Source organism: Microchirus variegatus (genome assembly GCF_963457635.1).
Source record: "Microchirus variegatus genome assembly, chromosome: 5".
Lineage (NCBI taxonomy): Eukaryota > Metazoa > Chordata > Actinopteri > Pleuronectiformes > Soleidae > Microchirus > Microchirus variegatus.
Genome location: NC_139806.1, coordinates 10,145,956 through 10,434,313, shown reverse-complemented (window position 1 = coordinate 10,434,313; position 288,358 = coordinate 10,145,956). Strand labels below are relative to the sequence as shown.

At 41.1% G+C, this 288,358-nt stretch overlaps 15 protein-coding genes, 1 long non-coding RNA gene and 1 pseudogene across 31 annotated transcripts in view; 8 read left to right on the top strand and 9 right to left on the bottom strand.

Annotated features, from left to right (window-relative positions):
• The window catches only part of LOC310927927 (WW domain-containing adapter protein with coiled-coil-like), an 11,681-nt gene extending 8,695 nt beyond the window's left edge, over positions 1-2,986 (bottom strand). For both annotated transcript variants that reach the window (XM_083890356.1, XM_083890357.1), the window contains exons 1-4: positions 2,713-2,986; positions 2,271-2,304; positions 1,556-1,745; positions 4-95 (exon numbers count right to left, since the gene is read on the bottom strand). In XM_083890356.1, coding sequence (XP_083746482.1) covers positions 4-95; positions 1,556-1,745; positions 2,271-2,304; positions 2,713-2,753 — 357 coding nt within the window. In that variant the 5' untranslated portion in view covers positions 2,754-2,986. The remainder of the gene's footprint in view (positions 1-3; positions 96-1,555; positions 1,746-2,270; positions 2,305-2,712) is intronic.
• A 3,136-nt stretch (positions 2,987-6,122) lies between these two features.
• LOC310927899 (MAGUK p55 subfamily member 7-like) lies at positions 6,123-28,289 on the top strand (the record flags this gene model as incomplete). Its single annotated transcript, XM_083890308.1, has 16 exons — positions 6,123-6,215; positions 7,236-7,313; positions 8,628-8,708; positions 12,484-12,615; positions 14,787-14,868; positions 16,975-17,060; positions 17,199-17,276; positions 17,790-17,989; positions 18,257-18,315; positions 19,339-19,386; positions 22,485-22,658; positions 24,615-24,695; positions 24,821-24,914; positions 24,996-25,104; positions 26,908-27,051; positions 28,059-28,289. 16 exons carry the CDS (start codon positions 6,123-6,125, stop codon positions 28,287-28,289), a joined length of 1,770 nt encoding a protein of 589 aa, XP_083746434.1.
• A 4,769-nt stretch (positions 28,290-33,058) lies between these two features.
• LOC310927573 (homeobox protein Mohawk-like) lies at positions 33,059-40,425 on the top strand (the record flags this gene model as incomplete). Its single annotated transcript, XM_083889894.1, has 6 exons — positions 33,059-33,288; positions 33,502-33,661; positions 33,764-33,917; positions 34,022-34,360; positions 39,802-39,829; positions 40,101-40,425. The coding sequence occupies 6 exons, from the start codon at positions 33,059-33,061 to the stop codon at positions 40,423-40,425; spliced, it is 1,236 nt and encodes a 411-aa protein (XP_083746020.1).
• A 4,774-nt stretch (positions 40,426-45,199) lies between these two features.
• Positions 45,200-48,795, top strand: LOC310927806. The gene is made up of 4 exons (XR_014592835.1): positions 45,200-45,246; positions 45,670-45,823; positions 45,928-46,024; positions 48,620-48,795. It is a non-coding gene; the product is annotated as an uncharacterized lncRNA (long non-coding RNA).
• LOC310927805 (ras-related protein Rab-18-B-like) lies at positions 46,763-51,591 on the bottom strand. Its single transcript, XM_083890205.1, has 7 exons — positions 51,418-51,591; positions 50,959-51,014; positions 50,767-50,828; positions 50,042-50,114; positions 49,683-49,801; positions 49,406-49,472; positions 46,763-48,794 (listed from the first exon to the last, which is right to left on the bottom strand). Exons 1-7 carry the CDS (start codon positions 51,483-51,485, stop codon positions 48,622-48,624), a joined length of 618 nt encoding a protein of 205 aa, XP_083746331.1. The 5' UTR covers positions 51,486-51,591; the 3' UTR covers positions 46,763-48,621.
• Positions 51,592-53,701: 2,110 nt separating this feature from the next.
• Positions 53,702-58,636, top strand: ptchd3b (patched domain containing 3b; the record flags this gene model as incomplete). The annotated part of the gene is made up of 4 exons (XM_083888963.1): positions 53,702-54,421; positions 54,526-54,647; positions 55,507-55,652; positions 57,132-58,636. The coding sequence occupies 4 exons, from the start codon at positions 53,702-53,704 to the stop codon at positions 58,634-58,636; spliced, it is 2,493 nt and encodes an 830-aa protein (XP_083745089.1).
• Positions 58,637-59,612: 976 nt separating this feature from the next.
• LOC310926975 (ATP-dependent zinc metalloprotease YME1L1-like) lies at positions 59,613-68,628 on the bottom strand. 3 transcript variants are annotated; one of them, XM_083889202.1, is made up of 18 exons: positions 68,492-68,628; positions 67,352-67,528; positions 66,466-66,628; positions 66,198-66,296; positions 65,567-65,670; positions 65,270-65,420; positions 65,089-65,172; positions 64,575-64,748; positions 64,311-64,463; positions 64,041-64,173; positions 63,433-63,495; positions 63,237-63,349; positions 62,952-63,107; positions 62,690-62,841; positions 62,464-62,590; positions 61,998-62,071; positions 61,820-61,906; positions 59,613-61,716 (listed from the first exon to the last, which is right to left on the bottom strand). In XM_083889202.1, the coding sequence occupies exons 1-18, from the start codon at positions 68,522-68,524 to the stop codon at positions 61,573-61,575; spliced, it is 2,187 nt and encodes a 728-aa protein (XP_083745328.1). In that variant the 5' UTR covers positions 68,525-68,628; the 3' UTR covers positions 59,613-61,572. The 3 variants fall into 3 exon arrangements, with proteins under 3 accessions (XP_083745328.1, XP_083745329.1, XP_083745330.1); XM_083889203.1 differs by having other exon boundaries at positions 64,575-64,727; XM_083889204.1 differs by having other exon boundaries at positions 67,379-67,528.
• Positions 68,629-70,109: 1,481 nt separating this feature from the next.
• LOC310926775 (acyl-CoA-binding domain-containing protein 5-B-like) lies at positions 70,110-78,022 on the bottom strand (the record flags this gene model as incomplete). Its single annotated transcript, XM_083888962.1, has 13 exons — positions 70,110-70,122; positions 70,222-70,337; positions 70,436-70,486; positions 71,402-71,595; positions 72,231-72,399; positions 72,499-72,593; positions 73,578-73,799; positions 74,595-74,762; positions 74,968-75,006; positions 75,622-75,772; positions 76,678-76,750; positions 77,067-77,190; positions 77,911-78,022. The coding sequence occupies 13 exons, from the start codon at positions 78,020-78,022 to the stop codon at positions 70,110-70,112; spliced, it is 1,527 nt and encodes a 508-aa protein (XP_083745088.1).
• Positions 78,023-80,122: 2,100 nt separating this feature from the next.
• LOC310927907 (abl interactor 1-like) lies at positions 80,123-97,902 on the top strand. Of its 11 annotated transcripts, none has more exons than XM_083890326.1 (11): positions 80,123-80,273; positions 86,370-86,537; positions 90,132-90,308; positions 92,607-92,621; positions 92,927-93,027; positions 93,146-93,286; positions 93,677-93,777; positions 94,599-94,781; positions 95,783-95,875; positions 97,424-97,609; positions 97,713-97,902. In XM_083890326.1, the coding sequence occupies exons 1-11, from the start codon at positions 80,157-80,159 to the stop codon at positions 97,886-97,888; spliced, it is 1,458 nt and encodes a 485-aa protein (XP_083746452.1). In that variant the 5' UTR covers positions 80,123-80,156; the 3' UTR covers positions 97,889-97,902. The 11 variants fall into 11 exon arrangements, with proteins under 11 accessions (XP_083746452.1, XP_083746450.1, XP_083746449.1 ...); XM_083890324.1 differs by having other exon boundaries at positions 94,584-94,781; XM_083890323.1 differs by having other exon boundaries at positions 94,569-94,781.
• Positions 97,903-101,082: 3,180 nt separating this feature from the next.
• On the bottom strand, positions 101,083-108,636 carry LOC310926773 (amyloid beta A4 precursor protein-binding family B member 1-interacting protein-like; the record flags this gene model as incomplete). Its single annotated transcript, XM_083888960.1, has 12 exons — positions 101,083-101,249; positions 101,746-101,830; positions 101,932-102,030; positions 103,349-103,459; positions 105,106-105,249; positions 105,318-105,392; positions 105,471-105,592; positions 105,735-105,897; positions 106,272-106,343; positions 106,433-106,632; positions 106,927-107,014; positions 108,595-108,636. 12 exons carry the CDS (start codon positions 108,634-108,636, stop codon positions 101,083-101,085), a joined length of 1,368 nt encoding a protein of 455 aa, XP_083745086.1.
• An 18,339-nt stretch (positions 108,637-126,975) lies between these two features.
• LOC310927800 (annexin A13-like) lies at positions 126,976-133,824 on the bottom strand. Its single transcript, XM_083890198.1, has 11 exons — positions 133,698-133,824; positions 132,545-132,620; positions 132,166-132,260; positions 131,899-132,069; positions 130,824-130,857; positions 130,592-130,671; positions 130,105-130,173; positions 128,597-128,698; positions 128,432-128,507; positions 128,209-128,321; positions 126,976-128,015 (listed from the first exon to the last, which is right to left on the bottom strand). Exons 1-11 carry the CDS (start codon positions 133,710-133,712, stop codon positions 127,896-127,898), a joined length of 951 nt encoding a protein of 316 aa, XP_083746324.1. The 5' UTR covers positions 133,713-133,824; the 3' UTR covers positions 126,976-127,895.
• A 4,149-nt stretch (positions 133,825-137,973) lies between these two features.
• Positions 137,974-192,405, bottom strand: gpr158b (G protein-coupled receptor 158b; the record flags this gene model as incomplete). The annotated part of the gene is made up of 13 exons (XM_083890443.1): positions 137,974-138,942; positions 139,787-140,346; positions 140,917-141,160; positions 141,323-141,469; positions 143,942-144,047; positions 148,236-148,374; positions 152,847-153,085; positions 155,244-155,353; positions 163,656-163,724; positions 166,107-166,318; positions 171,742-171,844; positions 186,197-186,302; positions 191,546-192,405. 13 exons carry the CDS (start codon positions 192,403-192,405, stop codon positions 137,974-137,976), a joined length of 3,864 nt encoding a protein of 1,287 aa, XP_083746569.1.
• A 10,260-nt stretch (positions 192,406-202,665) lies between these two features.
• On the top strand, positions 202,666-212,556 carry dis3l2 (DIS3 like 3'-5' exoribonuclease 2). Its single transcript, XM_083888797.1, has 21 exons — positions 202,666-202,749; positions 203,692-204,470; positions 204,584-204,714; positions 205,008-205,061; positions 205,239-205,340; positions 205,431-205,602; positions 205,767-205,831; positions 206,364-206,593; positions 206,685-206,858; positions 207,034-207,113; positions 207,242-207,354; positions 207,610-207,717; positions 207,941-208,174; positions 208,379-208,458; positions 208,560-208,743; positions 209,096-209,182; positions 209,394-209,541; positions 209,774-209,904; positions 210,199-210,303; positions 210,579-210,683; positions 210,883-212,556. Exons 2-21 carry the CDS (start codon positions 203,711-203,713, stop codon positions 210,997-210,999), a joined length of 3,180 nt encoding a protein of 1,059 aa, XP_083744923.1. The 5' UTR covers positions 202,666-202,749; positions 203,692-203,710; the 3' UTR covers positions 211,000-212,556.
• Positions 212,557-215,112: 2,556 nt separating this feature from the next.
• LOC310926772 (unconventional myosin-VIIb-like) lies at positions 215,113-239,047 on the top strand (annotated as a pseudogene). Its single transcript has 47 exons — positions 215,113-215,208; positions 215,306-215,458; positions 216,430-216,498; positions 216,591-216,706; positions 216,809-216,936; positions 218,099-218,241; positions 218,500-218,613; positions 218,708-218,861; positions 219,782-219,858; positions 219,945-220,064; positions 220,529-220,671; positions 221,015-221,225; positions 221,313-221,448; positions 221,538-221,701; positions 221,814-221,954; positions 222,978-223,136; positions 223,360-223,452; positions 224,342-224,436; positions 224,579-224,812; positions 224,935-225,048; positions 225,225-225,341; positions 225,443-225,619; positions 225,701-225,847; positions 226,699-226,767; positions 226,865-226,989; positions 227,105-227,231; positions 228,258-228,377; positions 228,525-228,698; positions 228,783-229,010; positions 230,059-230,226; positions 230,321-230,438; positions 230,557-230,680; positions 230,775-230,941; positions 231,418-231,599; positions 232,596-232,705; positions 232,806-232,957; positions 234,106-234,259; positions 234,378-234,533; positions 235,830-235,935; positions 236,068-236,181; positions 236,881-236,968; positions 237,169-237,275; positions 237,372-237,557; positions 237,637-237,753; positions 237,847-237,930; positions 238,724-238,843; positions 238,952-239,047. The product of its transcript is annotated as an unconventional myosin-VIIb-like (transcript).
• A 2,876-nt stretch (positions 239,048-241,923) lies between these two features.
• LOC310926913 (serine/threonine-protein kinase tousled-like 1-B) lies at positions 241,924-255,548 on the top strand. Of its 2 annotated transcripts, none has more exons than XM_083889124.1 (22): positions 241,924-242,363; positions 244,649-244,770; positions 245,197-245,265; positions 245,460-245,498; positions 245,624-245,699; positions 245,782-245,825; positions 246,261-246,344; positions 246,433-246,513; positions 246,610-246,702; positions 246,826-246,936; positions 247,199-247,335; positions 247,543-247,734; positions 247,912-247,978; positions 248,330-248,427; positions 248,628-248,709; positions 248,828-248,919; positions 249,013-249,102; positions 250,515-250,684; positions 251,048-251,183; positions 251,663-251,774; positions 251,923-252,030; positions 253,826-255,548. In XM_083889124.1, exons 1-22 carry the CDS (start codon positions 242,237-242,239, stop codon positions 253,973-253,975), a joined length of 2,280 nt encoding a protein of 759 aa, XP_083745250.1. In that variant the 5' UTR covers positions 241,924-242,236; the 3' UTR covers positions 253,976-255,548. The 2 variants fall into 2 exon arrangements, with proteins under 2 accessions (XP_083745250.1, XP_083745249.1); XM_083889123.1 differs by having other exon boundaries at positions 246,255-246,344.
• Positions 255,549-256,498: 950 nt separating this feature from the next.
• LOC310927170 (Golgi reassembly-stacking protein 2-like) lies at positions 256,499-262,257 on the bottom strand. Its single transcript, XM_083889455.1, has 10 exons — positions 262,107-262,257; positions 261,322-261,402; positions 260,997-261,200; positions 260,815-260,901; positions 260,557-260,687; positions 260,269-260,401; positions 259,723-259,846; positions 259,201-259,308; positions 258,204-258,329; positions 256,499-257,770 (listed from the first exon to the last, which is right to left on the bottom strand). The coding sequence occupies exons 1-10, from the start codon at positions 262,167-262,169 to the stop codon at positions 257,535-257,537; spliced, it is 1,293 nt and encodes a 430-aa protein (XP_083745581.1). The 5' UTR covers positions 262,170-262,257; the 3' UTR covers positions 256,499-257,534.
• Positions 262,258-265,972: 3,715 nt separating this feature from the next.
• On the bottom strand, positions 265,973-283,367 carry LOC310927846 (glutamate decarboxylase 1-like; the record flags this gene model as incomplete). The annotated part of the gene is made up of 16 exons (XM_083890250.1): positions 265,973-266,146; positions 267,301-267,390; positions 267,712-267,819; positions 268,425-268,574; positions 268,688-268,766; positions 269,448-269,512; positions 269,594-269,710; positions 269,821-269,875; positions 270,239-270,318; positions 270,635-270,750; positions 271,372-271,484; positions 275,757-275,847; positions 278,047-278,289; positions 279,483-279,620; positions 281,274-281,330; positions 283,292-283,367. 16 exons carry the CDS (start codon positions 283,365-283,367, stop codon positions 265,973-265,975), a joined length of 1,752 nt encoding a protein of 583 aa, XP_083746376.1.
• Between the last annotated feature and the right edge of the window lie 4,991 nt (positions 283,368-288,358).

Sequence of the window (288,358 nt, the reverse complement as noted above, 5' to 3'; positions counted from 1 at the left end):
TACCCTGTCTGCAGGCTTGCTCTGAGTCGCATGCAAGTCGGAGCCATGGTGGGAACTGTTGTTGTGGGAGTTCTCCTGAGGAGAGCCGCTGGTCCCTGCAAAAAGAAACATTTGTAAAATTACCCAAATAAATACACAATGTTGCGCACAATCTTTGGATTGTTACAGCCTCTGCACAGGTCTGTGTTACATTGACTTTATTGTGTAAATTTTGCAATAAGGTTATGTTTTTGGCCACATTAGTCCTCGTTTGTTTGTCAGAAAGAATGATTTTTGATTAAATATTCTGCGATGAAGGTTACTCCGAAATGAAATGTAAGGATAGGAAAAGGTTATTTTGGTTTAGGTGAACATGACAACTGTAGCACATTCTGCAAATTAATTAATACAACAGGTATTAAAATCTTAACAATTATAGGTTCAAACATTAACATTTTACAGGAGAACAAAAGTTTTCAGTTCTAAATAAAAGTTAGATATCAGGAAATACTTCATGCTGTGTCTTTCTTTGTACAAACAAACAAACAAACTCGGGTTGGAACAATTACTTTCTTTGATGTTATAGCCTCTTAAATGTGAATACTTTCTGGTTTCTCTGCTTCATACAACCAATAAATCGTTAAACGGAATCATGTTGGTTTGTGGACAAAACAAGACATCTGATTTATAACTGACAAATTCATCGATTATGTAAATAAACGTTAGTTACAGCTTTAAAACAAACACACATGCTACCTGACCAATCTGACATGGAAGCAAAGTATGATACACTTTACAGCCCTTCAATTCTCTCTGCAGTCAGTATGTTGCAGGAGAACTGTCCGAGAGAAATAAGAGCCAGAGAGTTGGTAACTAGGGTGAATTACTTTTATCAGCTGCTTAAATTTGTTGTTTTTGACCATGCTTAATTTCACCATGTCTTTGGCAATGAAGTAGGCGATTGTGTATGTGATGCGTGCAGCCACTGGCATTTACTTGGGTCTTGGACTGTAAAGTCTTGTATTGTGTGTTCTCTCGGGGGGTGGCACCGCTTCAGATGTCTTCTTTGGGTAACACTGTCTGTTTCGTTAGGATTTTCTATCCCAATTTTCTATTTTGACTCGCCCTCACTAGGGTGTTGATGCGCAAGGTCGTGGTCAGGAAAACATTACCACAAGTGCTTTCCCTTGCTTGTCTTACACTGCATGCATCAAACGTTACCGCTATTCGACCACAAGATTCTGTCATCGCCATTGGCTGTTAGGGTTGCCTGTCATAACAGGGATGAAATGAGCTCAACGAAGTTACATCAAGAGTATCTCGTTTTTATATCGAAGAAAAGTTTTATCACAATATATTTCATTATCTTCCTTTTATCGCACAGCTCTGAGCCCAATTAAGGAATTCTAACCTTGTGGCAAGACACAGATATGACAAAAAAACTCCAAAACCTTTATTTTGTGCTTTATGAAAGAGTTCATGTCTAATTTTCATGACAATGACTGTAACTCCAGGATAACCCTTAAAATAAAAATGAACATTGCATGCATACATCAGACCAGAGATCCAGGCTTACCATTTTTTCCTCTGACTGTGTGAGAAGTTTTTGCCTTGCCATGTCCTGTGCTGTCTGAATGTCTACTGACGGGACTTTCATCCGAGCGTCGCAGCATCTTGTACGGGGGTGTGGGATCCGCTGATCCATCACGCACCTTGTCGTAACGGTGAAGGCTGCTGGACTGGCTCTTGGGCTGAGATTTATGGGTCTACAAAAGAGTGCAAATCAGAAACGTTGGGACGTGCCACCTTTCTCATCACTTTCTTACGCGTTACCACGCACCAATTCATGCATCATAAAATTTTATAACACCACTGAGAATAAGGTTTTGCTTATTTTGTAGATCGTATAATGGCAGTGGCTGAATCTAACATCGTCCAAATCATCATTCGGATGAATTTAAATTCACTAGATTAGGTCAGAACATTGTACTAGCTAAAGAAATATTAACTATTGATTGGCTCCAGCCTTTAACAGACAATGGTTAGCCATTATATTGAGAAAGATGAACAAAATATAGTCTGTGTTAAAACTAGACTTCATATGTAAAGTTCAAGAACATATCATTTAATATAAACTCGTCATTGTTGTATTATTTGACGATAATAGCCCATCACTTGGTATTGTAGCTGGAGCTCTCATGTGACAATAATTGGATTTAATTGTATTATTTTCAAGGAAAAGTGACATTTCCTCGTTTTAAGAGAACTGACAAGTTACAAGTTGAACTTACCTGATAGGATTGTGAATCCTTTCTGTCGTTGCACCTGAAGGAACGAAAAGGAAAAGATAAGTACACATTAGCAACTTTCTGCAGTACGTTTATTATTAGTTAGCTCACTGGCTATCATTAGCGAAGTTAGCTTGACTTGACATCATAGCAGCAGCTGTTTTAGTTTTCTTAATACTAGTTGAAATACAACAAACGACGACAAACATATATTATACGCAATATTGCTGTAATATAAATAGTACGACTTCACCGTGTCACTTAACAAGCGTTTCGTTGACGTTACTCGATTTAGCTACAGGATACCACCGGAACCCGTAGCTAATCTGGTAGCACTAATGGCTAACTGCTATGAGAAGTCACGAATAACCAAACTTGAGATTTTAAAACGTGAGATAAAACATTCGCTGTGTGTTTCACATGTTGAGGCCTGTACTGAATTTACCCATCGCTGACTCTTGTTGGTTTCCTTGCATACATCACCATCAAGGCCGAGGTGATGTGTGTGATGTGTGTGAGGGGGAACCGTGGCCTCCTGTCTGTCTGCTTCTCTTTTCTTCAGCTTCCTGATGTCTCCACCCCGGGCTGTCCTCACACACAGATACCTACACACCGCGCACCGAGTACCAGCACTGCATAGCGGGTGGTCTTTCTTTAAAACCACCCTCAGTGCATCACCTAGCATGTAGTTACGGTGTACGCTTGGCTCAACCGATATAGCTCATCAGAAAGCAGCAGCGGAGACGCAGCAGGAAACGGAGAGGACGGTCTCCTCCTCCGTAATGTTTAGCTAGCGAAAATCATGTTCCGCTTTCAATTTTCAAAATACAAAGTGAAACCATCAAACGTGTCAGTCATCTATATAATTCTGTCACAATTTATCATTATTTGTTTTATTACTGTTTCTTACTTGCCATAATCAAAACAAACAACCGTTAATGTGACGTGCAATGAAGACAGCGAGATTCGCTATTCTCTGTTTGGGCTATTATTTTGAAACCAGAAGCGTGATTTCCGGTATTAGCTGCGTTGTCTCTGGATAACGTGACGCAGCTGAAAACGAAAACGAAGCTAGGTGTGTGATTGTGGGATTTATTTGTTTAGCTAAAACTGTCAAGCAAAACAATAGGATCATGAAATCAAGCCCGGAGTGTATTGCTGCCTTAAATGACATTAAGTTAATGTCTATACACTAACTTAATTTCATACGAATTGTGATGATGCACTTTTGACTTTCATGTGTCTATGACTACTTAAAAAACTTGTTTTGTCATGTCATGTCAACTTCCCATAATGTATTTATTATATGTAAAATTGTGAGGGGGTAATTGTTTTCATACATTAAATTAACCGATAATGGATTAGCCTCTAAAAAGCTAACTAAACTGAGACTACAGTTTAAGTAGTACATGCTCAGTAGCAAAGCACAAAATATTGTTGATTCTCTATCTAAATGAACTGAGGGAGGGAGGCACAAAGAGAAACTGCTGCTTGTGGTCCTCTTTCTCCTTTTTTAAAATTAATTAATCATGCACACAAACAAAACAAGACAAAGCACAGTCAATAAAAGACAGCACTTGAGGCAGCATCATGCAGCAGCTGTAAAAACACAACACGTGAAAAAGATCACCGTCACTGTGTTCAGTAGGACAGTGCAGGCCTATAGTCACACGTACCACAGACAATTATTTTGTTGTCCTCAGTATTTTTTTTCTGTCAATGCACAAAGCTTGAACACAGAGGGCAAAATATACAATGAGTGGGCTGAGTCATGTCATGACCCAGGCCTGGTCTGTCTGTTAGCTGCTCTGTTCTTCCATGGATTGTCATATCGTTGTGTTCTCATACGTAAACAATGATGTGTCTAATGTTGAGGTTTTTCTTTATATTATTCGGATAGGAGTTCTCAGAGGCGATTCTAGAGTCTGTAGGGGCCCTAAGCAAAAATTCCCAGGGGGCCCTTCCTTCCAACCAGTGTTCATCACCATTATGTTATAAAAAAAATCTGACACCAACGAAAAATGTATGAGTTCAAAATATTTTTTTTTTTCAAAATGAATGAAATAACATGGAAAAACCTTGTAATTAAAGAGTATGTGAAAATATAAATGTTAAGAACAATAAAATATTGTAAATAGCTTTTAAAAACCTATATAAACTTAGTAAAAAAAAATACATTACACTGTAAAGAACCTACATTATAAAACAATATAAATATATAGAACAATAAAATACTGTAATTAACTGAACAAAAACATATATAAACTGAGTAAAAAAGATATGCATTACACTGTGAATAATCTTCATTTTCCAACTTGCAGAACGATAACTTCACACAGGTTAACGTGAGGTGGGGCCCCTTTAGAGAGGTTTCCTACTGAGATGTCACGGCAAATCCCCCCCTTGTTTTTTTAAGGGGGACGGGGAGGCGGCTCGTCACTGCACATTTCAGTAAAAACAGCCCTCAGACTTCGAGTGTCGGAGGCCTCCGATCAGCTCGGGGCCCCAAGCAGTTGCCTGCCTTGCCTGTTCACAAGCTGCGCCTCTGCAAAACAGGAGGCAAAGCAGACAACTGAGAGGGATTCCCTGTCAACAGTCGATCATGTTAGTCCAGAGTGACACTGATGTTGTGAAAACCCTTCTTAAACTCTGGTGACGACCGATCTTTATGTATGATTCCACAAAACAATATGGTTTGTTATTCTGACAGTCCACAAAGAGGTGAGAATTGTTGAATCAAGTCTGTGTGAAAAACAGTTGTCCATAAAGATGGTCATGTGTGGAAAGTGAACCATTCCATGCATTACGCTCGCTGCTCTTTGATTACTGTATTGATTGCCTGGTGCCTTGATTTAGGTCAGAACTTGACACATATCGACCGAATGAGAGACGCTCTCTTTTACAATCTGATCAGTCAAACAATGGACGACCTTTCCTTAACAAGTGGACGTCCAAATGTTCAGCTCTTACTCTTTAGATATTAAGCATTATGGCACGACTGAGCCGGGCCTGATGGAGTGAACCGTCTTTGGTGAGTGCACTTTCAGTTTTCTGTGCTCCTGTCATGGGCTTTTCCTTCTACTTTAAACTCCATGGATCTGACATAATGTCTAATGTCTAACATTTGTCCTAGAAATGAACTTTTCTTGAACTGATCAATGCTTTTTAACATACTTTTATATATTAAAAAGTAATGGCATACATAATCTGATTAAATCATTTTATGTTAATGGGTAAATCTGAAGAGAACACATCCAGGATTTGTGTTTTTACTGTTGTGATGTAGTTTTACTGAAACAATTCTGGCTCTGAAAGAACTAAATTTGATCAAATAACTGTTTACTGATTGATGTTTGATGATATTTGATCATATGCATTGTGGAACACTACATCATCTTAATGTTGAAATGTTCAAAATGAGCATTAGGGGGCAGTAATATCTCACTTTTTTTTACAAACAATAATTTTGTCTTTCACTGTGTATGAGTCCATTCTTCCTCTCAAATGATAAATACAAAGGAAATGTGAAGCATGAATACTTTAAGTTTAAGATCAAGTTTTCTATTATCTTCTCAGCTGATGCTGAGCCGTATTGTACTGTATGATGTGCACCTTTTTTCCAAATTTTTTGTGACTTTTCATTCACACCCTCAGTTTCACCTTCAGCCTCTCTCTTTGCATTCTTGAGCTCACCTGTTAAACCCCTGACAACATGTTCCTTAAGTCAAACACAGATATAGATGGACTGCTCATTCATGTGGTGTACATGTGCATTTTTACGTGAGGGTGTGTCCTGCACCTCCTCTTCCCTCTCCTCCTCCTCCTGCAGGCGTATACATGCTGCTTTCATCCGTGATGTCTGCAACAGAGAACCACACAGACAGAGAGGAGGATTACAGGTTCCTCCACAGCATGTTGATGGAGAAGAAGCTTCACTTGCTCTTCAAGGTGAAGAAGACGCACTGCAGCCATTTGTGATTTAGTCACATCCTCTTTTCTTTTACATTTGTTTAAGTCCCACTTTAACAATTGTACTATTGTACTGTACACAGGACGAGTGATAATCTACAACAGCAAATTGTATCTGATGATGTTAAAATGTACTTTATACAGTTTTAGAGAAATTTCAAATTAAAAGTCCCATATTTATACTTTGAAATCCAATTTTTTTTAAATTTTGAGATGTAATAAAACAAAATTTTCCATAAGTTCTGGAATAATTGATTAGGTTGTGTTCAGGACATCTATGACGACTACCATACTGTAAATTAGACATTTTTAATGTGTAGTTTTTAAGAAATTTAAAGTTAAAGATGCATTATGTAATAAATCTAAAGCAACTGGCCATAAAATCCTCCTAATATGTCACAGAGACTCAGGAATAATGTTCATATAACAAACTGAACTCACCAACAACAACAGTACAGCCGTACATATGGCACCTTTAAATGTCCCATAATGGCACTTTTCAAATTGAAAAATTATCAACTTTGAGATGCAATAAAAACTACATTTCCATAAGTTCTGGACAAGTTTGATATTGGCCCTTTTTAATTGAAAAATAGTGTCACAGCTGTCAGAAAATACGAAACCTTCTGATGTGCAGTTAAATAGAATATGAAATAGCAGAAACTTAAAATATATAATTAACGTTAAAGTGAACTATTCTATTCCTATGTAAATTACAAGAACTATTACAAAAAAAGGTCACTTATTCACACAAATTTTGCTTTTCCAAACTTATTTAATACAATATATTTGGGCATTTATTCAGAAATTCATGAAATAAATGATACATTACCATTAATATGAGCCTGATACATTACCATTAATATGAGCCTAATGTATTAATTGTACTGGGTCCTGAGCCTTTTTCTGAGCTGTATCAGTTCTTTTGGCTGCAGTAAGTACCTTTTTTTTTTTTACTGCAGACAGAAACTTTATGATGATATTTTACCGACTTGACAGATCCACGAGCGGCTGAAGTGTTTTGAGAAGCGAAGCCCCGTCCCTGTCCAGGAGCACGCAGCAGGTCTGGCCACAGATGTAAGTGACTCTCCGCAAACATCTTTTGCAGACAGACACACAGCACAGAGGCTGACAGACCGACAGCAGGAGGAACAGATCCTACATTGTTAAAACGCTTCCCTGCCGGAGAGGAACACGCACTCCCCTCATACAAAAATGATGAAATATCGTCTCTAAAACTCTGCCACCTCAAATATTATCGCTGGAGAGCCAGAGTTCTTAAATAGATATCATTTTGGATCTTATTTCCAGAAGTGAGGTCAGCAGTGACGGTGGCGAGCAAGCGGCTGCTAAAATCATTTCATGTGTCGTCTAATGTTTCAGACTTGAGGAATACAATTAATTTCAGATTTAAGATGAAGTGACAGAGACTATTCCCACTACAGCTGTGTCTCAAAATGGCTTCAGATGTGATCCCCATATTTCATTCCTTTACTTTTACTCCCTGATCTCATTTGTTCCATTTTAATTATCAACCAATCTCTCTCTCTGATTTTTCCTTTGTCGTTCCTGGACAAAAAACAAAACAACTACAAGTATTTCCCCCCCCCCCTTTTACACCTTTCCTTTACTCTCCGCTCCATCGGTAAACCACACTCCTCTTTCATTATCTAGACTCACTTGCTTCCCTTTATCTTCTCCCTCTATCATACACACTGCAGCCAATGCCATGTTTCCATGCATACATCTACCCCCATCCTCTCCCGCTCCCTTCAGTGCTTGTGCTTCAGATTCGCTCCGACAGCCTCTCTCTGCCTGGCTTAAATCATCAGGACCTACTGGAGGGGCCAAACCATGTGTCTGTTTCCTCTCAGCGAGGCTTCTGTTTGCTCACAGTGGAAACTAATGACCTTCATGCATTGTGTCTCTGGAGTGTGCCTCAACATCTTGAAGCAGTAGAAGTCATTATAGTAATATGCTTGACGAGACATGTGACTGCACACAGTCACTTGCTGCCTCTCCACTTGCTGCGGACAGTCAAGGCTGCTCGGATTTAGTTGTCACTGCAGCTGTCAAGTAGCCTTGAACATCCAGGAGCCTGTGTTTTTTTTTTTTTTTAAACCCCCCAACAGTGGCTGAAAGATGCAAAACCAAAACAGGAGACACAAGCAAATAATTACCTTTAAGTAAAGGAAAGCATATTGGAGGTGCATGAGGTCATAATGGGATAATCCAGCAGCTCTGCAGTCTGACGCTGAATTTCACTTTTATCTCCCCGTCTGGTTTTCACTTGGTGCAATATAGAAGATAACAAACCAGACTTCTTCTAGGTCATCATATATATATTAAAGTATTACTAATCTCGCTTCTCTTCTTTCTCTCTGGCTCCAGTTGGTAAAGGAGCTGATCCACCAAGGCTGGAGAGATGAAGTCAAAGAGCTGGTTGCTCTCTTTTCCGAACCCCACTTTAAGGTGAAGACTATGTGCACCTGTAGCTCCACACACATGTATTTGCTAAAAACTTTCTTTGCTTTCTTGATGACAGTCAGCAAATACAACCAGAAATTAAATTTTCTTCCCTTTGCACAAACATTATAAATAGAGGGATTAGGGGTGGGGATATTGTAGTCTCCTTAAATTCACTAAATAATTGTTGCTATTAACGAATGTTATTAAAATAATCTTTTAATTGTTGTTAAAGAGACAGAAGAAGCATTAAATGCAGATACCAGCACCTCTGAAATTCACATTTCACCTCAATCTTAAGTTTACACATACACACACACAAACGCTAACCTTAAAACATGTCTTCATGTTAAAATTAAAGGGCCACTTCACCCAAAAAATATACATTTTTTGTAGGGATGTGAATTTTTGGGTGGCTCACGATTCGATTCCGATTCTTAGGGTCACGATTCGATTCAGACGATTCTCGATTCAAACAATTCTCGATTCTAAAATTGATACAATGCATAGTGTGTTAGGGCAAATTATGGCATCAAAACAATACAATTTGTATAAGATAATGTGAAAATGCGATCACACAAAGGCAAACTTAATTTATTTATTTAAAAAAAATAAAAACTTACTTACTGTACAAAAAATAACTTGCATAAATAAAAGCTTAGGCCATCTGCCTTTTTCTCCCAGAAGTTACACAAATAAACTGTAGACAAATAACACAAACTGATGTTTTGTGTGTTTTTTCAAAATAGAAATTAAATGAAATAGAAATAACATTTTTCGATTTTTGAAGTTTATGAATCGATTCAGAATCGTGGATGATTAGAATCACGATTCCTATGTGAATCGATCCCCCCCACCACTGCAATTTTTTTGTGTTATTCTATCGTCAGACAGTGGATCTCATTCTCTCAACAACAGAGGATGTTGGGATTGTAAAAAATGGACAAAAAGTTGACGTCAAAGTCACTTCCTTCAAAGAAAATAAAAGCCCCACACTGCTCTGTCAAGTTAAATATCAAATACAAAAATAATAAAAACAATAATAATATATATATATATATATATATTTTTTTTTTTAAACTTCAAAAGCATCAAAATTCTGTAATGTGGATGTGGATTAAAACAGCAGCATCATAATGATTTTGTTTATTCTTCATTTGACCAAGTGGGGGGGAATGGGTGAAATCACCCTTTAAGTAATTTACATTATGGGGACTTGCTTTATGAGCAAAATCCTCATAATGTGACTATGTAAACAGATTTATTTCCCCACATTAGTAATACCTGGACTACACACACGCACGCACGCACGCACGCACGCACGCACGCACACACACACACACACACACACACAGACTGAAGCATGTCCTCGACTTCAGCGGCGCTCCAGCCTACGATGATCATGAACAGTAACATGACCTATTTCCAATAGATTTTCCCTTAAACGACGGACACAACAAGTGTCGTCTGTTCGTTCTTTTCCGTGCAGTCTTGCTTCATCACATCTATCCCGATGCTGCTGCTCAGTCATCTGGCCGACGGAGCGCATTCACACATCACAAGGCTTACGCCGTGTTTCCTGCTGTCGGCCTGTAGGTCACACAAAGTGGCACATTAATCCACCTATGAATTTCATTTCAACCGATTCCACGTCATCATTCTGTTTGCTGAGAGGTGCTGACATCTATGAACCGCACTGGCACTGCAGTATATCTGCTCTCTAATTATGTTTATTAGTGCTCGCTCGCGTAGAAAGGCCCAGACTTTTCGAATGCGTGTTGCCTTGTCTGCCGACAGTCATATTTCAGACACACGTACGCGCCGTGTATGGTTTTCCAGTGAGCTGCAGCATTTTGTGTCTCTTCTTAATGAGAAGCTGAAGTCAGATGAGAACTAACAGGTTTGTTTAAACAGTCTAATGACCTGTTTGTTCTTGGCTCCAGTGCAGGAGCTAACACATACTTCTGAGAGACACTGGTTATAATATTCTGCGAGAGAATGTTTATTTTTTTGAAAACCTGTTGCTGAAAGTGGCCAGAGACGCATTGCTAACATGTTGGCAGCTTCTGAGCAGAGCAACCGTTGATGGACACAGGGATAACAAGTAGACTAACCAACAGATGATTTGGCTGATTGTTAAAATTAAGTTAATGAGCAGATGTTTCCCCCTGTGTGCATTGTTTCTTCGTGCTGTAATTCCACCCATAGTTTTATAACTTTTGAAAGTTTGTATCAGGGTCAGAGCACAAGATTAATGTTTATGCAAAAATATTGTTTATCTGTAAACCTTGGGTTTTTTTCACCGAAACGATCTTCCACGACTTGTCTGGGTGAGGAATTGACTCATAACTCACGGTCCTGTACTGGAAATGAACTTTTTCTCAGACGTTTGTGATGTTTTAGCAGCAAAGCCAGTACAACTGCAGCCAGAGTTGTAATGTTATGATGTGTGTGTGTGGGGGGGGGTTGCACTCAGGTGGCCAACAGGCTGGCAGTGTGTTCTAAACCTACAGTAAATCAAAGTTGGCTTGGTGGCCCTGGCAGAAGTGAGGAAGAAAGAGCTGTGTTTGGATTCAGTCATGGTAGTGAGAGCAGGTAGGTCGGCCAAAGTAGTTGGAATTTTTGCACACCCTCATTCACTACCATGTCACCTTTAATTAGTCAACAAGAACCAATGATATTCCTCTTTAAAGTACAGGCCTTTTTATGTACAATGTACATTAATTCAAGTGTTGCTCAGGACCTGTGTTGGTAAACTTGAGGCCGTTGATTATCGGCATTTGTTTCCATGCCGACTTTAACGACAGCTTTAGAATCCACTCACTGTTATCCATGCCCTTTTGAATCTGAGAAAGTTTCAGATAACTTTTGATCTAGGATGGGTCGAGTACAATTTGACGTGTTTTTCGTGTTCCTATGATAAACGCCCTCAGACTAGCAAGACCAGTTACGAAACTTGCAAAACGCCAAGTTGGACGAAAAATCCAAAATGGCCGACTTCCTGTTGAGTCAAGGTCATGGTGTCAAGACGATTTTTTTCTTCATCTTGGGCCGGACAATGTTCACACCAAATTTCGTGAAATTCGGCGCAACTAAATTTCGGTCTGCTCCATAGGCGTTTGACCTGTGGGGGCACTACTGAGCCATTTTGCATTGGTTTTTCGCAATTCCAATATTTTTTTAATTTTTTTTTTTGCTAGTTCTGGTTTGTGTGGCAATTTTTGTCTCATAATTTTTTTGGCATATATTTATTTAGACTATACATTCTCCAGCGCAACTGATTCTTTTGTTTTTTGCTTACAGGTTTAATTGCTAACGTTTTATTTTCTCGGCCGATATGTTCTATGACCAGGAACACATGAATAGAAGCAATGCTTATCTTCTTATAATATTATCTATATTTCAATGGTATCTCATGTAAGACAAGACAAGATCAGAAACTAATTACAATTCTGAGATAAAATACACAAAGTGCGACTGTGTGTGAGAACTGCACTAGTGAAGTGAAATGTAAAGTGCACTGTGCAGTGTAAGGTCATGCACCGGTGGAGTCCAGTGGACGGATATGAAATACAATAACAGTTCTGTCCTTCAGGATTGATGCAGTAACGCTCCATCACGTTTTGAATCCATTTCACGGCGAAGCTTGACTCACAAAAATATATATCACAATCAAACTGTGAGTGCAATATCTTTCAGAGGAAATAGTTAATTTAAATCAAATTGAAATGTGACATATCTGATTCCAAAAGCAACCGCCGCTTCTTTGTTTCCCTCACAGAGTCTCCTGTGTGTCCATGACGCTGTAGCTCAGAGGGAATTTGAGCCAACTCTGCCACCGGTACCCGATGACGCACTGGAGGAGGAAGATTCGGTCAAAATTGTCAGTCTGGTCAAAACCAAAGAGCCCCTGGTCAGTAAACATGTCGTTGTGTTTCAAACTTTGGGGTTCAAAACATAATCTCTTGTTTGGTTTACATAATTTGTTCAACATTTTTGGGAAATCTACTTTCACTTTCATGCCAAGAATTACGGAGAGGACTGATGCACTTTCTCGTCTGTGTGCTAAACATGCAAATGTATTTAATGTAAAAGGACCATTATAAACAAACAGCAACAAAAAAAGAGGATAATTTACGCTTCCTTCCTTGACAAATAATGACCCAGAAATAGCTTGTATTTATTTTTGTTAGGTCTGCATATGAGCGCTCGATGGCACAGCAAAGGCAACGGTTCTTGACTTTGGCTACACATGAGCATGTAAGCCTGTTTTTAATTTGGCACGACGAGGCACAAAAACAAACAAAACCAACTGCAAGCATTTCAAATTAAGACAGTGAGTGCATTTTAGACGTTTGCTCAGTCACAACAACTGACAGACACAACATAAGGACAGAACATCAAGATAGTCGACGCTGAATCATTCTCCAGAGACTTCGTTTGGTGTTGCCCATGACGTGAGAGTCATAAAAGACATATGTCCAGATGCAGCACAATGACAGGGAACACACATACGATAACGGGAAACATTTAGGTCGACTCTCGCAAAGCAACTACTGGTTAGGTTAAGCTTAAAGTAAGGATAAGGATTAGGCTCAGAATTATGAGATGTTTTGGTTCGAACAACGACAGGAAAATAAGACGGACTAAGGCTGAAAAACACATTAACCCTAAGAAGCAAGTTTAACCCTTAGAAGACAGAGCATTTAGCCTGTATTTTCCCTATTTCAGCACAATCTAGACAATGTGATCTGATATCGACTATATAAACACACCTGAGCAAAAAGTACTAAAAAATCGGACATAAATTGTGAAATTTGGAAATATACCTTAGTTCACTTGGCTTGGCCCGTTTTTATTATATCACTACTAAAAATGCAATATAAATGAATCATAACTTTGACTCAACAACACATAAGATGGAAAAACAATGCATTTTTAAAGTCTGAATATGTGACCTAGTATAAACGCACACCCCCAGGATGTCCATATAAGGAGTTGTGTATTATTCCCACTGCAATTTACTAAAGGTGCACCTGCGGTACAGATCCGTGCTGCGTGGTGTGTCCTAAGTTGAGTTAAGGGCTTTTTGAGGGTTAAGGGTTAAGGTTTAGGAATTAGGTTAGGGAACACATTCGTTTCTGATTTTAGTGACTTTTTGTTTAAAGGTCTTAAACCATAGGTCAGTTTCTTGACAGTCACACCTCGAAAGTACAAAATCTATACCTCTGACAAGGCTACAAAATCATCCAAATTTGTAATTGTATTAAAAATGATTCTTCTCTAGTGTAATCTGGATGATTACGGTGTACTCGTGCCTTGTGTTTTCCATCCACGTGGGCCCAGTGGTTGATTAGCAAATAGCAAGAAGTCGAAAACAAAATGTCGTCACATGCACAAGTTGACATTCCTTCCTAGATCCATATCGAAAACAAAATAATTGATTTTTCAGTCTGTGGCCTCACTTTTTTATGTTTTATTTACCAGATTTTAATGAGAACTGCAGCCAGATTTTTTAAATATTACTGAAACTAAAAAATAAATAATCAAAAACTAAATCCCCATGAAAGAGATTGTTTTAATATATTTTTATACAAAGAAAAAAAAGTATGATTTGGGGGAAAATATGAGAATAATTAACTTGATGACCAATAATCAAGAACATATTTTTGTATTGATCCCAAAACTAGACTGGAAGGGGATCAACCTTTTTCTGACATTGTCTCTTTGATCGAATCAACATGTTCCCGTTTTCCAGACAACAGGGTTACACCCGAGCGTGAGCTGATTGTGTTCAGCTACAAAGATGCTCTTTTCCACTGTGATTTGCTCCACATCAGTAACATCTGTTGAAAATAATGTTTTTTTGGACAACCTCCTCCAGTGCTCTGTGTGTTACATGGAGGCAGCTGACTAACTGGTGCCTTCATTAAAACCAATCACTTTCAACGGAATGAAACCGCTCTAAATACGAAGCCTGTCTGGGCTGTAATGAAATCAACATGCAATTCTCACCATTTCCATCTCGTGACCTCTTTGCCTCTGTGCATCTGTTTGTTCACTCACAAAATCACCGTCCACAAGGGGGCGACGATTAAGAAGGACAAATCAACTGGGGCTATTGTCGTGGCGAGGATCATGAGAGGGGGTGCAGCGGATAAAAGCGGTAAGCTGATATTAACTTGTGTCAGATTCTCTTATATGATGATGTGGTGACATTATGATCAGGGACGCTGCAAAGCTGGCATGTTGTCTGGGGTCCAGATTTGGGGGGGGGGGACCAATGGCGTGTTTCCATCATGGTACAGTTCGGTTTGGTACAGTACAGTACAGTACAGTTTGGAACAATGAAGTTTTGGTTAGGCTTGCATTTCGACTGAGAACAGTAGTTTTACTTGGCAGGTGTCACGTCTAACCCTAACCCTAACCCCAAAAGTTCAAAAGTTTGGGGTCACTTAGAAATGTCGGTAACGCTTTCTTTTACAGTCCCCTAATTACCAGGTATTTACCTGGTAAATTCATGGTAACACCAAAGTGTTACTAGGTAATTACCAATGGTAATAAGAAAGTAAATACAGTGAAACTGTTGCCAAAATACTGGGCATTTACCTGGTAACTATATAGTTAATTATAGCGTGTTATTACTGCTGTTAATAAGAAGGTATGTACAGCTAAACTATGGCAAAACTATGGTAAGTGTATTATTGGGTTATAAACTGGTAATAAGCAGGTACCTACAGTCCCCTAATTACTAGCTATTTACCCAAGGGGTAATCTAACAAACCTAACCCTAAAAATGTGTGTAATTACATGGAAACAAGCTTGGCTTTCTTTTACAGTACAGTTTTACTTTACTTACCGAGTACATTACCGTGCATTACCCAGTATTTTGGCAACGGTTTCACTGTATTTACTTATCTTATTACCCTTGGTAATTACCTAGCAACACTTTAGTGTTACCATGAATTTACCAGCTAAATACCAGGTAATTAGGGGACTGTAAAAGAAAGCGTTACCGAAATGTCCTTATTTTTTCAATGAATATAACATTAAACGAATCAGAAATACAATCTATACATTGTTCATGACTTTTTTGTTCACGACTTTTCTAGCTTCAAACGTCTGGTTTTTAATGGAATATGTACATAGGTGTATAGAGGCCCATTTCCAGCAACCATCTTTCCAGTGTTCTTATGGTACATTGTGTTTGCTAATCACGTTAGAAGGCTATTGGATGATTAGAAAACCCTTGTGCAATTAGGTTAGCACAGCTGAAAACATTTTTGCTAGTTCGTTGACAAAAGTAAAGTTTGAAGAGTATTTTCTGCACAGTTTGTGGCCGTTTGCCTCAACAAGACATCAAGCTTTGTATGAGAATAGAAGAAACACCGGTCACAAGTCCTTACTTTGGTAACCCCAAGGAAAGGGTACTGAAAAATGGAATGGTTGGGGACCGTTAATTATTCCCAATGAAAAAAATGTGTACCGTAGTGTACCGCTCCAAACTGAACCGTTCCACTTGGTGGAAACACGCCACAACATATAAGATTAGCTCAGTGTGTCCACAGAGGTCCGCTAGGGTCGTAAATTTCTTCCCTACACAAACACAAACAAAAATCTAGCACACCCCCAGTTTGAGTCAGTGAAGACCATATGGGTCTAGTCCAGTGGTTTCTGGTTCGCGGCACATTGAAACCGAAAAAACAAATAGGTTTGGAACCGGGAAAGTTGGTTTTCACCTGGAATCCAAAAAATAGTTGGTTCTTCTTTGCGAACTGTGACGTCACCAGTGGGCGTGTCATATCCTGTATAGTGAAAACGAGCGGGAAGTCGAGGAAGTATGAAGAAAAAGTGCTGGTGTTGTGTTTACTTTCAACTGAGTACCACAGAGTAACATCCTCCCACTTCGTCTCCTCTTAAACAAGGTGTTAAGCTGGTTCACCAGAAGGTTCTGAGACTCCAGAACCAGAACCATGTCCATCTGAAAGCACTATGAGAGACCCATGTCTCTGACCAAACACAGATGTCAGAAAATAGACCACACACATGATCAGAAAGGAATTTCACTGACAGCATCCTTCAATTGTATCATCCGTTCTTCAGGAGACAGCAATGACAGCATCGGAAAAAAACATCTGATGAAACCCTGGTTGGGTTGAATGTAAGGCCAAACAGGTCCCTGTTTTTCTGGGCCCCAGAGTCCCTGATTTAACCGAACCGTATTTGTCAGATAAATGAAGTGTTAGAATTGTCCATCTGTATTTCCTTGAAGGCCTGATCCATGAAGGAGATGAACTGAAAGAGGTGAACGGAGTCTCACTGGAGAACAGGAAGCCAAAAGAAATCCTTCCGCTACTGGTTAGTCTCAAATTGTTCGCTTCATTATCTTCTCACTGGATGTGCCCGTTTTCCTCCTGCTCTCCTCTTTTTTTCTCTTTCAGTGACTTGAAGGAGTAAAAATCACACTATTTCTTGTTTTGTTGCTGTTTTCATTAGAGTCGTTCTCAGGACAATGTCACCTTCACAATAATTCCTGCATCATCCAAGGACAAAGTGTCGCCATATAAGAAGAAGGTAGGGTTAATATCAACGAGACTCGTGTGACTGAGGAGAAGTAAATTCAAATAAAGTTATTCAGACACTAACTGTATTACAATTAACATCTTTTAATAATCTAAATGCTCGTTTCAACACACACCTGCATCCCATATGTTGAGCTCTTATTTAAGAACACATCTTATACACCCTCTGTGGAAAAATGTTTTTTATATTCCACAGGCCTCAGTTATTTAGAAGGAATTGTCAATCACCATCCCAAAACATAGCAGGAGAAAACATCCAAGCTGGAAACTCTTACAGCAGCAAACATTTGCAATGGATTAAGACAAATTATTTTCAGTGATTGTGGTCATTTCTCAAAAATGACATCGGCGTACGTGAAGAAAGAACAGACAGAGACGTCCGTTGCCAGAATCAAGAGGTCTCATGGAGCTACAGGAGAAAAAAAAAAAAGAAGAAGAAAAAATAATAAAATAAATAAGTCACGCTGTTTGACTGCTAAATAATTGAACGATTTTCTTTCTTAAGCTCTTTGTGCGGGCTATTTTTGACTACGACGCGAACGAGGATCCTTCCATCCCATGTCAGGACGCGGGAGTTTCCTTTAAGAGGGGAGACGTCCTCCGGATTGTCAGCATGGACGATGACACCTGGTGGCAGGCCTGTCCCCTGAGGGACGGCAGCAGTCGGGCTGCAGGTCTCGTCCCCTCACAGCAACTACAAGAGAGGTGGTGTCTTTGTGCTTTTGAGTGATTGTTGACCAAAAAAAGGGGAAAAAGTCACATAATTGGCCATTTTACACAGCAGACGTTTGGACTCGTCACAGCAGGAGAGCTGTTATGAAAAAATATTAATGGAGACTGTGTTCTATTCAAGTCCAAGTAACTCATTTACACCTGTGCTTTTCCTTGCACTATAAATACAAGTCATTTTTTTGTTTTTTTATAAATAAAGCCCGGCTTTGATTCAGCTTTGTTTTGTCTGGCTTCCTACAGGAGATTTGCTCTACAGCGTCCCAAAGGCCTGTTCAAGCCTCGGCAAGTTAAACCACCAGGTACTGAGCCAACGTACACTACCGTTCAAAAGTTTGGGGTCACCTGTACGATTTGTTTGCGTTTTCCATTAAAAGTCACACTTTTCAAAAGAGTTGCAAAATGAATAGAAAATATAGTCAAGACATTGACAAGATTAGAAATAATGATTTTTTTCTTTCGTCAAAGAACCAGCAAAACTGTTTTCAGCTGTGCTAACATCATTGCACAAGGGTTTTCAAGGGTTTTCTAATCATCCAATATCCTTCTAACACGATTAGCAAACACAATGTACCACTTGAACACTAGAGAGATGGTTGCTGTAAATGGGCCTCTATACACCTATGTACATATTCCATTAAAAACCAGACGTTTGCAGCTAGAATAGTCGTTAACCACATTAACAATGTATAGAGTGTATTTCTGATTCATGTAATGTTATATTCATTGAGAAAAAAAAAAAAAAAAAAAAATTCTAAGTGACCCCAAACCTTTGAACGGTAGTGTATGTATCCATTAACTCACTCGCCACACCTCAAAAGAACAAAAAACAACAATAACCTTATAACCCTTTACAATAAACATGTCCTTGAGTGTGAAGCTAAAAAAAAAAAAAGGTCACAGGGGTCAAGGTCACGGGTGAGCTCTGCAGTCCACCTGTTGTACTCACAACCTGTGTCTTCTACACATGCTCCACAGATGACGATGAGGAAGGTACTGTCTGTTTAAATTTACTTTTGCAAACTTTCCATCAGAATAATGGATGATAATGATACGATACACATGTTTTTCACAAAGCATGTGGCCTCCTACAGCGTGTTTTATTACTGGTTAATAATTTGTAACAGTGTCATGTTATGTCTAAATAAAACAATTATTAAAGTTTCCAATTCTACATTTGGGTGAACACATATGCCAACACTTTAAATATAACATTTCATAGCAAAAAAAAACAAAAAACATACACACACATTTCATCACCCTGTGGGTTTTTGTCCACGGTTTCCTCACTCTTTCCTTTTTCCATTTTTTCCCTGTTTTTCCAGTCGCGGAGGACGTCGTAGACTATGGAGCTATAACCGGGATCCACATTGGTGAGATGTTTAACTTGTTCCACTCGTATCCCAACAGATGTCATTCTGGCAACAGGACCGCTATGATACAAGACAATATAACAAGTGGACATGACAGCTCATGACAACACACATACCGTCTGTTTAATCGCTAGTGAAAACAATGGAGGAAGCCCAGCTATATTTACAAGACGGGCCAGTTCCATGATTTGGTTTTGTGGTTTGGAGATTTAGGAGGAAGGACTAGAACGGCAAATGTGGTTTTTCATCCTTCCCAGTTAACCCATTTGTCTTGATCTTGTGGATTGGACGCGATGCGCTCGTGTATATGTGCGTGCGTGCGTTTGAGCCGTGCAGGATGTTCACGTGGGGGTGTGCACTTGGGGTCTGATTGCAAGGTTAAAAATTAGGCCGCGTTATATCAGTTCTGAGGGTCATGTGCGTTTAATAATGAGCCTTTCATTTGATCTCAGGCCAGATTCCACCTGAGGATGTGGTTCAGTGTTTTGTCTCTTTGTCTGCCGTGTAAAGCCTTATGGATTCTGTGCAAGTGCATACAGTGAAACCATGGAAAATGAGTGAGATAGACGAGACACAGAGGATATTATAGATATGTCAATAAAGATAAAAGGGAAAAGCTAGTCTGTTTTTCTTTTGTTTTTTTTAAAGAACAGATTAATATTTTAGAAAATATCCTTTACAGGAGAATCTAAAACCAGCAGCCATTTGGAGTTGATTAGCATGACTAGAAGCAGATGAAAGAACATGATAACATGTGAATCAGATGGTGGTATTTTGTATGGATTAAAGAGACAAATGTGTGTGGAGTTGATGATTGGACTGTTGTGCTTTATACTACATAATAATTACATATCACAATGATCAAAATTGACACTTAGACACAGTTGAACTCAGTTTACAGCTCATCACGTGAGATAGAGATGCTCTGGTATAGTGTAACTGGCAAAAGAAGTGTGGATGTGTTTGTGGTTTTGTTTTGAAATGACTCTCATCGGTATAATCAGCTCAGATAGTCACTCAAAAACAGTTTACAGAAGGCTTTTCTTGGACAAATACGATCGTATCAATGTTCTCACCTCACTATTGATAAATAAGAGAATAAATCATCTCTTTTTATAGTAAAGTGAATAAAAAAGTTACGTTCGCTGTGTTTATGGAAGGCTACTGTGCCTCAAGTTTATAGTCCACTCTTTTGCATTCGGCAAAAATAACTTAATTTGAATGGAAGTCTATGGGAAAATGAGCCTCCTTACTCCTTCTCACTTGACTTACAAAGGCATTAAACACTTTCCTTAGGAGTTGATTGCTAGTTTCAGGTCGTCCACAATAGCACATGATGTACATTTTGGAAAATGCTTCAAATTTAGATGATAAAGGTAGTGGTTAGCACGCTTGCCTTTGCAGCAAAAAGACATGGGTTTGTTCGACCTCCTGTTGGAACAAGGGTCTTTCTGCATGGAGTTAGTTATAGTTATTGGACACTATAAATAGACCGCAGGTGTAAATGTAAAAGTGTTTGTTTGTCTCTATATGTGTGGCCCTGTGATGGACTGGTGATCTGTCCAGGATGTACCTCGCCCTATGACAGCTGAGATTGGCACAGCACCCCCCACGACCCTCGTGTAGAGGATAAAGCGGTAGAAGATGAATGGATCGATGATAGTTAGATTTAGTCTCAACATGAGAGGCTTCAGGCCCTCATCTTTCCTTTACTTCATACCGTCTATATAAGAGAGAAATATCTTTGCCAAAATAAATATTCTGGTTGAAAAGTCATTTATATTGACCATTAAAAGACTTAATCCCTCTAAACCTAATTTCACTCGAGGAAATGATACATTTCATTTGCTGCAGCTACAGCAGCAGTTTCATACCCGTTCACGTTCATAAGTGAAATCATCCATTTAAATCCCATGTAAACAAAAGGTTTGAAAACCTTGCCCCGGCCGCGCAGCCGTGTTTCTTAACACGAAACCCAGAGAGGAAACAGAGGGATATGCTTGCAGAGTGAAATTACAGCTGACGTCAAAGAAAGCCTGGCACCGTCGCTTAACGGCAGTTAACATCATGAAAGGCAAGCGAGCCTGCCAAGACAGGCTAGACCACAGGCGCATGGCAGTCGCTGGATGCCAGACGGCCGACAAGCCGCACATGACAAAGTTATTGTCGCTGGACAGAGGTTTGCACTGTTCAAACTGTTGATAACGCTCGGGGTTTGACACCGAATATGAGGCGGCACTTTCTTTAAATGGTGTTTTATTCTTCAGTGCTGTCGTCTATTGCCATTGTCGCTGCACATTCTGTCATTGTTGCATGTGAAACTTTGGAGTAATGTCAAATAGTATTTGTATTCAGGAAAGGTGGTGTGTCTATGTGGTGCACCGAAGAGAAAACAAGATGAAATGGTGGTCTATTTAGTGATTGGTGATCAGTTATGATCATCGTTTTGCCCGCTTAGTGTCAAGATCCTCTCCATCCTGTTTTAGGTTTGAATAAAAACAGCTATGATATCCTCATTTTTTGTCGAATGTTTGAGATTACCAAATATGGTAACACTTTAGATTAATTCACCATTAACTAGATGCTTACTAACATATATAAGTAGCATACTAGCCCTTTATTAGTAATTATTAAGCACGTATTAACACCTTATTCTCCATAACCTTATTCTACCTCTATTACGACATGAACTTTTCCTATTTAAGGTGTTAATACATGCTCAATATTTACTAATAAAGGGCTAGTATGCAACTTCAAAATGTTAGTAAGCACCTAGTTAATGGTGAATATGTGTTCCCTAATCTAAAGTGTTACCAAAATATATTTATATATATATTCTGTATGGACTGAAGAAATGTACCTATTTTTCAAGTCACTGTACGGTTTGGTATAAAATAAACACAGTAAATACAATAGACACACTAAATACAACAGTAAAAACACAAATAGAAAGAGGAATACTGGAGGACAAGACGATTTCTGGGAGGTCAGGATATGCAGTTGACAGTGGGTTAGTTGGCTATACTCCTGAATTCTATGTCAGCACATTGACGCCGTCATTGTCACTCACGTCTCGGGCCCATCTATGTCTTTTTCAGCTGGTCTACGAAGGAGTTTTCGGCTGGGCACAAAGAGCAGTTGGGCCAGAGGAGCAGCTCGGTGCAGGAGGTGGAGCGCCGGCGCACACGGCTCGTTCCATCCACCGACCTACATGGAGGTGATCCCGTATCACAGAGACCACAAAGACAGACACCGTGTGGTTGTTCTGGTCGGTACGTGTACAGTATGAGCTGTAAACATGAAGCCATATTACTGGGGGACTTATTCCTATGCTTTGTTAGAAGTTTGTTTTCTTAGCACGACGTCAAATACTTTGATAAAAAAATAGGTTCCTGGGCTGTGAATTTGTCCAACTATGCGATATCCTGCCGTAACAAAGTGGTCTGTCGCGTTCTGTTTTATATTATCCTCCTTTTGCCTTTTTGGACATAAAAACCGCCCCCCTCAAAATAACATGATACCCTTCACTAAAAAGACGACATTATTGAAGCTGTTGTTGATCAAAAGAAAAAGTAACGCACTGATGAAGATTTATGTTCCCACTCTTGAGTGCACGAACAATCCTTTACCATCACAACTGCGTAAACACTGTCAGAAAACTCTGATTCAGAATATGTTGTGTTCTCTTAGGTTACCTCGCGGCCCACCCCAGATCCACTGCTCTGCCAATCCTGCAGGCCTGCTCTATGTATTTTTGAGCTATATTTCTCCCCAGGGATTTTTTTACACTGAGCCTCACGGAAGGTCTTTTTAATGTCATATCACGATCCAACTGTAGGTCACTGTAGGTGGGACTGAGGCGGGACAGGAAAAAGGAACACAAAGAGGTGCAAAAGACAAACGCAGAGAAGAGATAAAGGATCGGCAAATTGGAGAAAGCGGGATGAGCAGGTTGTTATTATGATCCCTCATAATGTCAGCCAAGTGCTCCATCATCTCGCTGGAACGGCTACGACAGCTTGGATTTAGATTTAGACCTCTTTAATTGAGTCGGAGCTTTACCCTGATTGTGAATTACATTTTTACTGTCTGCCGTGAAGGCCCGTCATTGACTAAGAGGTCATCATTACAATTATATAGCTTATTGGCAACGGGCGTTACAGACAGGAAAACCAAAAACTTCATTGCTAAAACAGGAGGACTCACTCGATCTAGTGTGACCAGGTTTGGACATGCATCCTCTCTCGTTTGCGTCGCGTACCCAGACAGAGTGAAAACAATAGACATTTATGCCCCAAGAAGATCTGGCGAACGTGACGCGTCACTCACTTTAATCCCAACGGATTGCGTAACATTTAGGTGGGGGGAGTGGTGGTGACATTTCTCTCCAGGTCTGCGGAGCAGCTGTGAAACACATTAGCAGCGTAAGAGTGGAGCGTCTATAAACTTGATATTTTGTAATGTATCGAGCTCATGCAACACGGTGATGGAAAAGGCAGGTATGTCAGGAATCCTACTTTCAGACAAGCGCTCCATTAGAGTCTGATGCAATCAGGGGACGGACAAACTGGCGGTAGAAGCAAATCCCAGATGCTCCTATATGTGTGCGTGTGTGTGTGTGTGTGTTCACTTCATCCTGTGCATCCTACACTATAATGATATTGATACTGTGTGGCGTTGATACCATGTATTTTCCAGAAGCAACAGAAAAAGAGCTGGTTGGAGAATTATTTTCTTACCGAAATCTGTTTAAAATCAGAGCCTTGTCAGTCTGTATTTAAAGACAAAATGTGCGTATCTGTACTTTACTTTGATATTTATATTTCTAGCAACTTTCACTTTTACTCCTCTACATTTCCTCTAACTATCTTTGTGACTCGTCACTACCAAATAAAATCAGAAGTTGGTACACAACACAAGTTTTGCCATTCACACGCTGCAACATGGGGTTAAGTGTCTTGCTCAAGGACACATATAGCCTAGCAGAGCCAGAAATTGAACCCACAACCTTCCAGTTGAAAGACTCCTCACATTTACTTCTACTTCTTTCACTTTTTACTGATAAAAAGTCACTTCAACTTCTACCAAAGTCATTTTCTGGTAAGATACTTGTACTTTTACTCATGTATCCCGGTACTTTAGGATACCAAATCACCAAGGCTGTTCACAACGATAGTGGGAATTAATATTCACAAACTAAAACACAATGTTTGGCTCTTTGTGTTGAGGGCCCAGCGGCGTTGGCGTCAGTGAAATGAAGAGGAGGCTCCTGCTCTCCGACTCTGACTGCTATGGCGTCACTGTGCCACGTAAGGCAGTCGTCTTCATGTTTCAGATCTTTCACTTTTACCTCTTACTTGCCAAATATTGCTTCACATTTTTTTATATATTTTTTTAAAGCCCCTGTCCGACCTCCCACCTTGTTCTCTTGCAGACACCACGCGTGAGAAGAGGAGGCAGGAGAGTGAAGGGACGGATTATCACTTTGTATCAGTGAGCATGTTTGAAGAGGACATTCTGAACCACAGGTAGTGTAGGTGCAGCGTTTTGCTTTGGAGGTTTTCTTGATCTCTTAACTGTTTCTGTCCTGGTTTGTTTTCTGCCTCAAGGTTTATTGAGTATGGAGGATACAAAGGTCATTACTATGGAACAAGTCTCCACTCTGTGCGGAAAGTCATGGCTGAGGGAAAGGTTTGCCTCCTGGATGTACATCCCAGTGTAAGTATCATCAAGAAGACTAGTTTAACACTCCGTGTCCAAGAAGGATGTTTTTTAAGCCAAGTTTTTCACATATTCTTATTGGTAATTATGTTTTGGAAATACTTTACAAGTGATGGCTCATTCACACCAGCCCTCCTTAATCGAATCCTAGTTCGTTTGTACATTTTGACACATTTGACCTTTTGGGAATCGATTCAGAATTGCCCACGTCTGAATCGCGACACATCTAAGAATCAATGTTTTTTCCCCCTACCCCAAGGCCCAGTCCCAATTCTCCCAAAAGTCCCCTCAATGAGGAAAGCACAAGTTAAGATTTTCCCCTAAGAAATGGGACACCACTAGTATGCAAATTGGCATAGCGAACGTGTTCCCAACATCACGCGTATCATCGACGTGTCTGATTTTCACCCCGGTCCAGTAGATGGCGGTGATACACATTGCCTGTACCACCTGCAATACCACCATACAGATTAAATTCTATTTTCATTCACGTTTGAAAATTGTGGTTCCAACGGAGCTCCTGCCTGTTGTGTGGGCTATGTGGATTTATCTTCGTTTGATAAAGAAGAAATATACGAAACAGAAGACGTGTTCTCCGTATGCTCCCAATCATCGGGATGTTTCCGGGACACACACCCCGGTCATGGGCAGACTCTTGCGAAGCACTCGGCATATTTACGAACGTCAATGATTTTCAAACTATAACTTAACAGTCCATTGCATATACATCTAACACATTCAAACACGTTCAGATTTTTTACAGGCGTATTTGCAAATATATTCCGTTTGCATATAGTCGTTTGCACCGGTAGCCGCCATATTGCTCCAGAAAATCGCCGCTGGCTGAGTGTGCAAGGCATCATGGGATACTCCCTTGACTGGTCCAGAGGTGACTTGGTGGCAAGGGTCATTTGCAGGGGAGAATAGGCACTTCCCCTAGGGCAACGGCAAGGGCTCAAATCTAGGGCTTGGGTTTGAATTGGGACAGGCCCCAAGTCACCCACCTCTTGAATTCATACAACTTTAATGTTTTTAGATGTTCTGCATCAGTAGCATTTGCTTCAAATGTAGCGTGCTGTGCTAGCTTTTTCAGACGTCCAGATCCTAGCTGTGAATAATTCACTCCCATGCCTCATACTTAAACAAGAAGTGATTGCCTGTTGAAGTTTTAATAACAATAAACCCCTGCAGGTTTTACTTTCTGGCAGCGGTGCTTCTTGCTTGGCCCCAGCCGCCATATCTAATACAATAGACAGTGTTGACATGGTGGGAAGCCAGTGAGGGATCGTTTGCTCCTGCTTTGTCAGGGTGTTTGTGGTGTGGAAGGATAGTGTGAACCTCCACATGTGTTGTGCTTGGCCAGTTTAAGGTCCTGCCAAACAAGAAGAGACTGTTGACTCAGAGGGAATTTGTCAGGCGAAGCACACAGCCGTCTTACAACGGGTGGAGTTAGAAGTTACAAGTACATATACTGTATATATACATATATAACTGGGTCACCTTTACAGAGGTTTGCGCTTTCTTATTACTCCATAAAACCCAAAATATCCTACTTTCAGTCAAACTCAATTGTAACAGACAAATATTTGCATTGTCAGATACTGTGATAATATACTGTGATAGCTTCACACTGTGCAAGGACCTCGATATTGAATAATTAGGATTATCTGGGTTTTAAAACGGTCCGATCTTCTTAAGCCATGATTTATTTATTTCATGTGTTGTCTTCATTGTTTATTTAAGCATAAACACTGCCTTCATCAAAAAACTTTTTTTTTTCTCCCTCTTTGTTTTTGTTAGAAAATAAGCCGTGTGTACACGTCTGAATTCAAACCATACGTGGTGTTGGTGAAACCCCCGCACATCGAGGAGCTACGTCTGACCAGACGCAGAGCTAAATTTATCTGCAGCGAAGAGGACGCAACACCGGACCGGATCTTTTCCGTAAGAGAAACACGACATACTGTAAACCAGGGGTCACCAACGTGGTGCCCGCGGGCACCTGGTAGCCCGCGGGCAGCCAATACGGTGCCCGCGGGCTCACTTCACTTCACTTCACTTGCATGTATCCGTATGATCGCTCAGTAAAATATCTTTGATATTGTTTATAAAAACTGGTAATCGCACTGGAATGAATGTGTATGCAGTTGAATGCATAATATTAATCATTTAAATGGTAAACAAACAAAAAAATATTATATGGTAGCCCTCCATATTATTTTTTACCCTTAAGGTAGCTCTCTGTCTCAAAAAGGTTGGTGACCCCTGCTGTAAACCCTCAAAGAACATTCCATCAGGGGTTTGATCCGAACATGATCGGAACTTGCTCCTGCACAAATCTTTCCTTCCGCTGACCCTGTGGTTTGCATGTGAAAGACAGGGTGGTTTCTTATTTCATGAAGTATGTATAGATGAATACAGGTTATCCTAAAGAGGAAGGACTTCATCTCATCTGTATACTATATAGTTTGAAAAACTAAGAAGATGCTGGGTCACTTTCATAATCTCCATCTGTTTCCTCCATCAGTGTTTGCTGCTTATATTTGCCCTTATTAAAACTAAAGGTTAGACATATGTTTGACCAGAGCCAACTTATACTGCAGCTGCTGTGAAAAAGCCTCTTATTCTTACAACAACACCTTACGTGAAGCTTTATGTTTTATTTTATAAAAAAAAAGTTGATGTAGTGTCACTGTGTTAGATCTAAATATTAAAAAGGTACAGTTTCGACATTGAAGCCTCCATGGAAAGGTAATGACTGCATCTGGTGTCAATATAAAAGACTCATTATGTGGTAGAAAAAACACAAAAATGTATATTGAAATTATAGTTGAAATTCAAACAGGAATTTAAACGACTGACAAACTATGAAAATGACTGAATAGACCAAATAATACTAACGTTCTGTTATTACAAGTGATTCAATTCTCACGAGATTTAAATTTTCACAGGAGGAAGATTTTGAGGACATGATTGACATGGCTGAAACTATGGAGAACCAGTACGCTAACCTCTTTGACAAGGTGATAGTAAACGGAGATATCGCCACAGCTTTCAGGGAGTTGAAGACTAACCTGGAGAAGATGCAGGAGGCAGAAGTCCAATGGATTCCTGCAGAGTGGGTTTGTTCCTCACCAACAACAGCACGGAGAAGCTGTGGTCATTTGAGTGACTGGATTTGAATTTAGTAATATATATATAAAAAAAATATTTGTATTGTTTTGTTTAGGATAAATTTGATTTATAGCCCCTTTACAACCACTGGAAGGTTTATCATTTACCCGGGAAAACTGAGAAAAACGTTCACCAAAAGACGTTCCTACTTGCAGGGACTTTTCAGATTACCACTGATTGGTGGAACAAAAACTTTAAAAGAAGACAAAGAAATAAATCAAAAGGAGCAAATGAAAGGATACAAGGTACAACAAGTGGACGGACGGCAAAGTCCAGGCTCTTTTGAGCAGATTTGCTGAGGAGGAGGTTCAGCGGGGACTTCCAAACGACCGAGTGTAATTTTCCGGAACTATGAGGTGGGGTGGAAACGCAAAACACATAGATGACTGGGCATTCTTTTCCCCTGGTACATGAGTTCCTGCTAATAAAAGTTCCTGGAAATGTTGGTGAAAAAGGGGCTAATGGTGATTTTATAGTTCCCATAGAGTGGTCCTATCGCACATATATGTGATATGTCATTCCTATGTTATGGAGGTCTACTTGGATACATTAACTTGTTTTTATGGTCAAAAACCGCAGATAGAAATCTCTCCTCACTGAGATTTCAGACTGAAATCTCACCCCCAGAAGACAGACTGTGTTGTGATTGGCCAGCCAACGAGGGCTTTCCCAACTGTCTTGTGATTGTCCAATACCTGGAAGTGACGCAATTAGCACGTCAGCTTTCAGAAGCACATCTTCCCTTCTGGAATGGTGGATGCACTGCTACTCATTATCAAAACATTGTTTTAACAATGTTTAAAAATGGTCAAGACTCCCCGCCGCAGTCCCTTTTAAGAATTTGATCTGGAGTCGTACACACAGTCAGAAGACACTGTCGCAAGTGAAACACCTCCACAACGGACGTTTTTCTTCTTCTGCGGTTCAATGTGCGCAACCGAATGTGCCCGGACCCAGAGCAGGAGGATCTGCTGTTCAGGAGACGAGATCCTTACATCACGATTCCAGGCTTTTTCAGATTGTTGCAGAGCCTGAGAATACAATAAAACCCAGCGTTCTCAGCAGTGGCTGAACTGCTTGTTTCCAAACTTTAGGGCTTCATAAACGAGGTAATGGCGCAGATAGACACCAAAACTGCGTTAATTGGAAGTTCCAGTCTATGGGAGCTTTAACCAAAGTTTTCTCAAAGTAGCCTCTGTATCTTTTTCAGTGCAGGAAATGCAATAATTACAACAATCAGTTTATCAACTAGAAAACACTTCTGACTTGAAATTGTTTTCATATTTTAAATACTTCTTTTTCCATTTGTAAACACGTCCTGTGATTACCACAGTTTTCCAGTGTCCCTCAGTGTGCATCTAATTAGGCAAACAGCATCCTTCTCTCTCCCTCTCTGCTTCTCCTTCTCCTTCCATCTGTCTCTGAGCCAGTTTTTCTGTTGGCATTTGGCTGAAATAACGTCGGCAAGCAGGCCGAAGAAGAATAAAAAAAAGAAAAAGGAAACTCTCCAGAGCTTGTGGCTGAGTGTAATCCTTCCCTGCCAAGTCGCAAACATCAGCATGTAATTATTCTGACAGCTGCTGCACTTCAATTAACTGTAATGTACACCAGAGAAATATTAGTTACAGACACGGAGACATTTTGCCAACATATGCTGCAGAAAATAGGGGCACAACAAGACGACAGCCAGGTCAGCGGCACAGACAAAGCAGAGTTCAACAGTATATAATGTGTATATTATAAAAGGTGAGGACTTTAAAGATTGGTCACTATTGTGAGCATTGTAGTATATTGACTATAAGTGGTTTAAAGGTTTATTTAAGCACTCTGGACCAACTGTCATGAAAAGGTCTTTTTAAACAAAACATCGACACAAGACGATCCAAAGAAGATTGACTAAAAGTTATTGGCAATGATGTGGAATTAGTGCTACTCCATTAACAAAATTTGAACATCACAGCTGCCTGTCGGACATTAATTCTACTGTTCTCCTGCTTCATCTAATTCTTTTTGAGGGCCGCATTCCTCCACATTCATGGCGTTTCCTTCCGTCTTTGGTTGCTGTGCTCAATTGGGTGTAAAGGAGTGTTAACGTGTCGATCATGTTGAGTTTAGGAGGGCGAGGGAGCAGTGTGATGTGGAAAGAGGGTAATGGCTTTCAAGGGACTTGAACCTTTGCAGACACATAGAGAGTAAGTTATGACCTCACCGAACTTGACACAGCAGATTAGGCTACAGGGACGGAGCAGAACTTCATGTATTTACTTTACCTTGCTAAGCCTATTGTCAGTGTCAAGCACTAGACATGAAGACCGGGACAGGAATGGGGCACTGGACTGGAGATGCTCTCACTGGTGCGTCTCCCAGACGTTGGTGGCATTTCTGCCAGGCCTGAGGCCCAACCACAGCCAACGCGTGGCAGTATAATTTCATCACACCACTGAGAATCTGCAGGCGCCCTCTGAGATCATAACGATGCCATTAAAGACATCAGAACGATCCAATGAAAACTCGCCATTTTATGTTCACTGCAGCTCCCACTTCAAACATTGCACAGAAGTATGATGTCAATTAGTCCTGCATAATTTGGCTCAATCGTGCGACTGTCTATTGGAAGTATTTAAAAATAAATACCACTGACTTTAAACAATATCTTCACCGTTGCGTGACATATTCATTGCATTTGAGCAACCAACACAGTGAAGCACATGCTGAAAGAATATGGCACGGGATTATACAAAACTACAGTGAAGGAGGAAGGGAAACCGTTTTCAGTTAATCGCAGTTTCGCTGCTTTAAAGCAAAGGTATCAACGACTGAACAACAGAATTCTCCTTTTGCAAACAATGCTTTGAGTTCCGAAACAATAAAGTGCTCAGGCTTCCTGGATTTATATAGATTTTATGGCTGTAAAATTGTCAAAAAAAAGGGGCTATGCCAATCTCAGCTGACATGGAGCGATAACCACTCACTATCACAATCACAACTGTTGTCAATTTAGAGTGTCCAATTTACCTAATCCCCATACTGCATGTTTTTGGACTGTGGGAGGAAGCCAGAGAACCTGGAGAAAATCCACACACACACACGGGGAGAACATGCAAACTCCATGCAGGGTTGCGGAGCCGGAGTGCGAACCACTACACCAACCGTGTGGCCCAACACCAAGCCAAAACATTAAAATTTATACAAAAAAATTCCATTTTCCCAAATACACACAATGTTATTAACCTTTAGGCAAGCAAACACACACACACACACACACACACCCAAGCATGCACACACACACACACATGCAGAACTATGAAAACAAAAAGAGATATATCTCCTTCCACTGCGTTTTCTCAAGGTCTCCTGGCTGCCGAGTGTAGGTGTGTTCCCAGCTAACATCAACAGTCGAGTCGGTCATCATATCACAGAGGGACCCGAGTAAATGGTGTGAAATAGCATGTAGCATTCTGTGACTGCTGCTGAGGAATGTGGGCGAGGAATTTACTGCACCTAACGGGGATGCTTCTGGTCCATGTGTTTTTCAACTTTGAAATGACTGAAACCAAGCCTCCCCACTGATACTGCTGAATTATGCACAGGGATCTGAAGTTCAGTGGTCGAACAAGGGTTGCTTGGATTTCAGCCAAAAACCTTCAAACGTTTAGAGTACATGCGGAAAAACACATTTTATTACAAATGTTTGCTTAAAAGAATATTAAGTTATGATTGTGCATGGCAAAGTCATCACTGTATATCTAAACACTGTTTTGGAGTGTTTAGATGTCAGGGAGGGAAAAAAACATGCAAAGATGACAGCTAAAGCTGAACCATCCCGTCTCTGAGCGCTGCATGGGCTCACTGCCAACATGTTGTCATCTGGTTACACTAATGACAACGCTGAGCTTCTGCCAAACTTAGTTTTCATAATTGCTCACAGTCCCCGTGACTTGAAAGTGGAGACAGACGTTGACAAATATTTGCATTGTTGTCGGATTACGCCTGTTTACTCTGCACACAGAGTAAATGATGCACAGTTCTAACACGCTGATGCACACTTAGCGGCCTCAGAAACAGAGTCTGTGACAAACACAGTCTGGGGGGATTATAAAGGCAAAGATCAATTCCATTTTCCACTGTTTGTGTTGTCTTCATTATGAGCCAGTTTGTACTCGGGAGGATTCGCTGCCTAACACGGTGCAGAGTACGTGTGGTTTTGCTGGTTATTAGCAACCGTGCAATTACACCCATAAATTTCCAGAATCCCCCGGTAAAACATGTGTTATTATTTGCTGACACGAGCGTTGGTGAAAGCCACAAGATCTAACAAGAATAATATGCCTCATGCTGAAAATATGAGAGCACGGCAGACTGCTTTGCACGAGCTGAAGTCACACCACACAGAATCTCACTTGTAAATCTAATGACCGCCTATGCTGATATTTGTACATGTGTAATGTTTTTCATTTTGCAGTGTGCTGCCACTGCTACTCCTCTCTGTAGGCTTCTCCTCACAGAACTCAACATGATTGGACGGCGGCAGAGCCAATAAGCAGGGGAGCAGCAGGTTATTTGAACTCTCCTCACACAGCTCGACTAAAGCGGACAACATCCTCTAACTTTTCAAACATTATTCTCTCATAAGCCTCTGTCATCATCATCATCATCATCTCTCCTCTCAGTCACATCTCCCACGGGCTGGGATTGAAGAAAAAACACGCAATAATTTTACATCAAGTCTATCAAGGATGGGAACCTCCTGCTTTCGTTTACATCTGGAAGATTACTGATGCACCTGTTGACCGAGGAAAACTCTCCGTGCGAAAGAATTAACCAAGTGGCCGCGATGAAGTCTGCCGCGCTGCTTCATTTGGAGGACAGCAGAGGAGCAGAGGAGAGGAGCAGGTTAAACTGTGAAGACTTACCTCAGAGCAGTTTAACAGATGGACAGAAAGCAGACCTGACGCAATACCAGGACAACACTAAAAACAGCACGACTGTCAAGTACAGACGATATGGGTAGGAGCGCATTTGTTTTTTATACTGAAAATGAAATAGGAGGATATTTTACTGGCTCTGTCTGAGCTTATGTGGTTAACAGAACAATTGCATGATACAATATGACCATAAAACCGATGCTTGCTAATAGTTGGCAACCTGCCGCTGTCAAATCAATGTCATAGTGTTAGGTTAATGGTTTGTACATGTAAGTCCTATTCCTGACTCCCCAAGGTCTCGTCTCGGTGGGGTCAAAGTTCGCCACAAGAGACAGGTGCTGCAGGACATGGCCCGACCACTCAAACACTGGCTTTACAAACACCGAGACAACCCTTATCCCACCAAGACTGAGAAGGTCCTGCTGGCTCTGGGTTCACATATGACGCTCGTACAGGTACGGGAAAAACAAAAAGAAGTTTCAGATTTAGCCTAAATTGCCTTCAAAGTGTTGATTTTGTGAGAGGTAGCGTTCTGTAACAAGGTGCAATCTGTGCAGGTTTCCAACTGGTTTGCCAATGCACGACGAAGGCTGAAAAACACAGTGAGACAGCCTGATCTGAGTTGGGCTCTCAGGATCAAACTTTATAATAAATACATCCAGGGAAATGCTGAAAGGCTGAGCGTATGCAGTGATGACACTGGCTCAGATGGTGAGCGCTACAATGAAAGATTAGATTTAGGTCTTGTAAGATATCATTTTTTCCTATGAACGACTTGATGCTTAACAAATATGCTTTGTTTTCTTTCACTGCAGATGAAGAATGTCCCTTACAAACTCCTGTCAGCCAGTCACACTTTGGCAGGACATCTACTCACAAAGGTGTACTCCAGAAACAGGGCAGCGTCCTCGCCATGGCGGACTCGGCAAACAGCGATGACAGCACATCGCCTCCGTCCAAATACAAGAGCAGTTTACTGAATCGGTACCTTAACGACACCCTGCGGCACATGATGGCGGCGGAAGCCGATGGCGTCACCTCATCCCTAAAGAGGAGGAGTCACTCCGAGTCGTTCAGCTCCAACGAATGCGATCGAGACGTTGCGTCTCCGGCATCGTCCTGTGAAACAGAGGCAAATTTTGTCTACCACATGGGTGAGAGAGAAAACTATTTTATGTGTTTTAACAGTGGAAAAAACTGTTTTTCCACCCAGAAAACCTGTACTTAATGTGAAAACACATCAATATTATAGTAGCCCAGCGTAAAGTTGTGACAAGGTGCAGCAGGCAGGAAGTTTTTGGTGTTTCAGCAAGTCATTGGAGAGAAAACCAGACTTATTCACCTTGGGCCTGTGACAGGAGTTTGACCAACCGCAGGACAGCTTTGGGTGGGAGACACATACACCGTCCTCCAGTGGAAAGGTGGCAGTAACAACTGTCTTTATGATGCAAAAACAAAGAAAAAAGGAAAAAGAAGAGAGGGTGAATTGGGGGGGTACCGGGAATAACAGCATCCCTGTACACAGACATCATTAAACATCTCCCTGGTCAATTGCAGATTTATGTAGAATATGAGTTAAAATGACAGTTTCACTACACTGCTTCACTTTAGTTCATTCTAGTGTTCAGTAAAATAAAAAGAGAACGAACAAAAACTTCCAGATGCGACTCCCTGACATTAATAAATGTCTGGCATCCCACCCAAAGTCAGAAGCTCAACAAAGTTCAGTTATTAAGTTATTATTGTTAAGAAACTCGGGAAGGACCTTGACACGTGGGCGCCCTTTCAGATCTAAACGGGAGAACAGCACACTGACAACCCTCAAATCTGCTCATGTACCTGAGCCAAAGCCTCTACAAACATCACTAATAAAGACTCATGCAGATGCTGAAATCGCTCATTTCAAAATTGGAAGGAGCTCGCGCTGGCTGCTGCTGCGCACCACAAATATCATTTCCATATACTAGAATGTGCCATTTGTTCCGCCTCAGCTTCTTGCCATGGTGGAAATGTCCAGTCCAGTCTCAAGGACAATTACACAATGTCTGAGACTTTATTCTTCCCGGGGTGAGGAGAGGATTCCTCAGCCAAAACGTAGAAACTGAGCAGTTTGTCAGCGAAGCACTGAAGACATCTCGCCGTAGAGCGACCGTCAGAGCTGCCACTCATCTGTGAAACTACGCAGAGTGAGGTCACTAAAAATCCCATCAGCGTTTGAGTGTGTAGTTGTGAGTCCTGGACTCGTGTGCGCTTTGGCAGTCTGCTTCTCCCAAGTGTGACTTTCCCACTCAAATGAATCTAAATTTACATTACAAGAGTTGCGAAAAGATTTTTGACACCGTTCCTACTCTCCGGCATATTTCACTCTCAGATTAAAGCAGAAATGATTCACGTTCATTTTGTCCTGGCAAAAAAACCATAAAGCCTATCATACGGTTTATTTAATGGATAATTTTATTGACTGTGACAAGTCTTAGTCTGCATGCGGGAATCTCTGCATAACCTCAATTTGACCCAAATCTTGAATAGCTGCAGGATAACTCATAAACTACAGTGAAATGCTTTACCAAGGTTGCTTAAATTACAAGACAATTCATTCTTTTTCTAAGTGGTGATTAGTGTTACGACAGTGATTTAATTCATTCAGATTATGTTGGGAAATGTTACCTCTCAGCCTCTTGGCTCTGAAACTATAGGGACTCTGCTGTTAGCTTAGCTCATCAGTGGTAACAATAAAAAGTTGGGGCAACTGCGGTAAAGAACTATATGTTTATTTTGAACGAAGGGAACTGCAGCTAACATGGGACCGATGATGCAGATAACAACAACCCCATAATACAGTGATTCACAAAGACTGGGTCAGGACCTTCAGATGGGTCTCCAAACATAATTTCAAGAAATGTTCCCAACCCTTTAGTTAAGATTTATGTTTATATATTTAAAAATTTAAGTAATTAAGTTGTCATTCATTTTTCACACATTTCTTGGAAAGATATGGTGGTAAATGTACAGATTCAAGTTTAAAATGTAAGATACTGGTTTGGCACCTAATCCCCCATTGCTCCCCGGGTGTAAATAAGTCAGTCAGTAATTCAGTAATGTCAGTAATTGGTGGTGCAAAAATAATTCATTCTATATTTGCTCTTATATTGTAATTTGGGTCACAATAGTTTGCCATCTTTTTTAAAAGCGTGTCCCCACAGGAAAAACGGCTATAATACATAATTTCCAAGAATTCCACACCCAACTCCCCATAAGGCCACCTTCTTCTTATCGGAAGGCTACCATGTTAGCTTAGCACAAAGACCTAAAACAGGATAAAATACCCACAAAGCAGCACCTCTAAACATTAACTTAATTACACTTTTCTAATTCGTATACAAGTAAATTGTATATAATGTAAAGTTGCTGTCTAGTGTGCTAGGCTAGCTATATCTTGGCAAGTAATTCTCCGTCACTTCTTTATTATTCATTGTCTTTAATAAGTCTGTTGCACAAAAACCACAGTGAGAATTTCTATTGTTGTCATATGTTTCACGTTATCAGAAAAGAAGCTAAAGCCGCTGAGTGGCTCCATTTACGGGCTAAGTAACTGATGCACTTTATGTGACACTGCATCAATGTATGGGAATAAAGAAGGTCAAAATTTCACCTCAGCTATAGTGAGGTGTTGTTCTGCAGTGATCAGCGAAATCCAAAAACAGCTTGTGACACATAAGTTCCCAGGACACAACCTATTTATGAATGCATGCCACAGTTTTAATGGTGCCACCTATGGGCCAAGTTTGTGTACTACATACAGAAATAGCTTCTACTCTGGCCTGCGTGTAGAGGTTTTACAGGGAGTCTCTTCTCCTCTGTAACAAGCATTCTTAGTCTTTGTGCGGAACTAAGAAAACACTGCATTTCCTTCATATTTGCTGAGAAACCATCACTCTTTCAAACATTTCAACACTCTTTTGAAGTGTTTTGTGTAAACTTTGAAGGTGCTGCATATGTGGTCATGTGGCCAATCACTATCCCCAAGTGATGTCACAACATGTACACTGCATGTCAGTGATTTTATAACTACACTGGAATGGGCGTTATGTTTGCACCATATAATGTGGTGCTCACATCAAGTTGAGTATTTCCCCTCAAGAAGGCTGGAGAGCCATAAATGTGACTAGAATCATATTTTATTAGACACAAAGTGGCGAAAATTTATCTGGACCAATGCCTTGCTGCGTTTTCCACCCCTTGAAAACACGCATGCTGAGATGGGAGTCTCTGATTTGCAAATACTAATCTGCACTAAGGAAATACGGCTACATTACTTTTTCAGGGGCACAGTGGTTTTCCAGTGTGGATCCCAGCGACACACCTGTGAGAACGACTGTAAGTCACCGACCTTGGGGAAACGTGGGACTTAAACTCGTGTTATGGGAGAATACCCAAGGCTGAAATCAGCTCATGCAGAATACATTAGAGTGGATTTATTGTAGCAATTGAAAGTTACACCCTATAAAATACAAAGATGCTTTTCATACAAATCCATATTTACTACTGGACTCGTTCATCTATTTACTTCAGGCTTGTGAACACAATATCTCAAGAACACCATCAGGGAGTTTCTTCAAATTCAGTACAAGTGTTCACTTCAACTCAAAGAGAAACTGGGGCAGATTTTGGTGATTGAATGTGCATAAAAACATTAGGTCACAATGACCACCGTTATGAATGTAATATATTAGGAACACTAAGTGGTAAATGTCATTAAGCCAGGCACAAAAATTCACTTTAACTCTACACAGTATAGGTGTTTTTTTGTTTTAATTCTATGACTTAAAGTAGTTGTTTATTAACATTTTATAGTGCGAGCTTTAGAGATACTGTGAGGTACATCGCTCAGTGTACTGCTCCACTGTTTGCAAAAAAGCAAAACTACAACCCAAAACACAGTGAGCAACTTCACTTTTCCTCGTAAAAACTCTGTTGTAACTTATCCCAGCTGTAAATTTGAAACTCACCAGAAGTAAAACAATGTTTTTTTTTAATGGTAATAAATACAACAAGGGCACAGAAGCACTTTTTTCTTTCTTTCTTTTTGGCAGAGCATGTTACAGCTCGAGAGAGAAATGTGTACAGGGACAATCAGTAGCAAAAGGCATAAAACAGCTGAATGATTTACTATCAACAAGTAGTTGGTTTTAGCTTCAGTCTGGCTGGGGTAATCAAATGGGGACCTTTTGAGCTGTTAGCACTGAAAGACTATGTTTCACAGAGGGCCTCTAATTTCCTTGTCTATTGCTCTCTGAAGAAAAATTGGTTCTGACCAAATGCTATCTGATCCAAGGAAAAGGGGCAACACTCCAAAGCTGAAATGGAAAAAGGTTTTCTTCATACACCACTAACAGGAATTATGCGTGCGATATAATATGATGCCACAGCGCTATTTACTCCACTTCTAAAAACAGCCAGAAATACTGCGGTTTGATTTTTAGATTATTGTGAGAAATACTGACCTTTCCCTCTTCCACAGATAACATTATATTAATGTACCTCACAGCACTTGGTCAACATTATAGGTTCAGTCTCTGTTTTTGGGGAAAAAGCGGTAGCAGCACAGCTCTCAAAACCTCAAAATTGAGCGTCTTTCCTCAAGACAATATGCAAATATCACATTTTCCCTCCACAAAAATCACTCTGCATTTGTTTTGGCCTGAGCAGCTGAGCTCAGGCAGAGTGGTGCACTTCACTGAGTCAAACATTTCTGGCAGATCTGTGACAGAGGCACTAACTTCATAATTAAATGGATCAAAGATACAAAACAACAATCTGACAAAGACCGGTATTTTTCTACAGCAGCTAGAACGGATGCATCTTTCAGAAAATAATAAGAAACATAAAGTAGACGCAGAAACCAATGGAGCAAAAGAGGGGACACAAAGTGAGAGAGCCTGTTTAGCTTTTACTTACAGCTGATCTGGAGCAGAGAAGAACAGCCATGACTTTTTATGGCAGGTTGTGAAGAGTCACCATCAGTGGAATGAGCAGCAGGTGATGTGATGGGAAATGGTTCAGCCATGCCTGGCCAGGCAGGAACACACAGACAGGGGGAGACAAAGACCAAACATACAAATAACACGAAGGAATTAGGTATTTAGAATTTGTCATTTTTGCACACACACCAAGCAGCGACAGTGAATTTGACCTCTGCATTTAAGAGTTCCTTATTACACACCAGTAGTGAAGCAATGGGGGATTGGGACCCCAGCCCTTGGCCCGTCCCAGGATTAAGCCAGGGACCTTTCCAGTTACGAGCCTAATTCCTGTCCTCTTGGCCACGCGATGTCTGGGAAAGGGGATTAGGAATATTTTATAGAATTAAATATTAGGCAAATTGGACACTGGACTGGTGAATACTAAGAGGATCCTTACAGAGTGTCTACATCCTTTCTGGTATTCGAAGGCCACCGTAGGGCACTGTAGCTTTCCATTTGTTGCACTCTCTGCAACCTCACCAATTCTTAAACACTGGACTTTTAATATTGGGTGATGAACTGCAATCAAAATCACAGCATCTTAACATGAGTGTTTTTTTCTGTCTTTACAGTGGACTACACAGCAACTAACTATGACAGGTAAGTGTAATTATTTATGACGCAATCAAAAGCAGCTCTTTTTTTTGTTTTACTTTTCAGCCTTTAAAAGTAACACTGCTCATAATGTTCCTGAAAACAAACCACCGTGTCTAATTCATCCATATTATTCCAGCTTTTAATCACAAGGAGATATCCAAGTTCAGCTCTGGGTCTCTAAAGCAGCTGTTCAAGCTGATATTTTCAGGTTAATTCAGCCAAAATATGTGGATGTCGTCCAACTCTCACAGCTGTTTCTTTAATTTATCCACAGGGAACAACAGCAGGATCAAGGCCAGCAGAGACCAGACGACCAAGGCTGGAGGGAGATCCACGCCGCCGTGGCTCTGACCAACTTGGCCCAGGGGCAGAGCCACACTGAGGATCAGAGCAGTGTTATGGTGCCACCCAGCTGCACCCAGGAGCCCTGCTCCGCAGTGAGAACCACCGTCATAGACAGGATGCAGGTGACGGGACCTGACTGTGCTCTGAGGCAGAGCTGCACCACAGGGCCTGCTCTCACTAGTCGCATCATCCAGAAGTCTTCTCATATCTCAGAAGTCCAGACTGTCAAAGTAGCCCTGGCAAATAGTGTCTAAGCATTAAAGGGATAGTTCAGCTTTTTTTGAGGTGTGCTTGTACTGTACCAGGCACTGGCACAAAGTCAAGACTGACTTTGACGTGTGTGCCGTCAGCACACAGCCATCACCAGGAACTAAAATATCTTGCTTATGTTCTTTTTAGACAGACTTTTATGACTGGAAACTGTTGACTTTCCCACCAAAGTCCACACAGAGAAAATCAGCATTTTTAGCTCACAGGGACAAAAGAGTCTTTGGTCTCCTGCTGCCTCATTTGGTTAATTTGTGTCACAAACCCGAACAAAGGATTTAAAATGAGTCTGACAGAGACGGTAGTGGATCAATAACAACTGTGAGGTAAATATGCTGATTTCCTCTATGAATAATGGATGAGTGGAGGGAGTGAGCAGATAACAAAGCAACACGAAGGTTCCATTCCTGTTGGAAAAGGCTGTCCAACAGCAACAGAAACATATTCTTAAGATGTCTTTTCCAACGGGTAAATGAAGTTTGTGTTATCACTGTGCTGGAGTCAAAGACGGCAAAGTAAAAGTTGACTTTGTGTCCTGTGTGTGTACCTCATAAAGCAAAAAAAAAAAAAAAGCTGAACTATCACTTTAAACATGAATGAGTGGTCTATGGACATTGACCAGTATAGGAATACCAGATGCTGCAATGCTTTGTAATATATGTACAGCCCCTGTTATTTTATAATGCTAATAAACCTAAGACTCTTTCAATTCCTTTTTTTTACTTTGTAAAACAGAAAAACTAACACAGCTGAATATTTGTTGCTGCTTTCCTAATGTCCTCCTATTGCTCCCTGTGGCCGTAAGTTATATTAACTTCATTGAGACTGGATTACCATCCAATGCTAAAGTTTGACAGCAGCTATTTGAATAAACACAATGTGAAATCCTTTGACCAGTTGTTCACTTTAAATCATTACTCGGCAGCTGCTGAAGCTGCACTTATGTTTCACTGGACTGTGTTTAGTGGTCGACTTCATGTGTGAAGTTGTGGCTCTGACCGTTTCATTTCATCTTAACAAGTTGCTTTTTTATTTAAATGTTGTAATGTGGAATGAAAGGTGGCATACTGAACTGAGGAGCACTGCTGTTCTAATTTAGAGAGCATGAGGCTAAACAAAAAGTTGCTGTGAACATGTGTCTTGATACAGCTGTGATCAATATTTTAAAATTGATAATAGATCAATTTACAGTGTTCAAAATGAAAGATAAAGCCAAGCCATAAGTGAATAATTACATTCAAATCGAGGTTGTTTGGTTTTTGTAGCCTTGGAATGAGGATTGTTGTGTGTGCTTTTTAGACAAGGGCCTTCCTTTGTGGAGGCTGCCATTTTGCACGAACGGACAAACCAGCCAGAGCATGTGTTTTGCATTTTAAAGTGGAAGCTTCATAAGCGACAAAAAAACATAAACCCAGCGCACAAACCAACAAAGAAGAAAGGAGGAGTTGGCGGAGAGAATGGTGGAGTGGAGACAGTTGTGAAATAGCGTTTAAATCCCTTCTGCTATGCAAAAGCCAACTGTCACAGTTTCAGCCATAATGATTAAAAAAGGCCCACGTGTGATAGGAAAGCACAAAGATTCATGTGAACCTCCCCGTGCTTTATTACTACTAGTGCAGTGCCCGTAGGAAGTAGGTGCACACCGCAAATCCAAATTTGATCGTATATATACCAGGTGTGTCAACATTAAAATTACCTGGGGGCCAATGAGAGTATAGTCTTGTCAATGAGGGGCCGGCCTAGAGAAAAAAACAACAACAACTGTTCAGTTGCGGGCACAGAACTGGAGAGTAGAAATGGAATGATGTATACTTCATAACATGTATATGATGCAAATAACAGAAGTAAATCTAAACTTAAGTGAGTAATAATCTGAATAACTGTAATGAAAACACCCTAACAAGCTCATATGATTGCTGAATGTAATACATTTAATAATGTGACAATATTGTATTCAATTTGTGACGATAGATCATCCTAACCCTTAGTCTAACTCTAACATAATGACTTAAGCACTTATTTGTTTTGTTACTGAGGTTAAAACATGAAAACCCAGCTCCCAGAAATCCTCTGACCTCAATATCGTGGACACGTTAAGCCTGAGAAGAATGTCTGGTGCGCTCTCCCCCTGCAGAGACGTGTGGGGAGCGTCCTCCTTCCATCTGTGGACATTCTGACACCAAACATAAGCTTGTAATCACACAATCCTCTGGGACCATTTTACTAAACATGATTAACAGGATTTTTCCACTTGTCTCCTGGCTTTGGTCTATTTTTTTTGACATTTCTTGAAAAGAATGTTTTCATCCTTGCATGTATGACAAAGTGTTATGGAAAGAGCAACTCAGGGATGTTTCCACTGTAAACCTGCTTTTGATTAGCTTGGCGTTTACACAACACTGGACAAAATGACAGTTCTCAAATGGCAATTAAACAATAGTTAGTTGTGAGTGACGGCATCTTGACGCAGTCATTTATTTCATTTTGAAACAATGCAAACATTATACGACCGTAGGTCCAGCAAATGTCATTCAATGTTAAGGCAGATAGATGCACAGCAAGCGCCATGTGGAAATCAGGGGAAAATCAACAGAAGACTGAATTAAGTGAATATGAATGAATACAAATATTTACCCATGATGGGGGGAAAAAGTGTTTTCGGCCAGATTTATCTTTTTTATTGGTCTGACTATGGGCAGCATAACTCCAAACGTAAAGGATAAATTTGGATTCAGTTTTCTGTGGATGGAGGTTACGGCTAAATGAAGAAGAAAATAGGTCTTGATGGTGACATGACTCCTAAATTAAATGGTTTGTTTTTTTTGTTAAGTGCTAAACTTACCAGATAAGGTAGTGTAATAAGAATGTAAGAAACCGAGTGGCCTTGGCGTAGGTTTGTGCTCTCTGGGTGCTTTCTCACATGAATCATTTTAAATCAAAATTGACAGTTAATGTACAGCAACCTACAAATTACTTCATGTTATAGGCACTATGCTATTAACATAATGCCTTGATGTAGAACAGAATCACTCTTGCCTATGAGATAAATTCAGACCAGACATGACATATTTACTTCCACCTCTCTCTCTACCTTCCTGGTTCTGGTCCGTGATCATTCCAAACAGGCTGGTGGTTTTTCATTATGTTTCAGTATCATGGTATGGAACAGTATCCTCCACATCCCCTGGCACTGGCCTGCTCCTGGTCCCCCAGATAGATCTTCTGGCCTTGGCTTTCACTCTCCCAAAGCCCTGGAGTCTGGAGGATCTTCTCCACAAGCTCCTCGAAGGACACCATCTTTGGTCTTTGCACTGGCCTCTGTACAAAGGAAGGAGGAATGTTCTCCAAAATGCAATAGAAAAACATCAGAGGTACATGTCATTATTCTTCTGGTGAATAAGATGTTACACATGTTCATGTTCAAATATCAAGTATGAAATTACTTCATTTAAGAATCAGGAGACATCCATTGGGATGAAGAAATACTGACAGCAGTTTAAAACCATTATATCTTCAAGCCCAACTTTTTTTTTAACATATATATATAAAAAACAATCAAATTTAGCCGTTCTTCTAAAATGGAAACTCCACAGAAGAGTTAACCTAATTTCCCAGAAAGGGGCAGATAGGAGATGAGAATCAGGAACACGTGTAGACATGGGTTCGATAAATTAAAGACCAAAAGATTTGAATCATAATGCAGTTCTTCTGCAGTCAGTGGCTGCATCTTTCAGTGCAGTGCTTACTCAAAAATCTCTGCACAGTATAAACAACGCAGCAAACCCAAAATACTGAGTTGTTCCAAGTAAGCAATTATAGTTATGCCTTTTAAATGTAGTGTACTCTCTTTCAATATCATGAACTTATAGTGTAAGGCTCTTTTTTGTGTTTAAATGTCCATATATGACCAGCCCCGAACATGGATACTTACCAATAAAAAGCATAGAGTGTTTCCTAGCAAATCTCAAGCCTTCATTTCTGTTCACTTCATGGTCGTCCTGAAAACCAAAGAGACATCTGATGTAATTGTCTTTATGTAGCATACACATTGGCTAAGGATGAACTGTTTCTACATCATAAAGTGTTGGACAATTCAATGTATGTTATACAGATAGATATACAACATTACATTATATACAAATTCAACATACAAACCACAACACAATTTTACAGTCAACACTTGAGTCTCAACCTCCACCAAGGACACTCACTTTCCCACAGTGTCAATACAGTTCCCAAACAGTAAAAAAACAAAAAAACATTTTGCATCTGGATCAATCTCGCCTACAAATTCAAATAATTTGTGTGTTATCATGTTAAAATGACAGACAGACAAACAAAACAACACACTACCTCCTCAGCTCTAGTGATAGGATGTTGTCTAGGCAGCATCACCCTCTTGTGGGGAATTAATGTACTTCATGATATATTTTATATAATATATAACATATATATGTATTGTTAATCTGTCCTAATACATGTTTTAAAACAGCATATTGTGCTGGGTTTTTATGACAGAATACTTAGTGTGACATTTTTGAATCTTGCACCTGGAAAATACTCCATAATTACAAAAAAAATAAAACTAATAAAAACTCAACTAAAACTAAGCATTTAAAACAAATAAAAACTAACACACTAATTCAAACTACCTCATTTTAAAAACAAAAAGTCAAAACTATAACCAATACTCGTGAAAATCCAAAACTATGAGGAGAACCTTGTTCTGAACTCAACACGTACCTCTTCCTCTCCGCCTCCATCTTGGCTACAACCAGAACTCCAGTTTGTGGGACGTCTGTTCTCAGGTAATACTTGTTTTATGTAGTTATCTACACAACACAACTTTTTGTACACTATACGTAAAAACGTTCGAATCTACACAGTGTAAATCTACACAGTTGCATTTTGAAATTTAGAAATTTTTTCTCTCAAGACAATTTCATATATAAGCCAGTAAGTGGCTGCTAATGCTAGCAGCAGCTAGCCTCTTCTGTGTCGTAGGTGTTAAACTCGCAGGAGTGAATTTGGTAAATCTGAGAATGGCCACATCCATTTAAGTCACCTGTTGTTTTCCTGCTAGTCTAGATGATTTTATTTAATGTCTTACTTTAAAACACTTAAAGCTACACAGTTGCATTTTGAAACTGACAAAAATTTAGCACACTGAATGGTAGTTATTATATTAAAGGGTAACAAATGCCTATTTGTTTGTGTATTATATTTTTCAGGTGAACGACGAGTTCTTGTGGACCACCAAGCCAATTCAGTCAAAATTCCTGTCACAGCTGGACCACTTTTCAGACAAACCTATAAAACTCTTCAAGAGCAAAGTAGGGGTGACAGGTGGAAAAGATAAATTACGTTCTGGCAATAAATGATATGGTGAGTAGAAATGCATAGACCATGTTTCCTTACCTCTCTGAGCCATCGGCACACTTAGGCAACACTTACCTAAATTCTGTCTTGATTTGATGCCATTTCTTCAGTGTGACAACATCAACACCAAGAATGCGGGAATGTGTCCTGCAAAGTCTCGTCATCTACCTCGTCGAACATCCAGAGAGTTTGTCAAAAGAATACCCGGTAAATTGATCCCATAGCATCAAACACTGTCATCCAAAAAATATTGATGTGCATGATGGAAGCCTTTACAACATATGCTTATTATGATTTTAATTAGTGTGAATGTGAGTCATCATTTATACTATAGTTCTGGGATCACATGAAGCTCAATTAGCAGTCGGACTTTTGAGCTCTCACTTTTATCATCAAATCCACTTTAAAACTACTACACAGTAGTAGAATTACCTTTCTGTCAGTCTCACTGACTTTATCAACAAATCCTCCTCCTGCTTGTCTTTATTTTCTCTACTCGTCTTTTCTCTTCATTTCTTCTTTCCCTCTTTACCATGTTTTTTTCATTTTCATTTCTCCATGCAATGCAGTTTAATGCCATTTATGTCATATCGTCATAAGGATTGACACTTGGCGATTAATCAATTAGTGTTTCGGGTTGTCTTAACTGAGAGGTTTCCTGATCCAGGTTCAGATTTTCAATTTTAAAATGTTAACATTTTAAACACTCCTGTTCAGGGCTTCACCTGTGCCCTTATTCCCAGCGTTTATATTTTAAATATTAACTTAAATTTGAAACAATTATTGAGCAACAACTCATGAGCTGAGCTTCTAGTCTGATTTTATGAAATTAAATATGTGGTGAATTATAACACAAGTGCTGTTTGTTGTTCAGGCCACAGAGGGTGAGGAGACAAACATCGCAGCCACTCTCATGGGGATTGACACTGTCAGAGATGGAGATGATGAGCAGGACAACATCAGTATTGTAATAACGATACGATATACCTTTAGTTGTATACCTAACACTGGACTCAAGGACAGTTCTCAAATGGCAATTAAACAATAGTTAGTTGTGAGTGACGGCATCTTGACGCAGTCATTTATTTCATTTTGAAACAATGCAAACATTATACGACCGTAGGTCCAGCAAATGTCATTCAATGTTAAGGCAGATATCAGGTTAACATATTGCTGCATATGATTCTAATAGATGCACAGCAAAAAGCCACGTGGAAATCATTGGAAAATGTCAATCAACAAAAGACTGAATTCAAACAAACAGAAAAAATATATATACCCAGGATGGGAGGAAGGAAAGCTCTGGGAAATGCTAATATTTAAAATGTGTCAGTCACCACAACACTAACTTCAAAATAAATGCAAATGAAAAAGCTAAATGGACCTGTTTGAGACCACATACATACAGGCAAAATACCAGTGAGCTGAAGTGAATAGAACACAGGGCTGAGCAACAGGTCAATAACAATGATTTTTTCAATAAAACGTACTTCAATGGCAACACAACAAAAGTTTCAAACACACTGAGATATAACATGATTGCTATGAACGTTTTCAGATTTGTGAAATGTTTCCACTGCGTAAAAACCACAATCTATCTGGTTTCTTCAACTCTCACCCAGGACCCCAAACATTTTTTTATGACACTCATCACAATTTCTAATGATATTGAGCGATTTGTCGATAGTTATTTATTAATTTATTTCAGCCCAGCCCTGACTGAACTAGAAGAGTTGGAAATACTGTACACCACGCACTTGTAGCTCTGGAAGTTATGGTCCCGGTCATCCATGCAAAGACAAATATAAAGAAAGAAAAGAATATTTCCAAGTCATGATGTTCATTTGTAAACATCTATGTATTTTAAAGAAATATAAGAGCGGAGTAAAAATACACTGGTGTCAGTATGAAATGTGAAATGTCTTCTTTGGGAGCTTCCACAGTGTTCTGGTGCATAATAACCCCATGAGTCTCTTTTGTCACTACCCTCCATCAAAGTGATTAGGTATGAATTGAATTAAGCTTATATAAATACTTTGCATAACTTGTGAAAACATTAAGTTCTTTTTTTTGAAGCTAGAGGAATTTACAGCTCACATAGCATAAAGCAGGATAAGCTTTCTCCCGGTGGTGAATCACAGCTCAGACTTCATCACTACCTCCGCCAAGGAAGTAATGTTTTTTCGGCCACATTTGTCTTTTTTATTAGTCGGATTTGTCAGCATAACTCAAAATGTAAAGGACAAATTTGGATTCCGTTTTCTGGGGATGGAGGTTTACGGCTCAAGGAAGAAGAAAATAGATTTTGATGGCGACATGGCTCCAGATTCTAGAGTTTGTTTTTTTAAGCAAGTGCAAAAACGGAGTGGCCTTGGCGGAGTTTCGTGCTCTCTGAGTGCTTTCTCTCATGAATCATTTTTAAATCAAAATTGACAGTTAATGTACAGCAACCTACAAATAAGTTCATGTTATAGGCACTATGCTATTAACCTAATGCCAACAGAATCACTGTTGCCTATGAGATAAATTCAGACCAGACATGTAATTGCATGACCTACACGTATACTTGGCATGGATAAGTTAATTTAAAATACTACATTTCTTTTACAGGATGCTACTCTTACATGATCCTTTCATTCATGGTTTTTAGGTGAAAATTGTGACATGACGATGGTTGAAAAGGAAGTGTGCAAACAGCAAAGTCCATTCATCTAGTACTTATCCACTTCCACCTCTCTCTCTACCTTTCTGGTTCTGGTCCGTGATCATTCCAAACAGGCTGATTTTCCATTTTGTTTTCAGAATCATGGTATGGAACAATATCCTCCACATCCCCTGGCACTGCCCTGCTCCTGGTCCCCCAGACGGATCTTCTGGCCTTGGCCTTCACTCTCCCAAAGCCCTGGAGTCTGGAGGATCTTCTCCACAAGCTCCTCGAAGGCACACTGGACCCCATCTTTGGTCTTTGCACTGGCCTCTGCTCAAAGGAAGGAGGAATGTTAAGATTTAAGAAGGAATTTAGGACAGCAATCTCCAAAATGCAATAGAAAAACATCAGAGGTGCACGTCAAGTATGAAATTACTTCATTTAAGAAGCAGGAGACATCCAGTGGGATGAAGAAATACTGACAGCAACGTTTAAAACCATTACATCTTCTAGCCCAACTTTTTTTTAAACTATATATATATATATATATATATATATATAAAACCTCAATTTAGCTGTTCTTCTAAAATGGAAACTCCACAGAAGAGTTAACCTAATTTCCCAGAAAGGGGCAGATAGGAGATGAGAATCAGGAACACGTGTAGACATGGGTTCGATAAATTAAAGACCAAAAGATTTGAATCATAATGCAGTTCTTCTGCAGTCAGTGGCTGCATCTTTCAGTGCAGTGCTTACTCAAAAATCTCTGCACAGTATAAACAACGCAGCAAACCCAAAATACTGAGTTGTTCCAAGTAAGCAATTATAGTTATGCCTTTTAAATGTAGTGTACTCTCTTTCAATATCATGAACTTATAGTGTAAGGCTCTTTTTTGTGTTTAAATGTCCATATATGACCAGCCCCGAACATGGATACTTACCAATAAAAAGCATAGAGTGTTTCCTAGCAAATTTCAAGCCTTCATTTCTGTTCACTTCATGGTCGTCCTGAAAACCAAAGAGACATCTGATGTAATTTTCTCTATATAGCACACACATTGGTTAAGGATTAACTCTTTCTAAATCATGATCTAGACAAGTGTTGGACAATTCAGAGCAACTTTCAGGGCACATATACAAATTAATTTTGACAATCTGTTTGCAAAACACATTATGTATGAACGCATATTAAATGGAAATAATGGCAGAGTGACTCACCATATCAATTTTATTTCCCACCAGCATTTTCACAATGTCATTGCGGGTGGTATAGGTTTCTAATTCATTCAGCCAGTTTCCCAACTTTGTAAAAGTGTCACGCTTTGTCACATCATACACTGTCAAAATGAAAGAAGTTGGTGTGAGAGAGAATCAATTAGTATGACATAATCTTCATAGAGTAAACAAATTCAGCTGCTCTCAATGTTTTTGTTTCATAATTCAAGTATTTAAGCAATTAGGTGAAAGAGACGATAGGTCTGTGCTTTCAAAGGGATTTGTGACAAAAAACACACAGTTGCAAGACTACAAAATAAAGAAACAGAGATACATCTTTTAATTTTTTTTTTTTTTTTTACCTAGTATGACTCCTTGTGCACCACGGTAATAGCTGGGTGTCAGGGTGCGAAATCTTTCCTGTCCAGCTGTGTCCTTCAGAAGTGAAGAAGACAGCAAAGGATTCCATGACAGTAAACTTTTCCAACCATCACTACGAGCAGCGATGTCCACACACTCCCCAGACACACACACACAAACTGTGACTCTCACATATGTCTGCAAGGTCTCAGGACTGTCCCGCTGTGAACTGTCTGTTGTTCTTTTCATTTTGAAACCAGGGCCCCATACATACATATGAAGTGTTTTATGTGTAATTGTTTTGATAAACTGAACATGAGATACAAAGTAAAACATTTTGCAATCCTGTGCTATTCTGTAATTTCAGCCTGAGAATTTGCCTTGCGACATCTCATTTCTTATAATGCCTTCTGAGCCTTGCACACACACACAACACAATTTTGGAGGTTTTCACTCCACCAGTCACTCACTTATCCTTTGTGTCAGTACACTTCCTAATCCCACATCTGTTATTATATATAATAAAATAAATTAAAATGATTTCACCCCTTGGGCAATAATCTAAACACCACCAAAATCATAACCTCCGTGATTAGAGAGAAAACAAAAATCTCACTCTTTAGTGATGGGATGTTTTCTCAGCAATGTCACCATCTAGTGGGGATTTCCTGTACTTCACAATATTTTTGTCTGGCAGGTAAACAACTCCTATGTGAAAACAACTTACCCATATTGCGAGCTTTGCCTTGTTCCCATCAATAGCGAGGGTTTTAACTTTAAAATCCACTCCTGCTCAGAGAGGGGGGAAAAAAGAGGACCGTAAACAAACAAGTATCTTATTTCTAAAATGTTGTTTTTGTGCTCTGAGAATCTGTATGTGTGAAAGAGAGGAGGAGGAGAGAGAGAGAGAAAGACAAACCTATTGTAGCAGATTGCTCTGGATCAAACGTGTCTTCTGTGAACCTCAGAAGGAGACTGTGGGGGAAACAAAGGTAACATGAGATAAGCAGTCAGGCCTTTTTTGATAACGCTACAAAAAGCTCCGATATCTGCTTATTCTATCATGTCCGTGAATGTCACAGGACAACAACAAACACAGCTGATATGTTGATAATAATAACTGTGGTTAAATGGCATCATTACTACACGGCAACACTGTGAGCAGTAACTTTGCGGCTGTTTATTTAAGCCTCACAATTACAACTTGTTTGTCACAACTTTGTGGGAGAGACGGCTCCACAAACAACATAAGCAGCAGCAGCAGTAACAGCTATCCGTAGCAAACCTTTGCTAAGCTGTGGAGGAATTAACTTACACAAGAAGAGTGTCAACATTCACAACAGGCTAGCTGCTAAGCTCGCTACAGCAAGCGACAAACCTGGACTTTCCGACTCCGCTTTCGCCAATTATCAACAGTTTTAGAGTTGTCAACACGTCCTCGTCCATATTCCCGCGACAGCTGGCCTTCACCGACTCTTAGAAAGAGTTTAAAAAGACAGTTTGGACTTCTTTTAGACCAGAGGACTAGCTGATACGATGACAGCCTGCAGTTAGCACGACTTCCGTCAATCCTGTGACGCGTCAGGATCACGAAGAGTGTCGCGAGATCTCGCGAGAGAGACACACGCTGCGTGTGCATACCTTTCATGTACAAGAAAGGAATCAGACATTTAACAAGACTATACAATGAAACGCCACTGGTTCGAAATTCAATATTCAATGGACAATAAATACAAAAACGTACATTTAAAAGTAGACTTTTAATGTGTTATGTACACTGAGCATTTATCATATGCTATACACTGTTTAATTATGATTTCAGAGTTTCAGAAATATTAATTTGAAAGACTATTCATTTTAACAACGGTATTTACCTACCTTTTCATCTCTGTCATCAAATTAACTTTGGTCTTATTTAAAGTTATTTTGTCAATATTATTGTGTCTATGTGTATTGTTGGCAGTGACAGTACAACTTATTCACAATTCTGTGACCACTAGGTAGACATATTATTCAGTCAGCTGATCAATATTTGAATGTTGACCTATTTATGTGAACTTTTTGTTCTCAAAAGTGCTGCTAAGTTTTCTCATTCCTTTTTTTTATCCTTTTTAAGTATTGTTTGATGACCTGTTTCATGTATTAAATTGTTCAATAAATGTTCAATTAAGTTGAGCAAATTTGTGTATGTGTATTATTTGCTGCTATAAATATAATTATTTTTTTTTATTTTTTTTTTAAATAATATAATAAAACAGTGGTACAGATTGACATTTTTATTAAAGTTGTTCCAGGAACTTCCTGCTTCTAGTGAACTGTGAATAATTTTATTGAAGCTATCAGGTCGTTTCATGGCAGTAATGCATGATGGGAAGGAGCGAGTGCCCGATCTACCTGGTTGTAAAACACACACACACACACACACACACACACACACACACACACACACACACACACACACACACACACACACACACACAGCTGATCCACTGATCTTTAACCTGTAACCTGTAAATAAACCTTTGTTTTACTAAGGCTGTTAAACGTCGCGTCTGTCTTTAGTGTCAGTCATTTCCTCCACAACACGACATTTGTTTATTCTCGGTGTTTCTGAAACAGCATCATCCTGTTTACATCTCCTTGCACCATGACCAGGGAAACTGGAGCAGCCCCCCCAAAAAACGACTGCTTGTGATCCACAGATAGACTTGTTGTCCTCCATGAGGTGATTAAATTATTATGGTTAATATAATACAGCATGTGATGATAAAGATTAATAATTAGTGGATGAGTCTACAATCCAAGGATTCGTGTCAGATCTTCCTCCTCCTTGTTTCGTATCAAAAGAGCAAGATTGTCCTCTTTGTCACATGCATTTAATGAACTTTTCAAACCCCATTCTGAGATTAATTTGTCTAAATTGTATGGACAAGTGCAACTTTTGCAGTTAAATGGACACCACCAAAATCAAATCAAATGTACTTTATTGTCCCTGCAGGGACATGTTTTATTGCAGTGCATTGCACCCGCTTTAAACACATAAAACCGACATAATAAAATAATAAAGTGCTAATAATAAAGGCTAATAAAGGGCTTATGCCTATAATGACACCCATGTGAACATGTTTCCTTGTCGCGTAGACTCCACCTGAAGGAACACATTGGTGGTGCAGAATGTGTGAATGTGCTCATTTAGGGCAAGTGAGACAGTAAATCATGTGGAACGAGCGTCTATAAAACGATTTACTGCCATTTTACAGCTCATTCAGTCAAATGGACGAATGAAACACACGATGAAGAACAACAACACATCTTTGTGCTGAGCTAATCTGCAGTAGCTCTAAACCCCTATGTCACCCAACCGTGAGAGAGGGGGGGAAATCACCTGGGGGATAAGCAATAGAGAAGTGTGATGGAACCAGTGAGCCATACAACACCTTATTCACCTCAATGGTGTCTTTGATGGAGACTTCTTATTTACTGTATCTCTCATGTTCCTTACAGATAAGGCTGACCCTGTTATTATTGTAAATCTAAGACCAGGAAGGAACCACGGTGGAATACAGCTGGTTGTAAACACTGTCCCTACCGACGTCAGTCAGACCTTTGTGAGGACAGGAGCAGCAGAGTCAGAGTCTAACCACTTACACGGACGTGCAGCTATGGCAAAGTGCCGCATGGACTGCATAGAGAGACGCATGTCTAGCTGGTTTGAGAGTATAGGGTTTTTTATCGGATCCCATCCCTGGTGGTACCTCATCGCCCCTCTTTTTCTCTCCGCGCTTCTGGGAAGCGGGTTTTATTTTCTGCCGTGCAGGATGTCCAACAACATCGAGGAAGAGTTCACACCGGCTAACGGACCGGCCAAGGCGGAGAGGCAGTACATCCAAGAGACCTTTCCAGCCAACGAGACCATGTTTTCAAGGCTGAGGCTGAGCACAGATGGGAATTATGCCACGCTCATAGCCACAAGTGACGAGAATATGCTGACAGTCAAGTCACTTCAGAAGCTTCTCTGTTTGGATTCAAAAATCAGGGATATGGATGTAGAGTTTGGAAACCAGTCCTTTAAATACGCCAATATCTGTGCTCTAGTGACTGGAGCCTGTGTGTCTAATGATATTCTAGATCTTATTCAATACGACGCCATCAACATAGATACTCTCACATTGACATTTCCATGGTATGACTCAGATTCTAAGAGCTATCCTCTTTATTTAAGTCTGGGCAGTGTGAAATTAGTCGAGGGGAGCTCAGTTGTTGAAAGAGCTCGAGCCATTCAGCTCTACTACTATTTACAGGAGGGCAATGAAGCAAAAACAGATCTTTGGTTGGAAAAGTTCATCGATGCGGTCTCAACCGAATCTTCTATAAACATTTCGGTGAGCAGACCTTATTCAGCACAGTAGAGTTCTTAAGTGTATCTACATTTACTGACAGTAGTGGCATTTGTTAAAATAGAGTTGAACATTTTTTTTTTCCCCAGGTGTCATACTCCACCTCTAAGTCACTTCAGTGGGAATTTGAGAAAACACCAGATTCTGTAATCATGTTATTCTCCATCACGTATGCCATCGCCATCACATTTTCAATCGCATCATGTTGGAGGTTGGTAAATCATATATATATTGAATATATTGAATACATTTGCATTGGATACAGATACTTACATACTCTTTTTTATTCTCTTTTAATTACCTCCTTTTTATTATTTGGACTATTTTTGCTGCTGTCTTGCTCAGGAGTCCCTGAGAGAGGAGATTTTGTATCTCAACGGGACCTTCTCGGCTAAATAAAGGATTAATAAATTTGGTTTACGTGGCCTTAGACTTAGACTTTTTACATGTCTCCCTTTACAAAAGCTGGAATTTTTTGCGGTTTCATGTTTCAACAGCAGCCTAAACTCACCACAGTGTGCAATTCACTTTTTGATTCAGATCTTACTACAGAAATTAAGATCAACAGCCTTTCTACGTTTTATTAACGCAAGCATTATGTGCTGAGGGACCATGGTTATAATAACTTTGGATTTGTCAATAGTTTTTTTTTTATTATTAGTTAGTTTGAATTCATTTTTAGAGCAGTTTTTTACTAGTTTTAGTTTAAGTTCAGGTCATAATAAGTATTGTGTGTTAAAAACCCAACAAAAGATGCCATTGTGTTAGGACATTGTATTACTGCTGAGGTGGATGCAGTTAGAAATAACCCTCATGATATGCATCAATCTCAACAATAAAACCAATAAAAGACACTTAGATGAACCAACTCAACCCAATAACCAATGTTGTGTTTAACTTGCATGGCCTTATGTCCCACATTGTAAACAAAAACAATTGAAAACATGTTATTGTGAATGAAAATACAAAAAATTCGAAATTGACAGCAGTTTTGTAAACAAATAATTCAGTTTCCGTAATTTTGTTAATAACCTTTGTGAGCGACTGACTGTATTCTCTGAATCCTTCAGGTTGGATAACGTGCGGACAAAGGTGTGGGTGGCGTGGTGTGGAGTCTTCTCCACTGGTCTATCAATCCTCAGTGGGTTTGGAGCGTTGTTGCTGCTGGGTCAACCTTTTGTTATGCCAGCTGCCTCCTGCCCTTTCCTGATATTAGGTGGGTTTGCAAGAAACGTCCAACATCAACATCCATTCTCCAAAAGGCTTCAAACGACAAAACAAATGACTTTCTCGTAACTGGTCAGACACATCTGTTGTTATATGAGAAACACAGATGGAGTTGTGTAGAGCTGGGTTAGTTTAAAATGTACTTGACCTTTGTTCATGTACACAAAACAGTTTTAAACTGCCAATGGCTTGGTAGTTGTTGCACAATCTTTGTATTTGTATTTGCCAAGCAGAACTGGAACCATAATGCAATTTTTCTGACCTGTCAGGGTGTGAATTCAGTAATCCAGGTCCAGGTGAGCAGTAGAGGACAGAAAAAAGACAGAGGACAAGTAAAGCACTATGAACCAGGAAAGAAGACTGGTTAGGAGAGCTTGGTATTTATTGCAGGCAATCAGGATGGAGAGCAGCAGGTGTGTGGGATGGACGCACGCGCACGCGCACGCATACGCACACGCACACGCACACGCACACACAGCGAAACCTTATAATTTTGGCTTAAAATCCGGTTTTGAACGGATTCCCACAAGAATAAAATGGTTTGATTTTTTAAATCAAGATGAATAATTCAGACAGTGGCAAAACACTTTCAAAAGGTAGTGTGTCGCAGTGTTTATGAAAGGGATAAATGCTTCGTGGAACGGGGCCACACGGTTGGTATAGTGGTTAGCTCTCTTGCCTTTGCAGCAAGAAAACTTGGGTTCGAGCCCCGGTGGAAATACGGGCCTTTCTGCATGTAGTTTGCATGGCTTTTCTCAGGGTTCTCTGGCTTCCTCCCACAGTCCAAAAACATGCAGATTTGAGGATTAGGTGAATTGGTCACTCTAAACTGACTGAAGGTGTGATTGTGAGAGTGAATGGTTGTTTGTCTCTACCCTCTGGTGGAGGATAAAGTGGTAGATCATGGATGGATGGATGGCTTCCTGGAATGCCCCCGTTATACCACATTTGCACCCAAATGTATGCCGTTCCTGGCGCAGTTTTGTTCAGTACACTCTTAGAAATAAGGGTTCCAAAAGGGTCCTTCTACAAGGGCTGAGGTTCTACCTGGAACCGTTTGCTTCTGAAAAACCCTTTCCCAAACAAAAGGCTTTTCAAGGGTTCTTGGTAACACTAATGGTTCCAGTAAGAACCATTTTGATCAAGAGAACCCTTTGAAACCCCTTTCCTGAATGAAGGGTTTTAAAAGGGTTCTTGGTGGAACCCTCCAAAAGGGTTCCAGGTGGAACCTTTATGAATAGATTCTACCTGGGGCCAAAAAGGGTTGGTGGTTGGTATGGTTCTACTTAGCACTTTTATTTCTAAGAGTGCACCTTTTGTGTCATATTTAGCAGATAAACAAGAATAATAAATGTCTGCCGGTAAATGTATTGAAATGAAAACAGATATAAAAACAGGTAAGTCGTATGTCAAAAGGTCATATATGCCATTTTAAAAATCTCTTCCTCTGTATTGTTTTATTCTCAAGGTATTGGGATTGACGATATGTTCATCATGATCTCCTGTTGGCAGAGGACCTGTGTCATGGACAGCGTCCCCATCCGGCTGGCTCACACCTACAGAGACGCCGCCATCTCCATCACCATCACCTCGCTGACCGATGCTCTGGCGTTCTTCCTGGGCTTCATCTCACCGTTCGGTTCGGTCCAGTCCTTCTGTCTGTACGCGGGGATTTGTGTTTGCTTCTGTTATTTGTACAACATCACTTTCCTCGGGGCTTGTATGGCCTTGAACGGTCACCGGGAAGAAGGGAACAGGCACTGGTTCACCTGCGCTGTAGTCCAGGACTCGCCCGCTGAGAATTCAAAAGCTTGCAGCATCTGCTGTGTCGGAGGGAAATATGATCAAACCACTGAAAAGGAGGAGACTGAGCTCATGAGTCACGTGTTCGAGAAGTTCTACGGCCCATTTCTGACCCACAAGCTCACTAAAGTGCTTGTACTCGTCATATATATGGGTTATTTAGCCGCAGGCATCTACGGTTGTATGATCTTAGAGGAGGGACTCGATGTCAGGAATCTGGCTTTAGATGACTCCTACGTGGTCGATTATTACGATGATCAGAGGCAGCACTTTTCTGAGTACAGCGCCAACGTGATGGTGGCAGTGACTCAAACGTTCGACTACTGGAACAGGACAGCGCAGGACGGTTTGGACTCGTGCATTTCAAATTTCCAAAGGTTGAGCTATGTCAACAGTACAATTTCCTGGCTTGACTCCTTCCAACAGTTTGCAGACGCAAACAACCAGAGCATAAGCTCTCAGGAGGCTTTCCAAACCCATCTGTCACAATTCTTAAAAGTCGCCCCTATGTTCAGGCAGGACATCAACTTTACCGCAGAAGACGAGATCGGGGCATCTCGCTTTTTCCTTCAAACGCTAAACATCGTGTCGGAGAAGGAGATGATGACTGGTCTCAGGAAGACAGCGGAGGAGTGTCCAGTCAAGCTGCTGGTCTACCACGCTGCCTTCATCTACTTTGACCAGTACACGGTCATCTTGGACAACACCATTCAGACCCTCCTGGTGGCTGTGTGCGCGATGCTCTTCGTCGCACTCCTCCTGATACCCAGCCTCCTGTGCTCTCTGTGGGTGGCCTTTGCGGTGTTGTCGGTCATCGTTGGCGTGAGCGGATTCATGGCACTGTGGGACGTCAACCTTGACAGCATCTCCATGATCAACCTGGTCATGAGCATTGGTTTCTCTGTGGATTTCTCAGCCCACATTTCTTACTCCTTCGTCACCAGTCCCAAGCGGGATCCAAATCAGAAAGCGATCGAAGCCTTGGCCCATTTAGGGTATCCTGTCCTTCAGGGTGCCTTGTCCACTATTTTAGGAGTGGTGGTGCTGGCCGTGTCTGGGAGTTACATCTTTAGAACGTTCTTCAAGGTTGTGTTTCTTGTGATTACATTTGGGTTGGTGCACGGCTTGGTGTTCATCCCAGTGTTTCTGACCCTGTTGAGGTGTTGTTAAAGTAGGGATTCTTGCTGTTTTTCATGGTTTCAATGGTAAAGCTCCCATAGAGTGGTCCTATTGCATATATATGTGAGTTATGGAGGTCTACTTACATCCATTAATGGTCAAAAACCTCCTAGTTGCTGCAAACCAGCCGATCGAAATCTCTCCTCACTGAAGCTCTTTTCAGGAGACCTACAAACTACAAAAAAAATTGATTTTCTTTATGGAATTTGGCGCAGTAATGTAATGTACTTTACATCTACAGGCCTTGACAGCATCCCATAAGTGCCTTCCAAAATAAAAGCATTACAGACACACAGCATTAAAAACACACGGTATAAAAACAACTTCATGAAACATTAAACCAAAGCATGAACATACCAATGAAAAACATACAAAAAAAAAAAAAAAAAAAAAAAATAGTAGAGTGACCACTTTACAGATGTCAGTTTCCAGCTGAATCTTGAATCTAGATTTTAAAAGGTGAACATATTCTTAAGTTACTGTAGATTTATGACACCACACGTATACAACCACACTTCAAAAGGCCTGAACTACCCTTTTACTTATTGTGTTGTACTGTATATACTGTGTATACTACTTTTATAAGGGATTTCTTCTCAGTCTGTGTTTTGAAGACAAATTAGCAGCAAATCACCACAATCAAGACTGCAAAGAACTCCCATAAAGCCAAGTCCTGGTCCTCTGATATCACATTGTACAGGTAAAAAACAGCTAAATCAGCCATTGGACTCACTACCTGGTCAGTTATTGCACTATTTACTAATTTCTACTGTCTAGTTTTAAGTTGATACATATTAGTGTGCTACTACCATCTTTTACTGCATTTATATACATTTTTACAGAATAGAGTTATGTCTAAGGTGTAAATTTGTACGCAAGTCTGTCATATTGTGCGTGTGTGTTGTCATTTTGTACGACTGTACTTTCTTAAATAAATAAATCTGCAGTACACACTGAGTCATAGACATATTTTTTTATTTCTTTGAGCTGCACATACATTCGTAAAGCATCGTCTTCAGCGTCGACAGACTTCTGCGAGTCCACAGCAAAGAACCATTCAGTGTGCACAGCAGCATAAAAGCATTTTTTTTACTATACATCTATTTACAAAGTTCCCATCACACGACAAACATATAGACAAATAACCGTGGGTAAAATAACAGCAACAGATTATTCACCCTGGAGCATCGGAGAAGTAACATTATTATGATATAGGGGAAACAACAGTGGGTAATCTTGAGCCACACTTTGTAGTAAATTAAAGATTTTCACAATTTAATTTAAAATGAAGACACTCCACATTACCACAAGTGTCTCTTCTTACACGCTATTTTTAATTAAGAGAGGTCACACTGAAATATTTGTGTTTCTCACATCTTCTTCCACAGATTACATAGAAAAAATATATATATTTGTGCTCCTAGGCTTTTCTGAAAGCAAACTAAAGAGCATTTTAATAAATTAAACCAATGTTCCACTTTTAAATCCTAAAGATCCGACAGCAGCTTGCATTGTGTGCATGACCTTTGAGGCTGCGCAGCAGTTTCTCTTCAATCTGTACACAAACCATACATGACATTAATGACATAAAGATTGCACAAGTTTAGTTTCATTTTCTTTCCCCTGACTTATCCCAAACGCTGAGACAGAGGTGTTTTGACTTTTTACACTCCTGATTTCAAAAATAAACAATATACAGCTACAGTACATTCCACCAAAAGGCCACCTTTAAGCAACAGAGAGGACTTTTCAAACATATACCACACCCTACACAACTGATGGATGATAATAACACAAGCTGTTTGTGTTGTGGAGAAAAAAGTATGAGTTTAATTCCTTGCAAAGTCTCTTAATTCATGTGGGGTTGTCAAACTACCTGGCAACCTCAAGTCTCTAAACCCTAATCTTACATATTACCACTGGAGCAATATGTGAGCGGGAACAAAAGCAGAAAAAAAAACATGTTTATGTTACAAATAAGAAAGTAGATTTTCAGAGGAATAATGACTGAATGAATAGTCTGTTGTGATGGAGACAGCATGAAGACATGACACTGTCCCACATGTTGTCAAGAGGATTAGAACCCTTTCAGATCCGGGCTGTAAATCCATCCTGAGTGATCCGTGGTTACATGTAAACAAAGATAAGGTTGGGACTAAACTAAAATGTGTCTTGAGTGCATCTTCAGATCTGATCACAAATACCACATTCACATGTGGCCACATTCCTGAGCAGAGATATGTATGATCAATCTCAATAATATCACAAAAACACTGATGAACACCGGGCTTAAAAATCATATTTCATGTTACTGCAGCATGAGTAGCGCTCAGAATCACTCAACTACCTCCAAATCGTTTTTTCCTCTCTACCTGTCACGTTTCCGCCGAAATTACTCAAACAAAAACTTTCCCGGGAAGAAGTAACCACTCGCGGCTGACGGAACTCTAGCGGGGCTGTGTGCTGAAGAATTGATGGAACACAGCTTGCAGCCATTTCAGTGTTCAATTTAGCAACTTTGTCGCTACATTCAGCGAGTATTCAGACTTCTCTAGCTACTATCGCCAAAGCTAGTGTATTTGAGTTATTGTTCTAAAGGTCTTTGCACACCGGACAGAACAAAAGTGCGAATAATCCGATTGCAAATTATGATGAACATCAATCATGATGCAAAGAAACTACTACATTATGAGGACAAGGGTGTTTCACACATCAGTGTGTATCTGAATACAGCATGGTGAAAGCAGATCTAATCACATGTAGCCACCGCCACAATGCCAGGTCTACATGTGACTGGACCACTCAGGATGGCTGTTAAAACCAGGTCTGAATACAGGCTCCTGGAGTCCATTCCTCCTCGGTTAATGCCTGAGCTCTTTACTTACAACACCCTCCCTGCTGCCTCTCTGTCGCTTTCCTTGCTGCTTTCATCTCGTCTCCAGGGTCTTGCCCTCCACGACCAGCTGGATCTCTTTGGCATCCAGTGTCTCATACATGAGCAGAGCTTCTGCCAGTTTCTTGTGCTCCTTGGCGTGAGACTTCAGCAGGGCTTGAGCACGCTCGTAGGACTCCTGCAGAAAAGTCAGAGAAAACATATTTAGAAATATTATTACAGGAGCTGAGTTGTTTTTTTTAATGTTTATTCAGAGAAATGTGAGAACAGGTCACACAAACCTTCAGTAACGCTCTGACTTCATGCTCCACAGCAGCTTGCGTCTCTGGGCTTTGTCGTGTCATGTCCATATAGGTCATCACACCCAGCTGGGAACATGTAAGCATGTCAACATGTATACATTTTAAACTAACAAGACTGACAGTGCTGTTATCAGCTCATCCTTTGAGGTTCACCTACCTTTTCACACATTCCAAATCTTGTCACCATCAACTTAGCGATCTTTGTAGCACTGTCAAAGTCGTTTGACGCTCCTGTAAAGGAAGAAATAACATACAATCATCAACTCTACCCTTTTCAATCATTTTCAAGATGTGTTACTCACTGGTCCCTGGAAACAATTTCCTCATGTTATGCTCACTTCAAGCCAAACATAGTACTGTAACCATTTGCAAAAACACTGAGGCTCTGGTTCTTGGACACTGGTTTAAATGGCTGTGGAAAAGGGTGACAAAAGATATCCTGGAAAGCCAAAGGTCTGTCTATCAATGTGTTTGTTGAGCACATGAATGGCAATGTAAAGTTTCCCCTTAGTTGCTCGCTTGTTATCGTCTTTTCATGCATACACAGACTGAGGTTTCCTGCTAATTAAAAGCGTTAAAGCTAATTCCTATACACAAACAAACACAGACACAGTCTTTCCTACCGGTTGTAATGTTCTCCTTGCCAAAGATCATCTCCTCTGCCACACGTCCACCCATGCTCACATCCATCTGTGCCAGTAACTGAGAGCGAGTCTCACTCCAGCGATCATTCTCTGGAAGCATAGACACCTGGGAACAGGAAGACAGGGGAAAAAAAGGAAGATGATTAACAGCAGAGCTGGTGACATATTTAAATATGCTCAGTTTATAAGCTCCTGGTGTTCTTACATGTCCCAGACTTGGGCCTCTGGGCATAATCGTAGCCTTGTTGATGGGCATGGCGTCTTTGGTGTAGTAAGCTACAATTGCATGACCCGATTCATGATAAGCTGTGATGCGTTTGTTCCTATTGTCTATTTCTGCACTCCTCCTCTCAGGGCCTTGAAGAAGAGAGGAAGGAATGAGGTATATATATAAAAAAACCATATAAGATAGGAATTGGGAAGAAAAACTGTGGTAAATGTTGTTACTCTAGCAAAGTTTTTCTCACCCATGAGGATTTTGTCTTTGGCAAACTCCAACTCCTTCAATGTGACCATGTCTTTGCCATCAACTGCTGCCTTCAGGGCTGCCTGGTTGACCAGGTTTTCCAGGTCAGCACCCGAGAAGCCAACCGTGCCCCGGGCAATAATATTGGCCTCAATAGCTGCACAGACAAAAACAACAACCACACAGTTATCTACAACTGAGCAAAGCAAATAGCAACTATTCTTAGACGATTCAATCAAAAACATTCAAATGCAGCTTAAATACTGTACATTACAGGTATCCACACCTGGGTCCACTTTAATCTTCCTCAGGTACCAGTTGAGGATCTCTGTGCGTCCTTTCACATCTGGTTTGGGGACAGTCACTTGCATGTCAAAGCGTCCTGGACGCACCAGTGCACTGAAAGAGTAGCTCAGTTTGTCTGAAGGTTGAAAACAATGACTTTCTAAATGAGCCCAGAAAAGATATGGACGTAAACGTACTTATCCAAAGCCTCTGGGAAGTTTGTTGCTCCGATGATGATCACGCCTTCATTTGGTTTGAACCTACAATGTGATAACAGGCTGCATGTCAATCAGTTACCAAACTGTTTATATACCGTTTTAATAAATACTGTATTAATATATATTTTTTAAAAGGTGACACTAGCAGTTTAGGAACTTTGTACTTTACATTACTTTAAATGGATGTCTTTACGTCTCATTCTTACCTCAAAAACAGATTTACAAATATGCAAAAGAACTAGCAAAACTGTTTTCAGCTGTGCTAACATCATTGCACAAGGGTTTTCTAATCATCCAATAGCCTTCTAACGCGATAAGCAAACACAATGTACCATTAGAACACTGGAGAGATGGTTGCTGGAAATGGGCCTCTATACACCTATGTACATATTCCATTAAAAAACAGACATTTGCAGCTAGAATAGTTGTTTACCACATTAACAATGTATAGAGTGTATTTCTGATTCATTTAATGTTATATTCATTAATAAAAATGCCTTTCCTTCAAAAATAAGGACATTTCTAAGTGACCCCAAACTTTTGAACGAACCAAAAAAGAAAATGCAAATAAGAACTTCAAAGATTACCCATCCATCTCGGCAAGTAGCTGGTTGATCGTCTGTCTGGAGTAAGGATGCATCGGCGACTCTACTCTTTTCCCACCCACACTGTCCAGTTCATCGATGAAGATCACACAGGGAGCATTAGCTTTGCCCTCCCCTATGGAAAAAAAAACATGACATAAACAATACTGTTCACATGTATACAAATCATTTTAAAACTTTAAATTGTCTGGTAAGGATGTAAATGGAAATTAAAGATAAATTTGGGCATAAAAATGGAAAGGAAAAACCCACTGAACAAGTTCCTGATGCGACTGGCTCCCACTCCAACAAACATCTCATCAAACTCTGAGCCAGAGGCGTAGTAGAATGGAACATCAGCCTCTCCGGCCACTGCTCTGGCCAGTAGGGTCTTACCAGTTCCTGGAGGGCCAATCAGCAGGACACCTAAGTACAGAGAGGCAAATTACAAGTAGGAACTGGAAGTGATACGAAAACAGAATTAATACTTATCATTACAGGTGAACAGAGATTATTTAGGAATCTGGGTAATTCTACCTTTCGGCAGTTTTCCTCCCAGCGCTGTGAATTTATGTGGGTTTTTCAGGAACTCCACCACGTCCTGCAGCTCATTCTTTGCTTCCTCCACTCCTTTGACGTGCTCAAATGTCACGTTTTTCATATGGACCGGGTCCACCGCCGAGTCCAGGCCTGATGTGGTTCGGAACCGCACTGTCAATGGTTAGATTAAAGCTCGAAATCACACTCTGCCGCGTGGTTAATGAACACATACCCTATTGGGTAACACTTTATAATAAGTACACACTGTTAGCATTAGTAAAATGAGTAAAACATTGATAACTGTGTTTATAAACTAAACGCTAATGAGTATTGATGCGTTATAAATGATGAGTTCAATATGTATTCATGCTTAACTAATGCTGATTGTGTGTTACCCAAGTGTTAAAACACATTTTCAATGGGTTAGTAAAGCAGAATAATGTTGGACTATATCGTTAATAATACTAATATGATATTGGAGGAACTTCAGAGAAGGAAAAGGAGCATGTACCCGATAGGAAGGGGGTTTTGGAGATGCCATACAGCCCGACAAGAAGCAGCACCAGCAGGATGAGACGAGTCCTCCTCAGAGAGTCTGAAGCATTTGAAACATCACAGGAAAATTTGACATCTCTTCCGTTTCGCCGTGTGATGAAATTACTAATCGCCTTTCAACGTGTGCTTAAACTTACCTTGTGTGCGTTGTGTCAGGGCTTGCGCTTTCAGGAAACCCTCAGCAAAGCCCCTCTTGAAAGCATCCTGCTGTCCATTAGGAACGTTCTTGTTCTTCAACAGGCCGTCTAAATTTTCCACCTCGACCCCCTTGTCACGTGAAAGCAAACCCTGCAGCACAAGGCGAGATTGGTAGGCGGGATTCACAGAGCCACAGAACTCGACGCAGGAACAGCGACGAACCACCCTTCATGCTTCTCATGTGAAAAACATCAGACAGTCTTAGTTGTTAAATGTTAAAATGTAAAAGTACCTACCTTCATGAAAGACGGCGTAAACCCCTCGGATTCCACGGGGCGGTCAAAGGACTGCAGGCGTCTGGTTTTCCTTAAAGTTTTAAAGCCCCTGCTCTGGACCAACACTTGACATAGAGAGACAGATATTATATGATGTGTAATAAATAAGACGCCAATGACAGCATATGACTTCACTAGATGAGCATAAACAGGTAAATATATAATGTTAAATTTTAAAAACACACACAAAACATCATATTTTTGAAGTCCTATCACCCCAGTCACACTGTGGCCAGTGTCTCTATGTGCTACACATGATAATCGTGAGGCTGCTGGAGCCAATCCCAGCTCACATAGGGTGAAATGTGGGGTACACCCTGGGCAGGTCGCCATCACAGGCTGAACATACAGAGATGAACAACCATTTACTCTTACATTCACATCTATGGACAATTTAGAGTGTACAATTAACCTAATCAGCAAACACCATGTTTTTTTGGGAGAAGAACATGCAAATTCCACACAAAAAGGCCCTCGGTGGAACTAGGATTGGAACCAGTGATCGATCTTCTTACTGACTTGCTGTCTTTTTTGTGCTGCTGTGTGGCACTGGCCCTGCTTAGGATAAGTGATAGATTATTACAATAAATACCTGGCCAGTGTTGAAGCTCTGTGCAGATGTGCTGAAGAGGTGAAGGATGCTGTCTGGAAAAAACTGGAGCTGACTTTGTTGTGGAAAAACAAGAGAACCCTGAGAGCAGAAGGAAAGTGGCTTTCTCATTACACACATACACGTGTTTAAAATGTCTTACAAACTGCTCTGCTGAAAACAGATAGCTACACCAGGTGTCATCAAAGTCAGGGCATGGGTAGCACAAAGCGTGGCAGGCTTGTTCATCGCATAATGTAAACGTCCTCACCATGCTTGTTGTCGAAAAAGGAATGAGTGGATAGATGGGAGGTCCTCCACGCCGTCTGACCGCGCTCCTGCATGCGCAGGCTTGGAAACACGCAGTTCACAAGCTCATTGAGCTGCTGTGCTCCCAGGTCTGATAATCCAAGCTCCCGCAGGTTCCACATGGGCTGCACAAAACAACAGAAAGGAGTGTTTTACTCCTTGTGAAGTTGAACTCAGTGGCTACTCCATGAAGTACATTTGCACAATCTGCAGTTAAAGTGCATATTATATTTAGGGTTGCAACAAACAGATATTTTCATTCTCAAATGTCTTGTTTTGACAAACCAAAATTATTAACTTATCATGATTTCTCTGCTACATGGAGCAAAGAAAATATTCACATTCAAGATGCGGGAAAATCTGAGAGTTTGCTCTAATTATTAAAAATTTAAATTATTCATTGATAAATAAATGATTAACTAACTAATCATTGCAGCCTTTATTATAGTTATTTCTGAACGAAAAAAAACAGCATGGCAAGCATTGTTGTTCAGTGATATTTGACTATTAATCTTCTAAATCTCTAAAATTTTATGTTGTGCAATTTTAGTAAATTAATTTTAATTACCTTAAAACTGAGCTTAATATCTGTCCTGGGGTTTGACATACAATACTAATAAATAGTGTAAACACATCTTTAAATGGTCCTGAAAATGTCAACGGAATAAGCAAGTTGTCGATTTATTTACCTCCTAAATCAAGACACAGGGCTCTCCCCTACATAAAACATCAACCCCTACTTTTGTACATTAAAAAAAATCCCATCTGTACTGGAATTTAGTATTGGTGATAGCAGTCGTGTGTTTACTTGATATTGGAATACTGCAGTATCACGCACACCACTGTACCTTGTGTTTCCTCCCGCTGTCTCGTACCTCTGTGGAGTGGAGCTCCGAGTCTGACACATGATCCTTGTGTTTCCTTGACTTGCATGTGGCACTGATGCTGCTGCTGCTGCTGCTGCTTCCCACAGAGTTCTTCAGGGAGTGGAGGACGTTGATGAGGTGACTGAGGGGAACCGTCACCTGTAATGAGTTGTTAAGATTGACAACTTTCACACGTGGTATATTTTACACCAAATCCACGTTGACACTGGATCCTCCGTTTATTTCACCTCTTACTGCTTTGGCCATGCATTTCAGGCATTTGAAATAAACTTAAACATTGTCTGAACTCCTGCCCCGACGCCCACCACTTTTATTTGGTTTGTTATAGTGCATTTTGGACCACATTGGGCCAAGTCTGGATCAAAAACCTCTATACTTAAGACTTGCCAAACCTGGACTGGATTGCTCCAGAGAGGCTGTACATCCATCAATACAAAGTTTCTGGTTTTTGAAACATTTTACCTATGTGTTAAAATGCAAAAGTGGGCATTTCACTGCTTTGTCTGCATCCAGATCACATTAGACCAGGTCCAGATCAAAACATTTTCAAACCTGGACAGGATAGCCCCAGAGAGACTGTAGATTCTTCAAAACACTATTTCTGATTTGTGAAATATTTAAACTATTTGTGAAAATGCAAAAAAGGGACATTTCACTGCATTTAGACCAACATAGTTAGAGTTACAAAACGTGTAGCGCCATACTGAGAGATAAATAGAAATCTGTAGTTGTAGTTAATCTAAGGAACTGTTGGTTTGGAAACTGATTTGTACGAACATACGCAGCATTAGTCCAGTCGTTAATCATGTCAGTCACTGACGCAGGTTCCCACCTGACAGCTAAGGACACACTCAGAACTCCACTGAGCTAGTTCTACACAGTCAACGACTCACACTGCGGGTCTTTGCTTGTGCTTATTTAAAGGCAAAGCTACAGGTTGTAGTGAAGGTTGAAGTGTTTCAAATCACGAATCCATAACAGAGAGGTCAGCGACAAAAGCGCTTAGTGCTAGCAGTTTGGGCATAACTCAAAACCAAAACAACAACAATGCTAACATTAGCTCTTCCGGCGTAGCACCTGCTGTCTGTCTGTCTGTCTTACCTGGGGTTGGACCGTCATTGACAGGGAAAACATGACGAACTCTCGGCGGCACCAGGTGCTCGTCAAGCTGCCAAAGTTACACAGCTGTCCCCGAGAGTTTTAAAGCTCCACGTTTGTTTCACTTTAACTTTCTGCCCCTGCTTGACTCACTGCAGACTTCCGGAAAGTAAACCGGATGTGACCTCAGCGCATGGATGTAATCCAATGATAAACCTGTAAAAAGGCACTAACATAACTTGTCTGACTTGTCTTGTGTCAGTTATTTTCCGATCAGGGCTGTAACAATGACCAAATTATTCGCCAACTATTGTTTATAATCGGTAGCAATCCGTTTTATATTTTAAGATTTTTCACCTTGGGATATTTTTTTAATTTCTTTTTTAATATTTGCTCCATATACTACAAATCATTAAATTATATTTTACCATTCTCATTTTTCATATAAATAAAGAAAAAAACACATAAGGAACTGATAAATATTTTAGAAATCCTTCAAAAACCTGTTTAAAACTAAAAATGACAAACCAAATTCACCGTTTTATGCCCAAATTTGCGCCGGCTCACTGGGCTTCTTCTTCTGTGAGAAATCAGAAATTAAACTTTAAAACTAATGTTTCTGTTCAGGGATGCAAGTAAATAACTATAATTTGACATCTTAATAATTAAATAATATTGTGCTTTACTATTTTTTTTTGTTTTTTGTAAAACAGTACATTTTAAAACTCATAACAGTAAATATCATCGTGGTTAAATAGCTTCTACATAGTGGTGCATTAACCATGATAAAAACACACTGTATGTGTATGTATTCACGTATATATATGTAAAAAGGGCTGCAAAGTGATGTCAGACTGATCAGCTACGATTCCATTTATCAAACTCCATTTTATATGACAAAATGAATGTCTGAAGAGAGCATCCACAACAAAGCACTGCAACAAATGTGATTGTTTCAAGATGTGTTTATTGCACGACACGTCACACTTGCACCGTAACGAAACCTTGCTTAAACTTAGCATTCCCCTTATTTTCTACTGTACAGCGAACGAGAGACGGGAATGTTTACACGTTTATTTATAATAGATTATCTTGTTTGTTTCAGACCAATCTGGCGACGCTATTTCACAAAATAACATTCCTGTTAACACACACAAATACTTTACAGCATGTCTATTTGGTCTCAAAACAAACGCTCCTACACAAACACACGTTACCGGAAAACATCAGAATAAAATATTTCTTTATACTTGTGAAAAAGAAAATATATGCAATATTTGCAATAAATAAAGTTAGTGGCATTTACAATGGTGATTCTTAACTCATTTAGTGGGTTATAAATAAGACAACCTAGTGACCATATCAATATTTGTGTCTGCATCTACAATGCATTAAAGGCTCTCCCTTTCTTACCAACATAATCCATGAAGTCATGATGCTGCGGTGCATAGCGACGGCCTTTGTGACCGTCTTTTTGTTACACTTCATTTCTCTGGTGGTAGCTTTTCCTCTTCCATGGGTGTCCCAGTGCATTATGTAAATGACTTTTCAAGTCATAAAACAAGCCACAATCTGTGTTCCAGCTTTGTGTTTTTTCACTGAAGTTGACGGCTCAGAAAATTCAGGGGGTTTTCCTAGGAGAGGAAAATTATGTAAAAAAAAAATAGAGTAATCAATACAAATTAAATTATTCTCTTTCTTATTTTTATTTAAAAAAAGAGAAATATGCTCACCTTCTCCTTCGCTGCAAGTACAGCTGGAAAAGCCAATGGGCAATCAGAGGCCAGAGAGCAGTCATCACCACTGTGAGTGGAGAGAAGTCAAAAGACCACCAAGACGGTCTCAGTATCTATAAAAAGACAGAGAACCTGGTTTGAAGGGGACTGTTTGTTTCTCAATGAGACAATTATTGATCATAAACGGCAGGATGATAACAGTTTGAAGGACCTTTCGTGCTATAGGTAGAGAGCCCTCCTGCCTTGGTGAAGATGATGTTGACTGAAAATACAAAAAATCATATAAAACGCTTTTTTAAAATACATTTTAATACACATGTAGCTGAAGGAAAAGTAAGTAAGAGCAGGTGACAGTTTGTACACAAGTCATTATGATGCAAATTAAACAGTAATGTGTGTCAGTTACAGTGTTATTCCACCATTTGTTTATAAGTTAATTTTACAGCTTTTTCAATGCTGTTGAATTCTTTGTCTTTTAAGCAAACAATAAGTGCTTACAGTGACGTATAACCAGCTTATAATGAATTATATCTGTAACAGGTATTTCAATACTTTACAAGTACCAAAAACTACATTTAGAGTGAGTTATTATCACCTTGTATCATTTAGTGACAGTGATAAAATGATTATAATGTATAACCGCTAAAAGCAGTACTTTGCTCTGACCAAATGTTGAGTATTAAAACTTGACATTATAAGTCACTAATAATTATGTAATAAAGCATTCTGAATATTAATTAATGTCTTAAAATATATTCAAATGCATTTAAAGTATGCTTATAATTCATAGATACTGTCATTATAATGACGTATGAGTATTTTTTATAAAGGGGAATAAATGATCATGAGTGCTTACAACTATGACAATGCTGCACTATCGATGTTCACAATGTGATATAATGCAATATAGTATAGTAGTATATATAGTATATAGTATGAAAATTCCATATAAGTGACAAAAACCTCGATGATCACCGCAGTGTTGTTAAAATATGTTCAAAATGCAAAAATAGACATTAGATACAGTGAAAAAAAGACTGTATAACACTATGAAAAAGTAACACAAATGTTTTAAAGAAAACATTGTGACCATATCAGACCAATAACAATACAGTTAAACGTTGCCTGGACAGAACAGCTGACGTCACCATCATAATTGAGCCAAAACCCTTGTCACCTGTGTCCCAGTGAGCATCTCCAGAGTGTGCAGCCTGTGCAGCACGTTGGCCATGTCGCGCTGCAGCCGCAAGAGAGCTGCGGCTATTTGCTCGTTGACGGGATTTCTGCTGCGTGACACGCAACAGCCGGCAGCGTCTGCACTCACACCCCAGTGAGAGCTGCAGGTGGCCCTGGATGACCGAGAACCTGAAACTGGAGCGGGGGAGTGAGATAGGTTTACAAAGCTGTAATTCAACTCATCCCAATGATTCAACTGAATACTATAGAGGGAGTTAGAGATGCAGTAGGCTGGGTGTTTTCTGGTGTTATTGATCAATGAAACTAACAGCATAAAGTAAATTGAGTGAGCTGAGAGAAAACCTTACAGCCTTGGGATAAACTGTACTGCATAGGGTTGTTTTTAGCTTTTTTCACTGTAATTTAAAGCCTGTTAAAAGAAAGCACGTACAACCATTCCCACTGTCAGTAGCTGTGTCTTAAGTGCAAGTGTGCAGCGACGTGCAGGAGACGGAATTCGGACACTGTGAGAAATGAGATGGTCTAGCCCACGCAACTCAACAATACCCCTTCTTCTTCTTCTCCTAATAATTTCCTGCAGGCTGTACACCAACAGGTTAAATGTTGCCCTCCACAGACACTTAAACCTTCGTTCCTCCTTCAGTTTTAGTTTGGTTTTGTACTCATTTAGTGTCTTTATTACAAGGGAAACTTTATTATCAGATTTATTACTTCTTGGGATGTGATTGCAACAATGTGCAAACCAGCCAGCTGCAGCTTTAAATGCACATCTGTGAAGAGTAAGGGATGCAGCGTCAGTATCGACTTACCTCTCCCTCTTCTTGATAAGCGTTGGCTTGAATCGAACCCGTAAGAATCCCTTGTCAGTGCTTGGTCCTCGGCTCTATTCAGGGTGGCACTGCTTTCAAACCAAAGATCATTTTGATTCACTGGGGCAGCTCCCGATCCAGGCGGCCGAGCTTTTGACGTTGACGCCCCCTTGAGGAACAAAAAAGGGAGGGACAGTCAAACCCCCCAACTTTGATAACTATTACAAGATAAGGATTAAGGCCGATTAGTGTTGGACAGACATCACACCTCTTCCATGGCCAGATGCTCCATTGAGTCACAGAATTCCTCATTGTCAGAATCTGTGCATCGGCGGTTCTTCTCAGGAAGAGCGTCAGTATGATCTAAAAGGTGCAAAACACACAATTAATTATCTCTAGTTACATGGACAATAGAAAAGAAGAAGCCGGATGATTTTTACACCTTTCTATGACTGAATATAAAAAATGGATATAGTTTTCCAGTTAGAAAAATTAAGTCAAGGAAGAAGGATGGAAGTAGCAATTAACCACCAGGTGGTAATTTCAGTTTAAATAGACTATTATCTATCTATAAAGCAAGTTGTGTTTGTGTGTCTGTTTGTGTGTCTGTGACGGGAATATCTCGCTGACCTTTAGTCAGATCGTCCTAAGACTTTGGATATGGGTTGGGCATGGCCCGATGGTGTGCATCCTTGATTTTCAAATCTTTTGGAGGAATTTTAATTTTCGCCGATTTATCACGCTACACCAGGCAGGCAGTGGCTCATCAGCAGCAGCTGCGCTGTCTGGGGCGGGGAGGTGGGAGTGAAGAGGCTGTCCTCGCGGTGGGTGAGACATTTTCACATGGTTCACTGCAGAACATGGTGTTAGCTTTTTACGTTCCTTATCATGCATCACCATAACTGAAAAATATTCAGCTCCCACTATAGGAATACATACTTAATAACTTCTAACTAGCTTGACTTGATTTATAACAAAGGTTAAAGGGCTCAGTCGTCAATTTCAGGAATTCTTCAACGGAACATGATGTAAATTTTTGTAAATTCTGTTCCAATTTAGAGGAAAAGAGATGATAAATCACTTATAAGCACTTGACAACTGGTATCGTTCAATAGGTGCCTGGTTACAGGTGACATCTGTGAATCTCCATTTTCAAAATCTGACATGTTTTTAGGAAGGAGTTTGTTTTGCAACCAGAAAACAACGTCCACGTTTTGCATGTCTTCTCACACCAATACCTTCTACTAGTCACCATTCATTTTGTTGCAGCAAAGTGTTAATTGTTAATAATTTACACAGTGAATACAACAAAAGGCACACATTTCGTATTTATATTTGCAGGCTTACCACTCAGGTGTCCATTAAAGTGCACATACGGGCTGTACTGCACACTAGACTCGATGGAACAGGCCAGTTCCTCGTCCTCCACTTCACTGTTGAGAGAGCTGTGTGTACCGTTGGTGAAGGAGGACATGCTCGGCTCCATGCTGCCGGTGGACCCTGTGGTGTCAGACCTCCACCTCTTGTCCTCTTGTCCCACCATCAGCAGCCTCCGATTTGGAGTCGAGGCTGACGCAGGGGAATAAATCGAGAAATAGTACGAGAAGGCATAAAAAGAAGGTGTTATGCGGTCTTTATGCTAGGAGGCATATCACATATTTCCCTGTCCATTAACTGACTTTGACAATAAAAGATAAAAACAACAAAGCTATGCTACAGTGTGCAAGGTAGTCTTTGATGGCTTTTAACCCATCCATCCATCCATTATCTACCGCTTTTTCCTCCACCAGAGGGTCGCGGGGGGTGCTGTGCCTATCTCAGCAGACATTGGGCGATAGGCAGGGTACGCCCTGGACAGTTCGCCAGTCCATTGCAGGGCCACATATAGAGACAAACAACCATTCACTAACACACTCACACCTACGGTCAATTTAGAGTGACCAATTCACCTAATCCCCATATCGCATGTTTTTGGAATGTGGGAGGAAGCCGGAGAACCCGGAGAAAACCCACGCACACACGGGGAGAACATGCAAACTCCTTGCAGAAAGGCCCTTGTTCCGAAGTTGTTCCAAACGGGGCTCGAACTGCTGCAAAGGCAAGAGTGCTAACCACTACACCAACCGTTTACTCTTCAGATTTATGGGCAACTGACAAACAGTCCAGAAACACAAACAATGAAGAAATGGACAAAATTAATTGTGTAATACAAAGAAATCAGACTGTGAAGGAGGGTATTTCAAGCCTTACCCTTTGAATTGTGTAAAACAACAGCTCCCTCTGCTGGATAAATGTGTAAAACCTCTACACAACACAACACACACAACTAACTACACCACAGCTGACTACAACTACTGACTGTACCTTTATCCTCGTCTTCCTCGTCTTCTTCCTGCCCACGCTCCTCTTGCACACTTCTCCTGCAATCACTACACTCCTCGTTTCTCTCAATTAGACTTTTTGCTTCACTTCCCTGTTCCTCCTCACTAGTTTCTTGAGGGTTCTGAATGTCATCCCATAGATCCCCATAGCCTGAGCAGTGAGGGGGGGGGGGGCAATGATGGTTAATTTGTGATCAAAGAATCTGCAAAGAGTTATGCAAATCTATGGACAGCAAACATACAAAGCACATTTGGTACATCTAGAGCACAACGAGCATGACTGAACAAGGTGTAGAGCGCACACAAACTCAACCACAAGGACAAATCTACCATTTCCAAAGCTGCAGAAGACTTGCCTTCCATTGTTGGTTTGTGAAATGGTTTGACGAGCTCATCTGAAGATAAAGAGGGGAAAAAAGAAATGTCTCTATATGACCTGTGACAGAGCAGCAGCCCACTTGTATGCTATTTACTTATTAGATACACTACCGTTCAAAAGTTTGGGGTCACCTATACAATTGTTGTGTGTTTTCCATTAAAAGTAACACTTTTATTCATCAAAAGAGTTGCAAAATGAATAGAAAATATAGTCAGACATTGAAAAGATTAAAAATAATGATTTTTCTATTGTCAAAGAACCAGCAAAACTGTTTTCAACTGTGCTAACATCATTGCACAAGGGTTTTCAAGGTTTTCTAATCATCCAATAGTCTTCTAACGCGATTAGCAAACACAATGTACCATTAGAACACTGGAGAGATGGTTGCTGGAAATGGGCCTCTATACACCTATGTACATGTTCCATTAAAAACCAGACGTTTGCAGCTAGAATAGTCTTTTACCACATTAACAATGTATAGAGTGTATTTCTGATTCATTTAATGATATATTAATTGAAAAAAAGAGCTTTTCCTTGAAAAATAAGGACATTTCTAAGTGACCCCAAGCTTTGGAACGGTAGTGTATGTGTGTTAGGTGATGTTAGGGAAGTCTCTGCACACGCTCATTACCTGCATGTTTTGCAAAAGGCCTGGTGAAGAATCTCCTGCTCACTTCATTTTCTTCATTTTCTTCCTCACCTCCGTCCACCACGGTGTAGAAGTTTCCCAGCTTCCGTATCAGGTCGGAGACTTCATCCGAAATGGGGATGGTCTCCAAAATCTGACCACCGGTAATGAGTTAGAGTTAGAGTTAGAACTGTAAAGCAGTGCTGATCACTTCATTTTTATTTAAACGCAGTGGCAAACAGGTAAGCTTTCAGGCAAGATTTAAAAAGCAGTAAAAAGCACTGGAGTTTGTTCCAGATATTTGGGGAATGAAATCTGAAGTTAAGTCCTCACAATGAAGTTTGTGATTTTAAAAAAGGATAAGGAGAATATGGCACCACTTTCTTTCGACATGTCACACAAGTAAACAAGGCAACGAGAATTATATACAGTATTTTATATATAATAAAGGCTTCCTGGTGTATATGCTGCATGACTATTCTGTTTTTGCACTGTTTTCAGTGTAGCAATACTCATTTTCCTGTATTGTACAATAACAATCAAAGCTTTCTATTCTATTCAGTTTATAAAGGGTTCTTCAAGGGTTCTTGGTAACACATATGGTTTCAGTAAGAACCATTTTGATCCAGAGAACCCTTTAAACCCCCTTTCCTGAATAAAGGGTTTTAAAAGGGTTCTTGGTGGGGGTTCTCCTATGAGGACAAGCCGAAAAAAGTGATATGGTTCTACTTAGCACTTTTATTTCTAAGAGTGTAGTTCTGTGAGGCTGTTTTTAAGCAAACACACTGTTGTTGATGTTTAGCAGGTGCAGACTCATGTTTACCATGGTCATCATGCACAATATTAAATAGTCCGTGTTTTTTTTACCATTTTCCCCCATTCTGATCCTTTCCCTTACATTCATACAATGAATCTACCTGTGTCACATGATGCTGTTACAGCCGTCAGGGGCAACTTGGGATTAGATTTTGAGTTGGATGATGACATATGACATTTACAGTGAGAGAAACATCTCTCTGTCTGTTATCCTTTTCTATTCAGCTCAGAGAAATAACTTACCAGCTGGATGTCCTCAACATAATTCTTCATGGCTTCCTCCTTTGACATATTTCCTAAAGAGCTCCATGCATCCCTGGCAACACAAAGTCAGAGTTGAACTACGAGAGGGGAAAGAACATGGAACAAACTGAAAATAAGCAGCAAATGTCGCAGCAAAGTCACCACCGCCCGACTTAAGTGATGCCTATTCTGCAGGATTTCAGGAGCCAGTGACATTGGCGTTCTTCTGTGTGGAATACAACTACCCTCCTGCCTTTGAAGCAAGCAAGCAGTCGGAAAAGAAGGGCCTTTCTGCATGGAGTTTGCATGTTCTCTGCATGTGTGCGTGTGTGGACATTGGAACGGCATACAACTATCACACAAATGCATAGAGACGACATACGACTTGCCATTTAGCTTTTCCATGGCTGTCCCAGAAGCCACTTGGTCTGGGCATGTTGCAGGGCCCCATGGTGGCCTGCTTAAAGTAACTGTAGAACATGAGCATCATGTCGTCAGACGGCTGGAAAGGACCTGAGAAAAGAAGACGGCTGATTATACACACATGGTTATATTATGCAGATTATAAGACGAGGTAAGAAGGTCATGCTATTTTTTTTAATGTATTTATCATGTTATTCCTATAGTGTTGACATAGTTTGTCTTTAGTTTTTAGTTTCATTGTTGTTATACAAAAAACCTTGAAAAAGTAATAATTGTGTTGACAGTCTGGATGTAAAGTGTGCCAGGTAACTTGAAACAAATCTTTCTAATGAAAATAACAACAGAAAAGAATGAAAACGAGCAGAAAGAAGAAGAAAATCTTATAATATCTGCCCCTGTTTTACCGTATGTCAGTGCACAATACAATAAGCATAAAAAAACAAAACAAAACAAATAACAATACATGGAAATATAACTAAATGTATTAATATCCAATGGCTACACACTAACACGTGTTTATGTAAATTAGCATTATTGTGCAGTGTCCTTTTTCCAAATAGAATAAAACAAAATGAATACGATCAATCAATAAATCTAATGAAATAAAGAGCAACAGCATTTGTTATTAGACCTGAGATAATAAGCTCTAATCCTTTATCAGTGACACTGACAGCTCCATACACGTCCTGCATGTAGGTCAGTCACCTGGAGTCACTGTGTAAACAGCCACAACTGCAGCAGCCACTAATATTATTATTATCATTCAGACACAAGAAGAGGAGAATAATAATAAAAAGAAGTTATCATCACCATCCTCTGGCAAACTCCGCATGACTTTAACTGCAGCAGCAAATTTCGCCTGCAGGCTGTGTGTGTCCTCCTCCTCCTCCTGCGCCATGCTCAGCTCCAACCAGGACGACATGGAGCAGAGCGCACGGTCCTCCTCACATCTTCATGATATGATGAAGCAATTCATGGGGATGAAAAATCAATGTTTAGTAGAGGACACTTCTATATCTCTACGAGAGCTAGGGAACGATTGGTCCATTTAGACACGCCCTTGTCTTTTCAGCTACAACACGCTGTAATATTAATTAAACAAACAACATTAAATCTATGGTTGACTTATTAGACACTCACCAAAAAAGTTCACACTGGGCGGCGCAGAGATTTGCTTCCATTATCCCGGTGTCTGCAGCAGACACAGATCCAGTCTGACTCCGGTCAAGGATGAGCCCAAACAGTCAGCGTTCGGCCGCTAAGCATTCTGGGAAATGCAGTTTCTGTCGCTGTACGAGCCTCAGCAAATGGCGTCTGTACACGGAGGGATGAGGACTTGAAGTCCCACAAAGCCACCTCAGCGGGGGTTTAAACCGCAGTGGTGGACGGGAAATGTAGTGTATGGAGAGGTTTGCTTACTGTTGTTTTTAAATATTATTAATGCCGATACAAATCCAGTCATACAGTTCATCATGTAGTCATATTATTATATATACAGTAGTTTCCTATTACTACATGCACTACACATTGATGGGCAGTATTTTTGATGGTGTGTATTTTAAATACATATTTAAAATATTCATATTTTGTATCAAAATATGCATTTTTTTCTTTGGAACTATGTGATAGCATCATTAGAACACAACATGTACTAATGACTGCATGGTGCTTGGTGTCTATTTAAGGTGCTCTGTTGTTGTTGGTGTTGTCGAAGCTATGTAATCCAATAGGGATTAGGTACCTTGCTCAGGGGAACCCCAGCCATTGATGTGGGGTGGGATTTGAACTGGAAACTGTCCATGTTCAATCTCTGGTTATACTGTACATTTCAAGCCTATACTGTATATATTATGGAAACTGTCTATAATGTACATTCTTTAATTGCTTATTGTTAATATCTGCCCATACTATGGAAGCCTATTTCCAAAAAAGATCCCACTATCTCAAAATAATGAGATAGTATCTCAAAATAATGAGATAGTATCTCAATATATTGACTTAGTATCTCAATATATAGATTTTCAAATTGAGAGTTAATAGTGATCCTGACCAAACTATACTTACATTACAGTCATTATTTAGTATCTCAATATATTGACTTGGTATCTCAAAATAATGACTTAGTGTCTCAATATAATGAGATACTATCTCAATATATTGACTAAGTAAATCAAAAATAATGAGATAGTATCTCAATATATTGACTTAGTATCTCAAAATAATGAGATACTATCTCAAAATAATGACTTAGTATCTCAAAATAATGACTTAGTATCTCAATATAATGAGATAGTATCTCAATATATTGATTTAGTATCTCAAAATAATGAGATAGTATCTCAATATATTGGCATAGTATCTCAATATAGATTTTCAAATTGAGAGTTAATAGTGATCCTGACCAAACTATACTTACAGTCATTATTTTGAGATACTAAGTCAATATATTGAGCTACTAACTCAATACTAATTCGGTGACCTTGAGTGTCTTGAAAGGCGCCTTAATATAATGCATTATTATTATTATTATTATATTGAGATAGTATCTCATTATTTTGAGATACTAAGTCAAAATATTGAGATACCATCTTATTATTTTAAGATAGTATATCATTATTTTGAGATACTATCTTATTATTTTGAGATAGTGGGATCTTTTTTTTGTTTGTACACTGGCGGAAATGGACTTCCATACTATGGTATGGCATTTGGTATTTTATTTTAAAATACATTTTTTACATGTATTTTTTGTCCAAGCATGGCACTACATACCCTTTTCTATGCTACACCAGACAGTGATCGCAGTGAAATGTGATTGGTGAACAGCTCCTCGCTGTCGGCCTGTCAGCCAATCAGCATTCAGCCTTTACAGCGTAGCTGCGATTTGTCACGGGCTGTTGTGAATCGGAGCCCAGGCTTGAGAGCCCTTCTCTCCGGTCAGCAGCAGCAGCAGCGGCAGCAGCGGCAGCAGCGTTAGCTCAGCAGCGCAGCATCACTGCCTCACTGAAAAGCACAGAGAAGACAGAGGGAGAGACAGCAATGCAAAGGGATGTAAGATGGCAGAGCTACAAATGCTACTAGAGGAGGAAATCCCTGCCGGTAAAAGAGCGCTGGTGGAAAGCTACCAGAACCTGTCCCGGGTCGCCGAATACTGTGAAAACAATTATGTCCAGGTAAGAGAAGCGTTTAACGGCGGTTGTATTCGGTGTTTTTTTTTTTTCTAGAGAGGCTGTATCTCCGTCGTGTCTGCGTCGCCGCTGCTGTTCTAACGGTTGTGGAAGTGGGTGAAACCACAGCGGCAGGAAACGTTGGTCGCGACGAAAACGGAACCTCAAAACCGCTACAAACATGGAGCGGCCTTTTCTTCTGCCGGGGCCCCGGCACAGAGAGTGACCGAGCCGCGGCTCTCTGCTCTGGTAGACACGGCTGTGCTGCTCGGCTCGGCTCGGTCATTTCTCGTCTCGGGGCCGGCCGGTGGGTCGGTGGGACTCGGGCCGCTCCGGTGCTCACATTTCCAGGCTGTGCTGCTGGGGGCTTTCAGAGGGTGTGTCGTTGTTATGACCAAGTGGTTTGTCATTGACTGCATTCTCTGCGAGCGAACTGTGACTCACTACACACACACACTACATTATTACATAGGATGTATAAGCCATGTGTATTCACATATAATTACAGAATGCATGTTTGATTTGCGTAAAATACAGTGAATCTTTTTGTATATCTATATATTTAGCAAAGTATGAATGGATTGATAGTATTAAGGGTGTAAATCTGCTCTTTGACCACGTTGCGATGTGATATTGATTCTGTAGACAGCATTACTGATGACACCCATATACTGATCTGACACAGTCCCATTCATTTCTATACGATTTCTGGTCTTTGCAGTTGATATGAAACAATACTTGCACGCCTATTTACAATTATATTTATATCAGCTCAGAAAAAGCAAACCAACACTTATAAAGGTGCATTATGTAATAAATCTAAAGCAACTGGCCATAAAATAATGTTAATATAACATACTTAACTCACCAACAACAGTACAGCCAAGATATTTGCATTAAAAAAAAATATTTTGCAGACTGCAAATCCGCCAATCATTGCATTCAGTAGAGTCTCAGCTGCCGAGCAACCACGGGTCGCCAGTTACGTCAGAAAACGAAACTTAAAAGACCTCTGTATTTTGAATTTGAATTTAGTAACCGTTTTTGGCCACATTCTTACATATGGCACCTTTAAGAGTCTCATTTCAAATTAATTCAAAAATAATTTAGCCATTATTTATTTTAGGGCATTGACCCTTTATTTATTTATTTATTTTCTGATTATCTTTTGTATGCATTTAATAATTAGTTTATAAATGATTTTAATGTTAAGTGCACTGCAGTGTAGACACAGAATTCAGATTGAGACAAAATTAGTGTTGTTCAACCTGTGTGTATTTAAGTTAAACCATTTACTCTTATTATTATTATTATTTACTCTTTTATTTGCATTGATAGAGGAAACTGTTGCGCTCACTGAATCAATTTATTGATCCAGATTACTTATTAGGTTCACTGAAACATTTCCCATTTGCTATTTGTTCTTATTAGCTATTAACACAGGCATCTTCCACATCTTGGGACGGTCATTTAAGCCCATCGTGGTGCACATATACTGTAGTAATGTAATAATATGATACTATACCTTATTTATAGAGATTATATGATCCAAAATCCAGATTACAAAGGGCTTTGTAGGCAACATTTAAATATCGTTGAAGAAAATTCAAATTAAATCAGGCATTGCTGTTAAGGTGACATATAAAACATGGCCCCAGTACATGGCTCTGCATTATTTTCTTCTAATTAGATGCACTGGGCAGTTCAATAATAGGTGAGCCTGCTTTTTTGCTGTTTATCCAGAGTGACCAGTTAAAGAACTGGATGAATACATTATGAAAAGCAGTGGGACAACATCAGTGTCTCCAGCTTTACTGTTTAATGACCATGTTGATGCCGGTTTTATTTATCCACATCAAAACACTTGTGGTTTAGTGACATGATTATATAAAATAAATAGGCTTAATGGCCTGATGGAGCTCAAGTATATTTATTTAAATGTTTGGGGATTTCTAGTCTCCAGAGGAGCTGGCATTGAACCATGTCACCCTGAACACTGTGATGGCTGACACTGTAGACCATCAGTGCAGAGTGTGTGTTGGCAGACTGGCACGAGCCAGAAATCCCACTGTGCTCCAGGATGTTTTTTTTTTTTTTTTTTTACTATGGTGCTGCTGTAATAACCTCCGATCACTAAAGCATGGGTGTCATTAGAACTGCTATTGTGGTTGCATGAATGACTAGATTCACCACTCTGTGATTCAGTATGTTCATCTCAAGTATTAACGCTCTGCTCAAACGGTTATTGCCGCTTACGTGATTTGATTTGAAGTCTCAGAGGAACATCTCACAGTTGGGGAGAATGTGTTGTGTGTGTGGTGGTAAGTCTGTTGTGATACACACAAATAGTACACATCACGCCCACCCTTTTCTGCCTGTTACTTTTAAGAACTGTATATATTTAAAAAAGCATTCATTACTTTTTAAGCCCTTTCTAGATGTTTGGTCTCAGGTTTCTATATCAACAGCTCTAAGGTCCTAAAATTCAGCTTTTCTGTGCGGGTGCCTCACACACATAATTTAAAAGCAATCAAAGCGGATAGGGCGTTTGTGACCAGGCCCCCTACATCTGCATGAAACAGCCTTCCAGGGGAGATAAGGACAGTGAAATACAGCATAATGTCTCTTCTTAATATCTTCTATAATCTAAGTCAATCATAGTATTGTTATTTAGGTTGAAGTTGGTATCTGTGATGCTACTTTAATGCCTCCTTTTACCTTTTTCGTACACCTCATTTCAAGATTTATACTTGCTTAACTTGGTGATGTTTTACATATTAGTTTGTGTGAACATTAAAGGGCTATAGACAGTAGTTGCTCATGCACTTTTGTTCATAAACTTGCTGAGAAAACTTGCTCAGCAAACCACATTACTTATTGTGGATGCTCACAAACCATGACGTTAGACTTTTCGTCAGACGGTGTCTCAAAATTGACAAATCTGATTTAATCGGTGACTGAAGTATCTTTCACGTACCAGTTGATTAAGAATCTCTGACATGTTAACGAGAGTACGTTATGCCATACTGCATGTCCACCTGCTTTGTCATATTCCGTAAAGCCCAATTTATACTTCTGCGTAAAGTGCTCTGCGTAGGCTACGTAGAGACTCTGCGTCGACGCAGAGACTGTCGAAGAGCCTCTGCGTCGTCTCCGGGTGCACGAAATATTTTTTAAGTGTCCGTCACTCCGTCAAGGGACAACGGAGACGGCAAGAGCTGCGATTGGTCCTCAGGACAGGCCGAGCGAAGCTGCTCTGTGCCGGCTCTCAGTGCGCTCCGGGCGTCCTGACAGAGGCGGAGCTGATCCCCGCCGATAACGCCGCTGCCGAACTATAAATACGTCATATCTTTACACACACAGCACATGTTTAGACTCTAAATGGCCAATTTCTCGCCTCAAATTATCTTAAAACTGCGTTCCGTCACACAGAAAAGTGAGAAACGGCCACTGTTTCAACAACAACAGTCTTTCTCTCTCTTTCTTTCTCGGACGCCATTGCTCACTGTAGCCAGAAGCACAACAACCTTGCGCAGCGACCCCTACTGATCGGGCGGGAAAATGCAGTGTCCGTCACCACGACGCAGAAGTATAAATGCTCGAGGCGTCTCCGTGGTGACGCAGACGGATAACGCATACGCAGTCGGAGAAGTATAATGTGGCCTTAAGAGTATACCTCCATGTCTTAAGCGCCTTTTCCACCAATGGTACCAGCTCGCCTCGCCTCGACACGGCACGGTTTAGGTTGGTTTTCCACTACACAAATAGTACAATACTGAAAGTGGGCGGAGTCATCACTGCACGGCTGCATGAAACCGCCGTGACTTTGTTTAACACACGTGAGACACACACACAGATGAGTGATTTGCAACTGAATCACTAGAATCAGTTCATTCAAAAGATTTGTTCGGGGTTTGTGATGCGTCTCGTCGTCAGTCTCGATCAGCAGTGCTGTCGCTAAATACACCAGACTCCTCTGTTAAATAGCTGGAGATTAACCCACGTATTTAGGATTTTTAAGTCTTTTTAACTGATCTACAGTTCGGCATTGTTCGGCTTGACTCTTGTGACTTCGTGTGACGGCACTCTGACCAATCGGTGGCCGGCAGTCTGGCGACGTCACGCTTAGTATCGCCTTAGCTCGCCAGAGCAGGTACTAAAAATGCTAGTGGAAACGCAACTTTATCATGCCGAGGCGAGCCGGTGGAAACACGCCATTAATGTAGGATGGATCTGCAGAACAGCCATCCCCACTATAAACCTGAGTGCCAAAATGACTGACAATGATATGTAAATCCAAAAATAAGTAAGTATGAAGCTCTCTAAGTCTCTCCAGCGTCCTGTGTCAGTTTAAAACTGACAGACCGTCACCTTTAACACTTCGCTTTAGCTGCATGAAAGCACAACACATTTGAGTTTAAACTTTTCCTCTGACATTTGTGCTCCCTTTGAATTAAATCTGTTTTAATGATGATCGTGCAGCTTTAAGGATGAGCATATAAAATCATCCAACTGTTTTAGTTGAAGAAAATAATCTTTTTATTTCAGGGTGTTTGATGAACACACATCATTGGGTGGATGACTCAGCTGAACGTTAACTCTCACGTTGACCCCATCAAAACCAGAAAACCTCTGTGTTTCCTCTCTGACTCATGGCTTTTTCATTCATGATTCATACGTTCCGTGTCGTCGCGGTCGTTGTTTTTACATTTTTAAGGTTGAGTCCTGAAAGCAACACCAAGTGAGTGCTTACGAAACTCCTATGTAAGCCTCATATGAAAAATAATCTCTCAAAGCAGTGAGTGATTGCGTGAAGAAGAGAGGGAGATCCATAATGAACGATTGTTATTTGGGAGAGGTAGGGTATATTTCGAGGGAGACGAGACATTTTTAGATCGCTTTAATTAGTTGTAATTGCTCCAGTTCCCCTCTCTGTTATATAAAGTGTTCTTTATTGAAGAGAAGTGTATATTTCTGTCTAGCACCAGTGCTGAATGGTTAATCTATCATTTTCAAATAGAACTCACAATTTGAATGTGAAACAGCGCAGTTAGCAAATGGCAAAGAGTGCAATTTAGGATTGATTTTTTAAAGTAGAGGTTGTCAGATATGGGTTATTCTAGGCACATATATTTCCTTTTTTCCCTTCAGCACTTGGTAGTTGGTAGTAATGGCTAAATTTGACATCTGTGTCATTGGAATATATACATACGTCTGCGTTTTTCAAACACGTGTATGAAGACTTGGGAATAACGCTGAGTAAGCCTGTGTAGTTTTCTCTTTCTATTACTACCTTCCTTTGTGTTTTACAAAATGGAAGTAAGTGGTGTTCATGGCAACGGCTGACCTGCCGGTCCCAACAGAAATCTGCAGTGAGTGGACAGTATTGCTGCAGGTGGTTTACAAGGTAGCAGGTGGGTGTGCGGTGGTGTTGTAAAAATGGTGTCATTGCACAGGTCCACTCATGCAGTTGTTGCCTGATAACAGCAGGATTTACTGTAGCGTTTGTCAAACTCGGTGACTGATCAACACAGTACGTATACAAAAAAAAGGATTCAATTCAGCTGGTATAATGCTTTAAAATAATTCAAAATGTGCGTATAACTTGCTGCCAGTGTCAGTGTTAGTTGTCGTCCTACTTCCAGAAACAGATCTGACTGTCCCCTGTTGGAGAGGTTCTCTATTTGGCCTTCCTTTTGTTCCTGCTTTGCTTCTAAACTATAAATATGTGCATACATTCAGTATCGTTGCTATTTAAAGGTGTCCAGTTCAGCTGGGTAATGTTTTGGCTTTTGAGAAAAATGTCTTGGAATTCCTTCTCACTACACATAACTCCCACAATGCACCAGTCTCATAAGTTATTAGGGTTATTGTTCCAGGCTGTTTAGAGTAAGTGAATGGACCTGCCAAATGCTGTGAAGTGTCCTCTCACTTCACTGGTAGTAACAATAGCATTGCAGCATTTCCTCCCGGCTTTTCCGAACAATTGGACTTCCCTCTGACAAATTCTCAATTCTTTCCTTCCCACACATCATTTTTTTATTTTTTTATCCTGACTTCTTATTTCTCTTTGTCTCCGTCCCTCCTATCTCTCGCTGCCAGGCTCAAGACAAGAAGAAGGCCCTGGAGGAGACCAAGGCCTACACCACCCAGTCTTTGGCCAGCGTAGCCTACCAGATCAACGCCTTAGCAAACAATGTGCTGCAGCTGCTCGACATCCAGGCCTCGCAACTACGGCGCATGGAGTCCTCCATCAACCACATCTCCCAGGTAGGTCAAAAAAAAAAGAGTCAATAGAATTAAAATAGTGGAATCAACAGAATATATTCTCAGGATAGCTGCAGTGTTATCCATTTTATCCATATTACATTGTATTATATTAGTTCGATACTCACTTGAGACACACACACACATATATGTATATATATACATATATACACACATATATATATAAATATATGCATACTGTAGTGTTATCCATTTTATCCATACTACATTGTATTATATTAGTTTGTTACTCACTTGAGACACACATATATGTATATATGTGTATATATATGAATACACACATACATGTATACACATACATATACATATATATACACATATGTAGATATATGAATATATCTACATATATACAGTCGTCTGTATATATGTGTGTGTTTCAATTCAAACTTTTGTTCTGGAATTTTAGAACTGGTGCTATTTGCATTTGGTACCACATGTTTTTATTCCTTCCATCTTTTATCAATTTATCCTCTACAAGAGTGTTCGTGGAAAAACATACCGAATGACTGATAGGTATCCGTAGAAAGTAGAATAATCTTTTCTAACACTGAGGCACACAATAACATATTTACATCAAATTGAGACAGGCAGAGCGACAGATACGACAGAGGCATGAATCATGCCGGAGCTGCTAGACCTCCTGTTTCACTCCCTCTCTCACTCTAACGCTGTCCCTCTGTGTCTGTCAGCCAGTGAATGTCCCCCCCTCCCCTCCCCGTGTGCTTCATTAAGCCTGTCAGGGATGAAGTGAAATCCTGACGCCAGCACTCTCGCCTGGTTAGCATGTCCAGCGCCCACTGTACTCCACAGGCTGCATGTTAGATTCAGTATGAAGATGAACAGCGAGAGGCTTGAATTGTTTTCCTGAAGGAATGGCAGCAGCTCGTCTCTTCTCCCATAGAACACGATGTCAATTTTGTAAATTGTGTTCCCCGTTGCGCCCAAAATGATTTTAATTTTGAGTTTACAAAATGATATGCATCTCACAAACCTTCCGCAGGGAAAATGTCGATTAGTCTAGCAGTAAGTGACACGTACAAGAAATTGAGTTAGACCTCCTCGATCCAGACGAGTGTTTTTCAGACTTGGATTGTGCAAATTGTCTTGACTTGCGAGAGTTAAAGGGTGGGGGAGACGGTGGAAGGTAGATAAACACTGCTGCCAAATTCAAGTCTCACATCTGTGGGATTTGAATGGCCACAGTCGAGTTTGGCTGTCACAGAATTATCTAAGAGAGGCTGCTACTTGAATGCAAAACAACAGGACAGTGTGTTTAATCAAAACAGAGCTCTGGCTGTCTATTTCAGCTCTTTGTGTGTTCGAGCTAAATCGAATGGTTGTGTTCCGCTTGTCCTCATTGTGTCTGAGCAAACAAATAGAAAGAAAATGCTTCCTTTTGATTCTGTGTTGTCTAAAAAAAAAATCACTTTACTTCATACCTCTGTTCCATTTCACTTGAATCCTGTCTGCTTCCTTTTTTCTCTCCCAAATTATCATTCATCTACTCAGTGACCCACTTCTGCCACTTTCAGCTCAGAACATCTATTCTCAGAACGCCAGCACAAAGGTTAGGCGCGCAGTTTATCGGCGATAACGGATGGCGAAATAAATCTCGGAAGTGCTCTGAAGGCTCTGCTAACAATAAAATGTGCATCGTTCACTTCAAATTTGACCCGTTCACATGATCTCTGGGCTGGTTTTCAAGAAATTCATGGCCATCTTAAAAGAAAAATCACACATCACTTCTCACTAAGTGTCAATAAAATGTGTTCAGTGCAAATACCGAAGCCAAGATACAGACATTTATGAATGAGCTACTTGTTCATTGTGTCCACAGTATCAAGATTAATATAAAGGTATGGTGTTAGAGTCGATAATAATAAATAAAGTCCCAAATCTAAAGCCCAAATAGTTAATTTTCTTATCATCTGTCCTCTCTCCTTTTCCTTTCACTCATGGGAGCTTGATCTATTTTCTGTCTCTGCCTCGCCTCTCTGTCCCTCTCCAGTTTTGCTTTTGTCACTTTCTCTGATCTGCACTCTGCCTCCACCCGTCTGTCAGTGGAAGGAAGTAGGCAGGTCTTTTTTTTTTTTCTTACTTCCCATCTGAACCTGGGTGTGTCGCTCACAGTTTCCTCTCCTAAAAACAAAATGAGCATGCACGCTCTCGACATTTACGCGGAGGCACAGACGGAGGTTTTTTTAGGGCAGCAGGAGGGAGCAGCGGCCGTGGGTCAAATGTACGACTCAAATCGGAATCGCAGTCTCTCTGGTGGCCTTTTTCATCCCACAGCTTGCAGAGAGAGGCGGTCCTACAGCAGTGGAGAATGATGTGTTGGTTATTGATGTGTGACCTCATTCCTGTGTGGGTTTGCTTCAAAAATACACACACGCCCTTATGTGCCCTTTACAGTCTTTATATTATGCAAAATCAACTTTTTAATCTTTTTAATACTTATATTTGGGACTCTGGAGTAGACAAAGTATGAAAAAAGATGACTCAGTCATGTTTTTGTGGAGAGGAGATAAAACACGCAATGTTGACTTCCACACTCATTGCTACGTCACAATGAGACATTCCTGGAATTGTTGTCTCACAGAGCTCCGCTTTGTCCCTAAAAAACGTGAGAGTGCAGGCGAGGGCAATAGTATCCGGAAGAGCGGAAGTCCACTAAGTGTTCTATTCTTGTCTGCACAGTGCAGCAGAGAGTTCTACACAAACTTCCAGCCTCAGAGGATTTACATGTCCAGTGGATACATTTTATATATGATGGCAATGTGCCTGCTAGAGTCGACAAATGATGGCTTTTCCAAATGCTAACTGCTGTTAGCTGCCGGAGCCTCAGTGACGCTGACATAGTTTCCTGTGTCTCATTTGCATTTAAAGAGACAAACACTCAAAAGCGAGCGTTCTGAACAGGGCTGTTTTGGCAGAGTGATTGAACTGCTGTGGTGCTTCATCCTTAAGGTATTTTGACCAAAGCATGTGACAGACATGTTCATTAGGACACCAGGGAACTAGGTCCACTTGGAGAAATAGGGTATAATATGCCTACTTTAAAGTCGTCTGCACTCTTATGCTTCACTCCACACATTTATCACTCCTTTCACTTTCATTTGTCTATCATGAATTGAAGGTCAGATCATGCAGGACACCTGAGTGATGAAGACGTACATTACAGAAGAGGGCTTTGTCTGAAGAGCCTCAGGGTGTAGGCCAGTGCACAGTTGTAGGTCAGTAGGAGTTCAAAAGGACGGCCACAGAGTGAGCGTGCGTGTCCCAGCAGTGAGGAGGTTGTGTTATTTTAAAAGCACAAGGGAAAGAAATATTTTTGTTTTCTGCAAATTCTTATATGAACACTGGCACTGAAGTCATAAATAGAACTCAAAAAGTAAAGCCCTTCATAATAAAATGAGATGGAAAAGGAGGTGATTGCTCCTCCTGCTTCTGGGGGACTTTTACTTTGACATAGTCACGAAACACAGACATAGAATGATCTGAATTATAATAATGCTGAATTTACAGGACGCTAAGCAAACTCTAAATATTTGTTTTGTTCCTTTCTTTCTCATGCAGACGGTGGACATTCATAAAGAGAAGGTGGCACGTCGGGAGATCGGCATCCTGACCACAAACAAAAACACCTCTCGCACCCACAAGATCATAGCCCCGGGCAACATGGAGCGGCCGGTGCGCTACATACGAAAGCCCATCGACTACACGCTGCTGGATGACGTGGGACACGGCGTCAAAGTAAGAGTCTCCTCTTCCTTATTTTGTTTGTTGTGCAAATTGTTTGTTGTGCAAATATATACTATATAATAGACTATATTATATGTCACATCCTAGTTTTTGTTCTTTTCTTTTTTTTTAGAAAGCATTTGATGCTTTGTTCTAGCTTCAGCACAGTCGGACAGCAACTGTAAATCTAACACTATACCGTTCAAATATTTGGGGTCATCTATCCAATAGCCTTCTAACACGATTAGCAAGCACAATGTACCATTAGAACACTGGAAATGGGCCTCTATACACCTATGTACATATTCATTAAAAACCAGACGTTTGCAGCTAGAATAGTCGTTTACCACATTAACAATGTATAGAGTGTATTTCTGATTCATTTAATGTTATATTCATATTAATTGAAAAAAGTGTGTTTCCTTTCAAAATAAGGACATTTCTAAGTGACTCCAAACTTTTGTCCATCAGTGTCAATCTTGCAAGTAAGACATACTTAGAGTTGTCAAGTTCACAAGTTCACACCTTCATGTGAACAAGCTGAATGAAGCATTCATGATTCGCTCAAAAACTACAGGCCAATCAATACAACAGGTCCTTTAGTGAATTAAATACAGAAACACACAGAAATGTAATTAAAAGCAACAGTGCAAGAGTAAGTTGGTAGATGACTGTGTGAGTCCAGAGTGTGACTAACAAGGAGGCATTTTAGGCCAAGTATTACTCATAACACCACATCTCCTATTGAATCATGAGGAAATTTTCAGTTTTCCGGCTCATTCTTCAATGTTTCATTCTCTCTCTCCCCATGATCCATCCGTTCCCTCCTCCTCCTCCATTTCCCCCTCTTTGATACAGCATTCTGTGTGTGTACACGCAGCCGTGTGAATTGATTGTCGATGTCATAAATGTGCACGGCGTCTGAGGAGGACTCTTCATCCCTCTCTGCCCCCCCTGTCTCTGGTTGCCTGTTGCGATCGTAGCTGTCCACTGATTCAGATTCAGAAGCCAGCGTTTCCTCCTCTGAGAGCTGGGCTCACACTGAGACATTTTTGTCATGGCAGCGCTATGCAAATAAAGCATGGTTCATGGAGGCTGCAGTTTATAGATCTCATTATAGATGCTGCCACCTATTATCCAAGTTTGTTACTTGTAATCAGGGTTAAATCATTGTTGGATTTTGCGTGCGTGTGACAGTGACTGCATTCATCTGCATGGATGTGCTCACGCTTGCTGCAGCGCAGACAGAGATGCGTACCGTATTCCATATTTTTCCACCACATCACCCCCCTCCCAACGCAAACGTGCACTAACACGGTTGGAATAATTCAGGTGCTCATTTTCTCGCCTCTGCATCTGCTAGATTCACAATAGTACACTATAGATCATAGATTTCCGGTGTCCTTGATGACGCCATGACAGTGTGGCCCATGTCATAACTATATCCAAATAAACAAGTACATTTTTGTTTTGCTGTGTAGCAGCTAATTAGAACTCTTCCCCTCACAGCCTATATTTCCCCCCCCAGACTGTGGTGGAATCCCTCGAGTGGTGGAAGGTGTGATCACCTCCACCTGCAGTTGTTGCCTCCACATCCACATTATCAGGGGAACTCAGACCTGAGCGCCGCAAAGAGCCGTTCGCACGTTCACGGATGACTGTGCTCACCCTTCCTCCGTAATAGCCTCTATTGGCATAACTGTCAGTTACCAGGGAGACGCAGTTTCGGCCTCTCAGACAGTCTGAACCCTTCACTCCGGGTTCTTTATGACCTCACTGTGCCCCAGTGTTTCTGATTCCCCAAGCAACGCTTAAAATGTCAGCACAGCCCAGCGTTGTCTAACCGCAGCTCGATTATTTCTCCTGTGTGTGTGTCCGATGATTTAAGCGATCGTCGATGTGATCGCAGCGCATAATAAGATAAGATAAGATAAGAAGTCCTTTATTCGTCCCGCAGTGGGGAAATTTACAGTGTTACAGCAGCAAGACAGTAACACACACGTCTGGATGTGCTCACGTCACGCACAGAGAATAGACTGATGGAGGAGCAGTTTCTCTCTGTGTATTAATCTAACATCTGGACAGGTAGATGATGCTGATAAATGTTACTTTCAATCAGATTTATTACCCTGTCTCGACCGTTGCTCTTTCCAATATTGATTATTTACGTTTATTAACAAGAGAACTGTCCATAAAGGAAGCTACATTTTCATGCTTACTTTCACTATAATGATGGCGTTTTTCTTTTTTAAACTATTAACCAATAAGCATTTCTTCTTGTGTCTTCTCTTTCTGCTTGCTTGTACTCAGTGGCTTAAGGCCAAGGTAAGACATGCTCGTCTTTCTCTTCTTTTTGTCCTGTGTTGTCATAAAACTGCAAAGCTACAGCATCGAAATATCACGCACCTTTGAAAACGACTTCATTTTAAGACATTGTTAATTGTGTATTTTTGGTGGTGTGAATATTGTACTATTCATAAATCCTGTTAACTGCTGTACTATAGGAGTTATGTTACAGTAAATAAATAACCAAGAGGAAGTAGAGATTTTGTCTTATATTTTCCGGGACTTAAAAGTCACTGGTATCAGCTGATCCGCATTGTTTCAACACATTTCTGCTCCTCTAGCAACATGGGAACAATGCTGCAGGGCGAGGAGGGACGCTCGCCAGGACCAACCCCCCGACACAGAAACCCCCAAGCCCCCCTATGGCCGGTCGTGGTACCCTGGGGTACGTAACTTGTAGCAGTTGTGTTTTTAAATCGTTTTTAAATGACTATTGCTCCATAAGTATAATCTGTGATCTGCATTTTCCTGACTGAAGCATTGATTTATCTTCTGCCGTGCAGGCGTAACACCCCCTACAAGACACTGGAGCCGGTGAAGCCTCCCGTGGTGCCCAACGACTACATGACGAGCCCGGCCCGACTGGGCAACCAGCACAGTCCTGCACGCACAGCCTCGCTCAACCAGAGGCCCAGAACACACAGGTAACACACACACTCTCTGCTTTTAACCAAACTGACAGAACTCTGCTGATTTATTATTGTGCACAAGCTTACTTTGGTAGGTGGGCAGGAGGAACTGGGGATTGAACCAACAAACTTACTAGTGTTTCAAAAAGTACTGTTAGACTACTTTTTTCTCTCTTTCCCAACTTGGACGCTGCTGTCCATAATTCTTTATTTAGTTCCATGTGACTCAATCCAGACAGCACGGAGCTTGTTGCCACAGTGACGGGACTATTGTTATGACAGAATGACATATGAGAGACTAATGATAGGATGTCAGCTGCTGTCATGTCATTAAGTGTGCCTCACACATCCTCTAATGATCATTGTAAAAGACTCATTTGTCTCTGTCTCTCTCTGTCTCTGCAGTGGCAGCAGTGGGGGTAGTGGCGGCAGGGAGAACAGTGGAAGCAGTGGAGTGGGTCTCCCTCTGGCTGTTCCCACCCCGTCCCCTCCCAGTTTGGGGCAAGGTGAGGCTCTGTGCTGTAACTTACAGCTCATCCACAAGTGTCCACAGTCAGCACTTTTCCATGTTAGGACGACGCTGCTAAACTGGGCGACGAAACTTTTGGTTATTAATCAGGACGTTTATGAAAAACAAAGAAAAGAAGAAGCCATATTTTGTAATTTTAGTGCCTGAAAACTGAAGAAGTGTTTGAAAGTGGAGTGACATCTAATGGTGAAACTGTAGACTGTCACAATGACACAAACACCATTTCCTTCTTCTTCTTTGTTGGTTTATGCCCTTGCCTACAGTAAGGCGACAAAAACCAAAACATCTTTTATTCTCTTTCTTTTAAAGGTCTTTTTTATTAATGACAGAATAACAATTTTTTTTTTTTTTAAATTAAATTAAATTAAATTAAATTAAATTAAATTAAATTAAATTAAATTAAATTAAATTAAATTAAATTAAATTAATAAAATAATTCATGTAATAAAATCAAATAATATACATATATATATATATATATATATGTATATTATATTTGATTTTATATATATATATATATATACATATATATATGTATGTATATAATAATAATTATATTATATATATTTATTATTTTTTGAACAACATCCACCCATGACACATACATTCCCCTGCCCAGATGAAGTTAGACACATATAACCACTGAGATTAAATTTAATAAAATAATAAACAAATATTTAAATTTGAAATACTGTTGAAACAGTAAGTAAATCAGGTCAAGGTCAATAATGTTGTTGTACTAAACTCTCTCATACTCCTCACCTACAGTGGCCACATCTTCAGCCTCGGTGCCCCAAGGCCCCGGCTTGGGTCCCATCCCCATGTCCCAGTTCGGCACAATCTCCCGCCAGATTTCCCGCCACAACTCCACCACCTCCTCGGCCTCCATGGTGTCGGCCACCGGCACTTACCGCCGCGCGCCCTCTGTCTCCTCCCAGCAGCCTCACATCAACGGAGGACCGGCCTACACACAGAACCCAAGTAAGAACCTCAGATTTGATCTGTTTATTTGTTGGTAATGTGTTTGTTAAATACCGTGTGGTTTCCTAGGATGAGTTAGAAATGGAGTGCAAATCAATCGGAATGTTTTTTGTGATATGATCTTAAATTAAATCTAGTGGAATTTCCTGCAAAGCCTTAGCTAAATAAACTTAAACCTAAACACTGGCCTCTGGGCCGATGAGATGTGAAAATGAATGTTGAAGCCTAATTATTGATACTGTTTACCGTTTTTGATCACATTTCTAATAGAGTTACGACATTATCACTTTAGTTGAAGGGTGTTTCTTGTTAGTTTTGAGCTCACTGATCTGTGGTGGACAGATGTGGTTCTGTGGTGAGAGCCATGTGGAATGATATGATTTTACTGCCTAGTGAGATCACAGTCGCCCACAGTCTATTACATGTGATTTATGAGTCAGACCTGGCCGACATGTGCGTGCGTGTGTGTGACATCATGTCTTTGAGTAAGGACATCTGTGTTTCTCTTTGTGTATGTGTCCATTTATCTTCTTGGCTTAAATTAGACCGCTCAGGTACAAGGTCATTCAGTAGAGGTCGCTCTGCGCACACACACACCGCTCTAATGAACTTTTAATGAAATCCTCTGCTGGATGAGATCCAGATGCAGCAGCTCCACCTGTAAATGCTGCAAATGTCTGCCGTCACCTTGTCACTATCGCACTTCTACAGAGAAGCTCAAATCTGCTGCTGCCTCGAGGCTTTGCTTCTGACTTCAAACAGACGCTGAGGTGGTAGATTTTCAGACTGAGATGAGGTGAAAATGCGACAATAACAGAAGACTAAAAGCTCCCTGCACTGTTTCACTTGCTCACACGCTTTTTGTCTTATTCTTTCTCCATTGTTATCCTTTTTTTCCCCTTTCCTTTCCTTGCACTGTCACTCTCTCTCTCTCTCTCTCTCTCTGTCCACTGCATCTGTTTATCTGCCATCTCTTTCGTTTCTGGGCGTCGCTGCTCCAGTGTCTGTGGCTCCTCCCCCTCCTCCTCCTCCCATGGTCCAGCTGACTCCACAGATCCCTCTGACCGGATTTGTAGCCAGAATGCAGGAGAGCAGTAAGTACTCGTATATACATACTGTACACAGACATGTACTTATATTACACATATTAATGAGGAAATACAGCGTGAAAGTGCAGTTTAATATATTAGATTTTCCAATCACATAGTTATAATAAGGGCTGGACGATGAGACGACACCAGGAAAAAATCCAGACCAGGTTATGCTCAGAGCCTTAGTTACCATGGTGATGAGGGTTCAAAAAGGAGCCTCTTTTGTGACACTTTGTGCTCAACTTGGCTCGCTAACCTACTCGTCTGGCTGTGGAGTCCAGTCCTCTGAACTCTGTTAATCATGTTGTTCCCATAAAGAGGTCCTTTGGTTGAATTTAGGCAAAAGTAACTCCTTATTTAGACGCGACGGACAGCCACGCAGCAACACATTCTACGTGGTAATACGTTATATGTCATTGTCAAAATAATAATAACACTACAACACTAGAGCTGAAACAATTAGATAATCGGTTTGAAGCTTTTTTATGATTAAAACAAGATTTTTCTTCGTTTCTTTGCTCCACACAACAGAGAAATCATTCAAACTGAATCATTCAAGAACATCGTCATTTCCATTTCCAAGGTTCTTTTAACATTTTCTGACATTTTCTGGACCAAACCTTTAATTCAACCTTCGATTAATCGGGAAAATAATCAACAGATAAATCGATTACGACAATAATCGTTAGTTGCAGCTCTAAACACGACACATAAAGGCTCACAACCACCTGTATAACAATCACAGAACCCTTCAGCTTACTCTAACTTTGTCTGGATCTGAAAACAAAACTAAATCAGAATGCAGGTCAGGTCTGATCAGTATTCTCTATGCAAACTTCCACCACCAATTTCCACATTATTTGCACGTACAAAACACAGAGACTTAGATTGAATTCTCTACATTATAAAACAAGAAATAAAGGTATTTAACCAAGCAGCCAGGCAGCCCTAGTGGATTTAGATCTTCATAGAGATTTGTATCTGTGTTGCTCTGCTAATATTGTATAAATATACTGTATGTCTATATATCTGTCACTACACCTCTGTGGCTTGCTACGCTCAGCACACCTTCTCTTGCACTTTATGTGGGGTTGAAGTAAAAAGCACTTGCCCCCCCCTCCCCTCAGATGTCTGTCTGTTGCCATAGTGATGGCACCATCACTGAAAGCTTGCACCTCCCCTGTACTCTGTCCACTAAAGAGAGAAAATGTGACCCCATGCTACGTCCCCGTGATTTACCGTCCGCTGTCCGCAGTGGAGAAGAAGAACTGTTTGTACCTGTCTGCTCAAACGTAACGATGGAAGCACATGACCTCACATGACTCACACAGTAGATTATGGTTGTGTCATGGTGTGGTTTTTCCTTTAGAAATTGCTCCTCGGAACATAAACAGGAAGTGTTTTCCATTAAAAGTCACACTTTTATTCATCAAAAGAGTTGCAAAATGAATAGAAAATATAGTCCAGACATTGACGAGATGACTGCTGCACCAGATCGGACACATTTTGAAACTTTTCCTTATTGTTCTCTTGCACTTCCTGCTCCTCCAGTAACGGACAGCCCTGCCCCGCCTCCTCCACCTCCACCAGAGGACATGGGTGTGTTTGAAGAACCCTCTCCTCCTCCTCCACCTCCTCCTGTGGACTACGAGGAAGAGGACGCAGCAGTGGTTCACTACAGTGATCCCTACGCTGACGGAGACCCCCAATGGGCCCCCAAGGCTTATTTAGAGAAAGGTTACAAAACAATATTTCAATATAGTTTTTTTTGCTCTTAAATAGTGGGGAAAAAAACGGATTTATTATTTAACCTGCTTCTACTTATTATGCCTTTCCCCAGTTGTGGCCATCTATGACTACTCCAAGGACAAGGAGGACGAGCTGTCCTTCATGGAGGGCGCCATCATCTACATCATCAAGAAGAACGATGATGGGTGGTATGAAGGCGTCAGCAACGGCGTCACCGGACTCTTCCCAGGAAACTACGTGGAGTCGATCATGCACTACGCTGATTAAAGGAGAAAAAGGAAGAGAAAAAAAAAAGTACACGTGAATGCAGTGCAGTGATCCAAGTCCACACAGCTTCTGTTTTCAATGAAGTGCCATGGTGACGTATTTGGAATAAATGTTTTTTCTTTTTTTTTTTTTTAGAGGAGTTTACACTTTTGACAGTTTTGTTCTGCTCTGGAAACAAAAAAGAAAGAAAAGAGAGACAGAGATGACACCGATGAAGGAGGTAGCTTTGGATGAGGGGGTCTGTTAGTTTACACTGTGGATGAAAGGGTGGAGGATGAACCCTTTTTGTTTTCCCGTCACTGTCACATCTAGGGCTGTCAAGGTTATTGTAGTACGACCCGAGAGGGACCTCAAAGAATCTCAACTCCCATTTTTGAAGCCTCTGGAGTCGTGATTAGGCCGGCGGCGTGTTGACAATTTTGCAAATGAAGGTTCCCAGGCTCCCATTGGACGACACCAGCTGTCAGTCACACAGGTGTCCAGTCATATGTGCCGTACTTTATTGACCTCCGCCAAGGAGGTATATGTTTTCGTTTGTCTGATTGTTTGTGACATAACTCGAAAAGTCACAGATGGATTTGGATGAAATTTTCAGGAAATGTCTGCAATGGGACCAGGAACAAGTGATTACATTTTGGGCGTGATTCATGGGGTTGTGGCTCATGCTCCAATATTGGCGTGGCGGAGGTCTGCGCTCTCCGAGTGCTTTTCTAGTCTTCTAAATGGGATCATCGCTAATGAAGAAGACGTGAAACGAGCGATCGAGACCATTAACTCCTCATAAAAAATGTTTACAGAAGTCTAACTTAGTTGCCTCCTGGTGGCTCGTCAGTATATTTTTATTTCCGTATACAATCTATGGCGATACCACAGTTACGTCATGTTAAATTCACTATGTCAACACCTCAAAAAAACAACAGAAGCTCAATACCGTGACAGCCCTAGTCACACTAACCTGTGGGGATTCGTATCACTTCGACAACAACCTCACACGAAAATGTATAAATGATGTAATAAATATGTTAATTTTGCGCATGAGAAACCATTTCCAGTATATCCAGGATGCAGTACATCTACACAGTGAAGTATTACATGATATATTTTTTTTTGTTTTGTTTTTACGACATTGCACTGTAGACCAGCAGACCTGCTCTTCCCTCCTTTTAAGAAATCCATCTTAAAAAAAAATAAAAAAAAGATGCCCAAAAAAACAAGGACACACAAACATCAACAAGTGCATTAGGACACGACTGAATGGTCCATGTTGATGAAAGCAACCTGGAGAGTTGTGTGATGACTATGCTCTGTGTCTGTGGTCAAAGGGTGAAGTGAGTGGTGTACAGAATGAAAAAACATTCTTTTTTTCCGCGTGTGGTGGAGTTCCTTTCCGTTCTCTAACGGTAACATAAACGTGTATATAAAGTGTAACGTGAGAAGCTGCCAGTACAAAACATTTGTCAAGTGTGTTTCACCCGTGAGTCGCCATCAGCGTCAAGTGGAGGTGGTGCCAAGATATAGTTCTATTTTTTATTTTGACTCGTTTTATTTTGTCACCCAGTGCCATTTGAATCTGGTCAAAGTGGCTGTGTATAGACTTTTTATTTAACCGCTGTGTCATTTCGACCATCGGCATTATGTTCTCGGTGATGCTGTCCAGCTACTGTAGCAGAGCTCTGCGGTGGTTCTCAAAAAAATGTGAAGAAGGTGAAGAATTAACCATTGTTTTCCATTGTGTTGGAATAGCTGCACTGATTAGTTATCAACAAACTGTGATGATGACTTTTTAGGATTTCTTTTTTTTTCTTTTTCTCCCCCTTCATGTCAACTTAACCAACCTTTTTACATTTGCTGTGGTTTTCTGCCAGTGGTTGATGATGTGGTGCTTCACAATCGGTGCTCAATAACCATAACCGCCAACCCGGATCCACCTCAACACAACTCTGCATAGTAATGTAAAGACTTCAGTGTCCAGAATCTCCCACTTACAATCACATTATCTGCTCTTGTTCCGTGTTAATCTGCAGTTTCCTGGGTTTATTTTTTTTTTCTATTCTACTACTTTTTGCAAAAAAAACAAAACAAATGCCTGCTCTTACAAAGTGATTGTTGTGATCTCCGAACACTGCCGATGTTTGTAACCAATCACACAGTCAAAGACTTTTATTCCGAAATGGACGTTGAGTATTCATTGAGCCAACGTACATCATTGCATCATTGATTGTATTTTTTCCCGTCATGAGGTCCTTTTTTTTCTTTCTTGGTGAGAAAACTTTTTCTACTTAACGTATTTTTAGCGTTGCATTCGACTGCGTTCTTACGTCTGACACTGCTGAGGAAGGCCTGTGAGCAGTTTGTATGTACAAGGGTTTATTTATACTTCTTTCATAGAGAAACCAGACAACCACTGATGATGTGCGGAACTTTGTAATGTTTACCATGGAACGTCTTGCATTTTCAGGACATCACAGGTCAAGGCGCCTTTATTTGATGTGTGTTTTCTTATGATCAAAAGTGGGCTAAAGGGAAAAAAAAGAAAAAAACAAATACAGAAAACAACAAGCTCAGTAACTTCAATGTTCATGGGAACAGAATTCAATCTTTGTCTTCTCAATTTGTACATAGGATGTGTTCATTTAAATTTATGTACAGTCTTTTTGTAATAAACAGCTGAAACTACAAGCAGAACTGATGTTTTTGTGTTTGCTTCTGTTGTGGGAGCCCTCCACATTTATACCTGAGCAACTCCCCTTTTGCATTCCCCCAATAGACAAAGAGTCTGCCATTGAAGGCTGTGTTTTCGCACCTTTTTGTCTACTGGAGGCATCGGGGAGCCGACTCCTTGCGGATGTTGTAGGAAGGTGTCAGTTCAGGCTAGACACAATACACAATATACAATACACTATACACACATTACCTGGTATTCTGTACTGGGCAGGTATAGGGTGATGGGCAGTTTTAGCTCTGAGTCAGAGAAATTGAATTTACCATTACACTTCTTAATGCGCTTGAAAAAAACCCAACACAAATAAATATCATTCAATCAGTAAAATTTTGTTTATTTTTGTATCAGGCATGATAACACAACTGCACAATTACCATTTTGGATTCCTCATTCTTGGCTCCAGGTTGTTTTATCCAGAATAATGAGGAGTGGGGATTAAATCTGAAGTTTAAAACACAGGTGAGGATGTGCTTTATATAGTTGTGTAACCAGGAGGAAGAGGAGGAGGAGGAGGAGGTGGAGGAGGAATGAAGTCAGGTGGTGACTCTGGAGGATAGTCTATAACTGTGTCTGTGGATGATGATGATAATTCTAATGCTGGTTGTAAACTGATCCCAGGTCTGAGGCTTTTAGGTTTGTCTGTAACAAATCAAGTTCAAAGTTCATTTACATAAACACATTACAACATAGAATTAATAAATGCAATATTGTAAACACAACCAATACTAAATGATTGAATGTGATCTAATTGAGCTGTTTTAAAGAACATTTTATATAATATTATATTATTTTTATGTAAGTGGTTAAAACCTTCATCTTTCAGTCTGTCTTTACAAAGGTCCAGTGCGTAAAACGTAGATGAAATTATTGAATATAATAAGAGCACAATCACCCTAACCCTAACCCTGAATTGTTTAAGACCACCATGTTTTAAAAAAAATTTACAATAGCCCATAATGGACAAACTAAACATCTGTTTTCCCTTCTATTTTTTTTAGTTTTAAAGCTTATTGAAGACTTCTCCAGCACACTTCAAAGAGAAGGGTGAGGTGATGGATATTCAACACACAACTTCACCAATAGATTACTGTTATTACTGCAATACTAACCCTGTTCTCAGTGTGTAATGAATTACCTGTGTGTCCTGCAGAGTGCACAGTTTGCTGAGTGGACGCTCTCTTCACTGCGGCTCTGTAGTTCTCATACAGAACCGTCCCATACTGAACACAGAGGACAAACGTCTGTTCAACTCAGTCTTTTTATTTATTTCCTGCTCACACTACAGATGAGTGTGTGACTTGTTATTGGTGTAAAATCTGACCTTGGCTATTCTGATGGAGTTGACCCACAGCGACAGAGTGTGTTCACTGTCACAACACAGGAACCTGGTGTAAGGAGACTCTTTCTGGATACAGGGATGCTGTGAGGGCAGACAACAGTGATGCAAAGACTTAACAGGAAACAGTCAAAACAAGTGGACATGATGCGTATTGGTGTGGTATATTCTACATTTCTAAAATAAAATGGCTCCTGGTAAGACGGAGTTTCTATTATAAGCATGTGTTATAATAACCCATTTTCAGTCTTATACACTACCGTTCAAAAGTTTGGGGTCACCTATACAATTTTTTTGTGTTTTCCATTAAAAGTCACACTTTTATTCATCAAAAGAGTTGCAAAATGAATAGAAAATTACATCAAGACATTGACAAGATTAAAAATAATGATTTTTCTTTTGTCAAAGAACCAGCAAAACTGTTTTCAGTTGTGCTAACATCATTGCACAAGGGTTTTCTAATCATCCAATAGCCTTCTAACGCGATTAGCAAACACAATGTACCATTAGAACACTGGAAATGGGCCTCTATACACCTATGTACATATTCCATTAAAAACCAGACGTTTGCAGCTAGAATAGTCGTTTACCACATTAACAATGTATAGAGTGTGTTTATGATTCATTTAATGTTATATTCATTGAACAAAGTGCTTTTCCTTCCAAAATAAGTACATTTCTAAGTGACCCCAAACTTTGAATGTGTATCACAGCCTGACATATTATGCCACATCTTCAGTTTGTGTTTTTCATGTACACACATAAGCCAGTAGAGGGCACACTATACAAACTGGTTGTTGCAATAACCGTCACCAGTTTGAAGCTACGAGAACATTGGTATAACTGCTGAAAAACCACGTTCTTACAGTTCTGTGAGGGTAAAAGTAGTCAAAATAAAGCTGCATCATCATCATCATGTAAACTCTTACTTTGAATCTATTCCATTTGCAAATGCTTTTTTAAAATGATAGTCTAGGAAGGAAAGACTGATTAAAGCCACACAACAAGGAAATCTAAGTCTGTTGTTATGCTCGTCTATGATATCTTTAGAATTTCTATAGAAGTTTATAAACTGCTCACTCTCCCACACCAAAGTCCATAGAGAAACTCTATATATATTTATCTCACACGGACACAGTAGCTGCTGGTCGATTGCTGCCTTGTTTGGAAAGTTTATGTCGCTTGTGTTAATCTGAACGCAGGATTTCAAACACTGAATTAACAAAATGCCACATTAGAACTTAGTGGAGGAGGAAACAGTGATCGACCAACTCCTGTTTGCCGTGGTGTAAAATCGCTGATTTTCTCTATGGACTTTGGTGCAGAGAGTGAGCTCTTGACGACATGACACAGACTTCAGCCTCATTTAAATATAACTATTGAAAATGTATAGTTCTATCACCTTGAGCAGGAAGCAGAAGTCGGTAGGAGCTCTGTATATCTGCTTGTAGTCGTTTGTGGCATAAACGCTGACTTTATCGAAGCGAACAAAACAGGCCAGATCAGTGGAAGACTGGAAGAGAAAACACACCACATCCTGACATTAACACACTGTGACACGGTCAAATGTGGAACTAAACGCTGTAATATGAGAATAATATGATAAGTCACGGTGATATGTCTGAACTGCACATGTTAACAGCACAAAAGAAACTGATCCACTTACTGCCATCACAGCAAAATCAACACGTTTGTCCATATTTGCAATTTATTTATTTTTCATCTTACGAGCTCTTCGGACATTCCTGCCATTTTTGAATTTTTGATTTTAAGCAGAAACACATTATGTTTACACATTAAACCACACCGACAATAAAGTTTGAGACCACAGAGGATGATGAAGCTTTACCTAGTTCTTTTTTTGTTTTTCAGGTGGTTCCTCTTTACTAAATCATGTCTCTGATCTTTAAGTCTCTGCTGGTCTGAACTGTTCAGACATGAGGCTGAATTTATGACTCTTTAATAATCTTAGTTACTGACATTTCTCTTTCTTAGGGTAAGGGTTAGTGTCCCTCCCACTGCTCAGATGGCCTCAGATGATTCCTGTGGCTCTTATGGTTGCCATTTGCACATCTGCCTCACACTATATCCCCCCCTCACCCCCTGGAGTTAGCCTGCGTTTGTTTTTGTGCTGAGACTCGGCTCAGACTCAATGACAGAAGGACATGTTTCTGTTCAGGCAACAGTTCACATTGTCCATCTTCATTCCTTCCCTTCCTACTCTTTCTGGAGCACGGATAGCATAGCTAGCATAGCATAGATAGCTAGCATAGCATAGATAGCAAGACATTTAGGAACTCAAATTAGCCTAATAGCAGTCTTAAAATAAAATAGTATCTGGTAACTTAGACTTAGAAGTCACCTTTTATAATATTACTTAAGTAAAAGACATTTACTGTAATTCAGTTTTAGAATTAAAAGTATTATGTTGATGTTATAAATACAGACCATTACCAACTCTTCTTCTTCTGATTTTATTTGGTAGTAACGAGTAACAAAGATAGTTAGCAAAAGTAGCGAGAAATATGAATAACAAAGTAAAGCACAGATACACTACGTTCAAAAAGTTTGGGTTCACTTAGAAATGTCCTTATTTTTTTGAAGGAAAAGCACTTTTTTTCAATGAATATAACATTATATGAATCAGGAATACACTCTATTCATTGTTAATGTGGTAAACGGCTATTCTAGCTGCAAATGTCTGGTTTTTAATGGAATATGTACATAGGTGTATAGAGGCCCATTTCCATTTCAGTGTTCTAATGGTACATTGTGTTTGCTAATCACGTTAGAAGACTATTGGATGATTAGAAAACCCTTGTGCAATGATGGAAAAAAAACCATTATTTCTAATCTTGTCAATGTCTTGACTGTATTATCTATTCATTTTGCAACTCTTTTGATGAATAAAAGTGTAAGTTTTGATGGAAAATACCAGCAAATTTTATAGGTGACCCCAAACCTTTGAACGGTAGTGTATATGTGAATTTTGTACTTAAGTACAGTACAACTATTTGTACTTTGTTACATTACAGTACTGACTAATACAAGTGTAACTCATGCACAGTTTTGTTTGTTTAATAATGGTTGTTATGTAAATGTATTGTTTTAGACAATAAACAAGGCACAACGATCATTTTATTTGATATATAATTGTACCTTAGTTTTCCCCTTGGGTACATAGTAAATGCCAGAGGCCCTGAGTGTGAAGTATCGAGGTTTCCAAACCTTCTTCCCGTCTTCCTTCAAGAACATCATTCCCTCAAGATCAGGAACTAACACAGTAGAACCCTCGAAATGTTCCTGTAGGGAAATGAAAGCTTCCTTTATTTGTGAAAGGACTTAGATGATGTGAGGTATGCATAACTAACCTTGAGCAGGAGTTGTTTGGCATGCTCATTAAACTCACTCGTCGCTGTCTTCTTCTCCTCCCACATGTAAAATAACTTGGGGGCGGGTGAGAACAATTCAGGTTCAGTCACACAACTTTAGTGCGATGACGGCTCTGTGTTTTTCCGTCTCACCTGCGGCTCTGTGAACATCACGTACTTCTGAGGCCTCGACACGAAATAGATTTTGTTCTCGCTGTGGCGAGTCCACGCAGACAGCAGCTCCACGAGACTCTCATGGTCCTCGAAGCATCTGTCTGAAAACAGCGAGACGTCAGTGCAGTGGTCTTCAATCTTCAGCCCCACGAAAACACACGCGTCGGACAGTGTTCCTGCAGCTTCTGTGGACAAACGCGAGCTTACACAGACACAGATTATGACATGTTGCTCTAATCTCACCTATCCGCAGCTCAGGGTTGGCCTCGCACAGGCTCCAGTCGATGTTGTTGCGGTCACAGTGTGTCTTTTCAAACAGTTTGTCCAGAACCTCTCGCACCGTTTCTCTCTCGTCCACCATCAGAGTCTTGGAGCTGCCGTCGCTCATCAACACCTTCACTATCAACTAAGCAGGAATATTGGGATATTTATCGTGTTATTCTTTTAGGTTCATCATTTCAGGGAACGTTTATTGTAAACACATTTGATCTAATGTGTGTTTTGGTCATTTATATCTAAGTGGTCTTCATTGTCAGTACATCGCTTCTTCAAGGTCAAGTGTATGACCTTCAGGAGGGTTTGTCAGCAACAAAATTGTTTGGTTTTCATTGTCCACGCGGTCGGTGTAGTGCAGGGATGTCAAACGTACGACCCGTGGGCCAGAACAGGTCTTCCGTTTGTTGCAATCTGCAGCCTCACCATTAGATGTCAGTAATGCTCACACACTTAACCTTTAACAGCTGCGTGATGAAAACAGACACCGAGACCTGTCGTGTTTACCTTCCTCACTTTTGCTTCTTTCAGCTTCTCCAGAGCCAGTTTGATTTTTTCTGCCTTTGTTTGAGGTTCACGCTGGAAATGAAGAAAGTATCATTTCATTACATACAAAAAAAATAAATATATATATATATTATTATTATTACAGGCTGATTTTAGCTTACCCTATGTGGCACTGCATATATGGCAGCAGTATTTGGTGAAGCAGCCGCTTCAGGCTGAGTTGTGGCAGCTGGTGCTGTTTGGTTTTCTGTGACGCTGCTATTCTGCTCATAAGTGCAGGGAAGATCTTGCGCGGTTGAGCTTGATCCCAGATCGGCCACCAGGGCATCCAGGTCGTTGTCCTCCAGTTCATTAAGAGACTCTGCGTGGAATGAAAAGCCCAAGAATGTAACCTGCCACATTTCTTCTTTTAAGAACAGCAAGATGTTTGAGGTTGAGATGACTTTCTGGCACAAGTAATAACAGAACTCCCCAAATTCAAAGAGAAACCTTATCTCTTTAAAGACTGTAAAACCTCCCCACTTGCATCCCTCTACATTACACATGAATGTCTTACCCCAGTTATTATTAGCTATTATCTGAGTGTTTTCAAGGTCTATGTAAGTGAACGTTTTAGTTTGAAACGCCTGTTGGTTCGCGAGGAACGATCACTCACCATTCAGGTCTGTGAAGGTGACGGAGAAGGTGTTTTGTCTTTGTGAGTCAGGATCCACGCCTGGCGAATCCACTGGTGGTGATAAACTCTGCAGGGACAGGATTTCATCATCTCATTTCACCTCAGACTCCCACTATCTTACTCAGACCAGTAAAATACCAAATAATATACCAAAAAAATATCTCCTCTGACTTTGTCACCCCACAGGAACCAAAGCGCTGTGTTTGGCTTCAAATCATGTAAAGTTCAGCAACATTATTCAGTGGAGGAGGAGAAGAATACACAAACACACACTCTGCTTTGTCTTCTGGCTTCAAGGCAGCAAAGCAGAGAGAATGGAACCAATCAAGGCAATAAGTGGAACAACTGGAAATCCTTTTGTTTCTCGGATTCTCAGAGGAACCCTTAATTAAAACTCTTTTCTCTTCCAGCTCTGGTGATTGTGTGTGGACTGGTGTTTGTCACTGTGAGGATGAAGGTCCAAGTGACTTTATAGAGCCTGATGGAATGCATACCATTCTCACGTCCGCGCTCGTTCTCGCGTACGTGGAGACATTTTGTAAAATGGAAGACGACTCGCGCCTCAGGCTGAGGCTGCTTCAGTGAGAAATATGTCATGTTTTTCTTGGCAGTCATTTGAGGAGCAGCTTAAGTGCAGCTTATGGGAATCTACAGTGTCGCCTACAGTTTGATCCAGATGTGTCGACCTCACGTCTCATTGTCGCCTCACATTTTTTCTCCCCCTCCCCGATTCTTGGTTTCTGTCATCGTATATTTACAAGTTCACTTGATTGGTCCCGTTCACTTCTTGTAAGCTGTTCCTACTTCAAGACAACACATGACAACTTTCTGCTCACTCATCTTCATCCTGCTTTAACAAAGGGGAAAACTGAACATGCACGATAACAATAACAATCATTTTCTTTGTAAGGAAAAGGTCAATCTTCACAGGAGTGATCCTAGCTGGAGAAAGACCCAGAGCAATGTGAGCCCCCCACATTTATACCTGAGCAACTTCCCTTTTTGCATTCCTCCAATAGACAAAGGAGTCTGCCTTTCCCGGCCATGTTTTCACACCTCTTTGTCTACTGTAGGTTTCGGGGAGCCAACTCCCTGCTGATGTTGTAGGAAGGTGCAAGTTCAGGCTAGACATCCTAATTACACAATACACAAAAGGACCTGGTATTAAGTGTTAGGGAAAGGCTCCAGCTCTGAGACAAAGACATTGAATTTGCCATTGCAAACCTTAGCTAAACTGATCAGGAATCTGTTGGTCCATTATGCTGATGATTCATTTAGAGATGCCACAATGTATTACACTGAGCAAAACAGCCATGATAACCTCTCACATTCGAATGAAACATCTGAAGTTGAGCCACTTAAGCAAGTTAAACAGATACAAAGAAAACAACGTCCTAAAGTCCATTTGTTCGCCACTAAAATCCTCACTAAATGGAGTGATGGGTAGCTGTCATTGCAGCATTTATAGCCTACATTTATTTAAGCATATAAGGGATTTAATAAACACATTAGACAGCTACAGATTCTCCTCAGATGATGCTGAGCATGCAGCTTTGTGGCCCCCTGGTGGCTCGGAGGCCCTGTGCATTCGCATAGTCCGCGTAACAGCAAGAGCGGGCAATATTTGTCAGAGTAAGATCGACTCACCTGGCTGAGATGGTCAATCTCACCGAGCAACTGACTGAACATGGCGTCTATGTCCTCCATCTGAAAACAGCACGAGAGAGATGTCGTTTTCAGCAGAAGGAAAAACACACACACACACACACACACACACACACACACACACACACACACACACACACACACACACACACACACACACACACACACACACACACACACACACACACACACACACACACACACACACACACACCGTCAGTATCGGGAAATGAAAACTGGGCAACCATTTCACTTCAGTAAAATTCAGTTTCAGGCAGCATTGAGTAAAACCATCAACCATCAAAGATCCACTGGGTGAACTCTTGGACTCTTGCATGTTTGGAAATGTCAGTAAATAAAAATAGTTAAACCACATGCAGAGCCTGTTCTTTGACCAAAAACACACACGTTTTCCATGTTTTTTTCGAAGCCTTGAGTGTGTTTTTAAAACATGTTCAAAGTCCCTCATACTGGGAAATAATATCCCTTAAGTGGTACTTTGGCTGTCAAGTCAGACAAGTTGTGAAAGTCAAGACAAGTGTTGTAATTTCGGCTCTTTATTGTCATTTCATTTCACCATTGAGAAAGAATTTGACCTAATACACTTTAAAAAGCAAAGTTTACTATCTGCTGGGTAACATTCTCCAATCAGAGATCTGTGAGGCTTAATTTTTAGATTTTTGTGGAACAATAATTCTGTGCATTCCATATGGAGGCGGCAGCTTGCCAGCTCGAGGGTCAAAAATACACCTCGCATGTGGAGCAGCTTAAAAAGCAAACTGAAGAATGAGAGCTCCGGCTCTTGCCAACTCCTCTGGTCTGTTTTCTGCGCGCAGCGTTCAATAACAGTCCCGTAAAAATTAGCTATATTCAGCATCGATGGAAACGTGAAACATCACCCAACAAGTACAAAAGGATTATTGGCGAGTGGAGTTGCTTGATTCTGCTCTGCATGTTTATCACTTCACATATCAGGAGGTTTTTCAGTGGAAAAAGTGTCTCAGTGTTATGTGCACAACCACACTGCAAGCCCACTACAATGACAATAAAACTAATCAACGCTAATGAGCAGTTTCCCAATCTTTATACATAAAAACACAGAAATACACGTAGGTCTTCTGTTTGCACAACACAGGCACAATTAAACTGATATATTGGTGCCACCCAGGCTGTGTTTGCGTCGTGTACGAACAGCGTTTTGCTCTGCTCTTGATTATCATTCATTTAATTACATTTTGTTCTTTTTTATTACGCTGCAAACAGCGTAATACTGTAATTCATTAACCAGGCTCCATTCACATATTGTAGTCTTTATTTTTCCTTTTGAGGATAATGAGAGAAACTCTGTGACCCTGAATACAATAAAAAAAAAAATCCCTTTGTTTTATCTCCCCTTTTTTAAATTCTGCATTTTAGGATTTGTTTCAACAACTTGGATGGCATCGAGGAGAAAAAAAAAGAGTATTGAACACAACACTGACATTTTATCACAGTTTAAATAACTTGTCAGGAGACAGATGCTTATTTTTACGTCCAAGAGGAATAAAGGAATTTAAGTATTCATTAAAAACTTGTGCTTGGCAACTTGGTCAATCCAGTATTCTCTCTCAATTTTGTCCCACTCCTGAGGTAAATATCCACCTGCTAAAAATGTCTTTATTCTCACCGGTTGCTAACTTTGTCATGATTATACCAAAGTTAACATATGTTACTCAACCAGCACTGCCATTGCAGTGAAGTAAGCATATTTGGAAGAGCTGTCAATACATGCTGTAATTGTCATCTTTTTAAAGGGGAATATAATGTTTGAAATTCTCTTGTAGTGAGGCTCCAGTATCTTAAAGGTGCCATATGTAAGAATGTGGCCAAAAACTGGTACTACATTCAAATTCAAAATACTGAGGTCTTTTAGCTTTCATTTTCTGATGTAACTGGCAACCCGTGGTTGCTCGACTGCTGGGAGTCTACTGACTGCAATGATTGGTAGATGGCGGTAGGTGGCGCCACATGCCGAAACATGATTTCAAAACATAAACATGATTTGCAGTCTGCAATATTTTTTTTTTAATGCACATATTTTGTCTGTACTGTTGTTGTTGGTGAGTTCAGTTTGTTATATGAACATTATTCCTGAGTCTCTGTGACATATTAGGAGGATTTTATGGCCAGTTGCTTTAGATTTATTACATAATGCACCTTTAAGAGGTGTGGTTTTAAATCCCACCACTGCCACCAACTGTAACATTACAGGTTGTAAGGCTCCATAAATTAGGGATTTTTTTATTCCTTGAGCATGGCTGGCAGCACTGGAGTTAATTAAACAGGTGTTTCATAAACCAAATATTCAACAAGAAAAAAACCCCAGCATCCCAGATAAACAACAAAAGCATACACGAATCCAAAACATTACTGCGCAAAGCCTCCCCCACCAAAAAACAACAACACACGCTCTTTCCCCCACCTCCACAAAATGGCCAGGTGGCTTCTTATACCCCTCCTAGCTCCACCCTAATTGGGCTGAACCATTGTGAAGGTAAAAGTAGGTCGACTACAACAGACAAAAACAAATCAATCACCTTAATCCTGTAACAAAAAAAAAGAAGTAAAATATCCTTTTACAATTGTTAAATGACACTAGGGAAAAATAAACATAAATAGTAAAGTTTAAGAAAACCATGAAACACACACTGGTTTTCAATGACTTCAGAGGACAATGCATTGACTTACATTCATTTACTGGCCTAATCCTAACCCTGAGCCTAACTTCTTCACCCTACTATGTCGTAATTTGCATTATGGGGGACTTGATTTTCCCTATAATGTGACTGTGTAAACAGATCAACGTCCCCACATCAGTGGTAATACCTGGAAAACACACACACACACACACACACACACACACACACACACACACACACACACACACACACACACACACACACACACACACACACACACACACACACACACACACACACACACACACACACACACACACACACACTCTCATTAGCCTCACTGTGAGGTCAGCTAACCATCCACAGGTGTCTCCACTGAACCTAACCACTCTTGGGAGCATGGTGGTGGTGGTGGAGAAACCCTTTTCACACTCTCTCAGAAGTCTGTTTGGACTTGAAGAGAATGAAATGTTTATGCATTTGTGCGTTGGCTCTTCCATATTCATGGACCTCCTCCAGCCTGAGTTAACTAAAGATATCTGAGATGGATTAAATATAAATATTTAAGAGGTTAAACATGGCTGCGTTTAACTTAAACAAGCTGCAGCTGGATCAGCGCCGTGTGTATTTTCTGACCATAGCGTTTGAGACGTTTGTAAATGTAGTGTCTCTGTTTTGTTCTGTACAACCTCACCACACACACACGCAGCCTAATGTATAAATACACGAGCAGATTGACCTACATTACACACTGGCCGCCGCCAGCGCCGCTCGCTCTCATTCTGTGTTTACGCCGAACAGTAAACAGACCGTCCATTAAACTGTAACGAGGTGAAAGGGGAAGAGTGAGGGTGACGGTGGAGGCTTAAAGTATTGTTTCCATATGAAAGTGTAATTTGTGGATCCAGAAACTGAACTTTAACTTTTGTGGCCTCTCAGGACTTCTGTCTCCCACATGTGTGTGTGTGTGTGTGTCAGTCCTAACTTCTGTTTCTCATAATACATATGTATATGTTTTTTTTCTTCAAAAACTGTGCTTGTCAGTGATAATATATAATACTAAATAAAAGCATTCAACCACATTTGTTTCCAAAACCCATGTTCGCATCAGGCGTGTTGTGAGTGTCACACATCAACAGAATGATGGACTGCAAAAAAAACCAAAAAAAAAAACCCAAACAATTTATTGAGACTTATATACTGTACATAAAAGGAACCAGAGAGCATTTCCTGGTGACAATAAACCAACATGTTTTCGTCTTCTCTTGTGGTTCGAGAGCTTCTTGCCGTCTTTCTAATCAGTGGCACAGCTGTTTACAGGCTTCTGCTGGAGGACGTGAGTTTGTCCTGAACAGAGCTGATGTGACGGCTCAACTATTTAACTCTTAAAAGAACAAACGTTACTCCGTTTTATTTAATTGGAATTTGTTATACGGTTGCAAACATATGGAAAAGTATTAGGGCCACATGTAAAGAAAATAATCTGAGATTGAAGTCAGAATTTTGAGTAAAAAAAAAAGTCAGCGTTATGACTTTAATCTCATAACGCTGACCTTTTTCTCAGAATTCTGACTAATTTCAAAATTCTGACTTCAATCTCAGCATTTTCTCTCAGAATTCTGACTTTAGTCTCAGACTTTTTTCCTCAGAATTCGGACTTTAATCTCAGACTTTCTTCTCAGAATTCTGAGTTTAATCTCAGACTTTTTTCTCAGAATTCTGAGTTTAATCTCTCCAAATTTTTTTCTCAGAATTCTGACTTCAATCTCAGCATTTTCTCTCAGAATTCTGACTTTAGTCTCAGACTTTTTTTCTCAGAATTCGGACTTTAATCTCAGACTTTTTTCTCAGAATTCTGAGTTTAATCTCTCCAAATTTTTTTCTCAGAATTCTGACTTCAATCTCAGCATTTTCTCTCAGAATTCTGACTTTAGTCTCAGACTTTTTCCCTCAGAATTCGGACTTTAATCTCAGATTTTTTCTCTGAATTCTCAGAATTATATGATTTCCTTTCTTTAATCTCAGAATGATTACTTTTTCTTTAATCTCAGAATTATCACTACAATCTCAGAATTATGACATAATCTAAAAATTCAAGTATTTTTTATTTAAATTTTTTTTTTTTTAATGCTCTTCCATAGAAACATCTCTCAGTTAAAGAAAAATACTATGATTAAAATGTTTAAGTTTTCTTACCGTTTCGCTGATTTCACCACAAAGTGCTACAACACTCAAAGGTCAGTCTACGAGTAACTACTGTGGAGCAGTGTGTCTGTGCGTATACTAGTTTAACTTCCTGTGAAATTGGGGAAGTGGACTTCAATTACTTTTTTTTCTTTTTAATGTAGTACTTTTCTAATTATGATGCATGTACACATTTGTTTCGCTGGCTCTTCAGATCCCACAGTCTTGCACCATCACAGTGGAGTCACACAGGTGTTTTCAGTTATTCTGTCTGATCAGGCCTCTCCTCAGTGCAGCATGACTGATAAACATGTCTCACTCCTCCATTTATAGGGTAACATTTACAGTAAACAACCTGCAACCAATTTCAACATTTAAACAAATGCTGCTAATTAAACTGAGGACATTTGATGGTATGATGCACTGCTGTACTCAATTGTTTCTCTCCCGTTTTATTGTGTTGGTCCATTTGAGCTGATACAGATGCTAACTGCACTGTCTGCACAAATTCTAAGTGTAATCCAAACACAGAGAGATGTTGCTCTTTGCTTTTTCTACAATCCATGGGAAACGTTCCATTTGTACAAACCCCCACGTTGCTTATCAAGCTTTGTTAAATCTGTGGATTCAACAGAATCAAAAGTTTGAATATAACATTCTCGCCTGGAGGAGGAGGAGGAGGAGGAGGAGGAGGAGAGGATGGTGGTCATGTGGAAAAACAAGATAAGACGTTTGAGAGCAACGTGGAAAGATGTCCAAGGACAAAGTCACTAATTTCTCAGTTCCTGTTTCAAATGTTAAACTAGATAATGTTAGATAAAGTTAGTTAAGGTTAGGTTAGGTTAAGTTAAATGTTCAATTAGATAAGGTTAGCTTCGGTAGGTTGAATGTCAAATTAGATAAGGTAAGGTTAAGTTAGGGTAAATGTTCAATTAGACAAGGTTAGGTTTGGTTAAATGTTAAATCAGATAAGGTTAGGTTATGTTAAGTAAGGTTAGGTTGGGCTTAGTTAAGTTAAGTTAGGTTAAATGTTCAATTAGATAAGGTAAGTTTAAATGTTAAATTAGAAAAGGTAAGGTTTGGTTGGGTTAAGTTAGGTTAAATGTTCATTTAGATAAGGTAAGGTTACGTAAAGGAAGATTAGGTTGGGTTAAGTTAAGGTAAGTTAGATTAAATGTTCAATTAGATAAGGTAATTTTTACATTAAGTAAGGTTTGGTTGGGTTAAGTTAAGTTAGGTTAAATGTTAAATTAGATAAGGTAAGATTAAATGTTAAATTAGATAAGGTAAGGTTATGTTAAGTAAGGTTAGGTTGGGCTAAGTTAAGTTAAGTTAGGTTAAATGTTCAATTAGATAAGGTAAGTTTAAATGTTAAATTAGAAAAGGTAAGGTTTGGTTGGGTTACGTTAAGTTAGGTTAAATGTTCATTTAGATAAGGTAAGGTTATGTTAAGTAAAGTCAGGTTGGGTTAAGTTAAGTTAGGTTGGGTTAAGTTAAGTTAAGCTAAATGTTCAACTAGATAAGGTTAGGTTATGTCAGGTAAAGTTAAGTTATGTTAAATTAGATAAGATAAGGTTAGGCTGTGTATAAATGTATTAATCTGCTGTGTCTCCTCTTAACTTCACTGTTATTTTCTTCTTTAACAGTTATATACATGTTATTTGACTTCCATAACACGTAGAATAAAGCTCTTATTGCGTGGCTGTGGTTAGGTCAACGCTCTCGTGCACACGCTGCAGCTTCGAGATGAGACTGATTACCTGTCGAGACTCCAGCCATGTGTTTACCTCTACTTCTGCTTCTATTGACTTCTACAAACTGCAAACACAGATGATCTTGATGACTGTGATAGTGAAGGACACATTCACAGTGGAAAATATAAACTGTGGCCAACTGTTAAAAACACACAAAATGTGTTTTGATGTTTCATTAGAATAGGGTTGATCCAAGTGTCAAGAATGTGATGAGGATCCAGACAGTGATAGTGTAACGCAAAGGTCCACTAGTGTGACATAACAGCTGATAGCAGCTCTCATCAACGCGGAAGTATAGATCATTTTTAAAAAAGACTTCATCCTGAAAACTAGCATAGAAAATGTGCATTATGTAATAAATCTAAAGCAACTGGCCATAAAATCCTCCTAATATGTCACAGAGACTCAGGAATAATGTTCATATAACAAACTGAACTCACCAACAACAACAGTACAGACAAAATATTTGCAACAAAAAAAATATTTTGCAGACTGCAAATCATGTTTATGTTTTGAAATCATGTTTTGCCGAGCAACCACGGGTTGCCAGTTACGTCAGAAAACGAAACCTAAAAGACCTCGGTATTTTGAATTTGAATGTAGTAACTGTTTTTGGCCACATTCTTACGTATGGCACCTTTAATCCCCAACATTTAGGAAGGAAATGTGTAAAATCGCAGTCTGGTGTGTTCAGTTTCACCGATATAAGTCACTCGTCACTAGTTTGTGTGAGTCGCGTGTTTCATGCAGCCAAGCAGTGATGACTGTCCACCTTGAAGAGGTACTATAGTCATGGAAAACCATACCAAACCGAGATTATAGATTAGATTATACCCTGTGTATATTATGGCTTATGGCTGCTTTAACCTCAGAGTATAAAACTATACTATCTTTTCATCCATGTGCATTAGAGCTGGGTTTAGGTTAAGGGTTAGACATTTAGTTCTGATGGTTGAGGTTGGTGTTCAGGGCTGGGGAACGCATTATTAGTGAGTGTCCTCATTATTAATGTACAAGAATGTGTGTGTGTGTGTGTGTGTGTGTGTGTGTGTGTGTGTGTGTGTGTGTGTGTAAACTCTCTCTCTCTCTTAAGATATCCAAATACTGAAAAAACTATGTTGATCAGTGACAGGTCACAATGGTTTCTGAATGATTCATAACAAACTACTGCTGAGAGGTTAAGGATTTATTTGTGTCCCTGGGTGTTTGTGTGTTTGCTTGTATGAGATGAAGGAGAAAGGGGGGGGGGACATGTAAGTGTTTGTAACGTGGGGTAAAGCTTTAATCGATGCCATGTGGGATCACGGAAGGGAAATGAGAGCAGCGGTTAACTTTTATAAAGTTTACATTTAACAGGAGAGGCGGATTTGGCTTCAACTTCCAGATATTAAAGAGTTTAGGAAGTCACAGCTTTAGGGTTTGTTTAAAACCTAGGGCTGATCCTGTCATCAGAAAGGGGGGGCAGAAGAACTACAGAAAGAATGCACTATTTAATTGTTTTAAAATGTGAAATCCTTAAAAAAAAAAAAAAAAAATCTCTGAAATTCCACTGGAGCTTGCATGAGTTGGTGATGAGTGAAATCACAACACAATCGTCCACCAAATATCTAGCAGAAGCACAACTTGTGCAGGAATGGAGTGACTCCACAGAGTGGTATGTCCGGCCGGGAAAGCGACGGGTTAATTTAAGACTGGGAAAAAAACCTGTTGCCAATTAGGACCAGTGAGCGCCACATGTAGGCTGCAGACGGAGCTGTCTCCAGGAGGGGCAAAGGGGGCAGAAACCGCAGTACGAGCAATGGAGACGAACTGAATATCTCAACAATAATTTCTTCAAGTTCATTTGTCACTTACATTAGTCATTTAAGTGTTTTTTGTTGTTCCCTCTTAGTGACATGATCAAGTGAGATCTTTAGGATTAAAAAGACCACATATCTCACGTGGCCTCTTTCCATTTTTTTTTTTACCTTTCATGCAGCGTTGCAACATGGCCAGCATGGCTACTTTGTTTTTATTCTTTCTGACACTCATACTCGGAACAACTGTGTCTGAGATCTGCCGCGGGACGCACTGCTTCTCTGGACAGGACTGGAGCAGACCGTGCGTCGGAGCGCACTGCCAGCTGGGGCGCACAGACCCAGCAGCTCAAGCTCGACGAAAGATCCATCACTCTGCACAACCCGCACAGGGACAAGTCTACCCGAGCTACCAACGGGATGCTCATTACAGCCATCAACAAGCTCAGAGCGCCCCGTTAACGCCGTACATCATCCACCCTCCACAGACAGGCTTTGCGCAACAAGCGAGTGCGGATGGAGCCAGGAGGACGAACCCCAGGACCATCACGGCGGAGGTGTTTCACCCAGGCTGCGCTGGAGGAAGCTGCCCGACTACTGTTTCACATCGCCAGACGAATGATGACAGCGCAACGCGGGAGTGCAAAGGGATCGGATGCAAACTGCCGCTGCGGATGCGCCAGTCTCCCGGCAAGCCATGCGTTGGGGACGGTTGCGGTTCTTACGGAGCGGACGACGCCAGAGAGAGCTTCGTCGGAGCTTCGCCGATTCACGTGACCGACAGAGCCGCTCAGTTTTTGGATGAGCTTCCAGACTTTGGGTCGGAACGAGGCGCATGGATACAGCTGACGTGTGACGTGAAACCAGGTCAGAATCACAGAGGCATCGGAGAAGTGGTCAATTAATTAAACAGACAATTACATCATGATTAATTATTATAATAATAAGCCAGTTATTACCATGAGTATGCAATTAGTAATTAATGATTAGATAATAAGTGACTAATCAGGTAATTAAGATTTGCTATAGATAATGGTCACTTATTATTGATGACTAATGTCAGGATGACTGATCAAATGCCTTGAGTATAATGCAATCATGAGGAATTAGTCACCTTTTATCTAATCTACAGGTAATGTAACGGTCAGTTCATGAAATCAATTATTAACAAATCATCAAATAATCAAATGCCAGACTTAGTAATAAGTACTTCCATCATTTGGTAATTACTCATTAATGGTTAACTAGTCATTTGGTATTAGCCGGTTAACAATGAGCCAATCATTAACTTATCAACAGTGAATCTTATTTAAACTCCAACATCTGCAGTTGAAAACAGGAAAAGTCCTGCAAAAGTTGTGCAAAAAAACCCCCCAAAAAAACGTGCTCTTTCATCTCTGAAGGAAACAATGAGCTTCCCTCAGAAGACGCTCTTGTGCTGCAGCTGCAGCTGTCAAAGAGCCAGGACAAGCTGGTCGAGGCCCTCAGGGGCCAACAGGACGAGGTGAAGGAGCTGCAGAGGCTCCTGGGTGAGCAGCAGGGGACGCTGGTCAACCAGCAGAGAGAGATCCTGGATCAGCAGAGGAGGATGATGGAACAGATGGAGCAAGTAAGGCTGCGGATGATCGGGGGAAATGTTCTAGTGTTTGTTTTTTTGGTTTGTTTTTTTGTAGATGAAGTCATTCACGTAAACAAGTCATTTTCGTCAGATATGTCAGCTTTTTCCACAGATCTCTTCACTCCTATACCTCCCACACTCAGGTGAAAGCCCAGTACGGCATCATGATGGACAGCATGAAACAAACAATTTTCCAGAACCTCCAGGGAGACGTGGACAGTCACATTCACAGTCAGTCAGAGACTCTGAGTGGGCAGGTTCGATCCCACCAAGCGCAGCAGGCCCTCTCTTTACACAAGGTGGACATGGACGCCAGTGTGATGGAGGTGAGGAATCAGTCAGTATAATACCAGATTAGTTATGTCTTGTTAAGAAGTGGTAATATACTGCTTAAGTATGTCTAATACAACGTTTATATTGATTATACATGGAAATCACGTTATAATCTTTGACCCACAGTTAAAATCCTGATCCCAGATATTTGATATCTGGTTAGCTACTGAATCACGTTTATTTTCTATACATGGTTCTGGTTCTCACCATCATCAGGTGGCTCCCTCTCTGATGGCGTGTGGCACCTGCAGTCCCGAGGAGTACTGTGGCTTCAGCAGCGGTCGTCCTCGCTGTGAGAGGTGCACCGTCTGTCCTGCAGGCTTCTTCCTGGTCGCTCAGTGTTCAGTCCACGCCGACAGAATCTGCCAGGTTAGCGCTGTGAAAAAGTAGAGCATAAAGCTAAAATATGCTGTGAAATTATCACATTTTTGTTATGACCACTGCGCTATTTGTCTTTGCAGGACAGAGACGAGTGTCTTGAAATATCGAATCTGTGTGGAGATCAACAGAAGTGTCTTAACACACCAGGTGAAATCTACAGGACTATATAAACCAAAGTTATTCATGGTAACACTTTATTTTCCGGGTTCTCCGGTTTCCTCCCACGGTCGAAAGACACAGATTTGAGGATTAGGTAAATTAGCCACTCTAAATTGACTGTAGCTGTGAGAGTGGATGGTTGTTTGTCTCTATGTGGCCCTGTGATGGACTGGTGACCTGTCCTATTGGAGGATAAAGTAGTAGACGATGGGTATCACTTTATTTTGATAGTGTATTGTTTTCAGTTGGCATTTATTTATATTGGCTGTTATGTATTAAGTGTAGCATCCCTACTAATATTCTGTTGACAGTCAACTATAGGATAGACAACAAGTGACAAACCAATTAGATAGGTCAACTAAAAAGATTCTGGCACAGTTGCCATATGTAAGAATGTGGCCAAAAACAGTTACTACATTCAAATTCAAAATACCGAGGTCTTTTAGGTTTCGTTTTCTGACCTAACTGGCAACCCGTGGTTGCTCGGCAGCTGAGACTCTACTGACAATGCAATGATTGGTAGATGGCGGTAGGTGGCGCCACATGCCAAAACATGATTTCAAAACATAAACATGATTTGCAGTCTGCAAAATGTTTTTTTTAATGCAAATATTTTGTCTGTACTGGTGTTGTTGGTGAGTTCAGTTTGTTATATGAACATTATTCCTGAGTCTCTGTGACATATTAGGAGGATTTTATGGTCAGTTGATTTAGATTTATTACATAATGCACCTTTAAATGTTGATATAGTATAGTATAAAGTGATATAGGATAGGGTAAGAATTTGTTGACCAACACTTGAAGCACAACTTTTAATCTACTAGTAGTTAGTTAACAGTATGTCACTGTATGTTATCGGTTGACAAGATACTAAATACCTGTCGATTACTAATCGAAAGTCAACAATAGACTATCCAAATAAAGTGATACCGAACAGTTTTTCCTTTACTCCACTCAGCAAACAACTGCCTGTTGCTGTCAGACATTGAAGAAGTCTTGTTGTTTTACGAATATGTTTTTCCTCTGCTGTCACAGGTGGATTCAGGTGCCAGGGCATGACAGAGCGAGATGCCAGCTCAGGAATGTGTGGCCATGACTACTTCTTCAGCTCGGACATGGAAGAGTGTCAGGCATGTACCGAGTGTGACAGCGAATCTGTAACCGCCCCCTGTAGCTTCACCGCAGACACCGTCTGTTCTGGCCCTGCTGTCGATGACAGCGCGCTCTCTCTGTCCTGGGCTGGAGACGTGAGTCTGCCGGGGCCGAAGGGCAAGGACCTGGCTCATGCCTTCCACGGCGTGCAGCTTCGCATCCAAGGAAGAGGTGATGCAGGCGTGGTGTCGGCTGAGGACGGGCGCCTGGTGCTCAGGCAGCATGGTCTGGTCTGGCTGGATGAGAATCTGTCAGTGAGCCACGGCTGCCGCAGCTTTATCCAGGTGTGTCTGCGCATGAATAACACTGATGGTTCTGGTCTGGACCTCAGCGGTGTCAGAGTGGAGCAGCGGGATGGAAGGTCACTCCAGAGCGCCAGCATCAGTGGGGTGGCAGAGGTCGCTCCAGGTAATGCAATCTCCCTGTTCCTGCGGAGTGCCAGCCAACACTGTAACCAAAGCAGAGAGGGTCTGGAGCTGTACGACTCCTTAGCGACTCCGTTCAGCCTCCTGTGGCTCTCCCATGACACTGGGGCTGTTGCCATGACAGCGCAGGCAATGGTGTCCGCACACTACCACACAAGCTATCGCCCAGTCTTCCGCACTACCTCCACCTCGGATGCTTACGTAGTGGGGTTGACTCATGATGGTCGTGGGATCCGTTTTGCTGAAAGCGGCACGGTTCGTTTTGTATTCCAACAGGCTTTGTACTCCATGGGCCAGGCCTGTGTGGGCGAAGGATTCCAGCTGCTAGCGTACATCAGTCGCAATGGAACAGGCATGGAGCTAAGCCGTTCCTTCAAACCAGGCGTCCACTACCGAGACACGTCCATTTCTCTATCTGGATCAGCCAAAGTTGATCCTGGAGACACGCTGGCCTTTGAGATCCTCTCTCCCGCTCAGTGCAACGTCCGTTTCTTTGGTGACGAGACAGGCATCAGCACTCTCAGTTTGGTCTGGGTCCCCATTGCCATTTCTTCCTCTTTGTCCGCCTCTGTTGCTCACACTGGCCTTCCTTCGGGAGCTGTTCGGAACAAGCCGCTGTTTTTCCGCCAGACCAGCCCTCAGGTGTCACAGATGGGGCTGCTAGGGAAGGGACCCACAGAACAGAGACGGGATTTTGTCTTCAAGGAGAGTGGCACAGCCAGCGTGGCTCTGGATCTTAAACTAATCCACTCCTGCAACTTGGTGAAGGTGACTCTGCTTATGCGAAGTGATCCAGAGGAGTCAAGACGAGGCCGGGAGGCAGTCACAGCTCGGCCCGTCCCCGTGGCCCAGCAGGTAGATGGTCAGATGGCAGAGGGAAGCCAGTGGGCGAGCGTGAGCCTGCGAGCGTCCTTCCAGGTTCATAACGGCACAGTAGTGTTCTTCACACTGGACTGTGTTCGTGGACGGGTCAACCAAATCAGTCATCAGACAGGAAGTGAGATATCAGTCTTTTGGGTGGCAGCGTGATGAAAGAAAGACATCACGTTGATATGTTGTTTATTTTATTCTATGGTTCAGTCAAGCAGATATTTAAGCCACTTACACGATGAACATGTTTCACTGGCTTTTCTTTAAAGATGCCATATGTAAGAATGTGGCCAAAAACAGTTACTACATTCAAATTCAAAATACCGAGGTCTTTTAGGTTTGGTTTTCAGACGTAACTGGCAACCCGTTGCTCGGCAGCTGAGACTCTACTGGCTGCAATGATTGGTAGGTGGCGCCACATGCCAAAACATGATTTAAAAACATAAACATGATTTGCAGTCTGCAAAATATTTTTTTTAATGCAAATATTTTGTCTGTACTGTTGTTGTTGGTGAGTTCAGTTTGTTATATGAACATTATTCCTGAGTCTCTGTGACATATTAGGAGGATTTTATGGCCAGTTGCTTTAGATTTATTACATAATGCACCTTTAAAGCAATCTCACATTTTCGGGAAAAAAAAGGAAATGGATCCCCAGTTATTTTTTTGTTTGTCTTTTAACTTTTTCTACACTGCTCACATTTCTATGTCAAGCTACAATTAGCCACTAGTTAGCTTAGCAAAAGGAATACAAAATATGCCCCCAAAACACTTACATTTTAAATCAGTGTCTCATTGAGATCAATAGTAAAAATGGTTAAACAATTGTTTCATGTCAGGTTGGCTATTTTCCTTAGCTAACCATATTTGTGCTAAACTCAGCTAACTGTGTGCTTATTATGCTCTCACATCATGTAAATAAGTATTTTCTATATTTTGTACTGTTACTTTTTAAGCTGGTTAATGTTGTAGTGAATAGACCAGAGCATTTTCTTAAAAAAAACCTCAAATATATATTTGTTTACCTTAATTTAAAAATGTAGCATTAGCACATAAACTCATGGTATTTATATAACAGAAGTATTAGTCACGGTTTCTACAGAAGTTTCTGAGAACAACAGTTAATGAAACACAGTTTTGATTTCTCTCATGCAGATTTCTTCTGTTCAGGAGCTCCATATGTCGTATTTGTCTGCGTTTTATTTAAGTAATTCAGTTAGCCTGTTGACGCCAAAGGACCTTCAGATCATTCTCAGTGTGACTGTAGCATTTTCTGCTTTCACCAAAACGTGGTTCTCTGGTGCTGTTTTCAGTCAGTGTTCTTTAAGTGCATGTGTTTCATGTTAGCCGCCATTTTCTAATGTGAATATCTGCTGCATGCCTGGTTTAATGACCACGTTCTGCATATTATGAACTTGAAGAGAGTCATGTGTTTTCGCCGAGGCTATCGCTAGCATTAAACTGTCCTGGAGAGACATGGCATTTTAACTATTAACGCATTAGGATGTGGTTACTGTTTACTCCGAGTGATCTGTATCAAAGTGTATATTTTACATTTGAGAGTAAATCAAATAAAAACGCATTTGTTCTTACCAGATTTTTTGCTGCCTCTAAGGACTCTCGCTTGTTGTCAGTTTAAGCATCGCTGACTTTGGGGGAAGAGATGTTTACTCGACGACAGTTTTTGATGACTTTTGGTTAAGAGAAACGCTTGCTTTGAACTGCGTGTTTGAATGTGCATGATGTCTGCATCGAACATCTTGTCTCCATTTAGTCCTTTGGCTGAGACCAATTGATGTTCCTCAGTCCTGGTCTTGAGAACTCACTGCCCTGCATGTTTTAGATGTTGCTGCTCCAACACACCTGATGGTCAGCTCGTCATTAAGAAGCCTGATAACGACCTTCTTGAATCTTTGAATCAGGTGTGTTGGAGCAGAGAAGAACATGGAGGGCAGTGGATTGACAGGAGCAGGGTTGAGAAACACTGGGTATGAGCAATATGAAGATGTGTAAGAAGGACTCAGAATCAACAGAATCAACAATTTGAGATTTCAACAGGCAACACTAGTGCTTATCTTCTGCCGCTGTGGAAACACGGCACCACAATATGCATGGTGGCCTCCACAAAACAAGGCCCATATTCATTTTACATCAATTATACACTTGTAAACCTTTGAAAAACCCATATTGTGGATTTCAATAACATGTTTTTATAACTACTAGTGTCACCGCAAACCTCCCACACTATTAATCCTATCGTCGAGAGGTTTTCTCTACAGGACTCACTCCGATGTGGATCCCTCTAAAGTGATGTTTGCTCTTGGCAGATGCAGCCAGGTGTTTTACGTTAGACACTAAGAGAACAGAGGTCCTTCGACATGAATTCAAACAGTCAAAATTCTATTAGCTGGGTAGTTAACCTCCTGATGGTCTTTCTACGCACCCCCCCCCCCCCCCCCCAAAAAAAAAAATCAACCTCATTCGCAGAGCGATGCACTCGCTGGCACATGATCAAAAAGCATATTACGATCCTTGCGCATATGTTCTATGAAAACCAGTAGACCAGTGGACGTTATTATTTCAGCCTTTGAAGTCATGACCTCCAGGGTTAGCGTGTGCTATAGATTATTCAATAAATCCCGACTTACAGCAGAGTAGTGCCGTTGATATGTCGGTTTTTGTGTCGAAGGTGCTTGTGTGGACTCTGTTGGATCAAAGGAGCGGCAACACAACCGTCACGTGTACGGTCGACTTGACCGGTCTGGTCAAGTTTGTGAGTAAATAATACATTTTATGGTCAGAAACTTGGGGCAAACTTAACAAAAACATACCTGGGTTGACAGAATAGAAAAGAAGGAACGCAAGTATTGAAACCACCTCCAGGTTAATGAATGCTTCGCTGGGTGATTTACGACAAGATGATAAATGTTTGAGAAAAATGTCCAAACCTCACAGTGCAGAAAGTGCAGCTCCATCTGCTCGGCCTATAACACATTAGCGTTTGGGTAATACAGCGCAGATGGTGGGAAAGCCGAGCATACCGCATGACTGCCGAATATTTTTCTGTGTTTGTGTGTTGACAATGAACAAAGTTTACGTTGAAGCCATTCATGCTTCCCTATGATTAGAGGCATTACGAAGTGACATTTAGAATCCTCTAAATCCTGTGATACAGCGGGCAAGGAATTGAGTGCAAAATAATAGAACCCTGTGTGTTGTATTTCAAAAGAATGGTGACATTTTAATCCACTCCGCAGTGAAGCTCATTTTAAGTCAAGGGACCTGACAAAATTATTATGGAGGGAAGAGGGTCACAAAAGGGAAACGGTCATGTTTTTTTAAGAGGTTCTCTTCAAACACTATGATATATCCAGGCGTGTTTTCCTGAAACACGTAACTGTGACATAAGCAATTAACGATACATGGAACAACATGGATGGTTCACAATAACCTCTTTGAAACCCACAGTTCATGGTTTTAATGTTGTGGCTGACGGGTGTATTATGACAGAGAGGTAAACGTGCTGCCACAGTCCCGACTGAAGCTGAAGATGGATGGCGAGCTGGGCTTTACATGTGGTGCACAGACTGTGGACGTACAGGTGGCAAGAATGCCCGAAATCCAGGTGTTTTCTACCACGACTCTGCCTGGAGGAGAAAGAGATACAGAGAAAAGACGGAGAGAAAGAAAGAGAAAGAAGGAAAAGTGAGAAATGGACTGCTCTTGCATCTGGAAGCAGTTCTCACTTGTTTGGAACTTTAACTGTTTTCAACTCACACAGCGGGCTCTCATAGTTTCTGTGCTTGCTAAGCCAACGCGATACGCAGATACTGTATTATTATTAGTCTTATTATTACAATACCTCCTGGTTTCCATCACTTCAGAGGACATTTCCATTCTCTAACCTGTCTAACCCTGACCTTAACCTCAGCCTAACTTTAAAAAAACATGCCTTCACATTAAAATGTACACTCTTAGAAATAAGGGTTCCAAAAGGGTCATTGTGGCGAACCCTGCATTACCTTCACTAGCTCTCATGTGCTGGTTAGTTGTGTCAGCGTTAGATGAAGACCGTGGTGAAGTTACTTTGACAAGGGCACGCAAAGACAACGTGAAACTGACTTAATACATCATACTTCATTCTTAGAAATAAGGGTTCCAAAAGAGTCCTTCTCCAAGGGCTGAGGTTCTACCTGGAACCATTTGCTTCTGAAAAACCCTTTTCCGAAGAAAAGGTTTTTCCCAGGGTTCTTGGTAACACTAATGGTTCCAGTAAGAACCATTTTGATACAGAGAACCCTTTAAAACCACTTGTTCTACTCATAAGGACAAGCAGAAGAATCTTATATGGTTCTACTGAGCACTTTTATTTCTAACAGTGTAGTAATTACGCTATGGGGACGTTATTTTTGTCCCCATAAGGAAGACAAGTCCCTACACTCTTAGAAATAAAAGTGCTAAGTTGAACCATATAAGGTTCTTCGGTTTGTCCTCATAGGGGAACCCTTTTTGGCTCCAGGTAGAAACTTTTTAACCTGGAACCCTTTTGGAGGGTTCCACCAAGAAGAAGCAAACCCTTTATTCGGGAAAGGGGTTTTAAAGGGTTCTCTGGATCAAAATGGTTCTTACAGGAACCATTAGTGTTACCAAGAACCCTTGAAAAACCCTTTCTCCGGGAAAGGGTTTTTCAGAAGCAAAATGGTTCTGGTAGGTAGAACCTCAGCCCTTGTAGAAGGACACTTTTGGAACCCTTATTTCTAAGAGTGTAAGTGCCTAACCCTAACCCTTAACTACAGTAAGTCTTAGTTAAGATTTGAGGACCAGACAAAAATGTCCTCACTCCGTATGGTTTATGATTGTTGGTCCTCACAAAGCCACAAAAACAAGAACACACACCACAGGACATGATTCCAACAAATGCTGCTATTTTTTATCGTCTGGATATCAGCAAGCACAATATTCTATGTCGTACAGTCGTGAAATAATAACAATAAAACATGAGCTTTTGGTGAAGCTACAATTTATTAATACTATTTCATGTCGATGACATTGGTTAACAAATACGTCTTTCATATAGGTCCACGAATTTATCTGTTATGTGACAACACAACGATCGTAATACCATGATTCGTAGTTTTAAATAACATAAGTTAAGATACGGTTTCATACATGAGTGATTGTACTAAATGGGATTACAATATTATAATTTTCACTCAACAATCATAAATATACACCGATTAACGATACACTGATGAATTATGATTTGATTAAATGACGGATGATAGATAAGAGGTTAAAAGGCAACTCTGTAATAATGTGAGGAAACATTGTGATAATAAGGCAGCTTTGTGAGCTGTGATTTAAAAACAACTTTTACAAACAGTTAAAACCCCCACGTTGCCATCGGGGGACGTGACTACAAAAACTATAAATACTTAAAGCATCCAGGCTTTTGATTCTCTGCTAATAACATCACAATGTGTTATCGTCTCGTGTGTTTCTGATATGAAATGTGATAACAATCGGCACTTAAGTGTTGAGTGTTGCAAAATAATCACAAATATAAAAAGTACGAGACTGCACATTTTATGGAGAGCAGCATCAGTCTCTTTAAACAGCTTTGGGTTAAGCTTTAAAATGGCGACGAGATACAGAGAATAAATGACCTCTATTTGAGTTGAGTACATACAACCACAACGCTGCCATAGTATTATTCATAGATACAACGTATTCAATGCACTTCTTTTATTTAGTGGACAATGATCTGAACTGTGAACTGTGTCAAACCATAAATAATGCGTTGTTGTTTTTTGGTCCTTGCTGCAAAGACAAACGTCTGAAATGGAGAGAAGTTTAGTGAATATGAAGAAAGGAAGGAGGAGCAGACACTAAAAGGTTAAATAAGGCCAGCAGGAGGAAAAGTGAGGGAGCGTTTAGTGCAGGATCTCCATGAGGAGGCGTTTGAAGTCTCCACCACACTCTGAATCTAGAGCATCCTTCAGGGTGACGTCATACTTCTCCATGTACATGTCCTTAACCGTCTCCAGGTCAATCTGTGGGATTAAAACAACACTGCAGTCACCGCTACACTCATATTCCTCCCCTTTTCTTTGTCTTTGGACTAAATGGTCCACAATTATTCATGGAGTTAGTTTTAATTTGGACGCCGAATGATAATACGTTCATTAAAAAATAGCGAGTAGTTGATTATTGTGTAACTGCCCACATAATCTCACTCTCACACACCTCAGAGCGGCCAACAATGATGCGAATGAGGGTGTCCTCGTCAGTGCCCGCTCCCTTCATGGCGGCGTTGAGGCGTCGAGCAAAGTACAGCTGTGGGTTCTTGGCACATCTGACTACAAGTCACACACACAAACACACACACACACATAAGCAGACTGTGCTTTAAAAGGAAGTGAAAACGACTATTTTCACGGACTTTGTGATTCATTCTGTCACAGCTCACCCAGAGTAACGTAGCAGTCCTTCAGGGTTCCCGTAGCCTCAGCATCAATGGTGTCCAAAATGTCTGTCCCTGAGAGCTGAAGTTATGAACATTTTTATTTATATATCTTAATTTAAAAAGTGTTCTTCGGTTTTTTTTGTTGGTATTTCAGAGTTCAGTACTTACACACTCATAGGCCTTAAAGGTGGCCTGAAGTTGCAGGTAGTTCCTGTGCGCCAGGATGAAGCTAAAGGTCGACTCGTCTGTGCCAAACCTTCCCTCTCCGGCCTGAAAATAAGACAAACATCCACAAACTCAGCATGGAAGCATCTTCTGTCTTCACGTACAAACTGATTTCCTTTTGCAAACAGTGAGGCTGCCACCTGGTGGCAAATCAAAGGAATACAGATTTCATCTATTTCCTAGGCTAAATCTATTTGTTTTAACTAAATGGCAATATCAGGATGTAAATGTCACAGTATAATCATGCTAAATAACAGTGAGCTCACCAAAAACACTCAAATGTCGTAAACGGCGGAGAAACACAAACACAGGTTTGAGCAATAACTTTAATGACAGCTCTGCCTTTATCCGTGTGATTACAAACACCTGTTTGGTTCGATTGGACTGAGCCACGTCACCCCTAGTGGTGGCGGAGATGGATCGGACCGTCTGCCAGGTCGTCTCCAAGTGGATCCAAGTGATTTAAGCAAGCCGAGAGTGTTTTGTTTGGACGTGTGACGTGCGTGCGTGCATTGGGAAATGTAATTCAACTCATATTTGATACTGTTTTATACTGTTATTTACCATACACTGGTAGTGTTACTTAATGTAAACTACAGTTATCAGAACTACAAGTAGGGTAGGGAGGCAGCGTTAAAACATGCTCTCCTAAACTACATGTTAATTATTTATTTCCTGTGTGCATAGGCTGTAGTATAGTGTCCATGGTTACAATTTAAAGGCGCCATATGTAAGAATGTGGCCAACAACGGTTAACAACACGAAAATTCAAAATACCGAAGTCTTTCAGGTTTCGTATTCTCCGCCGTTGTAGCTCAGACGCAACTGGCAACCTGTGGTTGCTCGGCAGCTGAGACTCTACTGACTGTAATGGTTGGTAGACGGCAGTAGGTGGCGCCACATTACCTGAACATGATATGCAGTCTGCAAAATATTTTTTTAATACTAATATTTTAGCTGTACTGTTGTTGGTTTGTTCAGTATGTTATATGAACATTATTCCTTGTTATAATTTTTTAGCCAATAGAGGGCAGTAAAAGACAGTAAACAGTATGTTGTAGGTGGCTTGAATCTAACATGCGGTGCCTTGTTCGGCCTCAGTTATATATCCTTATTGTTTATATTGATTATTGTTATCTGTTGTTTCAGACACCATCACACATGTTCATTGAGGACAGGAACGTCTCGCTGCCGCTGCTGTTTAGGCCGACCAACAAACAAACCTCCACTAGCATTTAGCTTAAGCTGGAAGCTTCCACAGTCTTGTACTGTAACATCAGCAACATCTACGAGAACATCTTTGTGTGATTAATGAGTCACCCTGGGCTGTAACGTTTACAATCCAGGATCACATTACCATTACCATAGCGATTTAAAAAGGGGGTGAAACACCAATACGGCTCTCTAATTTGAGGGGATTTGAGGGACACAGATTTCATCCGAGGACTTACCTCAAACAAAGACGTGGCATCCTGTTGGGCTAAATCCTCGTCCACCTCGTAACCTTCGTCCCTGCTCGCCTGTGGAAAATATTAGAAGAGGAGATATTAGTGGAGGATGTTGAGAAGACGATACGAACGTGATGGAAAAACGTTGTCAAATGACGCAAAGGTTCAGAGATATGGATTACAAAATAGTCTCAGAGGTCTAACGGGATCATCATCATCTGCTGGACATTAATGTCTTAGGATGTAGACGTGAGTCACGCGGTGTTTGTCTTTTCTTTCTGCAGGAAGGAAAAGAGAGGGGGAAGCAGAAAAGGGTGGGAGCTGCTGCTGCTGCATGGCACAGGGCCCGAAGCACGCCAAACAATGACGTGATGTGTGCCGAATGTCCCGGTGGGCGAATCCCACAACGGAGAACAATTCTGAGAAGTGTTATTAAGCTACATCTGTTCCCCCCCGTTTGATGGAAACCTGAGCAGAGCCAGTGTTTTACCTGCAGCAGTGCAGTCAACAGGTTCCTCACATCTCCACTAGTATCATCCTCAATGTCTGCCTCCAGGTCTCGCTCATGCACTGCAGGGTAAAAAAAACCAACACATTCATGGTGCAGAGGGGAGACGCCCAACACAGCAACAACAACAACTACTGAACCACAGTCTCCAGTGTGAGGGGAACACCAACAGTTTGAAGCTTTAATGTATGAATCAGTATGGAATATGACTCACCCTGAGCATATGACTCCTTGTAGCAAATGATGTCCTGTTGGGGAAAAAAGGGAAAATGACTCACTGAAATACTTTTAAATTCCAAATCTAGAGTGTTATTGGAGATCCATGAAGACAGCATATATGGTTCCTTGCCTGTCTGTGGTAACAAAACCATTCAAATCCAAAAAGAGTATATGATTTAAAGGTGCATTATGTGATAAATCTAAAGCAACTGGCCATAAAATCCTCCTAATATGTCACAGAGACTCAGGAATAATGTTCATATAACAAACTGAACTCACCAACAACAACAGTACAGACAAAATATTTGCATTAAAAAAAAATATTTTGCAGACTGCAAATCATGTTTATGTTTTGAAATCATGTTTTGGCATGTGGCGCCACCTACCGCCGTCTACCAATCATTGCAGTCAGTAGAGATTCAGCTGCCGAGCAACCACGGGTTGCCAGTTACGTCAGAAAACGAAACCTAAAAGACCTCGGTATTTTGAATTTGAATGTAGTAACTGTTGTTGGCCACATTCTTACATATGGCACCTTTAAGTGAAAGAAACACTATTTTTAGGACGTTATAGAACATTTTAGTGCAGTGTTTCCCAATCCTGGTCCATGTTTTAGATGTTTCCCCTGCTGCAACACACCCGGTTTGAGATATTACCATAGACAGAGCCGCGAAGGACGTACTTTTTGAAGTTTAGAGCGTTGCAGAGTGATCTTCTCCACGATTAGTATTCTTTTAGATCTTTGTAACTTCTAACTTGATTTAATTCTAATGCAAAATCAGCGCAGGTACATCTCTTCGTCATAAGTCGATGTCTATCAACTAAAGTTTTGTTTAGTTGACTAAAGTCTCCAGGATCTCATGTCGTTCTCTGTGCAAACTTAGTAAATAACTGGTTAAAATACTGGACTTAATGTTGTTTACCGTCAGTTCTGGGGCTCTTAAAACCCTAAAATTGATGAATTGATCAGTCAAACATCAGGATTAAGCAACGGCAAATCTGCATCATCTTCACATCCAAACAATAAAAACAAAAGTATTATGTTGTCTGAAATGCACATGCTGTCAGACCTCATTGTTGGCTGTGCACAGGATCTCCACCAGCACAGCCTCGTCTGTCCCCGCCCCCTTCATGGCCTTCCTCAGCTCCTTGGCGAAATAAATGTGAGGAGGGTCCAACATGGCGACGATGGCGTTCTCGAAGCTCCCCGTCAGCTCCTTCTTCAGCACCTCCTCCAACTCCTAACGCAGATGGGTAACACTTAGGTAACGTGACGTGATGTGATGTGATGGATGGATATCAGCGGAGACACACGAGGGGTTATATAGGTTACTTACATCGTCGTACTTTTCAAAGTAGGCCTGTTTGATCTCCACGCGCTGAGCTGCAGAGCGATGAGCCAGAATTTGTATAATGGCCTCTTCGTCTGTGCCTGAGAGAGAGAGAGAGAGAGAGAGAGAGTAATTTGATAATCCTTCAAATATGAGGCAGAGTATTTCTATCATGAGATCTTTATGGTCACAAAGACAGAACGGAAAGCAATCAAATGGCTAATAACACAAAAAGCTCTGTAAAATTTTGTGGTCGACACACCCTGATGCATCAGATGATTAAATGATGATTCTCTAGAACAACAACCTTCAACTCTGATGTTGCTTTTTTTATTATTATGTTTGAGCATTTAACTGAATCAGTATGACATCTCAGAACACCTACCTAGACCTTTGCAGGCTTTCCTGAGAGCCTTGATATCAGCTGTGACGTCAAAGTCCTCGTATGGGACGATGGTGGGCTATAGAGGACACACAAACGTGACAGGACGGCATTTAGAGATACCGATATCACAATATTTATGAACGTAGATTTGCGCCGAGTCATTTCAAAGACGCAATTCTCCAACAAAGATTGTATGAGAAGCTAGAACTAGACGACCCAAACACGATCAAGAGAGAACAGTGACTCTCATCGATGAAGAACAAGTGCACGTTCTTCACATTTAGATGCAGAGATGCTGTGGGACGGGGGTGGGAGCAGAGTCCAGTTTCCTGAATTCTCTGTAATAATCTTGGAGAATCTTGTTGTAGGTGTTCATGGATTCTCTGTATATGTTACAGTTGAGCCTGGTTTTCCTCCATTTTCTTCCCAGCTGCGAGACACCGTGAGGATATTCTGTCTGTAAAACATCTTGGTTTTTTTCAGAGTTTAGAGCGGCTGACTGGGTGTTGCTGAGTTGCTTAACCGTGTCGTTTACAGTACAGTCACCACCACTGTGCGGTGAGATGAGCAAAGTTGCACAAAGTGAGTTACATAACTCACAAAAATGAGAAAGCCTCCGACCAAGGAGCTTATTCGTTTGTTTGTCTTTAATGATTGTTTTTAGGCTTTGTTTTTTTGTGTGTGTTCTAAAATCCACATACACCAATACATGGATTAAATAGCAGTGTTTCTGGCAGTGAGCACAGTCAGAGGATGTTCTATCTGCAGGAAAAAAGGGCGCAGCCTGTGTCCTTGGTGCTGAGTCATGATGGAGACTCACGCTCCTCTCTCCTCTCTCCTCACCCACCTCTCTTTTTAACACAATGCGGCTCTATTGATCTGACAAATTCCTGCTTCCTACTGATGCTGATGCTGCTGCTACATAACACAGAACACACCCTTTAATCGAACTTTAACTGCGCAACTTCTTCAAAAACACACACATTTTTTTTTTTTGCTGCTGTTCACAAAAGTCTTATTATGACAGAATTACTGTGACCCAGACTGGAATGTTGTGTAACGGTTTCCTGTTTCCTAGCCTCTTAGTATTATTATTATTATACAACACAGTAGAGCAAAAGTTGCGATAAATAAATAATAAAGTTCTCTTTACCTCCACGTTGCCCATGATTAGTTATTCCAGAGAGGTGTTTTCCACTTCTGAGGCGAGACAAAATGTGTGATCTGATGCCGTGCTGAGCCGTGCTGAGCTGTTGTGCAGTGAGTTGACGCAGTTGCTTCGTGTCTCTATAATCAGGACTCGGCCCTGTTTCATTGGCGCAAGGATGACGTCATCGTCGCTTGTTCCTGGATCCAGGATATGGAGACTTTTGAGGATTGATTGATTTCCCCCGAGAGGAAATAACATTTTTGATGATGTTTTTGTTCCTTTTACTGTACACATTTGTACACATCTATATTAATAGTCTAATTAAAATAATGTTGATTTTGTTAAACTGGTAAACTTCATACATACACCCCAACTTCACTGCCTTTTACACAAGTTTGAAGATTATATTATTGATCATATTATAGATTATATTAACACTTTAAGTTTATTAACTCTAAGAAGAATGGAAAAACTGTGAATCTCTCTTCTAGCTTTTCTGTTTTTGTTGCTTTGTTTTTTTTTCCAATTTATGTAATATTTTCCAGTCATCCATTACTTTAACCGTTAAATACAAGGAGTACAGCTCTGCTGTTCTGTATATTTGTTATCAATAAAGTTTGTTTAAAAAAGAAAAAAAAGAAAAATCAATTTCCAGGAATAATTATTTTCAATTCCATTTAATAATTTCACCATATTTTTTTTTCATCCTGGACCTTTAACTACCGAATTCATTAAACAAACAAATACATAATATTTTGATGTCTCATGTAGATAAAGAGGGTTGGACTTTTGATGGTTCTTAAAAATGTGTCACGTTGAACTGCAAAAAACCTCCTTCGCCACATGGGGGCAGTGTTGTATAAGCTGCTACAAAAGACACTCCTGTGTTGTCAATGTAAAGTAGTTAGTGTTAACCCTCTTGAATACTGATGTGTTGAAAGGAGTATTTGTCAATTTTGGTTTGTGTCCATCACTGACTGATGACATGATGAGTCGTTCACAACATTTAGAGCAGGGGTCTCAAACTACATTAACCCGAGGGCCACTAAGCATCAGTGTGGTCAGTAAGAAAAAAATATTGTAGAGAAATAACTCATAACCTGAAGTTATAATGATTTTGAGACCTCTGATTCAGATTTAACACACAAGCAGCAGATCAACACACAAACTAAGATGTAAAACTGTGAGACAAATCCATTGTGATGGGATTTTATATAAATATTTAATTCAGAGTTGTTGAGAACAGGGTATTTACTGTATGTACATGCAGCACAATATGAATGTCCAATATAAATACTCCCACGTGGATGCTTCAACAGTTTATGACTCTTTGGAGCGACACTTTATAGAATAACAAGCATAAAATACACGTACTGGGGAAAGTTGCAACGCTCCGCTTTTTAAACATTTGTAAAAAAAAAAGCACATTGAATAGAAAGTGAGAGTGAGGCTGGTGAGCCGTGTGTTTATTTCATGAAGATTTTCACATTATGGATGCTGTACCTGAACGCCTGCAGAGAATAAGTGAACATTATCGCCACCTTGACAAAAGATAGTCACACCACGTCATCTGTGTTTAAAAATAGAACATGTGTTCCTAAATCCCTTTTCTCTCTTTTTTTTTAAGTATTTCACATGTGCAACTATTTTTTATACCTTCTGGTGAATTCTAGTTTGTCATGGCCCCCCATGTATTTTCACTGTCATGCATACACAACAACAATGACACTGAATTGGTTACAAAGTTACTGCATGACATTAGGTGTTCTTAGTGTGTGGCTGATTACAGTGGCAGAAATCAAAATATTTGGTCATGCACCCCCCAAAAAACACAACATGAATAGATTTGGACGAGGGTGCATTCAAGCAGATGTAAAACTGGCAACTAAGAGGCAGAAAAATGCATTATTCACATCATCCGCCATGGTCAGGCTAGGTTTTTGGTCCTTGAAATACTTTTCTTCTTTCTTTTATACAGCCTGTGATTCCTGTGTGAGTTACTTTTTTTTATTTTATTTTAAGATGGGGCATTCAGTTCAAAAAAAATTATATAAATAAAATGAAAAAAGTGAAGGGAAGGTAGAGCCTCATGGATATTTCAGCACTGCTCAACAGGCCATTTTGAAACAACATGTATGTACATTATTGACAGCAATGCACGTCATCCCCTGACATTTTCAGAGTCATCATCATCATAAGGAGACAAAGGCTACAACATCAAAAGTTCCACTGTCATATCGAGTACAAGTTAACCAATAAACATTATGTTACTGGATGTCTGACATGTTTGTTTGCATCATGCAACAACAATTACACTCTTGGTACAGAAAATCTTTACATGTTCCTTCTTTTATCAAACACGACATCTTCTGCCCGTGTCTTTGGTCCTGTTTCTCTGAACTCACATCTCGCCGAGAAAGTGTGAGAAATTTAGGATCCACACACAAAACAAGTCTCGAAACTAACAAAGAGGCAAAAAAAGGTGTAAAAACCTAAAAAGAAACACAGGTAACAAGGTCAGGAAATGCATACAGAAACAGACAAGAACATACTCTAGAGAAGGCAGGGATAATCACACACTGCAGCTGAAACTAATAAGACACAGGTGAAACACATGAGGGTGGGGCCAGCAATCGAGTGGGAAGACAAGACAGGAAAGACCTGCAAAATAAAAGAGGACACTAAGAACTGAAGACCAGACAGAAATGAACTAAATACCCAGAGATAAAGACCAACAAAAAGTCCAAGAAGACAACTGTACAAACAAAAGTGCATGGATAAATCAAATGTCTGCTTGTTTTCCTCATCAGCAGCTGATGGATTAAGTCCACTGGTTCATGCCTGACCCACACTAGAGGAAAATTGGGCCAGAATTCAGTCCCGATCTGGCCCATCTGACAACTGTGGGTGTCTTTGGATTTTCGTCTGATTTTAACAGATTGTCTGTCCAAATTATCCTGTTGTGTGAGGGATTAACGGACATCGGACACATGAGAGTCAGATTTAAAATCGTAAGTACAGAATAGCGATTGGGGGCATGAGCAGAACCATGTACTAACCAATGAGAGCGAGTTGTTTAGAACCGAAACTTGCACCAGCTAAGTAGATCCCGTCTTCTTCATCCACAGTTTTTTTTGTGCATTGTAATGGCAAATTCAATTTCTTTGTCTCAGAGCTAGAGCTGCCCAACACCCCTTTCCTAACACAAGATACCAGGTCCCTTTGTATATTCAAATTAAGATGTCTAGACTCAACTTTGCACCTAAATAAAAAAATCTGCAGGATACCTCTGGGGGAGGTCGGCTCCGATACCTGCAATAAACAAAAAGGTGTGAAATCACGGCCTGGAGGGGCAGACCCCTGCAACAGACAAAGGGATGTGAGAAGGGTGTTCCTTTGGTACAAAAGTTTAACTCTCACCATGCTCTGGGTCTTTCTTCATCTTCCAACACTCGTGTGTCGATTGACCTTTTCTTTGCAAAGAAAATAAAACCTTGTCGGCCGGCAGAAGTCTCGATTTCATTCTTTACCAGCAGAAGCAGCAGAGAATTTCCACAACAGTATCTCAGCACAAAACATCACACACGCACTCCTATTAACCCGCGATTAACTGACCTTCATGTCTGTTTATATTCTGAAGATGTTAAATCACACAATGTTCTGTGAGATCACCAATCAGGGAATCTGCTCCCTGATATCGAAACGCGTGCGGTCCTGCATCTTCTCACGATTAAAACATTGAAAATCGGTTACAGAGTTGGTTGTGTCTGTGGTCTCCCACTTTTTTAAATTCAAGTCAGATTTGAAAACCCTCGAGTGTGCGACAGGCAACGCAGACTATCATCAGCATAACCCTCTAAGCTCACAGGTGAAGCATTTACTGTGTTTGTGTACCAATGATTGTCAGATCTGCTGGTAAATATGATCCATTTACACGTCGCCTTGATGGAATCAGTGAGATAAAAACGTACAGATAACATGTCACTGACAAATGGGCAAGCAAAAGTGCAGATTAATACTCATTAAAGTGACTTCAAGGTTGCAATCACAGCAAGGTAACAATGAGAAGTTGAGAGCAAACCAGTGATGTCTGCGGTGCATCGACGACAGTGTTTTCCTTGTGAAATCTTTTTACACTAAAGTGACTCAGAGAAAAAAACCTTCATATCAAATACACTGTAAGATCCTTATCGTTCATAGTAGTTGCTTCGTCTTGTGTGCTGTCAGTCTGTGAATACAAAAGAAAAAAAAAGAAAAAATACAATCTTTGCTCATTCAATCATGCTCGCTCACCAGAGTCTTCAAAGTCCCAGGGGCAAACGTCGACCTTTTTTGCGCCACTGATGACAGCAGGTTTGTAGCTACTATTCAAAGACCTCTTCCTCTCTGGCGAGGATTTAGGTTTGTGGGAGAAGCTGCTGTGCCTGGGCTCCGTCTCCTGGGAGAAAACGTCTGCCCTCCTAAGCTCCATCGCCTCTGGGTCTCTGGTAGAGCTCCTCCGCCGCTCAGAAACCGGCCCGCTGCACTCCGATGACTGACTGACCCTTCGCCTCTCTGACGGCGGCTTACTGGAGGAGCTCCGCCTCTCTCTGCTTTTCTCCCTCCCCTTCTCCTTCTCTCCTTTATGGTTGGACGAGCATGAGCCTTTCCGTTTCTTTTTGTGCGTGGTGGGGCTGTTGCAGGTCTTCTCCTGTTTCGGTGATGGCGGGCTGGTGTAATCCCACGGGCAGATCTCTACCATCATAGTAGGAGGCTGTAAAAGGCTCCCAGTGGACTTAGAGTGGTCTGAGCGCAGCCCCATGGTTTTGCCCTCAGTGGGGGTGACGCTTTTCTTTCGTCTGATCCTGTCTGGGGAGATGGCTTCTGAATCTCCACCCAGTATGGGCTGCTCATCAAATTCCCAGGGGCCCACATCCGGCTTAAGAGGCAGAGGTGATCTTGGAGGCCGGGATCTCCGCATCTCCCTCGCTTCGTCTTTTTCTCCCGTTTTATCTTTGGAGCGACGCCTGTTGGAGGGAGAATGCCCCGTCTTCTGCCTCTGCTGGGACCGGCTTCCTTTGGTGAGTCCAGAGCTGCTGCTGCTACCTCTGCGGCTGCTGGTGGTTTCTCCAGGAGCGATGGAAACATGTTTCTGGGCTTTTGCCTCGGAGGGTGTCTCCGGTTCTTCCATTTCCCAAGGACAGACCTCAGACACGTCGTAAAGGTTCCTCCCAATCTCAGAGCAAATGGACGGCTGGCTGCCGCTCACCTGTGACAATCAAGCAGGAAGAAAACGGTTATGCAAAACAATCTTAAGAAGTTGCTTAACCCCAGTCCAAAGAGTATTGACAATACAATTTAACTGCATTAAGTAGCTCTATCTGGACCTTTCATGGTCATCGTGATCACATGGTTGTTGTATATCTGTGATCTGTGTCTCTATCTGAGAATGGATTTCACTATTTTACCATTGAGGCATTTCAGGCTGTCCGTGTTATTATGCGTCAGGTCACCCCTAACTGAACCTAATTCTCAGAGCCTGGACCTCGTCGTCCATCCTTTTCTTTTGCTCCATACTTTTGAAATGAACGATAGTGAAATGAATGAAGTTATTTTTTCTTCGTCTTCTTTTAAAGGTCTTGTTAACAGCCCCGCCGCTCTAGAGTTCCTGGTAATCTGAAAAGTCTCTAGTTGCAAGATGGTTCTTTTTTGGTGAAGGTTTGGAGTCGAGGGAAGTTTTGCCCCAGGTAATTTTGATGACGTAAATTGGAAACGTTTCTGCAGTGGAAAAGGGGCTAAAGTTAAACTTTGTGATACATTTTAATGGATACCTAGCTAAAAAAAACATTTGATTTGCAAAGTAGGAAACATCCATTCATCCATTATACTTCTCATCCGTTGAGAGTTGTGTGGAACGCAAGCGCCAAATCAGGGACAATTTACATAGACATACATTCACATATTGAGTCTTCAGTTAATCTGACCCCAATCTGCACAATTGGAAAGAACACGCAAACTCCACTTCACAAAGTTTTTCTCTCGCTGGACAAACCGAGGAATCAACCAAACGCACAAAAACAGACACATCTCTTCATTAGTCTACGTGAAATCACCTGTTGTTTCATGATGCCCATCTTCATCGGCGTCTTGGAGTACTCCACTGATTGACTGACGATCATTTTTGAATAATGCTCAGGCTTGTCGTCCACCTCAGACAGCATTCTCCCCTCTTGTCCCTTCAAACCCTTCTTACTGGCGTCCTCCACGCTCTGCGTCTTGTTGGAAAGGCCAGGCATCTTCTCCTTGGCACTGGCGATCACACTCAGGGATTTCTGCATAATGGAGGTGCGGAGGTGGACGGGTTTCTTCTCGTGTGTTAGGTTGTGCACGCTGGCCGACTTCCAGAAGAGCGGGACCGACTCTGTGGACTCGGCTGGTTCCAGTCTCGGTGGGGTTAGAGCAACGGGCTCTTGGTGCTTCTTGGCGTGTCTCCTGCCGATGAGGGAACCCAGAAGAGATCCCTCTCCGCCGCCACCAACAGAAGCCAGATTGTCTCCTGCTGTCGAACCACTTTGGCTTCTCATCTCCTCATCCTGGTCACACACGTGATCATAGCTGAGTGACTTTGTCAAGCCCATGATGTTGTTCTTCATGGAGTCATCCAGAGGTTTTCCTGAGGAAAGAATAATCAGCAGGCGTGAAGTGAGGTCCATTTACTAACATGATTATGTCTGTGTATGTCATTGTATTCACCAGAGGACAGATTACAGGTAAATTGGTTTAAAGTAGACATATTATACCCTATTTCTGCAAGTTAACCCAGTTTCCTGGTGTCCTAATGAACATGTCTGTGAAATGCTTTGGTCAAAATACCTTAAGGATCAAGCACCATGGCACTTCAAAAACAGCCCTGTTCAGAACGCTCGCTTTTGAGTGCCTGTTTCTTTAAATGCAAATGAAACACCGGAAACTAAGTCACCTTCCCTGAGGCTCTGGCAGCTAACAGCAATTAGCATTTGTAAAAGCAATCATTTGCTGACTCTAGCCGGCACATTGCCATCATATATAACATGTATCCACTGGACACGTAAATCCTCTGAGGCTGGAAGTTTGTGTAGAACTCTGTGCTGCACTGTGCAGACAAGAATAGAACACTACATGCTCAGACTCATCAAACTCAGACACCTCTTTAGTTTCCAAGGGGAAACTGAGTCAAAACAGGATGGAGCGCAGACTCACTTACCGTGATGACTCGGTTCAATCGGGTTCCTCTTCAAGGTGCTGCGGTTGCTGCCGTGCTCGCTGCCGTCCTCGCGGCTGCACTGGCGGTGCATGTGCATGGTCTCTGGGATCTCTGTGATGCGCTTCATCAGGGTGCGTCCCAGGCCTTTCTTGGAGCTGCGTTTCTTTTGCAGGTGGGGGTTGTTTGCGAGCATCTTTTTGCGTTTGTAGACTTCCAGCTGAGCGTAGAGCTTCTTCAACTCATCCTGGAAAAGAAAGGGACTGTGAACACTGGGTGGCATTTGAATAATTACAAGGTTGTGTCAGGGAAACCGCTTGATTCATACTGGGATGGTCAAGTTTTGGGTATGAATAACTCAGATTTTCAGATTTGTCTATGGACTTTTGTCGTGTAAAAGCTTCTTCACCCGTATGTCCTCAGGGTCCAAGCTGTGCTCACTCCAGGCTGAAGTGATGCTGTTGTTGAGGTAAGAACCAGATCTCCCCATGTCCAGCTCCTCCTCGTAGGCCTCTGTGGCGATGTCATCCCTGGCCTGAGTCCCTTTAGAAAGAAACTAAGACAGATGGAGTGCAATGTTAAACAATGACACCATTCACGCTGCAGGGAAGCGGAGAAAATAGGACTCATCCGCTCACCTCCCCCCCTTTCACAAGTCCATCAAGGAACTATGACGGTCTTCACATAACAGCAATTATGTTTTTCTTCCTTGTTTGCATAGTAAAGGTCGCCATCTTATAATAATTGATACTTTTAAAAGTTATACTCAACGGCGATCCACATTAGTCTAGTGTTCCATGCATGCCTACTACTGGTTATTGTCTTATCCATATGTTATGACCAAAACAAGACCGTGCCGTTAACTCTAAACACATAAAAAGTATGTGCCAGCCGTTATAGTACATGCAAATTCTACCAGTACACATTGAGAGACAAATATGTAGCTTCCTGTCTGCAGTTGACTTTGTTCAACAACAACAAAATAGGCTTTTTTCTACTAACTCTAAAATGAGAATGCACATACAAGATTTATATGGCATAATACATTTATTTACCTTTGCCTGAACAAATGCAGGAACAAAGAGAGTCAACATATTTAGCTCAGACTCAGGAGCAGCCCCTGTGTGAGTTTTGCATTCTCCTATTATGCTTAATTATCCCAGTGCACTCGACTGACTTGCACTTCTAAGGTGCCTAATTAAGAAAGGATGAAAGAACAGCGAACGCTGATGGTGTATCGCATTTCTCTCACAGCAGGAGAATTCAGTGTTTTCCATCAGACTTGAGAGCGTGAACATAAAGACACCCGTGAGAGCGCTTAGCTAAATGAGAACAACCACTAACACAGTTTGAATGGGTTTAAGCTAATGGTGGCAAAAGTGGCTGCAGGTCTGTGGGCGTTCCACGTCACTGATCGAGCAAATGAGATTAAGATGATTAATGGTGTGACTGGTGTGTATAAACACGCACAGGAGTGGCCATGATTGAAATCAGGCTGTGCTGAATATGACTTCCATTCCAACTGCATTACTCTCCAATAAATACTACAACAAGGCATCTTTCCAATATACTTCTGAGATCTACCTTGAACTATGCAATATAGTTTCCCAGTTACATATTCTGGATCCCCAAAAGCAGGCTACGTGAGTAAAATCAATTTGAGTTACTTGGCAATAGCATGCATAATAACAACCGACTGCAGCTGTATGGATAAAGCCAAAAATGCAAATGACAAGAAAATAATGAATAAATATAAAGCTGTGTTCCGGCATTAAAACTCTCTGTGTGATAATAATTGCCCCACACGGAAAATATTCACAATATTCACACTGCTGTTGATGTTATTCCGCCCTGATTGGTCTTCTCGTACTGAAATGATGTAACAGTATTTGTAAGCTGTGTCCTTCATCTGAAAACAGGCTGAGGGAGCATGTGTGTGTACGCAGCAGCAGCGTTGAGGTGGACGAGGGCAAGAAGTATACATCCCGCCAAACTGAAGCTGAATGACCGTGCTGTGTGGGAATAGCAACGAGATCTAAACACTACTATACTGTGTGAACTTGTCTATTTTTGTGGAATCAAAATGAACTAGGTGCTTACTAACATGCATAAACATAGCATACTAGCCCTTTATTAGTAAATATTAAGCACGCATTAACACCATGTCAAAGTCATAAAAGGGACTGCGGCGGGGAGACGTGAAGAAAGCTATTTTTAAACATTGTTAAAACAATGTTTAGATAACGAGTAGCAGTGCATCCACCGTTCCAGAGGGGGGAGCTGCGCTTCTGAGAGCGGGTGTGCTGAATATGTCACTTCCGGGTACTGGCCAATCACAAGACTCTGTCTTCTGGGTGTGAGGGTTGAGTCTGAAATATCGCGGCTGGGGAACAGCATCAGAAAAGAGGATTTCTATCGGCTCGTTTACAGCAACTAGGAGGTTTTTGACCATAAAAACAAGTTAATGTATGTAAGTAGACCTCCATAACTAACATATACGTGCAACAGGTGTTAATACGTGCTTAATGTTTACTAATAAAGGGCTAGTATGCTACTTATATATGTTCTTAAGCACCTAGTTAATGGTGAATATGTGTTCCTTAATCTAAAGTGTCTAAACTGAAGAACAAGGGCCTTTCAGCATGGAGTTAGCATGTTCTCCCGTGTGTGCATGGGTTTTCTCCACATACTTCAGCTTCCTGTCACAGTCCAAAAACATGCAATATGGGGATTAGGTAAATTGGACACTCTAAATTGACCATAGGTGTGAATGTGAGAGTGAGAGTGAATGGTTGTTTGTCTCTATGTGTCACTGTGATGGACTGGCGAACTGTCCATGGTGTGACCCCGTCTATCGCCCTATGTCAGCTGGGATTGGCTCAGCACTCCTTCATGTGGAGGATAATGTATCAGAGAATGCATTTGTTGTTCTTAGTGTGGATTTTTGGTGGAAGGGAATTCTAAATTAGTTTCTGTTACTTGTGAAGCGATCGCCGACACGGTGTGTGAGCTCCAGGTAAAGTGTTACCTTTGGAACAAGCAGCAGGCCCAGAGTCACGGTCACAGTCAGATGAGTGTGAGCAAAGAACAACATGAGCATCCAGTCAGGGTGTAACCCTGGCACCAGAGAGAACCTGCAGGAAAAAAAACAAAAAACAAAGAAAAAAACATCAACAGGAGAGATTCTCCTCATTCACAGGCTCTATTTTCAAAGCACATTTCAACTAAAGCACTTGACTCGTCTGAAATATGCTGCACACACACATTCACACAGACACACAGAGAGACATAAAAGCAGCCTTGACAGAATCTCTGGACGAGAACAGAATGAAATGTTCTACAAACCCTGCAGTAATCACTTAAAAAAAAAAAGCATAAAAACAAAACTGTGAGAAAATGATATAAAAGTGGCAATTTACTCAAGCCATTTGCTTCCTTTTGAGAGCGGAGGTTATGGGAAATGCGCTTTCACCTTGACTTGGTTTGATGCCACTACGTTTGGAGTGTTTCGTAATATTAGCTGCAAAATTTAAATGGCTTACTTTGTATTTAGCAGCATGTTGAATAGAGTAAATATTGCATGTGCACACATCAGCAGACAACCTACCCTATGCCGAGGCTTTATGTCAAAAATGGTTCTTGCATTAATATCACAAACCATATCACATGGTTTTCAAGTTAAAAGATCTAAAAGTAAAATATCTTTAAAACTATCTGTCAATGCCTCGACTTTTTTATGCAAAGACCCCGACCTAGACAGTAATAAAACAAGTATGATATCATTATAGTAACTTGATCATCAAGAGTATCACTTCCCTATAAGCATGATCCTCCATAATGAAAAGATTGCAGTACAGAAACAGAAGGAGGATGTTTTCTTTCCCCATTGAAACAAACACTCGAGTCAATGTTACACAAAGGATTTGTGACCCATTTCTGTCACCACCAGCACCACCTGAGCTCAGACAGTGCAGAATCCATGTCACAGCACAGGAACAGGGTTGCATTTTGAGTTGCTTGTGGTTCCTTTTTCAATCACTACAAATCATCATTGCTGTTATCGTCGCTGTCGCAGATCCTAGCTCTTTTCGTCTTCAAAGGTTGGAACAGTATAGTAGATTTCATGTTGGAACTGCTGGACCCTGGAAGCTAAAGACAGTGTGTAGAAGTGGACGTAGTCTTCTGGTTACAAAACAAACTCTCACTTTGAAGCCTCAAGATTTGCAATTTGACCAATGCCATGACCCACAGTCACCTGCAAACCAGCTCCTACTGGACGATGCCAACTGTCAAGCACATCATTTACAGGCAGAGCAGTGGCTAGCACTGTTGTTGTTTCACAGCAAGTCTCCAGTTCGAACCCGAAGGACTTTCTGTGTGGAGTTTGTATGTTGCAGGTTTCCTTACAGTCTAAAAAAAGAGGTTAATTTTAGACACCTTGAAATACACCTTTGCAGCAAGAGGACTCATGTTCACGACTTTCTCAGAATAAGGGTCTTTCTGCATGGAGTTTGCATCTTCTCAACGTGTGTGCATAGATATTCTCCGGGTTCTCCAATTTCCTCCCACAGTACAATAACACACAGATTAGACAAATTGGACTCTCCGTATGTGTGAATGTGTTTGTCTCTGTGTGTTGTCTCCTGTCCAGGATGTACTCTGCCTTTCACAACATTATGCTCGATTGCAGAAGACCTGAAACATTGACTTTACCGCCATTCAAACGTGGTCATTTTTTGCTGGAGTCCCCTGGTGGCTATTCAATAAACTACTTTCTGTTGAGTGTATACATGGTCTTACTGTAGGTGGAACTATTTCAGTTTACCCTTGTTGAAAAATATCAAAATAGAAAAGGTGAAAAATTCAGACGCTGCCAGACTGCAGTGAGCTTCATGTCGGGGAGTACGAGTGATATAAGAAACCACTTAACAAGGTTTCACCCTGAGGAGATTTGAAAAGAAAATCCAGCCAGGCCAAAAGGCTCTAAAGGACGTGTTGATAGCTCCCTATAACAGCACGAGGACTCAAAAGATCACAAGATCAGTGTATATGGACCTATGGCCTTTTTCTGTGGTGGACAATGAAGGATTCTGAAGTTGAGTAAACACGCTGGAGCCAAAGTATAAAAACCCATCAAGGACAACACTGCAAACACCAGCTCTACAAATAAACTAAAGCTGAAATGACTCATCTCACTTGCCACTGATGTGTGAAATACTGATCATACCACAGAGTTGTTACCGCGGTGTGATCATAATGCAACATTTTTGACAACCCTTTCAGTCTTCACGAGCACCAAAGCCACAAATCACTGCAATTATTGGGGGAACATTTAGAAAAATAACCATAAAACCTAAACTGGCACAAACAAATAGTTTTTTTTTTGCACCAACATTCAAGAGCCAATTTAAGCCAGACAGCATGACAGATGAGAGCTGTTTCTCGTCATTCATCAGACATCAACCAAGGTGACTCACAGGTCCTAATAAGCATAATAACATTCATATTTCATTATGTGTGTATTTGTTTCCCACATTCCATCCTGTATAAAGAAGTCCAGTCTTATCTTTGGACGGCAGCAGCAGCAGCAGCATGAGTCTGTCAGTCCCCCAACATCCGCCCATCCCATAACCTCCAGAAGTTGTTTGGGGTTTCACACAAAGGTGCACCTGATGGACTTTTGTGTTTCTTAACAGATTGCAATAATGTGATCTTTTGCTCGTGTTCCACTGAGCACAATAGACCGCTGCCTAAATGACAGGATATTCAGTCAGGAATAGTTTTATTGGAGGAAGTGTGACAAATGGAATTTCTTTGCCCGAGGCTCCTGCAGCCGCTCAATAATCACACGTTTACGGCCACTTTTGTTCGCACAGTAAAAGCACTGACAAAGAATTCAGTGAGTCCTTTAAAACGTATATACTTTCAGGCACTTAAACTCAATTATAATATCAAGTGGACAATTCAGATCTTATCATATAATTTACTTAAGGGGCAAACGGGAATGCATTTGAGCCAAACCAAGAATATTACTACTTATAAAAACAAGCCCTGAAGTGAATGTTTCCGATGCTACTGTAAGATATTTGTTTCAAGCAACTTAGTCGGGTTCTGCTATTCGTATTCTTCTGTCTCTACCTCATCTCCCTCTTGTCCGTTCTGTCCCCCACCTCTACTCTGTCCCCCATTTTTCCTTTCACCCCAACCGGTCTAGGCAGATGGCTGCACATCTTTGACTCTGGTTCTATTAGAGAGTTCTTCTTCTGCCTAGCGCTTGCTCATTGTGTGAATTGTTGAGTTTCTCTGCTCTTCATGATGTCGTCTATGTTCAGTGCCTTGAGATGATGTATGATGTGATTTGCCGCTATACAAATACAAATTGAATTGAATTGCCATGATTACATATAAAATGGCAGTAACAATACATTTTATTCATATATTGCTTTGAACAATGCTAAGGTGCTCGTGCTATTGTGGTGAAAGTGGGAATAATAACAACAATAAAAGGAGAATATATGTAGATATTTGACAGCAATATATGTCCTTAAGAGGCTCAATATGGCGCCAAATTTCCAAAAATGTCAGCTGCTTTCCAATCTTAAGCAGCTTAACGCCTCACTATGTTCACCAGATGGACTCTAAATTCTCCAGTCTACCATTTGCACCTGGAAATATCCTGGTACAGCAGCTTTATTACAGTTTATTTGTCGTGAACGGCTGCCTGGCTGCAGACAGAGGTGATTTAAAATATAAAATATGGATTAGTGTGGCATTAATGGCAGCCCTTGGATTTGGAATCCAGTCAAGATGAGAGATAATATTTTGCCTATGGTTATCTTATCTTATAGGAGTTAAATGTAGAACACTTTTAAAAACAGGAGAAGAATCTTTCCACCCCTGACAGAGACAGACATTTTACACAGCACAGAGTTGGACTCTGGCACAGTCAGTGTTTGCCTTGTCTCTCAGAAGACATTTTCTTTTATTCACCTCCTTTCAACTGGTTCACTCTGCTGACACAGTTCATTTCCCTGATGCAGGGGGGGAAGGGGAGCGGGTGAACTCTCTGCCTTTCATCTGACAGGATCAAATCTTGCACTGGCCATAAAAACAGGCAAATATGATTGTGAAGAAAACATGGAGTTTTCTACTCATACTATCAAAGTGTCACAGTCTTAGATCTGCTTCATTATTCTTTTGTTTCCCCCGACTCTTCGGCTCCTCTCCCCCCCTCTCTCTCTCAGTGAGCATATTCAAGAGGACAACTTGTTTTGTCTCATTTACATGTCCATTCAAGCCTGAAGTCAGATTTCATTACTCGCCTGATGATGTGGAAAATGGCCGATATGAGGAGCTCATTGTAGATGGCCACGGCCATGTAACGGGGTTCGTGGAAAGCCGAGGGCACCGTGCGGACGGCGTAGCAGAGGTACACGCCCCACAGCAGGAACAGGAACTCCGCTGGGCAACACAGAGACAACAAAGAAAATTATTTAGGAAACAGTAAGTGGGTAGGATTTTCATCTGTGATGATGGGAGCTAAAATCTCAGAAATTAGTATATACAGAAAATGGTAATTTACTACAGTGTTGATTATTTTTTACTTGTACTTACCTGTATTAGTTGCCTGCTTTTTTAACATCTTGTTGGTAGACCTCTGCTATTATCAGGTCAGGTAACCCTAACCCCAACCCTAACCCTAACCCTACCCTGGTTTGGATAGTGCCTGTAACGGCTAACCCTACCCGGGGATGTTTTGGACAGTGGCTATAGCCTGCCCATGTCACTTTGACCCTAACCCTACCCTCAGTCTTTTTAATGCCTAATCCTACCCTGGTTTGGATAGTGCCTGTAACGGCTAACCCTACTCAGGGATGTTTTGGACAGTGGCTATATAGCCTGCCCATGTCACTTAGACAATAACCCTACCCTCAGTCTAGTTTGAATGGCTTATCTTACCCTAGTTTGGATAATGGTTCTGACGGCTAACCCTACCCGTGGACATATGGTTATTGGTTTATATAACTTACCCATGAATTCATAACCCTAAACCTACCCTCAGTCTTTTAAATGATAGCTAAACCTACCTGTGGATTTTGAATTTGAATTTTTTGATTGGGATTTAGCATTAGATTTGGGTTATTAGGATTGTTCGTTTCCTTTGCCTTCTTTCTCTTACATTTCTTCAACATTCAGTAAAACATAATAAGCTAAAACACAGACAGAAAACACCACCAGATATAAAACACCAAGGTCACACTGGGGAGATGTATTTAAAACGACAGCTCATTACCAACTCAACTGTCGATGTAATAATGTTTTAAAGAATACCAATTATTTTAGATGCGCTGAGAAGGAATCCTTTAGGGTTTCTTCTGGAGAAATGAAGTCTCAGAGTGGAGTGATGGAAAGAAAGATGATGTGTGTTTTACTGAAAATATCATAACAAATAAAAAGAGATTGCAGACTAGTCTTATTTTTTTTGGACGGACTGGTTCATTCTTCACAGGCTTGTTGTTTTTTCGGCATTGTGAGAGTGAGAACTGTGCCAAGGACTGTGTTGGCATACGAGTCCATACAGTCTTTACAGTGATTACACACCATTAATATTTATGAACAGCTCTATAATCTATAAATCATCGCTAATTACATGGTGGTTAGCCTCTGAATCGGACACGCGAGAGCTGCTCGCAAGATGGAAACAAAAACAAGTCCAACTAATGAAGATTAATAGCCGCTCCGCATAAATACTTTATCAGTGCAGTTTTGCATCAGCTCTGTTTTGCTTTGTATTTCAGGACTAAACAGAGTGATTTGGCGTTTTTTTTTTTGTTTTGTTTTTAACTGACAAGTGTTTTCCGTTGTTGGCATTACGGCAAAACAAGCACAAACGCTGACAAGTGATTGCATTAATGTTCGCAAAACAGAACGCGCATTGTGCCTTGTGCATTGTTATATGTGTTTTTTGCAGGTTGCCTGTCGTCCTTCACTGCAACCAGCACACGCAAGGGTGTTCTCACTGGCTGTCAGAGCAAACAGCAGGACGCCAGCATTTCCAATCTGGACTGGTGTGAGACACACACACACACACACAAACACACACACACACACACACACACACACACACACACACACACACACACAAACTGTGCAGATGCAGAAAACCTGACATGCACCAAGTGTCATTCCAAGTCTTTGTTCCTTTGTCCTGTCTCCAGAGTGTCCTTAGTTGTCCTCCCATCACCAGCTCTCTTTTTCTGAAGTTCCCACTTTCCTCAGCTGGTGAAAAACTTTCTTTGCATCACTTCTCACATCCTTACGAGCCTTTTCCTTCACTAGCTTTTCTCGTCTTTCCCCTGCCACCTTCCATCATTCTGTCCGTCCCTCTATCAGCCTCTGCCTGGGGCTGTCAACCAACTCAAATAAAACCCCCTTATCCTCCGCGATGCCATCGCCGCTGACCTAATGCACCACAAACGTCACCGTTTCCGTTACGTTATTGACAATTTAAATAATTGTTACCTTATTAACAGTGCTTTCGGAGCATATACTTAACACTCAGTAGACAAGGATGGAATGAATACTCCATATATGGAAACTCGCTGACAACAGGAGGAGGCTCCAACAGCTTTCAACGGAATTGCAATCATTATATATTGGTTCTATTTAGAATTGATTTCTGGAGTAGTGTACTTGTTAGCCTAAATGTTTCCGTAGGTTTTCAATCCATCTAAATCTATTTATTTACACGGTAATAGACCATTTCAATTCGGACATTTTCTTTATCTGCTTATATTCCGAGGCAAAAAGTGAGACATCAGAGGAAGGAAATAAATATTCAGTATTACTAGTTAGCCAGTGTGTTGTCTTTTGCTTTTTCTCATTTTATTGTGTGGATTTTGTGTCACCGATGGCTCGCGACTGCTCATTAACGATTGCTGCGTCTTGTTCTGTGCTGCCAAAGTTCTCTGTGTAAAATGCAAACACACAAGGGAACTAAACAAGACAACATGACAAAAAGACAACAATTCCCATGACTTCACTGCTTTGGTTGAGATATACCCCTCTCAGCAGAAATCACATACTGTGCGTTTAAAGTACAGCACCACAAAGTTCTTCATTCATCAAGCTCCTTGGTCAGTGTCAGAAAGTCTGGTAATTTAGAAACTGTGCAGGAACTTTGTTAAATGTAGAGAATAGCCCACTATTTTACGTCTAGATTTACTTCCGTATGTTTTATGATGTTCCATTTCACATTTCACCATTTTATTCTGTGGTAGTTTATTACATATAGTTAAATCTTGACAGGCACATCCCCTGTAAAGTGCCCAGAGACATGTCAGTGAAGGATTAAATAAATTAATGAGATTTTTAAAGCTATATTCTCTGCCCTCTGGAGGTATCCTGCTTTGATGCTAGTGGCAGCACAGGGTCCCATAAAGAGGAGCAATCCATCTCGGTTTGTTTAGAGGCTTCACCGTTAACAACACAATAGGCATCACTTCCTTTATTAGTTTGTGTGTGGAAAGTCAAATTACCCAGTTTAAAACTGGATTTTTCTATGTATTTATTAAGAGGCAACAGACAAATTGTGTGTCCCTGTAGTGGCTCCAGGTGTTTTATTGCTTGTTTGCTATTTCAATGCTGCAGATGAAATAGGACATTGGTAAGGATGCAGCTTCTTTTCACCAAGGTCAGTGTTTTTAAGATTAAGATTAAGATTAAGAACCCTTTAAGTCCCGCAAGGGGAAATTCAATTCTGCAGTGAGTTAGTGAACACACACAGCACACAGTGAGGTGGAGAACATGCTAACCCAGCGCAGTGAGCTGCCATGCCAGTGAGCGGCGCTCGGGGAGCAGTGAGGGGGTTAAATGCCTTGCTCAACAGCACTTCAGCTGCGGACTGGTCGGGGATTGAACCAGCTACCTTCCGGTCTCGAGCTCGAAGCCCTAACCACTAGGCCACAGCTGCCCCGTTGTGTCATGATAAACATCCCTGCCGTAAAAAAGCACACTGGAAAAATATATTTTTGTCACAAAGATGATGTTTTTCAAGGCAGAACAGAACAACAACAACAACTCCTAAATAAGTTTCCAAACCACTTTGGAGATAAAATAGGAGAAGAAAAGTGGGTGAATTGAATTGAAGTATTGTTTTATTGGCTCTGTGTCTGTCTGTCTGTCTGTTTGTGCTTCCGAAATTGCACTTGCCAATATGACCAACAGAGGCCGCCACAGGCTTGTTGCGTGAATAGGGTGAAGTCTGCCATCTCTGATTGCCTTGTTCTGTATGTTTTTTAAACCACTCAGTCAGTGTGTTTACATAAATGTAAAAAGTCCGATTTTAGTCAGACTAAGACAATAATTTGGTTTTCTTAATGTCATGGAAACACGTTAGTCCGACTAAGATTGAGCAAGTCTTAGTCAGACTAACATACGTGAATAATACGATTCATAGTCTGATTACTCCTATATGCACACACTGAGTGGGACAGGAGTCGGACTTGGTGTCCTTCCCGGTCTTTGACCCGGAGTAGAAGGTAGGTGGCGCTGTATAGGAGGATATACAGCCCCACCTACCGAGGTAGAGTCAGACATTCACAGCCAATTAATCGATTTTCTGCTCCACATGTATATTCTGACCTGGCAAGTTGTCGAATGGCCTGACTACGCTCTTAGCTCCATCATGAAATTGGACATGTCAAGCATATATGAACCAAATGTGGAACTATGGTGCTAATGGAGAGCTTTCACCTGGTCCTGACAGCAGCTGCAAGCAAAAATAAAGTTTCTATGTTACATTTAATCTTCAGCTTTACCCAAGCATCCTAGCCTCAGACTATAAGCCCAAAAGCTTCTTACAGTTAAGTGGAACCAAACTTTTCCCCATTCTAGACACAGCGGTGAGGCTTGTGAACGCAACACACACTTACCGACAGCCATCATGTAGTCCCACTGGTCCAGCAGACACATACTGAACTGCAGTCCCTCTGGGGTGAGGCCTGCAGCAATCAGGGCGTGACTCAGCTCAGGGTTCTGGCACACGGCAGAGGTCCAGGCCAAGAGGAACCACAACACCACCAGCAGAATCACTGCCAGCAGCCGCACCACGCGCCAGCTGGTCATGTACGGCGTCCTCTGGGCCGTGCGGGACAGGAACACCTTTAACACCCTGGGAGAAGGTGAAGGGGAGGACAACAGTAGCCTGAGTACCAGAGGCTGCTGGGTGAACTCATAATCAGCAGTCTGCTGTGTTCTGTCCCTTGCTACTCACACCTCATTAACATGCCCACTTGAATGAAAAGGAGCAGGGAGAAAAGACGCCTTTATTTAAATGCATGTGTTGTCTGTCAAGTGGGTTTAGTTTAATTCATGGTGTCATATCTCTTGTGCTGCAGGGTGAAGTAAACAAACAGCACAACAGCAGATTTCAATAATATTATAATAATTAGTTGGGGGGTGATAGGAGATGGGTGAATTTTAACAATATGGCTGCAAGAGTTAATGTGCTACTGCATTACCACTGCATTATTACTGTTTTACTTTTAAAATAAAAAATAATCCTGATTCCAGCTTGGTGTTCTTTAATATCCTAGGTGTGTGAACAAAACAAGACCTCTGTGGTCATTTGAGTTTCACGTTTCACCATTTTCTGACATTTTATGAACCATCCATAAGAGGAAAAACCTTGTGAAACAACTTGGTGATTTTTGTTGTAATTATTCTGCATTTTCTTTGTTGTTCATTTGTTATTTTCCTTTTTCCATTTGTTGTTTTTTGAGCAGTAGAATTCACTTCACACTCTTCTAGTTTCCTAAAACAATCCTTTGCAGCCATCTCACTTTACTAGCACAATGTTGTTGTTGCGTCCAATTCTCTTGATATATTAATCACTTCCTGTGTGCAGCGTGGGAATAAAATCTAATCACCGCTATACTGACAAACACATATAGAGTCATATGGAGCTGATTGTGTGAACTCATTTGACAATGGCTTGAATGTCACGTCATTTGTTTCTATCTGTACATTAAGTCATGCACTACAGCTTTAATGTCATACAGTTAAAAAATAGCATTAATAACTATTAACTTCTTCTGTATGTTTTTACAATCGTTTACATGCATTTTAAAAGTCAGATTTTAGTCAGACTAAGACAATAATTAGTTTTTCTTAATGTCATGTAAACACATTAGTCTGACTAAGATTGAGCTAATCTTAGTCAGACTAACCGAATAATACAATATAATAAAACAACCAATCAAGATAAATAACTGATGGCTCAATAATGGAAATGATTGCTAGTTGCAGCCCTGGTAAATATATGAGAAATAACTAGCATGTGCATGTACATTAACAGCGTGGTCAACAGAAACATAAGAATCACAACGATGACCAAGACAGGAAAAAGAATAGAGCATATCTTGCCAGAATATTCGCAGGAGCACAAATCATTGTGGTGCCAGAAAAGCAGAGTTAGTCAGTTTGTGCGTCTGCCTGCCCTCAAACAGACTGTGACAAATCTGTATTTCTGATACATTCAGCGGGGCCAGGCTTTAAGAGCTTTCTCCCCAGGGGGAAGCACTTCCCACCCAGCAAGCTCAGAAAAAAAAGAAATGGGTAATTCTGCCATGGGAACTCTTTAGTGGGCCTTTGACCCTCGACCCCAATCTCAGCAGCACCTGCACGGAGCTGAAGAGCAGCGAGTGTATGTGCATGTATTTGTTACTTATCTAGAACACTTTCTGGCAGGAACACTAACCTTGTCCGGACCACTAGACCTGATGGAGACCAAAACCGGTTTGAGGTTTTAGGGCTTAAAGATTAAATGTGTGGTTAGGTTAAAGCGAGGGTTAGGCTTTAACTGGAAGTGGAAATGACAATGTAAGTTGTCATGTTGTATAGTTAGAATGAGGTTGAGGTTAGGGTTAGGTTCAGGCCAGTAGTAGTTTATGGTTGAGGTTAGTGTAAGTGTCCGGGAAATGATTGTAAGTAGATGTTACAGCATGTCCTCTGAAGTCATGGAAACCAGAGTGTGTGTGTGTCAAATGTGCTTATTGGCAAAAGTGCAAGCATGAGGGAACTGAATTATTGAGAGGAGAGGAGATAAGATAAGATAAAAACAAGTGGACTTGAGAGCAAGAGACAGAGAGAGGAAATAAAATGCGTAAAGAGAGAGGACAGAAGAGACGGGGAGTGTTTTTAAGTTTTAAGAAGTTTTCTTCTCTTCTTAGAGAGATGGGGAAAAAAACAGAATAAGACAATGAATCAGAAAACATGATGAAAATCACTCTTTTCATTTCACTTTTGGCCTATGCTTAAGTTTACAGTACCTGTACAGTTTGAGGATGACGGTGCCGTACATGATGGCGAAACCCAGGAGGCGCACCCACCTCAGGAGGATACACCGAAACACACTAGGCTGGAAGTAGAGGATCATCACCTGCAGGGAGCAGAGATAGAGCAGTGTTAGACTTGATTACAATATAAAGAATACCAGGCGCACACACACACACACACACACACATGCACTAATGACACTTTATTTATAATCTCACTCTCATCCTCTCATGAGCATTGTCACTTCCTCAGTTCCCTGTGTGTCAATGATGCAATCTGCTGTTCATCAGCTGGCCTCATCTCAATAGCACTGCGGCACGCGTAAGTTATTAGACAATCTCATCTCGTGGCCGTCTTTGTTGTCTCCTTCCGTCTTAGGTCACAAAATAGAACGTCTTTCTTCTATTTTTGTTCATGAAAACAACCAAGCCAAATATCCAACCTGAAGTATCTCCAAATTTCACAAATTAAATCCGATTAAAAAATTTTTTTTGTACTTTTGGCTCAGATGTGTTTGTATAGTATACAAATAGTATAGTAGGTTATAGGTTGTGCTAAGAAAATGGATATAGGACACATTCTTAAAGCCTCTCTATATATGTTACAATATAGTAATGGGGAATAAAGTAGTCTAAATGCTCTGAGTTCTAAGGGTTAAAGACGATCCTCATATTATTCCGTTCAATCATCTCTGTCCTGTCTGTTGTTTTCCTCGTGTGTGACTCATTCCGCTCGCATGTTGATTGGCGTTTGTCCCGCGCGGCGCAGACACCATGACGAACACATGTTCCCGCGCACGTGTGCTGATGGACTTGTCAGAATTGACAAGGTGCCAGTGGCTGACAACACGCTGACCTTCCGTGTTCTGCAAAGACGGATGAAACAAGTGTTTACCCGAGCAGACTGTGGAGACCAGAGGTTCCGTTTGTGAGGCTGTTACAGCAGTGTTTTGTTTTTAATGAGCGTGCATCTCAGAGAGACGCCACCTGTCAGATCCCCCGCTTACTTCCATCCAGTGCATGCTCATCCTTTATACTGTTGAAACATGTTTGACGATATGATGATGATGATGATGATGATGATGTGTAAATGTCTCTATGTGCACATACAGGATGTACTTTTCATACATTTGTAAGGGTCACTTCACTTAATAAATTCTCTGTGTACATTTTGTGTTAGCTCCACATTAAGAGGACTGATGTATCCAGGGCAGGATCAAACCCTACATCACCACTATATAACAACGTGTTAAAAACAGTTGACATCTTCATTTAATCTGGGATATGTTGCACTGTATATCACACCACGTCATGTCCAGCCATGGGAGGTTGTTAATTAGACACAGGTGTAGTATAAGCACCTCCCTGAGGAGTGTAGTCAGTGATTTATCCCTGCTCTTATGATGTCTGGCATTCAAGCGGCAGCAGCTATCCAAGGCAATTAATCTTGAAAAACAACAGCACCTGTAACCTCTTTTTCTCAGGAAAGAAGCAGAATATCTGCAGCAAAAAAACACACACAACGGAACGATGCAAGCGGCCACTGCTCAGGCGTCCAGAAAAGTAAAAATTTGTAATAATTTAAGTTTTCTTTGCAAAGAAAAGCACACGAGTGGTTGAGATGAAGAAAGACCCAGAGCATCCCTTTGCAGATCTCTTTTGTCTGGAAAGGGGTCTGCCCCTCCAGGTCGTGCTTTCGCACCCCTTTGTCTACGGCAGGAATCAGGGAGGCCGACTCCCACAGAGGTATCCTGCAGATGCTGTCGTTAGGTGCGAGTTGAGTCTAGACATCCGAAATTTGAATATACAAAAGGGCCTGGTATCTTGTGTTAGGAAAGGGGCGTTGGGCAGTTGTAGCTCTGAGACAAAGAAATTGAATTTACCATTACACATCACATTAAAGCTCGGGAGGGTGACATATTTTGCCATCATTGATCGATCCTATGCAGAGACAGTCCGAGAGTCCTGGTGTTGTTTCCTTCATGTTCCCATCTTGACATTATTCTCCACAGTCCAGTCTGACTGTGTCACTGTCTCGTCTTTTTTTGTAGCCATCACTCATTCATTTTATTAAAAAGTGCAGGCTCCTCTCCATTCTCGGCCAGATTGTTCAGTCACTCGAAGAGAAGTTGTTGTAGTTGACCAGGTTTTCATTCCTGCTTTGACACGGCATTAATCCAGTGTGTCAGAGTTTGCCATGTCAAGATACTCACCTCTGTCAAGACTAGTATATAGAAACAAACAAAGTCGTCTGGTTGGACAAACAAAGCCCAGGAAGGACAACAGAAACCAGTGGGCGACTCCAAAGAACTCAGTTTGAGTGATGGTATAGTGTAGGAGAATATCAGAAACTTGTCACTTGATTTACTTGATTTTCTTCAATAGAACATGATGCCTGTTTTGTTAATTGTGTTGCAAATAAATAAATGATGAAAATAAATGAAAAGTTTGGGGTCACCTGTATAATTTTGTTTGTTTTCCATTAAGTCACACTTTTATTCATCAAAAGAGTTGCAAAATGATTAGAAAATATAGTCAAGACATTGATAAGATTAGAAATAATGATTTTTCTTTCTTCAAAGAACCAGCAAAACTGTTTTCAGCTGTGCTAACATCATTGCACAAGGGTTTTCTTCATCATCCAATAGCCTTCTAACACGATTATCAAACACAATGTACCATTAGAAGATGGTTGCTGGAAATGGGCCTCTATACACCTATGTACATATTCCATTAAAAACAGACGTTTGCAGCTAGAATAGTCATTTACCACATTAACAATGTATAGAGTGTATTTCTGATTCCTTTAATGTTATATTCATTGAAAAAAGGTGCTTTTCCTTAAAAAATAAGGACATTTCTAAGTGACCCCAAACTTTTGAACTGTCGTGTATGCATGCACATGCAAATGTCTGTCGTCATCGGGTAAGAGGAGTCTGGCACTAACGGAGTAACAACAAACCAAGAATGCAACACACCACTCACTGACTCACTTTCATTTAACACAATACTTGCAGAGGTTTGGTACGAGACCTTTTTCTGGTGAGCTGATCTAATCAAAGAAAACAAATGTACCAGTGAAAGTTAGATTTAGATTTGTGTCTTGTAACTCCTGTCCTACACACACCTGTTTGTTAAAATGGAAGTTGCTTGTTGTTGTTGTTTTTATTACTACTAATTGAATGACAAAAGTATACAATTGTGAAAAGCCTCATACATCTTTTCTGGAAGATACAAGTAAAGCCAAAACATGTCAAGATGACACACACACACACACACACACACACACACACACACACACACACACACACACACACACACACACAGTGAAGGCACTTCACAATATCACAGGAACACGAGCAGGGAACTCGTCTACAACTTGTTACTGGCTTTTGATCGTTGTTCTGTCACGCTATGTTCAAATTCAGCATTCTAATGCGATCGTGGCATCTGCATTTTTGAGACTTCGGGTGCGTGCGCTCTCAGGTGAGCTCCGCTGCACATGCAGCCTCGTCCGATTAAGAATGTGACGCACGAAGGAGTTACAGCGTTTCCATCCACACTCCTCATCAAAACCTCACAGTGCAAACTCGGTCATTGGTATGCAGGTCATGAGAGAGCAGGGAGCCAAGACCATTTCATACCCGAGCCCAGGAATTATAGTGGTTACTGTTAAATCTTCCACTTCCTCTGAGTCACTGACATAGCACAGAGTTACTTTATGGAAGACATCAATTTTTCAAAGATCTATTATAAAAGAAAAATTCATCCAAAACGTATTATCTCCATATTTAAGGCAAAAACAAAGTAGCACGACAGTTCTGAAACCGTCTCTCTGATGACATATTAATGTCTAATAAATGTCAGACTCATGAGGTTTGGATTTTTTTTTTTTTTTTTGGTGCAGAATGAGAAGCATTTAGTATTCAGGGTTTTGATGGCCTCAGCTGGACACAGTGACTTCACAGGGTGCAGCTTGTGGTGTCACCACCTGTGCTCACAGACTGTGCTCTCTGAAGAAGACACGCACAGAATATTAATGTATAAAGAAGTACATTTTTTACAGAAATAGGGAGTGTTCACTTTTGATTTCTTTCCACAACAACAACAACAAGGTGTTCACTCTACACCTTACACATGCATCTTACTGTTAAATCATTCAGATATGGTGTGTTAGCAAATACGGGGGTCGTCACTAATGCCATGCAGGCATAGAGCTACAATTCTATTTGTGTTTCTGAAAACCTAACTAACATAAGTCCAAATAATTCTTTCACAAAAACCAAAGTGAGTAGATTTTTTTTTTTTTTTTTGCAGTTTCTTCTTATAAATGTCACCATTTATTGCAGTATTTCGGTCATGACAGAGAAGTAAACATGGATTTTAGCTCACAAGATCACAACAGACCGACTGCACCCTCACTGGTCTGAGTATGTACTTTTAACCCCAGGACCAGAGGTACAGCATACCCCAGATGTGGATTAAAAGATCTAATCTTACACTATGAATTTGGCTCTTTGCAGATTATTGTTATTTTCGCCTGTCACATATACTCTTTAAAGCTCCCATAGACCGGAAGTTCCAATTAACGGTGTATTTTGGTGTGTATCTGCGCCATTACCTCGTTTATGAAGCCCGAGAAGCCCTATGAAGTTTTGATAATGAGTAGCAGTGTATCCACCTTTCCAGAGGAAGGGAGCTGTGCTTCTGAGAGCTGGTGTGCTAATTACATCACTTCCAGGTATTGGCCAATCACAAGAGAGTTGGGAAAGCGCTCATTGGCTGGCCAATCACAACACAGTTCTGTCTTCTGGGGGTGAGATTTCGGTAAATTAATTGGACGGCAAATTATAAGTTTAATGATTTTAAATGTTGCTGTTGTTTTTGTTTTATAATCTCAGTGCGACACATATTCCCCTTATATGGCTCATGTCATCATTCACATTTTAAATGTAAAAGTAATGATCCTTTACATTATCTGGATTATTTGGACTATACTTCACTACTTCCGTCCTGTGCTCTGCTCTTTTGTGCAGCAACTTGAATCAGAATACTGCAAACACTCAAAGTGTTAAATGGAATGATGCACTGGATTGCAGATGGAGAGAGACAAAGAGGGAACAAAGGACAGACCAAATGTAAGCAACCCGTAGGAGGACAACAATTCACCAGGCACTTGTTTGTTCTTGCAAACAATCCATGTTTCAGTGTCAATCCCCGCTTCTGTCCTCCTGCCTCTCATGTCTCATGTTTCATGTTGGGATTAACATCCTGCCCGGCACCTTTATCTCTTTGTCCCCCGAGTGAACATCCAGTTCTCTGGTCTACAACGACTGAACAAAAATAATAGCAATATGAAAAAAAAGAAAATGCCTCTGAAAATGAGAGCTTTAAGTAGGCCACATTGTTTCTTACATCCACACGCAGAAATGCAAATGCATGCAGGAATGACGACGCACGCAACCACCAGGAAAATGCTACAAATCCGCTTTACTGTTCACAAATGACAACGTAGAGATTGGTTGACAAACACAGTGCTGCAGTGCTACCCACGGGGACTACAAAGTCACAGGAGGCTGCACAATAAAAAAAAAAAAAGGAAAGTCACATGTTTATATTGCTCAGAAAGGAAGGCAGTCTGCTTGGTTTGCATCAAACCTCCCATGCCTCCTCCATCAATTAATCAGCAGATGTATTTTTTAAAACAACTTGATGGAGTGTTTAAAAATGCATTGAGCACCAGAGCAGCTGCACCAGGCTTGTGCAGTGGCTGAGGAGGTTTCTGAGATGGCAAAAAGGAAAAAGAAACAGAAACAGCATTAAGCAACAAACATTAAGTCTGCAGGGAGAGAGAAGAAGGCAGACACAGAGGTGAGATGCAAAGAAAACACGCAGCAGGTTAATGACAGGGTTTTAACATGAGAGAAGTGGGGGCAGGAGATCGGAGGAGAAAAAGACAGGAGGAGGAGGACGACGACGAGTGTGCTAAAAAATGCAGAGATGAAAATGCTGAGAATCTGCAGAGCAAAGGGAAAAGGAAAAACTGTGCGTGTAGCTAAGTCTGTGTGAGCATAAGAGAGTGGCAGGGTATTTTTGGGGGGAAGCTATTTCTGGTGCTCGAGTTTTCCTCGGGGTGAATGAGGGGGAGCGAGGGGACGGAAGAAAAAAATCAAATCCTTTTAGAGCACAGATAAAGGCAAGGTATATGGTCTCACCTCATGAGCACTTAGGATGTTTGTTTGATTATGAAAAATGTATAAAAAATATTATTGAAAACTGTAAATTTTAATCAGTGACTGCAATCTATTACACCAAAGTGGCAGCAGCAGTAAATATTTAGCTAATGTACTGCATGTGTGTTTAAGGAAGAGCTAAAGCAAGCTCTTGAATGCATCTCTAAGCTCTTCTGTGCTCAGTGTGTCGTGAACCCTGCATTACCTTCACTAGCTCTCATGTGCTGCAGTTAGTTGTTTCAGCGTTAGAGCACTATCGCTTCATTCCTCCCTCATGAAGACCGCTGTGACATTACTTTGACGAGGGCACACGAAGACAACGTGAAACTGACTTCATACACTTTTAGAAATAAGGGTTCCAAAAGAGTCCTTCTTCAAGGGCTGAGGTTCTACCTGGAACCATTTGCTTCTGAAAAACCCTTTCCCGAAGAAAGGCTTCTTGGTAACACTAATGGTTCCAGTAAGAACCATTTGGCTCCAGAGAACTCTTTAAAACCCCTTTCCTGAACAAAGGGGTTTTAAAGGGTTCTTGGTGGAACCCTCCAAAAGGGTTCTCCTATGACGACAAGCCGAAGAACCTTATATGATTTTACTTAGTACTTTTATTTCTAAGAGTGTAGTCAAGAGCCATTTTGTTTTTCCTCATCCTTTTCTGAATGTCTCTATTCGAAACGCAAACTGTTTTCTAATGGAAACACTGGAGAAGTATCACACAGCCATCAGTGAAATGCTCCGAGGCCCTCCTCTTCCCAACAGATTCTCTTTCTTTATTTTAAAATGGCTCACATCCAGCCATCAGAGTTTGCGTTTGAAGGGAGCAGTGGCTCACAGTCGGCCGTCTGTGCAAGTATTTGAACGGAGCAAATTCCCTGGTTACGCCAGATTTTCCTGTGACATAGCGCTCAGGTCTCTTCCATCTGCTTCCCCCCCCGCTATAGATGCGGCACTCCAGGTGCACTGTGGGATCTGTGTAAATACACACACACACATATATATACGGTCCACACTGGCATCCGCCCACAGGGACCCACTCTTATGTAGAGGATGACACGAAAGCTGGCGACGGCACGAGCACACAATGAGACAAAACTCACACTACAGGGTGCAAAAACTGTAACTGTGTCCAACTCTTTTTCAGAAAGAACAGAAGCACAGGAGTAAAACAATGAAGAAGCTGAACTGGAGAAGGTGCACAGACAGAGATTACTGTCTCTATTTCATAGTAAACGGAACCATCATTTTGGGGGGGAAGCACTGGTAATATTTAAAGACAATCTTGTATCATGTTATGATACCACATGCATAGATGTACATACACTCAACTGCCACATCTGAAGGTATTACCTAATAAAGTTGGCGAGGTTCAAATGCCTTTTTGAGTTATTGCTACCTTTGTATTACCTCAAAACAGGGGTGTCAAACTCATTTTCACTGACGGCCACATCAGCATAATTGTTACCCTCAAATTGTTACCCAAAATGTCACCAAATATAATGTAAAATAAAGGTAACTACTCTGAAAAATATTGGTAAATAACGTTCAGTATTTATTACTTATTCAATTTCACTCGTCGCATGATGCATATGGATACACTGCGATCTAGTGGCAGTGCCACTTTGTGGGTAACACAATCGCCATGCATGGTGGGAAATGTAGTTTATGGTCAACGCACGCCTTAAAGCAGCATAGACTTATTTTAACACAGTTTTTAAGAGCATTTACTCACTCACGGGCCACATAAAATGACCTGGCGGGCCACATCTGGCCCCCGGGCCTTGAGTTTGACACATGTGCCTCAAAACATTCTCATCATTTTCTTCTGACCTCTGGCAAATTGTGTGGTCACACAAGTAATAAATAAATAAATAAATGACACGCTATCACCAGGAACGTGCATTCTCAGACCCTCATTTACATTTAAGCATTTAGCAGACGCTTTTGTACAGAGCGACTTACAAGAGAGGAATAAGCTACATATAAGAAGTCTTGGAAAGGACTCCACTAGAGAACAGTGGACTGATAGTCAATGGCTTCGATGAAACCCCAAAATAATGTACGCTTGTGATGCCAAACCTCTGAAGCGCACGTGTTGCATATTAACACAGGAAGTGAGACAACTTCACTGACAACCCACAGATTGATCTGTGAGAGCTGATATGAAGCGGGGACTTACCGGGAAGTACAGCAACAAAGCCCCAAACAAGATGGCTTCCAGCAGAATGAGACCAGATGTGCGGATGCTCTGTAAATGAGAGAAAGAGCGATCATTCAGTAACACGGAGATTTACGTATATATACCGTGGAATAAACCGCATGTTGAAACATGCAAGTAGTACATTTGTGCCTCTTTTAAAGCCCAAACAGAAAAACATTGATTTCATTTCCCACACATCGCTTGTGTCTCTTATGTAGATTAAAAAGGCTCCGGGGACGTTTTCTCGCGAACAGAGGAAATGTGGGAGATTCTGAGGCAACAGAATGCACAAATGCATATAAATAGTACATTCAAGTCTACTTTGCCTGAGGTTACCCTGCACCATGAGGATCTCATTTGTATGTCTTTATTTTCTATTAGCAGAGTGTGCGTGAAGCAATAACACTACTGTAAGTATGTGAGGAGGATATTATTAGGGCTGAGGTAGGTGTATTAGATGATAATTAGGACATATATATATGTAAAGGATGAATAAATGACTTGGATTTTCTCTAACTGGCCTAAAATAAATAATGTTATCCTTTTTAAAAATGCATGTAGTGCAAAATGTTAATAGACTTTCTGTGTGTGTGTGTGTGTGTGTGTGTGTGAGAGTAATATTTTGGACGGCTCTGTCTGTGAGCAGCATAACTCAAAAAGTAAAGGATGGATTTTGATTAACACTTTTCCTGATGATGTAGGTTTTGGCCCAAGGAAGAAATGATCAGAATTTGGTGATTAAGATTCAGATTCTTTTTTTTAATACAATCTGAGATAGAGCGTTGAAATGAGCAGCAAACGGCAGAGATTTGATTTCTCTAGTTACATCGTTACTGAAGGCAGTGTTCACTTCAATTTCCAATAACGCTTCGTTAAATTATTTGGAAAGAAACATTATATACAGTACATGTCATATAATACCTTCAGCAATGTGATTTTTCCATTTGAAGGTGGTTTACAGCTGCCTCCTACCAGTGATTACTTGTGGGATTTAGTTTTGCACTTCCACAGACTCTTGAGAGACATCTTTGAAAAGTACAATGAGTAGTTACCAGTAATAATTTCCAGTTACCCTTCACTTTGCACATGTACATGGTTGATAAAAGGTCAATATAAATCTGAAAAAAAATGCTGAAAAACAATCGTGTTGCCTGTCAGCTATTGTGTTAGGATTAATTAGCATTAGCAGTTAGCATCTGCATATTGTCCTACACAGTAATGTTACTGTAACTCTTTATCTTATCTAGCCGTTTACACTCTATGTTCAAATGTAGAAATGTCACAACAAAACGAAAAAACGATGTCTGACTGTGTCTTCGTTCAAACATTTGATCTCTTTTCTGAATTAATAACTTAATGATAATTAAGTTATTTGATTGAAACTTACATCCTTCTGATGCTTCCTGTCTCTGCTCCACACCTTGATTAATTAGCCTCACCTGTGCTCAATTAACTGCACCTGCAGGATTTAGTCGCCCCTCATTATTAGAACTCTGACAGTTTATCTATTCATTCACCTAAAGCCTCCAGTGTATGACTCTTGTTTGCTTTGACCAGACTTTAAGCCTCATGATGCACAGTGTGCTGAACCATTTAAGAGTGTCTGGCTCCTGAGTCCACTTGTATTCCATTTATTTTCAACAACATACTAAATACTAAGTTGGAAAAAATATTTTTTTGTACTTTTCTGTCAAATTTTGGACAAAATTTGTATTGCTTTTTTTCTTCAAATTTTGGACGACATACTAACATATTACTTTTTTGTCAAATTTGACAAAAAAAAACTGTATTTACATTTTTCTTAATTTTGGACAACATACTTCCCTATGACTTTTTTGTCAAATTTTGGACAATTTCTTTTTTTACTTTTCTGCCAAATTTTGGACAAAATAATTGTTTTGTTTTTTTTTACTTTTTTTCAAATTTTGGACGACATACTAACCTATGACTTTTTTTGTCAAATTTGACAAAAAAAATTTTTTTTTTTTTTTATTATTTATTTTGGACAACATACTACCCTGTGACTTTTTTGTCAAATTTTGGACAATTTTTTTTTTTTACTTTTCTGTCAAATTTTGGACAAAAAATGTTGTTTTACTTCTTTTCAAATTTTGGACAACATTTAAACCTATGAATTTATTGTCAAATTTTGGACAAAAACATTTTTTTTTCTTTTTTTTTCTTCAAATTTTGGACGACATACGTTTTGACCTTGTCAAATTTCTGACAAATTCTTTTCTTTACTTTTTTTTGTCAAAATATACATACTATTGTATGACTTTTTTGTCAAATTTTGGACAAATTGTGTGTGTGTATGTACGCGTGTCACAGTCCAAAATTTCCTCCAAAGTCACAGATACCATTAGATCTCATTCATAAATTTAGTGTCGTCTGTGTCCAACATAGTTTATCACCTCTGACCCCTTTTACCTTGTTCCTCCTGAAGTGGTAAACCACCACCATGCAGGCCAGGTCCAGCACCATGCACAGAGCCTGGAAGGAGGCCACGGCGAGCCGCAGAGCACCGTCCTCCAGCACCAGACACGGTGTGTCATCCTGGCAGTAGGTGCAACCCTTGCGGCACGGCATGCACTTATTGGACATGTCAGAGGCCTCGTCTCTGTGAGAGAACTGCTGTTTACCTGAGGACGCGAGAGCACAGTCACAAACTCTATTCACTCCTGTCCCTGAAGCTGAAGGCACAATGAGAGAGCGTCATGAGTCAGAGAACACAAAACTGATTTAGTGCGGTGTTTTCCAGGATTATCGCTTTAATTAATTTGTTGTACTGCCACACATTGACTCCTTATTAAACGCTCAGTTAATCAATTTGAAGGAGTAAAAAAAGTCATTAAACCGATCAATCACAAAGCCTGGGGGTGATAATTACAAAAAACACAGGCATTAATTAAGCAGACGAGGGAATAATGGGTTGAGAGGGGGATAAATATGTCACAGTGCTCACTTCCACATTTGCTCCAGTCTGACTGGTTGTTGCACCAGAAATTGGCACTTACAGTAGATGTGCTCTATCAAATCATGCACCTTTGAAACCTGAAATTAATTCATTATTACATACAAAACAGACTCCACCAGTGACACAGTTTCTCATTTAATGACATAGTCGTTAGACCTGGGTGTGCGACCCGGTCGGAACAAGGGCCTTTCTGCAAGGAGTTTGCATTTCTCTGGGTTCTCTGGTTTCCTCCCACAGTCCAAAAACATGCAGACTAGTCAAATCTCTCTCTAAATTAACCGTAGGTGGGAGTGTGAATGGTTGTTTGTGTCTATGTGGTCTGTCCAGGGTGTACCTCGCCTTTCGCCCTATGTCCAGCGACCCCCATGTGGGGGATAAGGCAGTAGAGGATGAAGACATTGTAGCAGAATTAGGAGTCAGCTAAGTTATTTACCATCTGTGTTAATTCGAGATAAGTCGATATGATGCTTGGTATCTCGCAGTCAAAATCACTGAGTTGGATTTCCCAAACCCTAAACTTCACATAAATCCTTCAATAAGAACGATAAATAAAAAACATGGGCTTTAGTTTTGTGTTTTGTTTTTTTTTAAATGTGAATTTAATTTGGAATATTTGTTACAAACATATAAATACGTGTTTTTCAAATGTATGGTCATGGTTAGGTGGTAAATGCATCGGCACAAACGTGTGTTAACAGCTTAGTTGTTTAAAATATGAAGCCACTGAAACAGACTGTTATGGGTACACTCTTAGAAATAAAAGTGCTATGTAGAACCATATAAGGTTCTTCAGCTTGTCCTCGTAGGAGAACCCTTTTTGGAGGATTCCACCAAGAACCCTTTTAAAACCCTTTATTCAAGGAAAGGGCTTTAAAAGGGTTCTCTGGATCAAAATGGTTCTTACTGGAACCATTAGTGCTACCAAGAACCCTTGAAAAACCCTTTCTTCTGGAAAGCAAATGGCTCTAAGTAGAACCTCAGCCCTTGTAGAAGGACCCTTTTGGAATCCTTATTTCTAAGAGTGTATGGTGGGTACGCCTGGTGTTATCTCCACAGTAAATGATGCATAATCAACAGTAAAGTCCTCAAACAACAGGAAGATACTGCATTAAAGTGCTTCTGAGGTATAAATAAGTTTAGTATAAATAGACACAGGTGCATTTATATACGTGTCGAGAATGTTACCAAGCGGCGGTTTTATTTTTCCATCAGCATCACATATGATTCCTCTTTTAACTTGTTTTTTATTGTTATGTTATTTTAATTCAAGTCTCCTCAGAAGAGGAATATAATAAGAGGTGTATGTTTATCTTCTCTGCCCTTTATGGATTCACCCACATTCACAGTGAGTTATTGGTGCCAGACTAGATATTGTTAGCTATCCTTGTGAATAACTGTGGGTCAACAGTGGTCACAGCTGTCAATCATTCATTGTGTTCTTTAAGACTTCTCTCTCTTCATCTTTTCTCCCCTTTAATATCTGTCCTTTTCATGTGTTTCATGAGGAAGTAATAGAACATCTTGTTTCCTGTCTGCTCTCTTTTCAATTGATGCAGGTGGAATAACAGACAGGCTCCAGGAGAGGAGTTGGAAGGAATTGGGGTCGACAGCTACTGCGACCCAATCTGAGCTGCGCAGTCTGCATGGGGCGATGGAAGATGAGCTTCCTCACAGACTGAGCACTTTTTACTGCAGGACTCATCACACTGCATTACACTAAAGCTCCAACTTAGCACGCCATCCCCCACCGGCCACTGTATTGTTGGTGTCGGGACTGAAAACAACCACGTTCACCTGATCGCCTTCCCCCATCTGAGCCAAGTTTTCTGCCTGGGGACACTGCGGCACTTTGAGTCAAGTGTCAGAACAAAATCTATGGCGTCATTATAGTGCCATATTCCGCGAGCATAAAAACATAATCAGCGAGCAGAAAGACCACTCTCCGCGCGCTCGCGAACACTCTCCGCGCGCTCGCGAACTCTCTCCGCGCGCTCGCGATCTCTCTCCGCGCGCTCGCGATCTCTCTCCGCACGCTCGCGGTCACTCTCTACGCTCTCGCTGTTTCTCTCTGTAACTTCTGCTCGCTCGACTTTGCTGACTTTTGGCACTGGGGGGCGGGTATTGAATAGACGCCCCGTAACACCCCCCCTTTCTGATTGGTCACTTAAACGCCTGGGTCAGAGCCAATCCGAGGCAGAGTAGGGCGGGTCATCATTGCAGTTGGTGGCAGAAGAATGTGATTTAGAACGGCGGACGGAGATGTCAGAGAAAAAAGTGAAAGAATGAGTAGTATAAATAAAATTGACTTTTTCAAAACTACTCATTCTTTCACTTAATTAAAATGAAAAAGAAAAGGACATTTTAATAAAAATGAAAAAGACAAGGAGATTTTAATAAAATAGGTTGATTGATTGATTTATTATTCTTAACATGAAATGCAAATGCATTTCAGTTTAAATGTTAGACACGTTTTGCTTCCATAGAAACTGTTGGAGCTATTTATTTATTGTTATTATTTAGTGCTGTTTAGTTTAGTATTTTTGTTTAGTGAGTAGTTAGTTTTGGTTATTCTGTGCAACAGTGGCCTTTTGATTCACATAATTTGAAGTTTGATTTGAAATCATTATTTGTTTGACAAACGGCCACTACAGAAACTATGGGAACTATGAAAGTCTAGTCTGTTTTGATAACCCATGTGCTTTGATTTCAAGGAGCCTCCATCCTCCCTTGAAGCAAGTTCTTAATTTAAATATCTGTCTGTTCCTCTACTTACTTATTTTTTCTCCGTTCTAAATCACATTCTTCTGCCACCAACTGCAATGATGACCCGCCCTACTCTGCCTCGGATTGGCTCTGACCCAGGCGTTTAAGTGACCAATCAGAAAGGGGGGGTGTTACGGGGCGTCTATTCAATACCCGCCCCCCAGTGCCAAAAGTCAGCAAAGTCGAGCGAGCAGAAGTTACAGAGAGAAACAGCGAGAGCGTAGAGAGTGACCGCGAGCGTGCGGAGAGAGATCGCGAGCGCGCGGAGAGAGATCGCGAGCGCGCGGAGAGAGATCGCGAGCGCGCGGAGAGTGTTCGCGAGCGCGCGGAGAGTGGTCTTTCTGCTCGCTGATTATGTTTTTATGCTCGCGGAATATGGCACTATAATGACGCCATAAAAAGCATTCAAATTCAAAGCATAAGCAGGGAGGTAACATTTTGACTAAATGTAGGAACTCAGTGGGGGAAAAGGTCCAACATAAAAAAAAAATATTCTCAAAGATTCACTCAGTGCACCACAGGTTCATTTTGGAATGTGATCCAAGCTCTTTCAAAAAGGTAGTTTTCTAGGAAGAGTTATTGGCCCCATGCAAACCAGTTTTGTTTCTGTGGGGTCCAATTAGTCTCGCCTCTAACCTTTGATCTGTTCAGCTCAGGTGGCTCCACCAGGAGCTCACTCTCCCTTTTCAGGGTCAATGAGGCACGGCCAAGCAGATCCTGATGAGGAAGTGCACTTGCATTGGTCACACACTAAGGAATAAAGCATCACCTGCCAGGCTCTGACCTGGAAGGGAAAAGGTAGAAAGGATGGCCCCAGGAACAGCTGGGGAGGAGACACTGAGATAAATCTGAAGAAGCAGCTGGAGAGAGAGGCTGAGAAGATAACCAAGGGGTCGAGTCAGATGGAAGAACGCTGATGACCTATGTTACACGAGGGGCAAAGGGCCTAATTAAGTAAGTAATCAATTAAAAGAGCAGCACGTAGGTGAGGCTTTTGTGAGTTTGTATGAAGGGGGGGGGTTTCTAACACTGTCCAATGACATACAGATTGATTAATTCATCTAGATGTGACAGTGAGTTTGAATGGTTGTTAGTCTCTGCATGTTGTGAAGGAAATAACACGTCATTTGTGTCCTGTTTCAGATGCAAGTTGTGTTGCTATTAGCACGCGGGCAAAAAGGAATGATCACATGACCATTCAGGAACACGGAGCATCCACGTGTCAGTGTAAACAGGAAGGAGCACTAGCACTGCTAACAAGAAATGCTGAAAAGTAAGAGCGGGACATTTTTTTTAGGAAACCACTGTGGAAATTCTCTGCTGCTGGTGAAGAACGAAATAGAGACTTCTGCCGGCCGACAAGGTTTTATTTTCTTTGCAAAGAAAAGGTCAATCTGCACACGAGTGATCCAAGCTGGAGAAAGACCCAGAGCACAGTGAGCCCAAAACATTTATACCTAAGCAACCTCCCTTTCGCATTCCTCCAATAGACAAAGGAGTCTGCCTTTCCAGGCCATGTTTTTCACACCTCTTTGTCTACTGTAGGTATCAGGGAGCTGACTACCTGTGGATGTTGTAGTAATCCTAATTTGAAAATACAAAAGGACCTGGTTTTAGGAAAAGGTGGATGGGCAGCTGTAGCTCTGAGACAAAGAAATTGAATTTGCCATTACACCACTGACGAAGATGGAAAAAGTGTCAGAAAGTGGTTGGATCTATTTTTTCAGCCAAATTTTCCAACTTCTCCTTCTTCGGTAGTTAAAAATGCCAGGGTGGTTTGCACAGCAGGTGTTTCCTATGCAGAGATGATGTATTTTTAAACAAAGACAGAGTCTTGCATGTAGCCAAAAAAACCAGTGATAGACTGGGCGATCAGGAAATAATGGGAAAGGGAGAGAAGTCTGCACGGGAGACATCAATCAGCCACCTGTCATCAGATGTAAAGCTTTGGTTTTCCTCCACGTTAAAATGCATGAGACACTAATGTCTTTTTCTTGTCTTTGCAAAAAAAACAAGAAAAAAAACAAAGTGAGGTGGAAGGAAGGGATTAAACTTGTGCTTGTCTTCCCTTACATAAGCTGTCCCACTTATTTCCAAATGTTGCCTCACAGGTCTGTGTTCCAGATGCTACCTGTAGCTTCCACGAGACCCCGGAATAGAAATATTCCCACACAAATGAGCTTTAGTATTTCGTAACCTCACAAACACAGGATGAAGGATTTCAAACCGAGGCTGTCAGCCGAAGTTTGAAAGATTCAAAGTTTTACCAGTTTGCAGCAAGACGTATTTTTATATCATGACATCACACAGGGATTTGTAACCTACTTTTAAAGCCATTGAGTGCCACTCTGCGGGGGTGGTAGAATCCTCTCCTGCACTGGCACTTGTACTTGTCCAACACAAATCCATGGCCAATGATCGGTGTGCACTGGAGGGAGAAAAAAAGAGCAGGGGTTTAATTCATTCATTTAAAAGTGTCTTTTCCCATTTCGGTTGAAATCACATGACGTGACGTGATGCGTGCATGCAGAAAAGCAAGAAGCTGTGGAGGAAATAAAGTCCATGTGAAACAACAGGATGTAGGCGGATGATCAAGCAACAGGCTGACTCAGCCGATGCAGGTCTTGCTTCTTGAAGCCAAAGCAAGTAGGAGTAAATAAATAATGTATTAGTGTTCAATATTACACAACAACAACAACGACGACGGCGACAACGAGAGACAGAAACGTAATCAGATCGTTCGCTTTCATTCAAAACTGCAACTGATTGAAAAGGAATCACAAAGCTGCCATTCACAAAATCAAGTCAGTTTGTTAGTTTCCTAGTGTATTTATATTTGTGTATCTTGTGTAGTTTACTTCCTGTTGTAATGTGTGGGTTTCTGCTGGATGTGTCATGTCTCGTTTTTACTAACCTGTCCTTCTGCCTCCGTTGTTTTTGATTTTTTTTTTAGCAAAAATGCCGACACACGTGGATTCCGGTGATGGCCTTTTGTTATTCAGGACACGTCCACGTACCAGATGTATATAATCTAGCTCCGCAAACTGAAGTGAAAATTGCTATAGACGGTCATGTTTCTGTGACAAAATAACAGATCTGAGCCACACGAATAGAGAAAATCTAAACGTAGCCATCGTTAACTGCCAGGTTGTTTCATTCCTCTGTGTCGAACGTTCCTTTTTCCCCTCGCTAACCTGTCTCGTATCGTGCTTCTCGTTGTATTTGATTTTGACAACTGCTTTAGTTGATGTCGCAGCCATTTAGTGTAAAGATTCTCCTACTTCTCACTGTGGACTCATTTTTATTCATGCACTAACTCACTGTAGGTCTACTGATCTCCTTATGACGAGCGCTAGTCAGGTGTTCAGTGCCTTGCGTCTGGCGTTCTGGAGCTACTCCCAGCTCACGTAGGGTGAACGGTGGGGTTCACCGTGGACAGGTCGCCTGTCCATCACAGGGCAAATATATAGAGACAAATTGGCAGCCCATGGCCAAGTGGAAAGGGAACTTGGTGCAACTGGAGGATTCCCCTGGGATAACCCCGAGCAAGGTACCCAACCCCCATTGGATGGGTTGAATGCAGAGAAAGAATTTCCCTATGGGGATTAATAAAGTATATAAAAATAAATACATTCACACCTACAGTCAATTTAGTGTCCATTAAACCTCTGCATGTTTTTTTGGACTGTTGGAGAAAACACCCAAGGAGAACATGCACACTCCACACATGAAGGCCTGAATCGGGGAAGGGAACGGGCTCTCTTCGTGCTGTGAGGCAACAATGGTAGCCATGTGCTCCACCGTACTTTCTTTTAAATGAATTCCTCTAACAATGGCTTGGCTGACAGCAAACAGTGCTTGTTGACTTTTCCCTCAAGTGTGAGAGTGGATGGTTGTTTATCTCTAGAAGTGTGTCCCGTGATGGACTGGCGAACTGTCCAGGGTAAACCCCGCCTATCGCCCCAATGTCAGCTGAGATAGGCACAGCGCCCTCATGTGGAGGATGAAGCGGTAGAAAATGGGCGGATGGATGGACTTTTCCTTCAAGTACTTTGAAGACATCACTCTGTTTGTCTATATTGAAATGGCAGTGGTCAAATCCCAATGTTGTAACTGGAAGACTGTGTCCGTTTCTCATGTATTTTAAGTGTGCAAGTAGAGTAAAGTACAGCATGTGTTGTATTTTTGTAAGATATTACTGTAAGAATCTTAATTATTCATAATTGTGGCTATCACTGGGATTTGCACAACTAACCAGCAACAAAACAAAAAAGCTGTGACATTCATAATGCACATGATTACACACTGTTGCACTCAGTGTTAATCGCAGCAGTTAAAACAAACATCACTGTGCGTTCTCCCCCGCTGACCGATGATTCCGCTCCTTGTCGGTGCCGCCGCAGTGTTTCCCAGTTAATGAACTTGTTTCAATCATGTTATTGACTCTCCTACATTGTCACCTACATACTATACTCCGAAGCGGCAGACGCCTCAAATAAAAACAAGGCCGGCGTCGGGGGAAATCACGGGGCTTTGCCAAGTGCCTGGGAATCTAATTAATATCTAAATTAAGATTTAAGGCTTGTTTGCAGAACTGAAGTGCGTCTGCATAATTCCGCCTTGCATCAATAACTGTGAGAGATACATGGGGCTTACAGACCATCTGCAGTGATGGTGACTGACACGTGGAAGTAAGCAAGCATCGTATATGGTATGAACAGTGAATTTAAAAAATAATAATAATAATAATTAAAAAATGCAGATGTACATCATGAATGAGTGACAGTCCGCAATAAAGTCTATAAATAAAGTTTTTTTTTTTGGTATCAACTCTTTCGGGGAATAATTTATTTTTGAGGAAATTATTCTTATTTGCCTTCCTGCGAGAGGTGCATGAGAAACACTGAGAGTGTGACAATAGAGTGAGGCTATTTAGCTTTAGCATAAATAATGGCAGCAGTAATTAAGCTCAGTAATAAATGTCAGTTTGTGAGAAATGAGAAGTAGTGAGAAAGAAAGAAAGAAAAAATACTTAGATTTGTGTGTGTGTGTGTGCTTGTATTTGTTATTTTAGGACCTTTCCTGGCATAAACACTGACCTTCTCAAGACCAGTAGTCCTCATAAAGAGCAAAAACCCAGTCCTAATGAGCCAGAATCTCATTTCTGAGGAACTCTTTAGGTTTAGGGGTGAGATTTAGTTGACGTTAGGTGTTAACTGGTAATGGGTTAAGGTTAGGGATAGGGCTTTGGAATGGAAGTCACTGAGAGTCTCTAAAACAATAGCTGTACAAATCTCTGTGTGTGTGTGCAAATGTGTGTACCACACACAGAAGGAACTTGTATTTCCTATGATCACAACATTCCTAAACAAGACTTGAATCGTTTTCTGCAGCAATGGAGAAAATATGAATGAGACTAATCATATATTCCATTCAAAAGTCACAATATTTTCCCATATAAACAATCATTTTTATGACTTTTAATTGGACAAGCTCAACATGCTACAGCTGCTGGCTAAACTTCTGCACAGCTGACTTTTAAAGCCAACAGTCTCTAAAGTGAGAATCAGCAGCAGCAACAGCAGCAGGAGAAGTGGGCTGTATAGAGGTATGAATGTCTTCACTGAAGTGCAAATGGCTGACAGGCTTTACAGACACGGTAAATAATTGCTTCAGTCTTGCACCAGCAGTGAAGACAAGCAGACCTGGGAGCTATGAAACACGTTCCCACTGTTTGAAAGAAAGAAAGTAAGAAGATAGGCAGCATCACTGCAGGTCTGACATGTGACCTGAGTGGAGCTATATTCTGGGTTTTTACGCATCCAAAACAGCTGAACCACCAAAGACCACAGGGGCTGTTTCACAAAACCCAGACAGCACTACTGAATCGTCTCGGTTAAACCGGGAAATCTTCAAGCAAAACAAAATAAAAAAAAAACACGAATACAATTGTCTGCACATTGTAAATGCTGCAATGTAGGATGTGTAAGTTATATAACACATCTGTGCTGGGGTTTATACCAAAGCACTTACTACATGTTTATACTAAAGTGCCAATGCATTTTATATCTGCCTATGTCAGTGTCAGAAACTGTTTACAGAAAAGAGCTATTTATATATATGATAAACATGGTATAATGCTCCATCATGTTTTAAAGCTGTTACACAGTGAATAAAGTTTGACCTAAAAATGACATTGAGAATCAAAAACGCAATCTCATCTGTCAGAAAAGACATTTTTCCCCAGATCATTCAGCCGTAGCAGTTTTTTTTAAACTGACAGGTCTCTGGAAATGTTCGAGCTTAGCATAACACAGGAAACATATATGTCACTCTATAGGTCGACAGTAATCATCGCCTGCACCCAGTGCCTCTGCACTGCCACACAAAGTCTGGTGTTCCACACGTCATTCATCATCAGTTACAACACTCGTGCTGCATGGCCCCTACGAAAGAAACTATGAAACGGTCGTTTGACTTGTCTCACTTTGATGGATCGCCTTCATCAAACCGCAGCCTGCGAATAAGAGAGGGTCTTATAATTGCACTTTACTTTTGAACGCTGTGTGGGCATTTAATTCCACTTGGCTAAGAGGGTTCAAGGTTGTCCTGTCAATCATGGAAAGAGTTATATTTAAAGAGGGGCATTCCTCGGCCGGAGGGAGGATGTGTTATTATTACAGATGAAGTGAGGTGAGACAAGATCCTTGAATAAAAAGTTATCTTAAAGCTCCCATAGAGCGGTCCTATCACACATAATACGTGAGTTATGGAGGTCTACTTACATACATTAACTTGTTTTATGGTAAAAAACCTCCTAGTTGCTGTAAACGAGCCGATAGAAATCTCTCCTTACTGACACTGTCCTCAGCCGCAATATTTCAGACTGAACTCTCACACCCAGAAGACAGCCAGCGAGGGCTTTCCCAACTGTCTTGTGATTGGCCAATACCTGGAAGTGACGTAATTAGCACACCAGCTCTCAGAAGAGCAGCTCCCCCCTCTGGAACGGTGGATGCACTGCTACTCATTATCAAAACATTGTTTTAACAATGTTTAAAAATGGCTTCGTCACGACTCCCCGCCGCAGTCCCTTTTATGCCTTTGACCCAGAGTCAGACCCAGAGTCAGAAGACACTGTCGCTCGTGAAACACCTCAACAACGGACGTTCTTCTTCTTCTGCGGTTCAATGTACGCAACCGGATGTGCCTGGACTAGTGCCCAGAGCAGGAGGATCTGCTGTTCAGGAGAAATGCTGTTTACGTAACCAGAACGGGTTTTTTCAGAGATCTCGCTGAGCCCGAGATTACAAGAAAACAGTGTTCTCAGCAGTGGCTGAACTGTTTGTTTCGAACCTTCATAGCTTCATAATCGAGGTAATGGCGCAGATACACAGCGTTAATTAGTACTTCCGTTCTATGGGAGCTTTAAAGGAAACATCCTCTCTGGTATAAAGTCCACATTAGCTCCCTAACACTAGGGAAAGAGGGAGGTCAACAGTCTCACGGCTAACTAGATGTCACTTTTAGGGCATGACTATGGTGCAATTGACAACAAATGTAATGCACGGTGACCTGCAGGTCTTCAGTGAAGAAAGACCCTTTCCCGAAGAAAGGGTTTTTCAAGGGTTCTTGGTAACACTAATGGTTCCAGTAAGAACCATTTTGATCCAGAGAACCCTTTAAAACCCCTTTCCTGAATAAAGGGTTTTAAAAAAGTTATTGGTGGAACCCTCAAAAAAGGGTTCCAGGTGGAACCTTCATAAAATGGTTTGACCTGGAGCCAAAAAGGGGTTCTCATATGAGGACAAGCCGAAGAACCTTATATGGTTCTACTTTAGCACTTTTATTTCTAAGAGTGTAAGCTAATATTGACATGACAATGAAAATAACATAGCCATTAAAGCTAACTTATCAATGTGAGCAAAACACACACACACACACACACACACACACACACACATTACAGCAGAACAATCAGAAGAATGCCACACAACGTTATATCAAAGTGTTCACAGGGATTAGGTAAACTGGACACTCTAAATTGACCATTGGTGTGAGAGTAAATGGTTCAATGGTTGTTTGTCTCGCTATGTGTGTCTCTATGGATGGATGATGGATGGACAATTCCTCTACAGACATGAAGTGGCTTCATTCTACGAAGGAATTGTCTGTAACTTTCATGTGGAGGGTCCTCGTGTTTGGACTGCAGTCTGTGGTACCTGTTTTCTCACCATGTAATGTGATAAAAAAAAGCTGTGAACATGAAACCAAGATGGAAGTTGGCAAGAGAGGGAAAAAAAAGCAGCAAGAGAGAGAGAAAGAGCGCAAGAGAGAGAGAGAGAGAGAGAGAGAGAGAGAGAGAGAGAGAGAGAGAGAGAGAGAGAGAGAGAGAGAGAGAGAGAGAGAGAGAGATAGCACTCTATGTCCCTGAGAGATCTATAAATACACTGGAAGCATTAAACCCTAAAAGCATTACAATCACGCTGTCCCCTGGGCAGAGAATATGCCTGCTGCTGTTTCACAAGACAACCAACCACGAAACAAAGGATGTTTGAGGAGACGGGACCTTGGAGTTAAGCCCGTCTGGAATTTCTCCATCAGGCAAAAAAAAAAAAACACCCAAAGAGATAGATCTGGTTATTGATTGGTGAATTGTTGCAGTAACTGTGACTTGGTGTTGTAAGTTTCCCCCTGCATACTTTTAAGGACAAAGCTGAAAGAACATATCTGTGATGAAACCGTCAATTCAGAAATTCTGTGTTGGGATGTACATTCTATCTTCATTTGGGGGACGCGTTAGAAAAAGTTACCTCTGACTGAGTTTTGCAGCTTTAGGAAATGTTCCAGGAGGAAAATCTCACTTGGTATTTTTAAGACTTATGTGCCAAACTCTCACACACTCTTCCCTCACACAGACATGTGGGTAGGCGGTCCCAGCTCCCGACATGGACTCATGGGAAGCCTCACTCAATTAAGATCCAACTGCTGCTGCTGACTTGACAGGCTCTTACTTCTTTTTTTTTTGTGTGTGCTGTGGCAGCTACTGAGCTGCAGTCAACAGATTAGAGAGTGAATGGTGGGTCTAAAGCGTTGGATGAGTCCTCCCTGACGACTGTCCCTTTCCTGTCACTCCTCATCCCTCACTCCCTACCCGGTCTCGGTCGCTTTTCCATCCCACGCACGGCATATGCATCGTTGTCCTCTCTTTCTCCTTCCACACTTCACGCATGCATCCTCAGCTTAATTAAAGATCCAAATTATTATGCTGTACCCCAGTTCACGACTTTCAGAGTCTTGGGATCACTGTGTGTCTTTGCAAGTCACTGAGTTCACACTGCGCAAGTGACAAACACACACTTTCAGTTGATATGTATGGTCACAAAAACACAAATGGTCACAAGAACACACGTGTGAAGGGACATGGGGAACAATGTGCTCAGTGTCCCCTTCCTTTCACCCTATTATGAGCTCAAACCAGCTCAGACTGCAATCTTCTTTTCTTTGTTTTCCACCGTCTGCGTTAGGTTATGTAGATTTCACACTGGTACGGTTATGGTTGTGGAACCACATTCCGAGCCAGGCACCAGAAATAAATTAGTTCGGAAGCTGAAAAGTTGGTTCAACCAAAAAAATACTCTATAGCACATGTGTCAAACTCAAGGCCCGGGGGCCACATTTGGCCCGCCACGTCATTTCATGTGGTCCGCGAGTGATTAATTGGTCTTAAAAATCTGGGTTAAAATAGGTCAATGCTGCTTTAATCATGCTACGAGTGAAATTGAGATTGAGACTGTGATCACAGCAGAATGTGTTCACAAAGGCCACAACCAAAAAAACGACGAGGCAGTGAAAGCTAGCTTTATTGTGGCTGAAGAAATCACCCGTGCTCAAAGTCTTTTTCTGAGGGTGTGTTTTTGAAGCAGTGCATGGTGAAGGTGTGTGAGCAGGTCTGCACTGACCAGATACAGACTTTTAAAGCTGTTTGTTTGTCAAGAAACACCGTCGCAGACCAGGTTACATCTATAATGCATCATATTTGTAACTTGAATAAGTAATTAAAAGTAAGTATATTTGGTTACTATTATTCTGTATGGTAGTTATCTGGCCCTTTGAGGGTAACCATTATGCTGATGTGGCCCTCAATGAAAATGAGTTTGACGCCCCTGCTCTATAGCTTCAATGTAAGCTATAGAGGAGGGGGAGAAGGACAGTATACGAGTGAAAATGGCCACTGTGCATTAACTGGTGTGAGGAGCTTAGAACACCATGGTTCTGAATGGAACTGGAACCACACTGGTTCAGTGTTGGACGTGAACAGTGTATATAGGTTGAAATGATAGGGTATGGGTCAAGCCTGTGCATTCACGTCCTGTTATGCATGAGTTGAATATAAAGAGAGCCTCTTACATTTTCACAGTTGCACACTTTATACTCCTCAGTTTTCCGCGAGATTCAAACACAAACATTAAAGGTGCCATATGTAAGAATGTGGCCAAAAACAGTTACTACATTCAAATTCAAAATACCGAGGTCATTAAGGTTTCGTTTTCTGGCGTAACTGGCAACCCGTGGTTGCTCGGCAGCTGAGACTCTACTGACTGCAATGATTGGTAGATGGCAGTAGGTGGCGCCACATGCCAAAACATGATTTCAAAACATAAATGATTTGCAAAAATATTTTTTTTTAATGCAAATATTTTGTCTGTACTGTTGTTGTGGATGAGTTCAGTTTGTTATATGAATATTATTCCTGAGTCCCTGTGACATATTAGGAGGATTTTATGGCCAGTTGCTTTAGATATATTACATAATGCACCTTTAATCGCTTCTCCGATGTCGCAAAAAGAAGACGCGTTTAAATGCACACACGCATTGCCAAGTAGCATACAGATTTTTGAGCATCTTTAGCCCAGTTTCAGCTGAAGAACCTCACATTTCACCCCGAGGTGAGACAGAGAGTCTGTGGTACAACACCAGAGATGGTAGAGTTAAACTGGAAAAGACAGGTTTTATTCTGTCTTACCGAGTCAAGATAAGGTCGGTACAAATTCTTCTGCTTTCCTGACAAATATAGTTTAACACAGAAACTCCTATCCAGGCTTTTCCCTCCGACTGCTGCACTCGACACTGTATGTCTTATTTTGTTAGGTAGATATTACATAATGTGCCAGATATGATAAGAACTACAAAAGACATGGCTATATATTTACATTTATAAACATATTGATACTCTTGCCTTAGTAGTAAAAATACCCAGGTTCGGAGGTTGGAGGTTTTCTCCGAGTTCTCCAGTTTCTAAAAGTCACAAATTAAAGGTGCATTATGTAATAAATCTAAAGCAACTGGCCATAAAATCCTCCTAATATGTCACAGAGACTCAGGAATAATGTTCATATAACAAACTGAACTCACCAACAACAACAGTACAGCCAAAATATTTGCATTAAAAAAAATATTTTGCAGACTGCAAATCATGTTTATGTTTTGAAATCATGTTTTGACACGTGGCGCCACCTACCCCCGTTTACCAATCATTGCAGTCAGTAGAGTCTCAGCTGCCGAGCAACCACGGGTTGCCAGTTACGCCAGAAAACGAAACCTAAAAGACCTCGGTATTTTGAATGTGAATGTAGTAACCGTTTTTGGCCACATTCTTACATATGGCACCTTTAAGTGCAGACAGTGCAAAGAAAAAAACACAAGGACACCAAATAATGCGGCAAAGGATGCTTCTGCAGTAAATAAAGAAGTTAGAAGAAGGTGACAGGTTTTTCTTATTTTGGAGTTGGCCACTTCATTACGATCATTTCACGTGTTTTAGGCTGGCAAAAGCAGAGACAGACATGTTGACAGATGGAGGCGTAATTTCTGGCATGTCTTTCCTCAGAGGAGTTAATTGGCTTCAGATTAAATAAAGACAAGGTGAGGAGGTGTTAGAAAAGTAGAAAGCGAGAGCGAGAGAGAGATGGGGCAGTGGTGATAGCCAAAGATAAAGAGCTTGGAGGGAAATTTTGGAGAGCGTGAAAGCCCATGTAGAAAGAGAGAGAGAGTGGTAAAGAGGAGGACGACGGAGAAGAGGAAGTGTAGCTGATTGAACAAGCAAAGCGAGAGGAGAGACAGAGGGGGTAACCCGACTTGGCTGTCACAGCAGTTTACACTCATTAGCAGAGCTCTGCCTTTGAAGCCCTTTATCTCCAGCAGCATGTTTCACGGGATGGAGAGAAAACTCACGCACACACACACGCGGCCATGCATGCATGCATAAGGAAGTATATCCCACACTCACAATGATGCCTACATACATTCATAAGCTCACACAAAGAGGAAAAACAACTCAATCCTACTCAGATGCAACCACTTACAAATCACCCACACTAATCATTCTCAAATCCTCCTCTAATTATATAAGCAGCGGCTCCTTATGTAAGATACTTCCCCTACAACTGACGATCCATAATGCATGAAATCTTGCATGGTGACACATCCTACTTCTCTGCACAGTCTCACCATATCTGTGCAGAGAACAAGAAGATCTTGTATTGGAGTGAAATAATCCACAGTCAGTCAATAAAGTTTTATGTCCATTATTCACCATGCAATCACAATGAGACTGAATTAGATTTTGCCAATAATATCAAAAAGTCCTTGAAAAAGCAAACGAGATTATGAATTTAAAAGAATGAAGCAAATAAAAATGTACAACCTGCAAAATAATGATGTGATTAATTAGCTGCATAATCGTTGGGGTCGAAAAAATATGAATAATTCATAGCTGACGATGGTATTACACTTTATAAATCTTATATCAACTATATAAAAAAAACTGAAAGGTCAAACTGTTTGAGGAAGTATATTAAGTACATTTCAGTCTATATTTACAAAGTTTCAGTGAATATATAAAAAAAAACAAATGAAAAAGAAACCAAGCAGCATTATGACAAGTTGTGTGTTTGCTGCACAATAATTGTTATTCATTCATTCTTCTTCCACCTATTTATCCTCCACATGAGGGTCGCGGGGAAGCTGGAGCCAATCCCAGCTGACATGGGACAAAAGGCGGGGGGGTTTGGACGATGAACAGGTCGCCCTGTCCATCACAGGGCCACAGAGACAAACAACTGTCCACTCCTATCAATTTAGAGTGTCCACTTTGCCTTATTCCCAAATCTGCATGTTTTTGGACTGTGGGAGGAAACTGGAGAAACTGGAGAACCTGGAGGAAACCCCCCCCCCCCCCCCCCCACACACACACACACACACACACACACAGGGAGAACATGCAAACTCCATGCAGAAAAGCCCTTGTTCCGACGGGGTCACAAACCCTTCCTTTCACCCTATTACGAGCTGGGTTTAGCTCCAGCTGCCCCTGCGACCCTCACGTGGAAGATAAAGCTTTAGACGACGCATAAACAATTTCTCTTATTGATGCAGCACGTCATTTTTTTTTAACAGATTACATGGCAACCGCACATCATTTGGTGTCTAGAGGCCATTTGAGACATTCCTGTGAGTTCAGGTTGTAAACGTCCCCGCACACTCTGCAGAACACATGATGTTCCATCACATTACCGTCGTCTTATTATCTTTCTCGGTGAGGCAGGATGTGTTTTTGCGTTTGAGCCTAGGGGTGTTTGTACTAGATGGGAAAAGCAATAAGCCTCTCACTGACTCTCAACATTTCCCAAAAATTGTATTGAGAGAAAATTCAAAAGAAGCCGGTTTTTTTTTGTTATTGCTTTTTTTTTTTTAGGTGAACAAAATAGTAATGGGCTGAACCACAACAGCGAGGAATTTATTGCAACAAGTAGCAAAAGGACTAAGAAAACAGAAGCAAAAATGGAGAGAAAGACGAAACAAGACAATTGTCACATTTAGCACTGTGATACACGACTGCCTGTACATCACTGTATGGGTGTTTGCAATCTCCACAACATGCTGATGTCACTATTTACACAGCTGTCTTGTATAGCTTTAAAAAAGCAAAGCAGAAAAAATAGTTTCACAGCATTGTTACTCTAATCAGTGAATTAGTTCATTTATGTACTGCCACAATATTAACTCTGATCGCCATGTAATTAGGGTTAAAACTTGTTGATGTTAAAACATTATTTTTTAATGTGTCTGACTGTACAGATGTAGCTAATGTCAATGTGTGTGTGTGTCCTTGTGTGTGACGGAGAAAGAGAGAAAGAAAATCCAGAGTAGCTTGAGTTAATGAAAGCTCTACTCACGCTGCTGTAACATGAAATAAGGTGGTGACAGCAGACAGGCAGATTTTTTTTCATGGTTAGCGACAAAGACACACACACACAGAAGCCATACTTCTTACTGATGATTCATTTGTAAGCAAAGTTGTAAATGACGTATCACTGTGATGATCGTACAATTCCGATCTGAGCAGAATGAACAACAGAACCGTTTTGAGGGCTCCGTTCAGCCACGAAAAGTGGAGCAATACAGGAGAAGCAAACACAAACAAACTAAAAGGAACATGGAAACCTCCCATGTCTCCTTCTGAAGCACCAACACCATCACCACCATCGCAGACCAGGATGGAGGGGAGGAACACAGACAAAGAGCATGGTCAATTATTCACCAGATCTTGCTGCATTCCATTACCCTGCATTTATTATACATCATATGGCCAACGACATGCCATGCAAGCCTGAGCAGCTACTCCTGCACTACATCACATAAAACTAACGCAGTGGCGCTGACATGGGCAATATGAACACACACACACACACCAGTGGTGTTTGCTGGTCTTTGGAACAGGGGAAGTTCAAACTTTGCTTTCGTCAAAGAACCAGCAAAACTGTTTTCAGCTGTGCTAACCTAATAGACGAATAGCCTTAACACAATGTACCATTAGAACACTGGAGAGATGGTTGCTGGAAATGGGCCTCTATACACCTATGTATATTTTCCATTAAAAACCAGACGTTTGCAGCTAGAATAGTCATTTACCACATTAACAATGTATAAAGTGTATTTCTGATTCATTTAATGTTATATTCATTGAAAAAAAGTGCTTTTCCTTTAAAAATATGGACATTTCTAAGTGACCCCAAACTTTCGAACGGTAGTGTATGCATAAATGAAAATGGTCCATATCGCCGAGCAAATAACACACAACGACCAGCTATTTTGTCTACAGACAAGGCTCCGGTGTTTCTGCAACGATGTCAATCAAAAACTGGTTCCGCCTTTCAGACGGTTCCTCCGATCATCATGCAGACGCAGAGCTGCCGTGCCTGCCCACTGCTCCATTCACCCCCAGAGAAGCTGAGCTTATATGGAAGTGATTTTACCACATTTGGTCCAATCACCATCAAATACACCACAGTGAAAAAACATATTCTGTCGTCCCATAGAGAACAGTTGAAGCTGAGCCTTAAGGCGGATTTCCACCGGGCACGTTACAGCCAATCGCTTCCATTCTAATCAGTGTGGGCATTTCCACCAGACGCGTCTCAGCAGCGTCCCAGAATCGGCTCGCCGCGCCGCAACGATATCGATAGGTAGCAGTTCTATTTTTGCCGTTGCCACTGCTGAGTTGCGCCAAGCTCAATAGAGCAGATCCACACCCATTTCAAAATAAAACACAATACGCAGGTCATACAGCCTGTCACAACTTCACATCAACATTAAGTCGTAACTGGTGCTACCAGGTCAACAGGCAATTGATCAGAAGGTCTCGGAGAGTCATAGCGTGAGACGAGAGACTGATTGTTGAAGTGGAGAAACATAAAATCATTTATGACACCAGATCAGCAGTTCTTCCACGTCGGAGAATGAAAAGAAGCTGTGTTGTTGTTGTTGTTGTTTCCTTTATACACACAGTCTATCGCGGGATCTCGCGAATCCCGAATCAGGATTATCGCGTGATCTTCCGTGAATACCGCTGGCTCCCAAGGCACTGCTGCTCTGCCGTAACGCGCCTGGTGGGGATTGACGCCAGGCAGAGGACGAAGCAAAACCACACTGCTGACGTTCCGCGGAAATCCACCTTTAAGTGGTTTTAATGCAGAGACGAAAGTGCTACGGGAATAAGAAATTCACGCAAGACGATCCGTCATCCACGATAAAGCTGATTCTGAACGAACTACACTAGTGACGCGGTCTAATCACATTCTAGCGCACGTTTAGTATTGACATGTAAACACAACATAGAACATAGTTGATAGTAGATTAGAGCAATCGCTACTGACACACACTGACAGAGACACACACACAAAGCACAGAAGCTGAAAAAATATCGTCTCTCTCTCGCTATTTAAAGGGCCTTGTGATTGCACACCTACGCTAACCAGTCACATTGCAGAAAACACTATCACAAGCTTACCTTGTGTTATGCCTTTAAATAATGCCCAGAATAGAAATCTGTCAGGCAGATTATTCACTTTGTCCTATTAGACGTTTGTTTTGTCATTATCTGCGTGATTAAATATGAAAATAGGGCTTTAACAATGAGGAGATATAAAAAAAAAAAAGAGACAACAAAGGAGTCAGTTACCATGGACACGTGCATGATATTAAGACAGGAGAACCCAAACATGTAGGACTCACCGCTCAAAGAAATAACAAAGCCTCCGGGTGAGGGATTAGATCTGCAGCACTCGAACAACAGCGTCTTTCAAGCCTTTACTGTTTAGTATCATCATTGCATCTATAGTGTTCGAGTGGATTTTAAGAATGTGATAAACAGAGACTTAAAGTGTGACTGGATGAACAAAACGCGACTTTACAATTACAATTGCGGAGCAAAACTCACTTCCATGCTGGTGAGATTACAGCGGTGAGTCCCAGCAAACCAGCCGCTGTCGGAGCACTGGTCAATGTCCACGTCCTGCAGGTTCACATCCACACGAACAACGCCCCTGTTAGAAAGAGAGCAGGGAGGAGGTGGAAAGTATATAAAGATTGAACGCAATTAAGGCAGATGAAGAAAACGTAAAAATTGCAATGATAACAGGGGTGGACGTTACATAATTGTGCAGGGTTAAACAAATCAGTGTGAGGAGGAAGAGGAGGAGAGGGAAGAATTACGTATGTAAGGACAATATTATTTAGGTCAAATCATATACACACTCTCAACGTTCCCATTTTCATTTTATATAAAACAAAATTAAAACGTTTTTTTTCCACATTTTATGATCTTTCTCTTAATTCTTGGATCCTCATGGGCCTACAGTACGTGTCCAAGCAATCTGATTGAATTAGATATTGGACAGTGGACACAAATAGACATTTGGACATATGGCACTGAGCAATGTTTATTCAAATAATAATCCAGCTGCCAGTTTAATAATAATAAATTCACTTTAATCTGCCATCTATCGCTCTATATTAACCGCCGTCATCCAGCCGCACACTGTGGGAGACCACCTGAGGTTGGCCTCTGTCTTCAGCAGGGCTCGGATGCATCCGAAACGTGATCGAGGAGGGGGATCTGTGCCAGGAAGTGATGTCGTCAAGGACAATACAGTCAAGTATTATGTTGCACAGTCACTGTGGTTCCACTCACAAATAATGGTGGTTGTGCCGAGCACCTCCTCAGAACTCCATTTCGAGCGCTCAATTGCACATCTCGTTTTGCAGTGAGCAGCGCCGAGGCGTAGCTGCCTCAGCTGCTCTTTGCTGCAGGGAAAGGTCAGACAAGAGGTCTGACTGATTGACTGTGCTGCTCGCTGTCTCTTCAAATAAAAACACTTCAAGGGGCCCAATGCTAGCAATTCTACGCTTTCCTTGTGTAACTGTTGTTCTTTAGTTAGTATGACATAGGATTTCAGATCAGATCACCAAGAGATTATTACTGTTTTGGTGCATTTCAATTTATCTCTGTATTTCATGTTGTTGTCATTTTTGTACGGCCACCTTGAGTGTCCAGTGTGTAAGAATTAGTGACATCTAATGGTGAGACTGCAGAGTGCAACAAATTGAGGACCCTTCCTTTCCCAAGAGTATCAGGGAACTACGGTGGCCTTCGTATACCAGAATCTGGTAAGCTTTTGACTAACCGACACACACACACCCCTGTGTTGTTTTTCTATTTAGTGTTTTTAGTGTTTAGTCTTCTTCCATTTCCCCTGTCCTCTCCATTTACTGCACCGCGGTACCACCTGTACACCCAAATGCTTCCTCTCTCTCTCTCTCCTTGATGGTTTTTGTGCGTGATCCTGACAGCCATTACCTCCATCTGCCTGCTGAGAAGTGGAGCAAGCAACAAAGCGGGAGGCTCTGTTTTCATGGATCGTACTAGAATATAACCAACTGGGTCCAGTGTGTAAGAATCTGTGACATCTAATGGTGATGGAGGACTACTCCGCTCAATCCTCCCTTCCCCAAGCGCGTAAGGAAACTATGATGGCCTTTGCATACCAGAAAGGATGTCATTCTTCTTTATTTGTGTAATAGGCTTTGTTGTGGAAATTCTCTGCTGCTGGTGAAGGATGAAATAGAGACTTCTGCTGGCCGACAAGGTTTTATTTTCTTTGCAAAGAAAAGGTCAATCTGCACACGTTGCTGGAGAAAGACCCAGAGCATAGTGAGCCCTCGACATTTATACCTGGGGAACATCCCTTTCAGATCTCTTAGTGTGGGAAGGGGTCTGCCCCTCCAGGTCGTGCTTTCACACAGCTTTATCTGCTGCAGGAATCGGGGCCGACTCCCCACTGAGGTATGCTGCAGATGTTGTAGTTACACAAAAGGACCTGGTATCTTGTGTTAGAAAAGGGGTGTTGGGCAGTTGTCGACAAAGAAATTGAATTTACCATTACAGCTTCAGCTTCAAAATGGCAAATGTGCATTCTGGCTGGTTTGTTCAGGCTGTTGCAGAGACGTGGTGGCACACAGAATACGGCAACTTTTTTAACCGATGAAGCTCTCTTAGCTTGTGCCGTCACTGTAAACTCAACCTAAATGTGACAGTAGCGCAGGCTGAGTCTTCAGTGACGGTGTCACTGTGTGTGTGATGTCTCTACAACAACACGGTTCTTGACATGCAACAGCATCGCTAAATGAGAGCTGTGTCTCCATCTTAATCCACACATATCATTTACATTTGAATTGCATGGGTTTTCGCTTCTAAATGTGGCCTGTAAGGATGGTGACGGAGAGGGGGGGGGGGAAACGAGAGAAAGAGGTTGCCTTTAGGTGGATAGAGGACGAGCTGGTGGAACTGAATCTATCATCTACACTAGCTTACGCGTTTCTATCTATTTTTAGTTTTTATGTCTTCACAGGCGTGAGGGTTGGTGGAAGAACTTGCAGAAAAGTTGCAGACCACAACACAAATTGGGAGGAGAACAGCGTGCACCTACTTTCGCAGCTGTTGTCAATCATTTTCCGTCAATTAGAGAGCAAAGCTTTACAGCACGCGCTGGTATTAAATAACTGCTTTACTGTGTTTCCTCGGCGCTCGAGTTCTCCCACGACTCCCTCTGCTGACTTCACAAACAAGCGCTTAACACTGAAGAGTGAAGTTCTGATCCTGGAGATTGAGAAGAATGACTCTAATTCAAGGCTTTCACACGTCTGCCCATGTGATCTGGACATGAATTTAAAAGCTCAGTAGCTTTAATGATACCCATCTACTCTGATATGATGCAGTAAGATGACACATCAAGTTTATATTTGTTAACTTGCTGCATCAAAGGTCAACAAAGAATTTTAAATGTTCAGCTTAAAGTTAAAAAAAAAAAATTCTCTGATGTTTTATGGCAGATAAGCGTTGCATTGGCATTACTGCCTCTTTATTTTCTTTCCACCTCTTTCTTCTTTTTGGAATTAAAAAAAAAATAGTTTTGTTATAATCGACTCAACTCACTAACAACCACTTCAGGAAAAAATACAGCTAATATGACTGGAAGCTCTGAAAATAAACGTGTTATTAATAATTATAAGTGTCCAGCAATAAACCAGAGATCTCTTGTGAAGGCAGCAAACTCAACAACCTTTTGTCTCTAATTTTTCTAGTTTCTCGTCGTCTGTATTCCTGCCATCTTCCTGTTTTTGTACAATATGAAATGGGAATATAATGGACAAGTGAACGTGTCCCTCTTTCTATTTTGTCTTTGGACACTCACAAGTCAACAAGTCAATTGCTGTGTCAAATGATTATGAACTCAGTCACTTAGTATCACTTAATGTCAGACACCCGATGCAACAACGTCAACACGCAGCGCTGCCATTTTGTTTCCACACATCAGACTTCGGGCGATATCGCAGACAGGGAAAATGATTTTGGTTCCCGATTCTGTGCGAACGCCACAGTCGTCGTCGTCGTCACCACACAAATACATAAATAAGCTGCGTTTCGTCCCTGGAGCAGGTGATGATGCAGCACTTTTTGCCCAGGGACGCGTCAGCAGTGGGACTCTGCCAACTTAGACCCAAATCACCTGCACGACTGCTGAACATAAACCGCTGAGTAACATTCGTGTCAGCTCTTCTATAGAAATTGTCACTGGAATTCAGGTTTGTCCTACTTGTGCACTAGTTGCAGTTAAAGTTGTTTTAAACATTTTTTTTTTTTATTATAATTGTGTCGACAAACCAGTTCCTTAAGAGATTTACTGCAGCGGCGCTCTGATATTGAACCACACATCTTGTGGGATACGTCTTTACTTTGATTGATGTAAGAGTCGAGTGCACCTGAAATTCACAGTGGCTTCATATTGCGGTTGTGGGCCTTCCATTGTTTATTCATGATTGAATTGATCTTTTTCAGACACTCTTGGACTGGAGCCTTGAAAACGAGAATCCCTGAGTGTTTTTATGCATCTAACTCACACACACACACACACACACACACACACACACACACACACACACACACACACACACACACACACACACACACACACACACACACACACACACACACACACACACACACACACACACACACACTAAGCCAACCACAAGGCTTGTGTCCAAGCCTTCACCACTGTGTGAGTGTTCATTAAACTGTAGCATACAGCAGCAGCAGAGATGCACAGCTGTGCTTTGACAGGTGAGCATGAATGATCTACTGTACCTGTGACTATGAAGAGGCTTTAACACCATCTGGTTCCTGCATCATATAATCCACACTGTATTTAGTTTCCTGTCAATCAGTGTGCGATAGCCTCATATATTTATATATATCTGTGTATAGCTGACTTGAATGACTATATAGTCACTTTTTAAAGGTGGTATTTCTTGAAGACTGGCAATTGCAGAGGTCCTCTGTAGTTTTAAAGGTCTTTGACAAGATAAGATTCCATCATGCATTTCTTGAATAATTTGACTAGGTAAAGTAATGTGCAGTACATTCGAGGGGTGAACATAAAAACACTTCATAAGGTAAAAAAAAAACCTTCCTGACAACCAGGGCCGACCCAAGGCATAAGCGAACTAAGCCGCTGCTTAGGGCCCCGTGACAACTAGAGGCCCCCCCCCCACAAAAAAAAGGTTTGGATTGTTGTAGTTTATTTAGAATTTTTCTCCCCATTTTTACCAAAGCGTTTTCACAGTTTTTACATAGTTATCAGATATGATTATTTAAACTTTATATCTTATTTATAAACCATTTTTTATTTTATTTAATACTGTGTTTTTTACATATGTAAAGTCAAATCTTTGTATTAGTGTATTTTGAATCCCCCCCCAAAGATTGTTCACATTTTTAGATTTTCAGACCTTAATATCTTAATATTTTATTTATAAACCGTTTGGTTTTTGATTCTCTGTGTCGCCAGTAGGGGGGGTTGCTGATTTTGCCAAATATTAATTGAAAGATTTTTCTGTAAGTTTGCAAATCTGGTGTGTGCTTCAGACATGCTCCATGCAACAAAAAGTTCTCACATTTAGTTTTACAAGTGTATTCATATTTGTGACAGAGTAGAATAAGTAGAATACCTTTAGTAAAGTAGGTGTGTGAATGATCAATAATCATTATTATTGGCAGTAACAGAGGGCCTCAAAATCAAATTTTGCTTAGGGCCCCATGTAGGCTTGGGCCGGCCCTGCTGACAACAAGTGGATTAATAGACTGTATCTCCCTTTGGAAAGTTTAGAAATATTTTTTTAAAAGAGGTGCTTCCTGGGGCTTACTCAAACACAAACACTCTCCTCTCACCTGAAGTCTGGTGCTGTGTTGTTCTTCAGTCCATAGAAGCCAGCAGATAAAGTCAGTAGCCAATAGGGCACAAACGCCCCGTTCTCACACTCCAGGTACGGCGCTGACCACTTGATCTGGTTTTTGTCCAGAGAGTAACTTCCACTCTTGGCGGCCGATGTTTCCGGCAGTCTTCTGTGGGAGTGTGGTCTCCTACCGTCCCTGAAGTCATTGAACCAGTCGGACTCCGGGCTCCTGCTCCTCAGGAGACGGTGCGCGCTGCTGGACAGGTCCTGCAGCACCACCTCCTTCTCGGTCCTCGTCGCCTGCAGGAAAAAGTGGGGGCCAGGCGTCGGCGCGTCCGTGTGAAATGTCACCACGGCCCTGTGGATTTTGGGGTCCCCCTCGAGGATGCTCTGCACGAGTGCGTGGTACCAGTGCGTGTCCCTGCGCGGGGTTTGGTCACGGGACCTGTTGGCCTGCAGGATCATGTTCAAGAAGTTGGTGGCGTGCGCCACCGTGTCCAGGATGCTGTGCAGGGAATAGTGGGAGGCGACGTGCAGGCCGCCCCTCAGGCTGCTCAGCTCATACCTCCGCGAGCAGTTGACCTGCCTGAGCGCAGAGGAGTCCCCGCTGTGCAGGAAAGCGGTCACCACCCTCGGCAGGTCCTCTTCGATTTTATGCGCCACGACCGCGCGCACGGTTGTCGGTACGGAGTGGTAGGTCGGGTGGTGATGGGGCGGCTCCCTGTTGATGTTTTGGGTGCTGACGACTGCTGGGTTCTTGTCTTCTCGCTCACCGTCGGACCATTCCACGTAACCGTAGTTTGATCCCAGGACGAGTCCTGTGTGAAGGAGCAGCGGGACGACCAGGAGAGCCATGGATCCTCGGCGTGGACACTTGTCAAAGTGTTGAGCATAATAAAACACACTCTCTTTGTTTCGAGATGAAACACTCAGGGAATCACACACAGCCGATGCCCTGGATTTTACACCCATCCATGATCAAACGGGGACATCCTCTTCTCATCCAGCGCGTCTTCTGTGCGCGCAACACAGACTTTCTCTTTCTTCTCCCGTCTTTCAAAGCAGCATCTGATCCACGCAGCTGACAGACTCTCACCTGGCTCTCCCGCCCTCACAGAGAAAACAACGCGGAGTTCTCACCACCACTCACCGTCCATTCATGTGATACAAACAGGAGCTCTGCTTGTCTTTCTCCTCCTGCTCCCTCTGAGAGAAATCTATGTGTGAGGAGGAGGAGGATGACGAAGAGCCAAGCAAATTGTTATCCAAGTTCCGTCCCTCCCTATCAACCCCTACTTGAAGTGTCGCCCACCAGTGTGTGTGTGGTTGTTTCCCACTGCCAGTCTGCTGCTGGGGGTGGGCGGGGCGTGGGGAGGACTGGAGCTGTCCGGTGCTGAAAGTAGCGCCTGGAGAAAGAAGAAATTAGGTGATGATGACCGCAATTATTAAAGCATAAACTGCATCTCTTGGAAATTGCCGAGTTAATCGATTCAAAGGTGTTCATTAATATTACTATTATCATTATTATTCATAGGTGTTATAGGAGATTTACACACCAGTGAGTGTAGTGCCTGAAGCATAGTGCACTTAATTGGCATTGTATTATTCTGTAGTGTCAAGTATTTCCTTAATTGTAACAAAGACACAAAAGTCTGCACAAACCGCAACAATTAGTCCAGTGATCAGCAACTATTGCTATTTGGGTATTATTATATATTGAGTATTATTATTTTTTTCTTCTTTATAATTAAAAGTAAATATTTGTTTTGTGAACAAAACACAGTTTGAGGAAAATGTCTTTTTGAGGTCTGGAAAAACCAACCAAGATTTGTTTGGAAGATAGACATGTTATGGATCAACAACTGATCAATTAATTGAGAAAATAATGAACAGATTGATCCGTTATGAAAATAATTTTAAGTTGCAGCCTTAATCATTTAAGGTACGCAAAGGAAAATGATTTCTTTGCACGTTTGTATTATTTTATTTTCTTATGATAACCATAATGACGATCATTTTTTTTTTTTTTATTAGACCCGACAGTATTTCAGATTCAAGCCTCTACCAAACGGTTGAGACGTCTGTTCATAATAAACCTGGTTTGCATAATTCATAAAGTACAACATTCACAAGTCACATTAACTGTCAGTGAGTTCAGCTCGATGCATTTTTCAATGAGATATAGTGACTTAAAGTGTGGTCGACCAAATGGTTGAGTAGTACCTTAAAGGGGTTAATGGACATACAGTGTATGTGTACATGTTTGGTCTTACACTGTTCCAGTGAGAGTGCTGCCCTCTTCAGACAGTTTGTGATGCATTGTTTTTCTTGTTGCCGTGTGCTCATCTCGAGCTCAAATTCTCCAGCACTAATCAGGAGTCAGCTCTGACTGTAAATGGCCGTTGAAGTGTGCAGATTGCCCCGGGTTGACTCACACACTGTTGCCATGGCAGTGGAAGGTGATGACCACACACATATACACAATCTGCCCGGCTGATTGCTGCAGCTGGCATCAAGAAAGGCAGCCTGGCCCTGCAGCATCAACAACTATACAAACTCCTGCACACATTTACACTCATATTCACCCTCTAGCCTCGTATTTGGATGTGCAATGATGCAAGCGACACATTCACAGAACAGGCACTGACAAAAATGTACTTGTAAACATAAAAATAACTGTAGAACTTCCATTATTTTGTTCATTCGTGTAACCATCTACGCAGTCTGTATGATGAGGTTCAGGTGAATCTGGCAAAGGGACAATTTGTAGAGGAGCGTGAGAAGGAAAGGAAGATGAGAAAAAAAAAATAAACTTCTGCAAGCCCCCTGTATTTCATCTTCTTTTACGAGCCACACTGCTTCCCCTGACCTGATGAATAATTGATAGATATTTGCTGCTTCATCTACATGCTTTACAACTTGGGTCTGCGCAACCACAAACGTGATAGAGGCTCCTGTATCATTCTTTCCTTCACTCACGCTCTCTGTACTCCCAAAGGTTGCTTTAGATTACCAGACAATGGAACAACAAAAGTCCCTTTAAAAGTATGTGAGTGAGTTCACCCCCTCAGTTATTGGAGGAAGAAAAACAACAAGTAGCGTACAAATAATCAAATAGATAGTATTGCTGTTTGGATATTAAAATAACCACATGTCCATGTAATGTGGTGAAGGAGTCAGCAAAGTCTCTGCAAGAGGGAATTATTTATTATCAGACTTGGTGTTGATTGCTGGATGCTAGAACCTGTTCATCTTGTGAAATGAAACATACACAATACACTCATGGCTCACATATTTAGATATCAAACATTACATTGACATCATATTGACCTAGATGAATTTTCTGAAGATTTTCTCTCACCACAACTACAAACCTAACCCAGCCTTGTCCAAACTAAAACCACTCTTACATGAGTTACACGAGGCAGACCATGCAGACAAGCCTCTAGGATGTGACTGAGTAAATGTAATGTCTCCTCACACAACAGCAGTACGTCACTGTGTTCTCACAAAGTAAATGTTTGGTCGTTGCTGCCCTCTAAAGGTTAATCTCGGACCTTCAGTCATTATAACCAGGTCATTGCAATAAGGTCCGGGTACTAAAGTATAATCCGTTCTTTTGACAATACCAACAAACAAGAGCACGGAAACAGCGCCGCTTTTCCTTGTTTCGTATTGAACCAAAATATTAAAAAACAGAAACAGTGCCCCTTTCTCGTTTTTCCGTATTCAACCAAAATACAGAAAAACGAAAGAAAACAAAGTAACGGTCCAAATGTGTTTTTTGCTAATTCCTTTTTTTGTTGACATCAGTGGTGAGGCCGTTTCTGTTTGTATAACCTATCTGTGGTGGTGTACTCTTTTCAGTGTAAAAGAGGTTTTTGTTAACAGTTATTGGTTTCTCACCCCAAGGTGCAGTGACGCTTTTTTTTTTTTTTTCTTGCAAGTTATTTAACTGTGGCGTATTTTCCCCTGAGAGTGGCGTTGACCTGGTCCGTGGAGTTTAGTTTGACCAGTGTTGTCAGTTTGGGACAACTTTAGTTTCATTCTTTAATAAATATCATTATTTTATACACATTGATCAACCTCCGTGTTGTTCCCTTTTTCCCCGGGAAATATTTTATTTCGTTTTCCTCCCCTAATCCCCTGGTTCTCGGGAGGTAACAATTTTCAACATAACTTTGTTGTGGGTTAGTTATTTCCTAATCAGAGCTGTAACATTTACCAAATTTAATCACCAACTATTTTGATAATCTCTAGTAATCTGTTTTTTCAGTTTCTTGTGACAATTTATTTTTAAATTTCTTATAAACAAAGCATTCAAACCAAATCATTTTGGTAAATATTTTTTTATTTGTTTTCAGTTTGCAGCTGCTCACTCCTGCTACAAGAGATTACTTGCACAAAAGTCGCTTCACTTTACACACATTCTGTATGATTTTGTAAACATGACTCCTGGAATTCAGCCATAAGAATAAAAAGGTCTTATTTCAATTTGTCATGTCAAAAGGTTAAAGTTGTAACATTTGGCATAACATTCAGTTCAATAATCGGAGTTGTCTCTCTGCCAGGTTTGTGTCCTCCTAAAGAAACTAAACGCGCTCTAATCCTGCAACCTACAACCCCATTTTAGAAATAAACTATGCAGGATAGGCCTGCATCCCTAAGACGAGCAACGGATGGTTTTGCAGGGGAACATAAATCCCCTGCTGGGAGGCCTCCCAACATAACGCGCAAAAAGACTATTAACACAGAAAGGTTCAACCCCAGTCTTTAGAGGGAAATAAACTCGACAGTGAGACAAGTCAGCATTAACATTGAATTACAATTTAGTTAGCGACTTCAAAGGCTGATGGCAGTGCATAAAGTTTAAGACTTCGATTGCACAGGGTTTCTGGCTTTAGATGGTAAAGTCCATTGAAAAAAAAAAACATCTCGGTGTCCATGTCCTGTTGGGCAGAGTGATGTAGCAGCCATTGAGTCATGTGTTCAGTTTGGTCCAATATCTAAAAATAAATAAAAGGGAGTCAGCACACTTTAGTATTAAGTTAATATGGATTAAACAAATTAAGAACCATCTGAAAAAAACATACCTGAAGACATCCTGTGCAAAAGAGGCATCATCGTAGAAGGGTCGCTCATCTGGGGCAAAGTCCTCATTGCAGCGATCCAGGATGTGACTTCTCCAGGTCGTGCTGTCCACCATGGAGTCCCACGATCCAGAAATGTGCTGCAGCCTTCATCGTCTCTACAAAGCGAGGCAGAATTTGATAAGTCAAAAGAGAAAAAAATGGATTAAACAACTCGAGTACTATCTGAAAGAACGTACCTGAAGACATCCTGTGGAAAAGAGGCCTCATCATAGAAGGGTTGGCTCATCTGGGGCAGTCATCCAGGACAGGACTTCTCCAGGTCGTGGTGTCCACCATGGAGTCCTCCAATCCAGAAGTCTGCTGCAGCCTTCATCGTCTCTACAAAACAAGGCAGAATTTGATAAGTCACAAGAAAAAAAAAGAAAAAAAAAATACCATTTTCAGGTAGCTCACCTGGTCAAGTGCAACAGGTCCTCACATCCAGTCAGGGTCCACCTATGGATGCCCTCCCTAAACTATACCTGCCTTTCCTGTTCTACACTGATAGTAGAGATAGCAGTTTCTCTTGCAACCAACCAAGACATGAGAATTAAGTATCGTCCTAATGACTCTACAAGCTAGTAAGTTAACCCTATGTTCCATCAAAACCCCCACGTTGGGCAAGCCAAAAAGTCCTATCACCAGCTGTGCAAATAAAAGGCAAAAGACCACTTGTGTTTACATCAGGGTTAAACACAAAGCTCCAGACACCAAGTCAATCCTAGAAACAAATCAATGAAAAACAAATTTTAGAAGCTGCAGCTGCTCACTCCTGCTACAAGAGGGTACACTTAATTAATTCTGTCTGATTCTCTAAACATCATGACTCCTGGAATTCAGCCCACATAATAAAATGTTTTATTACAATTTGTAATAGCAAAAGATATTTGGCGCAGCCTTCAGTTAAATAATCCGAGTTGTCTCGCTGCCAGGCTTGTGTCCTTCTAAAGAAATGAAACGCGCTCTAAACCTGCAACCCTACAATCCCATTTAGGAAATAAACTATGCAGGATAGGCCTGCATCCCTAAGACGAGTAACGGATGGTTTTGCAGGGGAACATAAATCCCTGCTGGGAGGCCTCCCAAAATAACGCGCAAAAAGACTATGAACACAGAAAGGTTCAACCCCAGACTTTAGAAGGAAATAAACTTGACAGTGAGACAAGTCGGCATCAATATTGAATTATAGTTTAGTTGCACTTTGAGATTCTTTTAAAAGAAATGTAAAGTGCTTTATAAATAAAATCAATTATTAGTATTATCAGTTAGTGACTACAAAGGCTGACGGCAGTGCAAGTTTAAAACTAAAAACTGACAAAACAGAAGTGTGCCAACAAGAGCCAGACTTAAAGTATTTCATAACATTATCCACAGGCTGATAACACCTCAAATCTAATGTGACTACACTTGCATATTAAGCAAAGTTTAGCTTCATAATGAACTCTTAAATCAACTTTAAAACCAGGCATTTAAGTGGAGACCCTGACTAAACCCAACACAGGACAAACAAGACGATAAGACAGAAACAAGACAGACAGCCAAAACAGGACAGACACATGAGACCAGAGACAAGTGAGGGTGAGAGACAGACGAGAGGGACAGACGAGAGTCAGTCCAGTAAAGTCAATTAAGAGTGTTGGTCTTGGTTCAAAGGTCAGATTAACATCAGTCCAAGTCAGTCATCACTCACACTCCTTCCAGTAACCAGGAAAACATAGTAGGAAACAAACAGATGAGAAACTGGCAAATACAGTCATGACAGTACAGATTTCATAGCCATGAAGAATCAATAGACAGCTGTGGAAAAAGATCAGAGGAGGTATAGTATTGGCACAGCGGCCAAGCAAAAAGACAAACTGCTCTTACCACCAAGTTTTAACTAAACTAAAACGCTATCTAATTAAGTTGGACATTCACGGATGTCGGTGCTCCTCTTCTAGATGCGCTGACAAAGGAAAGTAGGTTAGGGTTAGGGTTAGTTACTTACCAACATGGATGCGCTTGGCATCCATGTAAAGTCCCTAAACGCGCAAAACCAGTCCAATAATACAAATGGGCCGTGAGGGTAGACGGCCGTCATTGCCGACTTGTATTGCGGGACGGCAGACTATGTTTGTAGATCACAAGGATTTATTTGTGCGTACTAGGGCTAAAAGTTGATTAATGGCCACGATGGAAAATAAAAATAAAAAGGCACAGTGGACAAGAAGCCTAAACCTTGTGACAGTGTACAATGGAAAATATGAATTTATTTTACATTAAACCATCTACTTAGACCTAATTTAAGATCTGGTCCTCCATCACTATCCCTCAAATTACATTATTTTTAGAAACATTTCCATTAAAATGAGCAAGAGGGCCAGGACAGGACAGATCAGCACGGCGGCCGGAAGAGCGATGGGCCCGTAGGCCTGGTGTTACTTACTTTGAAGGAAAGTCCGAAAGTTGGAAAGAAAGTGCTTTGGCCACAAGGTATGAAAAACAACAAAATGTATATTTCCCTACTCTGCAAACCCTACCACACATGGAGGCCAACAAGGTAGCTCCCCAAAGAAGAAAATATGGACTCACCACTCGTCGACGGAACCTAAAAAAAAGGAAATGTTAGTGTTCACAGCCTATCTTCACAAGCTATCTACTTTAACGTGAACTGCTGAACAGAATCTCAACTAGTTAGTCTTGTCTTGGTCGATAGGTCAGGTTAACGCCAGTCAAAGTCTCTCACACACTCGGCATCTTTCAGACAAGAGAGAACTTCATACACCGCATCAATCATGCACCTCATTCGTTCAAATCACTCGTTCAGCAGTTCAACAAATTTAACAAAGGAGGACCAGATTAACCAGGAACATGCAAAGCCAACCTGTGGCAAATGCTCCGTTTAAGCTATTTGACAGATGGAAAGCAGGAGAAGAGAAAGATCGTGGCCATGTAACAATGCACATAGATAGAGGCCAAGTGGCCGAGAGAGAGTGGGTACACGGCGGACACCCGGAATTAAGTCTGACACCTACAAATTGAACGTTTTCATGACGATCAATCTGGGGAAAACAAACAAAAGAAATGTTTTAGTCCAGTAGCCAACCTCGAATATGTTCAATATAAAGTACGTACATAGTCAGAATTGGTTGTAGAATAAAGATGATTAAGGTTTAAGGAATGCCTTCAAAGTTCAAATGTAAAAATGTCAGTAGCTCATACAGCCACACTAGATTTTATATACCAAAACCTTTATATTTCATACATTTGTGATTGAATTAATATGATATATTGCCTTCAGCTAAATACATTATGTTGTTTAGCCATAACATTTCCATTGGGGTAGTGAATTTTTTCTAAAAAAGATGTCACTCACCTTCTTTCATAGTGGCTTTTGCAAAGGATGGGTCTGACCAGGTCTCCGTGAGCATGAAGCAGAAGGTTGTTCCTTTAAAAAAAAAAAAAATAAAAGTTTGTATTATAATGTCAACATTAAAAGTTTAGAATTATATACATATATATATATATATATACACACACATATATACATACATACATATATATATATACATACATACATATATATATACATATACATACATATATATATACATATATATACATATACATACATATACATACATATACATATACACATACATATACATATATACACACACACACACACATATATACACACACATACATATATATACACACACATATATATACATATACACATATATATATACACATATATACATATACACACATATATACACACATATATACACACATACATATACACATACACACACATACACACATATATACACACACACATATATACACACACACATATATATATATATATACATACATATATACATACACATACACATATACATACACATACACATACATATACACATATATACATATATACATATACACATAAATAAACACATATATACACATATAAATAAACACACATATATACACACATATACACATAAATAAATAAACACACATATATACACACATAAATAAATAAACACACACATATACACATAAATAAATAAACACACGTAACCCTGAATCTGGCTTTAAACATTTAACATAATTAAAAAAAACAAATTAATCTTTCCAGTGTAACAAACTCAATAGTAATGACCATGAACGCAACAGTGAATTAACATAGCACCGCGGTGCGTTCAGGGACAGCACCGCTAATCGAGCGGGGAGCTGCACAAACCCTGCCGCTACATGCGACTGTATCAGGGATCGACACAAGGATAAAGCCGAACAGTGCCGAACTGTAGACCACTTAAAAAGATTCAACTACCCTAAATAATGTGGCGTAATCTCCGTCAAATACCAGTGAAATGCCTAAAATCTCAGAATTTAATAGGAGAGTCTGGTTCGCGAGTCACTCGTTTGATGTGTATAAAATGTGATTAGTAGTTATAATTATTATTATTAATAATAATCGCCGAGCCCTACTGCTTGGCCAACATTGAGCTAAGGCTAAATAATTAAGCCAACAGTACGGCAAACATTTAACTTACAATGACACCTAGCTTGAACCAAAGCTGAAAAGGGGCAACTAGCTAAGATTAGGTCAGAATTGAGCCGACAGTGAACGGATAAAAGTTAAAAGAATATAATTCAACCCACAGAGTCACCGTTAAGCTAACAAGAGTTACTCACCATTCTGAACGTGTCACAAGGCTGGACCAGGTCAGAACACGCCATCTCGGAGCTCCTTCTGCGTACACGAGCTAATGCACCTGAAGGCCACCTTTTCGGCGTCTGACTTCACGCCAGGTAGACTTCTTTGCCAATTGCGGTTGGCAAACAAACAACGATTTTGTGCATTGTTGCCGCAACAAGTTCCCTCCTCATGGACCTTTCTTTGTTTCTGTAATTCGAGTTCAAGTTGTTTTCTGCTTTAGTTGTAGTTTTGTTTTTCAAGACTTTCTTCGCGTCTTTTTCGAGTTGCGGTAGCTCGTGTTCACTCCTCTTCAAATTAAACTCCACGGTAACAATAACACGGGGTTGTTGCTGGACGAAGTTAAATAGGAGGAGGAACCAATCAGCGGCCATCAGCTGATTGGTTCACCTGCGTGAGGATGGGCATGCGCTGTTGGCAATCAACCATTTGGTGCATTACCGCCACCATGTGGTATGGTATGGAGTCTACATGAAAATGTTCGCAACGCTACTACAGCGTGCAGACATTTTCTCAATCAACAAATATACATTTTCCCTTTCTAATTGCTGTAGTAGTTGCCAATGGTAGGCAGCTACTTACTACATGTGAAGTTTTGTTGATATGTGCCATAATTGGGAAACAGTATGAAATTAAATATTTTAAAAATTCACCAAAAATAAAAAAAATACATTTTCTCATTCTGATTGCTGTATAATAATAATAATAATAATAAATAATAATAATTATAGCCTACATGTCCTTCTCCCAAACAACCAGCTGTTATAGTTTCACCTTTCACAAAAATAAATGTACTGCATTACAGTGTAAAAAGAGAATGGTATATAATCTGTATACAAACAAATTAGCACACTTTTATTTTGAAGTGTTGACACTTCACTTCCGCTTCCGGTCTGTCAGTCGCCGTCTCGAGAATTAAGAAACGAAAATCAAAAAAGGAAATTGCAAAAAACACATTTGGGCCGTTGTTTTGTTTTGTTTCTTTCACTTTTCAGTATTTTGGTAGAATACGGAAAAAGGAAAAAAAAAGGAGCACTGTTTGGTCCGTGTACATTTGACTGATTTCCATTTTTCCAACAACAAAACTAATGGAAAATATCTAATGAATTCAAGGCAACATAATACTAAAACAAACAAACTATAAAGATGTAAGCAGATGGTCCGCTGTAGTAGAAGAAGAGAAGAACACGTATCAGACAATAGGTTTCGTTTCAGCGTGATCAGATAATTCCGACTTTTCCGGCTGCACTTAAACGCAGCTTGGTTATAGCCATTCGTAACAGTGGCTGACGTGAACGCAGCAGCTAGCAGGTTTGTCCTGAACGACACTCAAGGCTTCAACACCAAGTTTTAACGGTAATAATTAAACAATGTTTAGCTTGATGGCACACATTTACGAGTCGTTTACCCTGTCTGTCTGACGCACAAGTCGTTAATTGACAACGTCAAAGCAGCCGTCGGCGTTCCAGGTTGCTAGCTGATTAGCCAGACACTGCTTCTAGCTTAGCGGTTAGCCGCTAGCGCAGAAATGCTTGCCTTGAAAGTTGGATCGTTCAGCTCCCTTTCTCGTCCATAGTCATCATATCATGGAGTGTAGTCGTATAAAATTGTCACCACTTTAATTGTCTTTCTTGTACTGTATGCATCACGAATAAACGACTCCGGTTGCTATTCAAATGTTGAGTTTATTTTTGTCCGTTTCTGATTTGAAAGCGGTGTGTTTAGCTTTTGTGTACACAGCCATCCATGTCGTCAACAGATGCTAAGAATTTAATAACATACGCTTTAAAATGACTGACAGAAGTTATCTCCAAATACTTTAAATAATGAGCTCTGCGTGTTCTATTTCTGACAGGCTGTTTACACTGAGAGGCGTAACCTAGGTTAATGCTGTCCTCAACAGTTCAAAGTTCTGAGTCATAGCTCAAAGAACTTACAGTTTCCAAGTTCGTCATCATAGCTCGTAAATCACAGTTTCGCTTTCCCTGCCTTTATTTGGCCTAAAAGTTACCCCCTCTCTTTCTGCCCTCTCACTCTTTAGTTTTGAATAGTATGCTGAATGCATTTCTTTTGTATCTCTGTCCCAGTACTGCTTCCATTATTTACTTCTACGCGATGCTTTCCTTCCTTTGTCAACTTGTCTTGTTTGTATTCTTCTATGGAGTTTAATGGCTGATCGCTAGCCTTGAAATAATGAACACTATTTCCTTTGATCCTTTGTACCTTGTGTTAAAAAGTGTGATTATTGTCTTATGACAGAAGGGCGACACAAACAAATTAGTTGTTTTGCTTTTTCAGCGTTTTTAGGAATTGCCAAATGGATTCTCCTCGACAATCTACAAATGCAATCCGGAGTCAAGAAGTAAAGCGCAGCCAGAATCATTCAAGCTCTACACGGAAAGACGCCTATTCTAGGCTTCTTAGCCAGCATCACAGCAGCAAGTTCAATTTGTATTTGGAACAATATGCCAAGGACTTGTCTTATCAAAGGGAAGATAGTTTGCCAAGTTCTCTGCTCAAAGCCCAGAGTGACAGGCTGAATATACCACAGCGCAAAAGGGACCAAGTTCCCAATAGTTTCTCCGATTCAAGTGATTTCTCCCCCTCTTCCTTGAAAAGTAAAGGAGAAGAGAGTTCACTGTCTTTGTACATGGAGAGGCTCAGCAACCGCAAGGGTCTGGAGGACTGCGAAAGGCAGCAAGATGTGTCTGACAGGCAGCGACGGGGCCAGAGAAGGGACACCACAACCAGCCACGATGGCGACATTGAATCTGGTGAGGAGATTGGCTCTTTGGCACCAAATGACTCGCACAAACTACTGAAGCAGCAGAAGAAAAACAAGGACTTAAACGGAGATGTTATTTCAAAAGAGACCAGCCCACCTGCTGGATGTTCCCAGTCTCCAAAGAAAGCTGGTACAAGTGGACAGGAAAAAGAGAAGTCCAAGAAGCAAAAGAAAAAGAATCTTCCCCAGGACCTAGAAGAAAAGAGAGACGGAGAAGAGCCTGCAGCTAAAGCTCAGATGTCCAGGCCCAAGTCTCCTCATGGGAAGGACAAAAAAACACAGCAGCCCAGAGGTAAATTTAAGGCTGGCTAACTATGAAAATATTAACTCTCAGCAATAATTTATCTGTATAATGCAGTTTGTTTTGTTAGTTAGGCTTCAATTAATGATGTATTTATTTTTCAGCTTCAACTGCTTATTCTCCAGCTGAAAAAAACAAAAACGGAGGAGGCAGGGGATCAAAGAAACAAGTGTTTGAATCCTATAGGACTCTTGAGGAGGTTTCTGATGGCCTGAAAAGAGGAGAGCTCCTTCAGGTACTTCCTCAGGCATAGTAAAATAAAAACTTGTTTATACTTCCATAGTTTCATGAGTAGAGAATTGCAATTGGTTGGTTTGTATTTGTTACTGTGTGCGCTGTGTAATGCGGTGAAATGCATCTGGGTCCTAGTTTGCTGTATAATTTTATTTACACACATCTCTCTATAGATATGTAACATACAAACAAGACGTTTAGCAATAACTTTTTTGAGTGATACTCCTTTGGAACATGTATTTACACATGTTTTGTTCATGAGAAAGCTTAGTATCAAATGCATGTCTTCTGCAGGGACAATTACGAATCAACCCCAAGAAGTACCAGGAAGCTTTCATCCCATCTCTTGTAAGTTGATATCGCTTATTTTCATGTATTTTCCTCTACTAATATATTTAAAATATCCAGCGTCTACACAGCTGCTGTGATTTCATTATATTAGCCACTACCTTTTTCTTATTCATTTTGAAAAATTTATGTTAGAATTTATAAAGGCGGGAGTTGAAAGATCTTTTATGTCTGAAGGATGACACACGGGATATATTTCTGGATGGAATTGTAGCTCGGAACAGAGCTCTGAATGGAGACGTTGTGGTGGTGCAAGTCTTACCACGGGAACAGTGGAAGGTAAAGTACTTCAGTTTGTTTGTTCTTCTTTCAGGAAAGCAAACACAACTACAGTGAATGATCAAAGAGAATGTGTTTCTGTCATTCTAGGTTGTAAGGTCAGATACTGACTGTGAGGGGGCCAGTGAGTCAGAGACCCAGAAGGAAAACGCGGTGAAGAAGAGGGAGCACACCCCCAGGCCTGATGGTGTTGTGGAGGGCCAGTGTAGCGACCAGGATGAACTTATCAGCAAAGTTCACAATATGTCCCTTGCTGCCACAGGTACTGTAGCAGGCACAATCACAATATAGAAAGTGTGATGTCCAAAACTTTTGCTCATATTCAGTTATGGCTAACCAATGTGTATTTATTATTCTGAAGTGTGTCTATGCACAGATTCTTGAAAAATAATTCATAGTAATAATTTGCTCGTCTTATTGGAACAGGGGGGCCGCAGGAGAATCCTTCAGCCCCACGGTCCAATGGGGAGACACTCCAAAAGACGGCTAAAGTAAGCTCCCTGCATATGTGTTACTATTTCAGATTCTCAGACCTAAGAATGATAATGCTGTTAAATGTCTTGTTTTGTCCACAAACCAGAATTATTCCGTTTCAATGATTGTCATCATTTTGTTGTTTGTAGGAAAAGAAAGTGTTCACATTTAATAAGTAATGAAAAAAGAACAAAACACTCACTCAATTATGATTATGATGATATATCATAGTTGTTAATTGACTAAATTCATCATCAACCATTGATTCATCATTGCAGTTGTAATTTAGGCCTAAAACCGAATTTAAGTATGTTGAGCCTCCATTAGTGAAAGCAGTGTAATTTCTAAGAAACAACAGTTTGCATTATAGTGCTAGTAGTTTTTGTTAGAATTTCTATTGTACTTTTTCCTCGTGTTTCCTGAGAACATTATATTCTGTATGCACATAGAGATTTTGAAGGAAAAACCTCAAATATTATAAAAATCAACTGTTTTAATGCAACAATGCTGGTATTTGATTAACCAATCCTCGGCCTCTCTATTTGCCAGGTGGTGTACATAGTTGAGAAGAAACACTCAAGAGCAGCAACAGGGTTCCTGAAGTTCCTACCGGACAAACCCTTTGCCATGTTCGCCCCCGTGGACCATCGGATGCCACGAATTAACGTTCCGCTGCCAGACTGTCCCGAAGACTTCAGTTCCCGTCCGGGTGACTACGTCAACACGTTGTTCATCTGCCGTATCACCAACTGGTCAGCTGACAGTAACTTTGCAGAAGGGTGTGTATATATGGCACAATGTAGTTAGCGGTATCACTGTCCCCTGTATCAGCCCCTTTCTGATCGTCTCGTAATGTTCCCCCCCTCTCAGTCGGCTTGCTAAGACTCTTGGTCAAGCTGGAGAAATCGAGCCAGAGACGGAGGGCATCCTGATGGAGTACGATGTTGACTTTTCTGAGTTCTCAGATGAGGCGTTGGACTGTCTGCCCAAGAACCTTCCCTGGAAGATTCCACCTGAGGAGTTGAGGAAGAGGAGAGACCTGAGGTATGACTGAATATCCCACAAGTATGTTCTTCCCTCCCTCCCCCTATTTCCCTGTAATATATATGTTCTCTAATTGTTAGTTTGTAGATTGTATAGTATGAGACTATTGATAATTTCAAGAAAAGACCATATATTCATATATTCTGTCACAAAACACTTTTTTTTTCACACACAGAAAGGAGTGTATCTTCACCATTGACCCTGCGACTGCCAGAGATCTTGACGACGCCCTGTCGTGTAAACAACTCCCAGATGGTAAATTGCTGTCTAACACTCGATGATAATGATGATGGTGACGTGTCATTAGAGATATTCGATGCTTATGATGATAGATTGCAGAGGTTTTATATATGGTGTGACTTCATCGGATGTTTTTAACACAGGAAACTTTGAGGTGGGAGTCCACATTGCTGATGTCAGTTACTTTGTAGAGGAGGATAATGCCTTGGATGCCACTGCCAGCCAAAGAGCAACTAGTGTGTACCTCGTTCAAAAGGTGAGCACTCCCCATCAGCTTGTTTTTAGTCTTCCAGTCTGAATATTGAAGTCCCGAGAAGTAGGGTGGATGCAGACGACACCCCGAAAATACTGCCATGGTGTCGGTTGCATTGCAAATCTCAAGGCTTGAAAAAAGTCTGTGTCATTAAATATCGAACTACTAGTTGACCATGTACACGTTGTTGCTTTATAGCATTGTCATCACTCCATATCTGACTGATGTAACTGAGTTCATGTGTTTGTCAACGTCTAGGTGGTTCCCATGTTACCCAGGCTGCTCTGTGAGGAGCTGTGCAGTCTCAACCCTCTCACTGACAGACTCACCTTCTCCGTCATTTGGAAAATCACACCTGAGGGGAAGGTATGATCATTTAAAATAGTGTGGGAAGAAAAAAAACATGTAAAATAGTACCAGAATTGCACAGGTGTGGCACCCACTATCTAACCTGGTTTAGCAGGAACTTCATGTACTAAAGCTACAGTCCTGGTAGTAGTCATGGGTTGGCTGATGTATAATTTGTTGCCTTTAAATTTAATCTAGGTGATTCACATCATTTTGTTATTCCTCACTCGCCCATCCCCAGATCCTGAGTGAGTGGTTTGGCCGTTCAGTCATCTGCTCCTGCGTGAAGTTGAGTTACGACCACGCTCAGAGCATGATTGAAGCCCCTGAGAAGATGTTCTCCACTGAGGAGCTGCCACCCATGGACCCTGTGCACCCCATCGATGAGATCCACCAGGCTGTGCTCAACCTGCACTCTATTGCCAAAAACCTCCGAGCTCAGCGCTTTTCAGGCGGGGCCCTCCGACTAGACCAGGTCAGTCCCACGTGTCTGCTGTTGGATGATTCTTTGATGTCTTTCTCGTGCCTAACATTGAAGACATTGAAGCCTCTATTTTCTAACGTATCGCGTGTGAAGACGAGTGCTGAATTTGCTTTACAGGATCTTGGTGAATGTACAGAAACAAAAACCTGTTTCTAACATGTTACATGGGAATGTGCATCATGTGCTTTGTTTCAGATGAAACTGTCCTTCACTCTGGATAAGGAGACCATGATGCCTCAAGGCTGCTATGTGTACCAGTACAGAGACAGTAACAAGTGAGTAACAAACCTTATGTACATGCTCTTGACGGGGCAAATGAGAAACTTAAATGCCTTCATTACTCTTGTTCCTGTGTCTAATTTACCTTTTTTTTAAGGTTGGTGGAAGAGTTCATGCTGCTTGCCAACATTGCCACCGCTCACCACATCTACCGCACCTTTCCTGAGCTGGCCCTGCTCAGACGCCACCCTCCACCAAAAGCCAAGATGGTGGATGAGCTGCAGGAGCTGTGCGACCAGTTGGGCATTAACCTTGACCTGTCTTCTGCAGGAGCCTTGCATGTAGGTTTCCCCCCATAATATAGGCGTGGCAAAATGTTTTTGTCCTTAATCTGAATAGTGCAATGAAAAGTGTTTGTGTTCTCCATTAGTATTCAAGGAAAATCTTGAATCTCAGATTTAACCTGTCATTGGTCTCAATTTGAACCTTCTTCAGCAGTTACTACTTTCATGTAACCAAACAAAGAAAAGGGTTAAACTCATAATCAAAAGTTAAGAGTTCAGTGGAAACGTATTTCAATGGCAATGTGAAGCTTGAAAAGTAATTTCACGGCCTTGTTGCCAATAAAGCTAAAGAGTAATTGTTGAAAATAATGATTTGACTATTTGTTTTCCTAATTTTGTCACCATGCAGAAGACACTCAACACCACTCTTGGTGATGATGAGTACACCAGTGCCAGAAAAGAGGTTCTCACCCACATGTGCTCCAGACCCATGCAGGTTAGAGCTTTGTGACATCACTGAAAATCATGCTTTTTGTAATATGATATTGTTTTAATGTGGACTAGATTAGTTATGAATCGTTGCATTAATATTAATGAACTGTTTTATTTAATAGACTTGAGATATTGAAAAACTGCATCGTCAGAAATCTTTAGATGAATGAAACTCAAGATGTGTGTGTTTAACTCTGTGTTGTTGGCGTCCACAGATGGCGCTGTACTTCTGCACAGGTGCAGTGAAGGATGAGCAGCATTTTAAGCACTACGCCCTCAATGTTCCTCTCTACACACACTTCACGTCACCCATCAGACGCTACGCTGACATTATCGTGCACCGGCTGCTGGCTTCTTCCCTGAGTGTGTACCGTCTACACACACACACACACACACGCACTTGTTAAAACAATTGAATCAATGCCTTGATTGTTACAGACAGTGCTTCACTTGTGTTGCAGAACAAAGCAGCTTCAGATGTGATGTTGACTTTGTGTAATGTTTGTCCTTCTCTTTCTGTCTGCTGTCTATCTGTTTTTGTTTTTGGTTCATTCTCCTTTATATTCATGTTTCTCTGCTGAATGCTTCCATACAGAATGTGGGCCTCACTTAGGACGGTCACAACAACAAGTGGAAAAACAGGCATCGCACTGTAATGACAAGAAGACTCTGTCAAAGAGAGTCCAGGAGCTCAGCTCTGACCTCTTCTTTGGAGTGTTTGTAAAGGTGGGTTACAAATTAGTATCATGTTGTGAATCATTGGGGCTTGATGAAAATGCACCTTCCTGGTTTGTTTGCAGTATGTGTACATGTATTATTTCCTCTGATATGAGACATTAATCACCATATATTATGTTTTATATTATGTTTAGAGTAATAATTCCAGCCTGTTATGGCTTGGCTGCAGTTTAGTTGGAGCTCATGTCCTTCATATGCTCTTAAATTAATTAAAAAATAGTGATTTAAATTGATGACTACAATGGAATGTACTAAGAGCCACTTTTGCTCTTCTCTCCACAGGAGTGTGGCCCCCTGGACTCCGAGGCCATGGTGATGGGAGTGTTGGATCAGTCCTTTGATGTGCTGGTTCTCCGCTACGGAGTGCAGAAACGCATCTACTGCAAGGTCAGCTGAAATATAATCAAGAAGACTTTTACTTGTATTTTATATATACAATGTGTGCATCAATGTGTCCCACGTTTATTTGAGATTTTATATCACACTGTTCTGTGAAGTTCTTAAAATGTTGTATTTTGATGCACATTTGACAGAGTCAATTGATTTCTCTTCATTTTAAGTCTGTGTACACAATTTCACTGATAAGAAAAAGAAGTGAGATGGATGTAATAAAACATCACAAAAGTAGGTAAGTGATGTTTGTTTTGCTTCTTTTTTTTCAGTCTGTTGTAGGCCTGGACTCGTTTCACCATCATAAAGTGGGCAAGAAATCTGAGCTGACTCTGGTGTGGACACCGGACGACTTGGAGAAAGCTCCAGTCAAGCAGGTGAGAACGACAGCCGCTCACCAGGCTTTTCTTGTTGTCTAGGTTGTGTTGAAAACATGATGGTTATTTAATATAAAATGTTCCGTGATGATGATATGAGACTGGAGGAGTTGGACTGTTGCAAAAAAAGTTTGCAAGTATCCCAGGCCGAGCAGTTTGACTCGCAGTGTTCGTCATTTGTGTTTTTTTTCCTCCACAGATCATCTCCATCTTCACTTTGGTGGAGGTGCAGCTGAAAGCCGACGCCGCTCCAACGAAATACAGTGCCGTTCTGAAGAGGCCCGATGATGACCAATCACTAACGGCGATGACTTGATTGCACGTATTCCATTAACCGATTTTATAGACGCGATGTGTAGTTTAGAAGCCATATTGCTGAGGTAAGCAAAGAAGTCACTGATCGGATCAGAGTCGGATCTAGTTTGCAGTTCCCGCTGAGTTTCACTCAACTTAAATGTCCACTCCAGTGGTGATTTATGTTGTAACCTATCCCTCATCCATCTTCCTGTGTATTATAGTGTTTCCTTCTAGCTTTTGTTTCCTTCTAGCTTCAATTCATTCCTATATTATACACAAGTGAATGAACTGGAAAAAATAACCGTAAATAAGTGACTACTAAGTGAAACTCAGTATGAATTTCAAATTAACTTTGGGCTCTGGTCTCACTGTGAAAAAAAAAAAATAATAATCAGCAATAACTTATTTTGCTGTTGATTTATCGACCTAATGAGGTCAGTGTTGTGATATAATTCTTGCACACTGTCAGTTGTGTGAAAACTTATTTCTAACCATATTAGTTTAATATCATTGGCTGTTTGCTCATGTCCTTGAACGTGAAGGGACTACACTGCATTATTAAGTTGAACTTGTGTGTGGTGTTGTGTTTGTGATGTAACATATGGCCACAGAGGAGATGTGAAAGTATGACTACGGATATCATTTGCATAGGAACTGAATAACACCTGCCACTATGTGTCATTATATGACTTTTTATATAGCCACAGTGTCTATTTATAGTTTTATTCAGGAAGAGTTTTCTTTTGGATTTTTCTGTGATGTCAAGAAGTATAGTTCATAGGATTTTATCTTATTTTTTACACAGTTTTTCCACATGTAGGTAACAGCGGTATGCAAATAAGGCCAAAGTGTAATTATTTATCAACTCATTGTTATTGTTTTTAAGACGAATGGGAATGACTTGAATGTGAATTGCTGCTGAAGAATCTGTGGCCTTTAAATCTTAATTAATTGTGTTGGCTTGTGTGCCGTGTAGTGCTTTCAGCTGTTTGTGGTTGTACTTTGTGGACTTCATGAATATCACCTGTGAATTTCAGCCTTAATTCAAAAGAGCAAAGGGCTGAAAAGACTCCACCTTTGCTTTGATTGTTTCCCTGGTTTTTATTTTTTACATTTTTTGGGGGGCATTTTTTTGATGTTTACGGAAGCTTACCAGCTAATCAACTGACCGTGTGTGGCATATATACTGCTCATAAGTTGAAGGGAACACATAAATCACAATTTAAAAACCTTGTCTACCGCTTTATCCTCAACATGAGGGTCGCGTGGGGTTGCTGGTGCCAATCCCAGCTGAAGGTTGGGCGGCCTCCCCCCTCCCCCCAAACAGGATGTCAGGTCATCGCAGGTAACGCGACAAACAACCGTTCACTCACACACTCGCATTTACAGGCAATTATTGTGTCAAATTAACATGTTATCACCCATGTGTCGTGTTCCCTTCATTTCTTTTCAGCAGTGTACTTGCAAACAACGACTTGTCAAATATAGTAGTGTTAAAAAGAAAGAAATCCTCATAATCCAAGAGAACATAAACACCGTGTGTACAGTCACCTGTAACTTTTATTGTGTTGATGATAGCCAGCAGTAATTTGTGTCGAGTAAAAAAAATACATGAAATCCACTGTAAGAATAATGCCTCAAATTGTTTTTTTTGTTTGTTGCAACACAAAAGAATTGTCACTGAAAATGCAGAGGTGAACACAATACCAGAATAGACCTCTGCCTAAAGATGCCATATGTAAGAATGTGGCCAAAAACGGTTACTACATTCAAATTCAAAATACCGAGGTCTTTTAGGTTTCCTTTTCTGACGTAACTGGCAACCTGTGGTTGCTCGGTAGCTGAGACTCTACTGACTGCAATGATTGGTAGACGGCGGTAGGTGGCGCCACATGCCAAAACATGATTTCTCTGTGACATATTAGGGGGATATATGGCTAGTTGCTTTAGATTTATTACATAATGCACCTTTAACTACACTACTCTCCTGTGTTTAGTTAACACTGTAATAAACACCAGTTATCTCTGTTCTCTGTGGTGCCATGTAAATAAATAAGGGAGTGTCTGTAATTAATCAATCATAAGCCTAGTCCAGCAATATGAAGTAGATAGTAATAGTGTGTGACCACATTTACAGTAACTCAGCAGATACTAAATAGAGTAAAAATATTTCATTGTGATGTTGTGTTTATGAACCTGTGGCTAATGAAGACAGAGATTTTTAACACACATTGACACCCGTTTATAAACAGAATCTACTTTATTCTAGGGCTACATACATGTCATGATGATGAGGAGCAACACTATTAATAATTAAGGCTTTGTCATTGTTTAGCTTTCACATGATTACAAAGCGTCTTAAAAAGTAAAGTAAAACTATCCTATACTATGACAGACTCATTCCATGATACCTTTTATTTATCAGTTACAAAGAGCATAACACAGAATTACCAAAGACAAAAAGCAGCAAGGATAAAGTCAATTAAAAAAAAGTCCAAAATGGTGAGTTTTTGAAAGTCGCTTAAAGAGCACGGTGTAACTGACAGTGAAGCATCTCAACCACTCTTCATCAAGCTAAAAGCTCTTCACAACTGTCCAATGTTATTTCAACTGAGGGAGAAACAGCGTGACCTGAGGAGAACAGGCTGATTCAGTTCTAACACCACATATGACTGTGTCACAGCCAAAGGAGTGAGATTATGTAATAATATCAGAAATAATTAAATGTACACCTCAGTGACGACATTAATCACTCTTTTTGTCAGGTGTCTCCTCACTGATAACCAGAGTCCAAAGGCTGCTTATAGTTTAATTACAACTGTTGACCTTGAGACGAGGTCAACCAGATAAACTGTAGTTTGCACTCACCAGCCTCTTTATTAGGTACACAAGACATCTGATATAACGAGTGGCACGTGGTGTGGTCGTTTACTGTAACCAGTCTTGACCTGGTCTGGCATATACTGTATATATGCCTAAATATACTAAGTTGCTGCCATGGCTGATTAGATCAATGTTTCCCAACATACCGCAGTGGGAACCAGAGGATCACGATTGGGAAACACTGTGTTCGATAATTGTATTATCCCGCATTTGAACAGGTGATCTGATCGTCACTGTAAACATGAAACTTTCAAACAGCAGGGATCAAAAGGATCAGTGAGCTCAGGAGGACACGGCGTGAGAGAGCACTTTCATTTCCTCTTCCTCGACATTTCAGACGGTGCAAAGTCAAACGCTCATAAACTCTGTAGGAGAGCGGCGTTACCTCCTCCTTCACTCTGAGACACTTTCAACAAGGAATCAATGAAGATCACTGTCAAAGGATTGTCAGGTAGAATTCTTTTGACTTTTATATTATAATATAATGTATTGTTTTTTTCCTGTTACGTCGGTTCACATTATTCACTGACTGAGTCTTTTCAACGCAGTGGGAAAAAAACACCTTGATTTTTAAGTTTGGAAAATGGAGAAGTCTTTTGCTTTAGGTTTTCTTTTAGAAATTTGCAATTCATCATGTGGGTTTTTTTTTATTATTCAGACAGAGGGAGAGTGGACGATTGGTGATGCTGGAAAAGGTACGGCTGAAAAATAACAACACGTCTCTTTGGGAAGACTGTGGCTGTTTCAAGTATGGATTTGATTTTATTAAGAATATCGTTTACCAGAGAGAGCTAAAGCGCTGAAAAGGATGAAGGGAACACTTCATAATCACTACACTCTTTGAATAATACAATTTAGATGAGTATATCAGGTTTGTATGTGTTCCCTTAATTATCTGTAATAACCATAATATGTCTTTAGAGAGTGAGGAAACCTGTGAAACCAGGCGTCTCAAACTCAAATGAGCGTCTGGTTAATGATATATATCAAAATAAAAGTGTTCCTTTTGCGTGATTGAGGCTTCTGTGTTAAACGGAAATACTGGTTTCACTGGTAGTGATGATACAGACAGTGTATTTAATTTACAGACAGCAAATATATAAGAATTATGTACAATATACAATATGAACATATGAGAAAAACAGTGTACAGTCTGCATATAATGTAAGTATAATAATGTGCTTTTCACTGTGGGGGATCAGATTATATTATATTATATTTACTGTGTTCTGTGTGTTTTCAGGGGGACTGGGTGTGGGTGGACTCCGTCACTGGGGTACCCATCGGAGCCAAGGTCAAAGTTACACCATCTGGTCAACGCTTACTGGTGGACGATGAGGGAAATGTAAACATCCTTTACTGCTGGCTACTCGTCACAAATGAATGAATGAAGCCGTTTTGTTTTATAGTATTTATTATTGTTCTCCTTGCTTTTCCCTCAGGAGCGGAGTCTGTCTCAGGAGCAGGAAGCCTCTCTCCAGGTCATGCACCCGACATCGGTGGAGGGCGTGGACGACATGATCAAACTGGGGGACATGACTGAGGCCGGTCTTCTCCGAAACCTGCAGCTTCGTCACAAACAGGGAGTCATCTATGTAAGGCACACACACACACGCATGATGCAGAATATAAATTGCCATTGACAATCTCAAGACAACCTTTGACCTAGAATACGATGATAAAAAACTTAATTCCAAAACCAGGTGTGCTGTACATATAAATCATAGATAGGCAGACAGGCAGACAGACAGGTGATAAATTAAATTCAAAAAACAAAGATAAGTATAGTGCCAAAAAAAAAGGGACAAATAGTATATACTTACATATATATATTTTTTTTAAACATTTTTTTTTTTTTTAAAGCATATGAGGATTTTTAAACCTGAATTTATAAGCATTTTTCAGTTCCACTTCTGTGCAGCATAACAACTAAATGATGCTTCACCATATCTGGTTTGAACTCTGGGCTCGACCGTCTGACCTGAGATATTCTTTTAATATGTCGTTAATATATTCTGGGCCTAAACCATTCAGTGATTTGTAGACGAGCGGCAGAACCTGAGAGGGGAGCCAGTGTGAAGACTTTAAAAGTGGACTAATGTCAGATGAATAGTCAAGCCTATTATATAGTGGAGATGAAAGCATGGATGAGCCTGGTCTGTTTGGCACATAAAACCTTTGACTCTGGATATAATATATATGGTATATACAACTATTATTTGTAGAATGGCTTTTAATACCCAGTATTGCGGTGACAGTTTTATTCTTTTTGTTCTTTGAATTCTTTTAGTTCACTGTTTATTCTTGTGTGTTTTTATTGGTATTTTCATGCTTTGATTTGCGTTTCTTGAATTAGTTTTTAAACAGTGTGTTATTAATGCTGTGTGCTTTTATTTTGTAAAGCACTTTGGTCGCCTGTGGGTTGTTGTAAAGGGCTATAGAAATTATATTACATTGCATTATCTGTTTTTTACGTTGGATATTGCATTGCAAATAAGATGGTATTGCCATAATATTACATATGTATTACTGTACTATAATCACGTCTCTTTTTTCATTTCTGTAGACCTACATAGGTTCAGTATTGGTTGCAGTGAACCCATACCAGGATTTCCCTATTTATTCAGCAGAGCAGGTGAGACATGCACACATCTTTGACTCACAAACTGAACCCTTTTATTAAAACTTGGATGACGTGTGTCACGTGTGCCTCCTGTTGTCCTGCAGGTGAGGTTGTACCATGGTCAAAAGCTTGGGGAACTTCCACCTCACATCTTTGCCATTGCCGAGTCCTGCTACTTTAACATGACACGGCATCTCAGGAACCAGTGCTGCATCATCAGGTCAGGATGAGCAACCGTAATAGACCAGCCCTGAATAGAATATATGCTATTGCATCATACTTTACGATCAATAAATTATTTATTTTTGTTTTTCCCCCTCAGTGGAGAGACAGGAGCAGGGAAGACCGAGAGCACCAAATTGATCCTGCAGTATTTGGCAGCAGTCAGTGGTGAACTCTCTAAACAGACGATGGAGCATCAGATTATCGAGTCCAACCCGATACTAGAAGGTAACATTGCTGCTCACATGAGCAGTGTGTCACATTTAGCAGGGTTTATGTTGCATCCATACACTACCGTTCAAAAGTTTGGGGTCACAATTTTTGTTGTGTTTTCCATTTAAGGGACACTGTGTAGTATTTATGGGTTTATATGAACCAAAATCCACTTTTTTATACATATTATGTGCTCCTGCATTGTCTAGTCGCTGTATAATAGTTTTTGTTTCATTTTCGTAGTGTTTCAAAAAGTCATGTTAAATAACATGGTCGCGGGCCGCGGTTGCATTGCCACTGTTAGCAGCGAGACGCCATGTTTCTACCGGAGCCTGTACAGACAAACGCGAAAGAACAAATCAAGCGTCGCTTTACTTGTAGCGGAAGTCCCGCCTCCACTCTCTCCGCTTCGTCTGCTACGGCCGTGGTAGCTCGCCCCCTCCCTCGCCTCACGAACCTCATTATTTTCTCTGCAAAGAAAAGGTCAATCTGCACACGAGTGGTCGTAGCTGGAGAAAGGCCCAGAGCATAGTGAGACCGAAACATTTATACCTAAGCAACTCCCCCTTTCGCATTCCTCCAATAGACAAAGGGGTCTGCCTTTCCTGGTCGTGTTATCACCCCTCTTTGTCTACTGCAGTTATCGGGGAGTCGACTCCCTGCTGATGTTGTAGGAAGGTGCAAGTTCAGTCTGGACATCCTAATTTGAATACACAAAAGGACCTGGTATTCTGTGTTAGGAAAAGGGTGATGGGCAGCTGTAGCTCGGAGACAAAGGAATTGAATTTACCATTACACCCCAAACTTTTGAACCGTAGCGTAAGTGTGTATCTATAGGTGCATAATTGTTTGATTTTCACAGCCTTAGAAAGAACCTTTACTTACTTTACTTACTACAGAAAGGAGAAAGAATGACATCTCTGGTCTGCAAAGGCCACTTAAGATCTGTGTGTTCCAATCTACAGTCTCACCACTAAATGTCACTAACTCACTAAAAAAGAGCCTATAACATTATGACTTACTTAAAGGTCCACTGAGTAACATTTATCATGGTTTATTGGCAGAATTTGAACATACTGCCCATAATTATGTTCGTAAAGGTGTATAATTAGATTAGATAGTAATGATGCGTATGTGATTGCAATCCGCTGTGACGTGTGTGTTGTGCTTACATCAGCTTTTGGAAATGCTAAAACAATCCACAACGACAACTCCAGCCGCTTTGGGAAGTATTTGGAGATCTTCTTCACCAAAGAGGGACTGATCAAAGGTGCTCGAGTGGAGCAGTATCTGCTGGAAAAGTCTCGTGTCTGCCATCAGGTGAGACTCCTCTGTGTCCTTATCTCTCCAGTGAGCTGACACACTCTCTAAACCTATAAACCCATATCTACTCAACCATCTCCTCTCTTTCTTATATAAACATGTGATTGTGAGGGGAAAAAAACAGCTCTCATGGGCCTGAAAAATAATCCTAATCTCTGTTTGTTTTTACCAGCCTATCACAGGAGTTATTCCTTTCACACACTGTAGCTATATTTCAGTTAACAATCATACTTAATTCTTATTCCACAACCTCAGGCACTGGAGGAGCGAAACTACCACATATTTTATTGCATGCTGGCAGGAATCTCAGCAGAGCAGAGGAAAACTCTGAGCCTGGAGGATGCTAAAGCATACAAATTTCTCACTAAGGTATATGTGCAGGATATTGTGTCTCCTCACCCAGCAGAAATGTTCCTCTATATTCTGTAACTTATCTAAACCGAGCCTCTCTTACGTGTCGCAGGGTGCCTGCGTCGCGTGTGAGAGCAAGGACGATGCCAAAGATTACCGACATATTCATTCTGCCTTGAAAATACTCACCTTCTCGGAAAGCCTGTGTCACGACATCTTTAAGTTGCTGGCGGCCATTTTACACCTGGGGAATGTATGCTTTGAGGGTGAGCGTACGACACAATAAACATGCATTTGATGAATTAGTCGAATAACTGAGAATCATCTTACAAGAAGTCTTCAAACTTTAGTGTTAGTGTGGTGTAAAAGTGTAATATGATGAGCTTACCTTGTAACAAGTAATGTAGCAAAGGATCGCAATTGTACAAAACGGTAATAATATTACAATTACTAACTATGTAACACTGAGTTAGTGCAAGTTATTCAGGAAACATACAAATGCCACTATTAAAAAGTCAGAATAGTACGTAACTTAATACTTCATATCTAAGTCTAAGTCACTTTTGATTGCATCTACAAAAGCAACATAGTTAGTAATGTAACATTACTTTTGACGTGAAGTAATAAGTATTATTATTACTTTTTTAACAGTGTAATGTGGCGTTAATAAGAGCCTCTTTATACTTCCTGTATAACTTAAAGGCGCCATATGTAAGGATGTGGCCAAAAACGGTTACTACACTCAAATTAAAAAATACAGAGGTGTTTTAGGTTTCGTTTTCTCCGCCATTGTAGCTCAGACGTAACTGGCAACCCGTGGTTGCTCGGCAGCTGAGACTCTACTGACTGCAATGATTGGTAGATGGCGGTAGGTGGCGCCACATGCGAAAACCTGATTTCAAAACATAAACATGATTTGCGGTCTGCAAAATATATATTTTTTTAATGCAAATATTTTGGCTGTACTGTTGTTGTTGGTGAGTTCAGTTTGTTATATGAACATTATTCATGAGTCTCTGTGACATATTAGGAGGATTTTATGGCCAGTTGCTTTAGATTGATTACATAATGCACCTTTAAGATAGTTTCTTTAACAAAAAGAACCAAATCGGAATGAGTTAATTATTATACATTCTGAATAACATCTCGTTGTAATACTAAAATAATGAATTTGTGTTGCCATTAGCAACCACTCAAAATAACCTGGAAACCAGTGATGTCAGCAAGTCAAAACATTTCACTGTGGCAGCATCTCTTCTGGAGGTGAGTTCCCTCAAGTATGAAGAGATTTTCTTTTTCGTCTCAACAAAACAATAAAACGTGTTTGTTTTTATGTCTTCTTCCCGCAGGTGCAGAAGTCTTCTCTGGCGACCAGTTTGACCAACCGTTCCTTTCAGACCAACAGAGAGCGAGTGACAAAGCCGCTCACCTCTGACCAGGCCGCTGACTGCAGAGACGCCTTCGTCAAGGTAATGAAACTCAGTCGGTGGCAGTAAATCGGCGTGTTGTGGAATGGATTTCCTTATTGGCCCCCTAATGAAAGGGGCTGTAAATGTTTTACAAGTAAATAAAATGAAGTCACAGTCCAACATACGGATTACAGGGAAACAGAAGGAACCATTCGATCACATTGAATATGTCCCCACTGTCACTGTCACTGATTATTCTTAGTGTACACAGATATACATATACATACATATATATATATATGTATATACAGTATATATATATTGGCTGATCTGCTGCTCGTCTTGGCTTAGTTCCTTCATATTTGCAAACCAAAAGCCACTAATCCTTTGCCAGGTCACCCTTGGAAACGATATTTTCGATCTCAATGCATTTTATCGATTTAAATAATAATAAAAAAAAATATATATATATAGCGCAGAGAGGACTCAATTAACTGTGATATTCTCTATGTCCCAACTCTCAGGCCATCTACAACAAGCTGTTCATATGGATCGTAGACAAAATCAACAGTGTCACGTACCAGAAGCTGATCAACACGGTCAAGTCTTCTTACCAGTCCATCGGCCTGCTTGACATCTTTGGCTTTGAGAACTTCACCACAAACAGGTGCAAACATTTTGTGCATCGCAACTCAACTGCAGTGACTCATATAAGAGACACAGTCTGTTGACGTAAAAGTCGATCTCACTGAAACATCACGACCAAAAATTAAAAATTTACACTACCGTTAAAAAGTTTGGGGTCACCACCAAGTTAGAATATGCTGTTGTATGAAAAACTTAACAAAAGCAGTAGCAACTCCAACGCCCCAAGTGAGCACTTTACAAAACTGATGTTTCCAGAATGAAAGTTCTGTCTACTGGTGAGGTAAATTGGCTCAAACAAATCTGTGTCAACATACCTGATACAACCCCAACTTGAAAGTAACTGAACTGAATTTTTCTCCCAGCTTTGAGCAGCTGTGCATTAACTTTGCCAACGAGAGGCTCCAGCAGTTCTTTGTGAGTCATATCTTCAAGCTGGAGCAGAAGGAGTACCTGAAAGAGGACATTGTGTGGAACAACATCGACTTCAGCGACAATCAGAACGTCCTGGACCTCATGGTGGAGAAACCCTGTAACGTGCTGGCTCTGATCGATGAGGAGAGCCACTTTCCAAAGGTGCGTTTTTACGCTCTTTGTTCGATCACTCACTATTAGATCGCGCATCGATGAATACCTTCTCACTTGAAGTGCGGTGAATTGCAGGGCTCTGATTCCACGATGCTCAACAAGATGAACGTGCAGCACAGTGGAAACAAGAGCTACGTCTGCTCAAAGCGTGAACATGATACCATCTTTGGGATTCAGCACTTTGCAGGTGTTGTTTACTACGACTCCAAAGGTAAGTGGTCACATATGAGTTACAAGTTCAAACATGAAGTCTTGTGATTATATACTGTATAGTTTGCTTTTGTGTGTGTTTGTGATTAGGTTTCCTGGAGAAGAACAGAGATGCAGTCAGCTATGACTTAATCAAGACAGTTCAACTGTCCACCAATAAGCTACTTCATCAGATATTTGAGGCCGAGCTTTCGACCAGTGAGGTCAAAATGTCAAACAGCAAGGTCATCCTGACGCCCAAGAGTTCTTTGCGGGTATGAGTTGTATAATTGCATTATGTGCAGTTTCAAAGCTCTAATATTTACTCTTGTTAAGATCTGTTAGTGTGTTCGTGACAATGAAATGTTGTCTCCATCACCCGTGCAGGCCAAGATGGAGAAACGTAAACAAGCGCCGACGCTGAGCGGTCAGTTCCGTCAGTCCTTGGACTCCCTCATGAAGGCTCTGTCGGCCTGTCAGCCTTCCTTCATCCGCTGCTTCAAACCCAACAGAGACAAAGAGTCTCAGGTGATGACATCAGAGTGTCTACGCTGCAGTTTCAAACACAGCCATATTTGCTGTGTAATTTCATCTATTTCGGCCTTACTTCGCTTTACTGAAATAAAGATGCTTTGCCCTAACACTAAAAAATGTGTTCCATAAATAAATTGAGCACATTTGAGCAAAAATGTTTACCTGCTAACACAAAGTGTAATCACCAGTGTTCAGGTGTAAACCAGGAAGCTTTCCTCAGCTGTTAAAGTCATATTTATTCACATATCATTTTAACTGCCATGATGCTGAGGTTAATATAATAATCTGTCCACCACTTATTTTAGTCCTAAACATCTGTAGACATATTATGCAAAATCAACTTTTTAATCATTTTAATACTTATATTTGGGACTCTGGAGGCCCTATGAGTAGGCAAAATGTGAAAAAAGATGACTCACTCATGTTTTTGTGGTCCTCCTCAGTCTAAGTACAGGAGATAAAACACGCAATGTTGACTTCCGCACTCATTGCTACGTCACAATGAGACATTCCTGGAATTGTTGTCTCGCGGAGCTCCGCTTTCTCCCTAAAAAACGTGAGAGTGCAGGCGAGGACAATAGTATCCGGAAGAGCGGAAGTCGGTGAAGTGTTCTATTCTTGTCTGCACAGTGCAGCACAGAGTTCTACACAAACTGCCAGCGTCAGAGGATTTACTTGTCCAGTGGATACATTTTATATATGACAATGGCAATGTGCCGGCTAGAGTCTGCAAATGATGGCTTTTCCAAATGCTAACTGCTGTTAGCTGCTGGAGCCTCAGTGACGCTGACGTAGTTTCCTGTGTCTCATTTGCGTTTAAAGAGACAGACACTCAAAAGCGAGCGTTCTGAACAGGGCTGTTTTGGCAGAGTGATTGAACTGCTGTGGTGCTTCATCTTCATCCTTATGGTATTTTGACCTAAGCATGTCACAGACAAGTTCATTAGGACACCAGGGAACTAGGCTAACTTGTAGAAATAGGGTATAATATGTCTACTTTAATCTTCTCTCCTGCAGGTGTTTGACAGGCGGCTGTGTTTGCTTCAGCTGAGGTACTCTGGCATGATGAGCACCATCCGCATACGGAAGTTAGGATTCCCAATTCTCCACACGTTTGAGGAGTTCCTCAAACGTTACTGGGTTCTCCTGAGGACGACGCGCTGCGACCCCAAAACTGTCAGTCAGTCAGGACGCAGCTATTTTGTCATGAATATATCTGACTCTGTTACCTGCTGCTTTCATCCAATCTCTGTCATGTTTTAAAAAAAAAAATCTATGGCCACAGTGAATATCATGCACAGGTGGAGAAATAAATTCTTTAGTGTCTCCCCCTGGATGAATTTGAAGTGTCATGAGATTTTATTCCTGCTCACTGATGAATTCTTTATTGTCCCTGCAGGAGACAGCTGCTGCCTGCTGTGAAGCCATCTGCAACAGAGTGATTGAAAAGAAGGATGATTGGAAAATAGGCAGGACCCGGATTTTCCTGAAGGTACACAAGAATGTATGATTCAGACCAAGCTCTGCCAGGACAATGGACATGATGACACAGCTGCAGATTAACAATTCATTATTTTATCATGTTCTAGTTCATCTTATCTGTCGTTGCTCGTAGTACCTCATTTATTTACTTACTTATTTATTTTAAGTACTGATTTAACTGTCAATTTCATGACATTTCATCTGTTACTATTATGTTTTTTTGATTTATTTCACTTTTACCTCCTGTTTAGATTACCCATTAGTATTTTAGTCGCTCATTTAGTTTCCTCACGTCCTTTCCTCTCTCCTTTTCCTCACTTGCTTATCTTCCTTACTTGCGAAATATGTCATAGCAGCCGTATGTTTTTGACACAAATGGTTGTTGTGGGTTGGTTTCTTTGAGTTTATCAGCATTAGCATTAGCATTAGGTGACTTGGCTGTGGGCGGAGAAAACGGACCAAACACCAGAATTAAAACATTAATAGCATTTGCAGCCCAGAAATTAAAGTTTATTTTCTGATTATACTGGTTTAACCATTGTTATGTGTCTTAATTTCACATTCATACAATATCATAAATTTTCTTTACTTTTAAGTAAATATTGTTCAGATATTACTCTGTAGCAGTCGGTTATTTAGTTGTTTCTCATAAGAATGGAATAATTTCACCAGGGACAATTTTAAGATACTTCTGGCTTCCAACCATGGTGCCACTGCAATCTTGTGCACAAAAGCACATCATGAACTCTAAAGGCGTTCTAACATAAGTGTAATCAGGTGTTCTTTCAGCTCAGGAGCCACAGGCAATCGCCTAATTTGCCTGCACGTTTGCAACACCCCTGAACCTGAACCACGTGGCGTCTAAATGCAAGGATCTCCTGTTTCATTTTATATTTCAGGATGCTCACGATGCGTTGCTGGAGCGACGGAGGGAAGAAGAACTCAGCCGGATAGTTGTGGTGATCCAGAGGTTCATGCGCGTATACAAAGACAGGTGCGGTTTCTAATGGTCATCGTGAACAGAAACACATTGCAGGTGGAAATCAAGAGAGGATTGATAGGAAACTTTTTCTATTGTTATAGATAAATACATATACAATTATCCTCCAAAGGCCCTTGTTCTGCCTGTGTTCCAGAAAGTCTTTCCTGAGGAAGCGAAGGGCAGCTGTGGTGTTACAGAAACACTGGAGAGCAAACAGAGAAGATGGCAAGCGAAAAAAGGTCTTTAATGTTTCATCCGTGCATCTGTTTGATTGACTTCTTCAGGTACATTCTCTGTTTTTCTCTTTTCTTATGCATTGTTTGTTTGCACTCTTTTCCAGTTACTGTACCAACAGCAGTGTGCCGCTGCTCTCACCATACAGACGCAGGTATGTGTCACATAATATCTTTGTTTAGATGGGATACATTAAAAGAGAATTAGGATAGTATAACAACAAAGGGTAATCTATACATATGAAATACACTGACAACGAGTGATGGTTAACTGTAGGTGCGAGGCTACCTCATGAGGAAACGCTTGAAGCAAAAGAGAGAGGCCGTCATCCTGCTGCAGGCGTACACCCGAGGATTCCTGGCCAGAAGGGCAGTGGAAAAGATGAGGACTGTAAGTGCTGACTGTCCAGAACCTAGAAATGAAATAAACACAAATACAAATGTCAATAAATCAAGAAATAGGTCTGTTATATTAAGAATGTGAACTCCCCCCGTCAAACTCATCACTGGCTTCCTCTTTCCGACCTGGAGAATGAGAACTGGGACCAAATCGCTGTGTCGCTTCAGCAAGGACTGGAAGAACTCATTGAGTCTCAGCTACAGAATGAGGAACAGGATTCAGAAACTCATTTCTTGCCTGCACCTGCTGTGGAAGTAGTCCAAGAAAAAGAATCAGTGCGTGAGGTTAGACTTTAAATCTATATCACAGTCTGCTAAACTGACATCAATAGCTTTAATGATTATTTCACTGACTGAACTTTGACATTTCTTTGACTGTTGAGCAGAGGCAGGACACCTCGTCGAGTGAAGACGACGATTACGCCGAGTACGACGACGAAAACGACGAGTTTTCATTCTCTAAATTTAGCCTCCACCACTTCCAGGGCAACGCTAATCACAAGCACATCACCCAGAGACTCAAGCAGCCCCTGCTGCGCCACGATGACGAGGGAGACGCACTGGTGAGTGATTAAAGACTTACTGTCAAACTCTGGGAAGAAGATGCTCCGTTTGTTTTTCTTACCTGTCACTCTTCTCTGCAGGCATGTCTGACTGTGTGGTGGATCATTCTGCGCTTCATGGAGGACATCCCCGAGCCGAGATCCCTGGACACGATATCTCTAATGTCCAGCCACATGTTGGCCCAGAAGCAGAGCAGAAGGCTGAGCTCTTTAATGGGACTCGACCAGGTAGAGTTGTCACAATAATACAAAATTAAGGACTCTTTGCAGACTTTTAAAGGTTCAGTGTGTAACATTCAGGAGGCTGCAGTTGAATATTCGACCAGAAGTAGATTTGTAGAATATTGGCAATCATATTTACTTGGGAAAAGGAAGGAGTCAGCACTCTGTTTTTTGTTTATTTATTAGACCACCATCCAATCTAAGGTTTATGCCACAGCTTGCTTTAATTAACAGCCTTGGTAAACTCATTTCTTATGTTTCTGTAATGGTTACTACACCAGTATGTAGAAGCTCTTTAATCAAAATTCGATTTTTAATGCTAAAATATAATTTTCAAACATACTGTTTCACAAAAAAAAAGAAAAAAAATACTAAAGCACATTATTATTTCTTGATTAAGATGTCAAATTATAGTTAATTACTTTCATTCCTGAATATAAACATTTGTTTTAGTAGCTGAATATTATGCTTTATTTATGTGCCAAATAAACAACAATTCAATTAAAAATATTGATGTTTTCCTATTTTTATGACAGGTGGTCAAACAAACCTGTTAAGCACTGTACATGTTCTTAAAACACAAATGGATAGCATTCATTAATTTACACATCTCAGGATAATAAAGCTTTCCAATCCCAAGCCAATTCTAAGTACTTAATCTCTAAGATTATGTAATTCTAAATCATTAAATAATCAATAATTTGCTGAATTTCAATCAGAACTGCAAAAGCTTCCGAAACACCTTGTCTCTTCCATTCTGTGTTATATTGACAGGTCCGACATGCTGATGTAATGTTTTATCATAAACAGCTAATTTCCTGTTGCATCATAACAATAATTATACCTTATCTGAACAGAAAAAAATGAAGAAGGGCAAGAAAAAGCTGAGAGGTGCAATCAGAGGAGTGTCTGTTCCACCTGAGGAGGTCAGCACTTATATATCCCTTATCAGTTATTTATTTGTTTTATTCACATCTGTGTGTTATGTTATGTTATAGTCTTTGTTGTTGTCACCTTCACCAGCCAGAGAACGTGACGGAAGACGGGCACATTCTGATCGGAGAAGGTCCGACGCTGGATCGGCCTCTTTCGTCGCTGGAGAAAGTGCACATCATCGTCGGGTACGCTCTGACGCGACGAGACATACGGTACGAGTGAAATGGGAAAACCTAACTGTGGAGACGCAATTTGAATTCTCTCTGTAAATACATTCAGCATCAGTTGTGTTTTTATTTCCTGTTTCCCCCCCCCCTGCCTGTGTAGAGATGAGATTTACTGCCAGATCTGTAAGCAGCTGGTGAACAACAACAACAGGAAGAGCCGTATGCTGGGCTGGACCCTCCTCTCCATCTGTCTCGGGATCTTCCCTCCAACAGACCAATTCATCAAGGTCAGTGTACAACAGAATTCTTACGCTTATACTTCCACAAACAGACCCGTGTTCCTGCACGCTGCATAGTGACATATATGGAAATATTTGGATCCATTTTAAAAGGCAGACTGTTTGTAGTTAAAATGTTTATAAATCAGATTAAAATGAAGGTAAGAATGTGTTACACAGCAGGTCACATTGCCCTGGTGTATTTATTTATATGATAAAACTAGTAAAATAATATCAGAAAATGTAACAAAGTGTCAGGAAATGAAATTACAACAATATAACCGTATATGGATTATTACAAGATCAAAATCACTTATTATTTTTAATGGATTATTATGAGTTATACACTACCGCTCAAAGGTTTGAGGTCTCCCATGCATTTTTTTGTGTTTTCCATTAAAACTCGCACTTTTATTCATCAAAAGAGTTGCAAAATGAATAGAAAATATTATAGTCAAGACATTGACAAGATTAGAAATAATGATTTTTATTCAAAATAATGTTGCCCTTTCGTCAAAGAACCAGCAAAACTGTTTTCAGCTGTGCTAACATCATTGCACAAGGGTTTTCAAGGGTTTTCTAATCATCCAATAGCCTTCTAACGCAATTAGCAAACACAATGTACCATTAGAACACTGGAAATGGGCCTCTATACACTTATGTACATATTCCATTAAAAACCAGACGTTTGCAGCTAGAATAGTCATTTACCACATTAACAATGTATAGAGTGTATTTATGATTCATTTAATGTTATATTCTTTGGAAAAAGTGCTTTTCTACATTTCTAAGTGAGCCCAAACTTTTGAACGGTAGTATATATGTATTACATGTTATTATATTAAAGGAACATCCCACATGTCCTTTAAACTGGCCGTTCTTCTACTACAAATACAGTATGCACTGTTTTATGACTTTATTTCTACCACTTAAAGAGTAATTATTTTTTTCATAATGCAGGCTACGTGATGAAAAATCAACAAACAAGACGCATGTCATCATGTTTTCTGTGTTCTTGTGTACTTTGCTCCACAGAATTTGGAGAGTTTCGTTCGCAGAGGGCCAAGTGGTTATGGAGCCTATTGCACTGAGCGTCTGCGTCGTACAGTCGCTAATGGAGGAAGAAAAGAGTTGCCGTGCTGGATTGAGCTCCAGGTAAAAATAATTAATTCCATCTGGGTTTTTTTTTTTTGTTGTATTTTTAAATCTGTGGACGCTTTATCAGAATCATTTAAATAATCTATGCAAACTTTATTGGATTGTTCTCTGTCTCGTCGTCCTTCCACTTCCAATCACCGACAGGCTGCCAAGTCCAAAGAGCCCATAGATGTGTCTGTGGCTCTGATGGATGACCGAACTGTCGCTCTGCATCTGGACTCAGCCTCCACGTCTGATGAAGTCTGTCGAGCTGTGGCTGACGAGACCGATATGAAAGACACTTACGGATTCTCCCTGTACATCAACTTCTGTGATCAGGTCAGCTTTATTTAAGTTTTTTGTTTAACTCGTCCTTGAACGCCCTCAACACTCATTCCAAGTGTGTCGTTCTTTCCTCTCCAGATGTGGTCTTTGGGCAGCTGTGGGAAGCACGTGCTGGATGCTGTTTCTCATTGTGAGCAGGAGATGAGGCGGCGGGGCAAACAGGAGAAAGACGCCAACTGGAGTCTCTCCATCCGCAAGGAACTGTTCACACCGTGGCACGACTGCTCAGCAGATACGATCGGCACAGATCTCATTTACCGGCAGGTCGTCAAGGGAATCAAGTCAGAGGAGTACATCAGTGAGAAGGTGAGGCTCGGCAGGGAAACCAGGGATTGGGCTTTTATCTTGCCAGATATTCGTTACTTCCTTCTGAAGCTACAGAATATTTCACATTTCATGTGAGTAAAGCACAACAAAACGCTGATACCACATACGCTACCATTCTAAAGTTTGGGGTCACCAATACAATTTTTTTGATCTCCATTAAAAGTCACACTTTTATTCATCAAAAGAGTTGCAAAATGAATAGAAAATATTGTCAAGACATTGACAAGAATAGAAATAATGATTTTTCTTTCATCAAAGAACCAGCAAAACTGTTTTCAGCTGTGCTAACATCATTGCACAATGGTTTTCTAATCATCCAATAGCCTTCTAACGCGATTAGCAAACACAATGTACCATTAGAACACTGTAAATGGGCCTCTATACACCTATGTACATATTCCATTAAAAACCAGACATTTGCAGCTAGAATAGTCGTTTACCACATTAACAATGTATAGGGTGTATTTTGGATTCATTTAATGTTATATTCATTGAAAAAAAAAGTGTTTTTAAAATAAGGACATTTCTAAGTGACCCCAAGCTTTTGAACGGTAGTGCAGCTGATAACACTTTAAGCAGTTAAGTTTTTCACCCTGTTTCTTACCTCTGAATAGTGAAGTCTTGAGATCAGGATCTAAAACATTTTATGGAAGCAAACTTACATTTTGTTTAAGCTAAAACTAAAGAATCATACACACGTCCCAGTGCTTGGAACGGCAAAATAATATAGTGATTATAGCAGGAAATGTGAAAAAAAATCCTGGGGTGTCCTAATGTTTAGATAATACAATTTCTACATTGAACATATGTAATGAATTCTTTAAGCTTTAGTGCATAACTTTTATTATTTTTGTGAACAGAAACAATGAATAATAATTGCAAAGCAAAGAATGTCTCTTTTTCAATTTGGTTGCATTGCCACAGCTCTCAAGTCAATAACATTAACAGCAGCACTAAGTTGAGAACTAACCACAACATCAATATGCAATCTGAAGAGAACAATAAACGGATGGTTTTTTTTTCTCAGGAGGATGATTATATCCAACTGGCAGTGAAGCACTATTACATTCAGTTTGGCTCCGCACACAGCGAAGAGAACGTCCAGAGGGTGGTCGAGGGCTGCATCACCACCACGCTCATTGAGAACAAATCTATGGCCAAATGGATCCAACTCATTGGCTCGGCTCTTTTACAGGTACAGTGTGCCACGCTGTTGTTGCTTATGTCTGGCTTCGTATGAGCAACAACAACAAAGATGCGATGAATCTTACGCACTGGTTTCACTGCAGAGTCCTTACGTCGCCGGGAAGCAGAGCAGAGACCTCGTCAAAGGAGAATTCGTCGACTGTGCTCGAGTAAAATGGCCGCTTAAGTTCTCCATGTTTTATGACGTTACGATGACGTCAGGTTAGTCAAGATTTCACACATAGAAGTATCTGACTTCCATATTGAGCATAAACACATTTCTCTTTTGTCATTTAATGTGGCAAATTATGTTCAAATATGTCATATTATCTCCCTATAGGACCTCCTTTCCCCAAACACAGGTTTGCTGTGGCTGTAAACTGGAGCGGCGTCTCCTTTATGGATGGAAGGAAGACACTGTTGGAGCTTCCTTACCATGAAGTCAAGGAAGTCCAAAGGATAAGGTATTATTATGTTTGATTTACTCCCTTGGAACACATGTGTGTATTGTGTTTTCAAAATAACTATAGTGTACATGCATATTTAAAATGCTTCTAGTGATGACCACACCAACGCCCAGTCGGTGAGTTTGGCCACAGTGCATGGAGACTTTGTCCTGAAGTGTGAAGACGCTGTGGAAATTGCTACGCTTATAGAGAACACACTGGAGGGCCTGAGACAACGGTCAGTGTTTGCACTGGCTAAGCAGCATCTCAGCAGACCAGGTATATACACACACACTCACAGTAGACAACATAAACACATACACTACCGTTCAAAAGTAGGAAAATCACTTTTTTTCATTGAATATAACATTAAATGAATCAGAAATACACTCTATACATTGTTAATGTGGTAAACGACTATTCTCGCTGCAAACGTCTGTTTTTTTATGGAATATGCACATAGGTGTATAGAGGCCCATTTCCAGCAACCATCTCTCCAGAAGGCAATTGGATGATTAGAAAACCCTTGAAACCCCTGAAAACAGTTTTGCTGGTTGTTTGACGAAAGAAAAATCATTATTTCTAATCTTGTCAACGCTTAGACTGTTTTTTCTATTCTTTTTGCAACTCTTTTGATGAATAAAAGTGTTTTCCTTTTAATCGAAAACACAAAAAAAACTATATAGGTGACCCCAAACTTTTGAACGGTAGTGCCCAAGTTCACCGATATGCACTAAAACACTTCTTTCCTGCAGACGACCCCATGTTCCTGGCTTGTAGACAAGGTGACCTGCTGCTGCTAGTAAAAGATGAAGGTTATTCTACCGAGGAGGACTGGATCAGAGCCACTAACCAGATGTCCGGTGATTCCGGTCTTGTCCTTAAGGAAACAGTGCAGTTTCTTCCCATTCTCACCAGGCCTACTGAAAAAATGCTGGTACGTTCTCCTTAGTTGTGGTTATGTTTGATGTAGCAACACATGTTTCTATTGTAACAGCGCAAAGGTGTAAATATGATGCACTATATGTTAAAGATATATGTAAAATGTGTACAACACAGCGACATTTAATGCTTATAATGGTCACTGATGATGAATACGAGGAAGGAGCTTACACCTGCAAGTGCTAAGTAGAACCATATAAGGTTCTTCAGCTTGTCCTCATAGGAGAACCCTTTTTGGCTCCAGGTAGAATCTCCACCTGGAAACCTTTTGGAGGGTTCCACCAAGAACCCTTTTAAAACCTTTTATTCAGGAAAGGGGTTTTAAAGGGTTCTCTGGATCAAAATGCTTCTTACTGGAACCATTAGTGTTACCAAGAACCCTTGAAAACCGCTTTCTTCAGGAAAGGCAAATGGTTCCAGGTAGAACCTCAGCCCTTGTAGAAGGACCCTTTTGGAACCCTTATTTCTAAGAGTGTGGTGTTGCACTGTGTTTCTGCAGTCATAGCAGTGGAGAATTAGCACATGAGAAGATGAGACAGCAATAGTGGGCTGCATAAACATGACGTATTATTGTCTCCATTCTGTCCCCCATTTTTCCTTTCACCCCAACCGGCCGAGGCAGATGGCCGCACAGTTTTTTTTGTTTCTCTTCTCTCTATAATATTGTGAAGGTTGTTGCCGTACTATGTACAGTGCCAGGAGAAAAAGTATCAACACCAGCATATCTTTCTTTAACTTCCTTGCCACTTTCCGCTCACTGAGTAATGCTGTGATATTGGGGCGGGTGGCAGTGTGTGGCGCAACAAACCAAATCCCAAATATAAACATACCAAACCAAACTATAAACAGAATCACCATATATGGTTTGATGTGCACATGTAAGCCTGTTTTATAATATAATGGAGACGTAAACTTAATTGTATGATACCAACACTACAGCACTGGATCCATGTCTATGTCTAAGTCACATGTCTCTGCCTCTGGTCCTCAGGAACTGCTCAGTCCAGGCGTGAAGAAACATTTACCCGTTCAAAGCGCCCCCCAGAGGGATGAATCAGTGGTGCAGGTCTCATTAAAGGACTTCGCGCTTGAGAACTTCAGGTAATAACATTTAATGAGCTCCAAGTTTTTCCAAGTCTTTGACAATAGTCCACAGCACAAACACTCATGAAGCGTGTTTGATTTTCCTGCTCTGATGTAGGCCTGCGGGTAAAGATGGCCGACATGGCGCAGTCAAAGGCCTGAGTAAAGAGAAACTGTGGGTTTATTCAAGAGAGCCTCTGAAGCGGCCACTGCTGAAGACTCTGGTCAGCAACACTGAACTCAACATTTTGGCCTGCAACGCCTCCACTGATATCCTTTGAAACTAGGATTTTATTGTTTTCATTTCCTCACACAATCTTAATCTAGATCCTTGCTTCTCAAAGTGAGCTTCCTCTGGTGGTACTCGGAGGGAAATCAGAAATACTGTTCTCTGGGTTTGTGAATGGAGCTGTACTGTGTAGAATAACAATAACTAGTCAGCTTATCTTATTGGGAATAAATCTATCTGCCTCCTGTGAGAAGTCGGTAGCTGACTTTGCTCGGCCCGTTTACACCACTGTGTTTTTAAGGTTGGTGATAATGCTCCATATTTTCTCTGGTGGTAGTTGGATAAAATGTTGGCCCACCACTGATCTTGATAAAACCTACCTCTTCTAGTCACTTCAGATTTGAATCACTTCAACACTCTATTATTCACCAGTTTCTAAATAATCTGTACATTTTATAATACGAATGTGGAAGGTGATACGATACAATATGATGTGCTTTATTTTCCCAGAGGGGAGATTTGTTTTAGGCTCAGTGGCGCTGCATTTTGATGAATCACAATTAATAAATAAGTGGCATATTTCACAGTTAAAGGTGCATTATGTAATAAATCTAAAGCAACTGGCCATAAAATCCTCCTAATATGTCACAGAGACTCAGGAATAATGTTCATATAACAAACTGAACTCACCAACAACAACAGTACAGCCAAAATATTTGCTTTAAAAAATATATTTTGCAGACTGCAAATCATGTTTATGTTTTGAAATCAGGTTTTGGCATGTGGCGACACCTACCGCCGTCTACCAATCGTTGCAGTCAGTAGAGTCTCAGCTGCCGAGTAACCACGGGTTGCCAGTAAGGTCAGAAAACGAAACCTAAAAGACCTCGGTGTTTTGAATTTGAATGTAGTAACTGTTTTTGGCCACATTCTTACATATGGCACCTTTAATTACATGAGATAAATAGAAAAGAAAATACACTTATTATAACATTATTGCATTATTAAAATAATGAATGAAAATATACTAGACTCTATATATATATATATATATATGTATACATATATATATAAAATTTGAAGGGGTTGGTGTTCTTCCTTCCCTATTATTCTCATGGCAATCTTACCGAGTCCATATCTAATCTGAATCTCCATACAGAGTGTGTGAGTCCTTGACCTAAGCTGCTACCCGTCCTGAAATATATGGGGGACTACCCCATTAAACTTGCTCGCAGCCCCGTGGAGCTGACTGACCAGATCTTTGGTGCGGCCACACAGCATGAAGCCCTGCAGGATGAGATCTACTGCCAAATTATGAGACAGATGACCGGCAACAACAACCGGTGCGTCCCCGTTCAGTGTTTGTGTTATTGTATTTTAAAGAATTTCAAAGAAAAATCTCAAATATCCTCTGACCATACTCGTGATCCGTGACCTTCTCTCCCTCTCCCTCACCGTCAGGTTGAGCGTGGAGCGAGGGTGGGAGCTGATGTGGCTGTGCTCGGGCTTGTTCCCGCCCAGTCCCAATTTGATGAAACACGCTCAGTGCTTCCTGGAGTCGCGGCCCAGAGCCCCGCTGGCTGCGGTGTGCCTGCAGAGGGTGCAGGAGATGTGCAGGTACTGTACAGAAACTCATAGATCACATCACAGCGTCCTGTGTAATGTGTAGTTTCATAAAATGTGGAATTAAGTTTGTAAATCAATATTGGAAACACGACTTGTTGACTATAATAACAGCAGAGTCCCAACTTCTATCCCCCAGGCTGGTTTATATAAACCGAAATGCCTGTTTATTTTATTGTTTTGTTTTTATTCAACTTTTATTTAACCAGGAAAAGGTCCCATTGAAAATTTGTCAAGAAAGACTTGGTCAAAAAAAATGCAGCAGCACAAATAAAACCATGTAACAGACAACAGAAGACAAAAAAACCCAGAGGGATTCCATTTCATCAGTGGCTCAACTTGTCTGTTACATGTTGCCAGGCGACATTCCTGCACAGCACACAGGAAGTGATTTGAGACCGAAGCAACGGCAACATTGCAATAGTAAAGTGAGGCAGCTGCAAGCAGGCTGGAGTAGGACTGAAAACACAAAGAAAAGTCTCGGACATGAAGTTATTCGGGTTATTCGGCAGTTTGACAGGATAAATGCTTCTTGTACCTGCCCCACTTTTGCGCTGCTGCTGCTGTATACAAGCAAACGCTCCCTTAGGCTGGTGTGATAGTTTTGCTTCACAGAGTCTGTTTTCAGAGGACGCAGCATACAAATATTGTTACATCATTTTGGTTCATGAAGATCAAACAGAGCCAGGATAATGCTAAAAGTTACACACTGGTGCTTTAAACGCAGAGTGTGGTGAAGACAAAGAGATGTAGGATTTGCTATTGAGCTATTCTGTATTATGGCGTTCGACTTTACGCACGTCGAAAGTGAAGTTGTTATGACAGTGGATTTGTGCTGCTGGAGGTTTTGTCCAAACTTCCATCTCAACCTGCAGCGAACACTGTTGCTACTCAAAACACAAATGTTCTGTGTGCAGATGAATAACCTTTGCTGTTAATGGCACTCAGTGCTGACAAGTGAACCGCAGTCAGCGTTTCACTTTTATTTTATGCCTCTTATCTGCGACCAGAAAAGGTACATGAACAATTCCCATGTAATCTTTAATTCCTGGAAGAAAAAATGACATTAGATTAAAACCTATATGCCATGTTTAAAAGGGTCTAAATAGAGTTTTGAATTTCATTTTATGAACCTCTAAAACTCTCCTAATCAGAAAGTACTGGAAACTGAAATGTAATCACTGTTGACTTTGAAAAGAATTCTATTTGAATTCATTTTATATGATTTTCTTCTTCTCGGGTGTGTTTGTGTGTGTAATATTAATTTATCTGAGTGATTTGTTCCCTCAGGAAGGAGCCAAGGAAGCTTCCTCCCCATCAGGTTGAGGTGGACGCCGTCCAACAGAACAGCACCCAGATCTTCCACAAAATTCATTTCCCAAATGAAACGAGTGAAGTAAGTATTAGACACGACTGAGGGAGCATTTGTGTGTATACAGCAGCAGCGAATCTTCATAGGCGCTCCTTTGTTTTCAGTCAAAATGAATCACTTTCTGTGTTCCTCTCATTGCCTTTTGCTCTTGTCCAGATATTCGAGGTAACGTCAACAACATCAAACAAAGACCTGTGCCACAGCATTGCCTCTCATCTCAGACTGAGCTCAGGTGATGGATACGGTCTCTTCCTGAAAACACCAAACAAGGTGATGGTGGCTGATATTCCAAAGATAAAGACAAAGATGTCATTTGAGTTATTGTTTTCAATACAGCTTTTAACCCTTTAAAGGACCACACTTTAAGTCACTATATCTCTTTGAAAATTGCATCAAGCTGAACTCACTAACACTTAATGTCACTTGTGAATGTTGCACGTTATGAATTATGCAAACCGGGTTTATTATGAACAGACGTCTCAACCGTTTGGTAGAGGCCTGTATCTGCAATACTGTAGGGTCTAATAAAAAATGTTTTTTTAAATATATATATTGATTGTCATTATGGTTATCATAAGGAAATAAAATAAAATAATACGAAAATGCAAGGAAATTATTTTCCTTTGCTTTTTTCTTGGTGCATATCTTAAAGGGTTAAGAAATGCAGCGATGCATGACTGTTCAAGTTAATCACAGTTCAGACAATAAAGTTGTAGATTTAAATTAGTTTTTTCCATAAAACTAGATTCAAAGTGTTATTCCCAGATTCAGGAAGTCATTCCTGCCATCAGATCAGCCGTCAGGATTTACAACAACTCTCTGTAAAAACTGACAACTGCACAATGTCTCCTTATGAGATGAGTATTAGTCAGACTACATTAGTCTCTCCCTTATGCCACTGCACCTGATCCTATGGGCCATTCTTTCATTTATCATACTGTTTTCTTATCTTCTTATCTGTCTTCTTAGGTCTCCAGCTTGGAGGAGGAGAAATATTTCTTTGACAGTTTAAAGCAGACGTCAGACTTGCCTAAGAAAGTGAAGAAAACGAGAGAAGGTAACGCCTCATGTCATTTATCTGCATTTTCATGCATTATGTTACCGTGTGACCACAGTGCAGTATTGGCTTGCATTGTCAGTTTAGATGCACTTTATGTGACCAAAGAACCCCTCATGTAACAACTGGTCCAAAAACATGCAGATTGGGTGTGAATGGTTGTGGACAGGGGAATGAATGAATGTTATTCTGTCTCCCAGGCAACCCGGCCAACATGCCCTTCCTGGTGATATTTAAGAGGAAGCTGTGGTTCAACGTGACTCCTGGGAAAGATGTGGTCGCTGACCTCACCTTCCATTTCCCACAGGTACTAACAACCGAATGCACTCTCCTCTGTGGCGCGTTGACAGCTTTTCAGTAAATTACAGACGTGCGTCCCGTGTTGTGTGTTTTTCCGATGCAGGAGCTGCCCAAGTACTTGCGGGGATACCACAGCTGCACCAAAGAGGACATGATCCCTCTGGCTGGGCTGCTGTTCAGGTGCAAAGTAGACTCAGACCGCTCACAGTTTGTCATGATTCCCAGAATGCTGAAGGAGCTGATTCCTGCCGACCAGATAAAAATCATGTCCACTGAAGAATGGAAGAAGGTAAATGAAGGACCAGGAAAAAGCTGTTTTTTTTAATATAAGAGACTATTTCACTATATTCCTTTTCTTCTACTTGCAGCACATTATCTCCTCTTACAACAAGCAGAGTGGCATCACGGTGCAGGAGGCCAAAATTGCCTTCCTGAAAGCCATTTCCAGTTGGCCGACATTCGGCTGTGCCTTCTTTCACGTTAAAGTGAGCGGTCGGGACGGCGTGAAAGCAATGTTTGCGTTCAAAAGTGGGAAGAAATGTTCACTCATTGTGTCTGTGCGTTTTTCCCATTTGCAGCAAACGTGTGAACCGAGCTACCCGAACACAGTTTTGATTGTTATCAGCAAGCAAGGTGTCAGCCTCACAGACGCGGACAACAAGGTAAATAATGTTTAGCCTCTGCAATGCATTGGGTTAGGAAATAAGAGAAGGTGCTGGAGCAGAACTGCATTTGAAATATTTGACATAACCTTTGAGATTGACTGAATGGGGCTTTTAATGCCCTGTAAAAGAGTTACAAATTAGTGTTAAAGATTATAGTAAATTAGTGATTTTTGGTACTTTCTAACTTGTGATAACTGGTGAACTAACATGGAACATGAAATCATCGTTTTAGCCAAAAGGGCATTTTTTTAAAACTTTATTCCTTGTTTTGTTTTGAGTGCTGGGATCACATTCTTGCTTGAAATGATGTTCTACGCTCTTAGAAATAAGGGTTCTAAAAGTGTTCTTCTACAAGGGCTGAGGTTCTACCTGGGTTTTTCAAGTGTTCTTGGTAACACTAATGGTTCCAGTAAGAAGCATTTTGATCCAGAGAACACTTTAAAACCCCTTACCTGAATAAATGGTTTTATAAGGGTTCTTGGTAAAAAGGTTCCACCTGAACCAAAAAGGGTTCTCCTATGAGGACAAGCCGAATAACCTCATATGGTTCTAGTTCTAAGAGTGTAGGGCTTGGAATTCATGCTGATCCTCCAAATATATCATTCAAACTATTATGGCCGTGCCCTTGGTGTTAACTTTCATTGTAAACGGTGTTAAAAATGCATTTAAAAAGACTTTTGATTTGGAGAACCTTAGCAGTGCCCTTATTGAAAAAACAAGGCAATGCCCCCAAAAGACTTCACTTTCTCTCCATTATTCTTATTCTTCATATCATGTCACAATCTTTCAGACGCTGCTGGTCGTGCACCCGTTCAGCCGCATCACCGCGTACCACAGCAAAGGCAGCTCCTTCCACATGACCACGGGCACCGCGGTGAGGGGAAACACGTTCGTCTGTGAAACCTCACAGGTGAGGAAGTCTTGCTAAAAGGACACCAGTCAACAAGTTTGTCTCCTTTTAACAGTTATGGAATCAAACGTGTCGTGACAAAGATTTCTCTTCTGCCTCCTTTTTCAGGCGCATACACTGGAGGACATCCTTAGATCATACGTCAGCATGTACGAGAGGCAGCGGCAGGCATTTAAACCGACACTAAACTTCATGTTTACTTGAGACTGTGAAGTATAGACTCGGATTTCAACTGTTAATTGACTTCATTACATTTGAGTATTTATATGCTGTCGTTGGCAGAACTATCTCTAATACAGATTACAAAGTGTTATTGTCTCGATTACAATTATTAACCTGCACCACTGTGAGAACGGGTGTGTGTATTTGACATGATTTCAGATTAATAGAAATTCTACGGTATTTAACATCGAGACGTTAAACCAAGAGAGAGCAATGATTTATCGGTAGAAAACAAAATGAATGTTCTTGCATCATTTTGTCTTTTTGAGGTGCACTAGTTTAAGTATTTGCGTTAGACGCTTGAATGTGATAAATAACAATAAAATATCCCTTTTTCTAATTCTTAAGTTTGACTCACCATGCTCTTGTTCAATATTAAAATCAAGAAAACCTTTACTTGTAAATCGTATGTGTAAAATCTGACTGAAAAGGTTCCTCTAGTCCAATTTAAACACTAAATTGTGTTAGTGTGCTAAATTCTTTATAGATATTAGTGATGAAAAACAAACTCGCTGTGCTTTTGTCGTGTTTGTCGTCAAACTAAGTTGATTCATGTATTGCCAGTGCATCAGAATGGGACGTGATATGCTGTGACGTTGCCACTGGATTAATGGGGCTTTTCAAACCAAACAGTCATTTTTACACAGTGGAGTTCTTTTTTTTGTTCCGGTAAAGCATTCAGAAAAGCAGCCATCAGCACACAAAGAAATGGGTCAAGTGGAGCTGAAGTAAGTTTCACAACAGCCATTTGACGAGTTATGCAGGAGCTACAGGAGGTTTGATTAATGACATGAACCGTGGCTGCACTGCATTTAGCTCGGGCACATTCAGGATTCCAGTGCTGTGGTTCTTTTGTATATGTTTGCATGGTTTTAGTGGGACAGCTGAATAGAATGGGGGCTGTAATTAGTGTGATTTGTGGCAGGTCTAAACCGTCTGTTGTGAAGCAGGCAGAAATGACAGAGCAGATTTCTCTCCATTTATAGCGACACTTGTACTTTTTTTTAACGTAAACACAGTTTAAAAACCCAATTTCTTCATGCCTTTAACGAATAGAGGAAGATGGAACATTGCATTTTCTGCACGCATAATGAGTAATAATTTGACTTCACAATGTTTTGCCTCAACAAAAGTAAATTTGATGGCATGATTTCATGATCGAAAACACCGTCTGTTATCTCTAAATGGAGACAAATGATCACACCAAAGGGCCAGTACTGGTGTAGGCCATGTATGTTTGTACACAAGTAGAAGTAGTTTTCAAAGTGTCAGCGAAAAGTCTTCCAGGAGACATTTGATGCTCCTGGAATGTCCTGACTGCTGCTAGAATATAAGCCACCCATCACCTCAAGTCCAATTTATGACATCACACACTGTGTGACTGCGGTGTGTGTGTGTGTGCGCGCAGTAGTACTAACAGTAGTGTAATGTAGAAGACTGCTTACACAACTATCCTCATTGCCTGTCAAGACTATCGCTCTGTTACCATGGAAACCGTGTGACTAAAAAATAAAAAATAAAAAGCAGGTTACCATGGGCAGGTGCATATGAGGTGCAGTGTGACTGTTTGTGTCTGTTTCCTGATGCAACCTGACTGCAAGTGGAGCAGCGGTTATGGCAGACAAAAGGCAACGTTAACACTGCTCACTGTTGCTTTAAAATGTCCCATCAGAACAAATCAATTGACATCAGATTTAACTTTTTCATTATTTGAGGGTTCATCTTATACTTCCTATATTAGGGACTTTGCACATGTGCAGACTCAGAGTGGAGTTATTGCTACTAACAATAGGAACTGTAGTAGTAATAATACATTATTTTGTTTTATTATTATAATATGACATTTGAAGTGTGTGTGTGTGTAAATAGCAGTGGTCTTGATGCTGTTTTTCAGTCTTGAAATTCAAGTTGCAGGGGGGGGGGGGGGGGGAGGGGAGGGGAGCGCAGGTGGGAGGAAGGATAGTAATGTGGTCTGGGCTATAGGGTCTTTTGTTCCAAATTTGGTGCAGTGCATCAAAATGCTTTTGGCTTCTTGTAAAGCAACACACACATACACACATACACACTTACACAAACTGATACTTACAGAATATATTGCATGGCCCCGTTACCCTAACCCTTAACCGGCTCGACTGAATCCCTAACCCCAGTCCTAACCCTGATCTGAACCAAGAAAAAAAAACTTTTTAAAAAATCCCTTTAAAAAAAACAACAAATCCCTTTAAAGTTGTAAGAACCTGCTTAAATGTCCTCACAACCTAATTAAGGTGTAAACAAACAAGCTCAACAATAAAACTATATATACACACAATGTATATATACTGTACAGACAGATAAATACAGTTATTTATACAGTATATATATATAGTTATATATATAACTATATATATATAGTTATATATATATATATATATAGTTATATTTGTTTTGTTCTTGTTTGTGTGTATACGCCTTAATTAGGTTGTGAGGACATTAGTATGTGTGTGTGTACGTACAAACACAGCACACATACATGCGCGTGCGTGCGCGCGTGCCCGTGCGTGTGTGTTTCTGTGTTGTCTTCATTCAGCTCGAGCACACACAGTAACTTTCGGCCATTTTTGTTGCTTTCTCCTAAACAGCAGCAGCAGCAGCAGGAAGCTGCTCTCAGGTCGACGGGAGTTGCGTTTCCCAGTGAACCTCGGGCCGGTTAGTGGGAGGGCAAAAATGATCCCAGATCAGTGTTGTCTGTGTCGGTGTCATGCCACCCGCTCTGCTGGGAGCGCGGCAGCCTCGCGATAGCGCCTCGCCTTCTCCAGAATCACGGCACCGCTCGCGAACTGGATGCTGCTGCTGCTGCCGCCGCCGCTGCTGCTGACAGGCGCGCGACGCGGCGCGGTGCGGTCATCATGCAAAGGTTACGCTGGATCCTTCTCAGCGAGTCCGTGAAGAAGAAGAAGAAGAAGCAGCTGCAGCCGCTGCTCAGCAGCACCCGGTCGGGTCGCGACATGCGAGGTGTCTAGCCAGAGGGAGGAAGAGGAGGATTTAAAAAAGAAAAGAAACAAAAAACAAAAAAAACACGACCCAACTATCCTCCATTCTGGCCCGTTCGGCTACAGCAGGTGTCGATGGACACGCGAGTTTGGGCTTTGCAGAGTGAACGCTGGCTCCTCTCGGCGGCAAAGTGGCTTCATGAGTGTCCAAAGTAACAGTGGAAGTGGTGGTGGAAGTTTGGAGGCGACGCCATCTTGGTCGCAGCTCTCCTCGTCCCCAACGATTTCTCAACAACACATAACGGCGACCGCGAAGGGCAAAGAAGGTACATGTAACCGAGTCAAAGTGCTCGGGCCACTTCCGTTTCTCTTTAAAGTGCTTTGTTTGACAGGAGAAGTGCGGGCCGTATGTATGTGTGTGTGTGTGTGTGCCCGGGTCGAGCTCACGGTTGTCGGGGAGTAGAAATGGATGTCAAGTTCACTGATGCCAAACGTCAGCTGTCAGTTGAGTTGATGGCCAGTTGAAGTAGCAGCGGGGAGCTATCGTGTTCGCAACAAAGGCAGCGCTAGCTCCTTGTTTTCGCCCGTGTCACTGTCTTGTCTGTCTTGTGCTGTACACGGTTTCAAGTTGGCTGTAACGACGCGGTGCCACAGTACAGTGTCTCTGTAACAGTGTCCCTTTTATCAGCTGCATCCAGATGGATATTTAAGCATAATTATAAAAAGCAAACTGCTGCTAACAACTTACAACCAGGCCTCGTTTAAAAAAAAAAATCACTTTAGGGTCAGGTTTGAAGCATCTGTTTTGTGCTGTTCACTTGATGTAGCAGAATAACATGGGACAAAACAGTGAGCTTTAACCCATATTAGTTATTTATTACAGGACTCTATTGTCGCTGTGTGTTGTTCTATGAAGTGAACTGTGATGTGATATAATAACTTTGGCTGTGAAGACAACAACAAAAAATGTTTCCAAATCACTTCCTGCCTTGTCCTTAGATAACCTCACACAGACCTACAGGCCTCGTAGGCTGCTGCTCTGTGTTTCCCCTGCACATAAGGCTTTCATCATGTCCATAGTACTGCCTTTTATGGCTCGTCCCTGTGCCAGAAGCTATGTAAAGATGACAGTCAGGAAATGTCCAATAAGGAAACAAACACTTGCAGCAGCAGCCAGCAAGGAGCTGAGGATGTGTGTGTCTGTGTGTGTACTGAAACTGATAGTCATAGGACGTCAAACTAATTTTCACTGAGGGCCACATCAACTTAATCGTTACCGTCAAAGGGCCAGATGTAACTGTCATACAGAACTAAATGCACCCAAATATAATGTAAAATATTGCTAAATAACTTTATGTATTTATTACGTATTCAATTTCACTCGTCGCATGATGCACAATGATACCCTGTGATCTAGTGGCGGTGCCGTCACTTTGCGGGTCACGCAATCGCCATGCATTGTGAGAAATGTAGTTTATGGTCAACGCACGCCTTAAAGCAGCATAGACCTATTTTAACACAAATTTTTCGCGGGCCACATAAAATGACGTGGAGGGCCACATCTGGCCCCCGGGCCTTGAGTTTGACACGTGTCATAGAACATGGCCATGTCAGGCAGTCTTTGTGTAGTCTTTGCATCTTTTATAAACTGACTACTTGTAAAAGCACATTTTATGTGCAGTTTTATTGTCAGTGCTTTGATTTGCAGCTGTAAATATCAACCACAAACGCTTGTGCGCGACCGCTGTCACATTTAATGTACATGAACATTTTGCAGACAGGTTGCAAGGATTTTTTTTTTTTACTTGTGATAAAACCTCCTGTTTCTCTCAACATTCTTGTGCTCTGCCTGTGAAGTCCCTGAGCTATTATTCAGATTCAATCAATCAATCAGATATACTTTATTTCCACTCCCTCTGGGAAATTATTTTGGGGCGTCTAAAGTGCTACGGCAGCTGCAGAACAGTGCACGGCACAATGGGGAACGACAAACTGCTTACGAAGGTTTCACAGAAGGTAAATAACAATAAGAAAGATGAATATTGCATATAGCGGAGCATCGCACTTGCCTGAAAACACATTAAAAGTAAAGAATACATCAAAATCCAGGCTTGACCCGACACTCAAACCTAAAATATGGTAAAAACAAGGTGTTTTAAACAGTGCAAATTGTCTAAGAGGAGAGTGACATACTCTTTTGTGTCTTAATAATTAGGCGAAAGAAGTGCAGGCTGAAGATTTTTGTTCAAATCACCATTACACCTGGCATTGACTCCTTTCCCTCCTGGCTCCCCAGTGGCACAATGACCTTACTGCTCAAGATAGAAATGCAGTGTCATCTTCAGTATCAACCATCACAGGATGGAAGTGCATATTTTAAAGAGCTTGCCACTGTACCTGCAGTTAAATCCATTTTCTATTTTTATCCCTCTGATCACTCCAATTTTCTCTAATCCTCCCCCAGATACCTCTGCTCTTCATGAAGCTCTTTTTAAAAAAAAATATATTTACGCCTCCACTTATGATTTCAAACATAGGATTGTTTCTCGTCCTGCTTCCTCGCCACTGTTTGTTGTCATTATTGTAACCTTACTCTGCTCCCTCTCGCCAGGCCCCATGGAGGAGCTACACAGCCTGGACCCCAGGAGACAGGAGCTGCTGGAGGCCAGGTTCACGGGAGCCGTTAGTGGCAACACAGTCGGCAGCACTGGGAGCACCAGTGGTGGTGCTAAGGTAACCGCTGAATACAGGAGCCAAAGCCTCATTTGTCACCTACAACACAAAAAAAGGGTTAACCCGCCCGAGAACTGAAGATAGCAACACCATGTGCTTGATCGCAGCAGCATATTAATGTTGAACAATAGTTGAAACAATCTCGATGTTTCATACGTGTCGAAACCTCAGTGACTAACTCTTACATGATAACTCCTCGGTGATAAATCAGGGACTTTTTGGACCCAGGGGAAAAAAAACTGTAGGTGGAAATGCAGGTAAAATGCTCTAAAGGATACAGAGTTCCTGGAAGTATTTGTGTTATGGAAAAGGGCCAAGTGACACACCTAAAGGGAAGATCTGTATTCATATCAGCCATGGCTCTATAGGCCTGTCTTTTAACACTCAAAGTCTTAACTTATTTGTATTCATTCTCACTGTGTGCAGGGTCTGGCCAATGAGTCCTCCAACCACAGCTACGGCAGCCTGGGCTCATCCAGCGATAAGGAGTCGGAGGTAAAACACACTCGGAAGACTTTCAGCGAACGTGGCTGACTTTTATTTATTGACATAAGCCGGAAATTAAACATGACACATTTATTAGCACGGATAAACAAGGTGTTGGCACTTCTCTATTCTTCTCTGTGCACGTCCCACTCGTTTTCCTGCCTCTCTCTGCAACTCCTCCTCCTCCTCTCTTGTCTTCATAGAACTCTGATTTGAAAAGAGGGAGCTCTCCTGCCTACTCAGTATGTACTTCTCCTTCCCGCTGTTCTTTCCCCGGCTGAACTCCACCACTGAATCCCGCTGAGTTTGGTAAAAAAAAAAACACGGGAGATTTAAGCCTTTTATTTTCCTCTATTTCATGTCGCAGACTCCAGAGAAGAAGCACTCTGAATCATCCAGGGGGAGGAAAAGGAAAGCTGACACCTATTCGGAGAGTAGTCAAGGTATGACTGATACTGCACTGGATCATTACAATATCGCATGCGTTACTGCTAGTTTGTATTAAGAGCTCACATTTCTCTGCAGGGAAGACCTCCACGCGCGGGCCCAAGATTAGCGACTATTTCGATGTGAGTATTACTGGCATTAAGCTAATATGTAACTTTATTTATTTTATTTTATTTATTTATTTCACATTTAAAATGTGTGTTTCTCAGTATAGCAGTGTTTAGCTCTCCCAGTGCAACATTGTACTATTAAAGCAAGACGGCTGCAGACAGTGCAACTCTATGACTATGACTGAAAACACACAGGATCCCCCATGAAAAGTGAATTTTGCTGCTCAACACCCAGTTGAAAAATGCCTTGTGTAAATGCCTCTTCCTCACGCCCGCCCCTGCACTGCTGCTGTATACACATAAACACACACCCTTAGTCAGGTCTGATGGTGTTGTTTGAAAGAGTCAAACGGAGGCAGAATCATAACATCAACAACAAAAATCACCACAAGTTACTTTGCATTGCAACTTTAAGTTAATCAGTTTTGTTTTCCTGCAAAGTTCCAGGGTGGAAATGGTTCCAGTCCGGTCAGAGGACTCCCATCGGCGCGTCGTTCTCCACAGAGCTCCCACTCTGCTCCAGGCTTAATAGTGAGTGTGAAGGATCCGCATACGTGATGTGGATGTGAGTTTCTTTGTGACGCGAGAACGTTTTAACACAGCATTTCTTTGTCTGTAGATCCGGCAGAATAGCTCCTCTCCCACAAGTCTGTGCTTTGGAGAACATAATCCTAAAACGTCCTGCAGCAAGTTTGTCCAGGTAATGTGACACTCATAGAAAACACACTCATCTGACACAGTTTCTGCAGTGTTTTTTCTCAACTGACTTCTACTTCTACGTCTTGTGTGCTCTCAGACGGAGTTAACAGGACTGAAACTTGCTGCTCTGGAAAGCAACAAGAGTCTAGACCTGGAGAAGAAAGAGGGACGAATAGATGATCTGCTCAGGGTGAGTTCAGGTTATTTATCCTGTGTGTGTGTTAATGTTGACGATAAGCACACATAAGAGAATTTATATATTTCATACTGCACATGAGGTAACACTCTCTCTCTGCGGTCTTAACCTGAACAGGCCAACTGTGACCTGCGCAGACAGATTGATGAACAGCAAAAACTCTTGGAGAAATACAAGGAAAGGCTCAACAAGTGCATCACCATGAGCAAGAAACTGCTTATAGAAAAGGTGTGTGTTTTTGTCTTCTTATTTTTATTGTTTTCATGTTCACAGATTGTGGTTATACACGGAACAGAACAGGGTTTTTGACATGCGACAAACAGGACAACATATAAAGCATGGGGAATCTACCTTGATCAACCTTGGCTCAGATTCTGCCTCAACTGTGTGTCGATCTGTCAAATCAATAAATATAACTCAAAGGGTTACGGACGTGTCAGCTCAGCTCTGTCCGTCACTTCTGATCATGTCATCACATTTGTCTGCACAGAGCACTCAGGAGAAACAGTCGTGTCGGGAGAAGAGCATGCAGGACCGTCTCCGACTCGGTCACTTCACCACAGTCAGACACGGAGCGTCCTACACGGAGCAGTGGACCGACGGATATGCATTCCAGAACCTAATCAAGTGAGAGATGACAAACAATATGTGCTTTTGTTTTTAATCGTCTGGAATTTTTGTCAATGCATTTATTTTGTTGAGATTTTACACTGCGCATTGGGCTGTATGTATGTATGTATGAGTAGATGAAGAGGTCTGGATGAATGAGTGAAAATGGCTTCCTGCTCCGTTTGCAACGCTGTGCAATATTTAATATCCTGTTCTATGCTCCAGGCAGCAGGAGGGTATCAACCAGCAGAGGGAGGACATAGAGAGACAGAGGAAGCTGCTGGCCAAGAGGAAGCCTCCAAACCCAGCGTCTCCCTCCCTGACAATGGCGTCCACCTCTGAACCCAAGCAACGCAAAACCAAGGTGGTCAACGGCAACGATTCAGACCCCTTCCTCAAGCCCTCCCTGCCTCAGCTGTAAGTTCCCTGAAATAAGTCACACTTGACAGTGCATGACATTGAGCATAAACAATGTTTAAATATTGTTTGTGGCTCTTGTTATGTCCACAAACTGAGAGTGAGAGGCTAGATTTGAATTCATAATTTATGTTTATGTCGGCTCATGTTTTCCTTTTCTTTCTTTCTTGGGGGCAGACTGACCCTCGCTGAGTACCACGAGCAGGAAGAGATCTTCAAACTCCGTCTTGGACACCTGAAGAAGGTGAGTAGGAGAAATATAAACAAACAGTTATTCATTCAACTAATCAATCAATAAATCAGTAAACATTTGTTATTTCTAGAAAACCTTTTTGCCTGGATTATATAAAATGTTCAGACGTTTGATAGTATATGATAGTTTGATAGTATATGATAGTTGTTTGCTAAATTGCAACAAAAGTGCCTTAACATTTAAATATAAGAGAGGATATTATGTTCTTTAGAAGTGAAATCAAAAATGTACATTAAAATGAAGTCTGTTTGTTTCATTGCATAAACTTTATAGTCTAAAACGCACATTACAACTCCAAAACAATTAAAATATAAAACGATGAGCGTTATGATTTGTTTGTAGGAGGAAGCGGAGATTCAAGCGGAGCTGGAGCGGTTGGAGCGTGTCAGAAACCTCCATATCAGAGAGCTGAAGAGGATCAATAACGAGGACAGCTCGGCGTAAGTCCAAGCCTTATAGATAATAGAATGTAAACCACATAGAATGAGTGTCAGATTTGACATGTTTTGGTGTGAATTATCCAGAGGATGAGATACAATCATGTTTCAAAAAGCACATTGAATTGGCCCGTTCAGTTCAAAGAATAAGATCCTCATGTTACATGATTGTATTAAAAAAATAAATGATCCTCTTCACGCAGGTTTAAAGACCATCCTACTCTGAATGAGAGGTACCTGCTGCTGCACTTGCTGGGCAGGGGCGGCTTCAGTGAAGTCTATAAGGTAATGTCCATAATACAGCAATTAGGATTTCATACACTCACTTCTTCTCTGTGTGTAATAAACGCTCAGACACATGTAAACGTGTGTGTGTGTGTGTGTTTTTTTTGTCAAAAAATAGGCTTTTGACCTATTTGAGCAGCGTTATGCAGCTGTTAAAATCCACCAGCTCAACAAGAACTGGAGGGAGGAGAAAAAGGAGAACTATCACAAGTAGGTCTCGTCCACGCGGTGAACTTTAGATGCACAAAGGCAGACTGCTTCTGCAGTTACACACTGACAACACTGACATTTATGTCCTCCCAGGCATGCATGCAGGGAGTACCGGATACACAAGCAGCTGGACCATCCCAGAATAGTGAAACTGTATGACTACTTCTCTCTGGACACTGACACGTGAGTCACCTCTGACCTCTGCCAGCTGCAGTCCTGCTGGGCTGACACATCCTGTGCTTGTTTATCACACAGCGCTGCGTTGAGAATTATCCTTTTGCTCCGGTCTTAAACTTTCCCACCTTTGGAAGTAAATATTCAAATAATGCATATAGTAGTTTTTTTGTGTAATCCGCCTCGGGCCACGACATCAGAGCTGCATGTCTCAGCAAATGTAGTGGTAAGAGGAATGTGTGATTCAGCATCGTCATGCCCTGACAATGGAAGTTACATTTGAGGCGTGAAATGTTAGCCATTGAGTGTTGGATTATCCGCGTGACGTGCAGTCAGACCACATATACCTGATGGCACTTTCTAGTTAGGGATCAATAAAACACTGGTATTTTTATGATATAATAATCTGTTGGTTGTTTTCTCAAGTAATTGATTCATTGTTTGGTGTCAGTCGGGTTTCCCCAAAACCTCATAATTACAACCACAAGCCCAACAGCAAAAGATGTTCAGAATACTGTCAGAGGAGACGAGTATCTGCATTTAAGAGGCTGAAATTAGAGAACACTTTTTTTTTAAACTTTGGGGTTGATTTAGTAACGCATTAATAATTGATGAACCGCTGCAGCTCCAAGCAGTAATGTTTGTATAACGACATGAATGTGGTGGTGATGTGGCACACGAGTCTCTGTGTGTTGAGTTTGCATGCTCTCCCTGCGTGCGTGTGGTTTTCTCCAGGTTCTCCAGTTTTCTGCCACATTTCCAAAAACACGCAGAGGTTAATTGGACACTCTAAATTGCTCATAGGTGTGAATGTGAGAATGAATGGTTGTTTTGTCTCTGTGTGCTGGCCCTGTGATGGACTGGTGAACTGTCCAGTGTGTACTCCGCCTTTTACCCTCTGTTAGCTGGGGTTGGCACTAGCAGTCCTGTGACCCTCATGTGAAGGACAAAGCAGTAAACAGTGGATGGATAGTGAGAGGAATGGAAGGAAAGGGGTCTAATGGATGAAAGCATGCTGCTAACTAGTGGAGAAGAGGTTTTAATACTAGGGCTTGGTTGTCGATTACTAAATTACGTGATTAAATCAAGCACTCAGATTATTCAACTTGTTAAAAGTGAATATTTCCTGGTATCTTTGCTCCATATAACAAAGATAATTTTGTCTTGTGGACGAAACAAGATGCTTGAGAACATCATCATGTTGAGGTTTGAAAATATTGTCTGACATTTCATGGACCGCTGATTATTCGATAATCAGTTATGAGCGTAATCGTTAGTTGCAGCCCTATTAAATACAAAAATAGAATATTTCCTCTTCAAGAAAGAATTGATGCAATATCACAGAATGAAATATTGCGATATTTAAGTGTATCAGTGTTGTGTGACTGCTGTTTTTCCATCTCCACCCCGGCTTCTTCCAGCTTCTGTACAGTGCTGGAGTTCTGTGAAGGAAACGACCTGGACTTCTACCTGAAACAGAACAAGCTGATGTCGGAGAAGGAGGCGCGCTCCATCGTCATGCAGATCGTTAGCGCCCTACGCTACCTTAACGAGATCAAACCTCCCATCATTCACTACGACCTCAAACCCGGTGGGTCACTTTTTCAACAAGCATGTTAATATCACAGCATTAAAGATGAAATATACATTAAAGGACGGTCAAATGGAGGTCATTTAGAGTTGGATTGACACTCGAGCAGCATAATCCGTGCATTTTATTCTATCAAAAGTCATTCTGCTCATCATTAACAATTAAAAAAAAAAAAAAAAAAAAAAAAAAAAATCCAACCTTGCACATCTTCAGAACAAAAAGTTGCCCTAGCTTCATAACCCTTGCATGCTTAGAGGATGAAAAGCTGATAAAAGGTCAGATCTAAGTATCTTTTTCAGTCTTTTTGCTCATTAACCTTGAATCGAACGCTGAATTTAGTCTCGCTGTCTGTGTGTTGTACAGGTAACATCTTGTTAGTGGACGGCACGGCGTGTGGAGAGATCAAAATCACAGACTTTGGCCTGTCAAAGATCATGGACGATGATAATTACGGTGTGGATGGAATGGACCTCACGTCGCAGGGGGCTGGCACCTACTGGTGAGACACAAACACAGACGGTAGCAGACGCTGACAGTGTGGCGTACTCTACAACATTGTTTCTGGGTCGTGACCCTAAACTGCAGCCACATTGAGAAGGTTGCAGATGCTTGCACGGGGAGGGAAAAACCCTCCTCAGTTTCTGGGTGCATGATGCTTTACTGTTAAACTGCATGAACTGAACAGAGAGATCAATAATGCGATCAATAACACTGGAGCTTGCCCTGCTAAAACATGTCAAAATGGCTGCAGTGCAAAGGGCACATTAGTGCACATTGAAAAACAAACATATTACGTGGACTTCAGTGAATGTATGTGAAACAAAGGCTGATGCATACAAAGTTATTGATGCATCTTTTCCTCCCATATGGACCATTTGCAGAGCAGCCATTTTGACATGTCAAATGTCTTACAAACTGTAGCATGAAAGAAACATGTTTGAGCTCTTAATTAAAGCGATTGGCACCATTATTATCCAGGTATCTCCCTCCTGAGTGTTTTGTGGTGGGGAAGGAGCCGCCTAAAATTTCCAACAAGGTGGACGTCTGGTCTGTGGGAGTGATCTTCTTCCAGTGCCTCTATGGACGCAAGGTACAGCACTTGAAACAGTTAGCTTAGACTTAATGTCTTTAATCCAGTATCCATAAAACAACTGTCAGAGTATGATATCTGGAGTAGTGGGGAAACAAAAAAACAAAAAAAACAATGCTTATTTCAACATCTTGTGTTTTTTTTACAGCCGTTTGGTCACAACCAGTCTCAACAAGACATTCTCCAGGAAAACACCATCCTCAAAGCAACAGAGGTTCAGTTCCCTGCTAAACCACAGGCCAGCACAGAGGCAAAGGTAGCACATATCCATGCCCACATGCACATGAATATTCAGTCTGTAAAATTATTTTCATTTGGCAGAAAATAGGATAATTATACTGACTTTTTAAAGTATACAATCGCCCAGGTCAGCTCTATTGAAAGCCACCATTGTGGATCACCATGTTTTTACAATATCCTTCAATGATTATGACTAACATCTTTTGAGTTGTGATACACACTGAGGTGAGGGATATTTAAATAAATACATATTGCTATATTTTACACTTTTTACCTTTAAAAGAAGAGGGTAACGGTGTCTGTTTTTATGCTAAAAACAGCTCAACACCTCTGGTTAACTTCTGTCACTGCTCTCCTAGCTAATACCAAAATGGTGTAAAGGGTGAAAAACCATTACCATATAAGAAAACAAAACATCTCATTATCTGAGGTGTGACTTCACCTCCCGATCTGAGCCAAGTCCACCCACTCTGTGATTTAGAAAAATGCATGTAGGCACAGAGCTGAAGGAGATGGAGCGGCTGTGGGTGGATGTGTGAGACAGGAGTTGCTCACTGATCTTCTCATAAGAGAGGATTACACCACACCTGTGCTTTTCCCTTGAAGTGGACTTAAGTGTAGCGGAGGACTTTAAAACTTTGGAGTCTATGTCATCTGCTAACTCTAGTGATCCATAGGTGGAGTGAAGGTCTCAAAGTTGGAGTCAAAATACGGATTTCTGCAGCACTGATGAAAGTCATCATATAGCTTGTGTCAGTCGATTTGGATTATTTTGCGAGTAATTAAGTGGAGCCTTTCCGAAAGACTGTAAATGTCAACCACTGAGTTAAAAGTGTGCACTACTGTGAAATCTACACTACTACAACTGATGATTTAAAATGTGTAGCTGCTGCTATGGTTTTTCTTGCTGTCTAGACTACACGCTATAATTTCAGCTGTTGTAGTACGAATGCAGATCTGATACGGAGTTAAAATGCTCATCTGGTTGCAGATGACTTAGAAAGAAAACTGCGTGGATGTAATTCAGTTGTAAACACCTGTGATGATTCGTCTCAGTCTGTGTATTTTAAAATAAGCAAAGCACAATGTAGCCATTGTCGGTCTCAGAAGACTTGGTCATAAATGATTTGTGTTCCATGTTTTGATTTCAGTTATGTTTTGAAAACATGCACAATATGAAAGAAATAAGAGGAAACATGCAGCATGTAAGAAAACGACAGAGTGCAACCATTTGCAAACCAGAAAGGATGTTATGGAAATTCTCTGCTGCTGCTGAAGAATGAAATGCAGACTTCTGCCGGCCGAAAAGGAAACACATAAGTAGTCGTAGCTGAAGAAAGACCCAGAGCATGGCGAGACCTAAACATTTATACCTGAAGAATCACCCCTTACAGATCCCTTTGTCTGGGAAGGGGTCTGCCTCTCCAGGCCGTGCTTTCACACCCCTTTGTCTACGGCAGGTATCAGGGCTGACTCCACAGAGGTATCCTGTGGATGTTGTAGTTAGGTGCAAGTTGAGTCTAGACATCCTACTTTGAATACACAAAATGACCTGGTATATTGTGTTAGGAAAGGGGTGTTGGGCAGCTGTAGCTCTGAGACAAAGAAATTGAATGTGCCATTACAATGTAAGCAGTCTTTCACAACTCTCTTTCATTTTCATCCTCTTCTTTGGTGATATATGCATCAGATTAAATGCGGGCCAAGCTGTTCTTTTTTTTGTTTGTTTAGTGATTACACACCGACTGCTTCTTTAAGCAAACACAAAGAGTGAACACGCACACACACTGAATCTCATTCTCTTTCCGCAGGCGTTCATCCGGCGCTGTCTCGCCTACCGTAAGGAGGACAGGTTTGACGTTCACCAGCTGTGCTCGGACTCCTACCTCCTGCCGCATATGAGACGTTCAAACTCCTCCGGCTCCCTGCAGTCGCCCGCCTCCTCTCTCTCCACCTACTGACTGGCTCTCTCACATGACTGGCAGGAGCCTCTGGCCAACTGCGAGGCAGGATCCTAGGAAACCTGAAGGATAATGAACACGGACGGTTTCTTTTTTTTATGGATTAAATTGAAATGGAAAGATGGATTGAGAGAAGAGGAAAGAAAAGGAGGCTCTTTGTTGTGTCCTTGAACTCGACCGTGAGAGTCAAGGGAAGGCGGGGAAATGAGAGACTGAATGGTGATTAAGGAGAACGACGAGTAGCTTAAAATTATTTGGAAAAGACAAACTAATGAAGCTAGGGTAACTTTTATAAACTTTTATTAATTCATCCTCTTAGGAGACATTTCAACAACTATAGGAGCTCCTAGATGCCCTGCCCATTCCCACCTCCACGTACACATACAACATACCCGTAGACTGGTGTCACACAAGGGCAGTGTGACAGTCTGGTTGTTTACGAAGGTGGAGGCCAGCAGAGGTGTCAGAGGGACGGGGTGTGAGTGTCAGCGTGTCGGATATCCACTAGCTGTTTAACTTAAACTCTGCAACCCTTTAAAATGGGGCATAACAATGATAAGTGACATGTCATTGGATTTCCCTTTGTAGCCCTTAAAGCACACAATGGGGATTAATTTCACAGTAGTGATGTGACGTTCATGGGACTTGACAAAAAAGAAAAAGAAAGAAATGTTCCAGATGAAATTTCTGGGTTTGATTTGCACTTCTGATCCAGGTAGTGTTAATCTGGTCTCACAGATTTGGCATGAAGTACTACAGCGCGAGCGATTCCTCCACTCAGTCAAATCCTCCATTCACCATTTTATTTTAGTTGTATTGCAAAGCAGTGCGGTTCAGGTCCACTCAAATTTGGACGCGTGAATGTGTCTTAATCCATATTTGCTGTTCAGGTGAAGAGTGGCAATATTTTCAGAGGGCGGAGTTATCACACAGCACCATGTTGTCATGGACGTCCCCGTTAACATGCTTGAAAAGAGCTGGACCGATCCGAGTGACTGGATCAGCCGCTATTCTACTGCAAAGACTGGGGACACCGAATTTAATGTACATTTCATGCGCAGGAGGCTCATGTGCAAATTTTAATCATGACGAGGCATACCATTGCTTCCCAATGTCTCACTTTTCCTCAGTTCATGTGTTTCTCTCTGAAAGCTGTTCTCAGTTTGCTGCTATAAATGTGGCTTTTAGTTTGTGAGGTGTGAATGTTTTTTTTTTTGCCTGGCATATGTCCATACTTGAACTGTGTTTAGAGGAGCGCTCTCCAGAGCTTCTTTTTCTGAAATGGACACCGGCTGTGCCGTTAGAGGGGAGGCGCTGCCACGTTCCTCCGCCAACAACATCAAAAAGTCCATGTGGGTTCTTGTTTGTTTACTTTCAAGTTACAGTCCGACAGACGCTATATGGAGCTATATATGGAGCTCAGTCTGTGTGCTGTGTGGTGAGGGACGGTCAAAGCTCTTCATGCTAGTGGAAGTGGGCGTGAGTCACGTTGGCTCACGATGCAGCATGTTTTCCTGCAGCTAGAAATCAAGTGGATATATACAAAATGTTGTTGTTCTGTAAATAAAACACTTACCTGTATGTTGTCACATGTTAATGCTCCACTCAAAGGGCAAGAGGTCAAGTGAAAAACAAGTGGGAGCTGTTAAGTTGTTGTCTCATCTTCCCTTGTTTGCTTGCCTGCCTTAATGGTTCAGTGTGCAAAATCAAGCGACATTTATTGGTGAAGTTGGATGTTGCAGCTGAATATCCCTCAGCCTTCCCTCTCTCAGGCCTTCAGTTAGATTGATGGTGGTCCAAAATCGCAGCTGACTCAGCTGCTTAAAGTCACAAGCAGTATTGTGTGGGCAGCTGCCGTGCTGCCACGTTTAATGTGCTGATGTTTTCTGGATTGGTCTCTTGTCTCACGTGAAGTTTCGAGCAGATCGGTCGATGTTCACAGGGCACTTCCTGTTTCGTGGTGAAGCTGTGGTTAAATTCAAAATGGCTGACTGCGTGTTGGGTGAAGTTCATGTTCGTTGATATGTTCAGGTTCGGTCTCTTGTGTCGCATATGGAGTTGCGAGCCGATTGGTCAATGTGCGTCGAAGTTACTTCCCGTTTCGTGGCGAATGGTCAAAATTCTGCAAAATTCCTATGGTTGCTGTGGCCACGCCCTTTTAATATGCAAGAGCTGATGATAACTTTTCATCTAACATTTAACATGTTCAAACCAGTTTCTTCTTTCATTTACCAAACCCCAAATTCAAAATGTCCGACATTCTGTTGATTTGACGTCGCAATAGGTGTTTTTGTTTGTCTTGGGCTGTGACATGTTTCCAGCAAGTTGTCACGAAATTTGGTGCAACTTCGTCTCTGCTTTGCACGAACGGGTTTCACCTTTTTCGCCAGTTCTGATTTGCGTGCCAATTTCAGTCTGTTTTGACCAAAGTTTAGTGCCTCTAAAATAAATTCCAGCTATTTCAACAGGACCCTACTTAACATGCACAGAAACAAACTGTTGACAAAAGACAGAGACATCATGTAGAATTAATTTGGCTTTATTGCTTGCACTGTGCAGACTGCAGATGTTTTCAGAGACCTGTTACAGCAGCATCTTGTGGCTCTACTGCGTCACTGCAACTGTCCTTTACCAATTTACCTCGGCCATGCCAGGAGGAGACGTAGTGTCTTATTTTAACAACTCTACACCCATGTCTGACCCTATTATTATACAACCATCACACACACTTCACTCAGTAGCTCTAATAACTGCCGACACCCGTCTCTTCTGGCATAGACTTCATTCTGCTACCGTTTGTGTGGTGGTAGATGTGTTAAGTAGAGATCTCGATATTCATGGAAACAAACAAAAGAAAAAAGAGACAGACTAATAATTTCAAAACACAAAGGTGGTGCAAAATAATGCAGATTCATTAAATCGGTTGGAAACAGGAATTTCTACAAAATGAATACAGGTCAATCTAATTAATATATATATCTGTTGGGGAAGTTTTCTTGCTAATGATTAACGTGAAAATGTTACAGCTGGATGTTGCAATTAAAACAGCAGCGCATTCCTATTTTCTGTGTTGACCTACTTCTGATATCTTCCGGTTTACTCCAGTGACCAGTTAAATGACGACGAGCTGTGTGTTTGGTTGACCTTCCAGCTGCCCCTTTGTTAATTGAATTACTCATCCAGCCAAATTAACATAGTTTCTATAGAAAATATTTAACAGAGGATCACCAGATCAGAAAAAAGGAGAAATCGGTAATTTGCGTTGATGTAACTGCAGAAAGCAAACTACAGACTGAAGAGAAGACCATGTCCTCCTCATGCAGTTCCATGATAGTGTGGTAATAAAGACATGTCTACGTGTCCTCCATTCATCCTTCATCACTCCACACAGGCTTCCTCACTCCTAACTGGAGCGTACCGACCTCGGTTCTGATCTAGTGCAGCTGTCTGCCTGTCCCTCTTGGCCAAATAAATAGAAAAAAAATGGCGGAAAAAAAAGAGAAACCGGATGTGTGTTTTGGTTTGATGGCAGATCTTCCCTCAATCTTCCTTCCCCAAGTTATGACGACGTATGCGTTGTGTCTGTGGGCGCCGGCGTTTCCGTGGCTGCGGCTTCCGTGGACACCGTGGAGTCGGCAATAGAAGCTGCTGCGGTGGCGGTGGTGATGGAGGAGGGTACGTGAGGAGCAAAGCTCTGAGGCAGGAGAGGAGGCACCTGGGAGGGCAGCACAGTGGACAGAGGGAACGGGGCCAGGCCGGGCAGGTTGAGGGGGGGCAGAGAGGCCAGACCAGGGACTGACGGAGAAGAGAGTATGGAAAACAGGAGACACGTGATGTCACATGATGGGGGTCATGACTACTATTGTTCAGCATTTCTTTTTTACATTGATGTCCAGCACGTTTGGAAGAAGCTGCGCTGTCTTCAGCTGTGGTGAGGAAATTCAACTTGGTTTAAAAACTTAAAGTTAATTCTACTTCACTAAGTGTTTCTGTGTTCTTAATCTGTCTCTTTACACACTTAACACAGATTTCTGGGCCAGCAGAGGACCAAGATGTCTGGAAGCTCCACTAGAATCTGACTGCAGATTCACGACTGGTAAATTAGCCTTTTTGAATTCAGTAACAAAACCTTGTTTTCCAAATGTTTAGGCTCATGAGCAGTTAAGGCATCTGTACATTGAATGTATGTAATTTCAGCAGAGGTACCACGATAGTTTTGTTTATTTACCTGTTCCTACTGGTGGTAAAGTGCTGGTGCCTGCTAGTGTCATGGCACTGAGGTCTGGGAGTGGCAGGTTTAGGTTGGGAAGGTTTGGGAGTGGAGGTAATCCACCTGGAAGAGGCATCAGACCTACTGTACACACAGAGAAACACACGGACATGATGTCACACAGACAATAGTTATTATTCATTTGTTGTTGTTTTGTCTCCCTGTGCCCCTTTGTTAAAGCTTGAGAAAGTAATTTGTTATCTTATTTGTTGAAATTCCATCTATAGATAAAGGTGTCTGGAGAAGGAAAAACCAGCAGACCTGACAACCTTCTTTATGGTCATGTTTAGCGTTTTCTTACAGGGGAATCCGACATGCTATCTGTGACAATGAAGCAGAGCGGGATTTGTCCGTTTTGAGGGCAGAGCTTTGGGAGGGGCCGGGACGGATCAGTTGCATAGGTTGCAGTATGGCCTGCTATAGCAACCTTATCCAGACTTCTATAAACCACAGACAAAACGTGGACATAGTCTTACAGTTTTACTGGAAGTAAGAGCATTTTGAGAGAGCCACCAGGTGGTGCCTCCACAAATATTAGCCTACTTCTCACTTGATTTATAACCTCAGTAAAAAATGTTCCTGAAATAATGTTATAATAAAAGCAATAAAGCAGTGTTATTGACAGCTGGTATCGTCCAGTAGCTGCCTGGTTGCATATTTCTGGTTTCAACACCTCAATATGGCACAGGCCAAATAGTAGTGTGCTGTCATAGGCACATCTGACTGTTCATAGCTAGAAACAAAGGACAAAACAAACTAAAAGAACAATATGATAAACTAAGGTTGCAGGTAGTTCTCAGTGAGTTTCTGCTATAGGACTAAAAAAAAATCAAAGTAAAGACTGTTCAGCATTTCCTGAACACACGTCTATGAAACGCCCACTGTTATCTGTTAAGACGAGCCAGACCGATGATGTCAAACGTATGCATTAAAACACATTTGAGATGTCACCCACCTGGTAGCGTGGTGGCAGGGTTGAAGTTAGTGGCCGCGGGGTTAAGTGGAGTGAGGGGGCTGAAGGACGGGTTGGTGGAGGAGGGGAGCAGAGGGACTGTAGGCAAACCTGGATGTGAAGGGAAAAAACACAGCGATACATTATGTAAGAAGATGTTGGAATAGTACTTGAAGTGTACTTGTTAGACATTATTGACTTTGCCAGCTATTTAATAGAACGACCTGGGAAACGTGCACTTGTTTTAACTGATAACACAACAAGAAAAACACGTTTTTTGCCTTCAAAAGGATCATTAATAAAACGTATGCCTGCTTAAATCTACGATATCTTACAGATATGCACAGAAACGTCGCACCTGGGGACACAGCTGGTCTACTGTTGCCTCATTTGGTAAGTTTGTTTCACTTAGTTAAGTCTGATAGAAGTATTTCAGTGGTGCTTAACTAATGCTTAACTAATGCTAATAGTGTGTACTTATGATAAAAGTGTTACCCTGTCATATAATGAGCATCATGAACGAACCTGTTTGCAGCTCAGTGGGCATGGTGGGCGGGGCTGTGCTGATTGACAGGCCAACCAGTGACTCTTCGAGGCTTGCGGCGGACGCAGGTGCAGCGGGGGGAGGAGTCACTGCTGAAAGCTGGACCTGAAGGGGTTAAAAGAGAGAATGTGAGCTTTAGAGGGATTGGATGAAAAGATGCTCATTTCAAGCAGATAAGGTCACATTCGTCCAAATGTGCAGGAAGCTCTAATGAGCAATGTTGCTCTCTGTCCCTCCAGCGTGTTTCGCTGCATTCACAATGAGGACAAAAAAAACAACTTGCATTTTTAGTTTGTGAACGCTTGAAAAAGTAATGAGAGGCAGCAGGAGGTGCATCTTAAATCTTTTCAATGTCACGCACACTCTTTGCATGCTGATGTTTAAGTTTGAGGTGGTGTGATCAGAGAAGACCAGACTTTTCAAAGGATACACAGCCAATAATTAGGCTGCAGTAAAAGTGGGTAAGATTTTAAGATTTTCTAATATAAACATAGTACAGGAGTTAGTATAGGAATGTTTGGTCTGACCTCAGTAAATCCATCCTTCAAGGGACTCATGGGCTCACTGGGATTATTTCCAGGGAAGCAGATTTTCTTCCCCTCCTCAAAAGGCCGTGTGGGAATCCTGTGAAGGTATCCATATCCAATCCCACATCCAAGGCTGGAAAAACAAGGGACAAACCTTAAGACATTGGACTAGTTGCATGATTTTAAGATTGCCACTGCATCACCTAATCTCTAATTTCTTTGTGTAATCCAAGGAACATAAGCAAATCAAAGATTCATGAGTGTAAGAAATGTGTAAATGTGTCTTACCTGCCCTCTCCTCCCCAGGAGCTGTTGGGTGTGATGACCACCTCTCTGCAGTTGTCGGTATCTGTGTTGTACACATAGAGCTTCAGTCCTTTCCTATCGTGGCTCTCTATCAGAGAGAACAGGTCCTCTGACTGCAGAGTCGAGTCACATAGAAGCAGAGAGGTCGCACAAAAGGAGGAGACACAGTCGATATGGTTACCAGGTGAACAAGATGAAGAAGAGACAGCAGCGAGAAAACGTGAAGCGCCGATTAACTACCTCATTCATAACCGTGTCAGCTCCAATAATGTAGTCAGTGTGCGGCCGCAAGCCGGCAAGGGCTGCTGGGGAATTCGGCTCCACTTCCTGTCAAAAAAACAACAACAGAGGGAGTATAAATACACAAAAATCCTGCTTTGTCAAACAAAACAGAACAACACAGATACGGCTTCAGTGCCTACCAGTACATGCCAAACATTCTCATTGGCTCCTTCAAAGCTGCAGAAACGAATAGAGACGCCGAGTAAGCCCTGTCCCCCCCACAGGTTACTGGGTGTGACGGTGGACTCCCGCAGCTGCAGAGTCTTCGAGGAGTAAACCAGCATTTTGACCGGTTTCTCTACGCTGGCTTTCAACAAGTCCTTCAACGTGTCATTGTCCTTGTTCTGTAGAAAATAGAACAACAAAGAAAGCAACCGTGTGAAAAAAGGTGTCCTTTATTAGATGCTAAGTAATATATCATTCTGAGATACATCTTGCCAAGCCCTCGTTGCTGGCTTCTCTTACCAATCTGGTGTTATTGATGGCAACAATGAAGTCAAAGAAAGGCTCCAGTCCTGCACGGTGTCCTGGTGAGTTCTCCTGAACCTGCCCAGAAATGAATGACAATATGAGCAGCTGCTGTACAGTGAAGCTGTTCCCCGATTACACTTCTATCACATGTCGTTTACATCAAAAGTATATGTAAACAGAATTGAAAGGTTGGATCTGAGCCGAGTCAGTGCTGTGTCTAAGGTTGTTGTCCCTGTTCATATGTGTTTTCCTGAGCCTTAACCGGCACGCTGACTCTAACCCCGCCCAATAATAACAACCATAGTCTTACATCGGTTTGTTAGGATGTGGTTATTATAACAGAACGGAGGACATATACTGTATATTCTACTTAGAAAGACAAGCTAAACGAAAACCCATGCCTAAGGTCCCGTCCGATAATGTATGTAAACCTTGACAAACCAGCTTGGCAACTGTCATTCGGTGTAGCTAGGTAGCTTCAGCTAGCTCCGACGATAGTGCTTAGCTGGTAATAACAAGCGTCTGTTATTAGTTAACTAACATTAACTGTAAGAATAACATTTCACATGTAAGTCAACTTAGTGTGACACGAACCCAGCATTAAAGCACACATTGCTTTGTTTTTTTCCCCCTGACAGGGTGTTTGGTGTAAAGCAGAGCAGACGGAGGCCCCGGCTCATCCCCGGCCTCTCGTCAACACAGAGCAGCTAAGGCTTCGCCCTTGGTCGGATGCTAAGCTAACAACTAAAATCAGGATGTAGAGCGTAAAAAAAACTCACCCGGAGGACGTGGTACCCCTCGGACCCTCCACCAGGTATCTCCACACTCTGTGCCCCACCCATACTGTCACTCCTTTAAGGCTTTTTGTGTGTTTAATGGCCACCGGTACCCCTGGAGTAGTGAGACACCTGAACACTTCCAGACACCGGGTACACGTCGCCAAGTGACTCGCTGAGTCATGCGCATGCGCCGTTACGTGGCAGGAAATAAGGCCTTTTCGGTGCACATTCCTTAACCGTTTTTTTGTCATTTAAATACTTTTCTTTTTTCGAACACAGTTAGATTTAAATTATTAAAATCGGGTTGAATGAAAAAAAAAAAAAACATGAAAAAAACGTTTGGAATAGTTTTATTATTTATCAATCATGCATATATAAAGCCCTATGTATATATTATCTATTAAATATCACTATAAGGTCATTTAGAGAAGTTAAGGGAAAAATAATTGATAATTAAAAGTTAATGGGACTTAGTAAATCATTAGTTTATCTTATCACATTAACTAATTATCGGCCATAGTATTTCATAAGTACTGAATAACTGACCTCTCTGTGTACAGCCTGCCGGAAAACAATAATAATCATAATTATGATTATGATTATGATTATTATTATTATTATCAGAAGAAGAACTGACCATTATTTCTTTATTTCTTGTTAACTAATCGTTAACTTCTTTCTTCTTTACTTCTTTAACCCTTGTCTGTTGTCATAACAACTGATTAAATAAGCTGCATGGTGAATTTGTTTGTCTGTGTTTTAACATATATTCTGTTTGTATTTTACAGGTATTTCATATGACGCTACTGGCAAATCTGTACAATTGACTGCTGTACATTATGGCGCAGACAAAGGGTCACCACTAGAGGGCGTCAGTGCATCAGGTTCTTCACTCTGGTCCACAAAGTAGAAGTTGAGCTCCACTCATCACAACCCTCTCCTCCCTCTGATTATTTTTTATTCTCTCCATGTAAAGCCATCCATGTGTCACTCTGCATTCAAAGCCCGTGTTCCTCTGTGAAATGGCGGCTATAAAAGTGAAGCTGAATCGCAGACGTGTGCATTTAGTGCGACTGTGGGGGCAATGACAGGACATTAAGGACATGAGGACAAAAAAAATAGACACATTTAAAAAAAAATAAAAATACATATCACACACACAAAAAAAATAGAACGATAATAAAACAGAAGAGATGGAGAGAAGAGGAGTGTTTCACTCTGGAGAACAGCCAATCCAACACACAGCTGGGGGGCAAACAAAGCCTTCTCCAGGATGATTAGGCAGAGAGGCAATAATGTGTGTAATGTGTGTCTCTCTGTGTGTGTCTGTGTGTGTGCGTGTTGCCTCTTTAGGACCTTTTCTGTTCCTTGTCAGGACCAGTAGTTCTCATGGAGACCAAAAACCTGCTCCAAATGAATGGAAATCAATGCAGAAGTCCTGTATTTGTGGCTTTGTGAGGACCAAAAATCATCATCATAAAAAACATACTGAGTGAGAGGTGAGGCTGGTCCTGGGTTGGGTTTAGGTTAGCAATTAGTTGTGATGGTTAAGGTAAAGGGCTAGGCAATGCGTTACGTCTATGAGGGTCCTCACTATGAATGAAGTGTGTGTGTGTGTTCTTGTGTTCTTGCATACTGAGGACCAGTGAGGGTTTTTAACCAACAAAGTGAGGTCATGTTTACGAAGTGAGGACATTTTGGCCAGGCCTCACTTTGTTTTCATTCAAATCACTTCCTTAGGTTGTAAACAAGCTTTACTATGTTTTTAACAGAGGTCTTCAATTTGGTACAAAAAGCCGTTTTCCAGTCCCAGTGTTTCACACACTTTTTGCTCTGGGGCTCCACCTAGAGACATTTTATGGTACTGTACCCAGTAGTTCTTTATAGATGTCATTCATAAAGTAGATTGTAATTGTGTTGATTTAAAAAGTGGAAATGCTGGTCCTCACTTTGTCAGCATTTTTACCTGGTCCTCAGTATGCAGAGGCAAATGAGGACACAGTGTGGCACCGAGATCAAAAATATGTTAAGACAAATGCAGATTTCCACAGTGCATAATAAGTGCGTGGCAGAGAAAACGTTTGGTGTTTTGTGTGTCAATAATTCAGACTCAGCTTTCCTTTTAATAGACTTTATTAAATATATTATTATTTTTTGAGTTGGTATATGATTCTGTTAAAGTGCCTTTTTTAAAACCTCCTGTAATGTTCCCGTACAGCTGGGATGTACAGGAGCCACTGGCCACAGACAGCACACAGATGACCTTATTATGATGATTTTTATATGTAATTATGATTTATGCATTTGTGCCATTTACATACAATGGTCCCAAGATACCATAAATATTTTTTGTTCATTTTCACTTTTATATAACACTGCAATAGTACACATCCATTTACAATGGAAGAAAGAAAGAAAGGTGAACATTGTGCAAAGACTTTTTAACGGGAACTCTTTATACAAGATACTCCACCGAGTTCCCGTAACACTGAGAATACTGGTAATACATATTACAATAAATATACTATATTACACTAAATGTATTAGGATATACACAGAAACAACAATCTTCTCTTCCCAAATCTCGAGTGGACAGTACATTCTCATCCTTGTGCTTCTCTCCAAAACAAAAGCCCAACATATGACTGCCAGAGGACTTCATCTGAAATCCAGTCAATCATCTCAAAACATTCAGTCAGAATGGCTGACAATCACAGAAACACACACACACACACACACACACACACACACACACACACACACACACACACACACAATAGAAATTGCATCGCAGTCGAGGGTGTCAATAGTTAACGTTTTACAAACATCTATTATCTGTACGATGTTAGAAATGAAGGTATACGATGGATTGCTCTGTCCCCGATTCTTTCTTTGGCTGACATAAATCCTCCCGTGAGTAACATTTACAAATGTATTACCATGTAATACGCATAAAGATACATTTACAAAAAAATACCTGAATCTGCAAATACATATTTGTTCTTCTTAATATTAATATTCTCAACAATCTTATCATTAACACACAATGGGCATCACATGATTGCGTGAAACGGAGAACGAGCCAGCGTTTTTTTAATTTATTTTTTTATTTTTTATACAGCGTAAATGTTGCCACACAAACCTGTGGACAGACTTAAAATCTTAATCTTCTACGTGACTAAATATTGCACGCCGACGAGCAGGTGTTACCTGAAAACTCGCGGTTTAACGCACCAGATGCCTATGGTGAGCACAATAGCTTATTTTTAACACAGTGCTAACCTATATTATAGGAACAGGATACGCTCGGTGTGCCACGTGCACACCTGCACGTGCACTTTGTCCGGGACTTACACCGGTTTTGGACAAATAGATCTATGATTAAACTTATATATATATATATATATATATATATGTGTATGTATATATACTGTAAGTACAGCTGATTCAACTGTGTCTAGCAAAGAGTGGTTTATGATAGTGTAATATTTTTTATCTGTGCTTTTCTACCTTTCATTTGTTAAACACATTCACACACACTGAAGAAAACACACACACACACACATATATGTACATTAGGGTATATTTGTTGTACCTGGAGCTTTCAGATATATATATATATTATTTTCAATAAAGAAGGTAATATATGGGTCTCTCTCATTGCTTTTCTCTCTCTCTCTTCAGTTTCAGAGAAACAGCCGTGATGCTGCAGGCAAAGCTGGACCCGAACAGAAAGAACCGTAAAAGCGTGACCTATCGTCACTCCGTCTGCAGCACTGCGAGCGTTTCACCTCTCTGACATTTCACACGCAGGAAATGTAAGTGATCGAATATCAGCAGGTGGGAAGCGACGGAGGCCCAAGGGTCTACAGGTCTTGACCCAGCCTCTCGATCTCGTCGATGAGGAAGTCGATGTCGGACTGGGTCACCGCTGCGTTGGAGACGACCATGCGGAAGAAGTTGACTTTGTCGCCCTGAGGCTGGTAGCCCACCATGGTGGTGCCCGTCTCCATCATCATGGCCTTTATTTTTGGTGCCACCTGGTGAAGTAAAGAAAGAGTAAGGCCCTGTCGCAATACCTCCCCTAACCCTACATTTTTGCCCTAACCCTACATTTTGCACGTTCACGTGAGGGGTAAAATGCGATTTTCCCCTTATAATCAACCCTCAAAATGTAGTGAGCTCTGATGAGGGCTTAAAAAGAAGTGGAAGATGAAATTACCCATGATCCTTTGTGAATTCAGCGAGCCGGCTGATATTTATCAACAAAGATGGCGGCCACATCTGCCGAGGAACATTTCCGTTGTAATATATTTTTCCCGAAGAAGCGAAAAAGTTACAATGTCGAATTGTGTTGGTTTGATATACAGCCAAAGGACTGTTGAGCTTTGAACACTAATGTAAGAAAATAAGTGACGATTTATGAAAGCAGCTAGCTAACTAGCTAGCGAGCGGCTACCGGGATCCCGGATCCGCCGGCATTTTTCCTGAATGAAAAAGGTAGCACGCTCACATGTTGAATTGTCAACATGTGACGTAGGTGAGCGCGTTCATTACGTTCACTGCCCTAACTTGCATGTAGTGGTGTCCCAATACCACTTCCCTCAACGAGGGGAATTTACGGTTGAGGAAACTCAAAACCAAGGGGAAATTTTAAGGGGGAGGTATTGGGACGGAGCCTAAGTCTGTTAGATCTGCATTAAAATGCCTCTTCCCCTTTCCTCTCCTGTTATACGGCTCACTGTTTTGTGAATGTGTCTGCTTGTCTTTTCCCCTGCAGGCTGGCCAGAGAAACCCCAATTACCCGATTTCCCGCCAAATCACCTGCTGCAGATTCCTCTCATTGCCATCACTCACTCACTCCTGTTTAAAAGCCTGGACCAGCTCACCAGCATTTGCCAGATTGCTGTTTTGTCTTCTTACCGATAATACTCAGTCATATTATGTGTGCCTTCTCAGCCTTAACTTGTTTTTTTTTTTTAAATCTAAATCAGCTAATTTAGCTTGCAGGGACACAGGAGCTGCTGGTCTAACTGCTGATTGAAAATAGCTGATTATCTCTATGGACTTCATGGTAAGTGCTACATACAACATCAATATTGCAGTGCAAAAGATCATCATATAGGTTGTATGATACAAATGTAAGGGTCAGTCTAAATGCTGATGGGAATAAAAGGGTGTGTTTTTTTCTTACCCCGTGTAGTTTTTCCCGCCGCTCATCACCATCTGGCATGCCTCTCAGGCTCGGTGGTAAGTACCAGAAACAAACGTTGGTGTGCTGGGGCTACAAACACAAACACACAAGCAAAGCACAATTTATATATACACGTAACCTGGCATGTTCATGTCTTCATTTACACAAAGTAGTGTACCAGATTGCTGTTATTTATACTACCGCTAGGTGGCGCCTATTTTTTTAAAATAAACGTACAGGTCGTAATTCCTGCTTGCGACCCATATTTACGTTTCGTTGGAGGACAGTCTCAAAACAAAATCAAATTGACACATAGTGCAAGAGAAATACACTGCGACAAAGAGTTAAAACTGTAAAACCCCTGAATTTTCGAAATAAAATTGATGGGATCAAAAATGAAAGGAGGCTCACCACTCCATCAAACACCATCTGGTATCCCTCCCTGTTCTTGATCTTGTTGTACAGGTACTGAGAAAGCTCCAGACACTTGTCGATGTGCTGCTCAAACCCAATGGTGCCCTGCAAAAAAACCCCCACAAATGTCAATTTGGTAACAATCAGACACAATGATGTCATTATAGCCAGTGTAAATACACTAACGTTCAAAAGTTTGGGGTCACCTATACAATTTGTGTGTGTTTTCCATTAAAACCCACACTTTTATTCATCACTAGAGTTGGAAAATTAATAGAAAATATAGTCAAGACATTGACAAGATTAGAAATAATGATTTTTATTCAAAATAATGATTTTGCCCTTTCGGCAAAGAACCAGCAAAACTGTTTTCAGCTGTGCTAACATCATTGCACAAGGGTTTTCAAGGGTTTTCTAATCATCCAATAGCCTTCTAACGTGATTAGCAAACACAATGTTCCATTAGAACCCCGGAGAGATGGTTACATATATATATATATATGTGTACATATATATATATATATATATGTGTATATATATATATATTCCATTAAAAACCAGACGTTTGCAGCTAGAATAGTCGTTTACCACATTATACCACATATAGAGTGTATTTCTGATTAATTTAGTGTTATATTCATTGACAATAAAGAGCATTTCTAAGTGACCCCAAACTTTTGAACGGTAGTGTATAAGTCCCTCCATCTCACCTTGGCCTTCCACATGAGCCAGAACTTAAAGATGTCGACGTGTCGCCCACACTGGATGGCTTTGTCTCCTGTGTCGTATGTGACGTCGTACTGCTTGTCTGGTTGGAACAGGTAGCCGGCACACATGGAGTTACAGCCTGCCAGGATTCCCTACAGGCGAGCACAACAAACACACATTTATTATCCTCTTTCCCATTCACTCCTCCGCTCATGTTGATGCTAGTGTGTGTGTGTGTGTGTGTGTGTGCGCGTCTTTCCTGTACCTTTTCTCTGACCAGAATGGCAGAGCACTGTAGAGGCACGCCCATCATCTTGTGAGGGTTCCATGTGACAGAGTTGGCCCTGCAAAATGTTATGGACATGTTAAAGTAGACATATTATACCCTATTTCTCCAAGTTAACCTAGTCCCCTGGTGTCCTAATGAAACAGTTTAATCACTCTGCCAAAACAGCCCTGTTCAGAACGCTCGCTTTTGAGTGCCTGTCTCTTTAAATGCAAATGAGACACAGGAAACTACACCAGCGTCACTGAGGCTCCGGCAGCTAACAGCAGTTAGCATTTGGAAAAGCCATCATTTGCCGGCTCTAGCAGGCACATTGCCGTCATATATAAAATGTATCCACTGGACACGTAAATCCTCTGAGGCTGGAAGTTTGTGTAGAACTCTTTGCTGCACTGTGCAGACAAGAATAGAACACTTTGTGGACTTCCACTCTTCTGGATACTATTTCCCTCGCCTGCACTCTCACGTTTTTAGGGACAAAGGGACAACAATTGCAGGAATGTCTAATTGTGACGTAGCGATGAGCGCGGAAGTCAACATCGCGTGTTTTATCTCCTGTACTTAGACCACAAAAACATGACATCTTTTTTTCACACTTTGCCTACTCATTGGGCCTCCAGAGTCCAAATATAAGTATTACAATTATTAAAAAGATGATTTTGCATAATATGTCTCCTTTAATGTAATGATGTGATCTCATCCAACAGTTCCTCACGTCCATCTTTTACCATGCACGTACCTCTCAATTCCACTGAGCTTATGGCGGTGCTTCCTGGACATCAGCAGTCCACCACCCCATGCTCCCTGAGGACACAGGTAAACACAGGTATCGTTACACAGCAGCACTCAGAGACTAAGAAATCAGACACAGTGTCTGCGACTTACGTCCACATGCAGCCACAAGTTGTACTTCTCGCAGATGTCAGCAATTTCATTAATGGGGTCAAACGCGCCGTACACGGTTGAACCACCCGTGGCGTTCACGAACAGTGGCACGCAACCCTGCGGAATCACCAAACACACAACTTAGAAGGACACACTCCTGGTAAAAGAGAGAAAAAACAAGACTGACAGACCCAAAGTATGTAAAATTCAAGAAAAAAGACACTGACCCTCTGTTTAGCATCAATGATCTTGGCCTCCAGATCCGCAGGAATGACTCTCCCCCTGGAAGAGGAAAGAACAACTAAATCACCAACTTTTATTTTGTTGTGATATCAGCTTCTTTAATGTGGACACTATCTGGTGTCTTTGCTCCTCTTATCACATATTATTTGGACAAAACTAAACCATCAAGGATGTAATCAATAATAATAAAAAAAAAACACTGATTGACATTTTACACATTTCCTGCATTTTATACACAACAATCAAAAAGAGGAATGTTTTAAAAAAGGAGATATAATGCAGGAAGACGTAAAAAACTTTATGTCAACATGCCTCGACTCTACTGATTAAACAAACATAATATGACATGATTGACATAGAATCATGAGTTGAATGTTAAAAGGTCCACTGTGAATCATGTACCTCTCGTCTGTGCTCAGCAGGACCACGTTCTCCGAACCAAAGCCCAGAGCAGCCCCTGCCTTCTTTATGGAGTAGTGGCTCTGTAGGAGACACACATTAGGACCATAACACAGACACGGGAGATCTCGTGAGCTAATTGCTACACGAGCGTTGTCTCACTGGCTGCCAAAATGCACAATTCTTTACAGACAAAAGTAGATGTGATAAAACGCAAGATGAATCCATTAAAGTAGCCATTGCCTCGATTCAAATAGACCCACTGATAACGACAGGACTTCTTCAATGGCCTCAATCTGCGCTCAATGAAGCGAAGCACCTGCGATATTAGAGGACTTAAAATGGGCCGTGTGTGTGTGCATGTGTTTGTGTGTGTGTGTGTGTGTGTGAGACACATACATGTTCAGATGTGAAGAGGACTAGGCGGGGAGCAGCAGACATGCCTTTGGTCTTGACCTCTGGGAAATACTTGTAACGTGCGATCATCACACTGTACATGTTGGAGATGGCACCCCCTGTTGGGCAGAGACATATTAGCGCCACAGAGAGCAGGATGCACACACACACGCACACACACACACATCTACATGACCACGTTCGGGATTGGGCATAATGTCCCCATAAAAAAGCTTTATTGCCAGAGGGTGGTCCACACAAGCATAGAAAGACGAGCACACACGCACACACTAGCACACCACACACACACATCTACATGTCTTTACCACTTTGTGGGGACCACCATTCGGGACTTTGCATAATGTCCCCACAAGGAAAAATGTCCCCACAAAAAAGGTGTTTTGCCACGGGGTGGTCCGCACGCACGCACACTACAGGTTTTGGCATGTGGCGCCACCTACCGCCAACTACCAATCATTGCAGTCAGTAGAGTCTCAGCTGCCGAGCAACCCACAGGTTGCCAGTTACGTCAGAAAACTAAACCTAAAAGACCTCTGTATTTTGAAATTGAATGTAGTAACTGTTTTTGGCCACATTCTTACATATGGCACCTTTAAAGTGATAGTTCAGGCTTTTTTTTAAAAAAAGGGAATATCTGTAAGAGGTGCTGACTATTATTTTCTTGCGTGGTGTGTCTGCACCTCATATGTTACCACATTTCAAAACAACGAAAACCTAACCTGGTGAAAAGAGTCCGTCTCCCTCTCCACTGGGCCAGCCGATCATCTCTCTCATTTTCTTCAAAGTCAGCTGCTCCATCAACACAAACACCGGGGCGATCTCGTAGGTGAACCTGTCGGGAAAAGTTCTGATTTTAAAACCACTGTAACAGCCGAGTCATTAGAGATTCAAAGAAGATTCTTGAGCACACGCTGGCAGATAAGAGAACCCACACACACACACACACACACATTGGCTTTTCATTAGCTCTGCTATAATTCCATCCACAGAGCACAAACTGGAGCTTGTGCTGACTTGGCTAATTAAAAAAAAAAAGGGGTCTGATGATAGGAGTTCAGCAGCAAACATTCATATTCAAATGCCTCGTAAAATCACTCAGTGGTTTAATTAAAGCACACAAAGCTCTGATGGCTATCTGTCAACCCTGCCAATCTCCACACTGAGACTGAATGGGCCTGATTTGATGCTTGAGAGGACGTGAATGACTGTGTGCACGTGTGTGTTGGACACAGAGAGAGAGAGTGTTTTAAAGAGATAAGAGCCTCTGTCGGTGGGCCCAAATACAGGAAATGGAGGAAAGGACCGAGATTATCAGCGTTACGATGTCATGACATGAATAGGGAAAGATTAAAAGACAAAAGCCGCGATTTCAATGAGATGAAATAAGTATAATAAAAGACCAGCGGCTCCAGAGAGAACGCTGCAACAAAACCTCTCGGAGAAAGTAGGTTAAATGTGTCGCAGGAAAGCCAGAGCTTTTTCTAAGTGACGGGACGTTTCACTGCCTCCTACACACACACACACACACACACACACACACACACACACACACACACACACACACACACACACACACACACACACACACACACACACACACACACACACACACACACACACACACACCCTCAGGACATATCCCAGTTTACCCTGCTTCTAATGAGGCCAGTTATACAACAACACCCCCCTGCACCCCCCCATTTCCATTAGCTACCATGCACCAGCATCGGACACAAACAATGGCATCATCTTCGATTCCTATCTGCACATGTCTTAAACAAGGTGTGAAGCATTTTGAAGTTTGGGCAAGGAGACAAAGACTGTGGGGGGGGGAAAACAAAAACTGCAGCAGACGAAAAAAGATATAGGAGGATGGGTGAGGGGGACGATGTGGAGGCAGAGCGAGGGGAGCAAACAAAAAATAGAAACAGGACAAGACGACAAAAAAAACGAGGGTGACAGTAATGGTTGAGGACAAAAGGAGACGAAGCAGACAATCTAGTGTAATTATGCCTGGCACTAAACCATGGATGGGTTCGTTTTAACATTACAGGTGTAACACTGGCCAAAAGAAGTCAGTTTGAATGAAAATCTATGGGATTTTCCTCACATCAGTGAACATTTCTCTGAAGAGTTCATGGTCTAAATCCGGGGTTTCTCAATCCTGGTCACGTGGATCCACTATCCTGCATGTTTTAGATATGTTACACACCTGATTGCAAGGAAACAAGATTGAGAAAACCCTGGTCTAAATCACTAGTTCCGGGTCTTCTGCAACAGTGTTTCTTAATCCTGATCCTGACAGACTGATCCCCTCCATGTTTTAGAAGTTTCTTTGATCCAACACACCTGATTCAAACGCACGGTTCGTTAAGAGGCTTCTGCAGAGCTCGATTGTGACCCCCCCCCCCCCCCCCCCCCAGGACCAGGATGAGAAACACTGTTCTAGAAAAGCACATAATGTGGAATTTTGTAAATTATGTTCTCATTTAGACGGCGGGGGGAACAAGACATCCGACCGGCTTCACGAGGGATGTTCACTCTGCGAGGACCAATGCTGCCTTCACTTGCTATCAGAATTGTGGTAAAAAAAACGAGTTCCCTGACGTCGTGATTTCCTGTGGGGAATTGGGAGATCAATTTCGATGCACGAGTTCCCGAGTGGAGACGAATGGTACTTAATTCCTGTATTATATTCATTTTTATATCTTTCATTGTTGATTGTGTACAAAATGTTTTATCGTCTTACACTTAACATATTTGCTGTCACTCTGCACTCCAACAACAAAAGCCCTTGAACTTAAAGCACTCTCTGATTTCACAAATGGGAAAAATCCTCTTTCCGAGAAGGCAACCCTTTTTATAAATATACAGTATATGACCTCACTACTGAGAATCTGAACTCCTGTTCTGAAACATCCAGAGTCATATTTTGTTGAGGTTTTGCGACCGGAAGTCAGGATGATACCAGCTGTCAATCACACTGCTTTTTCATGCATATGCACCATACGTTATCATCAATTTTCCTCTAAATTTCACATCACGTTCCATGAAAGAAAACCTGAAAACGAGCAATTACCGAGGTGTAATTTCCCCAGGGACTTTAATTAAAACGGTCGGGTTAGTTTTCAGTGAGAAAACACGAAGACTGTGTCCAGTTTTTTTACATACGGTCTCTGACAATATCAACTACAGTTATTACACAGGACCAGATTATGACAATGAACCATGACAAGAGAGGACAGAGACACAAAGAAGCCCCACTGTCTCACCCTGACTTCACAGCCTCAGTCCTCTTTGATATGGTTCATATAAGGAGGTCCAAATGATTTAATACCCGGGTCGTCTCACTTCCTTAAAATCGATGGCGTCTACATCAGACTGCCTTTTTAAAATTCCCCTTCCCCTCTGTGAGTCATTTCACGCTGTAATGACAATAATAGTGATCATTATCACAATCAGAGCCAATCATGGCTCTTTTCAGGGCGAAAATTACCCCTCAGTCACCTGCCCGTCTCCAGGGACGGCCCCTAAATGCCCTTATTATCATCATCAAGGGCACTCGATGTGTGTGGGTCTGTTGTTGGATGTGTGTGTGTGTCTTTCTCTCTATGTGACTAACCCTCTGACCCCCAGCCACTCTCTCCTCTCAGCCCCTCAATGGACCCGCGGAGCCCGTCTGTGTCCACAGGGACAATGGAGCCAGAATGAGCACTCAGCGGGGAGCTGGAGCAGCCAGTTTCCACACAGACACTGAGTTGTCGGTGCAGCCGGAGGACATTGTGTATCAGTGTGGGGCCCAGCTGGCCTATCTGCTAAGACCAGCTCTCAATGAGCCTGCAGTCAATGGACTGGAACGCTATAGATGCTGTATCTGGGACATCCAGCGCTGGTGTGTGTGTGTGTGTGTGTGTGTGTCATTATGAAAGTGTGCACACATGAATTCAGCGGCTCTGTCTCTTGGGACATTCTAACAAACCTGGAGATGAGATGGTTAAGTTTTGAAAATAATATTTCAGTTTTTGAATTTTTGGCAACTTTATGAGATTCTGAACCTCATTTACAAGTTCATTATACCTTTAAAATGACATATCTACATGGTTTTGAATTGGATTTGCATGTTCTCCCCCGTGTGTGCATGGGTTTTCTCCGGGTTTTCCTGTTTCCTCCCACAGTCCAAAAACAAAGAAAGGGTAGTAAGAGAATACTGGACAATCGGCTTGTGAATATCGACTGAAAGTCTATTATCTGGACATTTCTGTACAACAAAACCCTCACATATTTATTACACCTGCATTTAATATAATTAAAGTGTCTATCAGTCTGTAGATATACCTCACAGTCATTATCATGACTTCTAACCCCAACCCTAGCTCTAACCCTTTACCCCTAACCCTAACTCTGCTCATGACCGTAAAATGGGCAGAGGAAATCGTCTTTTGCACTTTCTCTGGCTTAAACGCTGACCTTTTTAGAACTAGTAATAGTTCAAAACCTGGTTCTAAAGATAGAAACCTCATTTCTGAGGAACTGGATGAGGTTCAGGCTACAGATAAAGTTAATGTGAAAAGGTTTTCGGTCTGAACGGACACCAGTGAAGTGTCCTCGCGATGATAACGCTATGCAAACCGACAGTGTGTGTGTGTGTGTGTGTGTGTGTGTGTGTGTGTGTGTTTAGTATCTGTGTGACCATGTGGGATGTTGATGTGGATCATGCCCTCTATCAGACTGGGCCACCATGTAGCTGTGACCTGGGATCAATATGTAATCTAACCATCCCTGAGGCTGAGCTGCTGCTGATATACAGTACACTGTGGCGCTGCGCAGTCTGTCAACACCAAGTCTCTACAGGACAAGACAAACACTTTATATAACTGTCCTCAGAGGCCGATGTGAACCGAGGGGAACGCCACCAGCGACTCTCACTGTGGCCTTATATGATGATGATGATGATGATCATGATGATGATGATGACTCTGGGCTGTTTCCAGTCGCACACAAACAGGAAATCTCTTTCCTGACATATAGGTGTATTCCCCCCCTCCTCCCCATGCACAAGCATGCAAACACACAGAAAGAGAGAGCAGCACACTGTGTGACTTACATGTTGGTGTTGGCAGTGGAGGTGAGCCACTCTCCAGCCAGACCGATGATGTCCAGTCCAGAGGACAACTGGTTGAAAAAGCGTGGGTGACCTGACCCAAAAAAAAAAGAATTGTGAAAAATAAGCATAAAGACAAATGCTTTTTGTGATTATTGTATTGCACATTTTAATATCTCTAATATTATGTTGTGTTTTCTCAGGTCGTGGCATCCTGTCCTGCTTATGGGATGAGACGGACGATGACCGTATCCACTGATCCTGACATAACGTATGTTCACTTATAGACATAGTTCTATTTTCTCCGTGGCACGAACTCGCAGCATTACAGTGACAGGAGTCGGGTTATCGCAGTAATAACCTAAAAACAAGTATAAGATTAAATCAGTTTAAATATCTGATTACAAGCAACATCATGTACCTGTTTCCAGATGTGTGGCAGTAGTTTATATGAATATGCAAAACTCAAAAAGCTTAAATGACAAGTATTTTCCTTACCTTTTATTTATACTTTTTCTTTTTTACGTCAATTTGCATGAATAAATTAATTATAAGACTTCAAGGTCTACATGTCTATATGTGAGCAGTACCAAGAATCTTGTCTGTATACATACAGTATCTACTGTATATCTGAATATAAATATACACGAACGTATGATGACTGGACTCAGTCCTGCTGACTGTGCAAAAACCACAAGACTCCACCCACTACCTGTCAGCCACGCCTAACCACACCCCTCTAAGTTATATAAGCCCGGCCCTGACGAACTTTGAACCCCCCCCCCCCCTGTTTTCCCGCCAAACAATTTGGAGAACAAAGACTCTGCTCCTGTGAGTTATAATGGTCCCCTTTCCACCCCCCATGTTTCTTTGATATATGTTGTTTTGTCCATGATGGATTCCTGTGTTTAAAGATTGAGATTAAAGAAGATAAAGTAAAGATTAATACCATGTAGATCATATTATATTTGGATGCATTAGTTGAAACCTTGGATTTAAAGGTGCCATGTGTAAGAATGTGGCCAAAAACGGTTACTACGTTCAAATTCAAAACACAGAGGTCTTTTAGGTTTCGTTTTCTGACGTAACTGGCAACCCGTGGTTGCTCGGCAGCTGAGACTCTACTGACTGCAATGATTGGCCAAAACATGATTTCAAAACAAAAACATGATTTGCAGTCTGCAAAATATTTTTTTTAATGCAAATATTTTGTCTGTACTGTTGTTGTTGGTGAGTTCAGTTTGTTATATGAACATTATTCCAGAGTCTCTGTGACATATTAGGAGGATTTTATGGCCAGTTGCTTTAGATTTATTGCATAATGCACCTTTAATGTTACTACTTTGCTTATAGTCTAATGCAGATTTATAATATTGGTTGTTTTGACCACATAATGAACGTAACAAGAGTGTGTGTGTGTGTGCTTTCATTTTGTATTCCCATCACTGACCGTGAAAGTTAAGGGATCGCACAAAAGCCTGTTCAGTGGACCATAATTACACCGGTAACGAGGCTGCATGACAACCGTTTAGACTCAAAGGTGCTTGCACACACACATGCACACAGTCATCGTCGAAATCCAGGCCTGGAGCCCGAATGCACTCATGGATATACAGTGCGTCACTGAATAAGTGATTTATATGTAGTTACTTTAACACTAAATAAATAATAACAGTCCCATCTGACATTTTAAAGTGTTGAATTGGAATATTTCTTAAACAAACAGCAAGGGTGACAATAAGTCTCTCTGGGCGTCACACAAATCAGGGACCAAACAGTGGAGTCCCTGCACATGAACAGAGCCTCGCTGAAGACGGTCAAGATCCCGTGTGATATATGAAACCCGTGGGACAGTTTAAACGCTGTCGTTTTTTTAACAGTGTGGAACAGCCCGTGTTAGGATCCCCTCAGGCGACACTTGCTTTAATAAGTCGAGGGAGAGAGAGAGAAAAAGGAGGAGGATGTCAAGTGAATTAGCGTGTGGGGGGGGGGGGCGATAAATAAATCGGTCGTCGTAATAAGATGTAAGAGGTTCACTATGTGGTGAACAACCTCCTCCTCCTCCTCCCCAGTGGTTTGTGAAGTGGAAATGCTTCATATGAATGTGATGGAATTGACACGTCTCCTTATTGGCCTCTGTTTATGATCATATTGTGGAAGAGTTAAACCATTAAATGACAGTGTATACGTTTGAACTACAAGGGCACTGTTGCGTTAAGGCTCTCGGCTCATGTCAGATTTTGAATTCTCCTCCCGTGTGACCTTCTACAGCATCTGAAGGTGACCCACCCACCTGTCCGGACGCCGTACTTGAGCGAGTCCCTGCAGTCCACCAGGATCTGCTCCAGGGACTCGGGCTGGTCGGACAGCTCCAGGTTGAAGCCCTCCATGCCTTCCAGGAGCTGGTGAGGGTGGTGGAAGTCCAGCACCTTGGTGGAGCGATCGAACGTCTTCCTGACATAGTTGGTGAGGATGTCGACCACCTCCAGCAGGAACTGAATGGTAGGTTCTTCTCCATTTTTGGCCGGCAGCAGGTCTAAGACAGTGAGGGGTGGACATTAAATATTAGTCGGTGAATGTCTTGAATCTCAAACGGTGTAGAACTTAGAATAAGATACACAGAATAGCTCTGATACAAGTCAGTAATGCTAATTATAGGTCTTAAAATGCCAGTTTCTAATCTTATCTCAAGTAGGTGGTGGACTTAAACCTATAGAAATGTGTCTAGATTCTAAAACATTCTAAATACACTTGAAATAAGGAGGATGACATGAAAGGCAAAAAAGGATGCTACTTTTGGGCGGAAAATACTATTTTTTTAGCTTATCATGAGACACAAAATGTCCTATTTGTAGTAAAATATAGGTTAGAATGAGATTTGCCAACAAATTTCAAGATATCTTATCTTTTAAGACTTAAATATAATGTCTTATTTCAAGAAATCTTATCAGGTGAATTTTCACTTGTTTAATTGGCAGCTTTTTATATATATATATATATATATATATATATATATATATATATATATATATATATATATATATACATGTGTGTGTACTGATTACAAACAAAACAAAACATGTCTTACATTATTATTATTATTATTTTTATTTATAGGCCTAAAATGGAGACCTCTTTCGCGAGCTGTATTTAGAAAAACTTCTATATATATATATATGTATATATATATAAACTTGGTACTACTACTAATACTGTTATTTATTGGTACTGGTCATTATTTGGAGACATTTTGAATTAAGTTGTGGCCTGTGTTTAACTGGCTATTTATTCACTTTAGTAAGCCAATTAATTAACCAATTTCCAACAGAAATTAATCATATAGAATATTATCTATCTATCTATCTATCTATCTATCTATCTATCTATCTATCTATCTATCTATCTATCTATCTATCTATCTATCTATCTATCTATCTATCTATCTATCTATCTATCTATCTATCTATCTATCTATCTATCTATCTATCTCTCTATCTATCTATCTATCTATCTATCTATCTCTTAATTAGATGCAATTTAAACAATCTATTGTATATGTATTTATATACATCTTTGTTGAGATGTGTATGTTGAAGAGGGTGTTGTGTTTTTTTTTTTCCTTTTAACTATTTTGACTGAGCTGTGTTCGAACCCTTACACTGAATTTCTACACCATGACAACAACAACAACAACACATTGAGAGCTCATAGTTGTGGTGCACGCCTCACCTCTCGCGAACAGGTTGGAGAAGTCGGTCTCTGTGCGACGGAAGCGCGCGTCCCTGTCGCTGTTGTCGCACGAGAGCAGGTTCTTCTGCCCGGAGATTCTGCCCTTGTCCTCCATGCTGTTGTTCTTCTGCAGGAAACCTAGGGTGTTACACGGCGGAGGACAGCAGTTATCTCCAAACATCTCCATCTCACACACACACACACACAAGACAAACACAAGGAGTGAAAATGATAAATAAAAGTCCAAATATTTGATGGTATTTTATACTAGTACAGCCTCAGATTCACTATTGCATTTTTTCCTCATGGAGACCAGACTTATAAATGACATGACACGCCGCCCTGTGACGTCACAGACAGCCACTCCCTGGTCAGGAGGCATCGGGAGGAGAGGATCACCCTCCTCCTGCACACACACACACACACACACACACACACACACACACACACACACACACACACACACACACACACACACACACACACACACACACACACACACACACACACACACTCCGGCTGAGTGAGCAGGACAGCCCGCGGTGATGATCCGTGCAGCCAATAAATTCACACCCCATAAAGAGAGCCTAATGACGGGTGTAGAGAATCCTACAGCTGCCTCTGCTCTCTATTGTATATGAGAACTCCATAGATCCACATCCTGCTGCATATACAGTATAAATATAAACACTGTTATCTGTGAAAAAGTATGCAAAGTCCATATCTTGCTTGTCAAATTAAAAAAAAAAAAAAATCAGGGCCGACCAAAGCCTTTTTGGGGCCCTAAGCTGAATTTGATTTAGGCCCCCCCTCTCACCACCAGAATAACAGAGCTGGGCTATTATTGATGCCAGTGTAACACAATAAAATGCATTAATTATATAGTTATTTGCACCAAATCAGTGCCACTCTTGGTTTTTTTTACTTTAAAGGGCAGTAAAATCACAAAAGTGGTCAGGTGTGTTTATACTGAAAGTAAATTGGTTTCATTACTCTGTTTTGTTTTAAAACTAGAACAGATGTGACACATGTGCATTTAATTAGCAACACTAGAGAAATATAGTTTATTTAGTATGTTAAAAAAATAATAATAAAACAAATCCACATACTGACCCCCCCCCCCCACTACACTATACTTCTTAGTTATTTGTCCTTATGTGAAATCAATATTAATATCTGAAACTTCACTTTGCCACATATAGAAATATTACAGCCATATTTTCCCATTTTATTTCCCTCAGAATTACAGACCAATCACAGTGATCTCTGCAACCATAATAATCTGAAACGAATTCCTTTAAATGATGGCAGATTAAACACGCCCCCCCTCCCTGCCACGTCACGTCACGTCACGTCACGTCCACGTCCACGTCCACCACCCTCCACTGCGTCAGAGTGGCCCACAGTAACTAAGTGGCATTAAGATAAATGTCACTCACGAGGAGGAGGAATGAAAAACACCATATATTTATCTCCTGGATTTTTTTATTTTTTTTTGACGAAATGGAAAAGTCACGTGGGGTTCAGTGGGGCTCTCATCACCCTCACCCACGGGCTAATGTCCACTGACCTTTTGAAGATGGAAACGCACAGTGACAGTCGTGGACTGAGGCCTCTTTAAAAAAAAGGCCTCACACTTAAACGAATTCATCCACAAATATGATTTAACTAAAAAAAAAAACACTCATAGGCCAAAAATAAAAACCTACATTATTCATGATGTCATAAAACAAATGAACACATGAAGCGGGCGTCACGCGCCTCCACTAAAAAAAAAAAAAAAAAACTTACCACAAATCTTCATCCCCAGTTTCCGTGTGCATCCGTGCATCCACGCATATTCGTAAGCTAAAACAGAATGAACGTGTTCAGTGTTTGTCACGTGAAGGCCGCACATGCAGCGTGGATGACGGCGTGAGGATGGAGGGACACGCACTGTGGAAGCGTGACGCGCGTGGCCAGGTGTGTGCGCGCGCGCGTTTGTGCGTCATTTTTCAGTCGTGTAAATTTTTTTTTTTATTATTTACCCACTGATCATGATAACATTTCCGGATTAAGTTCAAATCAATAGGGAGCGACAATGGCACGCGTGGCCCACACGCGCGCACACACACACATCCAAAGGGCAGAGTGGAATTAACACCCGTGAAATGAGCTCACGGAGGAGGGCAGAAATTAATTGAGTGAAACACAGTATGTGACTGGAGCGAGCTGGTGGAGTCTGTGCGTGGCCGGGGAAAGTCTACAGAAGCCGTGGGTGCAGAGACCTACAGTATAGTGCGTGTCATAAAAACACTCACACACACACACACACTCTCTACAGCTGCGTGGGCGTCAGTGTTGCCCGTTTTTAAGATAAGAAACACGCCGAATTAACTATGGACAGTGTCTGATTGCTGATCCACAGCCGTGAGTGGATTAGTCACATTTTTAAAAGTCCTGCAGTCACGAGAATCTTCTTTTTCCCAGTGTTTTCTATTGGATTCATTCGCGGCAGATATATAAGAATTTGTGTTTGTGCAGATTTAATTGATGCATGATTCCGATTTTTTTTTGGGTGGTGGACATGCACGAGCAGAGATGGAGCAAGAAGCGAAGCAAGGAAGGAAGGAGGAAAAAAAACTTTTAGAAACAAAAGCAAGAAGCGTGAAAGAGAGTGAGAGCGAAAAAAGGAAAAAGGATGAAAATTCTCCAAGAACATCGACTGCAGGTGCTGAGGCCAATGCATTCACGCAGACAGACAATATACAAGCCGCACCGAGCGTGAGATGGTGGAGCGTGTCAGGCACAGAGATAATGGCAACAACATCCAGCAGCAGCAGCAGCATAAGCAGCAGCAGCAGCTGCACAAGCAACTCAGACAAAACAAACATCGCCTTTTTAATGGTTTTCTTTAAAAAAATCTCTGGTGTGGTTTATAGACAGCCAGGGGCCACAAATAAAAAAAGAGGATTTAAAATGATTTTATTGATAAAGATAAAAACTGCACCATGTGGCCCCTGCAGGAACTCGTTATCTAAACAGGTTTTTGCTCTGAAATGAAGACAAAAAAACCCTGCAATTATTATTATTATTATTATTTCTTAGCGTTGCACTCACTGCAGATGGCTGCTCAAGTGCATCGTGATGGGGGGGAGGATGGGGGGCATTTTGTAAATGCGACATGCTTTTTTTTTTTTTTTTTTTAAATAATAAAAAAAAGACTAAATTAACCTGTAGGTTCATTTTCTCTATGAATGGATTCAACCACTTAAAACGAGCAGCAGACAATTAACTCCAATCAGCGCGTTCCTAGGATTTGACGCCAGGGAAACTGAAATAAATCAAATAAAAACTTTATTTTTTTTATTTATGTTGAAATAATTGTAATGGGGGGGAACCAGAGGTGACGCGCGCGTGAGAGGACGTAGAGAAGTAAAATTGAATTCTGAAAAAAACAAAAACATAATCGATCTCAGTCTCCAAAATCGTTCTAATTCGCCTTAAATGCGCATTATTTCTGCGCCAAAAATCCAGCGTTGGACGCCGCCAGACAGCGACAGGCAGCTGTGACGGCTCTGTTCTGATGCAATGATTAACGACGGAGTCTGCACAGAAAAGAAATGGCCTCAGAGAGCGAGACAGGGAGGGGAGGGAACCTTTAGTGCTGGCCATAGATCGCTCTGTGGAAGTGCCCTCTGAGCAAGGCACCTCGTCCCTGTCATAGCGTCTGTGCGCCTAACGAGATTTCACCCCCCGGGGGAAGGGGGGGGGGGGTCGATATAAAGGAGGTCCCTGTTATTCACATTGACGGCACATTGAGGACCTACTTGCGGACGGAAGTCTTAAATTGGCGGAGTTGGGGTCCTGGTCCCCGCCGCTGGCTCTCGGCTCAGACGTGGCCATCAGTCCTGTGTTGTCTTATCTCCTCCAGAAAATAATTCAGCTGCAAATAAAAATAAAAAAAAGGGTCCAGTGTTAGAAACGGCTGCATGTGTCTCTTTCAAAGCTGATATATATGTAAGAGCCTACACACGTGTGTGTGTGTGTGTGTGAATTATGACATTATTATTATCGGCCGGGCCAAATGATCTTATCCACTGCACAGGAATGATTTATCCCCTGAAGGACACGCTGCTGGGTGGCTGTGAACCAAGACGCGCAATCTGGAGAGCTTTGCGCACGACGCGCAGCCAATCACAGGATGAGTAGTTTGTGATAAATTAATTTTTTTGGGTGGGGGAAACAATTTATTGTGTGGAATGCTCTTGGCAAACAAAAGTTATCCTCTGCGCTGTTTTTTTTCTAGTTATATTAATAATATATATGTATATTTACCAGACCTTATCTAAGAAAAAAAGAACAAGGTTTAAACAGATGCTACTTATATTCCGTGTGACAGACAGTACATGGCCAGAATTAATAATCCGACATGGATGTATATGATGTCCACATAAACAACCCTGGTCGTTTACATATCGACTCAGCTTTCGACATTTCAATTAAGTTGCGCTTTGAACAAGCGCACAAGCGCTCGCTGCCATCACTCAATGTCACCGTGAGAGACACACGCGCACTGAGTAACTCCGAATACATTCGGGGCTTTTTTTTTTCCTCCTCTCAAAATAAACAGCAGAAGAAAATCATGCGTATTATTTTATTAAAAAAATAATAATAATGACAACAGGATATTTATGGAGAGAATGAAAAGGATCTCACCGGCTCACAGGTTGTCGAGTCCAGAGGAACTGGAACTATATGATGATATTCGCCTCCTAAAAGGTTCGATAAAGACACAGTCCACTTCCAGTGAGGGCGGAACAGCACTAATAAAATCCCATCCAGGCGCGCGCAAGTGACCCCCTTTTTTTTTTCTCCCTTTAAGAATATCTCTCTCTTTTTTTTTTATTATTCGTTATTTATATCTCCGGCTGCCCATTGGTCTCTCCACGCAGGCGTGAGTCACAGCCTTGCCTCCCACTGACGCCTAATGAAGCTTCCCTGAGTGCAACACTGACAGACACAATCCACTTTAAGAAGCCTAAAAAGCGAAAGGGAAAAACACCAGTGACGTAGAACCACCCACCCACCCACTCCCCCTCTTTTTTTTCTCTCTATCTCACTCTCTCTGCAAGTGTGTGTGTGTGTGTGTGTGTGTGTGTGTGTGTGTCCAGGTGTGTGTGTGTGACAGGAGGACATGGAGGACTTGCATGTTCAATGAGTGGGCTTCATAGCAGATTGACCTTGGGATGAAAAACACCCAAGGTTTACATGGTATTTTTTTTATTTCTCTGTGAGTTTACACGGACCTGTGGAAGCTCTGTCTCTATCCATTCATCCATATTCACCCTCACGACATGACAAACACCTGCATGCATCATAATGTTTTTTTTGTCATAACCTTGACATGGACAATAACACTGAGACATAAAAAAAAAAAGTGAGCCTGCTGCAGCCTGTCCTCACTGCCGTCCTCTCCCGCCTCCACTGAGTGGACAGAGACCACAAAAGCCATCGTGTTCATTCAGCTCCTGCAAATGATCATAAGGCCTCTTTAGAAGATGGCGCCCATTCGCTCAAGTCATGCGTGTTAGAGACGAGTCGTAAAAAGCAAGCGCGTGTGATCGTCGTGACTCATGACAATATCGCAATGATAGCGTTTTCATATACTGTATGTTGGATTGGTCATGTGTGTGTGTGAGACATTATGGGGACACAAAGTCCCCTGTAATGTAAATGACTACATTTTAAGGGGAAGACGTGTTTTAAAGTTAGGCTGAGGTCACAGTTATAGGTTAGAGTTAGGGTTAGGGTTAGGACTAGGATTAGGCCACAAGTAAATTGTAAAAGAAGACATATTTTACCAGGGGTCTCAAACTGGCGGCTCGGGGGCCACATGCGGCCCCCCAACTATATCATGTTATAACCACGACCTCACCGTCTTGTAAACACAGTGTGTAGCTGAGGCACAGATGCCAGCGAGGTGATAGAATATAATATACGTTTGCTAGCAATGTATTTTATAACAGTAATAATAAGACATTTGGTCATAATTATCCCATTAATGAAATGTATCATCATTCAATTACATATATAAATACACTTGTTAGGGCCCAAGCCATGAATGGCAGTGGCCGAAACGGCTCCTGGTACAAATTTTAATTCCAGTTGTCCACACTATTATTAATGTAATTTAAAATAAATGTCTGTTGTTTCTTTTTCCCCCACTTTTTGTTCTCTAGGCCGGCCCCCTCTTGACCACAATAGATGCGCATCGGCCCCCAGCTCATTTGACTTTGAGACCCCTGTATTATACCCTATTTCTCCAAGTGAACCTAGTTCCCTGGTGTCCTAATGAACATGTCTGTGACATGCTTTGGTCAAAATACCATAGGGATGAAGCACCACAGCAGTTCAATCACCCAGCCAAAACAGCCCTGTTTTGAGTGTCTGTCTCTTTAAATGCAAATGAGACACAGGAAACTACATCAGCGTCACTGAGGCTCTGGCAGCTAACAGCAGTTAGCATTTGGAAAAGCCACCATTTGCTGACTCTAGCCGGCACATTGCCAGTGTGTCCACTGGACACGTAAATCCTCTGAGGCTGGAAGTTTGTGTAGAACTCTGTGCTGCACTGTGCAGCAAAGAATAGAACACGCCCTCGCCTGCACTCTCGCGTTTTTTAGGGACAAAACGAGACAACAATTCCAGGAATGTCTCATTGTGACGTCACAATAAGTGCGGGAGTCAACATCGCGTGTTTAATGTCCTGTATTTTTAGACTGAGGCGGACCACAAAAACATGAGTGAGTCATCTTTTTTCACACTTTGCCTACTCATACGGCCTCCAGAGTCCTTAATATAAGTATTAGAAAGATTAAAAAAGTTGATTTTGCATAATAAGGTTAGAGGAAATGCATGTAAGTCAATGCAATGTCCTCTAAAGTAATGTGTGTTTAACCCATAATGTGCACATAATATACAGCAGAAATAATCCAGAAGGAGTCGATGGTGGTACGTGTGGGAAATAAATTGTTTTCCTGTTCCCGTGGGTGGTTTTAGTGTAAGGTTTTCTGTATGTTGTTTAAGATTACAATTAACAGTCAAGCTGTGAACTAATGATGGGATCGTAAAAGCAGGGGTCGGCATGAGGTGCACAGGATGACATTTGTGGGTCATAAATGGGGTGTGTTGTCTTGTTGTAAACATGGATGTTTTATGGTGTTTGTAAGATGCTTTGATGTAACTGTATATATGTTGTTGTTCTTTGAATGCAGAGTAAACGGCCACCTCAAAAGGTGAAATGCATGCTCTGGCTGGTTTGATTGTTTGTTTCGGCTGTTATAGAATGAAGACGGCACAACATTTACCCTTTATTTAACCAGTTAAAGGATCTTTAACTTCTAACTATCATCTTAATATCACAAAATAGAAGAAAGTGGTTAGAAACAATAAGTTAAAAACAAAAGAGTGGTTTAAAAAACATCTCGCAAACAAGATGACCGTTGTTTAAGTTGAAATTATTCCAAGCATAGGGGGGCAATAAAGAAATTGCCAATACAAGAAGTTTTCAAGCTCTGTGGGAGAAGCAGGATTTACATCGATAATAGAAGCTTATATTAGTTTTCAAATCAGGAAAGCTCTTGATCAAGAAGAAACCCTTAGATACTTATAGCTGGAAACTAATTCTATTGATTTGGCTTGAGCCAATATTCAATATACTCCTAAATGTTACATACTGGCCCTTTAAAAAATAAAATATGTGTCCACGAGTGTGAGAATAACAGCACAATATGTGTGTGGTGATTTAGGGCTAAATTTAAGAAGGAGGGCATGGCTCGTGTCCGTTCACGCACATTTCTTCTTCATCATCATCATCATCAGTAGACAGTGAAGAGTGGCTTGAGCTTCCAGAGTCATCGCTGTCGTCATCATCACTCTCATCCTTTTCTCCGTCGTCATCTTCCTCGCATCTCTGCTCCGCCTCTCGCTCTGGAGGAGGGGCAAATAGAAGATGAGTCGTTCGAATGCAGTTTGCTCAAGTGTGCAGGTATATAAGGAGGAGGCTCACCCTCCAGCAGCTTCCCGTGGATCAGCGGCAGAAACTCGCAGGCCTCGGGATTGTCTGGCTCGTAGATGAGAACTGGAACGAGGGTGAGAATGGTGTCAGAACTCTGAGGCTGACGCAGCAGCTGTGCACAGCTCATGGACACATACTCATCTGACACAGGTGGTGAGCCGACTCAAAGTCTCTGTCCGTCACCGCTGCGAGGAACTGAAACCAAAACATCCTCAATTTACTCGTTTCATCATTTAATGTCCCGACATGTGACTGCAGAAACAGGACCGCTTGGCCCTTCCTTCCCTAAGCTTACACTACTGTTCAAAAGTTTGGGGTCACTTAGAAATGTCCTTGAAGGAAAAGCCCTTTTTGTTCAATGGATATAACATTAAATGAATCAGAAATACACTCTATACATTGTTGATGTGGGAAACGACTATTTTAACTGCAAACGTCTTGTTTTTAATGGAATATGTGCATAGGTGTATAGAGATGCTAATCATGTTAGAAGGCTATTGGATGATTAAAAAACGTTTGAAAACCCTTGTGCAATGATGTTAGCACAACTGAAAACACTTTTGCTGGTTCTTTGACGGAAGAAAAATCATTATTTCTAATCTTGACTATATTTTCTATTCATTTTGCAACTCTTTTGACTTTTAAAGGCGCCATATGTAAGAATGTGGCCAAAAACAGTTACTACGTCGTTTCCTCCGCCATTGTAGCTCAGACGTTACTGGCAACCCGTGGTTGTTCGGCAGCTGAGACTCTACTGACTGCAATAATTGGTAGATGGCGGTAGGTGGCGCCACATTACCAAAACATGATTTCGAAA

Bases quoted from the DNA above. Each gene is read 5' to 3' on its own strand.
- LOC310926975 (XM_083889202.1), bottom strand. From the start codon at position 68,524: ATGTTTTCCCTGTCAATGACGGTCCAACCCCAG. The intron at 66,629-67,351 runs GTACAGTGGTGT...TGTTTTGTGCAG, and splicing joins ACAGCGGGAGGAAACACAAG to CCCATGTGGAACCTGCGGGA. The intron at 62,072-62,463 runs GTAGGAAAGACT...CTTCCTTTACAG, and splicing joins CAAGGAGAACATTACAACCG to GAGCGTCAAACGACTTTGAC.
- LOC310927170 (XM_083889455.1), bottom strand. From the start codon at position 262,169: ATGGGTGGGGCACAGAGTGTGGAGATACCTGGTGGAGGGTCCGAGGGG. The intron at 261,201-261,321 runs GTAAGAGAAGCC...TATTTTCTACAG, and splicing joins CCATCAATAACACCAGATTG to AACAAGGACAATGACACGTT. The intron at 260,688-260,814 runs GTAGTTAATCGG...TCGACTCTGCAG, and splicing joins CTGACACGGTTATGAATGAG to TCAGAGGACCTGTTCTCTCT.
- dis3l2 (XM_083888797.1), top strand. From the start codon at position 203,711: ATGGATTCTCCTCGACAATCTACAAATGCAATCCGGAGTCAAGAAGTA. The intron at 205,603-205,766 runs GTACTGTAGCAG...TTATTGGAACAG, and splicing joins TATGTCCCTTGCTGCCACAG to GGGGGCCGCAGGAGAATCCT. The intron at 209,183-209,393 runs GTTAGAGCTTTG...TGGCGTCCACAG, and splicing joins TGTGCTCCAGACCCATGCAG to ATGGCGCTGTACTTCTGCAC.
- LOC310927805 (XM_083890205.1), bottom strand. From the start codon at position 51,485: ATGGACGAGGACGTGTTGACAACTCTAAAACTGTTGATAATTGGCGAA. The intron at 50,829-50,958 runs GTTTGTCTTTCT...CTCTCTGAGCAG, and splicing joins AGAGCAATCTGCTACAATAG to GAGTGGATTTTAAAGTTAAA. The intron at 49,802-50,041 runs GTAAAAAAAAAA...TCATTTTGACAG, and splicing joins TGCACAAGGAGTCATACTAG to TGTATGATGTGACAAAGCGT.
- LOC310926913 (XM_083889123.1), top strand. From the start codon at position 242,237: ATGAGTGTCCAAAGTAACAGTGGAAGTGGTGGTGGAAGTTTGGAGGCG. The intron at 242,364-244,648 runs GTACATGTAACC...CCCTCTCGCCAG, and splicing joins GACCGCGAAGGGCAAAGAAG to GCCCCATGGAGGAGCTACAC. The intron at 244,771-245,196 runs GTAACCGCTGAA...CACTGTGTGCAG, and splicing joins GCACCAGTGGTGGTGCTAAG to GGTCTGGCCAATGAGTCCTC.
- LOC310927907 (XM_083890323.1), top strand. From the start codon at position 80,157: ATGGCAGAGCTACAAATGCTACTAGAGGAGGAAATCCCTGCCGGTAAA. The intron at 93,778-94,568 runs GTGAGGCTCTGT...CCTCACCTACAG, and splicing joins CCCTCCCAGTTTGGGGCAAG to TGGCCACATCTTCAGCCTCG. The intron at 94,782-95,782 runs GTAAGAACCTCA...TCGCTGCTCCAG, and splicing joins GGCCTACACACAGAACCCAA to TGTCTGTGGCTCCTCCCCCT.
- LOC310927800 (XM_083890198.1), bottom strand. The intron at 132,070-132,165 runs GTAAGTAACCTA...CATCTGCGTTAG, and splicing joins ACTTTGAAAAGTACGACGAT to GAGTTGGAGGAGGTGCTGAA. The intron at 128,699-130,104 runs GTAAGTCCTCGG...TCTTATTTTCAG, and splicing joins ATGCCACGTCTTTGTTTGAG to GCCGGAGAGGGAAGGTTTGG.